Here is a 226561-nt window from a genome sequence, read left to right on the forward strand (position 1 = left end):
GAAGCATTGCTCTAAGCTTTCCAGTGACCAATTTGCAGTCATACAATTGCTCTCTCACTTTTGTCAGAACTTGGCCCATGGCTTTCATTTTCTCGGGAGCACTAAACGTAAATCAGGTGCAGTGCACATTAAAATTTTGGAAGGAAAAAAAAAAAGCCATAACCACCAACATTCAACATGAAAAGGGGGCAAAAAAGAAGATTGTAGAACACACTCATGGACAGTGACATCCAAAATTGTCCTACCTGTGATGCAGATCAGAATCAGCCATTGCCTCTCCTACAGCACGGTGACTCTCTTTGAGCCGAATCTGTAGTTCTTGGTGCAAGTCAAGCTTGTTTTTCATCTTTGCAATACTGATATACACCCTTGCCATTATCATCTGATCCCGCATTAAGCGTACTGTTGAATCAGAGTTCTCATTCTCATTTTCTTTCCGCCATATACTGTATTTGCCTAGAACTGCAGTATCAACAGATTTAGAACGTTCAATGGCAGAATTTTCAAGCTTTAAAATCGCTTCATTATCTTGCTGCACCAAGTCAGCTGCACGCTTTGCCCGTCTTTTATCTCTCAATTGCTGCACAATCTCTCAAGGCAATAAAGATTTACATCTCAGACACAGGCAGAACCATGACTAACTTGAAAATTGTTATATAATTTCATAGTTGAAGTGTTGAACTCTATGGATTACACTAGGCCTTAAGAAACTTGCAAGATTGCAGAATAGCCTGGCCTGGGCAACTGCTAATAATGCAAAAGAGGATGATACTTACCCTTCGAGCTAGTTTAGCAGGTGCGTCAATGAATTGAGAATGATCATCTGCAGGGGGCAAACAGATTAGCACCAGATCAAAATGCAATCCATAAACATTTGCAAATAGTTAATTGACACTAATACCAGAGATGCCATCCCCTTTGCCCCTTGGTGCCTCTTGCTTAGCAACTGTTGCTGTTTTCTGTGACTATAAAGGTGATGACAACCCAAAACCATCAATATCAACAAGCTGACTGATGAAATGAATTTTACACGAAAGATAGAACGAAAGTGATCCAGAAGATATAGAAGTTTCCATCAGATTGAAGCCAGAGCATTATATACTTATCCTTACCTCAGAAGTGGTATTGTTCTTGACTGATGTCTCTACCCCTGTAACTTTCCATGAAGCTGATAAATTGTTTTTTCTGAAAGAATCAATACTTAAAGGCCCCATATCAGCTGTGCTGGCTGTGATAACATCAATGACCTAAAAGATGGGTTTAAATTAGTAGGCTGCATGATTAAAATGTTGAAACAAAAGGGCGCCACTACCACTTTAAGGAATTACTGAATATAAAAACTTCTCACAAGTGAATTATCGCCAACTTGCACTTACGTCTTTTGAAAGAAGGGATTTAACATGTTGCAAGGCCAGCCGCTCTCTCCAATCCAAGTCCTGAACCACTCGATCAATTTTAACATTTTTACCATTAGTACATAACAAAACAGGTACTACCTGCCATGTAAGATTTAACAACTATAAGATGACACTATTTTGAAGAAGCTACCTGCTTACTTGAAGCAATTGGAATATTACTTTGATCTGCACAGGAAATAACAATTTCATCACAGGACTCAAACACTAATCAAAGAAATCAGCAATACAAAAGAACATTCAGGCATACACCCGTAGTTTAAATGGTAATGGATAATTTTAACTGAAATTCTAGACATATAATAGCTATGCAATCAAAACAAGTTGAAGCATAATTATAATAGCATATGAACCTCACTACATATCATAAATGTTCATTAGAGAGAGAGAGAGAGAGAGAGTGCAGGTGTGTGTGCATGCATGTGAACACGTGTGACAGGAGAGTTCAAAGGATGAAAATGAGGCAGACTTAAATGCCTGCTCCCATTTCCAGGAATACGCAAAGAATATGGATTACATAAAGAATTCAACAATACATGCAAATTCATTATAACATGTTAGACAAATTTATTGGTTAGTCGAGTACCAAATCCTAATCTAACTGGATCGTGATCGCAATGAATGTGAATACCAAAACATGGAAAAATATAAGTTGGAAACATGAGAGTCTAGAGTTCATTCATCTTTTGACACTAACACTATTTTGCCAACTATAGAAAACCATAAGTACGTTAAAAACACTAAACTTTCCTTTCAGACAATAGATCACAGTCAAAGTATAAGAGAATTTCTGGCTCAATCCACCCTCCAATGTTATTTGTAGAAAGGGCACTGAACTCATTGACCACCACCTTCAACATTTTTCTTTGCCAAAATAATTTTGGCCCTTATTTTTAGAATTCTATAAACACCTTCTCTACTTCTTTTCTCCAAAAAGCAAGAGGTTTGGAAGTCCCCTATACACCTCTCTCACCATACTAGTTTTTGCCAATCACTTTACTTCATAACCCTTGGATGATTATTATAGTTAACTCAGAAATATTCTCATGTAAAATAACTCCCTTACAATTTTTTTTTTTTTTTTTAAAAAGTGCCAAACACAAACCAATATATTAAAAGCATAAAAGCATTGCAGGACAGTCAGAAATGAACACTGGTCCTTGGAAATGACTCACAAGTCATAAAGCAAATTGCTTAAGGACACAGAGCAAAAAAACAACCTGTTCAAGATGTTCATATGGCCAAAAATAAAAACGGAAAAATAGTAAACTGTCCATGTCAAGAAGGAAATATGCATAAAAGTCGCCCATCGTGGAGAAAAAAAGAAAGAAGCTCTCATGCCTTCTTTTTTTTACTCTTAATAAACAATCTATAGCCGTGCAAATAGACCAGAAAAGAATGCCAGAATCAATCAAGTCCCGCCTTTCAAAGAAGGAGAAGGGCCATATATATTGCAACAGTTAAGATTGAAAACCATATAACAGTAAAAATCTTAATGTAAGAAAAGATCATAAAATAACAAACAATACGCATTTTATCCACATTCTAGGGATGACACAACTATATCAACTATAGGCAGAGGTGCAGACTGCAGATAGAGATAGGAAAATAAAGTTCAAAGGAAAATAAAGTAAAAAAGAAACTCGAGTAATCAGCCTCATGAAGACCAGGATGCCATCGCCAAAAAGAGCAAGATAAATACTCTTTCAAGTAGCGTTGCGGGTGCATTTCATAGCTACAGGGGATATTGTTATCCTCAAAAGCAACAACAGCAATAATGAAAACAAAACTATAGTGAATCAATGCCACGAGACACAAACTGAAACAAATATTTCTTGAGTTCATTTCTTTTTTTTTTGGAAATATAGCATAATTTCAAAGTTAAAGCAATCAGCGACCAGAAATAGTTAAAATTCAAACGGAGAAATGAGATCTACTAAAAACAGATTAAAATGTTGAAATGAATCAGTTAAGCGGTGTAAAGAACTAACCAATGGAAGCATTTGTGTAAAGACCTCGACCGACAAAGAAAATCAACGGCGCCAAAACAGAGAAGAAAATGACAAGTGCAATAGGCAATCGAGATCCACCGCCTCGGTTCTTGTGGATGCCGGCACCGGATAATCCCCGCTTCACCGCCATTGCCTATCAAAACCTAAAACTCATATAACAAAGAAAGAAAGGACTGAAAAAGAAAGAAAAAGAAAGGAAATGAGAATTACGAGAGCAATTGAGAAGAGATCTAGCGAGAGTCCATAAGGACAGAAATCAAAGTGGTAAGAGAAGAAAACGCGTAAATGCAGAGAAATGGATAAAGAAAGTTAGTTATGATTGCAGCCAAGCCAACTCCTGGAGGAGAATTTTTGTATTGTAGAACAAGAAGAAAGATTGTTTGATTAGGATTAGTAAACAGAGATTTTCCACTTTCGGATTTTGCTGCTCTCCTCTCGCTGATATGAATTGAGATATGTGGTCTGTGAGTATCTCTCTTCTTTTTCTCTTCTCTCTATCTATCTCTCTCTCTCCAGTCCAGCCTGGTTACTGTCTTACAGATTTTTTTCTTTTTAGTCTTTTCTTTAAAAAAAAATTAAAAAAAAAAACACGCGGACGAAAGGCGATGTCGTTTTCACTGCATTCTGCTTCTGGACTAGACCTCCAACGAAGACGACGTCGTTTTCGAGCGTAAAAATGTACAGTTGCATTACGATTTCGCGAGAACCATCAAATCAGCAACAGAAGTGTTATTGGAAGTATTGGGTGCACTGTATCTTTATCAATGCCAAAGTACTAGTACTACGCAACTTTTGAATTAATTAAACTACCTTGTTAGAAAAAAAAGGTTTCTCCCTCTCTCCATTGTGGAGGAAGAAATTTTTCTTCCCTAGGCAGGGGCGGAGCCCTGAGTGGACCACGGCCCCTCAAGCCCCATGGCCTAACCATATCTTTTAATTTTTTAAAATTAAAATTTTTTAATTTTATTTATTTTTATTTTATTATAAAATATATTTTACTAAGTGGATAAAATAGATGGGATAAAATAACTTGTTGGATGATAAGACATGGCTTTAGCTTCCTTCATTTTCAAGGCTTTAGGCCTCCTAGTCTGCTAAACTGCAGCTTCCTCTTGCATCATTTTGGTAGGGGGTGCGTCTATGCCAACCGTGAGAGTAGATTCCCCCTTTCCATTTTCTAGATTGGGTGTAAATATTGGCTTTTGTGACTTTTGTATGCAAATCCAATGAGAAAGTACCATGAGGGACTTTACGATCTTTATTATGAGCGACCAAGAGGTGTGGTCATTTCATGTTTCTCGACTGGTAATACTATGAGGTAGACATGGTCGGCTAAATAACCCAATGGGAGGGTGCAATATTGCCATAAGGAATGGTAGCTCAGCGGTACTTTTGTCAAACAAAACTTTAAACTTTAGTTTACTGACCCTTTAACGTTATGCATTCTCTTTACGATCACAGAGGATGAATGTACTTTTGCGCTTTTTCTGGAGGCCCTTCTTGTTATCTTGGAAGACTATGCTTTATATGCACTGTGAAGGCTTTTCTTGTGCTGTGTTTAGAGTTGGGAGGAACAAGAGTTCGGTGCTGTGTTTCCCTTTTCCAAGTCGAAGCAGGGCACCATTGATGACATGCTACTCTTCAAATGATAGTTTAGGTTTTCTTATGTAATGGGCTTTAGGCCTTGGATGTTTTTTAGGCTAGCTCTTCTTCTGGGCCTCCTTTTATGTTTCATGGTTGGGTTGGTATGAGTCGAAGAGCTTTAAGTTAAGTAGAACGAAGACAGAATACATATATTGCAAGTTCAGTGAATGCCACACTGGTGATAGAGAATGAGTTAGTTTGGATGGAGTGGTACTGTCCCAAAGTAATCACTTTAAATATCTCGGCTCAGTCCTTCAAGTAGATGGGGGATGTGAGAAGGATGTTAGTCATAGGATTAAAGCCGTATGGTTGAAGTGGATACGTGTCACGAGAGTTTTATGTGATCGCAAGATTCCTAATAAGTTGAAAAGAAAATTTTACCGTACAGACATACGACCGGCTATGTTATATGATAGTGAGTGTTGGACACTAAAGGAGTCATATGCGTCTAAGATAAGAGTTGCAGAAATGATAATGTTAAAGTAGATGAGTAACCATACTAGACTAGATAAAGTCCATAATGAAAGTATTAGAGAAAATGTAGGAGTAGTACCAATTGAGGATAACTTGAGAGAAGGGAAATTGAGGTGGTTTGGTCATATAGAGCGTAGACATATGGAGACTCCAGTTAGACAAGTAGAGCACATTAGATTAGATGATAGAAAAAAAAAGAGATAGGCCTAAATTTACTTGGAGGAGAATAATACAACATTACCTAAAAGCAATACACATTTCTGAGGATTTAACCCAAAATCCTTTAGAGTAAAGAAAACTAATCATCCGAAAATTTTGAGATAAAAGTTTAGTTAAGTTGATTTTAAATGCAAATAGAGGAGTATAATAAAATAAAATACATATATTCATATTTACTTTATATTAATGGTAATAAGTATAAGCAAAAAATTTTTTGCTAAATAATAATAATTATTAAATATTTTTAGTGACATCTAAGTCAAAATTGATTAATATAAATTAAAAACAATTTATGTTTGAAAGCCGATTTACCTTTGAACCAAATCGAATGCCTATCAAAGTGTTAATAAAGAGCATAGATGTGACTTAGGATACACACACACACACACACACACACATATATATATATATATATATATATATATATGGAAAAAGCAACAAGATGAGCTTAGATCCTGAATAGCTTCATAGAACTCCCAACAAACACACGCTTCATTTCAAAACACATGGATGATGTTCTAATATAATGGATGATGATATAATATTATAACAAGTTCGGTACATACAACACTGGAACCATCTCAGCAATAGACCCTTCCATCTCGGGCGTAAACTTACATCCCAAATCAACCTACTGATGCCCCGATTCCTAAAACAAAGAGAAAAACTGTGAAAAAGTACCCTCTCTACAGAATTGCAACATCCAAATAGTCTCCAATCTGCAAAAGCGAAATGCATGTTAGTCTCAAAGTCCAATATGCGAATTAGGTTAAACATGCTGCCAAAAAGTGTATCCTCTTCTACCTGGAAGCCAAGCTCAGCCAATGCTTTGCCATCATCTAATTTCCCATTTCTGTTAGAGTAGGTCTTTCCAACCTTCATGAAGCAATAAAGTTTTCCACAATCAGAACTTTGAGTTATTAATAATTCAACCAGCTCAGCTTGCTCACATGATAAACAAAGTATTGTATTAAGACTTTGTTATAAAGAGTCAACAAACCTACCTGTGTAGTCTTGTATTCCTATTTAGTAGGGACTGTAGCATTATTATAAGAGAAGAAGTGTGTACATTTGTATCTAATCTCTATGAAATACAAGAAATTTCTTTCTCTTCAGACTTATTTTCACACCTAATAGACCTCTTTATTTTCTTTCTTTCTTTTTTTTATTTCTTTCCCTGGGTTGGGTGGAGCAGGGGAGGAATATAAGAGAGGGAATTTAGGGGATCTGTACATGCACATGATAAAGAATATAATCATATAACAATGAAAGTCATTCACACAAAAAGGAGGGAGAGAGCCAGGGAGAGTGACTAACCTCTCGCACCACAAAGCGACCATTTTTGTCTGGATATACAAAAGCAAAGGAGAGTCTTGCATCCCTTCTCCTTGCTGCTGGTGCCACCTCTTTGACCTGTGAAAGAGGCCAGACTAAGTATAGAGACAAAAAGACAGTAACCAAAAACAGCACAAAGAAAATCCAGATAAAATTTATAAAAACAAAAAAACAAAGAATTTATAAAAGATGTTATGGCAAAAGCATGCAAAGCAAAACCAGTTATGGTAGCAAGTTTTTAGCATTCAGAGACAGTTCCAGTGTAATCATAAATTCAGACACACCAGACACATTACTGAGTCAATAGAAATAATAGAAACCTGCATGCAATACTTAATACTGCCCATCACATGTTTATAAACAGAGAAATGGAACATCATATCAACAAACCAGATCAGTTAACTCTCGAAGTGTAGCATCCTTCCATGTATAGATTTGAACCTCATCCTTGGGCTCCTTGCCTCTCACTGCAAAGTCTTCCTTGGAATGATGACTCCCCATCTGCAACAAATTGAACAAGTCAAACTGTCAAAGCTTCAGGTACAATTTCTATACAGACCACACAAAAGAGTTAAACAACAAATTATCGTTACATCTGCAATGTGTTCCATTCAAATAGGGGCACAACAGCTTCTAGGAACAGTATTTACAAAATTTACCAATCCCTTAAATCAGTAGACACTGATTCATCCATGATCCATGAGGACCGTTACAAGGTAAAATAAAAATAGAACTGATTGATCCTTTCTAACTTTTTTGACAGTAGAGAGTGATGATGAAAATTTGTTTACAAGTCAAATTTTTATAGTTTCTGCTATTGTAATACCAGGGGAATAACAAATGCCTCTGACACACTAGAATTAACAAATACATCACAAGAAGGACATGCCAGAAAGAAAACTACATTAACAACATCACAATCGATAAAAATTGGTATATATAAACTGACATCTACACAAGAACTACCATGCACATAACATTCAACACTTAATTCAAAATAATGGTAAACATGATGAAAGAGATGCATTACAACACTTCTTGTGCAACAAACAATTAAAATTAAGCAATGAGTACAAGCAGAAAAATGGCATTGATATTAACAAGTATCTAAAAAAAACAATGATTTCTTTTAGAGGAGGGGGAACCAGAATGACAATTCTAGAGCTACTTCCTTTGATGGAGGCGCTTAACACTTCAAAGTCTAGAGTAATTGCCTTAATTATAGCCTATAGGTAACCTAGGTAGCTATGCTGAGTCTTGTTCGGCGAAAAAGCTAAAAGTTATACTAGTCATCGATGAGTTCTTTCACTTTGACCAAAAAAAAAAAATCGAGTTCTTTCACATTATTCTACTATTCACCACTGCAGCTGATATTGTTCCCAGTTCCATATCCTTTTCTTAATGATAATTCTCAGTTCTCACATACTTGTTTAACAAATTGTATATCAACACAAACTGAAAAAGATAAATTTCAAAGGAAAAAACTCTGGACAAAGAACTAGTGAACATACCTTGGTGAAAACGCGAAGCAATAAAGGACAAGTCTGCATTTCCAATAAGCGAGGGAAAAAGAAGAGTATTACTATTAGAATATCTAAACAAATACTAAAAATAAAATAATTCACAAATTTTTAACAAATCAGTACCAGCTGTTGATTGAGGGAAGAGAGAGAGAGAGAGACTTAGGGTTTGAAACCCTAGAATTTGAGCTATATGTATAGCATAGCCGCAAGCAAATACGTTATTGCGGAGTTTCTTATTTGGAGTAAAACATATGAAAACCTAGACAATGAATCAACAAAACTATGTTTATGCAATACCTTTTCGCGATCAACGGGCTGAAGAGGAGGAGGACCTCTAGGAGGAGGGCCCAAAGGCCGTCCTCCAGGTCTCTTTTGCACATCCGACACTCCCGCCATACCCACCCGTCGCGCAAGAAAACGCCGAAATGTAGAATCCGGTAGCCTTGAACCTCGGATTGAGAGCTATATTGTGCAATTGTTGAGAGTCGTAGTCGACACTTGTTCCAGGTAGATCTGCTACAAAAGCATTGGGTTGGGCCTGCCAGATATTCTTGAACTTGGTTTGGGGAACTTAAAGAACCCAATCAAATCGGGGCGAAAAGGTCCATTCTTACCAAAAAGAAACGCACAGCTGTAGTCGGCCTAATTCTGGATAAATACGCCTACATTTGACATATTGTATTAAGTAAGATCATTAACAAATAGATTTTTTTCTAAAATCAACAAAAGGAGAAAAATCAACCGAGATTATCCAAATCAGACCGAACCACATACACCTAACCTACAATCAAAATCCCTTATGACGAAAAAACCCTTCCAGCAAACGAAATAGAAAACGAAGAGAAATAAACATCAAATCAACCAAGATCGCAATCCTTAAAACAGCAACAAAATCCTGCTCTCGTTGTCTACCGCATGTTGCAAAGTCATTGGTAATCCACTATCCAAGAGGATATATATAATTATCATAATTATTAATTAATTAAGTTTAAGCTAAATTATTTTTTCTTTTTTCTTTTACATAAAAAATACATGTATTATTTTATATTTTTTATAATTAAAACATATATATATATATATATATATATATATATATATATTTAGCAATTTTAAATCGTTGCCTCTAATAAATCAGGATAACAGTTATACAACCTCTGAAACTAATCCGTTGCTAAAACCTAGCAGTGCAATGAAAAACTTCACCCACTTTAGACGACAATCCGGGAAGATTAAATTTAAAACCAGACGCCACATGGTGAGGTGCAGTGCCATGAAAGGACTCATTCAATATCCAAACAAAGTTCACAATGCTGGCAATCATATAGTGCCAAATATTTCTTCCATTGCCAGGTTACGGTAATTTAGTTGGTATTCCAACTTCATTTTAAAGAGTATTTGGTAAGAAGTTAATAAAAGGTTAATAATATCTTTATAATTTTCAATCTCAAATATTTTTTAATTTTTTATCAAACACATTTTTAAAGATGTAAATAATTTATCTATTCTTGAATTCGAGTTTGCTTATTTACCTATTATGGAATAATTTATTTTTATAATAAAAAAAATAATTATCTCTCATTATGTAGCTCAATAATTATTATTATTCAGTCTATTATATCTATACTGAACAAAAAAATATATTTCTTCCATTGGTAAATATTTTCACATTGGCCTAATAATTTTTTCAACCACCATATAAGTTTAATATGGGAAATATCAAATGAGTATTGAATTTGGAAAAAGAGACGAAGGATAATTATGAACAACTCCCGTTTGACTGTGTACTCTTTGTTCCCCTTTCATTACAAATAAGGCATGCTTAAAAGCATTGAATTTGAAAGCTGAGGATGATAGTGAAGCTTATTGCAATAAATAGAAATTTGCATTGAAGACCCCTACTCACCATTCAAAGCTTTCTGTAAATGGTAAACCCTAGCCACTACGTCTTTCTCCCTCTCTTTGCAGCCTGCAGCTTTGTCCTTGTCCATAGACCGTAGGTAGTTGGATCCACTAAGGAAATTATGCACAACTTCAATGCTGCTGTGACTATTATAATTGCTTTTTCTTTTTCAACCTTTATCCTATTTGCTCCTCTTTCTAGTTAGTTCTTTGGTCCATGGCTAAGCTGTTCATACAACTGTATTTATCACAGCAAGGAAAAAGCCTATTCACATGCACATGCCAATCCTTTTTTTTTCCCCATTAAAAAAATTTTGCAAAACGTAAACTTTAAGTTTTAGCTTGTGAGCAAATTCCAACCACACAATAATCTAAAATTTTATAAATATGTTTAAAATAATAAAAAAATTATTTTTTTAACATAAAAAATTTTATAAATTAAACATGATTATATGAAATTTTATTTAAATTATTTTTTCTGTAAATGATTTATTCCACTTCAAGTTTCAGTAAGAATATACACTAGGTCTTTTTAGTATTTAATAGGGGTGTAAACGAACTGAGCCGAGCTGAGCTTTGAATAGTTCAAGCTCGACTCGTTATATTTGTTTTCAAGCTCGAGCTCGATTCGAGTTTTAATATTCAAGCTGGAGATCGACTTGTTACATATATATTAAACTCAAGCTCGATTCGAGCTCGACTTCTCGACTTGTATCAAATTCATTTATAATATAAACAAATTAAACTCGAGCTTGACTCGTTTATAAACTAAATTTAAGTTTGAATTCGAGCTTAACTCAAGCTCATTAATATTATTATATTAAAATAAAATTTAATTTAAATAAAAGTAAATTAAATTAATTATAATTAAAATATATTTAATTTTAATTAAAATAAATTTAAAATTGAATAAAATTACTAAAGAGCCCATTTGGACCTCACATGTTGGCTTGCTAGCCAATCAAAAAAAAGCATTTAAGTTGGGGTGAGGGGTGAGTGGCTTTAAGTTAAGGGAAGCCACTCAATCCCCCACCCCTTTTTATCCGATAAAAAGGGGGACAAGTCTCACATCAGATTTTTGTTTTTTTTTAATTTATTAACTTTTATTTTTTAATTTTAACTTACTTTTATTTTATATAAATAGTTTGCTACAATAAAAGCCTAATGACACAATATAATGTATAATTAAAATTTTAGCATATTTATTATTACATTTATAAAATTTTAAGGTTTAAATTTGATTAAAAATCATATTTATATTATACACATGCTTAATTTAATTTCATAACTCTTAACTAAACTCAATAGTATTATAATTTAATTAAAAAGATTACAGTATGATACAAATTTAAGATATTATATGATATCAATATATTAATTATAATTATAATCAACTCAATTACATGTGTATGTATACACACACACCATCTAATATTATGACACCTGACTAAACTCAATAGTATTATGATTTAATTAAAAATATTACTATATAATATAAATACAATAGATTATATGATATCAATATATTAATGATAATTATAATAAACTCAATTACATGAATGTAAATATATACATACACACATAATCTAATTTCATGGCACTTAACTATACTCAATAATATTATTATTTAAATTTAACATATTAACAATTTAATTTTTAGAGAATAAGTGGATAATATTAAGTAGGAAAAGATTTATGAGAGAAAAAATTTTAAAGTATGCATAAAGAGAAAGTGCTTAGAAAGAGAGAAGAATAATAATAATGAATAAATAGTTTAGTATTAAAATTGAATATTAATCTTTTAAAAGTTTAAAGTTCACATAAAAAAAACTAATCAAGAGATTAAAAGTGAGACTACATATAGAAAGAAAGTAATAATAATGGTTAGATATATTAATGTTAATTTTGAAGCTTAATCTTTTAAAAGTTTAAAATTTTAATAGAGAATGAAAAGAGAGAGAGAGATATGTTTCATGTTTCAAATCACACTAACGTCAAAAGTATGTAATTTTAATTTCTTTAATAATTTAATATAGATAAAATACTTCATAATAATTTTTATGTATTTATTATCCAATATTCTAAATTTATTCTCATATAAAAATTAACTTATTTAAAAAAAATAAATCTAAAGCATGAATAACTATATAATTATAAATATATTTATATATTGTTTATATCATATTTTTAAAGAATATATTATTTTAAAAATAATTATAAACAAAATAAATATATTTATAATATTATAAAATTATAATAATTAATATAAATGTTTTTGTAAACGAGCTATCTCATGAACCTGTTCAACAAGCCAACTCGTGAACCTGTTCAACGAGCCAGCTCACAAATTTATAAACGAGTCGAGCTCAAGTCAAATACTGTTGAGCTCGAGCTCGAGTTTGGCTCGTTTAGAAATCGAGCCAAATCAAACCGAGCTTTTATTGAGCCGAACCTCGAATAGCACACGAGCGGTTTGATTCATTTACACCCCTAGTGTTTAAGTAAGATTATGAAAATGCTTTTTTATATATTATTCAAAAAGTTATTTAATTGTTTTAATACATTTATAATTTAAATGTTTCGAGTTTAATTTTAAATTAATATTTTTTAATTAATATATTTATAAATGTAAATTTTAATAATATTAAATAATTTTATGAATTACATTAAATAATTATAATCTTTTTTTTTTGTAAGAGTTATATAATATCATATTTGAATTGGACGTGTTCAGGTCTAATATTCAATTTAGAAAATTTTAATACTGTGTCTGAAACTTCAAATTTATATGAGATTAATATTTAATAATCATTTCTAACTAATGGATTGAGTTAGCTATTGCCTGTGTGAAAACAAAGTAGTCTTTTGGTGTGGTCCTGATTAAAGTCTATAAGTGAGTTAGGTGTATCCAGAAATTGGTTCTTCAGATCCCATATCAGATGTGGAGTGTGCATGTATGTGGATTATATATGAATAAAGACTCCGTTAAAATTTGCTTTTAATAACAGTTCATTTCTATTATTAACTATGCATCCGCATGCTCTATCTATTGACGAGAGAGAGAGAGAGAGAGAGAGAGAGAGAGAGAGAGTTAGCTAATGCCCTAAGCCAGTTGGCCTTCCATGAGTCGTTTGCAGTTTCAAATATGAAATCTATCTAAAATAAGTGATTTTAGTTCACTCAAAGCAAGAATATCTGTTCTTTGGGATCTCATATCGATTGTGGATAGCGTATTTAGATGGTTTATATGAGTTAGTATATCTTAGTAAAATTGTCATGGTTTTACCAAGGAGTGTATCCTGTCACCGAATCACCTGTGTGCGTGTGTATACCTTTAGATAAAAAAAAAACCAAAGTACTTGAGAGGGTGAGCCAGTATGTGTGTGGATAACCCCTCACACATGAGTTGTGTACAAGTGATCCACCACGTAGAGAGCTGATCTTTCGGGATCTCACATCGATTGTGAATAGCATGTATAGGTGGTTTATATGGGTTAGCATGCCTTGATAAAATTGTCATTATTTTATCAAGAGGTGTATCTTATCACTGAGTTACCTGTGTGGGTATGTATACCTTTAGATTATAAAAAAAGCAAGAATATCTGAATTTGGCTACCGAGTTCATTTCCTTCCTCTTGAAATTTAAAATTTTATAAGAATTCAATTAAATTAATTTTTCAATCGAATTTTTATATTTAAAATAAAAAGTTTAATTTTTTTAACTTAAAAATTAATTTTAAAATAAATAAAAATAATTATTAATTTTGTAAATTTTAATTAAAATTTTTCAAAATAATTTATTTTAAAGAAAGCATTTATTATTTCAGTTTTGGATAATTTAATTTTAATAAATCTAACAATTTAATTTTCCAATTTTTAATAAAAAATTAATTATAATACAAAATCAACTTATTTCATTCAGTATGATTCATTCATAATTAAATAAACCATAATTTTATTTATCTCATTCACAATTAAATAAACTATAATTAAATAATACAATCAAATGGGCTACTTTTACTCTTTATGGAGATTCTCATTAATTCCTCCACAAAAAGAGCTTATTACTTCCTAAAAAAAATTAAGTTGAAAAATATCAATCAAACTGGACATAGTTATGGCACACTTCAAAACCAAAATCAAGCCAATCTAATCCCAAAAAATTAATATTGATCAAATATGTATTAACTGAAACTAAATTTGAATCAGATAAAAACTAAAATTAAAACTAAAATTGAAATTATAGAACGTAGGGATGGGAATGAGTAAGTATTTTCAAGTACTCAATCCAATTAAACCCTATTAAGACAAGTTTTAATGGTATATAATTAGAATTGGGAATAGACTTGGATTTAAAAAATAATATTTATATGAGGTTTTGTTCACTACTTATTACTTGAATCAATTTATATAAATAATTATTTAAATGTAAAATATATTTTATAATAATATTTATAAATTTTATCTTAAATAAATATTTTATGAAATTATTAAATTTAAGAATAATAACTAAATTTATATTAAATAAAATGGTTTTCACGAATATCTTATCTATTACTATCTCTAATAAAAACATTTTATTTTGATTCATGATCCTTTTAACTTTGAAACAGAAATCAAATCATAAACACTCCAAAATCAAACTACGTGCATACTTATACATTCGCTTAAGCTATCAATGTATTGAAGAATAATATTTATTTATAATTGTTCAAGAATTGTGTTAAAGATCGAGGAGCCTCAAGCACTTAAAGGGAATATTTCTGGATGGTCTTATGAAACAACACACTTATGTGTTTGACACCATATTCAATAAATTATGAGTTTTTCTCACTTATATGTCTCTCACTCATTTCATTTTTTTCCGACGTAAAAATTCTACACTTACATATTCTCAACAATTTTTTCAATATAGAAATTTCACATTTGCATATTCTCAATAAATAATATATATTATTGTTTTTTATTTAAACTATATATATATATTATTGTTAATTCTAAGAAAAAAGGAACAATATTTTTATCTTATTTGAGGTAGAAATAAAAACCCTTTTTTTTTAGCAACGTTTTTCTTATTTATGAATTGTACTAATGATAATGGCATTTCAAAAGTATAATTAATTAAATTTGCCTTTTACAGGATTGAAGGGGGGAAAAAACATATCATGCAACAATTAATGTGTGGACATTGAGAAAGTGCATCCACATGGTCTTGCCTTTCTCTTATATAGATGTATGATGTGTACGTTTGCTTATTAAAAAAAAAAAAAATACATATAATATACACGTAGGTCTATTCAATAATACTAGTTATTCTAGAATCGTGGATTATTTTTAATAACTTTCAATTGTTTACTAATTATTATTAGTTAGATAATAACAGTTAATAATTAATTATTTATATAATAATTTAAAATAAAATTATTTAATAAAAATAATTATTAAATTAATTATTAAATATAAAAATAATGATACCCTAGTCAAAATACTAAACATTAACTTTAAAAATTAACAGGCATGATGTTTTATTATCTATTTCTCAATCTCTAAATATTAGTGAAAATACTTATGTCACTAAATAATATAAATAAGAGAGATAATATTATAACTCTAGTTAAAATACTAAATATTAACTTGAAAAATGTTATTAATAGGGCTGTAATAGATTTGAAGTTGCTAAGAGCATGAGAGATAAAGTTAGCTATAGTATCCTAAAAGCTATTGTCAAACTAATAACTTAATTTTTCATTATATTAGAAAAATATTTTTTGGTGATCAATTTACTGAGTATCCCAAATACTTAAAATAAGAATTTTTGCAAAATAAACAAAAGGGATTAGAAAATAATTATGAATTAATTCCAACTTATTTCTTCTTCTAAATTAGCATTACTTAATTAATTAGGTCTTCTTTCTGATAAAAAAAATTAATTAGATCTTAATCCATGTTTTAGAAAAAAAAATTTTTATTATTAAAAATCGATATTTAATAATAATCTGATGGAGGGGGAGCGAGCGTGCAGTCACGCGTGAGAGAGGAGCGTAGAAAATAATCTGATGGAGACAGAGAAAAGAGAGAAAGGGTTGCTAAAATTGAAATGGGAAAAGAGAATTAAGAAAAGAGGAGAATTGCTGGTTTCCATTTTATTGTAAAAAGAAGGTCCAGTGTTGCTTCTCTGTTCCATATCTATATATGAAGAAGTAGGACTCTAACTTCCACTTCTCAGAATTATATATCACCATTATAACACCAAATCTCCCACCAACTGCAAGACACGGTTACAGTACTTATACTCTGCACATATTCAACAAACACACACACAAGACACAGAATGGGAAGAGGAAGAGTGGAGCTGAAGAGGATAGAGAACAAGATCAACCGTCAGGTCACTTTCTCCAAACGGAGGAATGGATTGTTGAAGAAAGCTTATGAGCTTTCTGTGCTTTGTGATGCTGAAGTTGCCCTTATCATCTTCTCTAGTCGTGGCAAGGTTTATGAATTTGGTAGCGCTGGGTATGTTAATTTCTCTTTTTATTAGCTATCTCGATCTTTTGATCCTTTGTTGGTTTGTCTGATCCATCTTTTAACTAATGTTCTTATATATTTGGCTCCTCCTCGTTTGATTCATGGAGGTTTCTACTTCAGTCCAAAAAAGTAAAAAGACTTTTCTATTTCTGTTGTTTAAACTTCTTTTTCCTTGTTAAAAAGAACCCTTCCATTTTTTCTGATAACCTAACTGGCCTGATAATTTCCACTGTTGTTTTGATGTGTTCTCTTGTGTGTTAGGCATTTTATCTTTTTCTTTTTAGATTTCTGCTTTCTGGCCTTCTTGATACCACTTTTCTTATTCTTGTCACGCTAGACGCTTTTTTTTTTCCCCTTGACTCAAGGCTCCTGTGATCTATGCTTGCTTTCTCTTGTGCGATCTCTCCTCAATCATCTAACTCTGACATCTCTTTCTCTCTCAAATCTCCCACTTTATACCCCGGTTCTTTTGTTCCCATGATTTCTTGTGGGCTTTTGAGTTTTACACATGTTTGGATCGATTGAAATTCTGGAGTTTCAGGTTCTTCCCCAATGCCAGATCGACACGTTTCATGATCCTTTGTGAAAACCGTTTTGTCTCTCTTCTGGGTTTCCCAATGATTGATGGAGCTTGCTCTCGGACCTCTGTGCAAGATCCAGGGTTTCTTTTTCTTTTCTTTCCCTTTCTTCTTGTTTCTTTTGGATTTTTGTTTTCTATCTCCTAGACAAAAAGCTTGCCCTAATCAATCATTCAGAAAGGTCCATGAGGACTGAAGGTAGTCTTCATGTCTTCTGATCCTTGATCTTCTGGTTTTATGAGTTCTCCTTTTCGCTTTTCCCCATAATCGATTAGACTACTGGTGGATGCAAATCAACAACGTCCATCTTCAACCATTTTCACCTGTTTAGATCCTAGTCTTTTGGACTATTATCTGCACCCTTTCTCTGCCAGATGGTAACCAAATTTCTGATCTTAAGCTGTTTTGTTGTTTCTTTCTTTATTTACTTTTTCAAGTTTCCATTTTTCCCTACACATGAATTTATAATGCATTAGAGATTTTTTTTTTTTTTTTTTTGCCAAAAAAACCGTAACAAGTAGAGGAAGTGTACTCTTGCATGCCATGATAAATGAGGCTTAAAATTGAAATGCGCCAGGGGCGCGAATCAGGTCAAGTTATCATGATTCAGTGTTATTTATTTTTTTTTCTGGGTCGAAGTCAGTGCTAATTATTTAGGGTCAAAATCTCCCTCACTACGCAACACACATCCCGGAGAAGTTAAGGATCTTCATGCCATGTATTTGAATTGAACTAGCTGCTTAAACATATAAATGCATCCATTAATTTTTGCTCATTCAGCAATTTAAGACGAATAACGTAGCCTTTTTTTTTTTTTTTTTGGATTTTCTCGTGATTATTTACACTGAATGCAACATATTTCTTTATTTTTTTTTCCTCTAATCCAGTACTTCTGATAGTTTTGAAAGTATGACTGATTAATTTTGCTCATTTTGCAATTGGAATATATAGCTTTCCTCATCTTCTATATATATGTAAATATAAACTTCATTCTCAGCATGTTGAGTTGGATTTAATCCATCATTCATCGTATTTGTTAAGAGTTTTCTCAAGTATATATGATGTTTTTGTTAGGTGACAATAGTATATAACTGGTCCTTGAAATAATAGATTTTGCTTATTTTTTCAACAGAATAATTTCATAAAGTTTATTAAATATTCACATTTTATTTATAAATATCCATGTTTAAAAGTAAAATTGCAGCTAAGACTCTATATTTTATTGCTATTATATATAAACTTGTAAGTAGTTTGATCCAGGGAGCCAAGAAAATGAATAACTTTGGAGTTAGAGAATAAAAAAAATAAAGTTAAAGAACTAGAAGGGTCTGCTAGCTATCTATAGCCATAGGAGAAGTGATTAACTGAAATGGAACTTATATTTGATTTATCATGGGTTCAAGATATAATATAGATAGTAAGATTTATATGTTAAATAGGAGAGACTCATACATATAAATTAATAAGAGGAAAATATAGTAATTTGATTTAACGACTAAAAACATATCACTGCATACTCAAGTTTGAGTTCCCAATCCTTAAAAAAAAAATTTATGTAAACTAATTACAGTTTGGGTTATAAAAAAAAAGGTATAGACTAATAAGTTTTTCCCAGGAATATACAGGCAATAAAATTCCAACAAAGAAAAACAAGGGTGCCTTAACCAAGATTAAAAAAAAAAATGGAAAAGAAGCTTTTAATTTCTGTCAGGAGAAGTATACTTATACAAGATTCCATGGGAGGATCTCTTATTTGGACAGATGAAAAAGGTGGAGTCTAATTTATGCGTATTGATGACAGGTTAGATAGTTATTTCGGCAATATATGAAGATGATCTAGATCAAACTTTATGTATCTACAAATTGGGGCTATGGGGCTATGCATGGTTCTTGGAGTTGAACTGAATCGAAAAAATGTATCGAATCAATAGAAATCATACTGAATTGAAATTTTTTTAATATTTTAGTTCGGTTCTGATTCTTCATTAAAAATCAAACTGGAATCATATTGAAATCAAACCAGAACTAGACAGCATCAGAACCAAATCGAGAACTGAATTTATACATATATTTTTTCATTTTTTTAGATATATTATATGCTTTTAATATAATTATAGGGCTGTGCATGGTTCTTGGGGGAACCGAATCGAACCGAAGAACCGTACCGAATCCACATGAACCATACTGAACCCATTTTATTTTGATACTTTGGTTTGATTTTGATTCTTCATTAAGAACCGAACCAGAATCGTATAAAAACTGAACTGAAATCATACTGAATAGGAACCGAACCGAGAACTAAATTTATATATATGCTTTTTTATGTTTTTTTTTTTAAAGATGTATTATATACTTTCAATATAATTATATATACTTATGTATGTATATATAATTATGAACTAAATATAACTTAATATTACATTTCATTTTTTTATATTTTTTTAATAATTTTAGTTATAAATACATTAAATTACCTTATCATTTTTAATTATAAATATACTATTATCTTATATTAATATATATATATATATTAATTCTTAATTATATTTGTATCTTATAGTTAAATATTATATGATTAATAAATAGTTAAAATATATATTATATGATATACTATTATATTATATAATATATTATATATGTACCTTATAATTAAATATTATATAATTTAGGTATAGCTAAAAGATATATTATATGATATATTATGTATTAATAACTTAATTCAAAACTTAAATGCTAATTCAAGTATGACTTTTTAAGAAAATAATTACATAAAATTATTTTAAGAACCTCGTTCCGAACTGGAATCGTACCGAACCTAACAGGAACCGAGAACTGTACCGAATTGAAATCGAAATAATGAAGAACAGAATTAGAACAGTATCGAAATTTTGAAATTTTGGTTCAGTTTCGGTTCCTAGGCAAATCCCAAACTGAACTGGAACCGAACACCCTTATATTATTATATATATTTATATATGTATATATAATTATGAATTAAATACAACCGAATATTATATATCATTTCTCTATATTTTCTTAATAATTTTATTATGAATATATTAAATTATATTATAATTCTTAATTATAAATGTGCTTTATATTATATATATATATATATATATATATATATATATATATATATATATATATATATATATTAATTCTTAATTATATTTGTATCTTGTAATTAAATATTATATAATTAATAAATAATTAAAATGTATATTATAAGACATACTTATACTATATAATATAATATATTTAATCCTAAATTACATATGTATCTTATAGTTAAAGATTTTATAATTTGAAAATGGCTAAAAGATATATTATATAATATATTACATATTAATAAACCAATTCAAAACTTAAATGTTAATTCAAGTATGATTTTTTAAGGAAATAATTACATAAAATTGTTTTAAGAATTGAGAATCGAACCAGAATCATACCGAACCGAATTAGAATCAAAGAATCGAGAACTATACCAAATCAAAACCGAAACGATGAAGAATCAAATCGAAACAGTACCGAAATTTTAGTTCGATTTCAATTCCTAGGCAGACCTAAAACTAAATCAAAACCGCACACCCCTATTGCTGATAATATATGAAATGTTAATTAGACCAATTCAAAAAAGAAATGTTTATTAGTCTCCACTCTCTATAGATTAAATAAATTGTAATTAGTTTACAATACATAGAAGTAGTTTTTTTTTTTTGAGTAGGGGATTGAAGACTCTAACCTAATAGTGAAATGTTTTTAGTCATTGGATCAAGGCAGGCTATGCACTTAGATATTATTTCCCTAATTAGATAGCTACAAAGACACGGGCAAGACAACAGTAACTGCATGATAGAATCGGTTCTTGCAAATACTTTGTTGCAAGCAGTTCACGTGTTCTTCTAAAAAAAAAAAAAAAAAGCTGTTCCTGTGTTTTATATGCTCAAATTAATATGCAAGCTAGTATATTAATGCTCACTGTTTATATTGCCATACAAATCAAATTTGATGTTACCTGTTACTTCTATTTGGCAGTATAACCAAAACCCTTGAGCGGTATCAACGTTGTTGCTTCACTCCTCAAGATAACAGCATTGAACGTGAGACACAGGTTTGTGTTTGATAAAATCTCTTAGTTAATGCAATTAACTTGGCAATTCTTTAATAAAAAGAAATGTACTATATGTTGTTCTTGGAAAAGTGAAGCTTAACTAGCCTTGTGATTTTTGTTCCGCACTATTTCTCACATTTGGGGGTCTTGTTTTTGGTTTATAAATGCAGAGCTGGTACCAAGAGGTGACAAAGTTGAAGGCAAAATATGAATCTCTTCAACGTACTCAAAGGTCTCTATTCTCTCATTATGTCTTTACTACTACAACTTTCATGTTGTATTGGAGCTATCATGTCAGCTCAATTTATAAGGAATATATACTAGTTAATAGTTATTTGATGTTCTGTAAGGCATTTGCTCGGGGAAGATCTTGGGCCATTGAGTGTGAAGGAACTGCAAAATCTTGAGAAACAACTTGAAGGAGCTCTTGCACTAGCTAGGCAAAGAAAGGTACATCTTTATTTCTCTGCAATTAATCTAACCTCTCATGATATAATTTGTATTAGGAGAAGTTGTGTTCATGCTGGTACTTCTTGTTGCTTGACTTGTGATGACATATATATGTAATGAAGTTTCATTTTTTTTTTCTCTGTAAGAAAGGAATAATGCTCTACTGTTAGCTAGCTCATATTAATTTATACTTAATTTGTTCTTAATTGTAGACACAGATTATGTTTGAGCAAATGGAAGACCTCCGCAAAAAGGTACGTGAATTCACGTATAATGATTTGACAAGAACTGAGTGTTAATTAAGTTGCAAAGCAAAGGGGGAAGAGGTGGGGCTGGGGGTGGGGGGGGGGGGGGGGTGTGGGTGGGCGGGGCGCGCGGGTGTTGGTGGTGGAGATTTGGTGTGTTGGGGGGTGGAATTAAGCAGGAGATTGATAGCATTCATATGCACAACTGCTCAAAGATTATAATAGACAATAGCAAATACACTTGATTTAACATTGTTAATTCGCGATTCCCGTTGGTTATTTCACTATTATTTGATTTGAATTGATTTATTATCAGTAATTTTCTAATTTTCAATTCATCCTAATCCCTATTTTGTTCTTTTAATGATTCTTGCTTTCTGCTCTACTTTAATTTGACAGGAGTGTCACCTTGGAGAATTAAACAAGCAACTGAAATATAAGGTTAAGATTAAAATTAACAGTAATCATCAGCACTCATGATAATCATACATCCTTAATTATTATATTATATTATGTATGACCTTTATATATTAATTTGTTACGTTAATTTCAGCTGGAAGCAGAAGGACAAAGTCTAGCCATCCAAGACCTGTGGAACTCTGATGCAGCAGACGGAAATAGCAACTTCGCTATACATCCATCTCAATCCAACCCCTTGGACTGTGACCCCGGACCTGTCCTACAAATAGGGTATCTAATTTATTTGAGCAGTGGGATATATAATCTTAAGATAAAAAAAAAGGGATTAAATTTAATGTAGAAGGGAATTAATTAATGTTACTAAAACAGGTTTAAATTTTGATTTTTCAAAAACAGGTACCATCACTTTGTTCAAGCTGAAGGATCTTCTGTTCCAAGAAGCATGGCTATTGAGACTAACTTCATGCAGGGATGGATCCTTTAAACAGTAGTGTTTGATTCTATATATATATATATATAGGCCATACGTTTATGTTTGATTAATATCTAAATGGTTTTGTGTTATTGGGATTTGTGATTTATATATAAACATATATACTTAGACGTGCAAGACATGATCAAAATGCTTACTATATATAGTCTGATATGTATTGAGACTGGAAATTCATAAATATTTCCATAATTAATAGCCCTTTATGACAATAACCTGAAATAGTTTATTACGAGTAATTATTCACTGCATTTAGTATTCTTTATTTGTATAAAAATATAATTTATTTTTCTTATTTATTGAAAATTCATTTTATATGAGTAGGAGACCACTAAATTTATGTACTTTTAGTGTTTGTAAAAATTTTCTTTTATTATGATATATTTTTGGAATTATATAATTATACAAAATAAATTACAATATTAAAAAAAATTATGAGAGAGCTTTCTAGTCTGTTTTTCTTATCTCATAATTAAATAATTAATGGATTTATATAAATAATGGAACCGAAGTTTAGCAAGCCCGTGACATCCAACAGCCTTCTTAATTAGAAATTTTTTTTTGCCTAAATCAAGATATTATTATTATTATTATTTTAAAAAAATAATATCTATAAATATTTTTAATGCATCAATTTTAAGTTTTTAATTTATTAAATGTGTAAATTTTATTTATGCCTAATAAATATTTAAATTTAATTTTTTTAATTTATAATATTTTATTTTTAATAATTAAAAAATATTTTAAAACAATGCGTATATACGTTACTTTTATATGGTAAACCTATTACCATAAAAATAGCATTATGTTCATTTTTTTTATATGGATTAATTAATTTAATTTTTTTAACCATTGTTAATATTATATTTTTTAATTAAAATTTATAATTAAATATTTTTATTATAAAATTACATTTTTGTCATAAATAATAAAAATTATATTATTAATATTACTTAACTTAATTAATTATATATATATAATTAATATGCAATATAGTGAATGATTAAAATTTTATTTTAATTTAATTTATATATATTATATAATATTTTATATTATTATAAATAGAATTAAATATGATTTCAAAATTTTTTTTATTTTTTATTATTTTTGAAAGCAAAAAATATTTTTTATTTATTAATTATAATAATATAATAAATATAAAAAATGTAAAAAGTAATACCCTTCATTTGTATGTATTATCATTTAAAAAAAAAAAAAGTGATACAGATCTATTGCTAAGGTGACATTATAGGAATGTACTAAATGGGATCATTCGATATACTAATTAAGAGGGTGTTTAGTTTATTTGTTGGATACAGCTGATAGCTGATAGACACCAAAATAAGTGAACTGAAGTGTTTAGTAAGTTTTAAAAAATAAAGCTAATAGTTGATGGATAGCTGATATGGTACAAATTAGCTGCAGTTTTGTATCAAGTCTATTTTTAGTTTTGACCATATTATCCTTTTTTATTTAATTCAAAAATTAATATTATTAATACTTTTATATTTTTTATTTATAATTTTAACATTTTAATTTACCCATTTCAACTTTGTTAAAATTTTTTTATTAATAACATAAAATATAAAATATTTATTTATATATAAAAACTTAAAATTAATTATAAATTTTTTCTTTATCAACAATAATAATTACTTTATTATTTTATCTATATTTTTAAAATTATTTAATTATTTTTAAAAAATTTTAATTATTTTTTTTATTTTAATAATAAAATAAATAATACAATATAATAAATTAATAATTTTATATTTATTTTACTAATATAATAAATAATACAATATAATAAATTTATAATTTTATATTTATTTTAATAATAAAATAAATTATATAATATATATTTTTATAAATTATTTTATATATCATAATTTTATTAAATACTTAATATAAATTAATTATCACCATTTATTAACCGTCAGCTAACAGATATGAGTTAACAGTTATGGACTGTTTTCTGAAAAGGAAAACAAGCAAGCCCAAGGTAGAAGGTAAAAAATAGAAAATCTGGAGGAGGGCCTGAGATTAACAAGTCAAAACCCACCTACAAGATAATTTGAGTTTCCAAGGGAGTAGGTTTCAGAGGAAAAACAGAACGGAGAACGTTAGTAGAAAATTGAAGTGGACTAAGCAAAAGATGTCAAACAAGGAGCAAAGATGTCGGTACTTTCCGTTTACAGCTTATACAATGGAAGCATTGATGAAGAAATGGACTTTCATATTCAATTTTATGTTCTATACAGCAAGGAAGAGCTGAAGATGGTAGGTTGTTGCTTTTCCGTTAAGCTTGAGCGCTCCCTTAGGAGTTCTTCCTCCAATAAGTTGTCTGAGAGTCGCTCTAAGGGTATATGCATTCGTCTTTTGAATTTATTTCTTTTACATTTTTTATTCTGGGGCTATATCTTGCAATCTTAAAGAGTAGTTGAGAGAATTTATGGTTGGTGTTTTTTTGTTCTTAGCAACGAGAAGCATTCTTGAAAAAAAAAATTGCTCTGATTCTTTGGTTTAATTGTCTTCTCAAGTGTTATTTGTTTGTTGCATCTTTCGCCACTTACGTATCGTTGAAGTGGGTATTGTTCTATGTTGTAGGATTCATGTCCTCTTTGAATTTTGGGCTCAATGTGGCATTCTTGAAGAGAAAATTCTCAATCTGCATTATGTACTTTTGTTGAGTTTTAGTTGTGGTGGGCTAACATTTTGTGTTCAAAGCAAATATTTTCCTCTTTTTATCTGGTCCAATGATAGCATTTTAGAGATAATTATTTGTTTTAGTCAGTCTTGTTCACTGCATTGACTATATTCTGTTCTTTCCCGCACATTTTGACTCTCCCAGGGTTTATACTCTGTTATACTTTACCATTCAAAGAACCTGTGTCCGTTCTCCTGAGTATTGTAAATGACAGACAACCATTAACCATATTAAATTTCTTTTGATATTGATATTATGGAATGTTTTGGATGCTATTTTATGTTAATCTTAGAGTTCCTGTATAGGGGCATCCAGAAATCCCAGTACAAGGGCAAAGGAATCATTCCAGGTCCTCCAGGAGGAGAGTCCACCAGTTGTCTGCTTTGGGGAGATTTTAATCGACGTTGTGCCAAATGCTGCTGCAGTTTCACTTGCAGAAGCACCTGGTTTTAAGAAAGCTCCAGGCGGAGCACCTGCTAATGTTGCTGTTGGGATAGCAAGATTAGGAGGGCATTCAGCTTTTATTGGCAAGGTGTGACCATTAAAGTTTAAGCTTGCTTCCTTGCATAGCATTATGTAGCTTCTTTGCCCATTTTCTTATTGAAATTTTTTAACGTTTTATCTCTTATTTCCACACACCAAGTTTGCCAACATATATATATATATATATATATATATATATATATATACTCAACTCAACTAAGCCTTTATACCAAGAATTTTGGGTGGCCTTTATCCCAAGAATTTTGGGCCGGTTATATGGATTTTCTTTCTCCATTCTAAACAATTTTTGGTTAAATCCTCGGAAATGTGTAATGCTTCTGGGGTCATATTGTACTACTCTTCTCCAAGTCAGTTTAGGTCTATCCCTTCTTTTCTTTCTATACTATAATGTGCTCTACTTGTCTAACTGGAGCCTCCATATGTTAGGCTTCACATGACCAAACCACCTCAATCTTCCTTCTCTCAACTTATCCTCAATTGGCACAACTCCTAACTTTTCTCTAATACTCTCTCATTACGGACTTTATCTAGTCTAGTATGATCACTCATCCACCTTAACATTCTCATCTCCGTAACTCTTACCTTAGACGCATACGACTACTTTAGTGCCCAACACTCACTACCATATAACATTACCGGTCGTATGGCTGTACAGTAAAATTTTCTTTTCAACTTATTGGGAATTTTGCGATCTAATGAGAAAGATCGCTTCCATAGTTGAATGACCGGGCATGAAGCCAAATTGATTGGGAGAGATAGAAGTGTTATGACGTAGTCCATGTTTCACAACTCTCTCCCATAATTTCATGGTAGCAACTAGTCCCTGAAAGTATGATGATACACCCACATAAATGCCCAAATAAATGTTTAGGATAATTTTATGCATTCAAATTTTAAGTACTATTTTTAAACAGCCATGAGCAATCAGTTAAGTACTATTTTTATACAACCATGATTAATCAGTTTATTTGTATGAACATAAATTTATTCAGAGATTCTTATAGTGTGTTTTGCATGATGTGTCAGGTGATCTGAATGTTTATCTTAATTCTGCCTCATAAGTCCAATCCTGGAAATCATATTTATAGAATATAGCTTGATGTTCTACTTCTTAGTTGTGCTGTTTGTTTTATAGTCTGTTTCAGCCACTTATCTCAGTCTATATTTAATGACTGATTTCTTGACCATCTGTATCTCAGGTAGGAGATGATGAATTTGGATACATGCTGGCTGATATTCTAAAGCAAAACAACGTTGATAATTCTGGCATCGATTTGATTCCCATGCAAGGACTGCACTGGCATTTGTGACATTGAGAGCTGATGGTGAACGTGAATTCATGTTTTACTGTAATCCTAGTGCTGATATGCTTCTCTGTGAAACAGAGCTTGATAAAAATCTAATAAAGAAGGTAAATAAATAATTCTCTGCATAAAAGCTTCTGGGTGGTGGTTGACCAAGACTCTTATTCCAAAACATGTTGTGAAGCCTCAGATAGTTCTATGCCGTTTGCATTTTTTACAATAGCTCAGATGAAGCAACTTTTCAGGATTTCACAGTTTATCACTTCAGTATCATAGCTTGTAGTTGATATGCTATTTCATTTTTCTTTATTTCTGATGCAGGCAAGTATATTTCACTATGGATCAATTGGTTTGATTAATGAACCTTGTAAGTCAGCTCATCTAGCTGCCATGGACATTGCCAAGAATGCTGGTTGTATCCTCTCATATGACCCAAATTTGAGATTGCCACTATGGCCATCTGCAGAAGCTGCTCGCAACGGCATCATGAGCATATGGAACCAAGCTGACATTATTGAGGTACATGGTTCAACATTTAGAGACTCTGCTGTTAGGAAGTATCAGTTTATGCATTTATATTGTGAGTGATTAAATACGAAGTGTGGGGCTTGGGAATTGCAGATAAGTGAGGAAGAATTTGAATTCTTGACTGAAGGTGATGATCCATTTGATGATAACGTAGTATTGGAAAAGTTTTTCCATCCCAATCTTAAGCTCTTGCTTGTCACTGAAGGCTCAGAGGGATGCCGATAGTATACAAAGGTTAGCATCCAGGTTTCAGATGTCAAGATTAAAGTTGATTTAGGGTTTTCTTTGGTCCAGAAGTATTTTTAAGCATTCAAATTACTTCCCTAAGCTTTTAACAGCTTTTATTTGCTTCATGAGACTAAAATGAGAGCAGGCTTTCTTTGTTTGATGTCTTACATTGTTTCAATTGGAAAACATACCAGTTTCTATTCTTCTTTAACATCTCATTGTATGGTGAATGTAGGCATTCAAGGGTAAAGTCACTGGTATAAAAGTTGATGCGATTGATACAACTGGTGCAGGTGATGCCTTTGTGGGTGGGATACTGAATAAATTGGCCTCAGACTTAAATTTGTATAAGGTAGAATAAAGCTTGACATTGCATCTAAGTAATTCAACGACAATGGTTTTGTTTCTTTCTATTTCTGGTATGGGTATATTGATACAGTTAAGCAAAGAAGACCTTCACCATCATAAATATTGCATCAGTGCAATTAGAACTTGTTCAAATGGTATATAGATACTAGTATTACTCAAACTGTAGAAAAATAGCATAACTGGTCCCTTAAATTAGGTTTAGCATACTTGCATCCAACATGCAGAAAACAAATTGCCTGACTGATCAGAGCAGAAAACAATTACATCACTGATCAGATTACTTCTACAACTGCATTTCTCAGATGTTTGTTAAGTTATAGACTATGAAGGTAAGGGTAAAGGGGCAGTTGAGAACATATTACACAGCTATGTCTTAATCAGATTGGTATTGTTCATATTGAAGCAGGCAATAGTCCTGCTTCTTTTGATAATTACTTGTATAAAATATGATTTTTACATATTAGCCTGGAGCATGATTTAGAACATGTCTGAGGTAAAAGGGGAAAAAAACTATGTTAAAAGGGTTCATTGATCTGCTTGCTCGGAGAATTGAATACTTTTGCCAAATCCAATCTTCATGTTTCAAATGGATTTGATACCTTTTATGTCCTATATTAGTCCAATTCCATGTGTTTCAAATGGATTTGATACCTTTTATGTCCTATATTAGTCCAATTCCATGTGTCCATTCGCCATCCATTTGTATCCTTTAAAAGTTTCTCATTAATTCAAATTGGGATTATTTTGATCTGAAGCTGCTTAAAAGTGCTTGAGACATTCCAAGTCAGAGAGGGAAAAAGGCAGTAAATAGTCATATGCTTGAGACTCTTGCCAGGATGAGTAACATAAAAGAACTCCCCCTCCCTCACTCTTGCTAGGCCAAACCAGATGTTCTGTCTCTTATTCAAAAGTTGCATAAAATATTCATTGTTTGTGATTATGCATTCTTCGAAAACTATAATATTCTGTAATGCATGCTTAAGAAACTTTGAATTTCCATTACAGGATGAAAAGAAGTTGAGGGAAGCTCTCCTCTTTGCCAACGCCTGTGGTGCTATCACAGTTACCCAGAAAGGAGCTATTCCTTCGCTACCCACAAAAGCAGCAGTCCTCAAAATTTTATCCGAAGGAACTCCTTGAGAAGAGACATCGATTGGCACATACATAGATTGGTCCTCTTAGGCACCATAATTTGTAGTCATTTACCTTCACGGTAGAGCTGGCAAGCGATTCTATTATTCGCGTGCAACTGTGTGCAAACAACACATTATTTTGTGTGTGTATGCATACACCTGTTTGTTGAATCCCGAGCATGTTAGATTTCACAATGAATCCCTTCTTGAAATGAAAATGTTCTGGCATTTCTTGTATTCGGATCCGTTAGATGATGCTTTTTACTTATTCCTATTCAGAACAAGTTCCATCCCAGAACTCCTAAGGTGAAACAATCAAAGGCTCTTTAGAGAGTGTCCGACCGGACATAAGATAACAGTTGACGGGGGTTTACCGATGGAATTTAAAAAAAAGAAAAAAAAGGCGAGAAATATCAAAGTAAATTTCAATCCTAGCAAAGAAACATGAAACAGAAGGATAATGATCACATGTAATTATTTAATTTTATAAATATTTTTATAAAAATTATTTAATTTTACTTTTTTTTATAAAATTTATTAAATTTTTATTTAATTTTATAAAAATTATTATAATCAAAAATTAAAAATTTTTAAAATTTACATTTTCAACTATTTTACAAATAAAATTACTTAATTATAAATAAAATTATTAAATTTTATTTTTTTTAATAAAATTCACTAAAATTTTTATTTAATTTTATCAAACTTACTTATTAAAAATTAAAAATTTTCTAATTAATTTATTAACTTACCAATTATTTTATAAATAAAATTATCTAATTATAAAAAATTTAATGACCATGGGCCTATTTTCTTTTCTTTTAAGAAGTTAATAAAATAAAATAAATTTATTTATAAAACAGTTAATAAGCCTATAGTATTTTTTGATAAAAGTAAATTTTATGAAATTAAACTGAAATTAAATAAATTTTATAAAAGAAATTAAAGTTATTGATTTTTATAAAAACATTCAAAAGTTGGGTGACCGCATCCACTAGTTACCCGAAACTAAAGGAAAAAGTAACATGTTTATTATCTTTGTAGTTTATGGCATTTCACTGATAAGAAACGAGAACTTTTGAGGTCCACTGCGCTTGATCGATCCAAGGATGCAGGATGATTTCTGCACCTTCTATGTTTGCCAATATTGTTCAAAACACAAAATTCTAATATATACCGATAATAGCACGGTAGTATCTAGAAGAAAGGTAGCAGAAAGAATATGGAGAACTGTAATTACATGTAATAAATATAATTCAAGTAGCTAGCTTGTACCTTTACGTCAATGAAGTTCCTGTCAAAGTTTCTTCAACAAATAACATATATTACCATTACCATACAGTTGCCCTTATTGTTGCTTGTTACTAATGCTTTTGTATTCAGTAGTGGCATGGTTTTGCCAACCATCATTCAGTTTCTTGGAGGATGGCGCTTGGTTCTTGTTTCTGGTAGTCCAATGAACAGTTCAGTCTCCACATCTGAAACTGGGCTACTTTCTTCACAGTATCGAGTTTCTCCCACCACTTTCAAGCCTTCCCATTGTTGGACACCACACTGCAAAAGATAAAATTAATGGTTTACATACTGTTCACATAAAGTTAATGGGCGGTGTTACCGATTGCGGTGACAAGCCTTGCTTTAACTTGGATTACAGGCTTGGCTTCTGTTACATAAATCTGGTGGCTCACATTTTGTTTTTAAAATTTGATTTTAGATCTTAAAACATTCAATCCCAAGAAAATAGTCAGATTCATTTTTTTTTATTTTTTTTTTTTTAACATTTTCTCATTTTCTCTTCTGCTGCCAAATGGCATGATCCACCCAGTATAATTGTTGATGATGATAAATTATAAAACAGGCGAATATGCATCCATGAAAGTTCATTTAAGGCACTCTATTAGTATGGAAAATTACAATTTTAAAAATAAATACATCCTATTAGTATAAAAAAGTGTGCATTTGTTATTAAAATTATTGTATTAAATGAACTTTAATAGGCATTAAAAATTATATTTGCACATATCAGAAAAACCGATGATAAAACACTAATGAGAAACGATTAATAAATTCTAACCTTTTCAGATAACCTTGCATTTTCAGCTGCCAATTGGCTCTCCTGAAATATAAATATAAAGCACAAAAAGTCAAAGGCTATGAATTGGTTAAAACTCTTTGGAAAATCTTACTACAAGCAAAGTTGCTTCCTGGGGAAAGAAAACTTGATTCCATAAATAACAAGATCCACTTTCCCTTGGGTCTGAACATGATGGCGTTCTCTCATTATGTATAATTCCAATCTCTCAATATCTTCTCGCAAGGTCTTTGCATAAAATTAAGTGTCAACTTCTCTTCAATACCAGTTCTTATGGGGCATTAAGGTGATGCCCAAATGTTTACCTTTTCTTTTAGTCGCTCAATTTGTTCTTTGAAAACCTGATTCTGATACAGAAGAAGAAAAAAAAAAAAAGGCATCTTAGACCATGCAAGTCCCATAAGATTTTAGGCATAAACACATAGCCAATGGTGTTTTTGATGAACCTTTCTTGCTCTGATGCTGCTTACGCTCCTCTCCAACTGTTGTTCAATTTGCTGTAATTCTTCAACAGTGCAGGAATCCAAACTTTCTCCCAGTAGTTTCCTGAGGAATTTGAATTTTAATCTTGAAAATATGCTCCAAAACATGAGTTCAGGAGAAAAGAGAAAATAAGGGTTTAAACTAGGCCTTTAAACCTTTTTGAAATTTCAAGGAGCTCTATCTTCTTCACCATGTTCGCTGCTTCCGTCTTCAGTAGCTGCCATTTCAAATTTAAGAGTGAGAAAATCAAGAGAGGATATCCATTGGTGGAAGAAATGACAGAGAGAAGAGAACTTCGAATATATTCTTGGTGGCCATATGTTGATCAAGTAAGTTTTAAGCCTAGGTAGAGAGCTACCAAGTAACTAAATGCTCTATTGAGACCCGTCTTGAAAGCAATTTCAAGATTTCAACAAGCACGAGTCATTCCAAAAAGCAGGCATAAGGGCCATATCGTTTCAGTAATAAGTGATTCTTGACATGCAGCAAATCTATTTTCCCATTTAAACCAACATCAGTGTGGTAATTAGAACAAGTCTTTTAGTATGAAATTTGTAAATGGTTAATCAAGTTGTTCACGTAATTAAAATAATAAATATATTGACCATGCATAAATTTTACAATAAATATTTTATTTAAGAGCTGAGGCGAGCTTATAGAAACTCTACCCCATTAATCAATAGTGCCAAATAATACCATTCACAGTTTAGGGTAAAAGATGATGCTTGAAACATTCATTTCATCGCAAAAAAAATTTTGAGATATAAATTGGTAATGATAGATGAAAGGGAAAATAGAAATTAACCTCCATGTTTTCATCTGATTTCTTCTCGTCAATTTGATCATCTTTCACATGCCTACGATAACGTTCAATTGTTTCCTGCATGCTAAAACCAAATGATAACACAATGAATCATGTAATTTCATTTTCAAAAAAGATTAACTATATGAGAGCTACTTTTGTTTTCTTTTTGTTTTGGGTTATAATAATAATAATAAGACTCCTAGGCAGCAAAGAGTACAAAGATTACGCCTTAGCAGGACGAAAACTGAGTGAAGAACATCTCAATTTAACTCAATAACTAAGTGTAGGCTATATTAGCATAATCACAAAACTAAATTATGTAAAATAGAGGCTCACCTCAATACTACATTCAGATAATTGTTTCCATCCCCGTTTTCACAAATATTAGGAATGCAACTTAGAACATAACTAAGCCAAAAACTGATGGCAAGTCTGTTTATTTTCAGTGAAGTTCATAAAAGATATAGCTATTGAATAAGCCTTAGGTCTAAAATAAAAAATCAGAACATGGCATTTTAACTCAAAACTGAAGATGATCGTATACATTAAAATCAGAAGAACTTATTCATAGAGAAGCAGAAGATGATCATGTCTAGTAAAAGTTCAAAAACACTGTTATTGCTGAACTTGCATTCTTGCAAGAGCAGCTAGAAGAAGAAGAAGAAGAAAAAGAAGAAGAAGCAAGAGAATGGTTAAAAAAGTTGTTACATTCTAAGCAAATTAGCCAAATAATTCCAAATTCCAGACACCATTTGTTAGCTCAGTACGAAGATCAGCATCTTCCTTTGTGAAGAAGTCTGAGTACCAAGATTTTCTTCTCCTTCTTCTTGGCCTTTTCTTTCTTTTTATTTATTTATTTTTTTTATTTTTTGGATTGTAGGAGGCTAAAATCCCTTGCAAGTTTCAACTGTCTAACACTCATTTTAAAATCAACTACTCACTAAATATTTTGCAAAACAATTTCAAGACTCGAGTTCCTAAAGCCAAAAGAAAAGAAAAGAAAAGAAAAGAAAAGAGAAAAAAAAACTAAACAATCCAAGAAAAATTGACTAACTACTTTGTTTGCACAAAATTTTATATTCATAATCACGCTAGTTTAATGAAGTCAGCCTCACTCAATAACTTTGTGCTGATCTAATTTTGTTTATTACTTACAATAAAGTTTTCAAGACGCATCAATCAACCATATGCACATACTATATAAAAATAAGGAATATATATTCAATGGTAAAGCTAAAAAAGGTTGAATTTTATAACTCTTCAACCTTTTATACAATATTTTTTAAAAAATCAACATGGATTTCTGCTAAAGCATACCAAATTTTAAATAGATTAATTGTTAACAAAAGAAAATGTGATCAAGATTATGTACTCACAAGTCTTCTACTGTACGAGGTAGCAAAAGAATTTCTATTATTGGGTGGAGGTGGAACAAGATAAATTTGCTAGCTTTAACAAGGGTCAGGCTAAATAATTTATGCAGTAGGTGCAGAACTACCATAGTATAGGGCTAGTCAGATTCAAAATTAGTAGACAAATCACTGTACCATGGACCATGGTTATGGCAATACACTTCACAAGTTGCAAACCCAAGTTTCAAAACCAGGATAAGGCTAGAATCCTCTATCAAGAGGTCTCATACAATACAAATTTATAATGCACTAGGTTTTATATGACATTTAGATCTCTGATTTCATGTCTTATAAGATAGGTATTTCATCATTGAACTAATAGCTCAATCAGTTTATATTTGAAATTTGTTGTTTGATATCGGAACATGAAATTATTTGTTTGATTTCATGAACAGGATTTATTTATATGAATCTTTATGTTTGGTATATTATACATTAATTAACTATAAAATTCATTTTAAATTTACTCAATTTATAAAATTAAAATCTAAAATGTTAAAATTTTAAACAAATTTTTAAATATATATAAAACATGTTAAGTAGACATTTATACATAACTTTCATTAAATTTTATGGAATCCTTTATTTCATGGCTCCTGCTTATCCTACTATTTTATGAAACAAGAAATTATTAATTTAATGCTCCATTTAGATTGGTGCACATTTGAAATAGATATGAATTTCTATTTGTATTTTAAGTGAAAAAATTTGAAAATCGTATTAAATTTAAATATTTTACAGTGTTAAAAATTCACACTTAATGTATTTAAATATAAAAAATAAAGAAAACAAAAGTTAAAAGGATTGAAAGAGCAAAGAGATGAAATCAACACCATTTCAAAATTTAATTAATATATTGGAAGACTTTTGAAATTGTAGAACCCTATGATTTTCGAAAAAAAAAGAAGAAGAAAAGAACATTTATGAAATGATCAAAGGTGGTGAAAGGGAAAATGTGTTGGATTTAATCTCTCAAAATAACTAGATCAAATTTGTTTTAAAATAAAATAATTTAATAAATTTTATGTAATTCATTTAATTATAAATCTACATTTAATATTTGAAATATTTTGTAATTTTTTTCACACCGACTTTATTTAAGCTAAACTCTATTAAAATTAATAAAATTACAATTAAATTTTAAAAGAAATAGTTGTTGTATTGTTAATTATCAAATTAGTTGACTTATGCAATAAATGTAAGATATATAATAATAAATACATATTCAATAAAATATTTTTATAAATAAAATAAAACATATATTTATCTAATTTCAAACACAGCATAAACTGCAATTACATGCTAATATTTGGTATTTATTGTTTTTATACATACTATATTTGATTTTTTTTTTTTTAAAATATATTTAGAGGGTATTTGATTTGGTTTATAAGCCAATCAAATCTACTCATAAGTAAAAGTTATAAGTAAATTAGTATTTGATTTAACTTGTAAGTTCAAAAAATACTTAAAATAAGTTAAAAGTTATAAATAAAAATACCTTACTTATTACTGATTTACTTATTTTAAACTACTCTTTGACTAAATAAAAAAAATATATTATCCTAATAATTTTTTAAAAATATCAACATTATCCTTTTTTTTTTTTAACAAACACAACACTTAATTACACATCATTTTTTATAATTTTAGCCAATTAAATTACTTTTAAACACATTTTCGCCAAATACTTAAACTATTTAAAAGTTATTTTTAAATAATTTTATTAATCAATTAATTACTTATTTTTAATTTTACTCCTAATAAATTAAAAAATATATTTTAAATCAAAAATTAAAATAACTTACTATAAATATATTTTTAATTAGCAGTTATTTATTATTTTTAGCATTCATAAATAATTTTATTTTATAAAAATTATTATGGAAACTCTATTTTATTATTAATAAATTTCAATAAAGTATCTTAGTCTAAATATAAAATAAAATTAAAACAATTATCAACTATAACACTAAGAATAATCTCCATTTTAAAGCTTTTTGAATAAACATTATTTAGTATTTTAATAGCTAACAACGTATTTTAATTGTATCAGATAATTTGATAAACTAAACATTCTTTATAACTAATAAAGCCTCAATTACAAAATTGAAATTGTTATTAATAATTTTTAACTAATTTTATGCAGTAATAATATTTAATTGAAATAAATTAAATATTTAACACAATAATTTTTTTAACAATCATAATGGGATTTGATTAATTTTCAGTTAGCATGAGTAATAAGAACTAAGTTCTCCAATTAATTAATTAATTTTTAGGACTAAGGGATGTAATAGCTCCCTCAAAACTTTTCTATACAAGAATTAGCATTATCAACTCTAAAGTGTTGACTTGAATTTCATTGTTAAAATCAAATAAGCAATAAAACAAATCAACAAATAATCATTTTCTACATCAAACATCCATTCGAGATTAAGTATATATATCTTGCATTAATGATTTAATGCTCACAAACACTAATTAAGAACTTGGTGCATGCATGTTTGGAATTGAATAGCAATCAAATGAATATTTTTGAAAGTATTTGAAGGTTTTGAAAAGAAAAATTACAAGTTAGAAAAAAAAAAATTAGGGTTTTTCAAAAATCTTACTTTAAAAAATTATACGATTTTCCCTAACACAAATACATAATTTTAAAATTTTATAAAACCTCCCATTACTTTATAAAACTTACTCTCAATTATAATGTTAAAATTTGCCATAAGAATTATACTATCATATAGGCATTCATAAAATTAAATTTATTGCATTAGTTACGAAATACTGTTAGAATAGTTCATAAAGAGGATAAATTTTTACAATTAAAATAATTTTTTTATTAAAAAAAAAAGAGAAAGAAAATTGAAAATGAAATAGTGGATGTGTGTGTATATTCAATTTGGACAATCATTTTGCTTTTTATCTATTCCAAAATTTGGGATGAATAAGAAATGATGATAATAAGTTCAGATGGTTAATAGATTTTACATCAAACTGTTGAGCATTATCGTGGTTTAAATTATGCCTAGTCTAATCCCCTTTTTTTGCTGCTAATTTCAACATATAAATAGTTGAACATGAATGAAGTCCAATGATCAATGTGAAATCATCACTCCATTATTCATAGCACCTCACTCTAAAAAATTCAAATCCTTTTAAGTGAGATTAATTACATGGGTAAATCTTCTCTCACCATCCCCTCTCACGTCAGCTTTCAGCACACTTGCTCCAAGGACTACACTTCAACCTTGTAAGCTAAGGACTTAGATGAATTTAAAATCAAAGGAAGCTATATTCTACAACATTAACTATTTTAACAAGGATTAACTATTTTAGTATCTGTTAGTTGTCAAATATTAGTCATTAATGATTAATTATTTATACAATGATTTAAAGTAGAAATATTCAATCTAAATTGCTGTTGAATTGACAGTAAATAATGGTATCATCTTGTAAAATTTCTTGCCTATACCAAGGTGTATAAATACCCAACCAATGAAAAACTATCTGCATGTATTTTTAATTGGAACCTACCATAATTTTAATTAAAATGATAATTATTAATTGATTAGATGTATACGACTGAAAAAATAACTCTTATTGACCCTAATTAAACACGAGGCTAACTTATCATCAACCACTTCCTCGATCCAAGAAACCTACACTCACCAAGAAACTAACTTGCAACTAAACTAGCACCCAGCAGTAAGCTGGGCTGATTAGGGATGTGAAGATGATGACACCAAGAAAATCAGATACCAAAGATTGTCATCAAGGAACTGAGCGAGAGGCTTCTTTCATACATATATATAAATATGGGGTTTCCAAAAACAAACAAAATGATGGGCAAGAATAGATTTTGTTTCTTCTCTGGAGTCTAGAGGCTTTGTACGGATGAATGTTCAAGAGACCGTCATCAAGAGAATCCAAGCTCTCGGCTTCAATGTGTTCTTGTATGGAGGTATATTCTGTGAAGCCCTATGAGAGAGAGAGAGAGAGAGAGAGAGAGAGAGAGAGAGAGATAGTATAGTGCAAGAAACATAGCCCCATATACAATTAAAAATTTTGTTCAAATTTTAATCACTAGAAGGCAAGAATTGAGAAGTTGGAATGAAAAAGAATGAGTAAATGACTAGAGAAACAGGGATTCCATAAATAAGAGAAGACAGAAAAAAAGAAAAGCAACAGAAAATATAAATTACCTAGAGTTTGCAAATTCATAGAGCTTCCCTCTAGGAGAGAAGACGATAAGGGCAACCTCCGCATCGCAAAGAACCGACAGCTCAAAGGCCTTCTTCAGCAACCCATTTCGCCGCTTGGAGAAGGTGACTTGCCTGCTTGTGGCGTTCTCTATGCGCTTCATTTGAGTCTTTCCTCTCACCATTTCTTTACAGTCACCAGTAAAGATATAATCAATTATCAAAGATAGCGTATGCAAAGTAAAAGGATTTTCAAAGTTGAAGAGAGAATGAGAAAACCTTACCAAATAGGCTACCCAGAAAGCCTCTTTAGGTAAAGAGAGGAAGCACAGAAATCTGAGATTTTGTGAGCAAACACCGCAAACCCTGTCACAGTGATAAAGAGTTGTGATGAATTGAATTCAGGAATACTAAACACTAACGCTATGAAATGCTATTAAAGTCAAGTGGTTCTCGAGAAGACAGAGGAAAGACACGATCAAGGGAAACTTACCAAACAGCAGGCAAAACCCCAGAAAAGCTTTTAAGGAGGAGAAGATGAAGAAGATCAGCCAAAAAAGGAAGGTGGATAAGGAAATCTGAGGATTCCTATCAAGACCCAGAAAGCCCAATAAGAATTTATGGAGATAAGAGTGGTTGTTGATTGATCCAGAGAAAACAAGGAAAACCATAAGAAATGCTGTTCAATTCCATTTAAGAAAAGAGCCAAAGGGAGATTTGGAAATCTTACCAAATAGGAAAAAAACCCAAAATCTAATGTTATTTATGTCTTGGTGATTGATTGATTCTATTTCTAGGTTATCTTGTTAGTCACAACCAAGGCAGTAAGCACCCACACACACCACCTTTCCTTATTCATCTCTCTCTCCCTCTCTTTCACCTTGAATAAAAAAGCTCTTGGAAGCGGAAGCCCACCACCCATTTAAAGAAACAAAATTTTACCCATGTATCACCTTATTATTAAGAAAACCTCATCCTTGCTTGTTTTGGTAAAACCCACGACAAACTCCAAACAGAGCAAATTTAGATGAAAAAGAAAGCATTTTAAAAAATAAAAGAAAAAGAAAAATCAACGACTGTTAAGAGAGAGCAAGAAACTTGGATGGAAGGGAAAGTCCAGGAAAGTAAGAGAAACGAAAAGCGTTTTTTTTATTTATTTACTTTTTTTAGCAGTGGGCTTCTTCTCGATGAGCGACAAAAATTTTTAAATATATATATATATATATATATATATACTGTAACCATGAGATGAAAAATGGGAAAAGTATAAATAGTTAGAAACTAGTCTCCATGGTTAGCAACTAGTCTCCATCGTCCGTACAAATACGTACGCGATATAACCAATAAGGTTTCGAAAACACACAGGGCCGTGATCCGTCCACTTTCCTGTCAAACCCACAACTTCCCTTCACATGGTTATAGGACCTAATGGACCCTCAACTCCCTCTCTCTCTCTCTCTCTCCCCCTTCTTCCATGTTCGGTGTTTATGTTTGCTTCCTTTTCTTTTTTTCTTATAAAGTTATTATTGGATACATAAATAATAATTCTCTTTTATTCATATATACATATAATGTATCATTTTTTAAAAATAAATTATTTATTTAAAAAATCTCATAATGTTTTTCATAATGTCTCATAATTCCAAATATATGCAGCGTCAATATTGTATTTATTTGGTGTTGAGCCAGAATGTTAAAATTAATTTTTTTTAAAAAAAATTATTGTTTTAGATGGTGTTAAAAAATAATTTAAAAAAATTATTTTATTATTTTAATATTTATAATTAAAACTTAGTAAATATGATTTAAAATTATTTTTAATATTTCTTAAGTAATATATTTTAAAAAAATATATTTTTTTAATCAAATTTCAACACTAATATTAAATTCATCCATATATGCTTGAGAAAAGGGAAGTTGATGAAAAATGGTGGCCTTGTTTTCCTGGTTGATGGTAGCTGTCTAGATAAAATATTAAAAAAATATTTTTCACAAAAATAATGTTTTAATTATTGTTAACAAATAATTTTAAAAATTATATTATTATAATTTAAATATAATAAATTTAAAAATACATTTTTCATAAAACCGATTTAAATTTATCTTAATAGGTCCCATTATAGATGGTGTCCGCTTCATCTAATGTTTCTCTGGGTTGACCGCAACCCCTCGTAATGCTCCAGCGTTGTGGCACCAACCAAAGTGATGCGTACCAAGATTTTTTCTTTTTATATACTTTTTTAAAATTTATTTATTTATTTATTTTTAATTAAAATATTAATTTAAAATTTTATTATGATTTTAAAAAGTGATTCTAACATCATTAAATTTAAAATTTAATGGTAATTATAAATTTATTAAATATACTAAAATATTTAATTTCTATAAATAGATAAGCTTTATAATTGTGTAATTTTATTATAAAAAAAGTGTTTTTATAATATTCTCTTTTAATTAATATTATAAGAATTAAAAAAATAAAAAGAGTGTGGAGAATTTCAGAAACTCAGACCCAGGACAGGAAGCAAAATTTAATAAGATTTATCACGTGGGAAGAGCCGTCGCTTGTCGATCAGTCTGTGGAGTTGGCTGAGGTTGTTTTGGGGTCGGTGGGACTGGGTAGTCTTAACTGAGAAGGTTAAGGTTAAGGTGTGAAGGGGACCAGAAAACGTGGTCGGGTCCCTCTCTCTTTTTCCCTTAACTCTTTTCTCATTTTAAATGCTACAGTTGATAATTTTGATCCAACGATCCAAATTGATGTTGGACGTCACTCCGAATGCCGTGGCTTAGCTTGCGTCAGCACTCACCACAATTTTTTTTTTTTAAATTAATACTGTAGTTAGATTTCCTCCGACAAATAAATGGACCGGATTGGTCGGGTTACAATTACAAACTGGAATCGGTTCATAATCTAATCGGGTCAATTTCAAATTAAAATCTATTAATTTAAATTGATAAAAAATAATCTTAAATAGGATAAAAGTAAATGGTTTAGTTTGGTTTGAAAACCAGTTTTTGATTAAAAAAAAAAAGTTCTAACCATTTGTAGACCCTTATTTTGTGATGAGTATGTGCATTGAGGTCGTGGTAAACCCGATGATGAAGAATTATATGACTGTAAGATGTAATTGGAGGCATGAAGCTGAATTATTAATTCCGTGACATGATCTTGAAAAAATAAAAATAATAATAAAGTTTTGAGAAAATTAATTTAATTAAATTTAAATAAAATTTTATTTTATTTAAATTTAATGTGAGTAGTTCTTAAATGAATCTAACTAAGTTTAATTGGGCTCCATGAGCCTAAGAAAGCCTAGTTAGGAATTTTAAATGGGACCCATTTAATTATTTTCTAAAAATTAAAATAATAAAATATCTCTCTCCGTCTTGGCCCCACTCTCTTCCTCACTCTCTATTGGTGACTTCCATTTTTTCTTGTCTTCCTATTGGTTGAAACACCTCACCCATATCCCAGTCTTATTCGAATTCTGCAATCGTAGTTGTTTAAGTCATCTAAACTTTATCACCCTAAGACTCCAAACCCTACCACACCTCTTTCTCACTTTCTATTGGTGCCTTCCTCTTTCCCTCTCTTCCTATTGGTTGAAACACTTTATCCATATCTCAGAGCTATAGTAAATTTAGAAATATTCAAGACTCTTTGAGTTCTTCCTTATTTTTTCTTTTATTCAATAAGATTTTCATACAAGATTTCTGGAAGGTCAGTTTTTATTTTTTTTTTTTCAAGATCTATGCCAAACAATATTTTAATTCTATGCTTTTTGTCTTCAATTTATTTGATATGTTCAAAGAGATCATGTAATCATGTTTAATTTGAGTGGATACACAACTCTGCACATGTTTAGTTTCTGTCTCTCGTATTTTTATTATTTTTCTTTATTTTCTGAATCTGTAAAAAGTTTGTAAAAATTATATTCATATTCTACACGAAATTCCATTAATTTTAGGCTCAAGAATCACTAAAAAAGCTTGCTATTTGAAGTTAGGGTTCCTATAAAATCTGATTTGCAGGATATCCGACTTGTGGAGCCCATATCTCCCTTGTTCATTAATATTTTTGTATAAATCTAGTGTCTAAAATTAACTTTAGAATCTTATGAATCTTTTTCAATTGGTTTTGCATTCATATCTATTGTGGTTAATGAGTTATGAATTTTACAAAAAAATAATACGATTCTGTCACTTAAAAAAGTTACGATTTATGTAAACCATTTAGCTAGGATTTTATTTGATTTATAAATTTTATGATCTTGTATGATATGTAGGCTGTCTTCTATAATTTTTTTATGATTTTTAGGCATGTATAACTATTTTTAAAAAATCGAATTTCTTGCTACCGTTAATCTGCCAGAATTTAGAAATTGTATATTTTATACATGTTCTTGTATTTTCTTGGGTTTTAATTGATATTTGATCTATTTTTCTGTGTTCTATTAATTCAAGAAGTGTTATGAAGTGTTTGAATCATGTTAGAAGACTTAGACCATTAGGTAGTTGTAACTAATTAGGAATCTTAACCCTTTAGGAGACTAGAGTTAGAATCCAATGTAAATTGTTGTTAATATTTTCTTTATTTCTTTTATTTTCTTTAATTTCTTTATTTTTTATTATAAACAAAATTGGTAAGTAGCCCTAAGGTAAGTACCAAAGAAGGCATTTGCGTGGAGCTTATATGGAGCTAAACGGGAGTAAGCCAGGGATATCATTGCTATACTAGAAGAGAAGACCCTTTTTGAAGGATAGCTTGCCCCAATGACAACTGCATTTATCAACAGGTAAGTAGCTCTAAACTTCTTGAATAACCATTGGCATGAAATTGTAGTAATAATAGAACTTTTATTTGGTAAATTAAAATTAACTTTATTTTAAATTTAACTGACTTTTACATGTAATTAATTTAAATAAATACTTTGTAAATTAAAATTAATATTGTTTGTAAATTAAACTAACATTGGCATATAAATAAATTTAATTTAATACTTGGTAATTGTAAAATAAATTTGCATGTTAGAAATCTTTATTAGGTTGTAATTGTTTGGGCCTTATGTGATATTAGAATAAATTATACATGTACATAATTAATTTAGTTCAATTATCCTTAGGGTAACTTGGTGAAAATTAATTAATTAGATTAAATAGAAACGTAGGGTTATTTGAAATTAAATTTGTTTGTAAATTAAATTCTCAATAATAAATTAATTTTAGTCATATGGTAAATATCATTTAAATAATTAGCAACCCCATAGATAGAAATTACTTATGCATGAAAACTGTGTGTAAATAACAATCCTTTTGTGAATTACTTGTGTGTGTAGTATTAGAATTACATTTTTTAGAATAAAGTTTAATAAAGGAATAATAAACAAAACTTCTATAAACATTAGTAGAGGACTGGCACTCGAATCAACGAGGTTAGACTAGGCGTAAAAGGTGCCTAACACCTTCCCCTTACGTACCCACTATCCCGAACCTAGACATTGTGGCTATGGTAATGACGGTTGTGGAAACTCTGCAAGGAGTAAGTTACTATCTATGACCCTCGGAAGAAACACTGAATATGTCCCGATTATTACCCGAGTGGCGACTCCTGTCTATCTATGCTTTCGTGGCATAAATCCTTAGTATCGTGGTAATATTATGGAAAGACGATACTTACCAGTGGTTTGATTCTATTAGGATTGTATGAAATGCATGTCTAGGAAATGCTGTCTAAAGAGGTGGTACTTAAGTGAGACTATTGTGACTCCACCGTCTTTCCTAGTATTACCTGGTACATTTTATATAATTCCAATAGATGATATTTCGCCTCCCGCCCCTTCCCCCCCCCCCCCCCTTGCCTTACACCATTAAATTTAATGAAAACAATATTTAAATTAAAATTGAAACTGTAATCTAACTCTAATCCTTGAATTAAAATCAATGTACCGGATGGCCGACCAGATGTATGTAGAAAATTTATATGATTAGAGAAATCAAAAAGGTGGGTGCAAGAAACGCACAATCTTATCTTATCCTCAACTAGTGCTATGCTATACAAAATCCATAGGATCTTTCAAATAAAATAAATATTTCTTCCCTTCATTCATTTATTAGAATTTGACCAAACCGTGTGGTCTCTTCCCTAGGCCGTTGTGATTTTATTTAATTTTATTTTATATTTTAATTACAACCGCTCATGGTTGTTCAAGCCCCTTTTAGTACACTGACTTGAGAGCTTTCTCTCGACTATTTAACACCCAATTTATAAAAATTAAATAAGCGAATTAAATGAACATTTAAGGAATTCGATTGATGACTGATTCGATTTTGCTAAATACACCCTGCTAAAGGCAAACCATTCAATATGCTCCCATATAGTGGACTCATACGCTTACATGACAGTCGAATGCTATTTAGCCTCTTCATGTAAATAAAATGCCTCATTCAGAAAGAATTAATCTTTACGATTATAAATTTTTGAATTCGACATCAAGTCAAAATCAAATTAACAAACAAAACAGCATTGCATTTCAGGATTGTGCATGTAAAATTAACACTTTAATTAGTAAAGTACAAAACCATGTCTTGACCATATGTTAAAAAGAGTGACAAAGGTTTGAAAATAACCCTTTTGACACCCTCGCCCACCCCTCTTTTCTCTTGAAATAAAACCGAAATATCAGGGGGGTATGAATTGCACGCAAAACCCAACCCCACATCCAAATACAGAAATAAACACATCACACAATTTCTTGCAACATCCTATCACCAGCTTCTGATGAGCCAGTCCGCACCAAACAAGGCGCAAAAAGCACTATCAACAGAGGGTTCTTTCTCAGGCAAGACATGAAATTATCTTTGCTCACTCTCCCATCACCATCAGGACCAAATAATTTGAAGAGCTCGTGGATCTACAAGAAATCAATGGGATACAGGTTCCGTTACATGACAGTCGCCACTTTTATCCACACCAACCACCATCCCCTCCCCCCCCCCCCCCCTCTCTCTCTCTCTCTTTCCAATTCCATAGGGCAAAATATCAAAGTTGAAATATGCGGAAGATTTTATGCAAATGTTAAAAGCAAAGTTTCTCAGTAAAATTTTTGCTGCAGGTGGATAAAGTCCAATCACAGTGCAATGACTAACAAATGCAGGGTTGCAGTCATAAATTACCTCATCATCATCCAAATCTGGGATTGCAAGTCTAATGATATCTCCCAACTGGTTCAAATACAAATTGGAAAACCCTTAATGTCAGTCAGGATTCGCCTAAATAAGAATAGGGAATAGGCGAAGGAAAGAACAATTAACAACATACTTGTTCTTTTGAAATTTGACCATCTCCTCCATCGCTGCAATTGCTAAAAGCTAGTTCACAGGTTTGTCTGAATAATGGTTGCTTCATGACATGAGCTGATCCATATAAGAACTGCAAGCAATAAACAATACAATCACACACCGTACCACTCACCATAGTATCAATCAGACCAAGTCTTCCCTGACATGGATCACAACTTTTTATTTTAGAGATAATGAATCATCACCAACCACACTTTATAACTCCAATGATATGGGTTCCAAAGTTCAATGAAAAATGCACAAGCCTATTAATAATAAATTCACCCACCCACATGTTTTTCCATTAATCCATTCCACCAGTAAATCTAGTGCAGACGTGTGTACTTGCAACCTGGAGAAGCTCCCATATATATGTTGACAAATTGGTTTGGATGTGTTCCGAAAATATTTTTATCTTATAAACAAAAGCAGGCGTGCAGGACTGCACATAAGAGGAGCTTACCTGCTTGAATGTGATTGATCCATTCTTTTCCACATCAATGAACCCAAATATCTACAATCCAATAAAAAATAACGAATCAGGAAAGTGCATGGTCAAATTCTAAAAATCAGCAACTGGAGTTTGTTATAATCACCATTCACAGCCATTCTGTGAATAGTCAGACAAATAGTACAGAATTTAATCTTAAGATATGCAGCCCAGAACAACGCTACATAAAATCCAGGAGAAAGAAGAAATGGATTCTGGAAACATGCTGTATATTTAATTGCAAAATACCATAATCATTTCACATATAATGGAATGTTAAAATATCAAAAGAATACAATGATAATATCACCTGAGAGAGAGAGAGAGAGAGAGAGAGAGAGAGAGAGAGAGAGAGAGAGAAGGAGTAGCCAGATGCAACAGCCACATATCAGTAAGCAATTGTGTTAAAATATACATGCTTATATAACAATTTGTTATGACTAAGCAGCTAGTGAATGATATAAATAGCCCTTTGCATTGTAATTGATAGGATTCATTAAATCAACAATACAACAGTTATTTCCTCTCTCTCTCTCTCTCCTTTTAATTCTGGTGTTGTGGTGTTCTGAGATTTAATACCAGGTTCCTTCTATTTTTCTCTCTTCCTCTCTTCTTCCCTCTAATTCTTCTCCTTCTTCTCTAAGATCTCTGCCTTCTCTTTATTCTTCTTCTCCTTCTTCTTCTTCTCCCTTTTTGCATGAGAATTCTTCCCTTCTTCCTCTATTTCTTCTTCCTTCTTCTCTAAAATTTCTTCTCTTCCTTCCCTCTATTTCTTCTTTCTTTCTTCTTCCCGTCAGTTCTTTTCTATAATGTACAAACCCTGAAATTAGGGTTTTGCTAGGAATTCGTATTTTCTTCAATTTCTTGAAATCTTCTTTGTTCCTCAAAATTTCTGCTTTCCAAGAATCAGATATATGTTCTTGATTTTCTTTGTTTCTTGAAGTTATTGAAAGTCCGGATAGGTTTCACTGCATTACTGTCGCAATAAAGACTAGTATATGGTGTCTGTGGTGGTTAGTTTGGAGTTGGTAAGGGTTGCTGAATTGGGAGAAAGAATTAGGGTTATGCAGGAAAATGTGGATGGGAAATTTAATTCAATGGAGGAAAGATTTAATGTGTTGGAAGGGAAATTAGACCAATTCTCCACTGATAACAATGCATTGAGGGAGGATTTGAGATATTTCAAGATTACATTCGTAAAGGAGAAAGAGAAGGTCCCTATTGTGGATAAATTGGATCAAGTCTCTGTTGATAACAATGCATTGAAGAAGGATTTGAGATCTTTTGTGAGTAAATTTGTAAGGGAAAAAGGCAAGGAGGTCTCTACTAAGGATATTGGAGTTAGGGGAGCCGAAAGTAGCGGTTGCTAATATTTCCAAAGGATCCGGCTAATCCACAAATGAAAGATCAAAGCAATATTGATAATATTGCTACTGTTGAAGAATTTCTGGGTGCAGAATCTATAACCCTTGGAGCTGATGAAGACATGATAGATCACCAAGGAAAATTTAAGCAAAAAATAGAGAAAGAAACAGAGGAATTTCTTGAGGATGATTGTGGAATGTTTTCTCAAATCCAAGAAGCAATTTACATTGATTTTGGGATTAAAGATGTTCATGAACAAAATTTTGAAGAAAGAAATTCAGAATTTCTTGAGCATTGTGTTGTGAAGGAAGTCCAAAATTTCCATCATGGCCTTCAGCATATGTTAACCAACCAAAATGAGGTTCTTGTTGTTGGAGTTCAAGAAATGGAGTGGGATGCTATTGAACTGCCTTTTCAGGAAAATTTTGCTGGAAAATGCAGTTTCTTGGTGCAATGGGGATGAATTGATCTTACCAAATCAAAAGGACCAAGATTATAAGTTCTATTCTTGTGTATTCCTAATTTCCATAGAGGATAAATGGGAGAAATCAAGAAGGCTGAAGAAGAAATTAATCTTGAAGAGAGCTGCATTTGTAATTCTTAAAGAAGATGAATTTGAAAGATGGAGAAGACAGAGAAAGAAAAGGAAATATGAGGAAAGAAAAGGAAATATGAGGAAAGAAAAGGAAATATGAGGAAAGAAAGTACAATTTCAGTATATTAGTTTTGAACATTACAGTTCATTAGAGGACTTAAAATTGTAGCAGGTGGTTTATAATTGCAATATGTTTTTGCTGATTATAGTTCCTTTCTTCATTCTTGGGGACAAGAATGATTTCAAGAGGTGGGGAATGTTATGACTAAGTAGTCAGTGAATGATATAAATAGCCCTTTGCATTGTAATTGATAGGATTCATCAAATCAACAATACAATAGTTATTTCCTCTCTCTCTCTCTTCTTCTAATTCTGGTGTTATGGTGTTCTGAGATTCTGCTATGTAACACAATTATTCATACCAAGCAAGAACATATCCTTTTAACCATTTTGTATTATGCAGTCAAGAGAGAATAAACTAAAACATAATGCAAACTTTGGGAAATAATATTTACTTTCTGGAATAACTAACCTCTTCTGAAATAGTACAAGTTCTTAGTCTCATTACCCTCAAAAAGTCATGGAATTTAACACGACCACTGTAGAAAGAGTAAAAATGTCAGAATTTGTATTTTGCATTTTTCATGTACTAATTCCAGAAACAGTGCCCATGGGTGCTGAATTTTCAGTGTTAAGCATTTAGAACCAACTTAGATGCATAATTTAACACTATGAAATTAAGCAAAGCAATTGGGCTAATTGCACGCAAAGCACCAGTGCATAAATTATACTGAAAAACTTTTACTTCCTAAGCCAAAACTTCTTAATAGAATTTGCCACAAATTTAAACAGCTATGGCATGTATTACAATAATGAATATAAGTGGTGAAAAATTTTTTTATTCAAATGCATAATCAAGAAATAACTCAAACTCAACTCAACTCAACTCAATTCAACTCAACTCAACTAAGCCTTTATCCCAAGAATTTGGGGTCGGCTGAACTCGAAGAAATAACTCCAACCACTTGCAAGAAAAAATTCAATACCTAGGGTCTGGATTCATTGAGAGAAACTTGTCAAGAAAGTCCACAGCTTCCAAACTGCTTATATGAAATAACTGAAAAGAAAAGGGGGGCATTATTGGTTATTCAGTAAAATACAGACAATGAAAGTATAAGCTGGCACCTTCACCACTAACATATGCAGGGCCTAATTTTGAAAACTATAAAATTTATATGAAGACAATCTTGCATTGCAGAAATTTGATATGATATATACCTGTACTAACATTTGATAAATCAAAATTTTTTAAAAAAATGGAAAAAGCATTAATTTAGAATTCTAAAGAAAATGTTACTGAAAGTGGAAAAAAGGTAATGCGCAGTCTATCTGAGTGATACATTTGCTATTCTTTCCTTGTGAAGACCAACAATTAAGTAGGCTTTCACACACACAGAATATCTAGGCTATGATCACAACCAAAAGATTAGAAAAGCATCATTACTTCTGACAAGCTGATACATATAAATGACTTTGCCGCAGTTTACCAAAAAAATAAAGTATGAACAATTTGATCATGATGCAGGGGAAAAGCTCAGTGTTCTCGTCATTTTATAAAAAGCAGAATATCACAAAAAATATTCATCAGCATACCAAGATTCACAAACACAAACTCTTACTACTCTTATTATTGCAACAAAGTGACATTTCAACATGGAATTTCATCGTGAAAACTTACTGATTCCACCATAGACATTTCAACCATGTAACTTGACGGCTTCTCCTGCAAAAATAATGTAATAACAGTAATGAGCTATCAGTACAAAATCATTACTATCATTATACACGAAAATATACTGCAATACGCAAATGGGAGGATGGAAGATGAAAACCAAGCAGTAAAGACATGGTTACTAAGGAGTTGGAGAATTGCTAGCAGAGTTAATTGGTTGAAAGAATCTGACATGTGATTGAAGTCTATCAGTTGAAAATAGTTATATGAAAATATCAAAATAAAGATAATTTAGATATTATATTTTTCTAATTTGTCTACTTTCGACTAGCACAGAAAAGAGTTGCAAAGGCCAAGATTTTGCCTGCAGAATTTAAAAGCCTGTGATGGTCCAGAAAACAATAAGCCAACTCAATATTCTTTAGTCAACCTTTATTATTATTAGCACATGTCATACTTAGATTGTCACCTATTAACACTTTATAACTTGGCCAAGCGCAGATACCTTCAAGCAAGACCATTTTAATGGATAAATACTGACAAAGCAATGTGTACCTGCTTTGACTGGGATGCCTTCATAAGAAGCATCAAGTCCCCATAGGAATGAAATGTTTGAACAACGTTAAGAGCAGTTGCAATGGCAAAGCTAGTCTGCATAGATCCATATTCATCAATCAATCCACATAAAAACCATTATGGGAACAAACGTAAAAATAGATTTAAAGGGTAACTACTCCTATTCAGACTGTCAATTCAGATCCATTATGGGAAGGAGTACTTTGTCCCTTTGCATGTCAATATAATGAGAAGGCAGAAAAGGGGAAGAAAGAAGTTAACTAAAAGCAGTCACTCACCCTCTTAGCAAAATGAGCAGGATTTTCTTTCCAATTATCGAGAGGGGAAACAATAGGTAGGTACTCTACCTGTTCAGTTCAGAAGAAAAGACCCTAATTAATTCAAAACAAACCATACTTTTAGAACACCATGTTACATAGCGACAAGGATCAAGTACGATGGGCAGGATAGCAATACCTCCATGAAATTGTGAAACTGTGTGAACATCCTAAACATGAGCTTTGCCAATGAAATATGCCCCCTAAGCAATATAGCAACGCGTAACAAGCAAGGTTAGTAAGACAAGATTAAAGGCAGCCAAGAAGGAATTTCCATGTAGAAAGAGAGACTCCTACCATGATTGGTCAAAGTGAACATGGGGATAGCGGACAATCACTGGTTGAATTGCATAACCAGGAATGAATGCACCAAGTTGGAAAGAAATAATGACGTTGCCATTAGTTGTTGTTCCCTCTGGAAACAATAACACTCGAGGAAATCTATTGCATGAAGCCTTTCTCTGTATTCATATCCTTGAAAGCACATTTCTGTATCAAATGGCTTATAAATTGACAAAAACTATTTGAATTTCTTTAGCGATTCCATGAACAATTGCACACGTTTGAATTCCAAACATGAGCAATGATGAATCCAACATATTCAGAAGGCAAACAGACTCATGTATTTGAATATTAGGGAAAACTAAATGCATTTCTGAAATCTGAACTGAAAGACGTGAACATAATTAGTAAATCAGAGAGGCAAAGATTAAAAAAGGTAGAAACTTTCTACCTTTATTTCATTAACCGCTTGTTTCCTTGATGACTGTAAGAACCTATTGACATATATAACCTGAGAAAACATCCCAGAAAAAATCATGACTCTCAAAAACATTGTTACATGCTAATTCACTAACAAGATGTGAGACCTAGCATAAGCAACAGTTACCTGCATTGCTCTGATAATAGTTCCAACAAATGGTGTAGAATCATGTGACTCGGCTGCAACAATTGTAGGAAATAATTCATAAAAGTAAAAGATAGGGTCGATGTATGATACATGATTTGATACAACAATCGGAGCAATTTCTCGAGGAGCTGGCTTTCCCTTTCTTTTTATCCACTGGTAGCTGTAACAGTAGTTAGAAAACTAAAGTAAGTGCAAAAAAGGAAGTCGATTTCAATGAGTGAAACGAAATATAAAAAAGTTATAAAAAAAATCTCATTAGGCACATCAAACTCAAGTGATATTTCTTTTGAAATTATTTATTTGAGTTCCCGATTTCCCATATTGACCTCTATTCTCTTACCTACCAAACAGAACATAAGCGTAAAATTTAAGGGGATAAAAAAGAGCGCGAAAACAACATACCCGAAGGCGAAGAGAATGCAGCGGGCACAAATCCTGGTGACCCACATTAACCTAGAGCGCCATCTGGGCATAGGATTATGTTTATCCTTCCATCCCAGGAGAGCCAATTTGGTAGCAATAAACCCTAACAACAAACAAACCCCAAAAAGCACCAATCGCGCCACAGCAATCGGCAAGCAAACTAATATCTTCAACAGCTCATAAGCCCCTTCAATATCGGGCGTATTGTTCAGGAATGGATCTATTGTGGACACTCCGGGCACGGACAACCCATCCGATCCGAGAAACTCGAACGGGTTACGAGAATTGTGATTTAGATGTGAACTGTGATTGTTGTTAAAGCTGCCGCTGTTGTTTTGGTGGTGGTGATTATGAGATTGGATTGAGGAGGATCGCTGACCGGAGTCGTTATCAGTGACGATGAGGACTAGGTGGGGGGAATCTGAGGGTTGAGGCGGCAGGAGCGGGGAGGAGAGATCATGGTCCGCCATTGATGGAGTTTGAATGGAGCAGAGGGGAGGAAGGATTAGGGAATGGAAAGCGAAGGGTAGAGATTGGCTTTTTTTTTTTCTGCTGTTGCGGGGACTGGGCAGTCTGCACTCGACTCGGCAAGCGACAAGGGAGCTAATTGGCAAAATGCAATGTTTAATTGTGTTGGCCACGTGCTTTCTATGCCGTTTTTTGATAAATTATTGGGCACAACTGTATACGTGTATCTTAATTTATAAAGTTATGAGTTTTATTTTTTAATTTTATAATATAATTATTTTTATATGAGTCGATATATTCTATAATTTTTTCTGTTTATTAATAATAATTTATTTATTAAATTTAATATATTTTCATTTAATATAAAAAAATAAAAATTTAACAAATTTAAAAATAATTAATAATATGAATTATTTAATTTTAATCTAATAATAATATAAGTTGAGAATACATTAATGATAACGGATGCATTATTAAAAAAGATTGGTCTTTTTCTTTAATTATTTTTATGTATGTCGTGTGTTTGTATATATATATATTAATTTTAATAATAAAAATATATTTTTATAATAAAAAATTAATTAATTCTTTATTTTTATTAAAAAAATGTAATATTTATTTTATTTAAATTGACTTTCAACAAATTTAACTATTATATTTTTTTAATAAAATTAAATTTAAAATTAACTTTATTAAATGTCATTGAATAAAATTAAAAAGTACTTTTTATAATACTTTATTATATATTAATGTCACGACCCAACCTATGGGCCGGACCGGCACTAGGACCTGGGCCAGCCTAAAGCCCCCGAGGCCCGTAGTAAGCATTAACTATTCATTAACCCAACTCTAAGGCCCATTTGGGCCCAATATCAAGAAAACAAACGGACAGAGTCCGGCCATAAAATGGACTTTCCAACGGGGAGTTTTCGACTCACCCGACCTGTAAACACAATATATAGTCAATTGGGGAGCTCAGCTCACCCTCCACATACTCATCAACATAATAATAAATGGGAGCTCAGCTCCCTCATCCAATCCATCAAACAGACTTAAAATATTAAGTTTACAGGTCCAACATGAATATAATATTACAGACCAATTTCAAATAATTACTGCTAACACATGCGGAAATTCTAGGAGTAATTAAAATTACACAATATTGATAAACAACCTGCGAGGTAAAAAGGCAGGTTAACCCAGAACAAAATATCCTCCTGTGGCCTGTAAAAATTTTTGAACAGGAGTGAGCGTTCGACTCAGAGAGTAAAATATCAATCTTAACTATAATCTCTATAACTATCTGAAACTAATGCAACCTGTAGAGTGAAATGCAACATACACAACATTTTCACATCATAACATCAAAAAGGTAATTTGGAGCACTCACACACCCTGTAGTATCAATCATAACATATGGGGTGATCCCTATACGACTCTCTTAAATCCAACTGGTGCCGAATTACTCAAGCTCGGACTTCCACTTAATAACCAAATCGAGGGTCCCAATAATTACTCAAGCCGTGACTACCCCTCGAAGGAATGGGTCCCAGCGAATTACTCAAGCCGTGACTACCCCGTCCTATCCATAGTCCACACCACATCACACGCACGCCAACGCACGCACACTGCTCCAAATTACCACAACAACATCCATGGTACATCAATAGTTATGAATGCAACATAAATCGTGCCTAGAGTTTAACTACATAAATATATGCATATAAGTGATGCATGGGCATGCTGAACATATAATAATATCGAAATTATAATTAAAATTAATATTTTACTCACAAACTTGACGACAAATTACTGTGGCGGCTGGGCGGAGGAAGAAGGCTGTCCCGGCTCACCTGACAATCATATTACATTTATTTAATACAATCTGACTCAATACAAACAGAGAAAAAGACCAATTACGTCCTAAGTCGTGCCGAAAATCCGGCAGAGTCTCCCCTATACCTAGGACCTACCCAACCTGCAAAAGGGCTAAAAACGCACTTCTATACTCACAATCCATACATCAACAGTTCAATCATATCACACAGCCCCTCCTGGGCCCATCAAATCAATCATCCATCACAATACACAAAATTTCAATTTAGTCCTTATTATTGATCATTTTTGCAAAAACTGCCCAAACAAGCTCTAAAAATTATAAAACTTTGCCCCGCGGTCCTTAGCAATATTACTAAGCTATTGCAAAAAGAATCGTAATTTTCTAAGCTACCACGAATATTTTATGGATTTTTAATCCTATTTAAGCACTAGAAAATTACGTAAAAACTAGGTTCGGGTTTACCTTTGCCGATTCCGACTTCGGGAACGCGCTCGGGACGTCTAACAATGGGGGGCTAGCCAAAACCTCGGCCCAATTCGGAGACTTTTCCGGTCACGGGTCTGTCTGGCCCGAAATTTGCAGACCCGGTCAACTGTCGAATTTCCGCGAATCGATGATACCTACACGAAGCCCATAACACGGGGGTTAGCACATAAATTTTTCAGAATTTTCTAAGCTCATTTAATGCTCGAAATTACACTGCGAAGTTCCGTGGGACCCACCGAAAAACGGTGTCGAAAAAATTCAAAATTTATGTCGTTGCGAAGCTCTCGACGAATGGAGCGTGCTGGTGGCCTCGGTTTCCTCGTGGGATTCACGGTTTTCGAGAAATCTAGCCCAAAAGTCGAAATGGGCTAAAATCTTCCCGAGCAAAAATCGGACAAACCGCTCAATGGATTTCGGCATTCTTGGTGTCTATGGAAAGCTCTCGCCGAGTAGATGATTTTAGACACAAGACCCGGTCCAATCGGTGGCCGGATCGGCCGGATTTGGCCGGAGAAACTGGAGCGACGCGCGCGCGCAGGGGAGGGGAGGAGAGAGAAAAGAAAGAGAAAAGAGAGGGACGACGCGCGCGGGAGAAGAAAAAGGAAAGGGAGCCGGTTCGATTCGAAATACAAAATTTTGAATTTTTACTCTGCCTCGGGACCGAAAACGAGGTCCAAAAATTCCGAAAAAATTCCGTAAAACTCAGAAAAATACGTAGACTCCAAATATATTTTTAGTTTTGCCACGTGGTCTTTAAATTAATTTTTAAAAATCATCAAAGTTTATATTTTCGAAAAATCGAACCCGATTTTTAAAATCCGAAAAATCTCAAAAAAATTCCTAAAATTTAAATAAAATTAAAATATCAAAAATACTCATAAATAATAAAATTTGGGGTGTTACATTCTTCCCCCCTTACAGAAAATTCGTCCTCGAATTTTTACACAAGGCAGAATAAAACACATGATTATGCATTGAACAAGTAAGGGTACTTGCTACGCATGTCCCGCTCTGACTCCCAGGTGCACTCTTCCACTGACTGACTCCTCCACAAAACCTTAACCATAGGGATCTGTTTGGATCTCAGCTGTCTCACTTGGTAGTCCACTATGGCTACAGGCTGCTCCTCAAATGTCAAGTTCTCTTTTAGCTCTATCACATCCGGCTGCAGTACATGAGAAGGATCAGGAATGTATTTCCTGAGCATGGAGATGTGAAACACGGGATGAACGTGAGAAAGGTTGGGTGGTAGCTCCAGCCGTGAGCAAGCTGCTCGGCTCTATCAGTAACCTCAAAAGGTCCGATATACCGAGGTGCCAACTTGCCCTTCTTTCCAAATCTCATGACTCCCTTCATTGGAGAAACCTTCAGGAATACATAGTCGCCTACTGCAAACTCCACATCCCTCCGTCTGGTGTCTGCATAACTCTTACGCCTCTTGAAAAAGTCCTCGATCGTTCCACGATTAAAGGAACTACCTCAAGTGTCTTGCACTAGGTCTACATCATGCACTTTCGCTTCCCCATTTCTCGTCCAACACAGAGAGACCTACACTTTCTTCCATATAATGCCTCATAGGGTGCCAACCCTATCTTTGGAGTGATAATCGTTGTTGTAGGCAAACTCCACTGAGCTAGTCGCTCATCCCATCGACCTCCAAAATCTAAGACACTCATGCGAAGCATGTCTTCCGATGTTTGGATCGTCCTTTCTGATCGTCCGTCTGCGAGGGTGGAAGGCATCTGAAGTTCAAGCGTGTGCCAAGTGCCTCTGCAACTTTCTCCAAAACCGAAGTGAACTAGGGCCCTCTCGGATATTATGGAAGCCAGGAACTCCATGCAATCGACTATTTCTCGAATGTAGAGCCGGGCATACCTTGTGCCCGTAGTATGCGATCTTCTGAGTAAGAAGTGAGCTGATTTGGTCAAGCGGTCTACAATTACCCATATCGAGTCATATCCTCGCGTGGTACGAGGCAACCGATCACAAAATCCATAGTAATCATTTCCCACTTCCATTACGGGATAGGGAGCTCTTGCAGCTTCACGACGGTCTCGTGTTCAAACTTCACCTTCGACAAGTCAAGCACTTGGACACAAAGTCCGCTATGTCTCTCTTCATGCCATTCCACCGGTAGCTATCTTTCACATCATGGTACATCTTGGTGGAACACAGGTGGATCTTGCATGCTGTATAGTGTGCCTCTTGCATGATTTCATTCTGAGGTTGTCCACATCGGGCACACATATCCTAGAACCTTGCACTAGGCGCCATCATTGGCAAATCCAAACTCACCACCTTCACCTTGCTTTGTACTCTTTCTATGATCTTCATCAATTGTTGGTCTCGTGTTTGGGAAACTCTAACTCTGTCCCTCAAGTCCGCCTCACCGAAAAGTGAGCCAACAATACCCTCATCTGAAAGATCTAGGATTAGACCTTGATCCATCAACTCATGTACTTCTGAATCAATGGTCTTTTCTCTGCTGAAATGTACGCCAACCGCTGGAAGATTTTACGCTCAAGGCATCTGCCACAACATTGGCCTTCCCTGTGGTGGTACCGATGGTGCAATCATAGTCTTTCGAAGCTCCATCCATCTCCTCTGTCTCAAGTTTAAATCCCTCTGTTGGAAGATGTACTTTAAACTCTTGTGGTCGATGTATATCTCGCACACTTCACCGCATGTAGTGTCTCCAGTTTTAAGTGCAAAGACTACACCGCCATTTCCAAATCATGGGTGGGGTAGTTACGCTCATGCCTCTTCAGTGCCTTGAAGCATAAGCCACTACCTTTCCATTCTCGCATCAAAACACACCCTAGGCCAACTCGAGGCGTCACAAGACACGGCGTATCCTTCACCACTCACGTGTAGTGTCAACACAGGCGGTGGTTAGACACTCCTTGAGCTTCGAAACTCACCTCACGATCATCTGTCCAAATGAATGGAACATTCTTCTGGTCAACTTAGTTAGGGGAGCCGCTATTCGGAGAAATCTTGTACAAAACGCGCAGAGTAACGGCTAAACCTGAAAACTTCGCACCTCAGTGACTGTTGTAGGCCTAAGCCAATCAGTTACAGCTTCAATTTTCTTGGGATCCACTTGAATACCGTCACTTGAAACCACGTGTCCCAAGAATGAGATGCTTTCTAGCCAAAATTCACATTTCGAAAATTTGGCGTATAGCTGGTGCTCCCTCAAAATCTGCAACACCATCCTCAAGTGCCACACGTGTTCTTCCTCGGTCCGAGAGTATACCAGAATGTCATCTATGAATACGATGACAAAACGGTCCAAAAATGGCTTGAACACCCTGTTCATCAAGTCCATGAAGGCTGCTGGTGCATTAGTGAGTCCAAAAGACATCACCAAGAACTCATAATGACCATATCTTGTCCTGAAAGCCGTTTTGGACACGTCCTCATTCCTGATTCTCAATTGATGGTAGCCTGACCGCAGGTCTATCTTGGAAAAGAATCTAGCTCATTGGAGCTGATCAAACAAATTATCGATCCGAGGAAGTGGATACTTGTTCTTCACAGTCACCTTGTTTAGCTGTCTGTAGTCGATACACAACCTCAATGACCCATCCTTCTTTTTCACAAATAGAACAGGAGCACCCCAGGGTGAAGTGCTCGGACGTATGAAACCCTTGTCCAAAAGCTCCTGTAGTTGCTCCTTCAGCTCTTTCAATTCTGCTGGTGCCATCCTGTAAGGTGGCATCGATATGGGGTTTGTACCCGGAATAACATCAATGCAAAACTCTATTTCCCTTCCTGGTGGCAACCCTGGAAGCTCCTCTGGGAAGACATCCATAAATTCTCTGACAACAGGAACATTTTCCATGCTGACACCTTCTACAGATGTATCTCTCACCAATGCCAAATACCCTTGGCATCCACGCCTCAATATTTTTCTAGCACTAATTGCTGACACCAAATTATATGGAGCCACACTCCTGTCACCATCAAAGCTAAACTCTTCCACACCAGGTATGTGGAAATACACCTTTTTGTTCCTGCAGTCTAAGGTGGCATAATGAGTTGCCAACCAGTCCATCCCCAGGATTACATCGAAATCCATTACTGGTAGAGGAACCAAGTCTGCTGGGAGGATCTTTCCATCCACTACCACTGGGCTACCCGGAAATACCATGTCTACATCTATGTTGTCACTAAGTGGGGTAGCTACCGACAAAGGGCATTCTAAGGTTGTAGGGTTTCTACCCAACCTCATGGCAAACACAGGGGAGACAAATGAGTGCGTAGCACCCGGATCTATCAAAACACGAGCCTCATAAGAATGGACTGGAAGAATACCGCCACAACCGCATTTGAAGCTTGAGCATCCTGGTGGGTCGGGGTGAAAACCGTGCTTGACCCTACCCGAGTGGCGTAACCACGATCGACTTCTACCTCCTGATCTGCCTCCAAATCCACGTCCCCCTTGTCCTCGGCCACTGTTGTGACCCATCGCACTGCCATGTTGGAAGCACCCGGATACAACTGTCGAGGAACATTCGCAAAAGAACCCTGTGACCCCATCTGTGGCTCGCTGAACATGGGGCATTCTCTAGCAAAGTGACCGGTTGGCCACACACAAGCATACTCCTGATCCCATCAAACAAGGTCCTGAATGTCCTCTTCCACATTGTGCACAAGGTGGCAAGGAGGATCCTGAACCAGACCCAGAACTACTGTACCCCGAACTGTTACCACTGCTGGATCCGTACCACAGTGCAATCCTCGTGGTCGATTATGCGAAACCACTTCTCTTGCTCCTACCCTTTCCTCTGTAATTACCACAGCCACCACCGTCCGAGTACCCATGGAAGGGACACGAGGAACCCTCTGCTCTGTTTTCTTTGCTCTTCCATTGTCATCCACAAGATAGCTAATCTCAATCTGCAGCTCGATCAACCACCACATCAAAAGATCGATCCGACATCATGGCCAGTTCGCATACCTCTGTCAAGCCCCTTTAGGAATCTTTTCACCTTCATAGTCTCTCAGTGAATCTGCTGTAGGGGCATATCTGCTCAATTTCAGAAATTCTGTAGCATATTCATCTACAGACCTGCCATTCTGTCTTAAGGCCTCAAAGGCCCACTGCTTCTGATCTCTGAAGCTTTCTGGCACAAACCGATTGATAAAAAGTTCCACAAACTGAGCCCATGTCAAACCCTCCATCCGGGGTAACACGTAGTCATTCATCCATTGCCTAGGCATGGGCCCCATGACGTGCTGCATACATTCTATCAATCTTCTATCGATCAAGCTTACATTTCTGCTGTCTGCAGGAATCCAAAAACCGATATGCATCGTCTGACACATCATAGGTACCAGGCACCAACTTCTTAAAATTTATGATCTGTTTATAAGGTTCCCCTCTTGGTGCGGTGGACTGCTGCTGCTGTGGAGGGTGGACCATATACTGCGCCATCATGTCGATGGTTCTCTGCAGACCAGCTAGAGTAGCTGCCATGGGGTCCATGGGACCCTGTGCCATGAAAGACTGTTCTTGAACTGTGGGTAGCTGCTCTTCTACTTGAGCAGCTCTAGGCCTCCTACCCCGCCTCCTCGGGGCAGGCGCCTCATCCTGTCGACACCTCGTCGAGCACATCTGTTACAGTGCGATGGCGGCTCTCACCTTCTACGCATTTTCCTGAAATTCAGCAGCATTAGCCCACAAAATTCAAAACTGCACATTGCACAGCTCTATAGACTCATATTCATACATAACATATGGAGCAGAAACTAGAAGCAAAGATGACAATGCAAGACGAATATGGACCCTAATTTTCCGCATGTGACTCCTAGTAGACTCTTCCCAACACTTAGACAACTTTTCCCTAGGAATCTGGAGCCTAAGCTCTGATACCACATTTGTCACGACCCAACCTATGGGCCGGACCGGCACTAGGACCTGGGCCAGCCTAAAGCCCCCGAGGCCCGTAGTAAGCCTTAACTATTCATTAACCCAACTCTAAGGCCCATTTGGGCCCAATATCAAGAAAACAAACGGACAGAGTCCGGCCATAAAATGGACTTTCCAACGGGGAGTTTTCGACTCACCCGACCTGTAAACACAATATATAGTCAATTGGGGAGCTCAGCTCACCCTCCACATACTCATCAACATAATAATAAATGGGAGCTCAGCTCCCTCATCCAATCCATCAAACAGACTTAAAATATTAAGTTTACAGGTCCAACATGAATATAATATTACAGACCAATTTCAAATAATTACTGCTAACACATGCGGAAATTCTAGGAGTAATTAAAATTACACAATATTGATAAACAACCTGCGAGGTAAAAAGGCAGGTTAACCCAGAACAAAATATCCTCCTGTGGCCTGTAAAAATTTTTGAACAGGAGTGAGCGTTCGACTCAGAGAGTAAAATATCAATCTTAACTATAATCTCTATAACTATCTGAAACTAATGCAACCTGTAGAGTGAAATGCAACATACACAACATTTTCACATCATAACATCAAAAGGTAATTTGGAGCACTCACACACCTGTAGTATCAATCATAACATATGGGAGTGATCCCCTATCTGACTCTCTTAAATCCAACCCGTGCCGGTAATTACTCAAGCTCGGACTTCCACTTAATAACCAAATCGAGGGTCCCAGAATTACTCAAGCCGTGACTACCCCTCGAAGGCAGGTCCCAATTACTCAAGCCGTGACTACCCGTCCTATCCATAGTCCACACCACATCACACGACGCCAACGCACGCACACCGCCTCCAAATTACCACAACAACATCCATGGTACATCAACGATTATGAATGCAACATAAATCGTGCCTAGAGTTTAACTACATAAATATATGCATATAAGTGATGCATGGGCATCTTTGAACATATAATAATATCGAAATTATAATTAAAATTAATATTTTACTCACAAACTTGACGACAAATTCTTTGTGGCGGTGGGCGGAGAAGAAGGTCATCGGCTCACCTGACAATCATATTACATTTATTTAATACAATCTGACTCAATACAAACAGAGAAAAAGACCAATTACGTCCTAAGTCGTGCCGAAAATCCGGCAGAGTCTCCCCTATACCTAGGACCTACCCAACCTGCAAAAGGGCTAAAAACGCACTTCTATACTCACAATCCATACATCAACAGTTCAATCATATCACACAGCCCCTCCTGGGCCCATCAAATCAATCATCCATCACAATACGCAAAATTTCAATTTAGTCCTTATTATTGATCATTTTTGCAAAAACTGCCCAAACAAGCTCTAAAAATTATAAAACTTTGCCCCGCGGTCCTTAGCAATATTACTAAGCTATTGCAAAAAGAATCGTAATTTTCTAAGCTACCACGAATATTTTATGGATTTTTAATCCTATTTAAGCACTAGAAAATTACGTAAAAACTAGGTTCGGGTTTACCTTTGCCGATTCCGACTTCGGGGACGCGCTCGGGACGTCTGACAATGGGGGGCTAGCCAAAACCTCGGCCCAATTCGGAGACTTTTCCGGTCACGGGTCTGTCTGGCCCGAAATTTGCAGACCCGGTCAACTGTCGAATTTCCGCGAATCGAGGATACCTACACGAAGCCCATAACACGGGGGTTAGCACATAAATTTTTCAGAATTTTCTAAGCTCATTTAATGCTCGAAATTACACTGCGAAGTTCCGTGGGACCCACCGAAAAACGGTGTCGGAAAAATTCGAAATTTATGTCGTTGCGAAGCTCTCGACGAATGGAGCGTGCTGGTGGCCTCGGTTTCCTCGTGGGATTCACGGTTTTCGAGAAATCTAGCCCAAAAGTCGAAATGGGCTAAAATCTTCCCGAGCAAAAATCGGACAAACCGCTCGATGGATTTCGGCGTTCTTGGTGTCTATGGAAAGCTCTCGCCGAGTAGATGATTTTAGACACAAGACCCGGTCCAATCGGTGGCCGGATCGGCCGGATTTGGCCGGAGAAGTCGAAGCGGCAGCGCTGGAGGAGAGAGAAAAGAAAGAGAAAAGAGAGGGACGACGCGCGCGGGAGAAGAAAAAGGAAAGGGAGCCGGTTCGATTCGAAATACAAAATTTTGAATTTTTACTCTGCCTCGGGACCGAAAACGAGGTCCAAAAATTCCGAAAAAATTTCGTAAAACTCAGAAAAATACGTAGACTCCAAATATATTTTTAGTTTTGCCACGTGGTCTTTAAATTAATTTTTAAAAATCATCAAAGTTTATATTTTCGGAAAATCGAACCCGATTTTTAAAATCCGAAAAATCTCAAAAAAATTCCTAAAATTTAAATAAAATTAAAATATCAAAAATACTCATAAATAATAAAATTTGGGGTGTTACAATTAATCACAAAAATATTTTTTTGGATTCATCATTATATATGTTAAAAGATTAAACAAAATTTATTCTCATATACGTGTAAATTATATATTTTTTATTTTATAATAAATTTTAATATAATAATATTAAAATTATCTTTAAAATTATAAAATTTCACTTAAGCTTTCACTTAAACTTACGTGAATTTATCTTTATGAGAAGGGAAATATTATTATTATTATTATTATTATTATTATTATTATTATTTATTTTCCTTTCGTATTTGACACTTTGGGTCATTAAAGAATCAGACAATATCAGCTTATTGCTAAATTTAAAGATGATGAGTTACTAAAAACAGAAAGAAAATGCTAAGCAGGACGCAGTTATGGAATGACACAAACGAAATTATATAATTTAAATGGTTAATTGATTTTAAATTTATATTTTTGTTTACATAAATAAAAACATTTTTTTATGGGAATAAAACATGTATTATTTTAATTGCATAATTATAAATATTATAATTATAATCAATAAATAAAAAATATATTTTATTTTAAAAAATATCTTAACTTGCATAATAAATTTCTCTCTTTTCTTTTTCCTCCTCTTTTTTTCTCTTTCTCTTCTCATGCCCAATTGGATGATTATTAATTAATAAAATTATTTATTTTTTAGATAAATTTTCTATTGAAATTTTTGACAATTATTTATTAAGGTATTTTTTTATATAGGCGTGTAACAAACCATATTTTAAATATTAAATTTTTAAAATTAAAATATTATTTTATTAATACATGTTATTTTAATAATATTTCAAATGTTATTTATAATAATAATAATAATTTAAATATTTAAAACACCAGTGCATCCACGTACATCCTGTCCTTCCAGCATTTTTCTTCTCCTCAAAAACCCCTTTTTCCTAAAGCTTCCTCTCCCCTCTTCCCTCCTCCTTTTCTCTTCTCCGGTGAGAGGCCAAGACTAGCGTCAACGAGAAGAACGACGAAGCAGCTGACGCCGGTAGCCTCCAGCGACACTTGGCAGGCCGTGTAAAATGTGTTGGGCAGAGAGAGAGCGACAACGCGATTTCTTTTAACCCATCAGATCTCCTCCATCCGGCCACAATGGAGACAAGTGTTGGGTCCAACCAACTTGCCAGAGAATAGCAAGCATTGTTAAATATTATCACTATAATGTTCTATCTAAGATTACATAATTAAATACATATCGATCTTTGGAGCTTTTTGATCAAATGTCGTCCAAATAAGAGTAATTATTATTGTGCGCATGATGAGAAAGGATACAATAGATTTTTCGATCTCAGTTAGATTACACCAAATATCAGCTATAAGTCCTTATCTTTTTACATTAGTTTTAGATAAATTGACGAATCATATACAAGTATATCTCGACTCAGTCCTTCAAGTAGATGGGGGATATGAAGAGGATGTTAGTCATAGGATGAAAGCAGGATAATCACTTCAAATATCTCTGCTCAGTCCTTCAAGTAGATGGGGGATGTGAGGAATATGTTAGTCATAAGATTAAAGCCGGATAGTTGAAGTAGAGACGTACTACGGGAGTTTTATGTGATCGCAAGATTCCCAATAAGTTGAAAGGAAAATTTTACCGTACAGCCATACGATCGGTCATGTTATATGGTAATGAGTGTTGAGCACTGAATGAGTCGTATGCGTCTAAGATAAGAGTTGCAAATATGAAAATGTTAAGGTAGATGAGTGGTCATACTATACTAGATAAAGTTCGTAATTAGAGTATTAGAGAAAAGGTAGGAGTGGTGTCAATTGAGAATAAGTTGAGAGAAGGGAGATTGAGGTGATTTGGTCACGTGAAGTATAGACATACGGAGACTCCAATTAGATAAGTAGAGTACATTATGTTAGAGGATAGAAATAAAAAAAAGAGTAGACCTAAATTGACTTGGATGAGAGTAGTACAACATGACCTAGAAGCATTATACATTTCTGAGGTTTTAACCCAAAATCGTTTAGAGTGGAGAAAGTGAATCCACATAGCTGACCCCAAATTTTTAGGATAAAGGCTTAGTTGAGTTGAGTTGTCGTCCAAATAAGAGAATCCCATAACAATTCGACATCATCAATTTGCTCCAAATCTTTAATTTAAGATTAGTGAGGATTGTTTTTGTCATTGAAAATTATATTATTTATAATTTAAAAATAATTAATAAATATATAGTTTCAAAATTATATATGTCACGACCTAAATAATGGGCCGAACCGACACTGGGACTTGAGTCAGCATAAGGCCCTTGAAGCCTGTAGTAAGCCTAACTAAACTCTAACCCCTCAATAAGCCCATATTGAGTCCAATTTTAAGAAATCAATCAGACAGAGTCTGGCCATAAAAAGAACCATCCAACGGGGAGTTCACAACTCACCCGACCTGTAATGTCAAACCAATCCAATTGGAGAGCTCAACTCACCCATCAATCATCTACAATCCAAAATAAAAATCAATGAAAACTAAACTCCCTCATCCATCATAGGTATCCAACTACACAACTACACAAACGTAAATTTTATAAATTACAATCCCAAATTAATAAAAATTATAGTCCCAAACTAAAAGATATGTTTATACACATGTGGAGATCTAGAATTTATACTTGATAGTACAAAACATAAAAATAATAACAAGTAGACCTGCGAAAAATGAAAGCAGGTTAAACACAAGGGAAAAACTCCCTGTAACCTGGAAAAATAGTGAACAGTAGTGAGCGTTCAACTCAGAGAGTAAATATTTATTTTACATATAATTTCTATAACTATCTAATTCTAATGCATCTTTAGAAATGAAATGCATTATCTTCATACAAGTCATACAAACCAAGTAATGTCACATCAAAGATAATCTGAAGCACTCACGCACTCGTGTTAAGTCCATACTCACACATACATATATGGGGAGCTGATCCCCCTACCCAACTCTCTTAATTCCAACCTCTGTTAGCGAGATCAACTCAAAACTAGACTTTCTCTTATTATCCAAATACAGGAGCCAGCAAGATCAATTCAAAGTCGTGCCTACCCCGACTTATCCATAATAAGAATCGGGTCCTAGAGAGTCAAGCTCCAGCCGCGTCTACCCGTCCTACCCATATCCATATACACGACATACACACCAACTCATACACACAGTTCCAGATTATCAAAACAGTATCATCCAGCATAAATGCAAAATGGGGCATGTCTAATATTTAACTATATATATATATGTGTGTGTGTGTGTGTGTGTGTGTGTGTGTGTGTGTGTGTGTGTGTGTGTGTGTGTGTGTGATGCATGAGAATGCCAGAAATATAATAATATTGAAATTGTAAATAAAATAAATATCTACTCACAACACTTTAAAGGTCATTGCGGTAGCTGGGCGGAAGAAGAAGGCTATCCCAGCTCACCTAAACAATATATCAAAATTTATCAATAAACAACTTGAAACAAAGCTATAGAGAATCAAAAGACAACCCTAAGGTTTTGCAGAAAATCCGGCAGAATTCTCCCTATACCTAGAACCTATCCATCCTACAAAAAGGTCTAAACAACACTTCTAATTCTCAATTTCTCACAACCACAACACATCAATAACATATGGCCCCTCCTATACCCTCCAAATCAGTCAAAACTCACAATCTGAAAAAATTATATTTTAGTCCCCGAAACTAACTTTTCAACAAAAATCACCTAAACAAGATTTAAAAATTCTAAAATTTTGCTCCGTGGTCCTTAGCAATATTACTAAGCTAATGCAAAAGGAATTATAATTTTATAACCTACCACGAATATTTTATAGATTTTTAATCGAAATTAGGCGCTCGATAATTAAGAAAACTTAGATTTCTGGTTTACCTACGCCAATTCTGGCACTTTGAACGCATCCGGGGTGTTTGAAAATGATGGAGTAGCCTATATTCTTAACCCGATTCTAAGTATTTTCGACAGGCTGTCTGCCGGGCTCAAAATTACAAACCCGAGCAACTGTCTAATTTCCATGAAACGAGGGTATCTACATAAAGCCCACAATACCAGGAGTTAGAAAAAAATATTTACGGAATTAATTAAGCTCAATTGAAGCTCGAAAAACCACTACGAAGTTCATAGGACCCACCAAAATTTCAGTGTCGGAAAATTTGGAAATTTATATCCTCGCAAAGCTCTCGTCATGTAGAGCATGCGGTACTCTCGGATTTTCCGTGGGGTTTCCGGTTTGGGAAAAATTTAGCCCAAAAGTCAACATGGGCTAAAACTTTCCGAGCAAAAATTGGACAAAATACGCGATGAAAATAGGTGATCTTGGTGTCTATGGAAAGCTATCAACTAGTATAAGGTGTTTGGGATGAGACCCGGTTCAATTAGTAGCCGAATCGGCTAGATTTTGGCTGAAAAAGAGGGAGGCACTACCCGCACAAAAAGAGAAGAAAATGGGATATTTTCCGGTGATCTGAGCGGTGGCCGGCGAGGGGAAGACTCTCAGGTGGGACACCGGCGAGCGGGGTAGAGGGGGAGGTGGTCAGCTAGCTAAGGGAGGAGGGAGGAGAGAGAAACGAAGGGGAGAAGGAGGAGGAGTTGTGTAGAAGAAAGAAGAAGGAAAAAAAAAAGAAGACCGGTCCAATTCGATTGATCTAATCCAGTCTGGTTTGATTCGGTCGGTTCAATTCAGGAAACAACAAATTGAATTTATACACTGCCTTGAGACAAAAAAACGAGGCCCAAAAATTTAGAAAAAATTTCAGAAGACTCATAAAAATTTATGGAGTCTAAATATATTTGTAGTTTTACCACGTGATCTTTAAATTAAGTTTTAAAAATGGACAAAGTTTATTGTGTTTGAAAAATCAAACCCGATTTTTAAAATTTGAAAAATTCCAAATAAATTCCCAAAATTTTAATACAATAATATATTAATATTTACACATAAAATAAGTATTGTAAAAACTAGGGGTGTTCCAATATATATGTAATCGAAATTTAATTAAAATTTTCTCCCACTACAAAGCTAGACGATATTACCTCAAAGTAAGCATCTCCACATGCCAAAATCATATCCCATGTCAACTTTCACCAACACACCATTCCCAAGCATAAAAAGAGCTGTCAAGCGCACACCATTAAATCATAGTAATCACATTAATTGTATCTTTGCAAAAATCATATCCAAAAGATCTTTACCATAAATGTCCCCCTATATTCTTCCAACCTATTAGACATGTGCGCATATTAATTCTAAGTTGGAATTGAAACTAGACAGATAATTAGTGAATATCAACATATTTTTTGAATTTTAAGTGTATAGGGGATCGAATTTAAACAAGAACATCCCTCTTAAACAAAGCAAGATAGAATAATTATATATAAGTAAGAATATTTTACTTGGCTCAAACCATGTGCAGAACCAATCCAATATCTACCACTGCAGCTAAACACTGCGGTTCTTGGATTGTTGAGTGAGAAAGATGCAAACAGCTGACACGACTCTGCCCAGGTATTTATGCAAAGAGAAACAATCCAAAATATAGAGTCCAGCAAAACGATGTGTAGAACTTGGTTAAGTGATACGGTGCGCAGCACCATCTCCAGTGGAAGCAAGCTAAGGCTTGAGTCCAAACCAAAGCAAAGAAAATACATGAAAAGGGAAATAGATAATTTGTTACGGGTTGTTATTCTTAGAGGGAATTCCCATGCTTAGCTGTAGTATTCTAGAGAAATCCATTCTTTTGTATATAAGAACCAGGTGTATAGTGCTATTATTCATGAATGAGAAGAATATAATTTCTTTCCCTTATCTCTTCTTTCTACTGGGCTCTTCATTCCCAGTAGCTCTTCTCTATTTTTTTTTTATTTTGTTCATGGTATCAGAGCAGACGATAGCTTCTCTGTGATTGTTTCTGATAGTACTCCCTAGCCTTGCTTATTCTAAGTTGTTCATTAAAATGGCTGAATCATCAAATCAAGTCAGAGATCAGATGTTACTGCACGACTCAGACCATCCTGGAATGTCCCTCATAAGTGTACCTCTCAATAGCAGTAATTACTTAACCTGGAGTAGATCCATGTTAATTGCATTAAAGGCCAAAGATAAACTGGGTTTTATCAATGGCAACTGGAAAAATCCTAAAGATGATTTTGATGAATTTGAGAAATGGTTAAAGGTTGATAGTATGGTTATAGCTTGGATTCTTAACTCTATTTCAAAAGAAATAGTTGAAGCATTTCTCTATGTAACTTCTGTTAAGAATCTCTGGGATGAGTTAGCCTAAAGATTCAAGGAAAGTAATGGTCCTCAACTATATCAGTTGAACTGAAAGATCTGCTCTCTTACACAAGGCAATATGCCCGTTGTGGTGTATTTTACCAAAACAAAGAAATTATGGGATAAGATGGCTTATTTGAGTCCATTTCCAATATGTGAATGTGGAGCTTCCAAAGCTGTTGCTAATCCCGCAAACAACACAAAGTTGATGCAATTTCTCATGGGTCTCAACAGTTCCTATGACCATGTCAGAAATCAAGTATTATTGATGGATCCTTTCCCATCAGTGAATAAAGCTTATTCAATGGTTATGAGTGAAAAAACAAAGAGAGGTGAATACCTTCACTAATGACAGCATTGAGTCCTCAATAGCTATGATGGTTAAAGGACCCAACTACAAGAAATAATCTATTAGAAGCGGCAGTGGTACAAAAAATCAATTTAAAAAGAAGAAAGGGGTAAGAAGGATGACAGGTAGAGTATTGTAGATCTGGTGGACACACTAAGGATACATGTTTCAAGCTTAATGGTTATCCTAATTAGTTTAAGCAGAAGAAGAACAAACAGTCTACTAATTTGGCAGATATAGAGATAAAGGATAGCCCACTTTAAGATCTTATTGAACCTGCAAAGCCACTTGAAGAATGGAATATTGCCAGCATTACTAATCTTGTCCAGTAAGAAGTTATGAAAATGTGGAAAGGTAAAATGTCACATGAGGCTGGATCTGTTGATTTTGCTGGATTTGCAGACAATGGATCTGATTTTCTAATTTAGAGAAAGTTTCAAATGAACATGGTGTATGGACTGTAGATAGTGGAGCAACAACACATATGTGTTTTAATTATTCATTTTTTTACTCAATAAAACCCCTGCATTTCCTCAATACTGTTTCTCTACCAGATGGCACCACCAAACACATTACACACGCTGGTCTTGTTATTTTGATCCTAACCTGAAATTGAACAATGTTCTTCTTATCCTTGGTTTTAAACACAACTTGCTATATGTTAGCCAACTTGTAAAGGATTCACACATTATAGTTATCTTCACTCAATCTCATTGTTACTTGCAAGACCTTTGGACTAGAAGACTACTTGCTATTAGAAAGTTGGATAAAGGGTTATATAAGTTATCTCAAGCATATTTGTCAATCCCAAATAATGTCATAGTACCTTTTCTATTAGTATCTAGTAGTTATACTATCAATTCCTATAATGCAAGTTAGTTTGTAAAGGAAAATGAGGCTAGCTCCTTCTTATGGCATACAAGACTTGGACATGCTTCCAAATCCAAACTTGTGCAAATTCCTGAAATTAAATATAATCCAACAAACTTTGTTTGTGATGTCTGCCCTTTAGCCAAACAACAAAGACTCCCTTTTCCTAAAAGCTCAATCTCTACGTCTATCATTTTCCAACTCTTACACATGGATTTATGGGGTCCCTATAGAATTAAATCTCTCCAAGGTGCATCTTATTTCTTAACAATAGTTGATGATTATAGTAGAACCACTTGGATCTATTTACTTGCAGATAAAACTCAAGTTCTTTCTACCATAACCAACTTTCTCCAATTCATTCATAATCATTTCAATGCATCTGTCAAATTCATTAGGACTGACAATGGTTCTGAATTTGTTAATTCTGAATGTTATAAATTGTTACAATAGAAAGGAAACATTCATAAAAAATCATGTACTTATACGCCCCAACAAAATGGCATTGTTGAGAGAAAACACAAGCATTTGCTTCAAGTGGCTAGATCTCTTTTATTTCAATAAGGTCTACCACATAAATTTTAGGGATATTCCATCTTGCATGCTACCCACATCATAAATGTCCTACCTACTGTAGTACTCAATTGGAAATGTCCATATGAAATCTTACATAATAAATCTCCTGATTATAACAGTATCAAAACTTTTGGGTGTCTATGCTATGGTACAAATGTCAATCCTTCCAAAAATAAGTTTGATCCTAGAGCCATTCAAAGCATTTATCTTGGATATGATATAGGTCATAAAGGTTTCAAACTTCTAAATAAACAAACACAACAAGTTTACGTATTTAGAGATGTAAAATTCTATGAAGACGTTTTTCCTTACCTCAGCATAAGGCCTTCATCATCTTTTGATTTATGTCCTGTTCCTGTGCCAGAAAATGAGTCTACAGAATCACCATCTCATTTCGCATACACCAACCCTTTTAATCCTACACCATCTTCCTCCATTCAATCATCCCAACTTCATGTTCCATCTAATACTATTATTAGTCCTAGGAGGAGTAGTAGAATTCATCATAGACCAACATGGTTGAATGATTTTGTGGTTAATATCACATTTGATCCATCTTTCCCACATTATAGCACTAGTTCTCCTAGTTCAGAGATCATCTCAGGTAACAATCTTACCTCACCCTTTACCTTGTATGATATTACCTTTAATCAAGATCACATGCAGTTTGTTGCCTCAGTATCTTTAATTCATGAGCCAGTTTCATACGAACAAGCAAAAATAGATCCAAATTGGGTAAAAGCAATGCAACTTGAGTTAAAGGCATTGGAGGCCAACCAAACATGGGAATTGGTACCTTATCCAACCCATAAGAAGCCTATTGCATCAAAATGGGTGTTTCAAATTAAACACAAACCAGATGGTGGTATTGGGAGGTACAAGGCAAGACTTGTAGCCAAGGGTTTCAACCTGCTAGAGGGTATTGATTATACTGATAGTTTTAATCCAGTGGCAAAGCTAGTGATTATAAGGCTATTCTTAGCAATTTCTACTGCATCCAATTAGCCTATACATCAATTGGACATCAATAATGCTTATTTGCATGGCTTTATTGATGAAGAACTCTATATGTTACCACCACCAGGTTATGCAAAGGCTCAACAAGGTCAGATTTGCAAGCTTAAAAGATCCCTGTATGGACTCAAACAGGCTGGTAGACAATGGAGCAAAGAATTCATTGCTAAGTTTATTAAGTTTGGATTCAAACAATGTCCTTATGATTATTGCTTATTCACAAAAGGTCAGGTGCTTATTTCCTCGCTCTTATAGTTTATATCGATGATGTCTTACTTTCTGGTCCATGTGATTCTGATATAATGGATGCTGAAGCATTTCCTAGATAAGATGTTTACTATCAAAGACTTGGGCCATGCTAAATTCTTCCTGGGATTAGAAATTGCCAGATCCTCCTCAAGCATGTACCTCAACCAAAGGAAATATATTCTGGATATTCTTACTGACCTTGGTTTAAATAATGCTAAGCCTGCATAGATTCCAATTCCAAGAGGCATGAAATTATCCTCTGATGATAGTCCTTTTCTTGCTCATCCAGAAAAATATAGAAGATTGATGGGCAAATTACTCTACATAAATCTTACAAGATCGGATGTTTCTTTCTCTGTGCAGCAGCTCAGCCAATATATGCAATATCCAAGGCAATTACATTGGAACGCTGCTATCCATGTTCTCAAATATCTCAAGAGTTGTCCTGGTAAAGGATTGTTCTACCCTGTGGAGAACCCTCTTCATCTTACTGCATATTGTGATGTAGATTGAGCTTCTTGTACTAATACTAGAAAATCTATCACAGGGTTTTGTGTTTTCCTTGGACGTGCTCTCATTTCTTGGAAATCAAAGAAACAAACCATTGTTAGCAGATCATCTGCTGAAGCTGAATACAGAAGTATGGCCTCGACTGTTTGTGAGCTCCAATGATTATCGTACTTACTTCAGACTTTCCAACTATAACCTTCTTTACCTATACCCCTTTATTGTGACAATAGAGCTGCCATCCACATTGCTTCCAACCCTGTCTTCCATGAATGCACCAAACATCTTAACATTGACTGTCATGTGGTGCGAGATCAAATGCTGAAAGGGTTTATTAAGCCTCACCATGTTAGCTCCAAAACATAATTAGCAGATGTGTTCACCAAATGTCTCAGTTGTCCTTTGTTTTCCACACTTATTTCAAAGCTGGGTTTGGTTGATTACTCACTCACCAACCTACAGCTTGAGGGGGTGATGAGAAAGATGCAAACAGCTGACACGACTTTGCCCATGTATTTATGCAAAGAGAAACAATCCGAAATATAGAGTCCAGCAAAATGATGTGTAGTACTTGGTTAAGTGATACGGTGCACAGCACCATCTCCAGCAGAAGCAAGCTAAGGCTTGAGTCCAAACCAAAGTAATGAAAATGCATGGAAAGTGAAATAGATAGTTTGTTACGGGTTGTTACTCTTGGAGGGAATTCCCATGCTTAGCTGTATGTATTCTAGAGAAATCCATTCTTTTGTATATAAGAACCAGGTGTACATTGCTGTTATTCATGAACGAGAAGAATATAATTTCTTCCCCTCATCTCTTCTTTCTACTGGGCTCTTCATTCCCAGTAGCTCTTCTCTATTTTTTTTTGTTTTGTTTTGTTCATTGAGCCTCTGTCACACCTTACCCCTCTGTAAGGCATAACATGATCCCGTAGTATACCTAATGAATTACCAAACTTCAACTACCGATAACCCATTAAATACACTACAAGGGATTTTAAAATAATTTTCTTACTTTTTGAAGGTGGCGAGCACTTTTAGTAGGAATTAAAAACTTTTATTTGAAGTTAAACCACATATCAAAATTTTAATCAATTTAAAGTTTCCGCAAATTTTATAAAAATTTCGGCAGAATACCGTCTATAATTGGGAAAAACTAGTTCTTCAAAACCTGTGAAAACACTCTCAATAATTTCATTTTTCAACCCCAACCGCCAATATATTCTCAAATCAGTACAATTCAACCAAATTTCAATTCAAAATTCACAACTCAAAAATTTTTCAAAATAATTCGATAAACTCATGAACATTGCATTAAATTAAATTTACATACACAAGTCTTAATTTACAAAGAAAAATAAAAAATAATATTATTATAAACTTTAATGTACAACTGTTTATCTAACTACTTAGATACATATGAACAAAAGATTATTTATATCAAGTCAAATTTACAAGGGTATAGATAAATACCCGTACAAAATCTTCAAACTGTACTCCCCTATTTCTGTAGCAGCTCACTCTGCTGCTATATCCTTTTTCCTATCTGCGACAGCAAAATAAAGCTATCGTTGAGTAAATTTTAGTCAGTGGTGCACAATAAAATTTAAAAAGCTGAACATAAACTATTCATTGCTAAATCATAATTTAAACATTACACAATCACATTTCATAATTTTCAAATCACATTTATAACAAATCACAATTTAAATATTTTACAATTTTCAAAGCATCAATATAACACAAATTTGATCAAACAATTTAATAAACACAGTGTTGCCAATCAATAACACAACTTAGGCCATGACACAAAATTTCCAAATATGCCGTGTTGTACACACGACAAGGTAAACTCACCCCACTAATCGAAATCAATGAGGGAGGTGGCTAACTAGCTAATGAGTACTCATCCAAACTCACCTCAGACTGGCAAGCTAAAAAGAGAGGAAAATGATCAAATATCAAACTCAACCCCACAAGTGGAGGAGGAACATAGTAATATTGCCATGCCAAGTATGAATAAAAAAAATTTAAAACTAGAATGTTCAATTATAATTGATACAACAATCAAACAAACTTCATTTCAAATCTCTATTCCTAAAGTAGGCAACACACAAATTTTCAAATAAAATTCCCATGGCCAAAATCAAATTCAAAACCATATTGTTCAAATATTTCATACAAATCAATAAATAATTTTTATTCTAAATTTTCATTATAAAATAGGCAATACAACATTCTTGAAATTCATAATGAACAAAACACATTCACAATATATAACAAATCAATTTTCAATGTGAAAACTATAATTTAAAAGAAATTTTATGTACAAACCTGATGTGAGTTGCCTCTAGACCTTGACTCAGTTTGCCTTGTCCTTTTTCAAGTATTTTTCAGCTGAAACACGCAATTTATAGTGTTTCAGTATCTTATCTCATAACAAATCCAATAATTTATTTCATACTTATTTAATTGTATCTCTACATAGGCCTAAATTGGCATTTTCTAAACTTTGCATTTCGGGATTACTATTCATGGTACCATTATGGTCAAATTATTGACTTTCTTATGCTTAATAGATATGTGAATTCCAATTACACCCACGTACCACATTTTGAGTGCCTAATTTGTTGACCTTGGTTGCCATTTCAATTTTTAAGTCTCCTAAGAGAAAATTCAAATTTTCAGTTTTGGTGCCCTATTTTACACTGTTCCATTGGTCTAGTTTATATGGAAATTTGACTAAGTGTCTTTCATCAAAGTTGTTCCTTATTGTTTTATCTTTAATTCCCTTTTTGAATCACTCCATTTGGAGTTTTGTAGCCCAATATATGACCATTTGAATAGGGCTGGCCAGATTAGTGTTACCCAGAATTTTTAGGCACTTTATTAGTTCTGGCAGTTTTGGACAACTAAATTTGGGTGGTAATTTCACTTGGTTATGGGTAGAATTTGGATTGGTGTTCTTCATGAAAGTTGTAATGCTATGTCATACCTTTCCAATGCCACAAAAATCAGGTCATTTGAACCTATCTAGCCCAAGTTATGGCCATACTGTTCATTTGGTCATTTATGTACAATGGTAGTGTGCCAATTCTGGATTTGACCTAATTGTTCACTAACTTAGAGTCACTTTCTGGGCATAGTTTCAAAATGAAAATTGTGTCTTTATGTATCTAATTTCATTCTAAATTGGCATCATACCAATTGGGTTAGCAGAATTTCAGTTTTGGTCCCTCAAAGGGACCTAGGTCAAACTGGCAGATTGGGACCCTTCACTAATCTGAATTGCACTTCAATTTCACTCATTCAAACACATCCCAAATGACTCAAAATGACCATTTCAAACCTCAATTAGGTTCCAATACATCAATTACCAATTTTCTCTAAATTTTTCTTTAAACCCTAAGTGCCAAGAACCCTAATTATGTAATTCATGCAACTAATGAGATTAAAGTGTAAAATCAACATCTACACACTTAATTCAACTTCATTAACCCTTTAATTTTATCAAACTCAACCAATTTCAACTCCCCCAAAGGCTGTCCAAAATTCATAAGAATTCCAACACACTTGATTTGTTTCATTTTCACTTTAATTCTAAGTTACTTTAGCTAGAAACACATGAATTTAACTAAAGATTTCAAGTTCAAATTACTAACCTTTCTTTGGATTTCCAATTCACCAACTTCTTCAATTTATTCCTTTTCTATCTCCTCTAATCTCATTCTCAAGTTGAAATAACAAGTTTAATCATAATTTAGTGGGGAATTTGTGGGAAATTCTAGGGTTTATGAAGCTTTAAATCAAGCTTCAATGGAGGAAACATGAGAGAGATGAGAGAGGGACGAGGGACTGGCTAGCTTGAGAGAAATGAAGATGACCATTTTTTTTTCTTTTAATTTTATGTATTTATCTTGCTTTTTGACTTAGTCAAAAATTGGAATAATTAAATTTTATTTTTGACATCATGGGTGATGTTACAAGGGTGATGTAAAAATTCATTTTCTTTTCTTTTTTCTTTTTCTTTATTTTTCCCTAGTTCTTTAATTTAATTATACATTCCAAAATTTTCCTTTCTCCAATTTTGTTGGACAGTTAGGTCAAGAGTCACCTCTAGGGTTGAATTGACCAAATTGCCCCTCACCGGATTGATCCTGTTTGCAAATAATCTGGTATTTCTTCCAGAGTTCTGACCTAATTATTTGATCTACTTATCAACTCTTTTCTGTGATTTTCTCTTTTCCACTAGGTTCGCAATAGTCCTTAAGACCACGATGCCATAATTTCCCGTTCAAAAGTAGGGTTAGGATTGTCCTCGCAGTCAATTCCCAGGAAGGTCACCCATTGTTGTGACTCTCGGCTCATTTAACATTTTATGCTTTGTTTTTCTTATTTATACTTCACTATCTGGTACTCATTATTTATTTTCATTCAGAGTTTTTCTAGGTGTCTTAAACATAGTTCTAATCCTCTTAATTGTCCGGACCGACACCTGTCATCGAAACAGTGCAATATACCAGGCTATGCATATAGAGGTGTTACAGCCTCCTCTAGATCTTCTCACATTCGAGATTGGAGAACGCAAGCATCAAATTCAACAAAAATATATGAAACTGGAGCTTAACAAGCACCAAGAAAGAAACTACTAATCATCGCCAGAGTAGAACTACTTCCACACTGCTCTCAGAATCATCAAAGAAATCTCTATCAGTAGACAAGAGTTCATCTTCTGCAGGCTTGTAATCCTTTCCTTGCCACACAACAATTTGCTCCTTTAAAATGTTACAGGGATATATGGAACCAATTCCTGCAACAATATTTACAACTGTTAAGACTCAGAAAAAAGAGCATATATTTATGTGATTTAAATCAAATTTAAAGCTAATATAACAACCTTCTCTCAGTTTCAGTTTCAAGATTATATATTTATATATATTAGTAACGAAGCAGTTGCCTCCTTTACTAAATTAAGAAGCTCCATATACAGAGGCAGATCCTGTTACATTCCAAGCTGGCCCTTTCTTGCAAGTTTTTAGTTTCTTAAGGATGCACATCAATATTCATTCATAGCATCCAAATTGGAAAATCCAATGAAGTTCCAATTGTCAACTTGGAACATTTTTGTTTATGATGGATGATTACACAAGCTGAGGAAGAAATGGAAAGTGGTAGTCTTTTGGATGCAATTTTAAGGAACCTGGCCACCTTGTGTGGGTTTTCGATGGCAGCCCTTTTGATGATTCTTGGGATTATAAATCAGAGGAAGGTATTGGAAGAATCCAAAGCCCCAGAAAGCCATGCAGCGGCTACCTTATTTATTGTAATTCTCGTGGCTTTTTTTGGTACTTTTACGATTTTTGCAATTATACATTGCATTCACAGCTTCAAACTCATGTTCACTTCTCACAAAATTACACCCACAGACAACGCCGATCTACCTCCATTCATGGTTCAGCCTTGATTATCATCAATTTTCAATCGTGTCCATTTTCTTTTTTATCAGCACGAAACATGTTTGAATCTAAAAACACTGTAAGAAATCATTTATGCTTGCATGTATGTATATCTATATAATTGTCTAATTTATATGTAGAAATAAAATGATACCATATTCACAATGTAAATTTTAGAAAATTTTCTATTTGTTTGACAAATTTTATATTCTGATCAATTTAAATTAAATTCTAACAAAATTATAATACCATTCATTAATATATTATTCAATTTATTATGGTGTGTTGCACACATAGAATAAGGATTTGTTTTGAAATTATTGTTGAGAAAAAAAAATCATTTTTAAAATATATTAATTAAAGAATATTAAAAATTAAATTTTACAATAAAGTCATAAAAATATTAAAATAATAAAATATAATTCTTTTTCCAAATAGCTTTTTTAATAAAATATAAAATGATAAATTTTCTAAAATTACCTTTTAAATTATGAAACTCAATGCCAAAATAAAATCTAAATAAGTTAATTAATTGAAAAAAAAGGGGATAGAGAAAGAATAGAAGAATAGCAAAGCTTCCAAAGGGAAGCATATCACATTATTTAAAGTAAACGTGAAGAATATCAAGATTTTAAATCTCTATTCCAGTATAAATAACAATTTTTTTTTTAACTCAATGGAATGAAATCCCAATAAAGATTTTTAAAAAAATTGCCAATAATTAACTCTTAAAAAAATTAAAAAATTATTTAATTATTTTAATAATATTTTTTCTGCCAATGAGGATTGTTTCGATTGGTAATTTCTATTAGATGGAGAGTTTGAGTCTTATTCATAGTTATTCTTAATGAATGATCTGTAAACTCTCTCCTTAAAAAAGATAGGTGATATGTCATGACATTAAACTGAGAATCTTTCTCACCTAAATTTTTTTTCTTAGAGAAACAAAAATAAAATAAAATGAATTTTTCTATCTTGTTTTCATCGTTATAAAATATAACAGTGAAAACCAAAAAAAAAAAAATTACCCAAAGGAAACTTAAATAAAAAGATAGTTGATAAATTTGGTCCAGTGGGCATAACTGGTTTGATTTCTCCGCCCAGCACACGTCAAAATGGACTAAAAAAAAGAAAACAGTGACAAGATCCTCATCATGCCCCAGTCCTCACAACTTACAGAGCCAGATGGTGTCATCGAGTGATCCACTTGCTATGGCATTGGTCCCCATTCAATTTCTTTTCTTGGCTTACACAGCACCATTTCCACTTACACAGAAAGCAAGCAAACTGCAAATAAAGAAGCCATGAATTCCAGAATAAATGCTTAATGGCTTTTTTTTTTCTTTCTGCCAAACCCACTATCACCCATACCCCCCACCAACAAAATCGTCACCAGGACCATTATTGCAAGCTTCTCCTCTTCCAAAATATTATTTCCTATTCTTTCTTCCTTTATCAACCAACTGAATAAGTACTCTTAAAATTTTTAAATAATTTTATAATATATTTTATATAATTAAAAATTAATTGATAATAAGCTCTATATTGTTCCACATTGATTTGAAACGAGGTATTTCAGCTATATATAAACTTTAAGCAAATCTCTTTATTTTAAATTAGCTTTTGAGATTGAGTTAATCTTATCAATTTTTCTGTACACACTCTATTTTTGTGAACAACACTACTTTTGAGATGCATTCTCCCTTATTTGCAACAAGTTGTAGCAAAATAATTTCAAAGAAATAAATTATGAGCGAAACTTAAAGATGCAAAATAATTTTGATTTTATGATTTATTCTACGAATGAAGATATATCTCATCTTTTCATAAACCCTCCAATTTCAACTAATGCAGCCTTTAGCACCGTTGAAAGTGCCAACTAAAGCACTTCGATGATACAAGTCAACTCTCCCTACCAAGAAACATTTTGCCGTTTTTGTGGGGTTGGCGTCTTGCATTATTAACTTTGTTGGAGAGAAGATAGGTCCTTATGAAATCTCATGTTGAATGTGGAGCATGCATATCACAAAATAATCATAATTTTGTGATAAAATATATTGTTTTCGGTTAATTATTAGGTACACTAGAAGCACTAAAAAATAGTACTTCAAGTGGATCATTCCTACTATATAATAAAAAGTGGGTCCTCGTTGTTTCCTTGTTTTATGTGTGTACGTTTTACTATCTTAAAAAAATTAATTTATTGTTGTTTGAGTCATTAATAAGAAAAATATTATATTAAAATTTTAAATAAAAATTTTAAAAATAATAAAATAACTTTTTAAAACTTTTTTATTATTTAAAAAAAATATTTAATTAAATTATATTAAAATCGTCATCAATTCGGTTCGAATTCAATTTAAATAAAAAATATATGTCTACACACACACACACGTAACTTTCTCAAAAGCAGCTTTAATCACCGAGTTTTATATGGGATATTGGAGTATAATTGTCAAAGCTCTGTTTAAGCCCGTCCCACACCCCACCTTTCTGTAGCTCGTGGAGGTTTATGCATAGCCTTGGGCGCGCACTTTTGTCCAATTGAATCCATTTCAAGGCGAGCACTTTCCAACAGAAAAAAAGGGAAAGTGGAGATGATAATTAATCGGCAATTGATTGAGCACAACAAATTTATGCTATCAACACATTAAAGCCACCCAATGATCTTATTTCAATTTCCAATATAAAATACTCTTCAACTACTGCTCATTCTTCATCCTGCTCCTGCTGCATTCTTCTCTTGGATTCAGGCACAAAGCAAGGTACTTGTATAATAGGATCCACCTTCCCATATTTTTGAATTTTAGGTATGATTCATGAAGTACTTAAACTTTTTTGTTAGATTGTTACATGCATTCTTTTTCTGATATATGATTTTTCTTTTGGAATTCATAGCCAGCATGATCTTGAGGATGTGCTTATTGTTGCTAGCTTTAACGGCTACACTGTCCACTGCTTTAATTGACAAACATACATATGTAATTCATATGGACAAAACCAAGATCCCTGCCTTGTATCACTCTCCAGGAAGTTCCAAACAATGGTATGAAGCAATTATCAATTCTGTCACAGAATTCTCATCTCAAGAAGAAGAAGAAGAAGAAACAGCTTCTCCCCAGCTCCTTTATGTCTACGAAACGGCAATTTCTGGTTTTGCTGCGAAGCTCTCTAAAGAACAAGTCGAAGCCTTGAGCAAAATCAATGGTTTTCTCGCTGCAATTCCTGACGAAATGCTAACTCTCCACACCACGCACACCCCTCAGTTTCTTGGACTGCAAAGTGGTAAAGGACTTTGGAATGCTCAAAACTTGGCTTCGGATGTGATAGTTGGCATTCTTGATACTGGAATCTGGCCAGAGCATGTTAGTTTCAAGGACACAGGCTTATCTGCAGTGCCATCCAGATGGAAAGGCGCATGCGAGAGTGGCACAAAGTTTTCACCGTCAAATTGCAACAAGAAAATCATTGGTGCAAGAGCTTTCTTCAAAGGTTATGAGTCCATTAGAGGAAGAATCAATGAAACTGTTGATTACCGATCCCCTCGGGATTCTCAAGGTCATGGAACACATACTGCATCAACTGCTGCTGGAAACCTTGTAGACCAAGCAAACTTTTTTGGCTTGGCTAATGGCGCAGCAGCTGGAATGAAGTACACAGCAAGAATTGCAGTCTATAAGGTCTGTTGGTCATTAGGTTGCGCCAACACTGATTTATTGGCGGCTATGGACCAAGCTGTTGCGGATGGTGTTGATGTGCTGTCCCTCTCTTTGGGAGGAAGAGAAAAGCCGTTTTATTCTGATGACCTTGCTACAGCCTCATTTGGGGCAACCCAAAATGGGGTTTTTGTTTCTTGCTCTGCAGGCAATTCTGGTCCATCTAGCTCAACTGTAGCCAACACCGCACCATGGATCATGACAGTTGCTGCTAGCTACACTGATCGAAGCTTTTCAACAACTGTCAAGCTTGGCAATGGACAAACTTTTTCTGGATCATCTCTGTATTCTGGCAAAGCAACCAAGAAATTGCCAATCGCATATGGAAGAACTGCAGGTGGTCAATCAGCTAGGTATTGCATTAGCGGCTCTCTCAACAAGAAGCTAGTTAGAGGCAAACTTGTTGTCTGTGAGAGAGGAATGAACGGCCGAACCGCAAAGGGAGAGCAAGTGAAATTAGCAGGTGGAGCAGGAATGCTACTAATCAACACTCAAGGTGAAGAGCATTTCGCTGATCCCCATGTCCTGCCAGCCACCTCTTTAGGAGCCTCAGCAGGGATAGCTATTAAAGAGTATGTCAACTCAACTAAAAGACCTACTGCTTCAATTACTTTTAAAGGAACAACATATGGTAATCGTGCACCAGCAATGGCTGCATTCTCATCCAGAGGGCCTAGTTCAGTGGCACCGGAAGTGATAAAGCCGGATGTGACTGCACCAGGGTTGAACATTTTAGCCGCTTGGCCACCTTTATCTAGCCCATCACTACTCAAGAGCGATAACAGGAGTGTACTGTTCAATATAATTTCAGGAACATCAATGTCATGCCCTCATGTTAGTGGCCTAGCTGCACTACTCAAGTCGATCCACAAAGACTGGTCGCCAGCAGCAATCAAATCAGCACTAATGACTTCAGCTTATGTTCTAGACAACAGTAATGCTCCGATTGCTGATTTTGGAGCCAAAAACTCTGTATCAGCTACGCCATTCGCTTTCGGTTCAGGGCATGTCAACCCCGAAAGTGCTTCTGATCCAGGGCTAATATATAATATCACCACAGAGGACTATCTAAACTATCTGTGCAGCCTGAATTATACATCTTCTCAATTAGTTCTAGTGTCAAGAAGGAGTTTCAGATGCCCTAACAATACAATTCTTCAGCCTGGTGACCTTAACTACCCTTCTTTTGCTGTGAATTTTGAAGGTAATGCTAAAAATATCACCAAAACATACAACAGAAGGGTGACAAATGTAGGGACATCGCAGAGTACTTATGCAGTACAAGTCCAGGAACCCAATGGGGTGTCAATAATTATTCAGCCTAAGATTCTGAGTTTTCAAAAACTGGGGGAGGAACTGAGTTACAATGTAACTTTTGTTAGGTTGAGAGGAAGAGATACCAGAGCAAGTTACTCTTTTGGATCTATAATTTGGATTTCAGACAAGTACAAGGTCAGAAGTCCCATAGCAGTAACTTGGCAATAGTTTTGGGATTGCCGCAAATCCTGTTTGATATAGCAGAAATCGTTTACAGCTTCATTCTTATATGCTCAGAAATAAGACAAAAATACTTAACATCAAGTTCTGTGTAGTTTTTATGTGGAATTTGTATTTAAATATTTGTGAAATCTATTTTTGCTTTACCTTTCCTTTGAAAGCGAAACAACCCAATGTAAGTAAAACAACAAAAATGCTTGGTGCTAGGCCTATGTTGGATGATACTTTAATATTTTTAAAATTATAAAATTTTAAATTTTAATCTTAATTAAGGAAAATTCTCATCTATATTAATGTGTTTTAATCCTAAACCAAAAGAAAACTATGTGTTGTATACCATGGAATCGTGTAAACTGTAAAGAAATAAAGCAAACACACAAAACACCAATATTTACGTAATTTATCCTCTCAACATAGAGTTACATCCACATAAATGCCATCTTCTGCTATCAACAATAATAAATCATCATTACAAACTCAAACTTATACTACTCATAAACCTAATTACACTCAAGAGAACCCACACTATGTCAAACTGCTCATAGTAAATATATTATTTAATCCCTCTTAATTTCCTCTAGATATAACCCAATATATTTACTATTATAATATTACACCACATAGAGTGTCTTCAACTATATGGGTAACAACCCTCTCACCAATGGACAAGAATTCCTTATTGAATTCTATGTCCTTTCCCTACCATAGGCCGAAACCTCTCTTTCCCTTAATTGGACTGCAATGGGTAGGAGCCCCTCATCAATAGACAAAACCAAATCCTCAGCAATTGACAAAACCTCTCTCTACAATGAGCGACAACCTCACTCCATAAGCTGAAAACTAAATAACTTTTTTTACCATTCTCTTATTTATAGTATCAATTCCCTTAATCCTAATATGATTAGGAGTCCTACTCAATTTAGGATTAACACTAAAATAAGAGTTTTACTCTATATAGGAAATATTCATCTATCCTATTGATAAATATTTTTCTCATTCAAATTAGAAAAAGTTCTATCCAAATCCTACTCGGATTTTGAGTTATAGTTCTAATAATCTCCACCTTGACTCAAAATCCATCAACTATTGTTTACCTCAAATTTTTGGGTGTCATCAAATCATCAAATCTCTATACTTGATCTTGAACCCTTCAAATCTCCATTCTTCAATCTTCATCTTGAGTGTAACTTACTTCTTTATTCAAAAAATTTTCGCACCATCAACCATCTTGATTTTATATCAAGAGCTCCTCCTTAAATTCAACTCTCCACCATCACCATGGTTGCATGTGCGACTTTTTACATGTCGCAGTAGCTCCATATTCAATCAAACTTACCAAGATTATCCACATGCTTTGATACCAATTTTTTGTGCACTGCGGAATCATATAAACTGTAAAGAAATAAAGCAAACACATAAAACACCAATATTTATGTGGTTCACCCTCTTAACATAGGGTTACATTCACAGGCATGTCATATTCTACTATCAATAATAATAAATCATCATTACAAACTCAAAGTTATAGTACCCATAAATCCAATTACACCCAAGAGAACTCACACTACATCAAACTACTCATAGTAAATATATTAGTTAGTCCCTCTCAATCTCCTCTAGATATAACCCAATATATTTACTATGATAACATTACACCATATAAAGTGTTGTCAACTATATGGGCAAGAGCCCTCTCACCAATGGATAAGAATCTTTTATTGAATTCTATGTCCTTTCTCCACTATAGGCCGAAACCTCTCTTTTCCTTAATGGGACTACAATGGGCAGGAGCACCTCATCAATGGGTAAAGCTAAATCTTCAGCAATTGGCAAAGTCCCTCTCTACGATGGGCGACAGCCTCATTCTATGAGTTGAAAGGCAAATAACTTTTTTTTATCATTCTCTTATTTATAGTATTAATTTCCTTAATCCTAATCTGATTATGAGTCCCACTTAATTTAGGATTAACACTAAAACAAGAGTTCTACTCTATATAAAAAATATTCCTCTATCCTATTAAGGAATATTTCTCTCACTCAAATTAGGAAAATATTTATCCAAATTCTACTAGGATTTTGAGTCATAATTCTAAAACTATTCATGAGACTTATTGTAATTTTAATTAATATGTCATTATTAATTGATTAGATGTATACACTCGAGTATATAGAAGATTCAATTTTTAATTAAAGTCCTGTTCAGCTGTCAACTATTTTATTAGCTATTAATGATTAAATATTAGCTGTTAGTAATTAACTATTTATATAATAATTTAAAATAGAAGTCTTCGGTAAAAATAACTATTAAATACAAAAATAATTGTATTATCTTATTACCTTGATTAAAATACTCTCTTAACCTCTAAAAGTTAGAAATTGTAACTCTTCATAAACTACTCTCTTAATATCTTAATATTATTATAAATATTATGTCATTAAATAATATAAATAAAAAAATAATATTTTAAATATGATCAAAATAATAAATATTATTTCAAAAGTTTTTGTCAAATAGGGCAAAGTCTATGATATAAAAGTAAAAAGTAGCTTTTTATTGTATAATGAAGAATTATTGAACCCAATAAAGACAGCAGACTTTTAGTCACCACCAGAGGAAACATCCATAGTGCATCACCCTGGTCAAGGTCCATATAAGTATCCTACTCTGTTCCTTCTCCATAAGCTCCATGTTATCTTGTCTCTTTTGCTTTGAATTTTACTTAGCAATTAATGATTCCACTGGAATCTTTCAGGGAATTGCTCAAGTCAAGTTTAACAAAGTGTAAGAATTGTATTCGTGTGGTGAAATATATTGTGGGGAAAACCACCTTTCATTTAATTATTATATGATAAACGATGATTTATTTTAAATTCAAAAAATTATATCTAAAATTATAAATTTATTTTGATATATTAAAAATTTTTAAAAGATAGTAAAATAAGTATTTAATTATTAAACATTGTACATCTTACTAAACATTTTCTCTCACTAAACATTTGGTCTCTCTAAAACTGCACATCTTACCTTCTCATCTTCTTTTGTTCTCCATTGAAGGAGTTTGAAACAAGAACCAACAAAGGAGCTCCCTTGCGTCGCCATTGAAGGAGCTACTTGGCCTCAGCATTGAAGGACCCAACTAAAGATGTCACACAAAAGGCTCTCACCAAATGGGATCCCGTTGTGTTGTGATGAGGAAGCCAAATTGACAACGTCTTGGACAAATGGTCATCCAGGAATAAGGTTTTATGGGTGCAGCAAGTTTGGGGTAAGCATCTCAAGGTTATATATTTTGATGGTATTGCATGAAAGTGGATTCATAAATATTTTTAATTTCAATTACCTTGATGCCTATTTGCGGAAAGGTGATTGCTACAATTACTTTAATTGGGCTGATCCAAAGTTCCCAAGCCAAGCTAATGCAGTTCTTGTTGGGTTGCTAAATCTAGTTAGAAGAATGGAGAACGGAAGGGAAGCTGAAAAATTGAAGACGGAGAAAGGATACAATATATGGAAATGGTTGTTTGTTTTTTTGCTTCTTGTAGTTGTTTTTCAGAACATATGCAGTTGGAGTTTAGGTGGCGCTTTTTAGATATATTGGGTTGTTGATGGTGTTCATGTTTTGGTGCTTGTTAGGTTTTTATGTAAGAAAAGTTGGAATGTATTTTAATTTCAATGTAATGAAAGTGAACTTAGCATCTTTATTTCCATAGTATGTGTGAATTGATCTAAAAGTTAATTTTTGTGTTAATGTATTGTAATAATTATCTGATAATTGTGTTACGTTACAGTAAGTTATGGGACAGTGGTGTTATAATTAACAAAGTTTAAGGATAATGGTGTTACAATTAATAAAGTCAAAGGACAATTGTGTTACAATTAATAAGGTTGAAGGATGTTCCTGTTATACAAGAAAAATTTGAGTGACTATAGAGATACAATATACTCGATGAGATTATCTTATCAACCAACAATCAATGAAAATTAATAACTTTTTTTAACTTGAGATATTCAACTAGATTTATATTTAAAGTAAACATAATAAAAAATACTATATTAGAATTAAAATTAAACCAAAATAACATTATGTCTGCCATATAAATATCCATAAATTGTTACAACCTGTCTAAAAGGTACCCATGCTTCAAACTCTGAAGAACAAAATAATACATTAAGATTTAAAAGTTGGTATACCATTGACTGCCCTGTGTAATATTGCCTCAACATTGAATCAAAACAGTAATACTTTGATTCAATATCTGAAGCACAAAAAAACAAACTGAATGACCTAAACCTATATAAAGCCATCAAGCCCTGTGTCAATATTTTCAAAATCAAAATTATACCTATATCAAACTATTGCCCTCACAATATCCAGCAAATTGCCTATCTTATATACTTAGATATAATTACAAACTAAACATATGTCCAATATAAACATGGCATACGCATAACAACAAAATTCAAAATATCTACAAAATCAAGCTGGCCCTTGTCTACCTTTGCTTGACTTTGCAACCCTTATCCTTACTCTTATTTGAACTGTAGCAGGCCTTTGTGTACCCTACATTGAAACAAAAAATAATAAAAAAATAGCAAACAATATATGATTGAAGAATATATTTAATGAATGTAATTTGATTTAATCACATTTACTTACACTATGTAACTCTGTTGCAATAGATCCTTTAAGTGTTGAGGAAGTTGGCACAGTTTGACTTATTCCCTATATACATTTTAAGTTGGTCACTTAATGAGTTTACTCAACATCTTAAAAAATAATTGTAACTACAAGTAGTTTTAGAAAGTTCACATTCATCATCCACCTAACTATGACAATGCTATGCCCCTGAAATGGAGTTTGTTGGACAAATGCATAAGAAGCTATCTTAGATCTCTGCACTCCTGCATTCCTATGATTCGTCTAAAGAAAGTATATTTATTAAATTCACATACACATAAGCACAATTAGGATAATATGTAAGGTAAGTAGAGATTTAATATTGTATTGCCTCTTCTTTTCTATTTGAATTCTATATGATGACCCAATACTTTGGTTCCCCTATATTAGGCACAAAAAATTATAAAAAGTACTAATAAATTGCATTTTAAAACAAAAGGTACTATAAATACATTAAATACTTTATTTGATAGATAATACCTTTTCTGATTGTGTTTGGATAGTTGTAACATCCTGACGAAACCTTTTATTATGGCTTGCCTGCCCGCAAACACTGCACGTCTTTGAAACAATACCTTTTTTTGCTCATTTTGCCTGTTGCCTGTGCATTTTCAATTTCCTTGGCCTCCTTTTGCCTTGCCTTTTCTTCCTCTTTTTTTCTGCAATGATCCTGGAGGCAAGAGTTTGTGTGGTGTGTTAACTTTAGGCCACATGTCCATCCCATTTGTTGGGTTTATATAATAACTATAAACCCTGCCATATGTAGCAATATGGTAACATTCATATACATATTGCTTAGGTTGCTCATTATTGCCATAAATTACTGAGTAGGCATGAGCACAAGGGATACCATTTATATCCCATCTCCTACAAGTACATGTTCTATTTGCAATGTTCACAACAAATTAACTACCACATCCAAACACTTGAACCTTGGGTCCCCTAAAAAAATTAGGTTGAAACATGCATGCCAAGGCCTTCATTTCATCTAGTTTTTTTTTCTATATCTTAGGACACAAAGAACCTTTCAATTTACATATCTCTTCTTTTTTCCTAAGCATCCTCTTTATCAGTTTGGTTTTAATAATTTCTAACATGGTAATGATGAGCTTATCCCTAGCATCCAATATGTACATGTTGAAGCATTCACATAGATTATTTGTCAGTATGTTATATTTTGCTTCAAGTTTAAAACATGCTTGGCTCCAATGTTCACATGGTCTCTTTCTCAGCCATTTCCTTGCTTCTACATTTTTTTCTTCCACCTTTCCCAACCAGAAATCTAATTTGGCTGTGTAAGAATCCCTTACAACATTCCATAAGAGGTCCTTCAATTCTTTAGGCCTAAATAGAGCCTAAAGTTGGTGTATAAATGCCTCACACAGAATCGATGCTCTAAGTTAGGGAACAAATCCTCAAGAGCCCCAATAAAACCCTATAATCAACCTAACATAACACAACACATCAATATCAATCCATAAAAATGAAGCAAATAATACAAAACATAGCAAAAAAAAATGAGGAATAAAAATGAAATTGCTCAAATAAAAAATGTGCTCATTTGATTAAACTCATTTACATACCTTTTGTCTGTCTGACATAAAGGTCTAGCTATCACAGTTGCGCATTTGCATGTCCTTTTTAAGATGCTTAAGGAACCACTTCCAATTTTGACAATTTTTTGTTTTAACAACTATATATGCAATTGGAAATATGCAATCATTAGGGTTTATGGCAACAACAAATAACAGTTAACTACCACATTTGCCTTTAAGCCAACATCCATCTAAGCACATCAAATTTCTACAACCAACATTAAATGCCTTCTTTAGTGGCCTTAAACAGATGTACAGTCTCTTAAAAACTCCTCTATCAGTGACAAACTCAAATGTAGTATATGGGTTGGTTCTAAGTGTCTCCTCTCTATAGTCATAAAATCTACCATATTGATCTTCCCATCTGTATTTATTGCTTTCAGTGCCCATTCTCTTACCCTCCAGGCCTTTATCCTATTGATGCTTAAACTCTAATCTTCTCTCACCCTCTGTACCAACCCTGCCAAGCTCCAATTTGCATCTATCCCGAAAGTCTCCAAATAAGTTTGATCTAACCATTTGGAAGTGACATGAAAGTTATTGAAGTCTTTTACATAGGAATGTGTGAAGTTGGCACTCTTAATCTGCATAGTAGGATCATTTGTGTCTTTAGGATTCTTTTTGCTAGCATAGATCCTTCATCCACATGATTTGTAACATTTTTGCAAGCACAAGTGAATTTGAAACCTTTGCTTAATGCCATAACTTCTACAAGCTTCCTTAAATTCATCCTTATTTTTAAAAAGCATTCCAACTTCGAAAGTAGGATCTTGCATATCCCGATTAGCATTAAAATTTAGGTACCTAACCCTATCATCCTTGTCAGAATCTGAATCTGCCCATAAATCATCAGAAGGTGCATAATCTGATTCCTTATTACTTACTTGCACATTCACATCACCATTTGTACCCTGACTATGAACCCTCTTTCCATTGCCCCTTGGTCTACCCCCAAAGGGCCTTTTCTAATCTCTTGCAAGATAGTTTGGACATCTTCATCACCTGCCTCCATGTTATATTCTTCACCAACCAAATCAGCTTCTTGAGTTCTTGCCTACTTTAACCCTCCTTTTTTAGCCCTATCTATTTCTACAGTTTCTTCTTGCCCCAATCCTCCATCATTATGAACTCCTATAGTTTCCTCCTGCTCTAACCCTCCATTATCATTAACAACATTGTCAACATCCTCGTTTTCCCTCCCCAAATTATATGAAACCCCAACATTAAACCCAACATCATTAGAATATCCAACATCACTTTCACCAAGATTTTCCTCAACATAAGAATCAAAATCATAGTCACAGTAATTTTGATTCCTTGTCTTAACATTTAATGAACCTAATCTATCATATATACCAAAATAGGTTGCTCATTTTCATCATGCCCAACATTAAAATGAGGCTCGTTAACTAAGCCATCACCAAGATTTTACTCATTTTCACCCTGTCCAACATCAAAATTAGGCTCATTAACTAAATTACTACCCCATCACTAGTATTCCACTCAATTGCCTAACATTTCTTGTACTTCCCTGACCTTTTTCTAGCTTGATGTGCTTTACCCTTTTTTTTTCCCTTTCATCCCCTCTTTTTGAAATAGGTTGCTCATCTCCAATCAATTCAAGTGTAGCATGATGTCCAACTACCTCATCTAGTAGAGTGATAATTTTTTTAATTTTATCAAAAGTGAGATGATGCACATACACATCAACCATCCCTACTACCTCAGCTTCCCTACACATTTGCAATGCATATATGTCATATTTTAAGGGTTTTAAACCCTCATGATATTCCTTGTCAAGCTGTCTCCAAAAATATCTCACATTCCCCTTCAATTTCAAACTAAGACACATCTTAGCTATCGGAATTAATGACATTGTTTTAGTTTGCAAGTCATGCACATTCCAAACCATTCCATCATAATAGCCCCACTTACCCAATGTACCACTGTGATGCAAGGCAATACTAAACCATTTCCCATCATATGTACCTACATACAATACATGTACAATACAAAACATTACAACAAAATTATAAATTTATTGCATTATTTAAGTAAAAATTATTAAAATTATAAAATTGATAGGTTAGGTGTAGAATAAGACTTCAATACGCCTAATATGTTATATATAAATAAAATAAATGTCACGACCCAACCTATGGGCCGGACCGGCACTAGGACCTGGGCCAGCCTAAAGCCCCCGAGGCCCGTAGTAAGCCTTAACTATTCATTTACCCAACTCTAAGGCCCATTTGGACCCAATTTCAAGAAAACAAACGGACAGAGTCCGGCCATAAAATGGACTTACCAACGGGGAGTTTTCGACTCACCCGACCGGTAAACACAATATATAGTCAATTGGGGAGCTCAGCTCACCCTCCACATACTCATCAACATAATAATAAATGGGAGCTCAGCTCCCTCATCCAATCCATCAAACATGCATAGCATATTAAGTTTACAGGTCCCAAAATAATAATTTAGTTTACAGACCCAAATCAGATAAACATTTCTAACACATGCGAAAATTCTAAGATTTAACAAGTTTATACAAACATTAATAAATGACCTGCGAGGGAGAAAAGCAGGTTAACCAAATAAAATCCTCCTGTAGCCTGAAAAAATGTTGAACAGGAGTGAGCGTTCGACTCAGAGAGTAAAATATCAATTTTAACCATAATCTCTATAACTATCTAAATCTAATGCACCCTGTAGAGTGAAATGCAACATCCACATCATTTTCACATCATAACATCAAAAGGTAATTTGGAGCACTCACGCACCCTGTAACATCAGTCATAATATATGGGAGCTGATCCCCTATACAGCTCTCTTAAATCCAACCTGGTGCCAGCGAAGAACTCAGCTCGGACTTCCACTTAAATACCAAATCGGGGTCCCAGCGAAGAACTCAAGCCGTGTCTACCCCGAAGGACCGGGTCCCAGCGAAGAACTCAAGCCGTGTCTACCCGTCCTATCCATAGTCCACACCACATCATACGCACGCCAACGCACGCACACTGCTCCAAATTACCACAACAACACACATGGCACTTTAACATTTATCAATGCATCATAAATCGTGCCTAGAGTTTAACTACATAAATATATGCATATAAGTGATGCATGGGCATGCTGAACATATAATAATATCGAAATTACAATTAAAATTAATATTCTACTCACAGACTTGACGACAATCACTGTGGCGGCTGGGCGGAGGAAGAAGGCTGTCCCGGCTCACCTGACAATCATATTACATTTATTTAATACAATCTGACTCAATACAAACAAAGAAAAGACCAATTACGTCCTAAGTCGTGCCGAAAATCCGGCAGAGTCTCCCCTATACCTAGGACCTACCCAACCTGCAAAAGGGTTCAAAACACACTTCTATACTCACAATCCATATATCCACAGTTCAATCATATCACACAGCCCCTCCTGGGCCCATCAAATCAGTCATCCATCACAATACGCAAAATTTCAATTTAGTCCTTATTATTGATCATTTTTGCAAAAACTGCCCAAACAAGCTCTAAAAATTATAAAACTTTGCCCCGCGGTCCTTAGCAATATTACTAAGCTATTGCAAAAAGAATCGTAATTTTCTAAGCTACCACGAATATTTTATGGATTTTTAATCCTATTTAAGCACTAGAAAATTACGAAAAAATAAGGTTCGGGTTTACCTTTGCGATTCCGACTTGAGAACGCTCGGGACGTCTGACAATGGGGGGCTAGCCAAAACCTCGGTCCAATCCGGAGACTTTTCCGGTAACGGGTCTGTCTGGCCCGAAATTTGCAGACCCGGTCAACTGTCGAATTTCCGCGAATCGATGATACCTACACGAAGCCCATAACACGGGAGTTAGTACATAAATTTTTCAGAATTTTCTAAGCTCATTAAATGCTCGGAAAAACACTGCGAAGTTCCGTGGGACCCACCGAAAAACGGTGTCGGAAAAATTCGAAATTTATGTCGTTGCGAAGCTCTCGACGAATGGAGCGTGCTGGTGGCCTCGGTTTTCTCGTGGGATTCACGGTTTTCGAGAAATCTAGTCCAAAAGTCGAAATGGGCTAAAATCTTCCCGAGCAAAAATCCGACAAACCGCTCGATGGATTTCGGCGTTCTTGGTGTCTATGGAAAGCTCTCGCCGAGTAGATGATTTTGGACACAAGACCCGGTCCAATCGGTGGCCGGATCGGCCGGATTTGGCCGAGGAAGCTGGAGCGACGCAGTGAGGCGTTACAGCATTTTCCACGTTCGGGCGGCGTGTTGGGTGAGGCGCGCGGCATCTGCTGGCTGGCGACGGCCGTGGCCGTGGTGGAGTAGAGAGAAACGAGAGAGAGAAGGGAGAGGGACGACGCGCGCGGGGAAGAAAAAGGGAAGAAGGAAAAGGGTCGGTCCGATTCGATCGGTCCAATCCGGTCCGGTTCGATTCGGCCGGTTCGATTCAGAATACAAAATTTTAAATTTTTACTCTGCCTCGGGACCGAAAACGAGGTCCAAAAATTCCGAAAAAATTCCATAAAACTCAGAAAAATACGTAGACTCCAAATATATTTTTAGTTTTGCCACGTGGTCTTTAAATTAATTTTTAAAAATCATCAAAGTTTATATTTTCGGAAAATCGAACCCGATTTTTAAAATCCGAAAAATCTCAAAAAAATTCCTAAAATTTAAATAAAATTAAAATACCAAAAATACTCATAAATAATAAAATTTTGGGGTATTACAATAAACATAAGTAATAAGCATTATTAGTGGTAACAGTAACAATAAATAAGTGACCTGAACCTAAGCAATAAAAATATAGCTAAAATAATACTTTATTGACTAGTACCATATTCTTAGAGAGGAATCTAAAAAGTAATATAAAATAAATAATAGTGGATTTCGATCTTTAAGAAAAGCAATAACACCAACTTTACTTTTAAAGGCCACTAACAAAATGCAACTTCTATGTTCCAGCAGCATTTTCACATATGAATAGTAGGCATGGGCAACAATTACAGCTCAACATGGCATTCAAGATAGCAATTACATGGCAGCAATTATTTTAGTAGAATCTTCTCAAACTTGTGTAAAAATTTATCTATAATTTCACCAAACCCTAAGAAAACCCCGTCTTTTTTGTATTACTAACATCCTATAATAGTATTAAAGAAAAGGAAAACAATAAAAATTTGATTTTTATGTCTCACCTGAACCATGGCTGTGGGCCATTATGTCTCTTCACTCAACACTCGTCTGTGGTCCCCTTCCTTCAACTCAAATTTGTCACTATCTTCTGAAGCACAAGATTTCAAACCTTCACTTTTCACTATTTCTCTCCTTCCTTGTAGTTTTTCTTTTGTACTCCAAACCCAAACATTGAGTCCTAATTGATTCAAAATCAACAGTTGTGAGAAAGTCTCAAATTATCGGCTACAAAATAAAAAAAGGAAGCAATGGAAGGCTTCAATCCACGTTCCTGTCGTAATGAAGTCCCAAATGACGATACAATGGACTCCCATCTCCAATCGATGTTGTCGCTTCCCCAATTGATGTTTCAATAAACTCTCAAGTCCCAATCGATGTCATTGTTTTTAGAGAGCAGAAAGTCCCAATCAATGTCGAGGAGAGTAGTGGATAGATTGATTGTTCGATTTGAGAAGGGATTGAATTTTCAGTGTGGAAAGTAGGAGAGACTCATTTTTCGTTGTTTGGTAAGATAAGGGAAGATGCTAGATTTTGTTTGGTAAGTGAGAAGAGATGAGAGAGAATCATTTTTGTACATGTGGCAGGAAAGAGGAGAGAGAAAAGCCACATAAGATCATACACGTCAACATTCAACTAGAGAAACCAGTGATTAAAGGTAAATGGAATTTACTGTACAAAAATTAAAGATTTAAAGGGTTTTATGTTACATTTTTAAGTTAAGGGACTATTACAAATGCATAAGTTCAGGACTGTCACAACCCAATTTTATGGGCTGGATCAGCATAAAGCCCCTGAGGCCCATAGTAAGTCTCACCGTTTTCAAACTTTTAACCAGGACCAAAATCAAGGCCCAACATGCGAACAAAATGAAAATAAAATATTTTAAATTTATTTATACTAACCCAACCCAATAACTATCAGATATTCACTACTAAGGGAGTCTAGCTCAACCTTGATATACAATTTATACAAACCATTTAATATCATTAATTAATACAATATACTCACAAACCAATGTCATAGTGGAGTTCTAGCAATTTAACAAATAATAAAGCTATTAAACTAAGAAGCACCATAACCTGCGGAAGAAATTGCAGGTTAGACTAAAAAAAAAAAACTCGCTCCTCCTGTAACATGGGAAAAATATTTAAATAGGAATGAGTATTTGACTCAGAAAGTTTAAATATTGATTATAAATGCAATTTCTATAACTATCTAAAACTAGTGCAATCCTACCATAAAATGCACATCCATCACATATAGCAATAATTCATTTAATATTCATACGAGAAGATAATTTGAAACTATTCACGCACTCAATGTGTCACATTAATACATATATAGGAGTTGATCCCCTATATAGCTCTCTTAATCCAATACCTGCCAGCGAGATCAACTCAAGTCAGACTTTTGCTTCAAAATTCAAGTGCGGAGGCAACGAGATCAACTCAAAGCCGTGCTTACCCTGACTTATCCATATATAAGGATCGGGTCCCAACGAGTCAAGCTCCAACCGTGACTACCCGTCCTACCCATATCCATATCCACACCATACTTACACCAACACACACACACATACAAATCTAATTTATCTTAAGACGACATCCACAAACAAATTCAATAACATATACAACAAAGAAGCGTGCCTAGCATTTAATTAATTATATACATATATATAAGTGAATTCATGAGCATGCCTTGAATATAATTTAATAATATTAAAATTACAAATAAAATCACTATCAAATTCACAGACTGGTCAATCCAATTGCAACTGGTCCTACTGGAGAGAAGAAACGCTAACCGGCACCAATCACCTATACAGATACACTGACCTCTATTAATTTACTGGCAGAATTAACCAATTAATTTAATTAAAGAATCAAAAATAATTCCTAAGGTCTTGCTAAAATTTCGACAGTGCCTCTTCTATAACTGGACTTAACCTCCTGCAAGAAAAACTCAACAACGGCAGCACACATGGCCTTAGGCCTACAACAGTAATTATAATGCCCATCTAGGGCCTATAAGAAATCTAATCTAGGTCTAAACTTTTAAACTTTAGCTCGAGTCCCTAACTCCTCTACAGTCCAAATAACTATTTTCAGCACTTCAAAAATTATAAAAATATTCCTAAAGGACCTCCACATCGTCCTTGTATTAATTAAAATTACTTTACTAAGCCGGGAATATTTTAGAGATTCAACCAGCTAACTAAATCAAGACATAAACTACACAACTTGAGTTAGGAACTACCTTTATAAATTATGCTACCTAGAACGCGTTCAGAATGTCTAAAAATGCTGGAATCGACTGTAATATTAACTATATTCTGAAACGGGCCGTTGGGCTTCCGGATCAGGCCGAAAACTTGGTCCTGGGCACTGATGATCTATCATCGATCCTAGTGCATATCCGGGATGCCCATGAGCTGTTGGTGATGGATCCGCTAATGATTCATAAAAAATTTGCTTCGATCGCCCAATATTGGCTGATTTATTTTAGGCCGTTCGATGAGCATCTTCTCCGTCTGATCTCCAATCAAGGCGTAATTAGTGTTAAAATGAAGCTTAAGGAGTGTAGATCACAATCGCCTCGTTCGATCATCCAAACTGACCACCGATTGGCTGGGATTTGGCCGGAAAGTCACTAAAAGCTGAAACTTCTCTCTTCTTGTTCTCACTCATCCGGCCACCAAACGAACTGAAATTAGTCCCAAAAGAAAGCTTATTTCATAAGCTTTCTAATGCCACAAAAAAGTCCCGGTCAGACTTCGAATGAAGCCAAAATTGCACCTAGAATTTCCCTCTCTTGCGCATGCTTTGGAGGAGAAAGTCCCACCATTTGCACTGCTGCTAGTGCTGCTCTAGCAGACAGATAGCTCGCCGGCATCGCTTGGGTGGTGGGGCTCCTCACCCGCCGTCTTCGATGGCTGAAGGCTCACTGGCCATAAGAAGAAGGGAGGGAGAAGGGAGGTGACGGGGAAAAGAGAAAAAGAAAGAGAGAGGGGAGGGAGAGAGAAAAAGTTGCTATTTTTTTATTTTTAATTACTTTTTCAGTCTTTAAACTTTTTAGGTATATTCAAATAAAATTAAAATTTTTTCATTATATTTAAATTAATTAAAACTTTAATAATAACAGTAATAATAATACTCATAAAATAATATTCATAATAAAAATATTACTATTATGAAAATACTAATTTATCATTATGAATATAATAATAATAAATTAATAATCTAATTAAGAATATTTTATATATATATATATATATATATATATATATATATATATATATATATATATATATAAATCAGATTATTACAAGTACAATCACTGAAATTTATCCAACGGGTGGGAGACTTGAATCCTAAAGACCCAACATCACATAACATGGCAATCCACTTCCACCACTCGGAGTCGTTGGTAGCTATTAGAAAGTTTACATCCTAAAAGGGAAGCTCATTCACATTACATGTAGAATCTAAACTTTCAATTCAAAACTAAGCACAACTTTTCCAAAAAAAATCAATTTCCCCATGGAAATGGCAAGTTAGGTTGAACAAGCAACTATAAATTTATTGAGAAAAGATCCAAGTAATTACTAAGAACCCGAGAAAAGACTAAGTAGAGCTCAGACTCTCTCAATCACACGTAGCCTAAAGGATTCAATAACCACCGCCTCCTTTAAGATACCCGCCAGCATGGAGACTCATGGAAATAGACTTCTTGCAGGTTGGCTACAGATCAACTGATGGGAAAGCAAAATGGCCACAAAAACCCATCAAAAGCCCCATCCTATGAGGGCACTGAAACTCCAAATTTGGAGACTGCAACAAACTAACGCACACAAAAAAAAAAAAAAAAAAGCTAAAAAATAAAAAAAGAAAGAGGGAGAGGAAAATGTTGGACGGCCAACACGCCAAGCCTCTGGGTTTAGTTTTAGAGAGAGGGGAGAGGACTTTGAGTAAAGAGAGAACGTATAATTTATTTGCTGTTAAATAAAATTTATATTATATTTATTAAAAATACAAATAAAACATAAAGTATAATAAAATAAAGTAATAGTATAGAAAATATCATGTAATATAATATTAATTTTCTGAGTTATATAACAAGGAAAAAGCAAAAAAACAAGCAAAACACAGCTTTTTAACCTAGAAAAGTAGATCTGGTCACACATTCGACAACTGTATAAGATTTGTACTTGACCGGAAACTGAATGGAACAAAGTTCCCTTCTGTCTTCTTCTTCGTCTTCTTCTTTGAAGGTTCCTAGACCTGCAATTTCTCTTTGTTTCATCACCCAATTCATTTAACAAGGTAATTCTTTTCTCTTTTATTAAAGATTGATATTTTCTCCTTTCTCTGCACTTTTTTCTTTCTTGAAACCTATTAAGAAGAAGAAAAAAAAGAATCAGTCTTTTGATATCTTTCTGTATAGATTTGGTTGTGAACAATCCTTCATTTGATTTGCAATGTAAGCAAACACAAGATTTTTAATGGAGAATTATGGGTCTTCATCTTCTTACCCGTACAATAACCCCTGTCCATACCCTTATCGTCATCCTCCTCCAAATCATGGCTATCCACCTCCTCCCAATTCAGATTCATACCACCCCTCTGCTTCCTATCCATACCCTTATGCTCATTATACGTATCCACCACACGCTTACGCATCACCACCACCTGCGTACGCATCACCACCACCTCCCTATTCGTATCCTTACCCTTCATCTCCAATTCCACATGGTTCTCCTTCACCATCCCTTTCACATCATGGCAGTTTCGATTACAGTTTATCGCAGTATCCTTATCAGCATCAACCGGGCCATGATAGCACCCCACAAGGAGCTTCCCTTTCCTCTCATCAAAGACATGATATTTGCCCTCCTTTGGGAACTGGGTCATCGATAAATCATGATACTTATAGTGATTCCGCCAATTCTCACTCTTCTGCATACCCACCTTTGGATGATCTGTTGAGTAACATGCATTTGAATGATAATAATCGCCCTTCTGCCCCTGCTTCCCCGCCAGCGCCTTCAGTGCCACCAGTGCCTGATTCCTCTATTAGCCTTCATAGTTTGAGTTTGGGGCATGGATATAAACAAGACTTTTATGGTTATCCTAATGACTCCTTTTCAAGTAATTACGAGGGGGCTTATTTGGGCCAGGCTGATTCTTCTGGTCAATATTCTACATCTGTTTATGCCCATTCAAGTTCCTCTAACGATTCACAGCATAGCCAGGGTACGCAGATTGTGCCTTGGCAGAATGGTAAAGCATCTCTGCGGGTTTTGCTTTTACATGGAAATTTGGATATATGGGTTTATGCTGCGAAGAACCTTCCAAACATGGACATGTTTCATAAGACACTAGGTGATATGCTTAATAAATTACCAGGAAATATAGGAACCAAGGTAGAAGGAAAAATGAGCCGCAAGATTACCAGCGATCCATATGTTTCAATTTCAGTAGCTGGTGCTGTAATTGGGAGAACTTTTGTGATTAGCAACAGTGAAGATCCTGTTTGGATGCAACATTTTTATGTTCCTGTTGCACATTATGCTGCTGAAGTGCAATTTTTGGTTAAAGACAGTGATGTTGTGGGTTCACAGTTAATAGGAATTGTTGCCATTCCAGTTGAACGAATATATTCAGGGGCTAGAGTTGAGGGAGTTTACCCTGTTTTGAATAGCAGTGGTAAACCATGTAAACCTGGAGCTGTATTGAAAATTTCAATTCAATATACCCCAATGGAGAAACTGAGCATTTACCATCCAGGCGTGGGGGCAGGTCCTGACTATCAAGGTGTGCCAGGCACGTATTTTCCTCTTAGGAAAGGTGGAACAGTGACTCTTTACCAAGATGCCCATGTTCCAGATGGGTGTCTTCCAAGTTTGAAACTTGATGACAGGTTGTCTTATGTGCATAGAAAGTGTTGGCATGATATCTTTGATGCAATACGCCATGCCAGGCGCTTAATTTATATTGTAGGGTGGTCAGTATGGCACAAAGTTAGACTGATTCGAGATGCTGGTCATCCATCAGATGCCACATTGGGGGATCTGCTGAGGTCCAAGTCCCAGGAAGGAGTAAGAGTGCTGCTTCTTGTTTGGGATGACCCTACTTCAAGGTGTATCTTAGGATATAAAACTGTAAGTCTTTTCTGTATATAATTGTGTAACCGTGCTGGTGTTGTATTCAGCTATCTGTGCTTGGATGTATTATTGGGTTGCACTTGTCATCTTCACAATCTATTTAATATATTATTAGCCTGCATAATTTCATTTCTACACGATGAACACAAGGCTATAATTTTGATTTCTGGATTTCAAGAAAACTAAGGGAGTTGTTGCTGCGTATTATTGTTATTATCTTTGTTAAATGTGTTGACTACTGTGCATTTGATGTATTTTTTGTATGCTTTATGCTCTATGCATTTTTAAGTGCTTTATGTGGGCTGCTGGGAAGAGCTCCATGGCCATTGTATCTTCAATTAATCCATGACTTCTGATTTTTTCTTAAATTACTCTATATATTATTTGGCATTCTGATTTTAAATTGAAAGTAAATAATTTTTCTGCTAAAACTTTTTTCAAATTAAATACTGCAGGATGGAATTATGGCGACCCATGATGAGGAAACCCGCCGTTTTTTCAAACACTCATCAGTGCAAGTGCTTCTTTGTCCTCGCATTGCTGGAAAAAGACATAGCTGGGTCAAGCAAAGGGTTAGTTATTCCTTAACAAAACTGAAATTTAATCTATGTTAATGCTCAAAGCAGAAAAATATTCTTCTTCTTATGGTGAGCCTGTCAAAAAAATTTGCATAATGAAAGCCCTTATTTTGCATCGTCCTTCAAACTGAATTAGGTGCTAAAACAGCATACAGGTCAGCTTCACATTTTTTTTTATGAATGCAATATTGGGGTTTATTGTATTCAGTTTCCTGTTGGCTTCTGCTAATTCAACCGTCTCACTACGATTAATTCAGCACCATTAGTTGATTTTTGATCTCTAAAATTCCTACTGCCTTTATCACATTCTAAATTCTGAAACAAAGATATTACTCTCTTTTTTCTTTTATGTCAATATCTGATCCATTATTATTTTGATAACTCTACTAAACCTTACCCGAAACTCTCTACATGATATGGGATCACTAAGCATATATGATCATTACCAATTTTTATATGTGAACTATTGTTTTCTTATTTATTTTCTAGGAAATAGTTTATGCTATAGTTCATGATAACTTTCTTGGCAATGCTGGTTGGCAAATCAGTTTCTCTCTACTTCTTGCTGTTCGCTATTGTATTCATATCTATAAAATTAGCAATGGTATTTTTTTTCTCACATCCTATGAAATTTATTTTGGTACAAGAAAGTGAAACAGCAAGCACTTGATCAATCAGAAATACTGAGAAGCTCCTTTTTCCTTTCATCTAAGCAAGCTTTCCATATTATGTTTTATTTTATTAGAATTTGATGCAGAAACTAGAAATTTCTTGCTAAATTTCCTCTTACTCTTTAAATACCAGGAAGTCGGAACTATATATACGCACCATCAGAAGAATGTAATTGTAGATGCTGATGCTGGCAATAACAGAAGAAAAATCATAGCTTTTGTTGGTGGACTTGATTTATGTGATGGACGATATGATACTCCACATCATCCTTTATTTAGGACACTGCAAACTGTGCATAAGGATGACTATCACAACCCTACTTTCACGGTAAGTTCTTAAACTCTATTTATCTCAGTGGATGCACAATTGTGATTAAGTGTATTGTTCAGTGGTAAAGTATCATTTACATGTTATACACAAGAGAAGAAAATGTGACAAGAACTTCAGGAATCATATTGGTAGTGTGTTAATGGTAGTTGCTTTAAAAAAAATGAAATAAGTTTTTTCTTTTCTAATTACGTAATTTTATTACCCAATTAGGGTAATAACGTTTCTGGTTGTCCAAGAGAACCATGGCATGATTTGCACTGTAGAATTGATGGTCCAGCAGCATATGACGTTCTAGCCAACTTTGAGGAGCGCTGGTTCAAGGCTGCAAAACCCCATGGGATAAAAAAACTAAAAATGTCATATGATGATTCTCTGCTCAGGATTGAAAGAATTCCAGATATTGTAGGAGTTTTTGATGCTCCTTCTGTTGGTGAGAATGATCCTGAAGCTTGGCATGTTCAGGTAATTTATCTAAACCTTGACCAGTCAAGGCTGAGGTGGGATGCTGTTGGTTTTGTTCTTAGTTTTGAAGTTTGTTTTTCCATAATAGATGCCTCTTTTGAAAAATGCAGATTTTTCGTTCAATAGATTCCAGTTCTGTTAGAGGCTTCCCAAAGGATCCCAAAGAAGCCACAAGCAAGGTGAGATCAGATAATCTTTGATAATGGTAATTGATTTTCTTGTTTCTGTTCATCTTTGTAAGTGTCTGTTATTTTGTGGTAAAAAATAGCTGCCTGTGGAAGTTGATTGTATGTTCATTGTTGCAGAACCTGGTCTGTGGGAAGAATGTCCTCATTGACATGAGCATACATACAGCCTATGTGAAGGCCATTCGTGCTGCCCAGCACTTTATTTATATAGAGAATCAATATTTCATTGGATCCTCATACAACTGGAGTTCATATAATGATTTAGGTGAGGAAATTCATTCTTTGATTTTGGAATTATTTGAAGATTCACGGCTTTGTAGGTGGCATCTCATCTTCTGACATTCCAATTCAATATGGAAAAATATTAGTTTTGTGGTTTTTGAAAGGATAAGATTTTACTCAGTTTCACTAGTGCATATACGTAGTGGTATTCGCTGCTTGCTTAATTTCTTTTATAGTTGGATTCTTCCTGTGTCATAGGGCCATAAATGTCGAACATTTTATGACTTAGTTACTTTGACATGATGTTTTGATCTTTATAATTGACCAGTGTTAGTGTGTTACTTTGACACGATGGCAAAGATCTTTATAAACTTCCATCTGCTGTAGTATGTTCTTCTTGGTTAATACAACTGAACCAAATTTTGGTATAGAGAGCTGTTTTTATTGCTCCATTGTTAAGTTCTGTAGTGAATGCTGAGCCATTATCATGCTATCTTGCAGGCGCTAATAATTTAATTCCAATGGAAATTGCTTTGAAGATTGCTGATAAAATCAGAGCAAATGAAAGATTTGCTGCGTATATTGTTATTCCAATGTGGCCAGAGGGTGTTCCAACTGGTGCTGCTACACAAAGGATTCTATTTTGGCAGGTGGGGGCTACTGCTAAACTGCAAACTAAAATTAAAATTAAAACCATGTTCTACTTCTTGTGGCATTGTTGTTATTGTTGCTGCTGCTGCAAGAATCTATAGGAGTTCAAATAGAGGTGTTTCTCTTAAGGAAAGATGATGAACAATGAACTAATTATGTAGTGCTGAGGCATATGACTCTTTATTGGGGAATATATGTAATTGACCATGTTAGAGCACTTGTGGTTTGTATGAGCTCAGGTGATGATAAATTAACATTTTGTTAATGTGGGAAATTTATGAACTGCTGCAGCATAAAACTATGCAAATGATGTATGAGACAATTTACAAGGCTTTGTTGGAGGTTGGACTTGAGAATACGTTCTCACCTCAGGATTATTTGAACTTCTTCTGTCTTGGTAATCGTGAGTTGACAGACACACATGACACTTCAGGCATCTCAAGTGCCACTGCCGCAAACACTCCTCAGGTATGTTAATTCCTGAAACCAACATTTTTTTCCTTTGGACCTTTGATTTTGGCAGACCCAACAGGATAAATATCCCAATGCAAGAAGGTTCCTCTATGCATTCCATTTATATAATGAAAATTTCGCACTTGGATGCTTCAATCTTATAGATGATTTGATTTTCAAGAGTGGATCTGTTCTCACTGCATACTTGTGAATGACTGGTATAATGTAACATTTCCAGGCAAACAGTCAGAACAGCCGGCGGTTCATGATTTATGTTCATTCAAAAGGGATGATAGTGGATGATGAATATGTAATATTGGGATCTGCAAACATAAACCAGCGTTCAATGGAGGGCACAAGAGACACTGAAATTGCAATGGGGGCATATCAGCCTCGTCATACCTGGGCAAGAAAACAATCTAATCCACATGGACAGGTAGCTTTGGTTAAACAATATTGTTCCCTTTTAGTTCCTAGGATTCAACTGTTCCTAATATATATATATATATATATATATATATATATATATATATATATTTGCATTATTGTTGGTAATTGGGATACAACTTATCTTGATCTTTATGCTAGTTGTCATTGTTCTGTGAAAGATTATTTTCTTCAATTATGCAACTGATTTGCTGTTTTTTTGCAAATATGTACTTCATAGATATATGGATATAGGATGTCACTATGGGCAGAACATATTGGAGCTATTGAGGACTGCTTCACAAAGCCATCAAGTCTTGAATGTGTTAGAAGAATTAGGACACTGGGGGAGATGAATTGGAGACAATATACAGCTGACGAGGTTACAGAGATGAGAGGGCACCTGCTAAAATACCCAGTTGAAGTTGATAAGAAGGGAAAAGTGAGGCCTATTCCTGGATGTGAAACTTTCCCTGATGTGGGTGGAAATATAGTGGGTTCATTTCTTGCCATTCAAGAGAATCTGACCATCTGAATAGACTTGTTACAAATGCACAGTATGGGGATATGCCTAAAAGCAAACATTTCCCTTGAGTATATAGGTTGTTAATTCGCTATAAAACTTCTACATACCATACCTGTATTCAAAGGAGCCCTGCTAAAATGAGATTGATCTTGTGAATTTGTATAGATACAACAAGAAGATAAAGAATTATAGATTTTTTGCCTACAATTTTTGTGCTAGTACTGAATGTAGTGTTAACCAACGTTTGAATCAGAGAAACTCTCATGATTGACATCTTTTTCTACCCCAGGGGCATTCAGGTCTTCAGATCACCATTCTTTATAATGATAAAATCCAGAATATGAAACAGTTGGTTTGAGGAAACTTCACTTATCTTTCCCAATTTTACTACCCGATGACGGCTATAATTTCGAAGAAAATTGCAAATAGAGAATCGAGAACAGATAGTTAAGCCTTTGTACAGCCTCTTAGTAAAATTCATAATTTCAAACCAAGCTCAGCCATGGCGCCATCTTAAGATCCAATCCAATTGAAACGTTAAACCCACTAAGTCGTTTATACGATGCTCAGAAGATAAGCTTGTTCTGTTGAAAAAAGGTCGCCACTAGAATTTAATGTCTTCACTGTAATCAGAATCACTAACCAAAACGATATAATCTAAAGAATAGCTGGGGAAAGTGAACTTCCTCCAACCATATCATTGAGAGAAGCAGCTTCAACCAATCTTCTCTAAAACCAACTGGCAGAAAAGCAAATCAATGCAAACAAATAATAATTGCAAATTTGCAATCCACGGATAGGGTCAAGAGTGTCCCGATTTGATATTCTAAGTCAATTATGATTTCTTATTTTGACAATTTTTTCATATAATTAACTTCGATTGCTTTAAAATTTTAAAAATAATTTCAATATCATTAAATTATAGCTTATTTTTAACCATATTTAGTTGATTAGCATAATTGTTGGTCCAACTTCACCCTTTGAGCTCATACCATGCCCATTGCATTTCCACAATTATGTGAAAAAACCCAACAATCATTCATATATAATTACGCCCATCCATCAATAATCATTATAATAATGAAAATAAAAAAAAAATATACATATTATATAAATAAATGTTTTTTTTTATTGTAGTGTCTAATTAAGAGTACTCAATTAAAAAAATTTAATATTAAAATAGTTTAATATTTACAATACAATAAATTCAATTTTTTTTTAAATTTTTATTTACAATCAATTCAATCTTCCAATTTTTAATTAGAATCTATTAACTCCAATAAATTTTAATTTTAATTTAATTTTTCATTTTAATCCCGTGATACATAGACTCATTGTTTTCGTCTCTCCTCTAACAAAAAATAAAATAAAATTATAAGAATTAGATAAGTATTTGATTTGACTTATAAATTAATTAAAATTTATTTATAAATATATTAATATTTAATTTAAATTATAAATTTTAAAAAAATTAAAATAAATAAAAAATTATAAATAAAATATTTTTAATTATAATTTATTTACTTATTTTAAAATTATTATTTGACAAAATAAAGTATTATATTATCTTAATAATTTTTAAAATTATTAATATTATTTTATTTTTAATTTATTTATTTTTAAATTAATTTATAAATTAAAAAATATATTTTAAATTAAAAGTTAAAAAAGTGTGTAGTAAAGCCAAACGCCCTCTCATCAGTCATCACAAGTGTGTCTTGATGTGCACGGGACGCGGTCCTACTCCTACCTACTCGTTCCCATTTCCCTTCCCAACCCTCATTTGAAGATCTAAAACGTGGGCCCCAATCTCCATCCTTCGAAGGTGGGCCTCACTCTCAATTAATCGCTGGCGATGCCCGGTCCTTCGGGTAGCCCAACCCACTTGTTTTCCCATAGTGGCTTGGTGCGAGAGTGGGAATGGCGAATGGGACCCTACAACTACACCCAGTAGTTTGCATACTGCGTGTGCTAGCCAAATTAAATTAAAATCAAAATCAAAATATCTGATGATAAATCAGAGCAGAGCGGCCCGCGGGCCAAGTCTGCTCACGTAGGGTGTAAGTGGGGCCGAAAGCAGCATCGCATTCATATCACGGCTAAACTGAAACGAAGACCGCACACGTGGACCACCCAATGCAGTGATTCTACAAAGTCTAGCTGGCAAAAGTAGTGCGGACCCACCTTCTAGTGAGCTGCATAAAATGGGCCACGGAACTTTAGTCCACGGACAGATTTCAGCAAATGGGACATTTTAAGCTTTCCAACACTGCGTCCCTACATGGTAACACACAGGACAACATTCAAAAATAATTCCTACCCTCCGCTTATATCATAATCATATCATTGGATTCTCCACTTATATATTTGTTTAAAATTAGATAAATTTACATATGTATTTATATTTGAAGAGTCGGTAGATTTCTGATGAACACACGATCCTAATTTTATTAGAATTATAACTTTTTTTACAGAATTATGCAGAGAGAATAATACCATTCCTCGATCATTTATTTTTGAAATTTGCAGTCACTATTACCTTCAACCATTATCATGACAAGAGTGAAGCAAACGGCATACCTAACTTCCACCAAGTAATTGAAATATGCCAAATGATCCACCGCTACTTGCAGAGCAAGTCCTAGGGTTCACGAAAATAGCCTCCACATGCTGAAAGGGATAGAATTGTGTCTTTCACCATAAGAAAAGGCACGATAACTATCATTAGCGTGTAGCTGAGCTTTGATAGCTAATGACATTTATGAAGAGAAAGAATTGAATGGGACAAAGCATCGCTACTTAGACGATGATTTGAAAAAGTGAAAACCAATTAGTATATATTTGAAAATTTAATTTTAAACTTATTATTTAAATATGTTATTTTTGTAATGTAGAGATGAATTTTGCAAACATTGATAGCAAAATCACAACGGTAGAAAAAAGGCATTCATTCACTGGGTCCGCTGATCATACCAAGTGATGCAGAGAATTTGCATATAAGAGTGAATGGAGGCAAAGAACGTGATGGCTCTCTCGGTAAAGTAACTAATCCGCTGCATTCTCTCTGTCTTTTTTATTTTTTATTTTTTTTTAATTGATGTCGCCAATCTATCATCTACTCTGCCTTTTTTTTTAATAGGCCATAAACTGTTAAACCTTCATCAAATAAATTTATTTAATATACAATGTAATTTGACTCCTTTTGATATTTTACAATTAAATCATATCCGTGCACAAGTTTAATAAATATTAATTTAATAACATCGAAATTATTTTGAAGGCCTATGAATTTCAATTAAAATTAAATGATAAAAAAACAACTATTAAATTTATGAAAGTTCAAATGATTTTATAATTCCCGAGATAAAATAATAATAATAATAATAATAATAATAAAGAGCGAAACTGGGGGTGGTTGTGGTGGGACCAAGGACCCACCATTTGATGAAACTAGACTTCACAAACCATCAAAGACTGAGATGTTGGAATTCAATTGACTAAAAACTGAGTCAAAGAGGAAAGCTAACATGTTACAGGCTACATGTACATTTGGTTGTAACCCAACTCTAATATTCCAAGACAAGTAAAGGCCAGCAGCATCCAATGCCCAACATCATCCTCATCACCATCCCGTTTTCCTTTTGCATATCAAGGCCCACATAAAAAAGGACCCTACCTCCAAGATACAAAAGGGTCGGCCCCACATCGACAGATAAACACAGGATACGTGTCCCCTTCTCCTTCTCTACCTCAAGCATTACTTCCCCACTGCTCTGCTCTCGATCGGACCACCGAACCAACCAATGGGGACCACCACGCGGCCGCCTCGTAAACGATGTCCAAACGGTCCCATAAGGCCCACTTCCTTTGGGGCCCGCGCCCCATCACATGCGGCTGCCCCACTCTTTAAAAAAAAAAAAATGCTACTCTTTTTGCACTGCACGGTCCACGGAGCCGAGTCTACCTTTGCATTTTAGGCTGAGTGTTGACCCACCACATATGGTGGACCCAACACCCCAGCCAATTGCCTAATAGTGACCCCACTTTACACGTGCACAATTAGAGCCCATCCTCACGAGTGCACGTGCTCCCCCCACCGCACCAGAACAATCCCCCCATCAGCCAAGGCAATTTTCGAGCTCAAACGATCTCGTTAATGGCGGATAGACCAAAAAGTGTACCCCAAAAAAGTCACCAGTGAACGAAAAGAGCCGAGAGACGGAGAAAAAACCACCGAAAATACTTTTTCGTGTTTTCAATGTTTCGAAGATCGAGTCATGAACTGGAGCTCCTGTTTATCGTAAATCTCCAAGGAAAAGTCTCTAAGCATTTGCGTGGTAGTGGTACTTGTTGTAGTAGTACTACTAATGGGAGCAGAACTTGAACTTGGCGCCATAACTGACGTAGCTTTCGCAGGCTTTGAACCAGAAACAGTAGAACTCGAGACAGGCATAGCTACTGCTATATTGGCAGCTTGTTGCATGGACGATACGAAAGACGATATCGGCCTCGCCGATATGTTGATTAGAGGCGTAGCCGCAGCAGGGAACGTGAATATTTGGGGCTGGTTCGGAGGTCCCGCAATGGATGCCGCCATGGGCGGTACCATGAAGAACGCGCCAGGAACCACGGCGTTAGACGGTATGGCCCACATGGGAACTAAACCCTGAGGAACTACTGCGGTTGCTGCTTGTTGAGGGGGTTGTGGTGGTGGTGGTGGTGGTGGTGGTGTTTGTGGTTGTGTTATTATAGGGGCAAGAGGCGCGGAGACTGAAACGGCGGCGTCACTTATGTCAATGTACTCGCTATTAGCTGGTCTTTTACGCTTCTTTTTAATGGATGGGTCGCTGGGTTCTGAGTTTGTGCTAGAGGTGGTGGGGATTTTGAGGGTCCCATTGACTGACATGGCAATAGCAGGAACAGTTCCGGTTCCGGTGGTGGCTATAATTGCTGGCTCCGCATGCTCAAGTAACCACCTAATGGTCTCTCCATCGGATTTATGACCCAGCTCCCTGGTCAGCTGGAAGATCCTAGCAGCACATGTTGCAGGCATTCGGATTCTTCTGCCCCGACCCTCCACTTTGGTGTGTCGGTCTTTCGTGGAAGCTCTTTTGGGCGGAGCAGCCGCCAACGGCATCCTGATCGCCGTCGGCACATGGACTGCGACGGGCATAACACCAAGAGGCGCAGGTGATCTATCCTCCGAGTCAGGCTCTTCCTTTAGAGCAACCTCCTTCGCTGTGGGGTCTACCTTGTCCGGGTGTGCATCTCCAGCGCCGCTGATTCTGAGATCAGCGTTCCCAGTCTCATCGTCTTCTTCAAGTTCTTGTTTCTGGATTATTGTTGCCATCTCTGTAAAGGAAAGAGAAGAACAGAAAAAAAGCGTCACAAGTTTTGGCACACGTCACAGAAAGAAACGAAGGGAAGAGAGAGAGAGAGAGAGAGCACAGAAGGAAAGGAAGCAATTAAGCGTGGAATAGAAACAGTAGGGCAGTTTGAATTGGGGCAATTACACGTCGAAAAGCCAAGGCACAAAACTAGTTATATAGTGATACAAGTGAAAAGAGCCTAATATTTGAAGCGGAAAATCAAATCTACGGTTTATCTTATGACACGTGGTGGGTCCCAGACCGCACGATTATGATCCCTATCCGTTGGTAGGGTCAATGGTGGTGATGCCACCAATGAGCCAAATAACAAATTCTTTTGATTTACCTAATTTTTCTTTTTCAGAACCTGGATTCAGGAAATTGAAAAAAAAAAAAAACACTAAATTTGTTAAAATTGCATGAATTTATTTATTCCCTATATTCGAAGATGATTGAAGTGATTGTCAGGTTGAGTTCATGTACCTTATACCATATGGAATCTATTTTCCTTGCCCACCATCGCCCCTCTTTTCAGGATTTTCCAACAAATTGTTGAGGAAAATTGTGACAAAGAAAGGGAATAATTTTATTATAGAACATTGCGTAATTATTTATTTTGAATGTCCGTAAAATCACTTGATGAAATAATTTAATTTTTGATGTTCAAAAATTGATCTCAAATTATCCATAATCATAAATTTTGAAAGAAAATAATTCTCGACTTAAACCTATTTTATGATCAATTTAAAATCAAAATTAATCTAAAATTGACATAATTTAATCCTGAACTATAATTAAAATAGGTTAAAATTAGGTTGACTAATAAATTTTAAATCGAATTGAAATCTATCAGTTTGATTTCGGATCAAATTTTAAAAAAATAAAAATATAAAAAAATTCAATGGCTAAATTTAATCAAATCGTAATTGAATCAAATTTTAAATTAAAATTATTGATTCCAAACCCGGTTCAAATATACTATTAATTATCTTTTTCTCATACTCAAAAATCCATATATTAAGTTTAACATCGTTTTAAATTTGATTCATACTATATATCAAGAATCATAATCAATTCCCTTTTAATATTTATAAGATAATTTCTATAAAAATATATATTTTATATTTTCCTTATTATTAAATATTTTAAGAGGATAAAAGGAAAACAAGCAAATCTATCCTAAATTTAGGTATGATAAATTTATTTTTTATATAAAAAAAATCTTTATTTATTCAAGTAAAATAAAAATAATTTTCCCACTTTTACATTTATCTATGTAATTTGGCATCCAAATAAAATTAAATAAATACCTTCTTCTTTTTTTTTATTTCCTTTTCTTTTAATTATATAAAAATAGCATACAAAATAATTCTTATTTAAAAAAAAATATTATTCAAAGCTTAATATAATTATAAATATTATTATATATAAAAATAAAACGGGTAAATTTTTAATTAAAAAAAATCATTAAGTACATAACAAGGGTCTAACATAAACATGTTAATACGTTGACTAATTTAAATAATTAATATGCATAATTGCAAGATCCTTTCAACCTAAGCAAAAAGCATATTTCATTTTCCTCTTTGTTAGAGCCCGCGGCTTAAATGCACTAAGGCCAAGACATATAGCATTCCTCCAAGTTGTAAATGGGAATAAGTTTAGCCATCTTTAAATTAAATATTTGTACACGAATTTTTATATTTTATACATATATTTTAATTAATTTTACATATACTTTTATATAAAAATTTTAATTAAATAGTTATTAAACTCATTTTTATATGAATTCGAGTTCATATTAAATATATCCCGTAACAATTCAAAATTTTTAAATTATAAATAAAATAAAAAGAAAATATTATGTTATTAATATTATAGGATTTATTTGAATTGATTTTAAAATAAAGGAAGATAATAATAATAAATAATTTAATTAAAGTTAATTTATTAAAATGAGAATAAAATAATTAAATTTTCCTAAATTATATTTATTTGTCCCTGAACTTTAAAGGGTCGTAATATGATTGTCCATAAAATATAACATAAAATCACTTGAATTTCAAAATTTTACACAATAAAATTTTTCAAACTTTTAATAGTCGGTTTATGTAATGCAGAATAATAATAACGTGAATAATTATTTCTGCTATATATGATAGTAGTAAAATCAGCTATGATTTTCTTCATATGTTATCCATAAAAAGAATCTCAACTGTACGAAATAATAAAACACTAAATATATAACCGCTGATTATAAGGACTTTAATTTTAGAAGATAACGCTATATTACTTATAAATTAGCTATTGAAAATTAAAAAGATTTTATTATTCAAAATTTTAAAATTTAAAATTTTTGTATTATATTTTTAAATTCAAGAATAATTATATTATAACCTTTAAAATTTAAACACAATTATTGAAATTTATCATGTCTTTTTATTATGTATTATCCATGAACAGAAACAAGAAACCAAACAATACAGTTCTCAATCATTTTCCACAGCCAGTTCAAGTGTGGGGGCACATGTTTTGAACCATTGCCCACACTCCTCCCCTCGATGCCAACAAATTGGACAAATCAAAGTATTTTTAATTTTATTTAATTTTTACACATTAAAACGTTTTTTTTTTTTCAAACGATCTTAAAAATATATTTTTTATATCATTTTAATATATTTAATTCTAGAATGTTGATTAATAGAGTATAAAAGAAACTCCCATTTTTATTAATTTAACTAATTATATTGGGTCAAAAAGCGAAAATAATAATATGAACAAAATGCAATGAAAATTAAATAAAGCTGGCTTTGTTAATAGATAGGACAATATTAAATGACCCACCACTAATGCTAGCGTAGTGGGACATATCTACTAGTGTAGATGGTAATGAATGGGTTATTTTTAAGTATATAATTCAATTTTAATATGATATGTTCAGATAATAAATATTTTTAATTATTAATTTTTTAAAAATATATTTTTACTAATATTTTTTTTATAAATTATTAAGTAGATGTGCAACATTAAATAAATTTCAATTGAATTTAAAATTAATATATTTAAATATTTAAATTATTAATTAACTTTTAATTCAAATATTACAATATTTGATAAATTTTAATAATAATGTATTCGTTTTAATTTAAATTTAAAAATATAATATAAAAATTTTAAAATTATATAATAAAATTCTTTTAATTTTAAAATATAAAATTTTATGTTAAAAATTTTAACTTCAAGACATTTTTGTTACAACTTTTGTGTAGTTGCATCCTACCCCACCTACAAATGGCCCACCCCAAAGATCAGAGTAAATACGGTTTGCTTGAAAGCAGCATCTAGTAACATGAACCACAGCCGTCCTATGCGTCGCACCAACTGCTAGAGGAAATTAGCCTTTAGAAGCCTACACCAAGAACGTGGATACTCGCCATTTTCACAGTGCATTGGGTACGGATCAGATCAATAGATGGTTCATACTTTTGCACTTGCTTTTATTTTTATTTTTTAATTTTTAAATTTAAGAGTTTTGTTAAAAAAAAAAAAATTCTTTTATAATTTTAATTTCAAAAATTCGGATTATAATTAATGAGATGAGAACGATCCAATAATGTTGTGAAAAGAACAAACTCAATAATGTTACATCAGTTCGGTTTGGTTTAGTAAATATGAAAAATGAAAAAGGGATTTGGTGGGTGCACTTCCATGCAGGTATATGGTAAGGTTTAAGTTGGGATCAAGTGCGGTCGAGCTCAATGACAAATGAGCATCACGTTCTGCTGATTGAAAATGACAAAACCAAAGTTCAAACGCTACTTTATCATGGGGACTCATATGTAAGGCTGCAATGCACCCCCAACTTGTATTGTACGGCAACGATATATCTAAAGGGACCCCTTACCAATCTGTCAATCTGACGGCTCCACCATTCATCTACTGTATCCCACCACACGATGCCCTCTCTGTCTCACCATCTCTGTGTGGGTTTAGATTCTTCAAAAGTGGGCCCAAATCCTACCATGGAATTGTGGTGGTGGATCCCACCATTTTCACTGGTCTGATGAAAGATCAGCAGGGCCAAGAAGGGCCCCCCTAATTACCTCATGCCCTTATCTCTTGGTGGTATGGGGTCCCACCACACCCTTGACGATGGGTATGGTTACAGACCCTTGCCTTGAGGCCTAAGAGCAGTTTTAGAAAGGGGACCACCGCATTGGGTGGATCCCACGTGTGTCTGTGCCGTACATGGACCCCAGCGCATGCTTTTACAGCAGCATGAACTTTGTATAGTGCGCACCACCACTGGCTAATGGTAGCTCACCACGTCATCGTTTAGGGTAATATAATTTTTGATGGTTGCTTCTTAGAAGGGCAACGGGGCCAGAGGGCAGGCCCATTTTTTAGACTTGACCATATCCTTAATAAAAAGGTTAGAACTATTAAAATTTACAAGGCCGAAAAGAAGGGGGGGCCACATCCCACGAGGACAAGCTAAAGCAGCAAGAGAGTGGTACTGGGACGGAAAGATGGTGAGCTGCTAAGATATGGGATTTAATGCTAGATGGTCACAACTCACAAGCATCTGATATAATAAAAAAAAAAAAAATTGCGTCTAAATCAAAGACGTCAATTGCTAACCTCAGGCCATAGCCTAAGAAGAGCCATGACTGTCACACTAAAGAACCCTCATTTATTTTCGTCAAGATTACAACCATTACAAGCTGAATATCAAATGGGAAGGATCAACCGTGCTCTGCATGATATATGTATAGCCTTATTATACATAAGCAACACATACGTGGAACTGGGGCTTCTCGGTATGGCAAAATGGATAAGCAACAGCAACTAGTTTCATAATTCCCAGGATTAACTGTGCTGGAGTCGAACATAGATAGCGACTGCTACGAAAGCAATCAGAATTGTAACTTCACCAATTTCATGCCGAACACTTGATGCTAGACTTTACCAACGAGTTGAACCTAACTGAAATTAACAGGTCCAATCAAAACCACAGGCACCCTAGTTTTGATTCTGCCATTCCAGTCTAGTTCCAATTTAGCTTCAGTTTGATCAACTCCTACGGTTGAATTTTTTTCCCAAAATTTTATTTTCTTGAAAAATCCAGTTTGTGCTTCAAATCAAATAGGCTGATTTTAATCCTATTTCAATCTGAATTAATTTGATTTTGATCAATCATCTTGAAATGACTTCGTTCAATTCCGATTCTGAACCAACCCTTGATGCCATTTACATCTACTCCATAAACCAACGTAATAGTGTTTACATATACATAGCCTAAACTCAAGAAGACCGCCAAAGCAATCTTGAGCACACAACACTCTAATTCTTGAGCACTATGCATCTTTCAACTTATTAGACTATTTGAGCCTAGTTTTCATCAAACAAAGCTTCGTTGAATTTCTACTTATGACACGGATGGAATATGACCAAGTCATTTGACAGCAGTAACCATGTCCAGAATACTCTAGGATAACAAAACTCTCAAGTCCTACAATTGGCCGTATACTTCACCTAAAAGGTTGAGAAATATCACAAGACTAACTTCTTGCAGATTTGTCTCATGATCCTGACATGTAAGTGTAACGAGTCTGAGCTCCAATAACAAGCTCAACAATTTTTGCTGCACATTCAAAGGATATGCATATTAAGAATTAGAATTTTTTAAAAAATAACTTTAATAAAAAAAAGATATACACAACAAAAAAAAAAAAAAAAAAAAACTTAAGAGAACAAACAAAACATACCTGTTAGAAGCCCGATAATAGGAACAGGTTCCAGTAGTTTTTCAGTGCTTTCAAGTCTTTGCCTGAAATAATGAACAAGCAATAATGTTGTTTCTTTGGTTATTCCAACCAAGACATTGCAAGAATTAGAAAGCAATTCACAAAACACATCAGTACCTGGTGTACTTGCTAAAGAATGGATCTCTCATAAGGTAAAGAGCCCATAACAATTTTCTTCTTTTTAACTGGTTCAAACATAAAATCAACACTTATTTAGTAACAAATCTATCAACCAATGACTAAAAGGTCCCAGAAAAAAAAAATACTTTTAACAAAACATTGCCAGATATATCCTGAATGCCAATGAACTGGATGCATTAAAAAACTACAAGGATAAAATCCTGAACCTCATCCATTTCAGAGACAGTAAGATGCAATGGTTGCCCTTTTCCACCATGCATTGACTTTGTAGCTTGGGTTAGAAAGCCTATTCCAATAAAATCCACAGCTAGAGAAAGAAACCAAGGGGTCCATGACCGAATTCCATATTTTCTGATAAACAAAACATAAATAAGCGGTCTTGTGATACAGAGCACCTCTCCCATGACAAATAGTGCTCCATGTAAACCTTTCTCAGACAATATTGTGGCAAGTGTCATCCTCTGAACCACTGGAGCTGTAAAGATATAATTGCAAACATGAATGGCAATGACCAAGAAATTTAATGAACTTCTGTAAGAGTTGAACAAATATTTACATGGAGGCTCTATGATTGCATGTTGATGTTGAACCCTACCCAACCATACCCGGTCAGATACCATTCTAGCATTTTCTCCAAACCTACTCAATGCTGACAATGCCCTCCCTTCTAGATTCCATGGATTCCGTCCATTAATATATCGTGAATGACTAGGCCCATGATGGTTTCCATGCTTTGAGAAACCTCCAACAGTTTGCTGAGAAGATAAATTTGAATGCTTTTCAGTATTTGGTGTCTCTCCTCCATGCAGAAGCATCTTATATCCACTGTTCCGGAACAACGCCAATCTAACTAACACCCTACGTATAGGAATATTCAATTATTAGGCAAATATAAACATGCAAGAATAAAACTCCAGTCCAAGTGAATAAAATAGGAGCACACACTTATTACAAAGACAGCTTACTTCAATGCTTCTGTAACAGCTATGAAATTCCATTTCTTATCTTCACCATAATAATGTTGTGCTGTAACTTCAACTAGTGTTTCCAAGTCCTTTACCGCAGATATGCACAATGAATAAGGGAAAGAAAATGGCTCTACAAAGCCAGCCTGCCATTGGGTTGGAGTCGTTTCGATTATATGCTCGTTGATAGCAGTGATTATGCCCAAGATAGCAGTTACTGCACAAGATCACTAAGTTGCTCAATTCAACATTTTAAGGCAATACAAAGAAGGAGAAAAAAAAAATTGAACTAATAAACCAGCCTGGTTATTTGGTGGAAGGGAGAAATGGAAACTGCAAGGGAACTCAAATGTGAAACTTAAAACTCCTTATCCTTTGGAGTATGAGAAAACAACAAAATTACATTCAACAAACCCAACAGACACAGGTTTACTTTAATTAATCATTAAATCAGAACTGAAATAAAAACACAAAATTTGATATACCACATATATTAGTTGAGCACCATTCCCATGATTTTTTAAAAGGAAATGCCCCAACAAATCCTTAACTTAAAAGAAGAAGCCAAATGTTACCAAAGTTTAACAAAACCTGCTTCTGGTCCTATCTCTGAAGCAGAAAACCGCTCAGGAAGAAGCCACGTCAATCCCTGCACAAACATTTTCAATACTCAAATCAGATTGCTCAAATATACAAACAAATTCCATAGCCAATTCATTAAAGCTTTTACATTTCTTCTGCCACCAGCTGGACAGAACATTCAAACAATAAAAGTTATAAATAAAATACACGGATTTATGCATCCGGAAAAAAAACTAGAACTTGGCACAACTTAAAAGATAGATAGATAGATTTTTTTTATTCAATGGATGCACAATGAGCCGTGTATAACCAATGAAGTACCCAGCTAGAAGTAATCCTACCCACTCCCTACGCCATGATTGGCAGTCATGATTATATTTTTTGTTCTCCCTAGTGGCCTAATTCTTTATTTGCCTTCCCTCCCGGGTGAACCACACTCCTTACAGACTTGACAAGACAACACCAAATTAGTATCAATAATTAGTTCCATTCAAGCCAATTATATAAACAATAATTGCATCAATTTTATCAACAGGAAATAATGACAATTGAATTCCATAGTCAACTAAAGAGTCTATCAACCTGAGTTCACATTAAAACAACTTTCCAACAGTTTTGTCCATTAATAATTGGGTAGAAACAACGATAAACAAAACATTCAAAGCCAAAATCTCCATATGCACACAAATCTGTACACATATTACACAAGCAAATTAAATAGTAATAATGATACAGCTTACATTGGTAAGAGATTCCAGTGAGTGCACGTAGTCTTTATTCCTCCTAACCCATCTTTTATAAGCCTCCATGGCACAAAGTCTCTATCCAAAACAAGAAAGCAGAAAGGGAGACTCAGCTCTCCAAATCCCAGAATCAAAATCCAGAACCTGATCCTCAATTCCAGGAGCAACTCTCTTGGGTATTTCTCGACCAAAGCACCGAATACAGAACAGGAAACGCCCACAAAAAGGAACCCTTTTCGGTAATTTGTCCGTAGAGTTCGATTTGAAGAGGTATGGATGCGAACAGAAAATTTGGGAGAAAGTTGTAGGGGTACTGGAGATATGATAAGGTGTGACTCTTGTTTTATTTTAACCGTTGAACACGCTAATAACTCTGTTATCTTTGACCGTAGGATGTTACGTCAAACTGTGTGTCCGTTCTGTATCCGATTAATTTTTTCGATCTCAGCCCTAATGATAGGTCTCCCATGACTGTACACGGAACCTGTAGATGTTGCTGCTTTCTCCCCAATTTTCACTCCTTGTTTATCATCAGAGGCCATTTCCTTATCTCCTTCTTCATCGTTCCTTTTGAATTTGGTGGTTCGTTTCAAATCCATAATTAATAGCTACATTAAATATGTTTTAATACAATTTCAGTTTTGGTTCAGTGAAGCATATTGTCCATCTATTGGTTAGGTTAGCTAGCCCAATAGGCCTCCCTATACACGATCCAAACCCATGCAGACTAGATATTTTTAAAGAAGAAATACTTAAAGACGGCGTCGTTTTTACGTGACAGATGTCAGAATCTATCAACCTGACAATTTCGGAAAAGTTTCCTCTCCTCCATCAGTCTAGGGTTTTCAGTTTCTGCAGAAATATTGAACATGCAACTCACTCTGGAATTCGGGTAATACCTTTCTTTCTATTTTTTCCCCACGCGGAATCTGACTTCTAATCTTTTCAAATATTGCTTCTTTTTCATCAAATTGAAACGGCATGTTGAATTTCTGGTCCGTTAGGAGGCTTGAACTAGTGTAATTCTATGCGCTTGGGGTTTTCTCATGAATTGTTATGCTTTATGAAATGAAAATTTAGGGATCCCATTCAGGATTATTTCAAAGGAATTGATATGAAATTCATGTCGCTCCCGTTACCTTTCTTTAACTAACTTTTTTGCTCCAATGGAGAGCAGAAATTTCAAGTCCCGAGGGCTTTTAGATTCTAGTCTCTTGGAATTTGATGAAATATTCGAGCATTTAACTTGTTATTATGTTTGATTTTATTTAAGTACATAACTGATCTTCTTTCTCTCGCTTTACGCTCGATTACCAAATCTTCATCGGGTTATCTTTGTGATGCAGTGGAGGGCTAGAGCTCCTTTGTAATTCAGTGAAGATTCATAATGTCAATGTCCAACTGAAAAATGGAGTAGAGAAGGTAAACTTTATTTCAATGACCAAAATTTATAATAGTGGTACACTACTTGTTATTGACATTATTCTTTATGATCCCTTCTACATTGCCCAGTTAACCATGAAAGACTTGCTCGCTTGGGTTCGCACAAATTTAATCAAGGAGAGGCCTGAAATGTTCATGAAAGGGGATTCTGTGTATGTTTTTAAGCATTTGCCCTGTTGTTGTTTATGCATATGCAAATTCATTCTAAGTGATGCAAGATTAGTCCTATTTTAAATCAAGTTCTATTGCAGTGCAAGAAGGGGATTATCTGGAGATTGGTTTAGTTAAAACAAAGAAAAGAAATTTTACACAAAGGGCTGATGAATTTATCATCATTTCAGTTTTGTTAATTGTGCCAATTTCTTGGTTTCTCTCTCAGGAGACCTGGCGTCCTGGTCCTCGTGAATGATTGTGATTGGGAGCTTAGTGGCCAGCTTGATACCACGCTGGAAGAGAAGGATGTGGTCGTCTTTATTTCAACCTTGCATGGCGGATAGTATCTAGTAGATTGTTGCTGCTTTCATATTACAAGTAATTGTAGTCTTATTTGTGAACTTCACCATTAAAGATGTTATGTGAAAGCATATGTTAAGGCATATAGGAAGTATATGAGATTTTTTGCTATTATTGTCGTGAACACTTGTTTTCTATGCTGCAATTATGAATTTTATGCGCTGTTCATTCTAGTGTACTATTTTTCTCTGGAAGGGGGAAAATTTTGAGTAAATGAAAGGATAGAAGAGCATTTGCCTTTTTCTTTTTTTGATCTTTTAAGATCAACCATTGACTGGAGGCACTCTAGGGGAACTATTACTGATGTCCTTGTGTAGCTGAGCATTGTGTAATAATTTGTAGCATGCTGACATTGGAGAACTACCAAAATATTTTTAGCTATTCTCCTGAAGCTATATTTCTCAAATCAGCGAAACTATGATATTCCCTAGCATCCAGAAGAGGACTATAATTCTGGGACTATGATTTGGGTTTCTTGGATGTAAAATTCAGGGGTGATGTGTGCCAGGCTGCCAGTCATTATTCTCTTTGATAGGGTAGTTGTGGTAAGTTCGATAAGAATCAGACAGTGGGTAATTGAAAGCGGTAGAGAGAGAGAAATAATTAATTAAGGAAAAAAAAAATGCAACATGCTGACATTGGAGAACTACCATAAACGTTTTTAGCTAATCTCCTGAAGCTATATTTCTCAAATCAGCGAAACTATGATATTCCCTAGCATCCAGAAGAGGACTATAATTCTGGGACTATGATCTGGGTTTCTTTGATGTAAAATTCAGGGGTGATATGTGCCAGGCTGCCATTCATTATTCTCTTTGATAGGGTAGTTGTGGTAAGTTCGATAAGAATCAGACAGTGGGTAATTGAAAGCGGTAGAGAGAGAGAGAAATAATTAATTAAGAAAAGAAAATGCATAATGTTGAGAGTGGGATTTGAACCCACGCCCTTTCGGACCAGAACCTTAATCTGGCGCCTTAGACCAACTCGGCCATCTCAACATATGCTTGAAGAACAAGAAGATAAATTATATAAATATTTAGTTTGAAGACCTATCCTTTAGCAAAGCGTCACTTACATATTGACCCAAAAACACTTTTCTTGGAGCCTATTACGAAGTGCAAATGACTTCTTCTATCCAGCCATCAGTCCCATTGGGCAGAAGAAATCTTTTCCAGTGCGTGTAGGGGCATAGCCCAATACAGATGAAAGTATATAGATGCTTGCAACATCTTATTCTTTTGGAGCAAAATATGTATTATTTACCCAGAGCAAAAGGCAAAATGGGGATGGAGGATATAAAAAAAGACAAAAGTGGCTTCTCTTTATTTTTTTTTTCCAATAAAAGACATGAACCATTGGCCTAGAGGACAGAGCACTATCACCACCTGGAGGATGTAGACCAAAATTATCCATCCATTGCATAGTTTACTAGTACAGAAACAAATACCCCAAAACACAGTTTATGCAATGAAAGTGAAGAGAAGTTTCCATACTAGGAAATGCGGACATAGGTTCTGTTGAAATCAATCCATAAGAAAATTAATTGCTGTTGTAAAGATCCTTCAAAGTCAATGACCCTTTGATTGATTAAATGGTCTAAATGCTACAAAAATAAAGGCCTGAGATATGGCCGAGTGTAATACACTCTAATAATAAAAATGTCCCACTTATTGTGAAGAGAGGGGGTAATAACAAAAAATCCATAAATAAATAAATCTACCACAAAAAAATAAAAAATCATAGATCAATGAATCTACACAGGACATCATTCAGAAATGAAATATAGGATCCACTTCTCTTGGCAGTTGAAGTGGTTGGATGCTCAGAAAAAATGGGTGAACAGACGCAATTAGGTTAGGCAATCTGCTTTCCTTTCCGGAGTTTCTCTAATTCTTCTTCAGCATCTGTCAATTGCTGCTTTAGGGTATCTATCTTTTGTTCCAACGCTTCCACTGTCCCTCTACTGGTGGAAGGTTGATAATGTGTCAGAAAATGACTTGAGAAAGCTTTCAGAGCTTCAACCCCAGTAACCTATCAGATCCAGCTCTCACTAATTAAATGGGTAGTAAACTCATATGTCACTATCTCCTCAGCTTAAGAATTGATAAAGTAAGGCAAGAGAACATTGGAGGTAAGAAACCAAACAAATTCAACAACTTTGTAGCACCAATAGAAACAAACAAAAATAATTTTGGTGCAATGAGTGTATGCCATAAGGAAACATTAACACATCTTGACCACAAAATGTGGAAACTAATCAAAGAACTTGTAGACAAACAGAAATAAATAATGATATTTATGCATTTTGATTTTGAATCATATAAATATTAAGATATTCTTTAATAAATTCTATTAACATAAGCTACAATATAGTTTACCTCTTCTGGCAACAATGGCAACTTGGTGATATTAAAGTCATCATACAACATGTAGAACTGATCCATGTACTTTTGTTGCATCCGCATTCTTGCTTTAAGCAATTTGGATTCGACATCTACGATAATAACATGACCAATTAACAGTTAACTTTTTTAGCATCTCATATAAGCCAGACTATAAAACGCGAAAAGAAGAGTACCAATGATGAACATTGTAAACACACCTTCTTCATCATATAGTACTTGGTTAATGATAATATTATGTGTATCTATTTCAAATTTGGTAAGTTCCTGCACTAGTCTCTCTGTTTCATAAAGTGAGAGAAATTCCGGAATGCAAACACAGACAAAGGTTGTCAAATCCTGACAAAGAAGAAAACATGCGCATTAAGAAATAAATGAATACAGCAACATAAAAAGAATTCAAAAGAAATCCCCAAAACAGGAATATTCAAAAGGAATATAAAAAAGTCAGGTAAATCATACTTAGTGACAATGCAAGACATCAGAAATTTCAGGAATCCTAGATTTTATAGTGGCAAAATTTAGCAATATATTGAGATCATCTGGATCGAGGTAAAAGAAAACCACAGCAATGAAAGATCTTACTGGGTCTTTGAATTGCATATTCACTCGTTCAATCACATCTTTCATGCCCTCAAGCCTTCCCAAAAGGGCATCTTCACCAAATTCATCATCAATACCAAATACACGAGTCATCTGCAATGAACAGTGTCAATTCTTATCAAATAAATAATTGTATTGCTAATAGTCCATGGCACAAGAATTAAGAGATACAAATGAGATTTTAAAAATTAAATTTATTTAGATTATGATATCCACAGTCAAAATTGAATGTGACAGCTGTATTAATGTGTCATAGCAGGTGAGAATGTCCAAATCTAAAGTATAAATGGCAGCATAATATATAAATTTGGTCTGCCCATGTGCCCATCTAATGGTTCCAATGCAATAACACCACAAAATCAACACTTTTTGAATTCAGTTCATCAATTAGGATTTTCAAAAATAGATATCTGCTAGAGTGAGAATAAGGTACATAGAAGATAGTGGATACTGGATATAGAAATCAACACCTTATGACATAACCAGTAGAGTATATTTATGGTTGATGGCCATAGACTTCCAAGACTCATTTGACTGTAAAGATAAACCACTTTAACTGAGGAGAGATTAACACGAATTGGCTCAAAAGAGTGAGCGTAGCATAGTCTCGCTCAAACTTTGGCCATGAAAATCATTCTGATGTTTTTGGAGTGGAAGATAGAAGTATATGACATCCAAGAAAGATGTGCTACTGCAGATATTACCACACTCCACCTCATCATATAGAGTAAACAGAGATTGAAAGCTGACAAACACAGCATTTAGATTCATATACACATTCTTATATTTTGTACAAAAAACCAACTTTACCAGGCGTAAGATGGAGTTTCAAAGAAAATTTTGAAATCAATTCACCATCTACAACAAGGAAAAAGGATATTAAGCTAAGGTAAATTAATCCAGATCTCAAACCTTCAAAATAATGGAAGGGAAACCCGAAAAATGACTGCCACTTGAGTTCTCATGATATTATTCAAGGACATACCTGGCTCAATAAACCACCAAATTTACTTTTCAAAGACATCATTTTTTGCAGCCCCTTCTCTAGAGTTGATGGAAATTGTAATAGCCGGAGTGTATGACCAGTTGGAGCCGTATCAAATACAATAACAGAGTAGTCCATCGTTTGCACCAATCTGCAGGAAATAATTTGTTTATAAGCATAGGCATAATCACTAAAAAAAAAAATAAATTGGTAACACCACATCAATCAAAGTCTACAAAAGAGGTAATCAACATGTATCTCTCAGGCCGTATTTCTTAAAATGAGAAATACATAAGAGTCAATAACACAGAAAAAGCCCCACCAAACTTCATAATGGATTTGTCTGAATTCAATGCCAATCTTTATATATAGAGTTGAACTTTGTTTATTATAATAAAATGGATAATGATAAGTTCACTCTTACAACCGATTTATGCTATTGAATATGGTAAAAGAAACCATCTAAAATACCTTCTGAAAACTGTCCAGGCAATGATTCAATGATAAAAAAATCCTCTGTAAGTACGCAATAAAACACCTCTACTGTGACTGAAATTGAGTCATTATTATGGCTAATTTATTGGATTCTTGTGTATCTCATAGAGACGTGCACTAAAAGCTAAAAGCTATTAGCTTTTAATGTAAAGCCATCACATCAAAATGGGAGAAATAATAAAAATCCAATCTCAACAAAAAGTAAACACCAAGCTCTCAGATCATAGGAATTATTAATCCACTAAATGCATTTGCCATTTAGATGTTGCAACATAATCTAGACGAGGGAAACATTGTTCTCACTTCAACATTTCTGCAAAGCTCATAGCCTCATCGATTCCAGGAATTGCGTTCGCTAGCTCAGAGAAAACACTGTCCATTCCATCATTTCCGCCTACGTCCTCGTTTTCAACATTAGGATCGACTTCCTATAAAAGATTACACCAGACAACAAGGTCTTGAGATATTGAAACAAAAAAAACATGAACAATGAAAACATAACAGTGACCATGAGAGGATGGCTCAAAATCCAATATAATCAGAATTGAAATCATGGATACTGAGAACTAAAGAAACAAAATTTACCAAATTATGCACAAATGTTCAATGAAAAGGCTAATAATTTATAAATTTCCTAGACAACACAAAATTCTCGACAAATCAATCATAAAAACACTTCGTGACCACCCAAATTCACATAAAAACAACAACAAAGCGCAAACCCAGAAATCAAAAGGTTTCGAATAAGTAACAAAATTAGGAAATAAAAGAGTACCATAGCATATAAATTGTTGAAGCCATTGACCAAAGTGGGGGTCTTGGTGAATCGCTGTTGAAACGCATCGCTAAGATTGTGAGCTGGGTCAGTGGATATGATCAAGACAGAGGATCTGACCCTAGCCAAAAGGACCGAGAGAATGGAACTGCAAGTGGTTTTTCCGACACCACCTTTGCCTCCGACGAAGACCCACTTGAGGGTCTCTTGGTCTAGTATGTTCCGGACCGATCCTTCAGGTATCTCCAGATCATCTGTTGCCATCCTTTGCTAACCAATTCTCTTCCTTGCGCCAATTCTCTTTCTCTCGATTCTTGAGCTCGAAACAGAGCATAGAGGCACGGTCATAGATTTTGGCCCAGCTCGGTTGGGATGGCGCATGATAACTAAACTCTGCTAAAGTGCACTGTTGGTTATAAAATTTATTTATAGTATAACGTACCAAATAATACTACTTTGTTAAAAAATAAATTGTATAAAAAATTTAATATTAGTGAAAATAAAACTCATTACCTCAAAAATCTTATAAGTCCTAATTTTGCTATTCAATTAAAATTTTAATTAATAATTTATTATCCGATGTCTTTAAAGATAAAATATAGAGGTAATCACAAAATTTAAATATTTAATAATATTAATTAAAAAAAATCAAATATATTGAATTTGATCTTTGGAGATAAATTTTTCTGCCACCAAAAGTTATTTGTGCTACGGCTTGCAAATCTCTCCAATATTAACAAATGCTTTCCACTTCTGTTAGACGGGATTTTCTTGAAAGGCATAATCGATTTTCTAGGCTACATCTTCTCTTCGTACAGCTCTCCACATCCAGTTGAAGAAAAAAACTCTAGCTCTGGAACAATGGAAGGCGTGCTTGGCCAAAAGAGGAGATCACCAAGGCTTAATGGGTCGAAGAATGGGGTTTGGTTGATGATGCGATTCTCCATTACAAGAATGCGCCAATGGATAATAGTGGAAGCCGTGCCTTCTTATAACAGCATTAAGCATTGCAGGAATGAGCTTCTATTCTTGATTCTAAGTAAAATGCTCAAATTCGAAGTTGTGCTTCTCCTGTAATCTTACATTTTCTTGTAGCTTCTTTTTGATAATTCCATGATACTTATGACTAGTCCTGTGGCGTGGCTGATTTCGTGTTTCAGAGAGTACAGACTCGGCTAATTTCTAAGACACATGACTTGTGAAATACCTACCTTTCCCTCGACAGAAAATCTAAAGCCTAAAGTATGCCATTTATCCTGTTGCAGTGAATAATTGAAGATCAATTTAGTGAAATAATTGTCTAAAAGCACACTTTATTGTATCTTATAAAAAAAAAAAGAAAGAAAGGTCAATTTATTCCTTTTTTCCCGTTAGTAAAATGATATTTATAGTATAATAATATCTATGTAGGTTCTGAATGGAATGGAATCAATTACCAAACGATAAAATCCATGTATAAAACTGAAGATATACTAGTGTTCTGCACAATTTATCATTCAGAACCATCCTGTTTTGGGAATATAAAATCCTCTTGAATCATAATGAGAAAACATTTGGGATATACAACAAGGGAGAAATGAAAAGAAAATCAGCTTCATAAAAAATGAGAGGATAAATAATAGAATTTTCCTCCAAAATCTACAATAGCAAAACATATACCTAAACCCCAACAACTAATAATATGGGGTCTTAAGATGAATTCTTACATATACTATTTTGTATCCTGTATATACAAGAACTCAAATAGGATTGACCAAATTCTGCAAGGCATGTAGTTATAGAGATATTATGCTACTTTCATAACTCTTCCATGTGATTCTGCCAATTTCCAAATGTCTATCATTCCTGTTCCATCACTAGTGAAAAAAAGACCTCCAGGACCAGTATGAATTGTTCTCACTTCTCTTCTTAAAAAATCCTGCCCCTCTCATTGAATCTAAACAAGAAAAATGATTATTTTCATAAATCAGTGCCAACGCTAAAAAGATTAGTTCAAACAAATAGCTATTGGTCATTTAATGTGTACTTACAATGGTAGGTCGTACAGGCAAATAGAATCATCATTGCAAGAGCAAAACAAAATTGGTTTTGCTTCTGCATCAGGCATCTCACAAAGAGCAATAACACCCTGTTACAAATAAACATTTTACCTTCAATCAAATAATAAAATAAAATAACTATGAAATCTAGGATGAGAAATCAAATAACTAAGATCCATAAAGAATGACAACCGCACTTTTAATAGATGCTTCCAATTCAAATATTTAGAGCCATAGCCCATTAACAAATAAAATCTTTGTAGATCAAAGAAAATAAAATTAATTTGACTCAAATATTTAAAACAGGGTACAACTCTTTTTTTCTAAAACAAAAAATAAAAAAAAGCACATGTATTAAATCTATCAAAAAAGCATAAATAAAATATAGGGGCTGCATTATCAAATAAACTTGGTCAGTCATAACATAGCAACTAAGGTTCAAACAGATCCAGCCCTAAGATTCAAGAAGAAAAAAATCTACTTAAATATGCACAACAATACACACTTGGAAGTTGGAAATAAATAATTTGCATGTTCCTCATTATGTGTATAGAACACCTCCAAGTTGCCCCCTTCAGTAGCTGGTCTTGTCTAATGAACAAAACAGTAGATAATGATCCCAGCAAATAAGAGATGTTAATGCATCATGCTGACCACTCAGTGTATTAAAGTATTGAGGTCCCATGCCTAAAAGAAAAATAACAAAAACAAAATGCGGAGGGTGAGAGTGGAGTCAAACAGACAAATACATCTCCTCTTGCACATAGGGATACAAGGAAAACTGACGATGGAGGGATAAAAGGAAAACTGACGATGAATGCATCATTATGACCACTCAGTGTATTAAAGTATTGAGGTCCCATGCCTAAAAGAAAAATAACAAAAACAAAATGCGGAGGGTGAGAGTGGAGTCAAACAGACAAATACATCTCCTCTTGCACATGAAGGGATACAAGGAAAACTGACGATCGAGGGATAAAAGGAAAAATGATGACAAAAAATCAACCATACGTATCTAGAAATCAAATATAGAAGAAAAACATGAAGAACTAATCGTAAAAGAAACAAAATTTCTTCCATATATCACTCGGAGGCACTATTGATATACAAATTTAATTTAAAAGAAACCTAATATACAAAACTACAGTTCCTCAAAACAACTTCACTGAGTTAATAGGGCAAAAACAATACACTCATAATCATATACAATACAAAAGATATACATGTCGGCTTCAAAAGTTCACATGATTACAATTTATTGCCTTAATCTAATTTATTGATAGTGTTGAGTCATATGTTTAGCAATGTGTAGGCTATCCCAATGTATCAGACCTATCTTCTATACAAAATCGCAACACAAAGGATAAAATAGTAAGGTTACAAGCATTACTCTTACAGTATTGTCCATAGAACCAGAGTATAGCCTCTTTTCTCCAACGGTTAAGCATATAACAGCAGCGGTATGACCTTCCAAAGATAAGGACAGCTCAAAAGGGTTTGGGTTCTCAGTACTCCCTTTCCAAGCCAAAATGATACCATCCTGCAAACCCAAAAAAGAAAAGGATTTGAATTCTTCATTTTTGGAGATCATATTTGTGGTACTGATAAAGAAAATCATGCAGAAGAAAGACAACATAACAATTAAACAAATTGCCACTGATGAGAGAGCAACTTCCAAAAACCATAGGTATGGGCACACAAAAAGCTTGTCCTATAGCAGTGCCTCACCCTTAAATTTAAGAACAACAAATAATAATACTATGGCAAAAACCTAATGCATTAACTCAAAATTTCCACAATCAGGGATCAATAATTAGAGGTTAAATATCATATGCGGTCACTCAGTTTTATGAGTATTTTCATAAAAGTCAACTAAATTTTAATTTCTTTCATAAAAATCATTGAATTTCAATTTGATTCCATAAAAGCCATTGTGATTAAAAACTAAAGGTTTTCAAGTTAATTTACTGACTTGTCAATTATTTTACGAATAAAATTACATTGTTTTATTAGTTAAAAAAAAAAAGAAAATAGGATGAATAAAATACATCCCTCTATCTGCCTCGCCGTCAAAACCCTCCCTTTTTCCATTTCTTCCCCATCAGTAACCAATTGTTAGGTAATTTTATTTGTCAAATAGTTGATAAGTCAGTAAATTAACCTTAAAACTCTTAATTTTTAATAACAGTGTCTTTTGTAAAATCAAATTGAAATTCAATGATTTTTATGAATAAAATTAAAGTTTAGTGACGTTTATGAAAAACTCGTAAAGTTGAGCAGTTGCATGTGATAATTACCCATAATTAGAAGAATAAGAAAGGACCTTCTTGTTCCCACTTGTATTGATAAATATGTCAACAACTTAAAAAATTATATATGCAATTATCTTCGCCCCTGCAAAAAGCATATCAACAACATCAACTAAAGCCATAGCGTAAACTTGTCTAACTGGCCCATTAAGATTAAATTCAACAGCTGTCTCAATATTCCATGCCTGCAAGATCACATAGAAAACCAACCAAGCTAGATGAAGCACTACAAGTCAGATGTGAGCTAAACTTAAAAATATTTGGCAAGCCTACAAATATCCACAGGCCTTCGCTGATTAAAGCCCCATTTTTGTCAATAAGATTAATAACACTCGTTGATTGACTAGTATAGCAATCCAAACACGTACTGTTCCTTCACTACTACCTGAAAAAAAAGCTTGTCCGATCTTGAAGGGAGTGCAATCCCAGAAACAGCCTGCCATACAAAAAGTCACCAATGAAATTGAAACAATCATTCATAAGTTTAGATTAACTCGTAGCACATGAAATTGTTTGCATGTAGAGGAAAACACAGATAATAGCCTGCACCAAAAACAGGAATGGATTACTAGAAAGTCAAAGAAAAATTCAACAAAATGATCAACTGAGTATGCCCTTGAGCTTTGCCAAAATAAAAAACCAATTCCCACAAGACCATGAATGCAAGAATGGCACCCATCTTCTTTAACATATTTGTCTGACATACGCTGCTCACATGCCTTTTTTGAGCTCTTAATAGTTTTATCTTCAGAAGCATTATCCTCAACAATGAGAACTGATGAATTAGAGGATGCTTTATCTTCGCCATATTCGCTGCCTCAATGCCGGAACTGGAGCTCTCACAAGAGCATTTATATTCATACCCACCACCTCCATTACTTGAAGCCAAAGAATTCCTAGGATTGGCGCTTTCCTAGTTGGATCCTTAATAACATGATTGGTGCTATTCTGAGCAGTTTTAACTTCAGATCCATCACTCAAAGCCAATGAATTTTTGAGGCCATGGCTAGAGCTCCTCATTGGGTTGCTCAGATGTTCTTAGGTAAATATTAGGAGGTGAAGATTCTCGGCGCATGAACCTACAGGGGTTTCGATTGCAATTCCCCATCTTGCAGTGAGAACAAACAACTTTGCTGGGCGCAGGTCCTCCTCCAAGTCGTGGATGAATGGTCGGAATCTTCTCATCCATGCTAGAAAGACAAAACAAAATAGTAGAATGAACAGACCATACCATATAGATGATCTAACAAATCAATATCCACATCCTCGGCCCAATCAGTTTTCTCTAACACCAAGAACACGATCAATACTAAACCCTAACCGGTCAGAGAAAGCATATGAAGACAATAAAATCCACATATCACTCGATTCCATTATATGAAAATCCATCAATTGCCGCAATCAAAGAACAAAACGACCAAACTCCATAACCAGATAAAAGCGAAAATCTGGATATCCAATCGCCGATCCTCCAGCCAAAGCAACCAAAAATAAAAGAAAATCTAAAAAGAAAACCCTAAAAATCGACCAAGGACAAAGAAATAAACTGGATTTGAGCATCATGGCGACTGATCCCTTGGAGATCATAGCTTGTGGAGAGATGTATTGTGCAATTCGAAGTCTTCTGAGAGAAGTTAAGAATGAGAAAGAAAAAATGTTGCGCTTCGACAAATCAGACCGATTGCAAAGGACTTGGCGTTTGGTTACATTTATAGGGGATCGCAACTCATACCGCCATACGAATAAAGGTGTCTTTAAAATTAATTAATATATTTATGTAATTACTTATATGCCCTTGTCTTCTTTCCTCCTCCTTTCTGCTGCCCTTGTTTCTGTATCTCTACTCTCTAAAGTTGATTAAATTTAATATTTATTTATTAATTTTAAGAATAATCCAATTCCTGAGTCCTGTCTTTAAACCCTACTTGTAGCTCTATAAAAAAAAAAAAGACGCACCAACACAATTCAATCAACTCAGCTAGTAACTCAACAATGGCGGGATCAGAAGAAGCAAAACTTGAACGATTCCTCCGGTGGCTTGATGTACAATTCCCATTACGCTCCTTTTTAGTAATTAATTAGTATTAAATTATTATTATTATTATTATTATTATTATTATTATTATTATTGTTAGAGATTATTTCTTTGGCATTCATTCCTCTTTTACATTTCTTTCAATCTTTGGGATTCGAATTCAGGCGAATAAAGTTGAGTTGCGAGGTTGCAGCATCAAGAACTGTGATCCAAATAAAGGCTTTGGTATTTTTCCGTCGAATAATGTCTCTGATGGTAATTGAATCTCTAATCACCCTTTTCATCAATCTCTACTTGCGTAGGTTAATTGTTTGTTTGGTGGGTTTAAGTTCGTTATCTTAAAAGAATAGATTCTGGAAATTTTGTCAGACGTTCTGCTTGTTGTTCCATTGGATTTAGCTATAACTCCCATGAGAGTTTTGCAAGATCCTCTTATTGGACCCGAGTGTAGAGCTATGTTTGAAGAAGGAGAAGTGGATGACAGGTTCTTGATAATTTTATTTCTAACGTTGGAGCGACTTCGAAAGAACTCTTCTTGGAAACCGTATGTATCTATTGCATTTGCCTTATATTTTTTCCCCCTTTTATCGGTGGGTAAGTTTTTTTTTTTTTTTTGGCTAAAACATCATATCAGGTACCTTGATATGCTTCCTACCACTTTCGGAAACCCACTTTGGTTTACTGATGAGGAGCTATTGGAGCTGAAGGGGACAACTTTGTTTCGGGCAACTGACTTGCAGGTAATCATAAATACTCTATTGCCTTATATGTCTCAGAAAACTGTATATCCGGATTGTGTATAACGTCCTATACAATTTTACCACTGGGGAGAATGGGTGCTGAGTGATGGTGTTATTTAGAATTTCGCCATTTAGCAGTCCCAATATTTTTCACTGCGATTCTAATGGATGGCCAACATTATTGGCTTTTTCCAAGATAACGGCTTTGCACAGAGAATGATGCATAGAGTAGTGTTGCAATTCAAGTTGCATATCCTAACATATGATTTACAAATTACAATCATGTAGTGTTTATTCATTTCTCTAACATTTTGTTTGACTTGCAATAACTATATGGTATAGAAGCAAGTTGGGCTTCCTATGCAGCTAAAATAGAGTACACTAGTAATTTCTTGCTTGAATGGGATGTACATGGATCTCAATTGGCTGATCTTTTACTTTAAAAATCATTTCTCTTTCTATGTGGCTCCTCATAATACTTCACTATGATTGATGGCATTGATGCATATGATAGTTAATTGATTGGGCTTTTTCAACTTAACTGCACAGCATATGTGACCAAAGACGGATTTATGTTACAGAAGAAAAAGTTGCTGTCTCTGTATGATGACAAAGTAAAGGGTTTGGTGCAGAAACTTTTAATTCTAAGTGGGGATTCAGAAAGGTGAGTATCAAGTTGGTATTCACTCCCTCTCTCTATCAAACATGCCTTTTCTTCCTTCGTCCTTCTTGAGTATAATTAGACTATCATAGTGATCAACAACAGGGACACAATAGAAGTTGAATCTTTATTACTTGGCAAGTTTAATTTACATCATCAATCACTGTTCAGCATTGCATTCCTCACCAATGGAGTTAATGTTTATTGTAAATTGCATGTAGCATGATTTAAGAAGGATAACGCTTATCTGCAAATTTGAGATATTTTTTATTTCTTCTTTTGTAGGGAGGTGTGTTTTGAAGATTTCCTTTGGTGGGCATCGTCTATATTACTCCTTGTTTGATATTTTTATTTTCTTGATTAAGTGCATTCATGGTGATTCTACTGTTGTTGGACAATCTTGCACTTTTTCCAACATGCTAGGGCCAATTCTGTATTTTGGAGTCGTGCTTTGAACATTCCCTTTCCACGTTCTTATGTATTCCCACAAGTTCAAGAGGATCAAGGCAGTCACTCTCCAATTAACAACTCTCAGATCTCATATAATTCTGGCAGAGACTTAATCGATGAAAAGGATGAAAAAGGTGAGATTATCATTTCCACCCTGGTTTTTCTGGTTGGCAGTTGAAGGATTTACTGGTGTATGTTAAACCAAGATCCAACCTGTCTCATATCAGGATCTAAGTTTCATGGAGAAAACAGCAAAGTGAATGAGGCAATTTCCACATCAGTTCAAAAGGATACTATCTGGGTAGAGGGTCTTGTTCCTGGCATTGATTTTTGCAACCATGGTATGCTATTTTTTTTCTTACATAAATTTGACTCATTATTAATTATGCATTTTACTTCAGGTTCTTGGTGTTGTTGCTTGAATTTTTGTTTTCAATGTCGCAATTTCTTAACAATTGCTCAAGAATAAGTATTATGTTTATTTTTATGAATATTTACTGAACAGACAATTGTAGTTATTCCTTATTGTTTTGTTTATGTGAAATTCTACTGTGGATTATAAGGTTTTATGTCTTTTATTGTCCTTTTCTACAAATCTGGCTCTGTAGATACAAAGGCGGCAGCAACATGGGAGGTTGATGGAACTGGCTTGGTAACAGGAGTTTCTTTCACCATGTACCTTCTTTCTGGTATCGTTCTTTCATATTTAAATAGGTTCATCTGTATTTAAGCTTTAAACCAAATTTGAGTTTTAGATAGTCTTAACTCTTTATCTTTATGCTGTTGTAACTTGCTGATTATATTGATTACATGTTTTCTTTATTATATTTTACTTGTCTTAATTGGAAAGCTGAACAAACTCCCCTCCAAAGTGAGAAAGAGATTTCCATTAGTTATGGGAACAAAGGCAATGAGGTACTTTCTTTTGGCACTGAGAAAATGCCTTGTTACAGATTCAAAAACTTTTCATTGTGGACTGTATAATAGTTGTGGCTTTTCTGTGAATATTTTGACCACCTCTGGAAATTTTGTCATGCCAAGATGATTGCTGTTATCACTCAATTCGCTTCGTAATCATGGTATATTCATACAGTGCCTGGAGCATCTTTATATTCTGGATCATCTTTTAGCATACATGATAATCCTGCTCCAAGAATCTTTTTTATTCTTAACTTTTTTATTCTTAATACTTTCTTTTGTTTTGGTTGCACACATGTTGTTAGACCTTTCACTTTGTTTTGGATGTGCCCCTTTTGAAGATTCTTTGATACATTCAATTGAAGAATAGCTGAATTAATGTTGCTCAGCTGTACCACTTTAGTCTTGATAGTTGATTCTCTTAGGTTTCACATTTTAGGTTAAGCTGTCTGCTGCCAACATACTGTTACTATTACAACATTTTTGCTCAACCCTTCCTGTTTCTTATTGGTGCCTTCACAATGAGCCACCCAAATCCTTATTGCCTTGTAGGGAATTTCATTGTGAAGGCACCAACATTATTGAATTTGGTTACTATTTGAGTGACTATAAAGTGCTTAATTTTCCTTTTCATCCATAATTCTTTGGGTAATTATCACACGCAACCACTCAACTTTATGAATTTTTCATAAAAGTTATTGAATTTTAATTTCTTTCATAAAAATCATTGAATTTCAATTTGATTTCATAGAAGCCACTGTGATTGAAAATTAAAAGTTTTCAGGTTAATTTAATGACTTGTCAACTATCTTACAAATAAAATTACCTAACTATTGGTTACTGATGGGGAAGAAATGGAAAAAAGGGAGGGGTTTGACGGCGAGGAAGGTAGCGGGATGTGCTTTATTCATCCTATTTTCTTTTTTTTTTTTTTTAAGAAACTAATAAAACAATGTAATTTTATTTGTAAGATAATTGACAAGTCAGTAAATTAATATGAAAACCTTTAATTTTCAATCACAGTGACTTTTATGAAATCAAATTCAAATTCAATGATTTTTATGAAATAAATTAAAGTTTAATGGCTTTTATAGAAACACTCATAAAATTGAGGACTACATGTGATATTTACCCTAATTCTTTGCACTGAAAGAAAATTATATATATATATATATACACTCATAAAATTGAGGACTACATGTGATATTTACCCTAATTCTTTGCACTGAAAGAAAATTATATATATATATATATATATATATATATATATATATATATATATATTGCTATCTTCTCGCTTTCCATTACTCAGATATTTTTTTTGTTTTATAGTACAGGTTGGCTTTCTTTATTTGTGCTTATATTTCTGGCAATTATTTTGCGTTTATAGCTTCTAAGGTTTAACTATCCTTGGAAGTGGCAGAAATTACCTTATATTTTTTATGCAGGAGTTACTGTACCTGTACGGATTTGTCATTGATAATAATCCAGATGACTATCTCATGGTAATGTTATTAATATTTAATTTGAATTTTATTGCTTATCACTTTTTATCTTGGCCTCTTGTGAACCAAGTTTGATTCTTAATATATTTAATTGTGCTTTAGTGACTTTGTTTGACCATATGGGTTGTTGAAGTGGATCTCCCATTTTATTCATGAGGCTTTTTCAGATTTTTTTTTTTTTTTTTTTTTTGAATTGTAATATCTCATTTGCATTAACTTGCCCTATGGGCGGAAAGAGTACATGACTCCAAATTGTGAGGAGCAGCCACTAGCCAATTACAAGGCAAAACATTTGTAATACAAAGCTTTTCTAAGCAATCAGCTGCTGCATTTGCTTTTCTATTCACTAGCGAAAAAGACAGGTTACTGAAACTAGGGATATAAGAACCATATTTTCTATTACAGCCAATGATTTGTACTAGCTGATCAAGAGGTGGGCACTTGCATGTGTAATGTATGCAGGTTCATTATCCTGTAGAGGCAATTCAGAATGATCCCTTTTTAGACTCCAAAATGCAGCTTCTGGAAGCACAGGTCAGTTTCTATTTTTTGTTTTCTTTTTTAGTATTGGGGAAGGGAGAGGTCTGCATTTTTACTCCTCAATAATGTATATAATTATATAATAATTTAATTGCTTTGCCCACAGAAAGCTGAAATGCGGTGTCTTTTACCTAAAAGCTTGCTGGATCATGGGTTTTTTCCAGCAGGCACTCCAAACAATGACAGAAATGGCAAGTGCAAAGCAGATCAAGTTTGCAACTTCAGTTGGAGTGGCCAGCGCAAAATGCCCTCGTACATAAATAAGTTGGTCTTTCCTGAGGATTTTTTAACTTCATTGAGGACCATAGCCATGCAGGAAGATGAGCTATATAAGGTTTCTTCATTGCTTGAAGAGGTTTAGTTTCTCTTGAAATCTCTTTTCTTTCATCAAATACGTATAGAACAGTATGTGGGGGGTTTTGATAAGCTAACTTAAAAAAGTGTGCAGTATATACAATTTACAGTCTTTATTTCCTCGCCACAATAAAAACTTTTTTCTTTTGTTTTAAAGCTTGTTGGGTCTGAAGGGGAAAGGCAACCTACAGATACAGAAGTTAGAGCAGCAGTATGGGAGGCCTGTGGGGATTCTGGAGCTTTGCAATTGCTTTTTGATCTTCTTCAAACGAAGTAACCACTGGAATCTATCTTATAATATAGAAAAAATATAATGTATGCAATTTAAGACGATTCTTATCATGTTTGCTTTAATTTTCTGCATGCAAGGATGGTGGATCTTGAAGAGAGTTCTGGAACAGAGGGCTATGATTCTGAGCTGCTAGAAAAGGCCCAACGTGCTGACAATAATTTAAGGTAGTACAGTTTTACCTAGTGATCTTCTTCCTGCTCAGTGCTCGTACCATTTTCCCATGGTTGAAAGTTATGCTTCTTTTTAATTTTCTGTCATCTCTTCTTCTTTTTTCCTTTTTGAAACTATCTCTTTGAATTGAATCATGGGAATTGAATATATTGTATTGTGTTTCTTGTCCATTGAACAGCTTAGCAAGTGGCTCAACCCAACTCAAGTTTGTGAGCAGAAACAAATGGGCTAGTGTAGTATATAGACGAGGGCAGAAGGAACTCACCAGATTATTCCTTAAGGAAGCAGAGCATGCCTTGCAATTTTCTTTGAATGAAGGAAACTGAATGAACCATTTGAATTTCAACGTCATGCCTTGCCTTTTATGGATCTCAATCTTCAGTTAAAGCTCTTGGAACTCCAAACTTTGTTATTAACTCTCCATTTAATGATCTTTCACGAGCATGTTTTCGTCTTCTCCCCCTTTCCATTTTATGCATGTATACGATTAAACCTAGGATTTATGCGCGAACTAGGACGTGTAAATGGATTTGTTTATTTTTTGTCATGGATGCCATGTAATGAAAAAAAGAAGGTAACAAATTGCAATAAGAAAAGGACAACACTGAAATTAGAATTGAACTCCTTATACATAAGTGCCTTACCCTTAAATTAAAGAACAACAAGTGAGAGAGCATCATGGCTGAGATGGGTCAAATTCTCTCATACAATCTATTTCTTATTCATAAAATGTTCCATTCATGCTCAAGTGGTGTTTGTATTTCACGGATAAAAATGTGTTAAAATGAGCTAATTATTAAAGTTCAGTTTCAATTTACTCATAGTAATTAATTGTGTTTTGTTTTGAGATAATTATTTTGTGTTTAATTAAGCCTTGATACCATGTATAATGGCTAAATTAATATTTTATCTAGAGAGTTTAGGTTAATTTGGATTAGATTGGTCAATTTTTTCTTAGTTAGGGGTATGAGGAGTGGGAATTTCAAACTGAATATGTAAATAAAAAATATGTTTTTAGCTACTACATCAAGTCAGAGTAAATTAGATTTTTAACTGAATAATATTGAAATGCGTCAGTTTTGAAGGAAAATCCAAATCAGCATAACGTGAAACTATTTATAGTATTTAACAAATGCCAATTATGCAGTCACAACGTTAGTAATGACCGCCGCTAAGTTGCTAAGAAAAATAAGGAATTTCTATGATCATCTCTCTTTTTTTTATTTATATACATGCGTCTACAAAATCTCAGCCCAGGCCACGGCTGCCTAACTGATGGGCAGTGCATGATGCAGACAGGAGTCTCTTCCATAGATTCTAGTCTTGCCCAATTTCATTCCAGTTCTTTTAATGCGTTTTGGACCGTAGCAGAATGGGCCAATCCATCAAAATTCAAGAGAACAGATCAACCAGTAGCTCATCAAGCATCCCATTCTCAATTGCCAAAGCAACCTCTTCTTCCTCTTCTTCAAACTTGCTCCACTTCCCTTCCCTCTCCATTTCTCTAACATTAGCCTGCTTCTTATCCCATCCAATCCATAGGCTCTGTTCCCCATCTATCCAAGTTTTTACTCTGCTTAACATCTCACTATCAAACCCATCATTTCTCCTTTGATTCTTCAATTCACATCGAAAGAAATCCAGCAGTAATCTGCAGTCCACGACTGAATTGGTCTTTTTAACAAGATTTAGTAATTGACATGCCTTTTCTTCCACTTCACTAGTTCCTTCTTCATAGCTGGTGTGCGTCTCTTTTCCATCCTTTTCTTCTTCATCTACATCAAAAAATGATCTTAACTTTTCATCTTCTTCAAATTCGATGTCAATTACTGAAACTGGGCTAGGCTGTTGCTTCTCCTTCTCCTATAATCAAATTAATAACAATTACAATAGTTTACTCAGAAAAAACATCAGAGAAAGAACATAAATTGTATAAAAAATAGGTGGCTACTGGCAACGAGTGAAGAAAAAGACAAAAAAAAAAAAAGCTAAATTACACGGTCTTGGCAAGCAGCTGCCGTACAGGACAAACAAGGTCAACCAAATCTCGCTAAAAGACACCATCACCGACTTTGAAACCAGGAAGTAAGCCACTCAGGACATCGACGGACCCTCACCAGCAGACACAAAAATCTAATTGAAGATGCAAGGTACTAAATAATGCCTCACCTTGAGCCCCACTGCTGTATTTGTGTAGTTTGTTGTCTGCTCCTTTGAGTCCTTATCCTCGCCGACACGCCGTAAATATCCTTTGCTAACTTCGTTTTCACCGTACTCATCAAAATTACCGTACTCTGATGTGAAATCACTGTCACACCAGCTTGATCCATTATTGCTGCAGCTGCTACAGGGCGTAGAGGCGGTGGTGGTTGTGGTGCAGTGATGTGGGGAGGACGCCAAATCCGACGGAGGTGATTTCTCTTCTACAATGTCTCGAAATGATTTCCACCGTACGATGTCTTTGATGGTAACTGTAATTTTGATTTCAGTTTGTTTGTTTTCAGTTTCACTATCCATGTATGCGCTCCTTCTACTTCTAGAGAGCCTTCGAGAAAGGCTTCTGGGTAGAATTGATGGAGATTTGATAGCAGTGAAGTGGATGTTCTTGACTGATTTAATGATAGCCTGGAATGCAGAGAGTGATCTTGAACGACTTTTAAGCAGCTTTTCAGCACTAAGATCATTTTCGCTAGAGAAGGATGAATTTGAATCATGCTGAATGAGAAAATCTTTGAGCATTCGAGGACTGTGCTCTAAAGGAAGATATACTACAGAGGAACCCATTGTTTGATTTTTGAGAAATATACTACAGAGGGATGGAGTTGGCAAGAGTGAAATGGAAAGTGAGGAGTGAGGTTTTTTAAAGGAGGAGGAGAAGAAAGAGGGAGGTAACTTCTGGCCAGTTGGGATATCCACGTAAGAAGCTCGTGCAACACATGAAGAAGAAGCCATACAGGTGGAAGCGCGGATGCTTCTAGTTTTCTTTTTAATTTCTAAATAGGAGAATATGCATGTTCATTAATGGTTAAACATTTTCTTTGGTCTCAGTAATCAGCATGCATGGATGATTTAGAACATTCATTAACCAGAGAACTAAAAGCAGGTGCAATTATTCATATTAGCATTCTGTAAATTGTCACATGTAGGATAATGTAAGCGTATCAGCACGAGTGATCTCGCCATCTTTTATCATTTCCTTTCTGGGATTTGCTAACTGAATGTTGTCTCTGGGACCTCAAATTCAAGGGTGAAACATTTATGGAACGAGAATTTGTGTTTAATGAGAAAGTTTCTCATGTTTAATTGAAATTTAATTTATAATATAAAGTTTCTTCAATAAACATAAAAATCTTTATAATATATAAGAACTAGATTTGATTTAAAAAATAATAATAAATCAACCTTTTACCCTCACCTCTTTCTTTACCACCTATCCTTCAATCGCCATCTCCTTCCCTGGAGGTGGTGATGGCTCGCTGGCTTTTGTTTCTAGTACCTTCTCTGTGGCTCCCGGAGAAGAGATTGTGTTCAAGAACAATGATGGCTTCCTACACAAGGACGTGTTTGATGAGGACGAAATTCCAAGTGGGGTTGATGCGTCCAAAATCTCCATGCCTGGAGAAGATATCCTGAATTCTGTTGGTGAGACTTACATCCCCTTGAGCAGAAGAACGAGGCAAAGCATGTGTGATTTTTTTTTTTTTTTTTTCTTTCAATTCTCTGATTGAGAGCTCGAATTTTAGAGACTGCCACAAAATTCCCGGCTTCAACAGAAATTTGCTTGTGAAATCGGGGTTGATTTTGTGTTAGTATTGTTGATTTTATTAATATGTCAATAGCAAATTTTAATTATATTAGATAAAATTATTTGTAACTTATGAGAAATTTGTTCATGGATTAAAGAATTATTAATTTTAAATTGTTATGATTGAGAAAGAGAATTTAGCGTTTACATAATATAGAAACGGAAAATGCAAATATAGAAAAACGCGACAACAGATTTAGAGAAATGACATTTTTAAAATATTTGAAAATGTGTAGGAAAACGCACATGTATATATAATTAAATATATCCAACAATAAATAAGGATATTTAAATATTAGCCATATTTGGTAATAGTTGCTAATTATTTTGATAATTTTTAATTATTTTATTAATTATTAAATTTTAATTATTAATAATTAATTATTTATATAATAATTAAATAGATATCTTTTGATTCTAATCAAAATGTTTCTCAATTTTTTAAAATTTTTTAAATTTTTAAATATTAATATAAATATTATATTATCAAATAATATAAATAAAAGAATCAATATTTTATCAGGTTAAAATATTAAATTTTATTTTAAAAATTATTGCTGAATAAAATCATAGAATAAAATTAAACTAATAGGAATTTTTTTATACATTTAATAATTTTTAATTAATTGGATAAGATTTAATCAGAGTTAATCTGGACCCATTAAAAAATCAAACCCATTAATTAGATAAAATTTTTATTAAGAAACCAAATCCAGGGCAAATGCTAATTAGAGCAAATGAAAATTTTTACAAAAACTCAAATGCCAATCATTAATGAAGAAAAGCATGGAACCTTACAGATCCAAATCTGCATCATTGCTGCCAGTGACCATCATTCGAGGCAGAAACGTTTGTTGCCAGTCACCTTTGTAGCCAGTTATTTGCATTGCGTTGCAGGGTAAGTCCTCAAAGTCTCAAACTCTTCTTCTTCTTCTTTATTCCAAGCGGTTGCCCTCTGGCCGGTTCGAAGACCTCTATTTTTTTTTTTTTTTTTAAAAGACGCTTGTTCAAACATAGAAATGCTTTTCCAACTTTCCATATTGGGGGAAATGACACCTACACACCTCCTTCATGTTTTTCGTTGTTTTTATATCGAAATTATTTTCGATACAAAGAAATGTCTCACATCGAAGTTTCCATATATCATAGATAACCGTAAAAAACAAAAGCGTCGACAGCAGGGTTCGAACCTGCGCGGGCGAAGCCCAACAGATTTCAAGTCTGTCTCCTTAACCACTCGGACATATCGACCCATTTGGCTTTTATCTTTTTCCAAAACTTATCTAAAAGGGGCTATGGGATTGCTGAAGGCCTCTTCCAACGGCGTATCGGGCTGTCGGCCCATTCACCGAACTAATGACGCAACGGCACAAAAACTCGCCAATCGCCATTACTCCACTCCACGGCTTCATCTTCTTTTCTTCTTTCCTGTTGCCTAAACTCTCTTGATAATGTTCTGCATTGATGTTTGGCTCAACCAGTTTTCTATTTCTTGATTATGGGGGTGGGAGGCAAATTCTGGGATTTACTAAAACCTTACGCCCGGCCCCAAGGACCCGATTTCTTGAGAGATAAACGGGTCGCCGTTGATCTTTCCTATTGGGTCGTCCAGCACGAGACAGCAATTAAGTCCTATGTCCGGAAACCTCATCTTCGCCTCACCTTCTTCCGTACCATCAACCTCTTCTCCAAGGTCTGTTTTCATTTTTTAATTTTTTTTTATGCCTGCTAGAACAAGCGCTTTTGATTTTTTTTTAAGGGAATTATTTTTGCAGTATGGTGCGTTTCCAGTTTTTGTTGTTGATGGTACCCCGTCGCCTCTGAAGTCGCGGGCGAGGATTGGGCGGTTCTTTCGCTCCTCCGGCATTGATGTCACGGCTCTGACCGTGGCTGAAGAAGGTGTTTCGGTCGAGAGAAACCGGGCGTTTACAAAATATGTTGAAGAGTGCGTGGTTAGTTGCGTCTTTTTATATCCTCTTGTTAACCTGCATTAATGGATGTCTAGGTGGTGGTTGATTGTGGAACTTTTCCAGTCATTCATTGAAGTGGTTTTGTAGGAGTTGCTTGAACTGTTTGGAATGCCTGTTCTGAAAGCAAATGGCGAAGCTGAAGCTTTGTGTGCCCAGCTAAATTGTGAAGGTCATGTAGATGCTTGTATCACAGCTGATGGTGATGCGTTCCTCTATGGGGCTAAATGTGTGATTAAATGCTTCAGGCCTAACACAAAAGTAAATTTATTTCTTATTCTAGAATTTAATCGTTACATTAATATGGTTTCTAATTTTTATTTGTTGGTTGTTTTCAATTTTTTGGAAGCATGAGAATCTCGTTGTGTGCAGGAACCATTTGAATGCTACCAATTGTCAGATATTGAAGCTGGTCTTGGATTGAAGAGAAAACACTTGATCGCCATTTCTCTTTTGGTTGGAAACGACCATGATCTAAATGGGGTGCAGGGGATTGGGGTTGATACAGCTCTTCGTTTTGTTCAAACTTTCAGTGAGGATGAGATATTGAATGGGTTTGCTTCTGTATCCATTCTTAATTTTCCTTTTTCTTTTGCATAGTGGAAAGTATTGAACTATATCATTACCTAATAAGTTTAATCACTGTTTTACACAGATTATGTGAAATTGGCAATGGTAATACTCACATACTGCAGGGTGCTTCAAAGCTTGTCAAAAATGTTATGCTCAATCCATATGAAGACTCAGCAAATTCAAAGACTTCTCATTGTTCCCTTTGTGGGCATCCTGGGAGCAAAAGAGCACATTTTAGGTCCTCTTGTGAGGTCTGTGGCACCAGCGATGGTGAGGGTTGCAAAAAAAAGCCAGAAGGTTTTAAATGTAATTGCATCTGCTGTGATAAGGTGTATTTTATATTTCTCTTTTTAATTATTGCACAGCTCTTACATTAACCTGTAGGTTTTTAGCACCGTCGGCAGTTTTAACTTTTTTACATTGTGCAAAATGATTAATCTTACAATTGTTTAAAGCATTGCATGATGCTTGCATTGCAGGATCGTAAAGAAAAGGAGCAGCAAAAGCATGAAAATTGGCAGATAAAAGTTTGTAACAAGATCGCAATGGAGCCAAATTTTCCAAATGATGATATCATTGAAATGTATTTGTGTTGTAATCATGGAAAATTTACAGGTATTTGTACTCTTGAGTTTTCTTTTTCAGTTTTCTTAGTAAGCCATTAACTGTAGACTGCATTACACAGTTGGCAGATTTTCCAATCTTGTGGATTGGATGCAATATAAAGTCCTCATGAGGTTTCTTAGCTTTGATGCCATAATCTGTCACAAGGAGTTCCTTTCCTTAAACCTAGTCTTTTTTCCATTTTCTTAAATCCTATATTGAGTTGTGAGTTTATTTCTATGTACAGAAGATGATGGCCCACGTTTATCATGGGAAAGCCCAAATACAGATATGCTGGTTGATTTCTTGGTATTTCATCAGCTTTGGGAACCATCTTACATTAGGCTGAGGATGCTTCCTATGTTGTCCACCATATACTTGAGAGAAAAGGCTGCTGTAAAGCTAGAGAAAACAATGTTATATGGACAATATGAATTTGATTCTATTCAGCGTGTCAAAATAAGATATGGGCACCAATCTTATGTGATCAAGTGGAAGAAAGCTGCACACATGGTTAGCAGTGATGTCCATACAAACACTGCAGAAGAATTGGAAAAGCAACAAGAAGAGATTGTAGAAAATGATGAGACCATGTCCGTCGAACAATTAGAAGAGTACAATGTCCCTCACAGTTATGTGGATGATGGATGTTGGTTTATTTTTACTGATGAAAATATGGATCTTGTTCGAAATGCTTTTCCAGATGCAGTTGACAGATTTTTACAGGAGAAAGTATGTTTTATCTCTCTTTCTTTGTGTGTGTGTGTGTGCGCGTGCGCGTGTGTTTTAAATTGTTTTTATTTTTTACTGTTTTGCAAAATATTCTGTAATCGGGTGTTTCCCTCGTGCACCAGCTTAGCTAGGTTTTGTGGTTCAAATTTCAGCAAAGTACAACCCCTTGTCAAAAAAGTGAATATCTCATGTTAATGAGTCGTGTTGTTTAGGTATAGTGAATATTGCTGTTAACAGTACAGTCGTCATAATTCTAGTCCTTCTATGAGTTGTAATTAGGAATAGTGAATATTGATGGCTGAGGGAGGGGGGAAGTGTGGATGAGGTAGAGAAGTGCGTTTGCGCATCCTATGGTCAATTTATGCATACTAAATAGATATTGAAAGAAATTGGCTACATGGCCTGCTGTGAGGAGATGGTGTTTTGGTATGAGGATAATAGTTTCTGTTGATAAATATAACAACAGAGGTGAGGCCATATGGTGGCCTGACTAAGCAGAGGATATGTTCTTTTTAAACTTGGCTGTTTTCCATATGTCGTTTGGTAAACTTGGATTACAGATCATTGAAATATCAACTGTGTTTTAAGTTTTTAGTTTATCATTGTGTTTTGTGTTATCACATATGAGGATCTTGGAAGTGAGATTGCCTCTATATGCACTACATGGTTATTTATTTTTTTGTGGTTGAATCCTGGCAGGAACTGAATGAATCAAAAAGAAGATGTTCAAGCTTAACATCTGAAGGGCGCAATGGAAAGTCAGAATCAGTGAAGTCAAGGGCTGTTCAACTGAATATAACTGAATTTTACCGTTCCACCAAAGTACCAGTTCATGCCACTGGAGAAGATGATGTAGCTAATAATTCTGGAAATCAAGACAGTGTAGGATCAAAATTAAAGAGGAAGGTCTCGAGTTCTAACTATCCAAAGTCTGTGAGACGCCGCCTTTTGTTCAAGTAGGACATTTGGGGAAGAGTAATAGTTATTTTTTGTGTATAAGCTTAAGAGTAACTTGTAAGTAAATATTAATGAACTTTAGAGGCTTTTGGTGATCTATAGAAGACCCATTTTCTTTTTGTACAAATTTAGCCTTTTGTTTTTGTAATGTATTGGTTTAGGGATGTCTTGATCATGCAGTTTACAACCTTAAGGGGTGAAAATAAAAAATTATTATGGTTTACAATTCCTTGTTATGAAATGTATATATAATGTTTGGAAGTTCCATTCCTTCCTACTCTCCTGGCCAAACTTCTGCATTCGCCTACAAAGAAATTCGTATCTAGTTATGGATTTTGTTTTTCATTGTTTCTATGATTGATTGACACAGGTCTGAAACTCTTGAGATATCAATCACTCAATCAGCTTGCATTCCTTTCTTTGCTAGCATGGATCTCATTCTTTTCAGGTTAATATCACGAATATGCAAGAAAGGGATTGGCATCAAATAAACCAGAGTAATTTGAGGTAATAGAAGGTAATTTATTAAAGGTATTTCTTTATATGCTATGCATGAAAAGAATATGTATATACAACCTATTTGAAAGATTATATGGGAACTTATTATTTACTGATCTGGACTCTTATTAAAGGCATTTCTGTATGTGCTATGTATGAAAAGATTATGTCTATACGGCTAATTTGAAAGATTATATGGGAACTTATTGTTTACTGATCTGGACTGTTATCCAACACTCTGTATATGGCAGCCTTAATAAAGATAAATGGCAGGTCAATTATTCTAATTGACTTTCATAGATTTATTAATGGTAATGAAGCCTGTATCTCCTTTTCAGATTTTTTTTCTTATCTTAGGTGGTAGACTTTCGTAGACCATTTATTGTTATCTTAGATGCTTGAGAATTTCCAATACACTAGAGGTTCTCCATACAAAAGGCCTTCTGGTGTGAAATTGAAGTTTACCATCTCTGTGTGCAATAGAATACTTAACTAACATTAACAATCTGAAAAATCATTAAATAAAGGGCGTCTCTCTCACCCAAAGTTGTGTGAGTTCAAACAAATTAAAATTATAATGTTTTCTCGCAGATCAAGTTGTTCACGTAACGTGATTAATGAGCAGGTTGTGTCACTTCACACTTGCGAAAATACTGAAACAGTTGCTACATGTATCAGCATCTTGGTCGTGGATTGTGATTCTACATGTCTTGCAATTGTATCAAGGATGCTTCATACATTTGGATATAAAGGTATGTAATGGCGATCATTTCATTTTCTTGTCTTAGATTCACTTCTAACAGATCCATTATTTTCACTTGCAGTCATGACTGCTACACGAGCTACTGATGCATTGAGGATTTTACAGGAGAGACAAAATGATCTTGACCTCATTCTGACAGAGGTTCACTTACCTGATATGGAAAGATTTGAGCTTCTTGAAACAATAGGAGAAATCTCCTGCTTGCCCATTGTTGGTAGGTAACATCCTTGATTGTCACCGTTCTTCGTTCTTTGATTGCGCACTTGAATCCTCTGACACTGTAAGATTTTGGTTGGGGTTTCATCCCTTTTGCAGTTTTGTCAGCAGATAACAATGAGAATGCCATTTTAGGCTGTCTGTTCAAAGGGGCAGTTTTTTATCTTTTGAAGCCGATTACCATGAACGATATAAAAAGCCTTTGGCAGTTTTCAATTATGAAGAAGCTGGAGGAAAATGCAGCCACAGAAGGATCAAAGAGCTTTCAAGAGGAATCATCTGAAAATGGTAAGCCTTCAGAGTGCCTATTGTTTTTAGATGCTTGGGAACAGAGTGCCCAGAAAGGCAAAAGAAAAGAGCAAGAAGACATGGATAAAGATAGGGAGGAAGATAGCGTCAAGTCAACCGTTCGAAAGAAGCCAATGCTAATTTGGACTAATGAACTGCACGACAGATTCTTGGAAGCCATCAGGATATTAGGCATTGATCGTAAGAGTTTTCATGCTTGAATAACTTCAATTTTTGACAATAACGATATTTGAACTCTTTTTTTATCTTATTTTTCAATTTAGGTGCTCATCCAAGGAAAATACTTAAGCATATGAATGTCCCGGGGCTAAAGAAAGAAAATATTTCAAGCCATTTGCAGGTTTTTTTCGCTGTTAATAATTCTTGAAAATCTTGTTCTTCCAGTGTCCTGTTCCTGGAGGATGTGCATGTGCAGGCATCGCTTGATTTCAAGTTTGATGCCTTTTTTCATTGATTTTCTTACAAATGCTGTTGTTTCCAGAAATATCGTCTTTATTTGAAACGGGAACAAGATGCAATCAAAAAGACCATGCTCAGAGATTACCATCTTTCATCATTCAATCTACAGAGAGAAACTTCCCAATTCCTGAATCCACAATTGTTGAAGACAAGTCAACCAGGATTCAGAAGCCATGTTCAGAATCAGAAGAATCTCAATGGTTCCATGTGCTTATCTTCCCTTGGTTGTGCAAATTATCCATTTCATGTATCCTCAAACCATTGTTATATTTCAATTCCTAAATGTGGGAAGCCGGTTCCACAGAATGATCAGATACACCTTACTGATACCAGTTGTAGTCATGTTAGAATTAGGATCAATACTAATGAGGAGTTGGGAAGCTTTGGCCAAATGAGAAATGATAACGGGGAAGTATTTCTCGAGCTGTTAAATGAAGGAAATTCAGGATTCGAAAGCACATCTGATGGCATAGAATTTCTGGTGAATCCCTTAGAGCAGCATCAACAATTCCTGGAGCCCACTCTCTCCACCACCACTGATATGGGAGCAAGAAGAAGATGACATTTTTGGGGCTTAAAGAGGAGGAATAAGTGGCCTGTTTGATACAGGAACATGGCCTAATCAAATGTTTCATGACAAAGGCTTGTAATGATCTCTGGTAAACCAATAATTCAGCCTAAATTAATCTGATATTTTGAATTTAGACATGGGATGAGCAGAAAAAGATTCAATCTTTGTTTTAGAATGTAATTTCAGTTGTTGTAGTAGTTATTCTGTTTTGCTGTTGGTTGTAATAGTTATTTTGTTCTTGTTGGATATCAAATTATTGTAAATAAATCAATAAAAATTGTAAAAAAGATCGAGAAATGTGAATATTAAAATATAGATTATTTTCTTTTAATTGTATATTATTTGAAAATTAATTTTACTTTTTAAATATTAAGGTGGGATTTAAAATAATTTAAATTATATAAAAAATGATGTTGCTATAAATCCGATTTTATATTTAAATTAAAGAAATTAAATATATATTTATATATTATTATTATTTTAATTATGTATATATTTAATTGATTTTATATAAATTAAATATTAATAATTATTAAATTTATTTTTATATAAAGCCCTTATATATATAAATGGCCATTAGATTTAGAAATTTTGAGCACCATAAGTCATGCGGGGAGCACAAGACCAATTGCTATTCCAAAACCCAGGGGCAGAGTGAAAGTGAAACATTCAATCCCGGCGTACAATGGGACAGCTGACGTACAAAGACGGAGGCTAACCAATACTTGTGGCGCGAAGAGAAGCCCAAACAATTACCACGCCACACTCAGAGCTCTCATATCCAGAGGCCGCAGACGCAGCAAATCTCTTGGCCAGGCTTTCTATTCCTCTTTCCGCCTTTCATAAATCTCTCTCTCTCTTTCCACAATTCTTTTGATACGTTTAAAAGCTGGAAAAGAAATGGTACCGATTCATGTATACCCATTACATGTTGAATTCTGAAGTTAACAAGCAACTTGCTTGTGCGGGTAACGCTCAAGAGGGAGATTTGGTTCTTGAAATTGGACCCGGCGCTGGATCTTTGACAGTTTGACTAACGTTCTTCTGTGCATATTGTTATGCTCTAGAAGAGGTATTTTGTAGACACTCTGTGTTTGAGGAGTATAAATTCTAACCTCAGTTCTTTTAGTGGATCACAGTCAGGCGCAGGGAATGGACAATAAGATGAATGCTAATATTAAAACAACTTGTCTATGGGAAGATTTAAAAATTTTATTTGAATTAAAGTCCTAATTCTTAAATGTTTCAAAAAATTAGTAATATTTTCTTAACAAAGAATAAAATGAGATTGGATTCTCTTTGACAAATTGCTGGATAAACTACACCTTTTACTAAAGTTAACTGGCATTATTTAATGATTTCAGGAGAGACAGCTATGCGTTTGGTTGAATCATCCTTGAGAACATCAGAACACCGACACATCAACATCTTTGTCAACTTTTATTCAGGTACCTTGGCAATGTAAAATCTGTTTGAAATGGTCTGTTATCAAGCATGGCACTTCTGAGCTTTCAGAAAAAATCGTAGCCCTTACACTAATCAGCTTCCTCTTCCTTTCTTTGTTTTTAAAAATCATCCCCTTCTTACTTTCTTTGTTTTTCATTTTGGTAGATTGATGCAGCTTTTGTTACATTTAAACTAAAGCAAGCTATAGATTATCCAGCAGTTTCCTCTATTAAAAGCTTCTTCTCAATGGTTGTTTCCTTTCTAATTCACAACTTATTGTACTTGTAAAATAGAAGTTCCTTGCTAGACCACCTTCCTAACTTGGGATATTTTTAACCATGGCTCATGAAAAAGTTCTATCTTTTATTGAGAATTCATTTTAGGCTCTTACACTAATCAAGCCCCTTCTTTGATATAGGTGAATTCTGCATTTAATGGGAACGCAATATGTTGCGAAGATCACTTCAGCACACATGCACATCCCCTGAAATTGAAGAAGCTCTTGAAAATGTTGGTCTTTCAGCCACTGTAAATGCAGTAAACAGTGTATATTATGTTTTATTTTCTGATAATTATCACTCACTTTAGGTTAGGAGTTACTTCTTTTATGTTTTAAGTACTGACTTCAACAATTTCACTGCTCATCATGTGGTCAAGACCAGAGGAGCTTACCTTGTAAGGGTATAACTGGTACCACCATATCATGGCTTTTGGAAATCAAGTTCTTGAACATGCCCCGTGAAACAGGCTAGTAGAGACCGTCTCCTATACCTCATTGCTGAAGTTGCAGGAGATCAACAACAGAAGACACGGTTTATGAAAACCAGAGTTGAGCAATCAGTTGAAGCAAATAAACGTTTAACAGTGATAATTCATGGATGAAAGATCATTGAAAATGAGATGTAACAGAGGATGAAATAAAATGAGATTGGTCATGAGGCGAATCATGTTTTGCAGATATTAGAAGAGTATAAACAGTATCCAACTAGAGAATACAAATCCGTTAGTCCACCAAACCCATAATAATAGTATTATAGCAGGGAACTAAATCCCGTTACTGATTATGAATAAACGAAATTAGGTCACGTTTTGTTTCCACTGGATCACAAATTTAATATTTTCATATAGAATCCTAGAAACTGCACAAACAAGAAAATTAAAAATTAAAAATTAAAAAAAAATCAAAATTCAACAAAAAATAATTTGTAACTCCATGATCAATCATACAACAGAAAGTCACACGCTACTTGCCTCTGTTTGTGCTTTGTTTTTTCACAACCCAGAAGAAATTTCAGGCATGAAACTGGTAGATAAGATCCAGAGCCCTTAATCTGGTCCCATGAGGATCAAAACCGTTTAATCTAGCATTCCCGTCATCAACCAACCTCCTTTCCTCCTCTACCAAGGATGGAGAAAGCCGCCGCTTGGGCCTCTTATTCTTGATAAAGCAATCCCTCATCTTCTCCTCCACCTTGTCAATTGTTGCCTTACAATTATCTTCTATTACAGCTTCATAATCATCATCACCTACTTGCATCATCGGCTCGTCCCTATCATCTTCAGCAGCGGCGCCGCCTGCTCCAGTGGCTAAGGATAGAGAGTTCTCAGGGGCCGCGGCTTGTGGAGGTGGAGTAGGGAAGAGAGGAGATTGGGTTTGGGAAATGAATGAAGAGAGATTGTGCTGGGCTTGATGGAGAGAGGAGTAAATTTGAAGGAGGTGGGTTGGGTCAGTGGTGGAAGGGAGTTGTTTAGCCATGAGTGTTGCTTGCTCTAAAGACAGTATGAGATCAGGCAATGGGACCGGTGGCGCTTCTGATGCCATGTTCTTTGGGCCTGTCCTTTCCTTAACAGTGGACTCGGCTGAGGATGACCAGAGGACGATTTGTCCTCTCAGGCAAAAGTGTTTCTTTTTAATTTATCTTTTTTTTTTCTACATAAATTTTAGCTTTTAATTTGTGTAAAGGGAATTCTGGATCAATGGTTCTAGAAAGTTCCATCTAAAATTTCTGGAAATCATGTGGGTTTTTCCGACCAAAAGAAATCAAGCGTGGCTTAAATTGTATTGTTTGTATTATAATTACTTACAGAAAGTTTAAATCCATTCTTCATTTATTTTTTTAAACATTCTTTAATTCTTTTTAAAAACTAATCTTAACTTGTTCATTTGTAGGGTTGAACGTAATCACGATCAGTAAAAAATTCAATAATAATAATAATTTCTGAAAAGAAAATTCCAAGAAAAGAAGATATTTGGTTTTTTTTTTTTTTTTTTTACTTAAAAGAAGACCAGAGGCAGTGCCTGGAAGCCTATCATCGAGAATACATTGCTGGGATTCTCTTTAGAGAAGGGATAGAATGTAAAGATCTTTGGGCATATATTATATTGCTTAAAACAGAAAGATGGAGTTGAAATTGTTTAAAACAAGAGTTCAACAACAAAAAGCCTATACAAATGCATACACTTCTCTTGTACCCAATTACACATTTAATAGCCGCAGATAGTCATCTATTATTGACATCGCCGATGATCTATATCCAGAACCGAAAAGATTATAATGGTTCAGGTAATGATACAACATATAAAGATCTCTCCTTTTCTCAAACCCTAGTTGTTTTGGCATCACCTGGTAAAAAGAAAATAAGCACAATCAGAATGATAATATGATTCAAATCCAAACAGACATTAAGGCAGTACAAGTACAACAGGGCCTCCTGATTGGAGTTTAAGCCATCCATGTTGGACATTTTAAACAGGGAAGAAATTTATAATACTTTATCCTTTTCTCAAGTATGCATATGACTGCCAGAAAATACTTATCTACACTCGGGAATATGTACCCGTCCAATCTACAAATGCCATATTAGTTAAAATCATGGTGAATCCTATCTAAAATCATGGTAGGTATGACTGCCTGCCTTAGCCTGCACCATAGACCCCTGCCAAGGCATGCCTCGCGTTGAGGTTAGAATAGAAGGGCTGTTAGAAACAAGATCAAGGCATTATGGTTGTTGAGCCTCAGGCGAGGTCTATTACTCACTTAACAAGAGGGAGACATTGTAATGGTTTTCGGTAAAAAGAAAATATAATGCACCATATTCTTATAACTCATGAGGCCCTCATCTGCATGGAAACAGATATACCTCAAAATAAGCATTGTAGAATGATCCTCCAAAACCAGCACACCATGACATTCCAAATTCTGCCTCACTATGCCCATCTGTAGATTAATAAAAGCAACAAACACAAAGCATTAGTCATTGAAGCAGAAGCTTTTGTAGGAAATTCACGGTTATAGCATCTAAGAATAATAACACTATTTCTAATCTTCTTGAGTTAGCATTTCATCGCTATTAGTTATTGAAACTGATATTTTCTTTCATATTTTTTCTGCAGCAGGAATCTAATTCAGCAATGGTAATCTATAAGCATTATATATTGCATGCATACACCATACATCCATATGTGTGCATGGGTGAGCATACACTCTAGAATTAACCCTCCTGCCACACAATGATATAGCATATCAAACTTACAATAACATGCTGGGTCAAGGATAACAGGCTCGCCATTTTTGTCAGAGCTGATATTCCCACTCCATAAGTCTCCATGAAGCAAGCATGGCTCTATAACTATGTTCTCAAACAAAGGTGCCATGTTCTTAACAAGTCTTTGTCCTGTTAATTATACATCAAATAATGATCCCAGAAAAAACAAATGTCACTTTCAGAAACTACTTAAAAATCTGGCATTTCACGTAATAAAAGGCACTTCAATCTAAACAATTCACTTTTCAGCTTTTAGTATCCAAGGAAATATTGCAAGAGTGATGAGAAGTGCTTGATCCAAAAGCATATTTTCATGGTTCAATGACATCAGTTTATGAGGGAAGACTGGGGGTGACAATTTTAGACACGACCCATGAACACGACACGAACACGACACGAACACGACATAAAAATATAGGGTTTGGGTTAAACTTATTAGTGTTCGTGTCGAATTCGTGTCGACCCATTTATGGCACGGTTATAATCGTGTCGTGTTACGGGTTAATCTGATTTGACACGTTTATAACACGATACAATATTTATGTCACGTGTTAACTCGTGACCTACTAACCCATTTGACCCACTATGACCCATGAACCCACTCATATAGCGTGTTAAATGGGTTAAGTTGTATCAAATCATGTTAAATGGGTCATTTCGTGTTAAATGAATTGTGTAGTGTTGAATACATCTAATACAATTTAATATTAATTATACCGTGTCGTGTAACCCGTATAATAGAATGGGGTCGTGTTCGTATTTAAATTTTTGACACAATTTGTTAATCGTGTCGTGTTTGTGTCGACTTTAATTGTATTCATGTCGCGTGTTGACACGACATGAACACGACCCATCAACCCGAATTGCCACCCCTTAGGGAAGACCTCCCTTAGATGATTAGTCAAACAGCCATTGAAATTAGTTTCTTTCGCATTTCAAAATCTTATTAGAAAGGCAAATGCATGATTTCACCAAAGAAAAGATAATGAGTTACAATTGATAATAAATTGCAATCCAAGACCATATCTGTTTTCATGAATTATCTGGTAATCATATTAGCAATTTAGCATGTTTCTCATCTCTGAAAATGTATCTAAAACAAGTAATTAAGTTACAAGATAACTATGTCAAGGAAAAGTACAAAACTAACCTTTTTGGCAAATGCTTGTATCACCATACTGATCTAATGCCAACTTTAGTTGGTAACCTAGTCTATGCTCTCCATAAAACTCAATCCAATCTGATGTCCATGTATTTATCTGAGGAGTGCTGCAAATTGGATTTGAATTTGTTATAACTCAGCAAGTGTTAAGTTTATTATCCATCATTTTTAAAAATATGCAAGAAAAGTGAACAATGATAAGAATGATAGTGCTCTGAACGATTGCACCTGCCAATTGTATTATCAACATCAAATCCAAAGCCTTTTTCAGATTTCCCAGCTTTATGCATTTCAGCGAGCTTCCTTCCTAGGACAGACTGGGGATGGGTAAACAGTTAAGAAGTCAAACTAAAAATCGCCATTGATCAGTCAACTGAAGTTTCTCCACCAACCTGATTCCCTCTAAATGCACCAAATTCAATAAATTCCATAATGATGTAAGATCCTCCTGCTGGTAGGGGTCCAACCTACAATGCTTAATAAAACACTTAGATTATCTCCCCATGTGAAGAATGAGATAAATTGAATAATTGTAAGAAAAATGGCAACAGTAAAAGAATAAGCTTAAGCCCTCCCACCTTAAATGGCTTAGGTACACGGATTGTTCTGGTTTCATACATGGCTCCTAAGCCAAGAGCTTCCCCCTCAAACATGGATGGTCCAATACTCCTAATCCAGCATCTCAACAGTTATAAAGTTCTAATTCACTTGACATATGAAAATCTAAAGCAACAATGCACTACCATGGAAGTTATTTGAGTGATAATGAGATTCAATGCTATAAAATATGTAAGATACCTATTTGTTTTGACAAAGAAAGAACCAGCATCAGTGTCGTAACGACTTGCAAGATTGATACAACCACCACCAATAGAACTTATCTTTGTAATCTGAGTTGCCTTTCCTTCTGACAGAATCCATTCACGGATTGGATCCTCACTCATGGCAGCAACTGATAGATATCAAAAACTTGGGCATTAGCAATAAATTTAAATCGTCCTACAATAAGAACTTAGAGCATAAACACATAAACAGACCACTTCATAGCAAGATAGCTTTTAATAGATCAATTACAACAAAAATGAAGATAGCAGAGATAAAAAGAAGAAACTGTCAAATCCATGCCGGGTAATTTCTCATTTCACAAAAAGCTGTACATTGAAACCATGACAGCTCGATCCAATCAAATTGACATACCAGAATCGGCAAACCTGTCTTCTTCAAGTATAATGAAATAAACCCATGTTCCAATCAAGCGAACATGGGCCGCAAGTGAGGCCATAACAAAATTGGAAAAATACCCGCTTAGCTGAAAACAAGTAAACTACCCATTTGACTACAAATACTAATTGCCCAAAAGACCACGGCATGAAGTACTGAGGACTGAGGAGTGTTCCCTTAAGAGCCACAATCTAGTCCTTCCTAACAATCGTAAAATGCTGAGGAAATCAAAATATAGTGGCAATTGTTTACTTACCGGAAGATGATTTGCGTTTGGTGAAGCGGAGTCGGAGGAGACGAGAACCAGGCAGACAAGGAAAGCAAGAATTGAAAGAGATAATGCCCACGTGTAATGCCACCATTATCTCTTCCCGCTATTCCTTTCCTCGCCACCGCTTGGGTGTCCACTTCTGAGTGGCTCTACTTCAACAAAGACAGAGACCAACCTTGCAGTGGCATTGCGTATGTTTGGTGATAGGATTCATGTAACCCTATCTTAGGGTAAACCAATGCTTGAACCTACTAACTTTATCCTAAATGGATATAGGACCATTTCACCGCCATTTTCTTGCTGACCAATGAGATTGCAGCACGACATCGTTTAGCCACAACCAAAGGCTTTTAACTGAAATCCCAAATTGAGAATTTGGTCAATCATTCGCTGATCGGAGACGCGACTGACAGATCGAAATGGCCGATCCAGCTCTCCACCATGAGACGCAACCCATGAAGCAGATCGCCATAGACTATACCCCAGAGGCATGCACCCACTGCCCCGTGTCCAACTCCATCACCCTCACCTATGATCACCGCGGTGGGGCTCGGTGGCGCAGCACCACACGCTTCCTCTATGGCACCTTCAGTTCCCTCATCCAATGTCCTCAAGGCAACACCAGTGGCCTCAATTTCAACATTTATCTTTCGTCTCTTGAAGGTGACAAATCTCAGGACGAGATCGACTTCGAGTTCCTAGGCAAGGACAAGACCATTGTGCAAACTAACTACTTCACTACAGGTTACAAATCTTCAGCTTTTACTTCTTTTCGTGTGTGCATTTTAGTCAATTCTATATTTTAACAATATTTATTGTATATTGTTGAAAGATTAACTCTATTGGCAATTTGGGATGGGCATCGTAATCGAATCTACTATATTTTGGCGAACTTGCGATTTTTAATCTCTCATGGTAATGGTTTTGGATGAATATTTATGGACTTCCTGATGCTTCTGTTATTCAGGGGGATATGACTTCTTATAGCATCGCAACACGTTGAAGGAGAAAGATTGTTCTTGTTATGATTAAAACAAAATTTGTTATATGCAGGGACTGGGAACAGAGAACAAATTCACGATCTGGGGTTTGATTGCTCTGATGGGTTTCACGAGTATGTAATCAAGTGGAGTCCAAATTCAATAGAGTGGCTTGTTGATGGGAAGGTGGTGAGAAAAGAGGAGAGAAAGGACGGTGTGACTTTTCCTGAGAAACCCATGTTCTTGTATGCTTCAGTTTGGGATGCAAGCTACATTGCTGAGGGCAGGTGGGCTGGGACTTATGTGGGAAGTGATGCACCTTATGTTTGCCTCTATAAGGATATTCGTGTGCCCGTTGGGACAGCAGTGGAGTGTTCCTCTGATTCTTAATCTTGGTTCTGCATTTTACTGAATTGAGAATAAGTGATTGGCGGTCCTCCGGATGTTTACGTACAACTTCTAAATGAACTATTTGGTACAATTATCCATTTTCTGCTCATCTGAGCTTCTGATTTGGTGAGTTGTGTATTTGAATGACTATTCCTTCTTATAATTCTGTAAAATAGACTAAACTATTCCACTCAAAATGCTCAAAATGTTTATTGATGCTACTCTGAATGACTTTTAGTTGTGTTTCATAATGATTTTTTGGCATTTTTCACTGGATTGTAAATGAAAAAGATAAAAATAAATAATATTAATAATATTGATTTTTGATTAATATGAAAAAGGATAATAGGATCTAAATAAAAAAATAAAATTAAATCAGTTATTAGTTCATAAGAAATAATTTTAAAAATAGACTTAATACAAATTATAATTAATAACTTTATTTTTTAAAAGTTGTCAACTTAAAAGGTGAATTAAACACCCTTTAAGTCATACTTGTATTGTCATTTTATGTATGATATTTTATTTTTTTTATTTAAATTAATATATTTATATTTAAATATTAAAATTTTTTTAATGGAGATTCAATCAAATTTGAATTCAAGATTTTTATTATAAGTAAAAAAAAATCAATTAAACTATTCTTAATGGATATATTTAAATATTAAGATTAATTAATTAAATGTCATTTTTTAAAAAATTTTAAGTTTCAATATGTATAAATTTATTTTTAATCATATTAAATAAATAGACATATGATTTGCATTATTAATATATAAATTGCAAGGCAACACCAATGTGAATGTTGGAAGTCAAATTTGACCTTTATTTTAATTTAGTAAGTAGTTCAGCATTCTATCATTAGCAGGATAATTCATTGCAAAATTCAAGAAAAATAGAAGAACTTTGGCCCACAATTACCGAACTAACAATTTCAATGACGTTTGAGTTCAGGTTAAGAGGAAAGAAGACACACTGGGAAGTCTTACATATTTATATAAATATAAGATTGATTGCACAGATTGCAGTTTATGAGCTGCAGTTCATCTTCATCACTCACTACATTGTTTCATACAGAAAATGAAACAGAGATTACATGGAGGAAAAAAAAATTAAAACTTTATCATACAAAAGAAGGGTACAACTTTTCCTCTAGTTTCTGCTGAACAAACTTCTTAATTTCCCTCTTTCCAACCGCTCAAGCAGCTTCTTAGCCCCTGGGATGTCCATCTCAGTAAGCTTCTTGAGGTACCCAATTGCTCCATAGGAAATCATCAGCTTTTTACATTTCCTGCTTGAAGAAAGAGATGTTAGGCAGGACACAGCATACTTCTTTGCAGTGTTTTGTGGACTTGGGTCAAGCAATTGGACCAGATTTGGCACACTTTTATCATTCTTTTTAACTTCTCTGCAATTCTGTGAATAGATCACCAAACTTGAAATTGCTTGTGCCGAAACCTCCCTAACACTGTATGATTTAGCATCAAGCAATTTGACAAGCAGAGGAATGCATCCTGCTTCACCCACCAATTTTTTCATCTCAGTTGAGCTGCAAACCCGACAAATCGCAGATGCAGCAGCTTGTTGTGCACCCAATGATCCAGATTTAAGGACATGAACCAAGCGAGGGAGGAAACCAAGAGACACCAACAATTCCATAGAAACTGAGGTGACCAAATTCCTTAATGCTGCCACTGCAGATTCTTGGGGCAATGGACCGTCTAGATACGTCAATAGGCTTCGGATTCCGCCTTCTGAAATAACAATTCTCCTTAGATTGTCATTGCTGGCAGTGAGATGCTGCAAGCATTCTGCAGCATATTCTTTGGATCCTAGTAGAATTCCACAATCAAGGAGATTGATCATGACTTTCACAATCCCTTCTTCAGCTAAATTTTGTCTAACCTCAGGTACAACTGATATGTTCTTTAAAGTACAAGCAGCTGCAGCCTGTGATACTGAATCACCAGTTTGACAGATTTCAATCAGTGGTCGAACCCCACCATGTCCAACAATTGCCCTAGTTGTTTCTGTTGTCATTGACAATCTCTGGAGCGAGATGGTAGCTTTCTCTCTGCCCACTGTGCTACCTGACTCAACAAGCCGTATTAGCGGTGGCAACACACCTTCAGAAACAAGCCAATTCTCGCATCTCCCAGATTCTGCAAGCGAGCAGATTACAGTAACAGCCTTTTCCCGGATACGAGGAGAGGTTGCAGTTAATAGCTGGACTAGAGCAGCAATATTGCTTATGCCCAAAACAGCCAAAACGGTCTTCTCATCTTCTTTCATGACATCAATGAGGCTGTCAAGAGCTTTGTGCTTGGCCTCTAAGTGCCCGATCTGAAGCCGAGCAAGCAATTCCCTTATATTGCTATGAATGGCAGCCTCGGGTTCTGTTGATGAACCAGCAGCAGCCAAATGCAAAGTAGCTTCACCAAGCACCCCAGTCTTGATCAAAAGTGCGCAATCTCGTAAATTTAAATCCAATTTCCCAGATAAACCATCAAGATCACTCTGCATCCTAAGTTTACCCTCATATTTCTCACTGTTACATAAATCTGACAATTCAATTGCTTCTTTCAGCGTCTTTGACACAGCCTGCAATTGCTCTTTGCAAAGTGCATTCTTGAAGAAGCAAGGGTGGCTCGACAAGTTAGATAAATGTGAGGGGATCTGCTCCAACTTGGAAATTATCATCTTCCATCTGCCAGGAAACCCCTTTACAGCTTTGGCCTTATCAAGTGCCAAGGGAACAAGCTCTTGAGCATGTGATAACCAGTCTTCAACTGATTGAATATCTGTTATAACTTCTTTTTCTCTATCTTCCACCATGATTTCTATATGGTACGGATCAGATTGGTCAAGAAAGCTGCACCAACTGAATTACAGAAAAAAAAAACCAACGTGGTGACCCAACTAAGAAGAAAAGAGAAAGAAGTGATATTTGCATAGAAAATTCGAAAGCAGAGGAGCAGTTGCAATCATCAGATATGAATTATAAACAAAGGGTGCTGGTTTAAAAAAAAACAAAGAGCTTCGAGATTCTTGTATGATCACACAAAGCTTTGTTTTCATTGAAAACAAGAACCGACCAACAAAATCAAAAAGGGACTATATAAAGATGCCCACACGAGTCATGCCAATATCCATTTTTTCATGTGATCATTAAATGCCAACCAAAATTAAATTTACTATAATGACGATACTAAACAACTTTCAGAAAGAAAACAAAAAAATCGTGGATCCACTCATGTTAACAAAGCAAGTTACTTTTAACTCGGCTGTTTCATTAACAAAAACGTCGGCCAATGGTTTTCTTCCAAATACCCAAAATACCCTTTTGAATATCACCTCAGGTATTTTGCTGGTTTATAGGGCATGGTAGGAAGGGAAAAAAGAAAAACTTTACTCTTCAACTGTGAAGAAGGTAGGACCTGGCATCAGATTTATCTTCTGGATTTTGGTAAGACCATCCTGATCCATATCCAACGGTGAACAATTTTGGGATGAAAGCAGGATTCTTAGACGTATTGCCATTTTTATCCTCGTAAATATAGCTAGAGATGGATTGAGAGAGAGAAAGAGAGAGACTTTCCTTTGAAGAGACGACACAAGTCTCTATCAACAGTTGTATACATATCGAGTGTATTTAAATTTATCAAGATGAAATCAATGGACCAACCCCACTCAATGTCATAAGATAAATTAAAGAACTATTCCAAACAGAAAATACCTCAAATTGCTTTGACTTTCCTCAACATTCAAAGCGCCCTTCACCATTTACAGTCACCAGAACCTGATAAAGGCCTCCATTTTGCTCTCTCCCTCTCTACAGCATCTTCTGTTACAATAAGAAACACACAACACATAGACAAAATAAAAAGAATTAATCACCACAGAACCAGGTAAGATGATTAGAAGAAAACATGGCCAAATACAAAAAGTAAAGTTAGATAAGAACAAAATAAAAATAAAGTTTCTTTTTTTATGAATAGGGATCATAAAATGCAAGCAAAAACCACGTCGAGAACCAACCTTTAAGCCTCAGGAACTAGAATTTGTCCTTTTCTCCAGAAAGTAATACACATAGCTTGATCTTTAAACCTCTCGACCTCCTCGATCTCAATCGTAACCAGAAGATGCTTCAAGGAATCAGCAAACCCCTACAGCTTTGTCTTCAAACTTCAGTCTCTCTCTAAGCTAGAATACAGTAATACCTCCAAAATCAGCAATCAGCCTCAGTTTGATCCTCAAATTAAACGAGTACCCATGAGCTGCTGTTGTTGTTGCCCAACAGAGAAGCAGAATCAACGGTCGAAATCAGTTTAAAAAATAGCAAATAAATTAGACAAGACTCGGGAGGACCCAGCAAAGCTGAAGTTTGAAAAACCCAACTGAAAACCATTCGACCTTTAAAACTACCAGACACAGAATGCATAATTTAGTGACCATCACAATCACATTCAAAAATCAAACCTTCTTCAAATCTCCCCATAGAATAGAATTATTTCTCTCTCATCTCCTCGCCTAGAAGGAGATGTGTCAGAGCTCCCTGTCTGCCAAGATTCTGTAAAAGCTGAAAGAAAAACACATTATTTTAACTTTGCTGTGTTTCTAGAGACTAGAGCGAGAGGAGTACGGACAGACAGGGGGGATTAAATGTCGAACATTATTGATGATCGTAGGGCTATGATGAAGGGTAGTACAGAGGATTCAACCGTTGTGATCGGGTGAAATTTGAATGTGCTTTTGATGTGGCGAGCTGGTTCCACGTGTGAAGTGAGGACGGGTTACAATTTGCATGAGTGATTACAGTTGACATTGCGGCACGTGTCAGCTAGACGTTTGCGGTCCTCACGGAGTGCCACTATAGAGTAATATTCACACTGATTGAAATATAATTATTAATAAATTTTTAAATATTCATAGTAATGTTATTTATATAATTAATATTTTGAAAGTATATATTTTATATATGAAATTAAATTTGATTTTATTTAGTTGTGTTGTGGGTACAAAGATGAATGTAATTATTACCATTAATTTCAAATTATCCGCGAAATTATCTGTTAGGACTTAGAAAAAAAAAGTCATTTAATCATAGCATTAATGATAGAAGAAAGGTTTTTTTTTCAATTATTTTTTATTTTTTACATTTTAATAAAATTACTATTTAAGTTTCTATATTTTGAAAATGTGTTAAATTTTTTAATTATTTCATTAATTTTTTTTATTAAAAAGAAGCATAAAACAATAGGGGGGTGATTGTTAGATTTTTTGTTAGGTAATGAAATTTAATGTTAATTAAATAATTATTTAATTTTTTTATTTTAATAAAATTAATTAGTTAATTATTATATTTTAAAAAATTATTATTTAATATCTTTATTTTAATAAAATTAATTAATTTTTATATTTAATAATTTTTTTTTATAATTTTTTAGGCAATAATTTCTCTCTGTAAGGGTAGCCTTTTTATTCTTTAATTTTTTTTTATAAATATAAATATTGGAGTAAATTAATGTAATTTATTTTATGAATTTTATGTCTATTTATACTCTGAATAAAAACTTTTATGTAAAAAAAAAATGAAAAGCAGTGGAAAAGTGAGGAACAGAGTTTTACAAAAAAGTAAATAAATAATTAATAATGAGGTAAAAAGGAGAAGGAAATTTTTTTTTAATTTATTTTTCCAGCCGGACGGCGATAGAGCGAAAATACCAAGACGCGACGCGTGTATGCCTTTTTATAGCCTTGTCTCTGCGACTCGCGTGACTGAAACGTGACGCTGTTTTCTGTCGGCTTTAAACAAAATTTCGGGTTTTGCATTTTTTAGCTTATTCATCTTCAGCCATTTCCCGGATATCATTGCCTAGGATACCATACATTATATGAGATTCATTTACTTTATCATAAATAAATTTCATTTTTTTTTAATTATTATTTTTATGTATATTAAAAATATTCCATAATCTTCTGTTTTTTTTCTTTCTCTATTTTCTTTTTATTTTCATTTTTTCTTTTCCTTTCATTTTGTTACACATTATTTATTATTATTATTTCTCACGTTAGCACTGCCGTTGGGTTTGTTTTCGCGACTTAAATATTTTGGTGGGCTTCGTTTTTAGCCTATTAATAGAAGGCTCGGCCAGCTCCCGATGTTGCTCTTAAGATATATCGATGTGATGGGCCTCTGAGCCCATAAAAGTATGATATGTGGTTATGAAATTACTCAAAATCTTTGATAAATATAATAATAATAGTTTTTGAAAGTACCAATCTTTTGATTGTTACCATAAATTAACCATGATTGCGATTGATGGATCCATATAAAAATAAACAATGCCCCTTTCCATTTTCTTTATACGGTAAATTCCAAAATTTTTAAATATCTAAGCTTGAATAAGCACAATTTGAAGTACAGTAAATGTAGTTGAATACAAGCAGCGCCGCAACCTCCTGGCTAGCCAGCTCCAAAGCGATACAAGAAATCAAATTAATTTGTTGACTATTTTTGTTTAAAACAAAAGTTACACAAGCAACCGGCAAGCTTTGGTATTGTGATCAATGGAAACTAGAAACAGACCATCTCATGGCTTAATTAGCCATTATTGATCTTAATTATTATATTCCAAGCTTCTATCACTCTCTTAACTGTACATGCTTATTTAGAACAACTTCATCTTCAAAATCACTAAAAACAGCAGCTGCATGCTTACGCCCATATAGCTATACCACACAAAAGAGTTTATCATGCCTTCAGTTATCACCGCCAAATGGAGACCCACTAAAAGTTGGTGGAACCACCACAGAAGAGGAAACCTTGAACCTCTTACTCCTTGAGCCTTCACTGCTACAGGCACTAATCTCCGGGCCATCTATCCAACCCATCATTTGGTCCATAAGCCTTTGATCACTAATACTAACTTCCCCAATATCCGATCCATCTGAATCGAGCCCCTGTTGCCTGAACCCCATCCATTCGTTGCTACAATCTGAAACGCTGGCGGTTTCCCATGAAGAGGGCTCATGCTGATGATCAACTGCCACATGGGGAACAATGATGCTTGGTTGCACCACTTTCTCAATGTTCTTCATGTCCACTGGCTTTTGGTATTGTTGGCTCCTAAAGTGGAATATACTAGCGAAAGTGAAGTGATCGCTTACTCTATTCTTTGTGGACCTACTCTCTGTTGTTCTAGCCATGATGCTTTGTAGGTTCTTGCTTAATTTAGCCTTTAATGAAGAGAAGCTAAGACTGTGCCTCCCATCAGATTCTGACACGAATCCACCGTTTGTAGGGGAAGAACCAGACTGGAGGGTGTTGGAGTTGGAATTATTATTATTATTATTATTATTATTATTATTATTACTATTAACCGAAGCAAAGTTGGTTCTGGCATTTTCTCCGCGAAGGGCACGAGCAGCTTCATCATAGGCTCTTGCTGCCTCTTCAGGCGTATCATAAGTTCCAAGCCATAGCCTTACACGTTGAGATGAATCTTTAATTTCTGCTACCCATCTTCCTGATGGCCTTTGCCTGACTCCAACAAATCTTCGAACAGCTGCGGTTGCTTTCTTGGGTTGCCCCATGTTGGTAGTTTTAGTGGCAGCAGCAGGGTTCTTTAGTGTTTCAACTCCTGCCATTAACTAGTAGCAAGCAAGATTTAATATTGAGGATATAAGTAAACTTGGAGGGAATAGTTTTATGCTTGCATGTGGAAAGTAGAAACCACATGGGGGGAAATAGGGTGGAGGTCTAACACTATTTATAAGGTGACTTCAACAAGTGATGATGATGATGAATTAATGTTGGGAGATACTGGAAACCCATCTCAATTATTTCTTTTGTTTTTATCTTCAAATTGGGTGCATCCGTGCATGCATGATTATCGATCAACTAGAGCAGTTGCCTACATCTTAATTGGCTTAATTACAAATAACGTGTGATTAGCCCAAGAGCCACGGCTTAATCAAAAGGGCTGGGAGCAGAAGAACGGCTTGATTATGGAAAGATACAGAGGGAAGCAGACATAAAAAAGGCGGACAAGTTTGCCAGCTAGTAAGTCAAGGGCTGATTTGGAACGTTGGATCCTCTATTTTAAAAATCCGGCGCCAATGTTAGTTTAATAGAATGTGACGTGGAAGTTAAACTTGGAGTTTAGCTCTTGGAGATAGAATGATTTATTCATTTGTGGGGTCCATATCCCCATAGCTTGTCTCTTCCCCTGGTTTTATTTTCCCCACCAAATTGCCTATTAAAAAAAATAATTATTTATATAAATTAAATCAAATGTGAACCTGTCTACGCAAATATTATACTCCCTCTCTACCAAAAAAGAAATTCACATTTATGTCCTCACAAAATTTTAAAAAATATAATTAATACATAATTCACATTTTTCATTTTATTTTCCCTGTTATATCTTCATTATTTTCTTTAAAATTATTTGCCTTAAAAATGCATAAATATTTATTAATTGCATTTTTTTTTGCGAGAATTCTATCATTATTTTATTATTTATTTGTTTTATTTACTTTTTATTATTATTTTCCCTAATAATTTATTTAATATAAAATAATTTATAATCCATAAATTAATTAGAATGACCTAATAAAATAATCCAAAATGAGCTCGCTAATGAAAAAGAAATTCAAAATGATCTATCTATAGCCTTAATAAGCGAATGCATAATTGTTTGACACGTCCACCAATAATCGTTGATTACACGTACAAACGGCTGCATTAGAGTAGAATCTAAAACATTGTTTTTAGTATTAACAAGGAAAAGGGTGGCCCTTAGATTGGGACAATACTCATCTAAGGGTTGGCTTAGATTCCCTAACCTTTCATTCCTCCTGCTATGGAAGTGAGAAGTTTGTCAACTAGTGAGTGGATTTTCCCCTTAAGACACGTGCCGAATGACACATGTCACGTTCTCGAGTCACCTGATCCTCGCCCAGAGCCATTGCGAAATTTTCGATTGATGATGATGATCCAGGGAAATGGGAATTAATATGCTTCCCTATTAGTTAACCCACTTAACAACTTGTCGTCCTTAATTAATTTTCCTTTGATCTTCGATTATATCAAGTAATAAAACTATAATTTCTTAGTCATTGTCTTGATTGCATCATTAACTTCAAGTGAATGGTGTATGTATATAGATTGTTGAATCAATCTTCAACTCCCAGATTGCTCAGACTTTTTTTTGACGTGTTAAATTGGCATTTGTTTAAATAAATGATAATTAATGAAAAGATTACTATTTCTTAATTTTTTCATTGGCCTTTCTACACCAACTTAGTTCCAAACGTACACTCATAAAGCAACATAATTTTCTCCTAATATTAGAATTATTATTGCACAGAATTAAACAGATTACAATGGCTAACTAACTAATTAATTAGTCTTAATTTTTTAATAATTATCAGTACAAGTTAGAATAAGTCCATCTCACACGTAACAAACTCTTTTCTAGGTTCATTCGTTCGCCTTGTCTCTTAAAAATAATCGTGGCTGTGAAACATGAAAGTCATGGATGTTTTTACATCTATATGTGAATACGTGAAAAGTCAAATTGGATTTAGAGTTATCTTATTTCATATGGAACAGAAAAATTTCATGGCTTTTGGTTTATAAATGATCCCTTATTCAGCCATTTGGCCAGGCATAAATCTAGTATGAGAGCAATGGCGTAATCCTTTTGAATTATATGGCTGAAATCATCTTTTTCAATTAATCATTAGGGAAAGATTTAGATTTTACCCCTAACGTTCAAAATTTTGACAGACTCAGATAAATATTTGGAGAAATTCAAAAGAACATCTATCTTGTGTTTCTGAAGTCAAAATATAGGCTGCTAATAATTTTCAAGTTATTATTGCCTCGTTATAGGTGTGCATACTCCTCAAATTTATAATTGACATAATTTAAAATCATGAACAATTCTATCCAAAAATATGATAAATTTTACTTCAAATTATAGCCAATTGATTTCTTGTTGATTATATGTATAAATCAAACTATAAAATACAACTGGGTATGGGTAAGAATATTCCAAATTGAACGAGTTTTTTCTTACCTACACTTGTGTGTGAAGAAATGACAAAGATGGTTTGATCTTTTTTTTTTTTTTCTTAACTTTTCTGGATTATTATGGTTGTGTCACAACAAGTAGGACTCGGTCTCAGTACCATGCTACAAAGGATCAGAAGAATTTTATGTACAGATATACACAAAATCTAAAGTTGTATATACTTACTCCAGTAAGGAAATTCAATGCTCCAAAAGTGAAGTAATTGGCTTGAAGCACAAGCATGATAGCTTTCAAGAATCAAGATGAGAATATATTGCTAAACCAATTTCTTTTCTTTATCAATGCCTTGTTTGTGACTCTCCTGGAGCAAGTTCTGGAGTTGCAGGAACTATGTCAAGATGCCCTTGGTGACTAGCATTCCCCACTGATCGCTCAGAACCAGGCAGTAGCCATTGGCGAGAGTGTTCGGTTGAGGTCTCAGGACTATCAATAGACCGGACCATACTCATTGTCGATTGTCTCATACGTTTTGTTTCCAAAGAGTCTTGTATTGGGAACCGACAAACGGGACATGTAGATTGTTTTCTTAGCCATACATCAATGCAAGACAGATGAAAGTTGTGACCACATTTGGGCATGATGCGCAATACTTCCTTTTCTTGGTATTCTCCTAAACATATTGAGCACCTGTTGAAAGTAGACAATTCTCAGTCTCATCCACGTTCAAGAAAGAAAGTATCAATCAGTATATTTAAGTCAAAAGCATTAGGAGTTCCTGTACTCTCTTCATATGTTGGAATAAAAGCAATGAAGCTAACAGAACAACTATTAATGACAACAGAATACACAAGTTTGGAACTTCAGTACAACAGGGAAGAAAGAACAACGCAAAATATACATACTTGAATGAAGGAGGGGGAAGAAGAAAAACACAATTAATTACAAGAAAAAAATAATTCTAAATATTTGTTAGTGGCTGCAGAATCTCAAATCAGCAGCTCAGGGATCAAATCAATTCAAGTAAATATGTAAAGGATTTGCACGGCTGGTTAAACGCCATCTTCAACAAATATAACAGGAAATTAAAACGCATACACCTATTTGGCTAATAAAGACCTGAAATCTTCTTCAGCAATAAGAGGAGAAAAAACAGTATATATGCTAAATCAAGAAAAATGTAGTTCTCCAAAAATAGTGCATAATTAAAGGTGGCAAAACTTACTGCGCATCTTCCACAGAACTAAATGCCTCACGGCTGAACTTCATAGTGGGAATAGCCGAAACCAGCACTGGTTCAAGGCCACTAATCCGATGTTCTGGCTGTCAGATAAAAATAGAAGGTTAAAAAGAATCTTAATACTCCTTTCAAAGTTTTGATATGAGCAACTTAATAAGCAGAGAAGGCATGTGCTAATCGCCAATTTCACAAGCGGTTTGTTTGTAAATAGTGGCTTGAACTTACTAATGGCAATAGCATGTACACACAATGGAATCAAATGTCCATGTACACACAATGGAATCTCTATGCAAAGGCCATTTAGTAATTGGTGATTGTTGGTGGCCCTTTCTTCATATTTGAATGCAGAGCAAACACAAATCAATACCAAATGAGAATTCCAAATTTTGGTATTATACCTCTCGCATTCTTTCTACTATTCAACCAATCAATTTAAAACCAAAATAGAATGAATAAATGGGCACAGCTGCTTAACAATATTTAGGGACAAACCAAGCCAAGTACAATATTCTGTAATTACTTATTAGCATACAAGGTTAAAGCTCTTCACCCCCAGACCCCAGTAGCACGTGAACAAGACACTAATGGAGTGGAAAACTAGTCACAGAAAAGTTATTCTGCTAAAATCACAGGATTTCATCAGCAAGCATAGCCAACTCGAAGATAACATCACATGCAGGAATAGCAAAGAACGAAATATACCTGTTCAAGGTCAATCCTAGACTCAATCTCGAACATTTGCCTCGATTCGGACGCTCGAATCCTCCCACATATTATTCTTGTGCAAACAAACACAATAAAAGTGGCACTCATCCCAAACCCAATAATTGTAGTGATCAAATTCATCCCTGAACCTAACATCTGCTCACTATCAAAAATCAACGGGTACTCACGAGTCCAACCGCAAATACAAGTTGCAAGAAATAACCCCAAGTTCTTCAACAAGACCAAGACAAATAAAAATAAGGGGAATTAGAAGACCCACGAGCTCGAGAGCAATTAAGATGATGCAAGACACAGAAAACCAGGGAAGTAACAAAGACCCAGATCAGGAACCTTTAAGAAATGACTATTCTTCAATAGTTCAATGCCAAGATGCATAAAACTAAATCACAAAAAGAAGAAGAAGAAGATTGAAAACCCACATGGAATCCTAATCGCTTTGGGTGGACTCAAAGTTGATTCAAAGGGAAGGGGGCCATTGAACGGATGGTAGGGATGAGAGGAGAGCTGTGGAAAGAAAAGAAGAAGACGGTTCGTTTTCTTTCTCTTTGGAATTGCACTGCAATGGGGTCCACAGTAAAGCGGGGACCCAACAAAATTAAGAGCGTTTATATCACACGGTTGTGATTGAGGCTGGTTGTCCGTTTTGGCGGCAAAAAGTCTTAAAAACGGTAAGAAGTATATATACCAAAAGTAAATTTTATTTTATTAATATTTATCATTAATAAAAATAAAATAACCATAGATGGTATTATGTACCAAACATTCTTCTGAATTTCTTTTTTTTTTTTAAAAAGAAAAAAAAAATAGTAGATAAGAGAAGAGAATCTCCAGGGCATGTTACTCTGCTTCTCTCCTTTTTGTTCCTTCTCAACATTTATTACTTATTCTGGATAGGATTATGATTGGATCCTTTTCTTGTCCATTTATAGCTAAACGATGTCGTTTTATATTCACATATACACCTTGCCAATCATGATTGGATGGACAGCCTAGGATAATTGCCTTTTTTAGCTGCTCCTTACTACTATTATTATTATTCGATGTTTGGTATAACAACTGAGAAGAATACTTGAAAGCTCTGACAAGGCATATGTTCCATTATTCGAAGGTCCATAAAATCACCTTTGAATCAACTTTTCTTCGCAATAAAACTTAGGAAATTTGATTCTCAAGTTGCTCTTCTTCCACTATAATTAAGTTATAATTAAAGGGAATGGACAAGAAGTCGATGGCCATCCCATCAACAAACCCCCACCAAATAGTTTTGTCATTTTCAATAATAATTTGTGGTCTTTTTCTAGCACTAGAGATGGATGCCTTGATTGCAAATGCATCTTTCCAATATCAACTAGATCTGTAAATGCTTGTTAAGCTCCACCTATGCCAGACAATTTGACGCAACAGGAACCCAATTGGGAAACCAACAATGATGAGCATGAGAATGAGAATACAGTCTCCTTTACAGGGGAATTGATGACTTGAAAGATTGCCATCTTCTAACAAGAAACCTATGCCTTGAGGTTTTTGATAAGCTCATGGACCTTTCTTTCCCAGATGTTGACATGTTACCAACATCTTCCATGGCACTGTCGCCACCTTTACTTCACATCATTCTTGAAACAAAAACAACATAACACCACCCACTTTTCATCTCCCTGTTTTGTCACCTAATCATAACAATCACAACAATCTTTTTCTCTAACTCTTAAAAAAGAGAGCCCATCTTTGCACCACAAGCCAATTTGTCAGCTACTTACCACTGGCCTTCTTAGCAAAACCAGGAATGCCTAAAACATAAATACAAGTTTGGAACGAGTTTGAGAAACTTTTTAATCCACTTATGAAGATATATATGTTTGCTTCATCTACTCAATGTCCAACCCGCTTGAAAAATTGTACTTTATACAGCTATTATACAGTCAAACAAGTGTTAATTTCTTCCCATCAAAGTAATAACAAAAGACGCTTAACTGATTCTTAGAAGCATTATCCAAATTTGTCAATTGAATGCACAAGGAAAAAATCAAAAGCTGATTGCACAAAGATCATCTGCTGTCAGAATAATACCTTTTTGTTACTCATGATTGTTATTATTCATACGTTTCAGACAGAGAAAAGCAAGAGTAGAAAAATGGGAACAAAGATAAACAAGAATTACAATTACAAGCAATAGGAAACTTGTTGAGACAGAACTACAAAGTAGAATTCGATACTCTACTCACAAAACCAATAAAATAAATCATGGATAGCTTGAAATTACACTTTCAAAGTGATGCATGCAGCAGAAAGATAAACAATTTAACTTCTGCTTGATCCAAATGTTCAAGATACACGGCACAAACATTTTAACATACCAAAGTCCCTTCTCCGCATTACAGAGAGATGCATCAAAATTCGCCATAGATAACATTAAAAAAAAAAAAAAAAAAAAAAAAAAACAAGAAATTCTAATTGGAATTACAATTCAACTTCTTTTATTCCCTTTTATTCTAATCAGAATTACAATCTAACACATTAATTAGTGTATTATAATTTTATTAAAATATTTTTTTATTAATAACATAAAATATAAAATATTTATTTATTATAAATAAATATAATTTTCTTAAAACTTAAAATTATAATTTTTTTATTAATAATAATAATTACTTTATTATTTTATAATTATATTTTTAAAATTATTTTATTATTTTTTTGAAAAAATTTAATTTTTTTTATTTCAACAATAAAATAAAAAAATATGATATAATAAATTAATAATTATATTTTTTTAATAATATAATTATTAAATAAATAATTATATATTTATTTTTATAATAAAATAAATAATATAATATAATAAATTTATAATTTTATATTTATTTTAATAATAAAAAATATATATTTATTATCATCAGTGAACAGCTACATTTAACATTAGTCTAAACAGATCTAAATTATTACGTACAGACGCTTTCACTTAACAACGGTACCAAGCCGTAGCCACAGCCACTGGATATGATATTTCGTATCTGAACCAACGGTAGAGACCGATGATGCAAATGACCAAGACCAACGGTCAACAAAAGCGAAGCGCAGTGGCAGTGGTGGTGTAAAAGAAATAAATCAGTTTTGTTTTGTTGTTGGGAAAAGAGAGAACCAAACAAGCCCTTATCGGGGGTCTATCGTTATTAGCTCTACACACAAGGAAAAAGAGGCAGAGGTTGCTGACGCTGTCATTTTACTTTATCTCGTTTGGGTGATATAGAGTTTTTTTTCAGATATAGAAAGTGAAGAAAAGAAAGGAAATTGTGGTTTTCGAGGCTAAATCCATTGGGCACTCCATTCGGTACTCTTGTACTTTCTCTCTCTCTCTCTCTCTCTCTCTCTCTCTCTCTCTCTCTCTTTATATATAGATATATATCCTTGTTCTCTGTTCTTGTGTACTGAATTTACGAACCCTAACCTTTGGATTGATGATCTCTTCTCGGAGGTATATACGTTGGTATTCATTTGATATTTTCTGCTGCGTATTATCTTTTGTTCTTGAGGAATTCGAGTACGTGATTAATCTAGTTGGTAATCAGGTTTTCCCAAGTTTGTTTATTTCTTCAACAGTCTCATAATCTTACAAGTTTTTCTCGATTATGTTTGATTGTGAATATTAATTTTGCATGATTAGGATTTCGTTGTTTGGTTAGTGCTTTTATTCATGGCTTTGATATTCGCTGTTCCTTTCTGGCTAAATGAACAGGGAAAGTAGAGGAAATTGTTTTTTTTTTTAATTAATTTTGCATGATTAGGATTTCGTTGTTTGGTTAGTGTTTTTATTCATGGCTGTGATATTATCTGTTCCTTTCTGGCTAAATGAACAGGGAAAGTAGAGGAAATTGTTTTTTATTTTTCTTTTACAAAAAAAAATTGTTGTTATTTTTCGTATATGATTTTATCTTTTATTGTTTTATTCCAACAAGAATCCATAAATGAAATTTTTAAGCTGACAACCCTCCTCATTTATCTGAGCTTGAGATCGGCTAAGCACAAACTGCTTAGGCCGGAGAGGCTACAGTTAGACAACTAAAGCACATCGAATGAATGTGTTAGAGGATAGAAAAAAAAGAAGGGTAAACCTAAACTTGAAGGAAAATAGTATAACACGACGTAGAAACATTATACATTTCTGACACATTTCCGGGATTTAACCCAAAATTGTTTAGAGTGGATAAACAAAATCCATATAATCGACCCTAATAAATTTTTAGGATAAAAGTTTAGTTGAGTTTGAGTTGAGTTGAGTTGAGTTGAGTTGAGTAGAGTATTACTTTATTTCAATACACAATCCTTAATTTTACGTAAAATTTTGCCATTTTGTTTGCAGTTCAGAAAACTTCTACTTTTTCCTATATCTGCTGATTTTCTACTGGATATCTGATTTAATTGACCTGAATTTTTTGGTGTAAAAAATTCATTTCTTATGGGGATTAGCCTTGGTTGCTCAATATTAACTATTATGACTAAAGAAGTCAGGTGGAACAACCGTAGTAACTTTTACATTATTCGTATTTGATTCCAAAAGTTTTTTTTATTTTGCCTATTTTAGCGTCGTTTGAATGCTGTAGGCGAAATTTTCTGTTTGGAGTATTCCACTTCTCCTCCTCCAGAAACCAAGAGGGAGAGGAGGCCTCACAGCTTCTTTCTTAAAGCTGAAATTTTTGGGTTTGGTTAATCAATTTCTATTTCTTTGATGTTCGAATAGGTGTTTTTCATATGTTCTTGTTGTTATTCAATGTTACTTCTTGGGATAATTAGCAACGGCTATGTTGACTTTCATAGTTGTTTTCAGGATAAAAAATGAGTTCCTTGGAGGCAACTAGAGCAGAACTTGGTTTATTAGTCTTGTATCTGAACCAGGCTGAAGCTAGAGACAAGATCTGTAGGGCAATTCAATATGGTTCAAAATTCTTGAGTAATGGACAGCCTGGTACGGCTCAGAATGTTGATAAATCAACCAGCTTGGCCCGGAAAGTTTTCCGACTTCTTAAGGTTAGGTTCAAATTATTAACAGTAAACTTTAGTTAAGTTGTGTTTCATCTGGTGCTGTTTGTCAGCCAAGTGCCTGTTGTAGTTCATGTTTTTAGAGACTTGTTTCTTGTCTTTCCTTTGGGAAAAAAAAAAAGCATGTTACACTTGGTGGAGGTTGAAAGTGCTCTATATTCTTAATTTTTTTTTTCCTGATAAGAATGGATGGAATGAATGAGCAATTTTTGCTTCTTCTTTTTTTCCGGTCTTTTGTCTTTCATGTTGTAAAGATAAACCAATAGATTCTTCATTCTGCCAGTGTAATGAATCTGATACTTGTATTACTGCTCTTCTATGTTTGCTTTCTAGCATGATTTACACTCGTAGTCTTGTTGAATTGCAGTTTGTCAACGATCTGCATGGTCTTATTAGCCCTGTCCCTCAAGAAACTCCCCTTCCTCTTGTTTTTTTGGGAAAGGTATGGATAGACATTTAATATTTCCTTTCTAAAATAAATTTTCATCTTGCTCTTGTTCTTCTTGGTGACTCTATCAATTGCTGCTTGTTTCAGTCAAAAAATGCTTTATTGTCAACATTCTTATTTCTTGATCAAATCGTCTGGCTTGGCAGATCTGGCATCTACAAGGTATTAAATGCTCATCTATATGTTGGTTTTGTATATTCATTCTTGGATTCTGCGATAGTTATTATTTCCCTTTTAATAGGATAAAGAACACGCTGAGCTAATTGGCCAGATATCTCTCTACTGTTGGATGGGATCCTCAGTCTGCTCTACCTTGGTGGAGGTTTGTAACTTCTCTCTCTTCTTCTTCTTTTTTTAATTTTTTTACCGTGAAAACTGACTTCAACTGTTTATATTCCATCATCCCTAACCCTCCCTGCATGCCTCATCTTTTCATAAAGAAAAATTAAAAAGAGAGAGAGAGATGAAGAAAGAAGAAAGGAGAAGCCTTTGCATGGTTTTTACGATGTGCTCCATTCTTTTTACATCAGATTGGAGAGCTTGGAAGGCTTTCTGCATCAATGAAGAAGCTAGTGAAGGAGCTTAAGAACAGTGATAAATATCAAGTATGTATATTATGTGTTATAACTGTAGGCTGACCATTACAATTGCTCATATATAGCATTCCATTTTTATTACTTCGTTATTGTACACTCAATGCAGAATGAACAATACCGTGCTAAACTTCAAAAATCGAATGAGAGATCACTGGCCTTGGTCAAGGCAGCCCTGGATATCGTAGTTGCAGTTGGACTACTTCAATTGGCACCCAAGAAAGTTACCCCTCGTGTAACAGGAGCCTTTGGATTTATTACCTCTTTAATTTCTTGCTATCAGGTATATATACGTATATACTATAGGTTGGGCTTTAGAAGATTTTATTGGGATTTTCATTGGTTGAAGCTATCCAAAATTTGGATGGGGTTATAGTTTGTTTACTGATGGATTTCTGCTTTCTGGTTTGCAGTTGCTTCCATCTGGACCAAAAGCCAAGACCACATAAAGATACAAGTCTGTTCTAGGTGATAATTATTGGAACAATAAAGCCTAGTCGTGTCATTTAAAATATTTATTTGAACTTAGTGATATAAAATCCCTTTTGGTGTAAACTTTTGAGCTATATGCCGCATTCTAGGTGACCTTGGATGTTCCTCACTATTTAAAGCCAACTATTAGGCATCTTTGTTGTCACCTTTCGTTCTGCTTATTTGCAATGGTAATATTATAATGATGTCATTTCTGGTTCGTATTTCTATCCAAGCTGTGGTTATTGTTTCATTAGTAGATTATGTTATATATCAGCTAACTTGTACTAAAGTGTCTTCTTGGTTTAATTAACTACACTGAAATTAATTTCTATTTAATTTCGAACAATAAAACTCAGATAGCCCTGTAATTGCATCATCATCATCTTTCATCATGTAATAATAGTTCAAATTCCTGGCGCTTCAAGCAAGCCAATAAATTTTGGAGGTTTTATCATCACTTGTAACATTGCGCACTTCAATTTACATGAAGAATTAGATAAAAATTCAAGTAAAAAAAATTAAATATAAGTTAAATCACTGTTAACGGTAATAATAATAACGTCTAAAAAAGATGCAAAGCCTTAAAAAAGATTTTTCATTTTTGATATGCCTGTGCATATAAACACGGTTAATACATGAGAAAAGCTCTTTATTGAATGCAATGTTTAGCATTCAAAGATCTAATGATTAATGTAACTAAAAAACTAGGACACAGTCAAATCAAAATAAAAACCACATTCCTACTAAGTTGCATAAGATAGCATAATGTGTATGATTATAATCGACTATAGAACCCTTCTGTGTTGCATGTGAAAACTTTCCTATATGTAGGTTTGTTGCAACAGGAAACCCAACGTTGCCGCCCCATCATTATTTTAATATGTTCCACATACATTCATTCCCCAGGAAATAGAGAAATAGAAACAGAGACAACAAGGTGATGTGGGTAGTAAAATCAAAGAAAACAAATGGAAGTGATGTTTATCCGCATAACAGGTACTGCACATCTTGATCAGAAAAAGGGTTCCCAGATCCACTCTCACTTAGGTCCATACTTTAATTTTATATTTCATCCCAAAAGCATGGACCAGGAAAGTTAAAATTTATTCTAGTAAATAAGCTCAGAGAGCCATTTCGTCATCTAATTCGTCCTCTTCATTCCAATCATACTCAACAACTACACCTTCTCCCCGCAGCAAGTGCAAGATCTGCTCTAGATCTCTCGCAGGCCCCTCAAAATATGCATTAGGACCTGGACAGGATCCATTTTCAGCTAAGAGTGGTGGTGTGTAGCTCGATGCTTTTAAGACAAACTTTCCAGAGGGTTCTAGAATTTCAACACTAAATGGAGGTGATAATGGTCGGCCCACAACTTGAACGTGAGAGACACTGCAATATGACAAAAAAGCACATCAAAAGCAGAAATCACATATGATGGACAACAAAAGTTCTGCAAAAATGCAATGTACAGGATGATTATTGCACTATCATAAGATTAAAATTTTTCAGAAATTCTAATGCAGGCTGTTTATGAGAAGGAGGGAGGCACCAAATCATGTAGGCAAATTTAAATTTTAAAAAAAAAAAAAAACCCCAATTTGCAAATAATGTTGTTAAGTCCGAGTTCATTCTTCATTGGTGCATTCCTGTTCCAGAGTTCATTTTTCATGGAAAGAGATTGAACCTAAACAAATGAAATAGTTTTAATAATTTCTCTCATTCTCACAACATACAACAGGCTGACTTGGCACACAGGCCATGAAAATCCATGCATGTCACTGAAAGATAGAAGCCAATAAGACACCATTTAGGTGTAAGGCTTGGCACCAAGACAAATAAGCAAAACAAAGACCATCATTGTTAATGTGATCAAGGATCCAATTATGGAGCCTATGAATATCAGAAAGCCAAACCAGACCAAGAAAGTGGAGCGCAGAGAACCAACCATATATAGAATAAACCATCCATTTCTTGTTTCTGAACCCTACCCAACAGCTCAACTTGTAGAATTCCACCTATGCAAAGAACAGGCTCTGGAAGCTCAAACTTCTGCAAGCGATTCTCCTGTTCATGTAAAAGTCATTAGGCAATTAATATTCAATCAAGAATTGAAGCATTTGGGGGGAAATTATAAATTATTCGTTTTACATCCCCTATAACAAAAAGAACCAAATGCAATACGTCATAACATACTGTATCAACTGCATCAAAAGTATTATCTTTACAAAGAACAATGTGGGTTTAACGAATTTTCAACAAATAAAGCCAACTCTATGAAGTTTATAGAACACGATAGAGATACAGCAGAAATAGCAATTCTGATTATTTTTGTTGTTCTATTATCACAAATGCAAAGAAATACCAACTTATCATTCATGATCATCATACTCAGAAAAGTTCTTGCAAGTTGACCAGTGTCAGGGTGCACGTTTTTGTTGAGAGATAAGTTGCGTCTCACTTATGAATATAATGGTATTTGCAAGGAAAATAGATACAACATACCTGAGCCATTGCAAATTCAGGTGAAGTGTAAGTCCATACGAAATTGTCATCAGCAAAATTATCACATGGCTCACCCATGGGATCATCCACTGGGGCTTTGGGATGACCCATTCGAAAGCGCACTGATTTGGCAGAATATATAGGTGAACCCCACTGAAAAAAAGCTGAACATAACAGCATATGTTACATCAAAAGCCCAAAGGTAAAAAGAAATCAGAAGAATGCATAAACTTTGTGAAATTTCAGAATAATAACCTTGAAAAGGTCGCACACTGATTTCAGTGATGACACAAATATCGGCAACTAGCTTATATGTAAGTGTCTCAGGCACTGCAGGATTACTTTGTCCTTTACTTGACCAGTATGAAGCTCTCCTTAAAACTCTGTCATGTGGTTCAAGAGTATTACGAATGCTTTCTTCTGGATAATTATCAGTGCTAGAAGCACTTAATGCACCAGCAATGCAATCCTCTCTGCGAGCAAATAATGTACAGCCTCGAGCTAAAAAAGCATAAACTCTGTGTTCCCTCTCCAGAGTTTCCCATTCTACAGATTTGCTGCATCCAACTTCTGAAGAATTTTTCACACAACAGTTTGGTTCAATAACGCGATCTACTCTATGCAACCAAGGAAACATTCTCAAGCACAGCTGCTTAAAAAGACCATTCGCAACCACTGAAAAACAGTTAAAACCCAATTAATACCTGTGACAAAATCAAAAGTTCAAAAATTCCTGAGGCTTACTCTATCTAAACCTCCAGCAGTCGCCAATATTTCAATGAAAATAAGAATTGAGCAAGTATCCATTACTTCAAAACTTCAATCACAGCTTTTCTCATCAGCATGACAGAAAATTAAACACGTGACCTACAGTGATACTAATAACAGAAGAGCACAGAAAATTCTCATTGAATAAAAGATGAAGACAGTGGCATAAAAGGGAAGGATGATAGAAATCAGTTGGGGTTACCACACGATGCAAATATGACGAGAGCTCAACATCAAAATGATAAAATGTAAAATTAAAAGTTCCCAAAAGGTGTATTGTTTGAAATCATGCATCAGAAAAAAAGTGTTATCAATACCAAACTCTACCATTAAATATCACTATTTTCACTTAATTTTAAAAATGGACTACACACAAGGAAACGAAAGTTTGATGGCTAAAACATTAAACATGAAACTGAAAACCTGTTTATTAATCAAACTACAAATAAAAATGAAATAGATGTTTTCCTAATTCATTAGAATCACACACACCCCACATTACACATAAAATCACATAAAATTCACTTATTACTATTGGCAAATTTGCCATTTAAAGAATTTATTTGCAACAGGGTTATGCAGGTATCTAATGGAATTTAATGAGTGTGAAAGGAATAATTACTCACCAAACTCTCTCCAGGAACGTGAAACAGAACTAACACGAACAAGATCAGATGGATCCTCCAAACACATGAGAATCCTCATCAACATGTCGTAATCAAGCCAACTAAAGAAGTCTACCCGTGTCTCCATTTTAAGCAGCTAACAAATACCTGTCGTGTTATTAAAATAAGCAAATTTTGCTTCTGGGAAATAAGCCAACGGAAGAAAATAACTGAAAAAAGCAAACCTTGCCGTCATCTTGAACCTCAAAACCTATTTTTCAAATAGACCATAACATATCAAGAGCATAAATAAATAATATCCAAAATTTGAAACCAATTCCAGAACTGTGAAAAGTAAATGCTTGCACAAATACAGAGAATTTATAGATCCAAGTCCAAATCACAATTATCTAATGATATGTAAGATTAGTCCAGAACAGTAGCCAAATATTCTAAAGGAAATAAATGAATGAAGAAGAGAAGCTCAAAATTTTGCAACAAGGAAGTGATCATCTTATTGTCACCGAACCCAATTGACAAAAATAATTTCACGTGCGCAAGAAAAAGGCATGATCATTGCTCAATGCATCAAACTAAAATAGCTGGAGTCAAATTAACAAATTAAACACATCAAGAACGAAATTAACTTCAAAATACCCAGAAAATATAAGGGCTTTATCACAACCCCACACTGAATTCAACAGTCGCAAATATTCAGAAAAATAATTTGTTACTTAAAAAAAAGGGACAAATTCAGACAATCGATAACGAATGTCACGACAGAAGGGAACCTAGAAAACGTTTAAAAAAAAAAAAAAAAAAGAGGAAAAGAAGAAAGAGGGGTTTAGAGAGAAAAAGCAATGGAGAACGATAGAGCCGTAGCTAAGAAGAGAGTATCAAATCCCTACCTTTGTTGACGAACACAAGTATCAATACCCAAAATTCCAAACCCTAGAGAGAGAGAGAGAGAGAGAGAGAGAGAGTAGTTGATGGTAATTATTGATTGCAACAGAGAAAGATGGCGTACAAAGGAAAGGCAGAGAGCGAGGCAGGACAATGGTTCCCTAGCCTTATAGCCATATCTAATTCAACAATTCCTTTTTTTATTTATAATATTAACTAATAATTGTACTTTACTTTCTTTAATAATAAATAATTATCCATAAATAATGTGATCAATCCAGCGGCGAGGAGCCCATTGCTTTCATAATAATATATTGTACATTAATTATGTTTAAAAATAATTAAAATTTAGATTAATTAAAATTAATATTAAAAACAATTTTGTTTATATATGATTATTTTTAATTTTCTATAGTTTTAATTAATTAAATGTTTTAGTTAATTTTTTATAATTATTCATTTTAGTTAAGTTTGGTTAATTATTCATTTATGAATTTTCAAATTTACTATAAATTAATTTTATATATTTATAATTTTCAAATTCAATATGTATTATGTAGCAAGACACATGATAGATAAAATAATTTTATTACATTTTTTAATGATTTATAATAAAATTTTATGTGTAAATATTATATTAATTAAATTAATAAATTGCACATTATAATAATTTTATAAAATTATAATAATATTAAAAAAAATAGCCTAATTACACTAATTTTTTTTAAATACTAATGGCCTTTTTTTTATAAATTTACTCAATATATTTGTCACGACCCGACCTATGGGCCAGACCGACACTAGGACCTAGGCCAGCCTAAAGCCCCCGAGACCCGTAGTAAGCCTAACTATTTACTAACCCAGCTCTAAAGCCCATTGGGCCCAATTTTAAGAAATCAACCAGACAGAGTCCGGCCATAAAATGGACCTTCTAACGGGGAGTTTTTGACTCACCCGATTGGTAAACACAATAAATAATCAATTGAGGAGCTCAGCTCATCCTCCACATACTTATATCAGCATAAAAATAAATGGGAGCTCAGCTCCCTCATCCAGTCCATCAACATGCATGTGATAAAAATTTTATAGGTCCAAAATAACAATTTATATTACAGACCTAAATCAATTAAATATTTCTAACACATGTGGAAATTTTAGAAGTTTATAAAATTACACAAACATGAATAAACGACCTGTGATGGCGCAGGGAGAAAAGCAGGTTAACCTCAAAAATATCCTCCTGTAGCCTGGAAAAATATTGAACAGGAGTGAGCGTTCGACTCAGAGAGTAAAATATCAATTTAAACCATAATCTCTATAACTATCTAAAACTAATGCACCCTGTAGAGTGAAATGCAACAATAGCAATAATTTCACGTCATAATATCAAAAAGGTAATTTGAAGCACTCGCACACCCAGTAATATCAATCATAATATATAGGAGCTGATCCCCTATACATCTCTCTTAAATCCAACCTGTGCCAGCAAAGAACTCAGCTCGGACTTCTACTTAATAACCAAATCGGGGTCTCAGCGAAGAACTCAAGCTGTGTCTACCCCGAAGGACCTAGTCCCAGCGAAGATCTCAAGCCGTGTCTACCCGTCCTATCCATAGTCCACACCACATCACACGCACGCCAACGCGCGCATACTGCTCCAAATTACCACAACAACATCCATGGCACTTCAACAGTTATGAATGCAACATAAAACGTGCCTAGAGTTTAACTACATAGATACATACATATAAGTGATGCATGGGCATGCTTAAACATATAATAATATCGAAATTACAATTAAAATTAATATTTTACTCACAGACTTGACAGCGGTCACTGTGGCTGCTGGGTGGAGGAAGGAGGCTGTCCCAGCTCACCTGACAATTTTATTAAAATCATTTAATAAATTTGATTCAATACAAACTTAAGAAAAAGACCAATTACATCCTAAGTTGTACCGAAAATTCGACAGAGTCTCCCCTATACCTAGGACCTACCCAACCTGCAAAAGGGCTCAAAACGCACTTCTATATTCACAATCCATATATCCACAACTCAATCACATCACACAGCTTCTCCTGGGCCCATCCAAACAGTCATCCATCACAATATGTAAAATTTCAATTTAGTCTTTATAATTGACTCTTTTTGCAAAAACTACCCAAATGAACTTTAAAAATTCTAAAATTTTGCCCCGCGGTCCTTAGCAATATTACTAGGCTAATGCAAAAAGAATCATAATTTTCTGAGCTACCACAAATATTTTACGGATTTTTAATCTCATTTAAGCAATAGAAAATTACGAAAAAGTAAAGTTCTGGTTTACCTATGCCGATTCTGACTTCGGGGATGCGCTTGGGACGTCTGACAATGGTGGGGTAGCCAAAACCTCGATCCAATTCGGAGACTTTTCCGTAATCGATCTGTCTGGCCGAAAATTCACAGACTCGGACAACTGTCGAATTTCCGCGAATTGAAGATACCTACACGAAGCTCACAACACGGGGGTTAGTACATAAATTTTACGGAATTTTCTAAGCTCATTTAATGCTCGGAAAAACACTACGAAATTCCGTGAGACCCACTGAAAAACAGTGTCGGAAAAATTTGAAATTTATATCGCCGCGAAGCTCTCGATGAGTGGAGCGCTCTGGTACTCTAGATTTTTTCGTGGGGTTCACGGTTTGCGAGAAATTTAGCCCAAAAATCAAAATGGGCTAAAACCTCCCGGACAAAAATTGGGCAAACCACTCGATAGATTTCGGTGTTCTTGGTGTCTATGGAAAGCTCTCGACGAGTAGATAGATTTAAACACAAGACCCGATCCGATTGGTGGCCGGATCTGCCGAATTTCGGCCGGAAAGACGAAGCGGCGCGCTTGCACGTCGCGTAGCTGCAGGCGCCTTTTTCCGGCGTTCCAGGAGGCGGCCGGCGATTGGAGGTGGCTGGGGAGGCGCGCCGGCGGGCTGAGGTGGTAGGAGAGGCAGCGGCACGGCAAGGGAAGGAGGGAGGAGAGAGAAAATGGGAGATAAAGAGAGAAATGAGGAAATGCGAGCGGGAGCAAAAGAAAAGAAGCAGAAGGAGCCGGTCCGATTCGATCGGTCTGATTCGGTCCGGTTTGATTCGGCCGGTTCGATTCGGAATACAAAATTTTAAATTTTTACTCTGCCTTGGGACCGAAAACGAGGTCCAAAAATTTCGAAAAAATTTCAGAAAACTCAGAAAAATTCTTAGACTCCAAATATATTTTTAGTTTTGTCACGTGGTATTTAAATTAATTTTTAAAAATCATCAAAGTTTTATATTTTTGGAAAATCAAACCCGATTTCGAAAATCCGAAAAATTTCAAATAATTTTCTAAAATTTAAATAAAATTAAAACATCAATATTTGCCCAAAAATAATAAATTTAAAAATTAGGGATGTTACAGTATTATATTATATTTAAAATATAATACATACATATATACATAAATAATTATTATAAATTCATTATTTTGATTAATATAAAATGTATCCATGAAATTTTCTTATAAATAATGAAAATTATGACAAAAGTATTTTAATTCTTATAATTTTAAATATATATTATCACACTCGCACATATTTAATTATTTAATAAATTATAAGCACAAATACAAAATATGTTTATTATGCGATACAAATATTTTAACACAACTTTTCTTAAAAATTTATGATACGGCACATAAATAACATATAAATTATTTATTATTGTTTAAATATAATATATACATTATATTTTAAATATAAAATATATATTATTTAATTATTTAAATTATGTAATATTAAATTATTTAAATATAATTTAAATAAAGGAAATATTTTGTTAACAAAATAAAAATTAAGAACATAATTATTTTTAAATTGAAAGTAAGATTAAGGGTATTTTGGTTATTTAAACAATAATTAATGATAAATTAGATAAAATTTGGACAGGTGAACCATTTTGCTAATGGAATTAGACATGATGGTGATGGATTGACTCGTTTCAAATTGAAAACAAATGTATAGATATATGTAGGGGTGAGCAGATATCTGTTCAAATCAAAAAATCGAATTAATTTGATTCAATTGATTCGATTTTAAAATTCAATCGGTTCTGTTTGTTTTTATATTATAAAAATTTTAGTTATTTTGGTTCGGTTTGGTTTTGAAGAGAAAAAAAATTGATTAAACCGAATCGGATCGAATAGTAATTTTATATATTCATATGCAACCAAATTGAACCGAATCGATTTTTGAATTGATTTATTTTTATGGGGAATTTATGAATTATATTTAATTATATATATATAAATTATTTAATTTCATTGATTAATAGTTATTAGGTTCAAACCAAAGTCAAAATTAGATGAAATAACTTGAAAATCAAGTCTAAATTAAAAATCAATAAAAAATTAAAATCGATCGGTTTGAACCGAACCGAACTGAAATAGAACGATTCAGTTCAATTTGATTTTTCATCCATTTTGATTCAGTTCGATTTTTAAAATATGTAATTCGATTTTCATAATTTAATTTGATTCGATTCGATTCGGTTCGATTTAAATCAAATGTTCATCCCTAGATATATGATTTTAGGGTACCTTGTGAACTAACTTGTAATTTAAGCTTTGTTTGGCTGTAACGATTAGGGAACTTAGAAAGTACACTTCATGAAAAATAGATTATTTTGAACCCAATAAAGTCATATGTTTAGTTAAAAGATGTGTACATCGATAATTTAGTTAGTTTTCTTTCATCTCTAAAGATACAATGAATAGGAAACTATTAATTTTCAGTCTAATCATAATATTAACTCGATTAATTAAAAATAAAAATTTTCAATTTGATTTTCAATTGTCGAATTCAAATAAAAAAATATTTATATGATTAAAGTAAAAAATCGAAGAGAACAACAAAAATAGTGTTCATCTCACTCTTATTAGGCATTTGTTTACCATTGAGCAACAATGATAAAGAAAATAAATAAATAAATAATATACATGATGAATACAAAAAATAAATAATATACATGATGAATACAAAAATGGGTTGTTCTCACAACTTGAATGTTGTGCTCATCTCACTGCCTAAGTTACTGGGGTATATAAAAACAGCATCTAAAGAGAGTCCTCCTTTGGTGTGAGTGCAATCAATCTGGGTCAATGAAAATTTGATCTTGGTCATTTCGTTTGGATGCAATACAACAAAATCTCCTACATGGTAGTAAACCCAGTTCCCAGGATTGTCCAGAAAGCATTGAGATACAGCATGTTCACCATTCGAAGTTGTTAGCTCAAAACTTACAGGTTTTATATTCCAACCATGGACGTGCTCTGTATTACAAACCCTGCGACCCATTCTCCTTGTGGACTTGCCAAGCTGCAGTCTGAAAAATAGGCTATATGTTCCTGCTGGAAATTGAAACTCTAACTCTCCATCTACTTCAAGCCACCAAATATGCTGAAGATATGCAACTTTCTGGAATCTGAAATTTATACACAATGGGAGCAATGTATCAACCAAAAACTGTTCCTTGCTCATTTCAAGAGAATCTTATAGCTAATTCAATAGCCAAAGCTACAGCTCTTTATTAACTTGAACAGTTGCAATTTATAGAAACCTATTTTACTTAAAAAAAAAAAAAATTTGACTTCATTCATCAGATATTTCAGATACTCGATACGAGTTAGTATAGTATAATATAATTGAATTTGAAAATTGTTCAAATTTATGAAATAATAAATGCGTTGGGTTCGAATCATATTTGATATATTAAATACATATTATTTGAAACCATTCATAGAAATAATTAAATAAATATAAAATATATATTTATAATAATATTTACAAATTTTTATATATTATAATTAAAATAAATAGAATTTAAAAATTTTACATAATTGTTAAATTTCTAAAATAAGAATTACTAATAAAAAATTTTATATAAATTATTAATTAAAATACATAAAATTAAATAGTTTGAATATTTAAAATAAATTTTTATCAAATTTATGATAAATTCGAATTAAAATATCATGATTTTTGTGAGTTTCTTATTTATTGACATTCCTGATTTCATATAAATTTATATTTAATACACACAAAAATTCACATGAATCAAAAGTCCATATATATTATTGGAAAAATTATTCAGTGGATGGAATGTAACGTGTCAAATACAACGAGCCTGATATTTTTTTTGGTATGGGAGAGCAGAGCACAAGAAAAGAAACAGCTAACAAGCACGCTGGAAGGAGACTCCCATCGAATCATGAAGAAGAAGAGAAAGTAAATCAGCTGGGGTATGATCCATCCAAGCGTGTTGTGTTTTGACAAGTGGCACGTTTTAAATTGTTTTCCATTATTGACATGACTGACCTAGCATTTCCCAATCTATCTAAGCTCCATTTGGCATTAAGAATTTGCTTATTAGAAAAGCATAATTTTAGATGTTATCAGAGTATTGAAATCCTAATTCTGATATTTGAACACGAAACAGAAAGAAAGCTTAAATTTCTATGAACTTGAACACTATTCTATATCCATGGATCTATCAATTCAATGTTAATACATGCAGAAGGTTGATCTCATCTCACCTTGATTCATCCGTGGAAATGTGGTTCCAGTATCTCCTGTCATCAATCCCAGTAATAGTTAAAGCTTTTGAAGAAATCGATAAACAAACTCCGGCAGTTTTCTTATCCAGCCATACTTCCTGAAAAATCTCTATTCTATCAGCAATGTTAAAGCATCCAACTGCATAATCAAAAACAGAAACAGAGAGAGGGAGATAACTAATATGTACTTTTGTGCCACCATCAAAAGGGATAGGCCTGCACAGCTTGGCAAAAATATCTTTCTTCACTAAATCTGCCATAGTTTTGTGATCATCAAACACTCTGTCCAATATAAACCGATAATTTGAAGGCAGCTTCGTTTCCCAAATAAAATCAGCGGAAGAAGCAGCGTGAAAGGCCCGATTTAATAGAGCCAAATTGCAGATCTCAAGCGGGTCCAAGTGCATTAGAACCAACGCCACGCAGCTCTCTGGTATGTCACCGAGCCTGGGCTTGGTTGAAGGACCCTCATCATGCGTGTGGGACGAAGTATGAGATTCATTGGCACCCATGAAAAGATCAAAACCCCCTTAAATTAACCCAAAACCCTGAATTTGCAGAAAGGATTGTTTTCTTAAACCTCAAGATCAGAATCTGAACTCGTGGAGAGAGGAAATGGTATGGTATCGGAGGGAAGGGAAGAGGCGGAAGAATGCATTTATATGGTCAAAAAGGTGCATAAGGCTGCTTTTGGTAACGTGGTTTGTTGCTTAAAAAGATTATTTAAAATTACTTTTTGTAAAAAATATTTTTTAATATTGAAAATTATTTTGTTATTTTAAATATGTTAAATTTAAATTTAATTTAATTTCTAATATATTATAAATAATTAACATATTTTTAAAAAATTACGTTTTTTTGGCAATAATTTTACAATGAAAATAATTTTTGCATGCCATCAAAACAATAGAGGTGTGCGAGTATATATAAACTCATTATTAATTAAAGGAATATAGAAAATATTTGTCCATTAAACTACCCATTCAGTATTAATAAATACGTATAATGTTAAATTTACTTAAATTTATTTAATTACTAACTTCATAAATTACTCATACATTTAATAAAAGGTGTGACAAATTAAAAAAAAAAAATTATGAGTATAGAAAGTTTGAAATTATGTAAAAATAATTTAATAATTATTAAATTTATATATTTTTTAATTAATTTTTAATTTAAATAATTAATTTAATAATTATTAAAATTATTTTTATATAAAATAAAATTTATAGTAGACAGATCCCTTTCCAAATATAGACTTATCCCCACTTTCAATCCAAAAAAAAAAAAGGAGCAGCGCAAATCTTATCTTATCCGTAGAGGAGAATAATATTAAAAAAGAGAAAGTCCCCCGTTTTAAGGTTGTTAGATGCGTGAAACACACGGTCGACAGAAGAGGAAGGCGCGTGTACATGTTTTGATGGATAGATATGGGTACGTGGCCCAAGTTGGCTGCATTTGTTATTATTATTAGTTTTTTTAAAAAAATTAGGATAAAGCTTGTGCCACCGTGGATAATACGTGGTTCTTATTTCCATGTTTGTCTATATTCGAATCTATTCGAATAGACTATTGTTGAATATTGATTTTTTTTTAAAAAAATTCAAAAAATATTATATTAAAAGTTATTAAAAATTTATTTAAAAATCATTTCATTATTTAAAATAATTATATTTTAAATATTTAAATTTAATTATTAAACATTTTTATTAATATATTTAATAAAATATAACATATTAAAAAAAATTTATATAAATTAAATTTATTATAAATTTAAAATATAAATATATAAAATTTATATATTTAATACACCCATAAAGACAAGAAAAAGTCCAACAAAATCAAACGCATCCTGACAACAGACACTCATTTTCAAGTTTTCATTCATAATACTAAATAATTGTAGACGTGTGCGTGTTCAAGAGAACAATTAATTAGGATCATGATAGTTGGGGAATGTCCAATCTGGTCATTTTGAGAGTTGAAGGCCTATTAGAATTAATATTGAAAAAATTATTTTTTAAATATATTATTTAAAAAATAATTTAAAATTAAATTTAATAAATTTTAATTATAATAATATTAAAATAATAAAATAAAAAATTTAAATTATATTTTTAATAATATTTAAAATAATATTTTTATTTTAAAAAAATATTTTCAGGGACACTGAGTCAGCGCCATAACCCAACGCCACAGTCGCAGCACTCAAGGCCTCAATAATAGGTCCAGCTTCTTAAATTGCCCTTCGAGAGCCGCCGCTTCAGAATTATTCAGAAGGAATGTAAAATTAAGATAAATATTCTGTCATTAAAATTTTAATTAATCTTATTAAATATATTAATTAAAAATATTTAAAATAATAATTTTTTAAAATTTTTAATAATATATAAAATAAAACGGTTTAAAAATATTTTTTTAACGTTTCAACTAACTACAACATGCAAACCTGATATATCACTAATAAATTTCTAATAATATTTAAATTACATTTAAAAATATAAAATTTCGAGTTGAAATTTTACTAGACACAGTACCCTTTTATCTGATATAAAGCGAGAACAAAAATGTAACTATGGTGGCCTTTTAGCCCATAAAGGTTGGAATCAAGCCCACGCCTTGCCAGTTGGACCTTTTATGGGCCACCAGCATTGTCTTCTTCCTCTTCCTCTTCTTGCTTAGAGTAAAAGGCCAATCAAGTGAATGTTTCATAAACTCGTCTAAATCTAACAACACGAAAGCCAGAGACAGGGAATTCTGATTGGTTAATTAATAGAATTACCTTAGAAAGCAGTGCATCAAACCGTACAGCTGCATTTCATCCAATAGGAATGTTTTCCTGATAATAATATTATTCTTCAAGAAGCAAAGAAAAATCATCTTTATCTCTGATAATAATAATAATAAAACGAAGCAAGTTCAAATTAAGAATTGAAGAGGAACCTCCTACGTATCAAGCAACCTACTATGGCCACCACACATATAAGAACATAAAAACACAAAAGATGATCTTTTGTTGGGCTTGTACATCTAACTCTGGAATCATTATGGAGAGAAAGGAGATGAGATGTCAAATGTTGAAAGGGATCGAGAGTATGAAAGAATAATCAATATGTAGCATTTTTTTAATGCACTATTTTTTTTACATAAGGAGAAAGATTTGCAATTTATAAGACAAAAGCATCCACTTAACTCAAAGATCCAAAAACTGTATAGATTACTAATGATATACTTGATTATAACGTCACCATGATATTTAGGATGGAAATATGTTTCTGTTTATAAGACAAAAATATGTTGCCTTTCATCCAATATTGCTTATCATCCATTCTACTTCTTGCCGCATGTTGCCTTCCAAGGGTAACAAGTCTCCATTACCAAACTAAGTCATTAGGTAAATTTTAATAACTATCTTTGAACTTATATGATTGTAACACTACAATCTTTAAACTTTAAAACGTAACATAAAACTCCTTAAATTTTTAAATTTTGTACAATAAAATTTCTCTAACTTTCGATTACTAATTTTTCAGTTAAAAACTGATGTGAATAGCTCACACATGGCTCTTAGTCAATATTGCTCTCTATTTTCTTATTCAAATTGTAAAATTATTCTCTCTGAACCTGAAAAATCATTCTATTTACAGTAAGAAAAATGATTCAATTTACACAAAACTTGAGAGAGAAAAGAGAAATATTAATTAAGCTCCATGCTAGAACTGTTCAGGTCAGTGTTTAACTGAAAAATTGATAATTAGAAGTTAGAGAGATTTTACTGTGTAAAATTTAAAAGTTAAAGAAATTTTATATTATATTTTTAAATTAAAATATTATAATATTATATTATATAAATTTAGAGACGATTGTCGAAATTTATCCCTTGATACTTTCCTTGTGTTTAACATTCTATAGTACATTTTAAATAGTTGTAGGGTCAGTTTCCTCGCAAGACAGATAGGGGGTGGTCCTTTAACAAGTGATCCAATTTCTTCACAAAATTTTTCATAGCTAGGTTGTCACGACCCAAAATTCTGAACCGTGATCGGTGCATAATTTAAGTATTCTTAAATCATGCAAGCCTTATCAGAGTATCTTAAATGAATATATTGTCACTTACTAATCCCAAAAATAGACAAAATCCAAATAAACAAAATATTGAATAAACATCATAAATATCCCATAAGTAAACTGCGGAATCTCTACAGATTTCAATAAAAACTTAAACTGTTCAGTAAACTAAACTAATTACTAGCCTAAGAAAACATGAATTCGGGCATACCATGAAAATAAATCAAAGTTGTCCCTCTCCAGAAAATGAACTGAATATTTGGATTAGCTGCAAAATTCTATTGATCTGAAACAGATAACAGACAGAGAAAACGTGATTTGAGCTAGATGCTCAGTGAATGATAATTATAGCACACAACGGAATAGGAACAGGCAGACGCTTGATCAATTTCACAATAAATTTTTTATTCAATAAAATCATGCTCATGCTGTCAAAATCATTAATAAAATAACTTCATAAAACATATATATAAAAGAAATTCATTCAATAAAAATTTTATGGTATAGTGCACCAAGGTGATGATACCCCACATCACCAAATGCCAGATGGTAAGCGCGCTACCAGATATTAGATACCTTCCTCCTCCTTCACATATATCAATGCATATGATACTAATGCAGACCATAAACTACAATGATGTACGACTCGATAATGCAACCTAATACCGTGATAGTCCACACGGCGAGGCCAGATAACAGAAACAGATATTGGGCACAGGTACTAATTCAAAATAGAAAATCAATTTGTACAAATCAATCAAAATTAATAAAAAATTTCAGATAGCAAATAATAACTGATAGTGCAATTCCAATAGAGTATTTTAATAGTTTCACAGAGTCAATAAAATTAAATCAATCTCAAATCAATTCAGTAACACATCAGTAAATTTTATAGTCAAATATCAATCAATATAAATACATTAAAGGCCTGTTCCCAGAATCCTAATGGGTCTAATGTAGAGATAGTTGACAAAATTAATTATTTAATCAAAATCAAAATAAAATTCAATAATAAAATAAAACTCTAGAAAACATATAAAATAATTGTTAAAATATTAATTTAAAATTTCATTTAATAACAAACTTAATGCTAAGAAATTTTAAAAGGGACTAAAACAGTGTCATGTATTATAATTACCACTCACCTGGAACCTCCAAAATAATAGCTAGATTCAATAAAAGAGAGACAATTTTAGCTGGCAAAATGAATATTTGAATCTCCTACATATCCAAAATATAAAAGAAAAATATTAAATAATAATAAAATTAAATAATTTTAATATATATATAAACCTTCGTACCCCTGTTCACCGAATTCGTCCCACCCAATATATATATATATATATATATATATATATATATATATATATATATATATATATATATATATATAATAGAAATTGAAGGTTATTATCTCCCAGTAATCATAATCAACCCAATTCAATACCAATGATCAAAGAAAAAAAAAATTTATAGAGTAGTTGTAACAAATCGAGGAAAGAAAATAAAATCAAATTCACCCATTATTGAATGAAAAATGAGAATTTTTACCTTGAAAACAGAATCGAAGGTGATGAATAGAAAAATAAAAATTTAAGGATTCTCTGCGCACATCAGATTATAAATAGTAAATTTTTATATTTATATATATATATGTACATATATAATAATAATTTAAAAGATAATGAAAATACCTGTTGAGAGTATTTGATAGAAAAAGGAGATGACAAACAGGTTTTGAGAGCAAAGTTTAGTAGAAGAGATGATTAGTGTATATATATATATTTCAAGAGTTCTATTAGGTGTAGAATGAGATAAGAGTTATTATTGAACTGAGTTGTTCAGATTGCAGATATATATTTAATTTCAAAAATAATATATATATATATATCTAAAAATAAATAAGCAGACCATCCAATAAAATATATATATATATTTTTTTTATAAATATTTTAAATTATTGTTAGCTAATTAAAATAAAATAATAATAAATAATAAATGTATATGGGTTTCCACATACTTCCCCCCTTAAAAAAAAATTCGGTCCCCGAATTTGAATAGACAAAATTCTAACCTGAAGAATCAAATAAGTGAGGATATTTGGCTCGCATTTCAGATTCTGTCTCCCATATGACCTCACTACTTGAGTGATTATGCCACAAGACTTTGATCAAAGCCACTTCCTTAGACCGGAGTTTCCTAATTTGTAGATCTAAAATCTTTACTGGTTGCTCCTCATATGACATATCATCCCTAAATTGCATGGTTTGAGGTTGTAAAACATGAGATGGATCTGGTACATACTTCCTAAGCATCGAAATATGGAAAACTGGATGTACATGTGCAAAACCAGGTGGAAGGGCTAAACGATAAGCAACTACTCCAATTCTCTCTAAAATTTCAAATGGACCAACAAAACGAGGGCTAAGCTTCCCTTTCCAAACCTCATGATTCCTTTCATAGGGGAAACTCTCAGAAATACATGATCACCAATCATAAATTCTACATCTTTATGCTTAGGGTCAACATAACTTATCTGTCGACTTTGAGCAGTCAAAAGTCGATCACGAATTAGTCGAACCTTCTCTGAAGTTAATTGTATCAACTCTGGTCTAGTAAGCCTTCTTTCTCCAACTTCATCCCAACAAACCGGTGACCTACACTTTCGACCATATAATGCCTCATATGGAGCCATCTCTATACTTGCCTGATAATTGTTATTATAAGCAAACTCCACCAAAGGCAAATGATGATCCCAACAGCCACCAAAATCCATAACGCATGCACGAAGCATGTCCTCTAATATCCGTATGGTCCTTTCTGACTGTCCATCCGTCTGAGGGTGAAAAGCAGTACTAAAGTCTACTCGTGTTCCTAAAGCTTCTTGGAATTTCTTCCAAAATCGAGAATTAAACTGAGTACCATGATCAGAGACAATGGAAACTGGAACTCCATGAAAACTAATAATCTTGTTTATATACAACTGTGCAAGTTTAGCAAAGTCATATGTAGTCTTCACAGGAAGAAAATGAGCAGATTTTGTCAATCTGTCCACTATCACCCAGATTGCATTATAACCACCTCGTGTACTAGGTAAACCCACAACAAAGTCCAAGGCAATATGCTCCCACTTCCACTCGGGAATAGGCAATGGCTGAAGTAACCCAGATGGTCTCTGATGTTCTGCCTTAACCTGCTGACAAGTCAAACATTTAGCAACAAAGTCTGTAATATCCCTCTTCATGCCACCCCACCAATAATGCTCCCTTAAATCATGATACATCTTAGTTGAACCTGGGCGTACTGTGTAAGCAGAATGGTGTGCCTCCTTCATGATTTCTCTTCTCAACTCATCAACATTGGGGACACAAAGTCTAGTGCCATAACTAAGAACTCCATCATCATTCAACATGAACCCTTGAGCTTAGCCTTGATGAATACTATCTGTAATCACACACAGCTGAGAATCCCTCTTCTGAGCAGCCTTAATTCGATCAATCAAAATAGGCCTAACTTGAAAATGTGCTAAGAATGATCCAGCTATGATTTTAAACTCTACTCCCTGATCTAGCAACCCATGTAATTCACCAATCAGAGGCCTTATCTTAGTAGATATATGTAACACCCTAGGCAAATCCCACATCGACAAAACACGGGAGAGATGCTGGGTTTATAAGTTGGTGGTTCGTAACCCCTATTGACGCGTTTTAAAACCGTGAGGGCTTCGGCCCAGAGCGGACAATATCACTAGTGGGCCGGGCCGTTACATTTGTGGTATCAGAGCCGCTCCGCGTGCAACCTTGAACGATGGTGGGGCAAACCTCAGCGAGGACGCTGAGTCCCATAAGGGGGGTGGATTGTAACACCCTAGGCAAATCCCACATCGACAAAACACGGGAGAGATGCTGGGTTTATAAGTTGGTGGTTCGTAACCCCTATTGACGCGTTTTAAAACCGTGAGGGCTTCGGCCCAGAGTAATGGCCCGGCCCACTAGTGATATTGTCCGCTCTGGGCCGAAGCCCTCACGGTTTTAAAACGCGTCAATAGGGGTTACGAACTACCAACTTATAAACTCAGCATCTCTCCCGTGTTTTGTCGATGTGGGATTTGCCTAGGGTGTTACAATCCACCCCCCTTATGGGACTCAACGTCCTCGCTGAGGTTTGCCCCACCATCGTTCAAGGTTGCACGCGGAGCGGCTCTGATACCACAAATGTAACGGCCCGGCCCACTAGTAATATTGTCCGCTCTGGACCGAAGCCCTCACGGTTTTAAAACGCGTCAATAGGGGTTACGAACCACCAACTTATAAACCCAGCATCTCTCCCGTGTTTTGTCGATGTGGGATTTGCCTAGGGTGTTACAATATATAGGCTAAACTACCAGAAGACTTCCTGCTTAAAGTATCAGCCATTACATTAGCTTTTCCAGGGTGATACTGTATGGTGCAATCATAATCCTTCAGCAATTCTACCAATCTCCTTTACCTAAGATTAAGATCACGTTGTTCAAATATGTATTTGAGACTTTTGTGGTCAGTGAAGATTTCACAAGTCTCACCATACAGATAGTGCCTCCAGATTTTCAAAGCAAAAATTACTGCAGCAATTTCCAAATCATGAGTTGGATAATTCTGCTCGTGCCTTTTCAACTGACGAGAAGCATATGCAATAACCCGTCCATGTTGCATCAAAACACATCCTAAACCAATCCTAGAAGCATCACAATATACTACATAACCCCCTGATCCAGATGGAAGGGCTAACACTGGTGCTGTAGTTAAACGAGTCTTAAGCTCCTGAAAACTTTTTTCACAATCTCCTGAAAACTTTTTTCACAAGCCTCAGACCACTGAAATTTCATATTCTTCTGTGTCAACTTAGTTAAAGGTGCTGCAATGCGAGAGAAGTCTTGAACAAACCGTCTATAATACCCTGCTAAACCCAAGAAACTACGAATCTCTGACACAGTTGTGGGTCTAGGCCAATGAAGCACTGCCTCAACTTTCTTCTTATCAACGCACACCCCATCCTTAGATACTGTATGGCCTAGGAAAGCCACACTATCTAACCAAAACTCACATTTTGAGAACTTGGCATATAGCTTATGTTCTCGTAAAGTCTGAAGGACAATTCTCAAATGCTGTTCATGCTCCTCCTTACTCTTTGAGTACACTAGAATGTCATCAATGAACACTATAACAAATTGATCTAAGAAAGGCTTGAAAACTCTATTCATGAGATCCATGTAAGTGGCCGGAGCATTGGTAAGACCAAAAGACATTACAAGAAATTCATAGTGTCCATACCTAGTCCTAAAGGCCGTCTTGAGTATGTTTTCTTTCTTGACCCTCAATTGATGATACCCAGATCGAAGATCAATCTTGGAAAAATACTTTGTACCTTGAAGTTGATCAAACAGGTCATCTATGCGTGGAAGAGGATACTTATTACGCACAGTTACCTTATTCAATTGCCTATAATCAATGCACATTCTCAAAAACCCATCCTTCTTACGTACAAATAACACAGGAGCACCCCATAGAGAAACACTAGGGCGAATAAACCCCTTATCTAGTAGGTCCTGTAGTTGCTCCTTCAACTCCTTAAGTTCTGCGGGTGCCATACGATAAGGTGGCATAAATATGGGCTCAGTTCCAGGAACTAAGTCTATACCAAACTCTACCTCTCGCTCTGGGGGTAAACCTGATAAATCTTATGGAAACACATTAGGAAACTCTTTAACCACTGCAACATTCTCCAAACCTGCACCTTCTACCTGAACATCTCTAACATAAGCTAGATACCCTTTACACCTCTTTCGCAATAATCGTCTAGCACTCACTACAGAGATAAAATTACTAGAGGCTATACTGCGATCTCCCTGAAATTGAAATTCTGCCTCCTTAGGAATTTTAAAGAGTACAACTTTATTATGACAATCCAATGAAACGTGATAAGTGGCTAACAAATCCATGCCTAAAATCACATCAAACTCAAACATATCCAAAGAAACAAGATCTACAGCTAATTCCCTATCTCCAATGTGAACTATACATCCCCTATACACCATATCAGTGTCTATTGCATCCCCCATAGGTGTTGATACAGATAAAGGACACTCTAATAAAGTAGGTGGTGTACTAAATCGCATGGAAAAGTATGGAGAAACAAAGGAATGACTGGAACCAGGATCAAACAGTACTCTAGCATCAAATGAGCAAATAGGAAGTGTACCTGTCACTACTGCATTAGATGCTTGAGCATCCTGCTGAGTCAAAGCAAAAACCCTAGCTTGACCTCTACCACCAGATGCCTGTCCCTGAGTTTGAGCAAATCCTCTACCACCAGAACCTCTACCACCCTGACCGCGACCACCAAAACCCTGACTTCTACCACTATACTGTGAAACTGGTTGAGCCTGAGAGGGAGCAGAATGTGTTGCTTGACCAGCACCCTGAGTTGTCTCACTAGTAGGACAGTCCTATCTACGGTGTCCCAGCTGTCCACAACCAAAGCATGCTCCAGTGACCCAATGACAAGTGCCCTTATGTGGCTTACCACAATGCTGACAAAGAGTGGTAATAGGCTCAGTGCTAATCTGGTTATACCGAGCATTCCTTGCATGTGTCCTCTGCTCACGTCCCTGACCAACTCCAGATTGATGTGCCCTATTGCCAACTGTAGACTGAGAACCCTGCTTATTATCCTGATAAGAACCCTGATGACTCTATCCTCTGTTAAATTGATTACCCTGACTATCTTTCTTAAACCGCTTGCGCTGCTCACAAGCCCAACGTTCATCATCATACATCTCCATCTGTCTAGCCCGATCAACCACCTCCTCATATTTAGGTAGTCGTAAAGGAGCTACACGATCAATTAGCCTGTCTCGTAAGCCCCTTTCAAACCTGCGGGCCTTCTTCTCCTCATTTGGAATCAAGTGTTTACCAAAGCAAGATAGTCTGGTAAACTTCATCTCATACTCAGAATCGCTATTTTACCTTGCTTTAAGGTTTCAAACTCCAAAGCCTTAGCCTCTTGAACACTAGGAGGGAGGAATCGCTCTAAGAAGAGAGAGTAAAACTCAGGCCAGAGGATAGAACCTTCAGGTCGCCCATTCTTCTTAGAGATATACCACTCACGAGCAACTCCTTTAAGCTGATTTCCTGCCAACATCACCATCCTAGCACTACTGCAACCCATAGTGTCATAACACCTCTCCATGTCATCTAGAAAATCTAAGGGATCAGTTAACGCATCCTCTCCAGTGAACTCCTTTGGTTTTAGCTTGAGAAAGTCTGTAGAGTCAAGGAATCGAGCCCTATCCCGAAATGGTGTCGAATAGAGCCAACCACTGGTTGCTGTGGTTGAGTTGTAAGGTACTCAGCTATAGTATTAATAGCATGATTCACTGCATGCAATCCCGCTGCCAGATCTGCCACAGTAACTTGACCAGCCCTAGCTGCTTGAGCTGCAGTAGCTAATTGGAATGGTTGTGCCTCAGTCTTAGCCATAGGCATTTGTTCAGATGTCTGATTAATAGTTTGAGGTGGTACCTCCCCTATTTGATTAAGGTTTGCACCATTAAGACTCTTGGTCCTAGTTCTCCTCTTACGTCTAACAGATCCAGGAAATCTATTCATTTTAATAAATAAGCATTAAATTTGAAAATGTGAGTCAAATTAAGACAGGTGAGAAAGTACGAAGGATGCAGACATCTAAAGCAATGATAAACTGAAAAGACGTTAAGGATTCTATGCTCCGCAAGTTTACTAGACCTCAACTGGGCTCTGATACCAACTTACATAATGGCTCGGCCCACTAGTAATATTATCCGCTCTGGGCTGAAGCCCTCACAGTTTTAAAACACATCATTAGGGGTTACGAATCGCCAACTTATAAACTCAACATCTCTCCCGTATTTTATCGATGTGAGATTTGCATAGGGTGTTACGTAAGTTTAGCAGGCGCACCATACACTGCTCTGCCCCATCGAAAATCAACCTCGTCAAGCCTGACTCGTGCCACACCTGAAACTAGGAACGAATCCATCATTGTATATTGGGGCCTACCCTTGAGGACTGTAAAGATTCGCCTCTGATACCATGTACTTTTCAGTTGCGAATTCCAATGCACACCCTGTGGATTATTTTATCAAATGGTGTAATAAAAATAAATATTTTATTTTAATTATTAAAATAAAATAAATTATATTAAAATAAAAGATGTGAGCACAAACGTTAATTATAATAATATTTTATGATTTAAATATTATTATTTTACGTTACTTATAATAATATTTATTTTTTATTTTAATTTTTTAATATTTTATTTTATATTTTAAATAAAATATAAATATTATTTTAATAAATAATATTATATATTATAATATTTTTATTATAAAAAATTATTTTTAAATAAAAATTAAATTAAATTTTAATTAAATAAAAAATTAAAATATAAAATATTATTACAATAAAATAATTAAATAATTAAATAAAAAATTAAACGCTATTAACTTTTCATTTAATTTCTTAATATTTTATTTTATATTTTAAATAAAATATAAATATTATTTTAATAAATAATATTATAATAATTAATATTATATATTGTAATTTTTTATTATAAAAAATTATTTTTTAAATTTAAAATTAAATTAAATTTTAATAAAATAAAAAATTAACATTTTAAAATGTTAAATTGTTAATTTTTTATTTAATTAAAAATTAATTTAATTTTAAATTAAAAATAAAATGTTATTAATAAAAAATTATTTTTTAATTTAAAATTAATAAAAATATTATAATATACAATATTAATTATTATAATAATATTTATATTTTATTTAAAATATAAAATAAAATATTAAAAAAAATTAAAACAACAGCTGCTAACCATCGTTTAAATCACATACTTTCATCCTTGATGATATTGATGAACCAGTATCTTAACTTTTTGCTATAAATACATATTTAGAGTTATCAATATGTGGCCTTTCATTTGTACACAAGGAGGAAGGGAATATTTGAAAGGCAAAAGTGTGAGGTATGGAAGGAATATTTTAGACAAATAAAAGATTTTAAAATAATATTATATATATTTTTTTATCTTTTAACGGTCAATTAACAATCACATGTGGTCTTGGATTTAATTGAATTAAAATTAAATTTTATGTGATTTATTTGATATATTTTAATAATTAAGGGGCTTCTTTGAATAAAAAAAAAATTTTAAGAGTTTATTTGACTTTTGGCTAATAATTTAAGGACTAAAATGAATCTTTTACCTAAAATAATGATGTCTCACTTTTTAATAGATAAATTGAATTTATTAACCTACTCATAAAGCAAATTACTTACCGAGAAATAGCTTAGTTTAATGTTAAATGCTAAAGTTGACTTCCAATCAAATTTCTTATTATAGCCTTAATGCATGTAAATTTATTTCTATATAATTAAGTTACGTGCAAACCACAAAGCTAAAGATCACACTTTGCAACCCATTGATTTGTTTAGATATTTCTCTTGAATTGATTTTTTACTTTTATTTTAATTTTTCTATTTTTTAGTAGAAAGAATAAAAAAATAATTAATTTTGATAATAGTAATATTAATTAAAAATATAGTAATAATATAAAAAGCATTAAATAGAGAATATGGAAGGAAATGAGGACTCCCATACACTTACCTTAAAACCACACACATCTATATATATCATGTAGCATTTTTTTTTTTATTCTGTCATATAAAAATTTAAAATTATCATATTTATATTAAATAATTATTTTTAATATCATATTTAAAGTTTTTCTTTGATGATATCGCATAAAATTCTAAAGGTATTACATTTATGTCAAGTAATAATTTTTCATTTAATTTATTGAAATTCTTTTTATATTTTATAAATAGTTGTAATATATAATTATTATAAAATTTAATTTTTTAAATATAATTTTTAATTAATTTAATCTTTTAAATTTAAATAATAAAAAATATTAATTACTAAATATAATTATATCTTAATTGAAAAATTCATTAAGATTATAAATCATCATTTAAAATTTTTATTAGCTTATTGTTTCTATGTATCCTAGTATTCGAATATTAGTCATATTAAATTAATGAATATGTAATTGGTCTCCCGAGTACATATTGCAACATTTTATCATCAACGGATGATATTCAAAATAACTAATTTTATTAATTAATAATAAATTTAACTAAACGAATCTTTTAATTTTATTTAAAAGTAGATATAATGGCCCAATTAAATTAGAATATATGAATTAATTTTAAGCTCATTAATTTAAATTCTTGGCCCATAAGTTTTATTGTCCCATAAATCTAAATGTTTTATGACATTTTATGACATATGAAGATTGGTGTAAAAATTAACATTTTTTAAAAGAACATTGAGCCCATATGGGTATGTATATAATAATTTATCAATAAATCAAATATTAAAATACTCTAAAATTTTAATCTTAACAGATTATATCATAATTTAATGTCAATTAAATTACCATTAATTTATATACTAAAGATTTTTTTTAAAAATAATTATGTAATATATTACTTTAAAAAATTATTATTAAAATAAAAATTTATTTAAATTAAATTAATTTAAAAATTAATTTAATGTAAAAATTTATTATTATTTTTATTATAATTTATATATATATATATATATATATATATATATATATATATATATATATATATATATTTATATATATAACCTTAAACCAATTCACGAGGTATATATCTAGAAGACTGAACCAATTCACGAGGGGGGCTCTACAGTCACCGTCCCTACATGCCTTTCTTTACCTTCTGAGCAACTCTACAGTCACCGTCCCTACATGCCTTTCTTTACCTTCTGAGCAACCTACCCTTAATGGACCTTGAAAAGTTTACTCGTCACATTCTCTCTCCAAACTCACATACATATATATATATATATATATATATATATGATAGAAATGCCATTTCTCTCTCCCCTGTCTCATTTCCTCTCTCTATAAGAAAAGAATTGGTTTTCAATTTCAATGGCGATTCTAACATCGTTTTTGACGTTCAAAACCAAGAAAGCCAATCTCTACAAACTCACACTTATCACAATCTTATGCACTCTCTTTTACTTGATAGGTTTCTACCAAAATTCCCGTGGCAGTATCCCTCTCGTCAACCCATCTTCCTCAGTCTCCGCCATCTTCTCCTGCGCCCCACCAATCCGCAACACCACCCTCGACTTCTTAGCTCACCATTACTCCCCTGACCCACCACTTACGGTGGCTCGTGCACCTCACCTCCCTCCTTGCGACCCCGAATACACCGAGTACAACCCATGCGAGGATGGTCAACGCTCCCTCAAATTCGACAGGGACAGACTCATATATAGAGAGAGACACTGCCCAGAAAAGAAGGAGCTTTTAAAGTGTCGTGTGCCGGCTCCTTTTGGCTACAGGGTTCCGTTTAGATGGCCGGTGAGTAGGGATTTTGTGTGGTATGCTAACGTTCCTCATAAGGAATTGACGGTGGAGAAGAAGAATCAGAATTGGGTTCGGTTCGAAGGGGACCGGTTCAGGTTCCCTGGTGGTGGAACAATGTTTCAGCGAGGGGCTGATGCATATATTGACGATATTGGCAAGTTGATCAATCTCAAAGATGGGTCGATAAGGACCGCCATTGATACTGGTTGCGGGGTACGTAGTATGTTTCTGCCTTCTAATGAGTCTTAATTAATTTTGTCTTTTTCGTCTAAAACCGCCCGGTCCATTTCTTGAACCGTCTGGGTTTTCGCTGGAGTTCTCCTGAAACGACAACGTTGCGGAGCATTGAATTTTGTTTCTTAAAATAGAATTGTATAGTTTAGTAATTCTCTTAGTGCATCCGTAAACAACCATTTAGAAGTGTGCAAAATTCCATTCACAACTTGATTTTTCATTAATATTTTCTGTAATGGGCTTTGGAATTGTCATTAGTCGTTAATAACAAGGGTAACAATCCAAGACTTCCCATCATAATTAAACCTTGCATTTTTTTTTGCTTTTCTCCTTTTTTTTTATGTTTATAATAATAATAATAATCTTTAATGTTTTAAAGCTTAATTTTGCAGGTTGCAAGCTTTGGAGCCTACCTTCTCTCAAGGAACATTGTGACACTGTCGTTTGCACCAAGAGACACCCACGAAGCTCAGGTCCAATTTGCTCTTGAACGTGGAGTTCCTGCATTGATTGGAGTTTTAGCTTCAATTAGACTACCTTACCCTGCGAGAGCCTTTGACATGGCTCATTGTTCTCGCTGCCTCATTCCCTGGGGTCAATATGGTGCGTCTCTAACCACTTTCTTTGCTTTAATTAAGTTTTTGGGTATTTAAATTTGTTTTTTTCTTGAGCAGATGGGCTGTACTTGATTGAAGTTGATCGAGTTCTTCGCCCGGGTGGGTATTGGGTTCTGTCTGGGCCGCCAGTAAACTGGGAAAACCACTGGAAAGGTTGGAGTAGATCACCTGAAGATCTTAAAGCAGAGGAGTCTACGATTGGGACAGTAGCCAAAAGTCTATGCTGGAAAAAATTGGTACAAAAAGATGACCTTTCTATTTGGCAAAAACCCACTAATCACATCCATTGTATAGCCAACAGGAAGTTGCACAAGAGGCCTGTCTTTTGCCAGCCACAAGATCCTGACAAGGCCTGGTAATGTGTTTCTGATTTTCTCCCATTTGAGTTGACACTTTCTGGTTTTGGGTTTCTATCATCACATGCCTTTGAAATAACTGAATGGGTATTGGGATTGTGTTAGGCAACTGTCTTTTTCCATGAATGATTTGGACACATATCATATGTCATGGCACAATTAAAGTCAGTGTAGTGTTTGTGGCTTTTAATTGAAGCACTAGCTTTGAGTCAATACTAAAGGGTTGGGAGACTATTTTGAAGTACTTTATTTGAGCTCAATTGCTTCAGCAAATCAACTTAGCCTTTCAGTATTTACTTTTCTGATAAAGCAAATTCTTCTCACTGTTAACACTTTAGATGTGATACCAAAACCAATTTAATAACAAAGGCAGTGCCTAATTGGCCAATTGAATTCATTCTGGTAGGTTAACTTGTCCAACCACCTAAACTCTTGCTTGAGGGTTATATATATATATATATATATATATATATATATATATATATATAAATTCCCTTTCCTTTTCTGCTTCATACTTCACATGGTTGCTGAAACAAAGGAAAAAAATAATAATTTTATGTGTTTACTGTGGTATTAGTTGAAAGTTGCTAACTTTTCTTCTTTCAGGTACACCAAAATGGAGACCTGTATAACACCACTGCCAGAGGTATCAGACATAAGAGAGATAGCAGGTGGGCAACTAGCAAAATGGCCACAGAGATTGACTGCAATCCCTCCAAGGATTAGCAGTGGAAGTGTGAATGGAATTACTGCAGAAATTTTCACTGAAAATACAGAGCTATGGAAGGAAAGAGTAGCACATTACAAGGAAGTTGACCATCAGCTAGCTGAGCAGGGGAGGTATCGTAACTTGCTTGATATGAATGCTTACTTGGGAGGCTTTGCAGCTGCACTAATGGATGATCCTGTGTGGGTTATGAACGTTGCCCCAGTGGAGGCAGATATCAATACTTTAGGGGTCATCTATGAACGTGGGTTGATTGGAACCTATCAAAATTGGTATGCTTTTAATCTCCCTCCATAATAGGTCAATTAAGGGCGCATGTCAAATTAGGTACACCAAACAAACATTTTGGTTATATCCAAAATAGCCCTCTAATCATACACAATAACATAACCCCTGTCCTATTAACTACAGTTTAACTTAAATTACCATGTGTTAAGGGTTGCTTGTATAGTATGTTTATAATTCAATCATACACAATTTGCACTATCTTTGATTAGGGTTTGCTTGCGAATATGAACTTTTGAAAAGCAGCAGGTAGACAGCCCATTAGTGTTTTTCTCTTTTTTGGTTGCTTTTGTTGTAACTTCCAAAACAGCCAAGTTTTTGGCAACTTTTTCATGAATCTTCACATATAATTCTTCTTATCCAAAATTAATTTATTAGTCCTATATTTGTCTTTTAGCTCAAGCGTATTCAATCATGTACAGGTTTCAGCTAACCCTTGATGATTTGTCTCTTGATTTGTATAGGTGTGAAGCCATGTCTACTTATCCAAGAACCTATGACTTGATTCATGCTGATTCAATTTTCAGCCTCTATAAGGACAGGTAATGCTAACGGCATAATTTTGAACCATAAGTTATCTGCAAATCTAAGACTTATATGGGATTTAATGGTCTTGACTCTTATGTGGAGTTTCTTGTTCTGCGTGTCTTAGTGGTTTGGCATGTTATCTGCTCTCTGATGACCAAATGACTATAACCTTGCATTGCAGATGTGAAATGGAAGATATTCTGTTAGAAATGGATAGGATTTTAAGGCCAGAAGGTAGTGTAATAATTCGAGATGATGTAGATATCTTGCTAAAAGTCAAGAGCATCGTAGATGTGATGCAATGGGATGCCAGAATTGCCGACCATGAAAGAAGTGCCCATGAGAGGGAGAAGGTTCTTTTTGCAGTAAAGCAGTATTGGACAGCACCAGATCCTCACCAAAATCAGCAAGAATCTGAAACAGCTTCATAGCAACGGCCTTTCACAGTTTCATTGTTGTTCAATATTTTATAATTCTTAAATCATTTTTTATTTGGGGGGTCATATACATAGGTTTGTATACATCAATGAAGGGTCCACACATGCTTTGCTTAGAAAGTGCGCCTTTCAATGGTTCCAGAATCCGCTATAAATTGTATCAAAATGCCTCTATGATGGAATTTCCCTGTTCGACTATTGTTGATTCCCAATTTTTTTTTTTTTTTTTGGGGGTAAAGTCATGCAATTAAAGACAGGCATTAGTGTCTGAATAAATGATTATGAGCAATCAAGCATTATGTGCAATAAAAATTCTCTAATAGGAATAAAGAATAACATTTTTTAATGTTTTTCAAAAGATTTAACCACATTTATTTTTCAGTCGGCCATTTCGGTTTCCTTGAGCACCTCATTGATCATACACTAATTTGTTTCTTCACATAATGCAGACACCATATTTTATTCGGCCTGTTTAAAGAAAAATAGAAAATATTAAAAATTGAAAAATCATTAAAATTAAGAATTAGATTAATTTGTTACTTTTTTTATATCTCATTTGTATTTCATTTGAAATTCAATTTTTATTTTAATGTTGATGTCACTTTCAATTTTAATTTTAATCTTAATTCAAAATTAAAAAAAATCAAAAAAAAAGAAGGAAAATTAAAAAAAAATTAATTTATTCTTAATTTTAATGTTCTTAGACTCAATTTTTAATTTTAATCAAATTTTTATTTTTATTTTCTTACTTTACTTTTGATTTTGAATATTAATTAGATTTTAATTTTAACTTTACTTTAACAAGAGAAGAAGAGAAAAATAAATAAATAAAAAGAAAATAAAAGAAGATAAATTAGTATAAATTAATCTTGGCCTTTCAAATTTTAGGGTCCCTTAGATTTAGGGCAATATCAAATTTTTATAAATTTTTTTAAAAAAATTTCAAAATATTTTTAATCTTGACCCTCCATTTTAATTTCAAGTCTCAATTTTTAACCATTAGATTAAAAAATAATGAGACAAAAATTGTACAAATTATTTGTAGCCATTGAATCAATTTTTTCTTTAATTTTCCACCATTAGATTAAAAAGTAATAAAACAAAAATGTAGATTTTAATCCCTACCATTCTTTTCTCTTCCTTAAATTTTCACCATTGACTTTAGGGTTTTTCCAACAATAAAAACCCATGTTTAGTATTCATTTGAGGGGGAATTTTGGAGAGAAAAATCTGCATAGCCTTTATTTTAATTTTGAGCTTTTGTTTTGTTACCTTAATTTTTACGCTCCTAATTTCTAACTTTGCCCAAAAGAACCTAGCCTTCCTTTTGCCCAAAACAACTTAACCTCCTCACGCCTCACCATTCACCATCCTTTAACCGGTCTAAAAACCATTTCAGCTCACCCTCATCACTCTCAGCATTACACCACCATTGTATCCCTCTCATTCATGATGCACTGCTCTCCACCCCACACCCATATCCTTCAGTCATACGCCTCACACACAAACAGTGACCCATTGTCCTCTTTCTTGGGTTCCTCTTGATCCTATCAAACCTAGCATAGAACCTGTCTTCTTTCGGCGAACTCATTTGACTCCAGTTGCATGGAATCAGTCCCATTCACTGGTTCTAGCAGAATCAATTTGTTTTCACTGGCAAAACTTATCTCCACAGGGCAAGAGCAGAGACAACCAGGTTCCATTTCCCTCAGTGGTACCAGGCCTCAGTTCCACATTTACGATTCACCCATCTTGTTCCTGTTCTGTTTTCTTAAAGCCATCCTCGTCGGGGAATCATTTCCATCATCGCCTCTGTCATTGTGTAGACAATGGGTGAACTCTGATTTAACTTTTCTTAGTTTTTCCATTATTCTGTTTTAATTGAAATGAGTTTTATGGTTATTGTGATTGAAAATGGAACTCTAGTATAGTTTTATGTGATGGTTGGCCTATTGGGCATAATGCTATTTGTTTGGTACCATTTTGATGCGTTCAACATAGGTTCAAAATGGATGATTTTGTGTTTGGGCTCATCCTTTTCTTATTTATTGGCTTGCTGATTTGAACATGGTTTTTGGGTTATCTCTTCACGATTCATTCGCGTAACACTCCTAATTTTTTAATAATTATTTTATATGTAAGTATTATTATTTTATTATATTAAATATTATGAAAATTTATTTAGAATTTTTCTGAATTTTAAAAATTAGATTTGATTTTTTTAAGATAATAAATTTTATTAATTTTTAACAATTAATTTAAAGACCACGTAGCAAAACTAAAAATATATTTGGACTTCAAAAATTTTTAACAATTAAGTATTCTAGAAATTTTTCGAAATTTTTGGGCTTCATTTTTTTATCTCAAGATAGAGTAAAAAATTCAATTTTGGATATCCTGAATCGAATCAGTCGAATCGAACTGGACCGAATTGGACTGGTCCCTTTTTCTTCCTCTTTCCCTTCTCCTACGCATCGACCTCCTCTCCCATTTCTCTCAATTTCTCTCTCCTCCCTCCTCCCCTTGTCGGCCGACCACCTCCCCCTCCACCCCAGCTCGCCAGCGCCTCACCTAGGAGTCTCCTCCTCGTCGGCCTCCGCTTGGATCGCTAGAAAACACGCCCTTTTTCTCTCCCTCATGTGCGTGCAATCCTTGAGTTTTTTTGGCTAAAATTCAGCTGATCTGGCTACCAATTAGACCTGGTCTTGTCTCAAAATTCATCTACACTTCTAGAACTTTTCATAGACACTAAGAACATAAATTTTTATCGAACGGATTGTCTAATTTTTACCCGAAAAGTTTTAGCTCATTTTAATTTTTGAGCTAAATTTCTCCCAAACCAAAAATCCAACGGAGACTCCGAGAGTACTGGCATGCTATAAATGACGAGAGCTTCGTGGCAATATAAATTTCAAAGTTTTTCGATACCAAAATTTCAATGGGTCCCATATACTTTGCAGTGTTTTTCCGAGCTTCAAATGAATTTATTTAATTTTGTAACAATTTTATTCTAACCCCTGATATTGTGGGCTTCGCGTAAGTACTTTTGTTTCAGGGAAATTCGACCGTTACCCGGATCTATAATTTCGAGTCGAGCAAATAAACTGCCAGAATCACTTCAGAATCGAGTCAAAGTTATATGCTACCCCACCATTTTCAAATGCCTCGGACACGTTCTAAGTGTTAGAATTGGTGTAGGTAAATCCAAATCCTAAGTTTCTTTAGTTATCTAGTGTCGGGTTTAGATTAAAAATCCATAAAATATTCGTTGGAGGTTAGAAAATTATAATTCCTTTTGTATTAGCTTTGTAATATTGCTATGAACTGCGGGAAAAAAATTTAGAAATTTTAGAGATCGTTTGAATGATTTATAATAAAATGTTAGTTATAGAGACTAATATATAATTTTTCAAATTTATGAGTATTTACTGTTTTATGCAAAGCATATTGAATGAAGAGAATATTTTTATTGGTGGAGATTTAAATGGACATGTAGGAAGTGATAGGCAATGTTATGAGAATATTCATAGAGGTTTTAGTTTTAACAGTCGAAATGAGAAGGGAAAAAGCATCTTAGATTTTGCTATGGTATACGACCTAATACTAGCAAATATCTATTTTATAAAAAGAGTCATATTTAGTGACTTTCAAAAGTAGGCAACATAGAAGCCAAATTGACTTTCTCTTAACCAGGAAGACAAATAGATCTCTATGCAATGATTGCAAAGTCATTCCAGGAGAGGCTTTAACAATTCAATATCGATTAGTGGTCTTGGATGTCAAGTTTAGGAACAATTCAAGTAAGGTCAGAAGAAATAGTGTAGCTTGAACAAAGTGGTAGGAGTTCAAAGGAGTAAAGCAAGTGAAGTTCAAAAATGAGCTTCTCGAGTCCGAAGCATGGAAGCTAGATATGGAGGCCAATGATATGTGGATACAGATGGCATCAAAGATTAGAGAAGTAGCTAGAAAAGTACTTAGAGAGTCTAAAGGACATGGACCACCCTCAAAAGAGAGATGGTGGTGGAATGAGGAAGTACAAAAGGCAGTGAAGAGAAAAAGGGAATTGTATAAGAAATTACCTAAATGTGATAATAATGAGGCATATAAACAGTACAAGATAGCAAAAAAAGAGGCAAAAAAGGCAGTTAGTCAAGTAAGAGCATAGGCCTTTGAAAAGTTATATGAGAAACTTAGAACTAAAGAAGGGGAGAAAGATATTTATACATTAGCAAGGAAGAGAGAAAGGAAATGTCAAGATCTCAATCAAGTTAGGTGCATTAAGGATAAAGAAGGAAAAGTTTTGGTGAAAGATGAGGAAATTAAAGAAAGATGGAGAAATTATTTTAATGATCTCTTTAATAATAGTCAAAATGGTAATAGCGTGAATATAGACTATAGAACAATAGAAAAGAATGTGAATTATACTAGAAAGATTAGATCTTTAAAAGTAAAGGAAGCACTTAAGAGAATGAAAGTCGGTAAAGCCTATGGACCCGATGGAATACCAATTGAAGTGTAGAAGTGTTTAGGAGATATGGGAGTGGCATGATTAACTAAATTATTTAATAAGATTCTAAACTCAAAGAAAATGCATGATGAATGGAAGAGGAGTATTTTAGTACCTATTTTTAAAAATAAGGGAGACATACAAAGTTGCTTAAACTATAGGGAAATTAAATTTATGAGCCATACTATGAAGTTGTGGGAGAGAGTTGTGGAGCGTCGACTATGTCATGATACTTCTATCTCTCTCAATCAATTTGGCTTTATGCTCGGTCGTTCAACTATAAAAGCGATCTTTCTTATTAGAAGCTTGATGGAGAAATATAGAGATGTGAAGAAATATCTACACATGGTTTTTATTGATTTGGAGAAAGCTTATGATAATATTCTAAGAGATGTCTTATGGAATGTGTTAGAACAAAAGAGGGTATCTGTTAGGTACATACAAGTATTGAAAGATATGTATGAAGGAGCAACTACTATTGTGCACACAGTACGAGGGGACACAAGAGATTTTTCGATCTCAATTGGATTACACTAAGGATCAGCTATAAGCCATTAGCTTTTTACATTAGTTTTAAATGAATTAATGAAACATATACAAGAGAGTATTCCTTGGTGCATGATGTTTGCGGATGATATTATTTTGATAGATGAGACTCGAGAAGGAGTCAATAGAAAGCTAGAGTTTTGGAGAAGTACTCTAGAGTCAAAGGGCTTTAAGTTAAGTAGAACGAAGATAGAATACATGCATTGCAAGTTCAGTGAAGGCCAAACTGGTGATAGGAAAGGAGTTAGTTTGGATGGAGTGGTACTGTCCCAAAGTAATTACTTTAAATATCTCGGCTCAATCCTTCAAGTAGATGGGGGATGTGAGGAGGATGTTAGTTATAGGATTAAAGCCAAATGGTTGAAGTGAAGACTTGCCACGGGAGTTTTATGTGATTGCAAGATTCCCATTAAGTTGAAAGAAAAATTTTACCGTACAGCCATATGACCAGCTATGTTATATGGTAGTGAGTGTTGGGCACTGAAGGAGTTGTATGCGTCTAAGATAAGAGTTGTAGAGATGAGAATATTAAGATGGATGAGTGGCCATACTAGACTAGATAAAGTCCGTAATAAAAGTATTAGAGAAAAGGTAGGAGTGGTGCCAATTGAGGATAAGTTGAGAGAAGAGAGATTGAGGTGGTTTGGTTATGTGAAGTGTAGACATACAGATGCTCCAGTTAGATAAGTTGAACACATTATGTTAGAGGATAGAAAGAAAAAAAGGGTAGTCCTAAATTGACTTGGAGGAGAGTAGTACAACATGACCTAGAAGTATTATACATTTCTGAGGCTTTAACCCAAAATCATTTAGAGTGGAGAAAGCGAATCCATATAGTTGACCCCAAATTTTTGGGATAAAGGCTTAGTTGAGTTGAGTTGAATTGAGTTGATTGTTTTAAAGGGCCCAGGAGAGGCCATATGATGTAAATGAGATGTGGTTATAGAAATTATGATTTATAAGTATTATTTGAATCTTTTTGCAGGTTAGGTAGATCCTAAGTATAGGACAAATTCTATCGAATTTTTGGCAAAACTTTGGATTATCCCTTGATTCTTTAAAATTTTGTTTAAGTAAATATTAATAAAATTTTTGATATAATGTTTAGGTGAGCCAAGTCAGCCTTTTTTTAACAACCCCCGATCCGGTAGCATGATAACCGAACCGGGAGCATTGCCTGTAATTTTTACAACCTGTAATAAAGACTATATTTAAAGTGCACATGAACAATCCACATTTACTAAGTAAAAACTTTTCTCACAAAAGGTTTAAGGAAAATACAATATTTACAAACATGTCATTTGCTTAGATACATCTTTTCATCATTAATTGTTTATACAACTAATACAAAAGTTAATTGCAAGAGTGAAGTAAAGCCAACCCTAATTTAACCCCTGACAATCACTGCTCTTTTGATGCAGACTTTAATGATCTACTCTTAGTGGACCCTTGGCTTCAGTACCTGCACAAGGTAAAACCCACCGTGCTAAGCATATAGCTTAGTGGTGCATGTCTAGCTTTAGACGATTAATTAATAGTCATTTATAACTATACATACCAAAAATAGTTAATCAAGCAATTAAGATAATTCCAAGCATGTAACAATTCGCAACAATTTTACAAAAATGAATAAAGCATTCCATTATAACTTTTTAACTGAATTTCATGAATCTTGCTAATGAAAGATGCATATAGTGAACAGTTATCTATTGATAAAAAGTAAGATCCAAATTTACAAAAAAAATGATCAACTTATTTGACATGAATGCTTGTCTTTTCATTATTTCTATTTAGTAGCCCAATTCCTCCCTAGTATAATTTTTTTCTTATCCCGGATATTAGGGTTTTAATGTGACACCTTCTTTCAGATGTTTTCTTACATTTTCTTTTACCACTGCAACATCTTCTTACGGATGTCGTCTTACATGTCCTTTTTACAACTGCAATGCCTTCTTTCAGGTATTGTCTTATATGCCCCGTTTAGAACTAGAATATACATTGCGACATCGTTTTTCAGATGTCGTCTATAAAAATCATAGATATAAATTTAATTTGGTTTGTAGATTTGCTAACTTGCTTCTCTATTTGGCATGCTAAACTATCCGATTTCAACTTTTAAGCTAGGTGGGATTTTGGGCCGTAATAGTTTTATAACATGGTCTTAAATAATATAACCATTCTTACTTCCACAAAGGATTGTCATTCACTATTTTAACATCATTTATCATCATTACATAATTGTTTACATATTCAGAATAAGGACATAACCATGTAACATGTCATTTCATTTAAGTATAGTAGTGACACTCTATCACATAGCATTTAGGATCAATCATATTATTTTCCAAGAAGGCAGATTTCTCAACTCATATTGCAATCATAATTAGACCTAGAGAAAGATATTTTCAAGACCAATTACTTTCATAAAACATGTCAATTTATGTCTTAACATTCATTAGAAATCAATTTGATCAGCATTTAGACATGTAGAAATTTATTTATAATCCTTTATTTACAAATTATTCAAAAAGGTGAGTTACCACTTTAGGAGGAATACTTATTTGGTACCCTGTTTTCTATCAATTCTTTGGGTACCCTAAAGACAGAATTAGCTTTTATGGTTTTCATACAATTTGTAGCTTGGGATCTTACCTTTCATTTAAATCAAGAATCACCTCATTCCAAGGTCTATATCTCAAGTTATGCTCCCATTTCTACACACTGTCTAGTTTTTACATAACTAGTTCTGGCTACAAACAGGATTCATGGTTCCTGTTTATCAGCTAATTTGACTATTTTAAAAATAGATTCGATCAAAGTAATCTTCATAAGATATTTTTCTATATATTTTAAGTTTTCAAAAATTCAAGAATCATCTAATTTGGAGACCTACTTCATGAGTTATAGCTAAATTACTAACTACTATTCTCGGATACATTTTCTTGAAAGTTGCAGATTTCCAGATTTTCAATTCAAAATTGCACTCAACATTTAGGTACTTTAGACTCAGAATTTCTATAGGGTCTCTAAAGCAAGATTTTAGGCCTATGTCTTAAGTTTCTAATGCATCTTATAGCACCTCAATTAGATATGTACAAAGGGATATATGCCCTTTTGACTACACAAGGGTCATAGGACTAGATTGATGAAATTCTTGAAATTCTAGGTTTACAATACCGATTTACTTTAAAATTTCAGCCACTTTACCCTTAAAATTAAGTCTAGGTCAAAACATAAAAATTGTAGGTCTATGTTTTAAGAAAATTTTGGTTTAAATTGCCTCTCAATTGGAGCTCTATAACTTAACTTATAGCCAAATTAGTACAGATTATTCACTAGATATACTAATCCTGATAGTTTACAACTTCTGATTCATAAAGTAACAATTTTACCTACAAGCTTAGACAAACACTTACTTCAATTTAGTTCTAGTAATTTACTCCCAATTGCAACCACTTTTTATTAAAAATTCCAAGCCTAATTCAGTGTATAGGTCTTGATTATCCACACCAACAATTCTGCCTCGCCCTTGGTTTGCATTCAGCTCATTCTAACTTCACATTCCTTTATCATTTCCACCAAGATTTCCATCAATCTTGAACTCAAGTTCAATATGTATAAGACTTAAAAAGATAGTAGTATTCTTGCCTTGAATTTGGAGTTCAACCCTAGCTAGTTTCCCTCTTGAAATTTCAGATCCTTCCCACTTGAATTCAGCTCACCAATTCTTAAATTTTTCCTTCACTTTCACTTTGATTTCATGGCTTGTTCATCAATTCCTTCAATTCCATCACAAAACATCATGTTAGATTCATGAAATAGGGTTTATATACGAACTTGGATAAAAGAAAATGGAGAAGAGAGGGAGTTGGTTCGACTAAATGAAGGAAGAAGAACACAATTTTTTTTTTTTGTCAATTTAAGTGCTCTAAGATATTTATCCCATCTTGCCATGTGTCACTTTGCCATTTGTCCTCACTTCAACTTATTCTTATTAGTGATTAATTAACTTAATTAATCACACTTAATGATCTTAATTAAACTCAATTGTATACTAAGTTAGAAAAATTTTAATTTTCCCCCAACTTCATTAATTTTGCAACAAAGTCTATAAGTGTCTTTTACAAACTTTTAATTTAATCCCTCATTTAATCTAATTATAGAGCATATTCAATATCTGATATTTTCACTAAAATATATTGAATACGGTCTGTAAATTCGGGACATTATATTCCTCCTCCGCCCAGCCATCGCAGTGACTATTGGTTAATTAGTGAGTAGATATTGATTTTATTTATGATTTTAATATTATTATATATATTCAAGGCATGCTCATGCATCACTTATACTGTCACACCTTACCCCTCAGTAAGGCATAATATGATCCCGTAGTATACCTAATGAATTACCGACTCCGTCTACCAATAACCCATTAAATACACTACAAGGGATTTTAAAACAATTTTCTTACTTTTTGAAAGTGGTGAGCATTTCTAGCAGACATTAAAACATTTAATTGAATTTTAAAAATTTGATAAAATTTTTGTCCATTTTTTATTTTTTCGCAAATTTTAGAAAAATTTCGGCAGAGTGCCGGCTGTATTTGAGAAAATCAAAAATTTTACCTATAGAAAACACTTCCAATATAACACTTCATCAACTCACAACCACTATTATAACTCAAATTAGCACAATTTCCTCCAAACTCCACAATTCAATCAATATTTCACAACTCAAAATTTCAATTCAATTATTTCCAAAAATAGTAATAATTAATTTCATACACATTGCATTAAAAAAAAATTAATTTACATTTATCAGTCTAAAAATTACATCAGAAAATCCAAAATAATATTATTACAAAATTTGTACAACTGCTCATGACTAATTTACATATAATCAATTACATCAAAATAAACATGTATAATCAGTATATAAAATTATAGCTGACAAAAGGTTCAGAAGCAGCTCTGAAATCCTCAGCAGCTCACTCTGCTGCTCTACTAGTCTCTCTATCTGCGACAGCAATAAACAGTCATCGCTGAGTACTATGACTCAGTGGTACACAATATACTAAAATAAAATCTTATGCATAAATCAAATCACGTTTATTCCAATATAGTACTGAAAATGAAAACAAATACAAAACACAATTTATAATTTTAGTCAAAATAGTCTCATTTCGGAAGTCCCAAAACAAATTTCATAAAAACACATAATTATATCATGACATCAGTACAATGTTCATCTCAATAGCCGGAGGCTTATGAGAAATCTCAAGGCTAGCTAGCTTAAACTATGGGTACCCATCCAATTTCTTCCTTTACTAGCACACACCTCAACACTTCAACCAAAGAGGGAATTCAAAATTCAAAACTGATTCCTTCTACTAGGTATGCTAGTGAGATATTCAGATATATGGTCATGATACTGTGGTTTCAAAACTATCTTAACATTTTACTAATTATTTATTGACAATTCAAACACATATAATTAAATTTCTAACAATTTAGGTCAAAAACATAATATTCATTTCAGTCACAAATTTACAGTAAAAATAAATCACAATTTATTCATCAAAACAAATTATCAAAGAGAATTTATAGAAAATTTTTTTATGTTGTGCACAAACCTTTTGCGAGTCGTCTCTAGGCCTTGACTCGATGTCTCAGGTTCCTTTCCGGTATTTTTTTCAACTGAAACATAATATTTTACAGTGTTTCATTATCATAACGTATAATAAATTTAATAATAAATTCACAATTACTTATGTCTAGCTCTAATATGCTTAATTTAATGTTCTTTGAATTTTGCATTTGTCACGACCCAACCTATGGGCCGGACCGGCACTAGGACCTGGGCCAGCCTAAAGCCCCCGAGGCCCGTAGTAAGCCTTAACTATTCATTTACCCAACTCTAAGGCCATTTTGGCCTAATTTCAAGAAACCAACCGGACAGAGTCCGGCCATAAAATGGACCTACCAACGGGGAGTTTTTGACTCACCCGACCTGTAAACACAATAAACAATCCATTGGGGAGCTTAGCTCACCCTCCACATACTCATATCATCATAATGATAAATGGGAGCTCAGCTCCCTCATCCAGTCCATCAAACATGCATATAATAATTTTTACAGGTCCACAATAATAATTTAGTTTACAGACCCAAATCAAATAAACATTTCTAACACATGCGAAAATTCTAGGAGTAAATAAAATTACACAAATATTGATAAACAACCTGCGAGGAAAGGAAGCAGGTTAACCTCAAAAATATCCTCCTGTGGCCTGGAAAAATATTGAACAGGAGTGAGCGTTCGACTCAGAGAATAAAATATCAATTTTAACCATAATCTCTATAACTATCTAAAACTAATGCATCCTGTAGAGTGAAATGCAACATCAACAACATTTTCACATCATAACATCAAAAAGGTAAATTTGGAGCACTCACGCACCCTGTAACATCAATCATAATATATGGGGTGATCCCTATCTGACTCTCTTAAATCCAACTGGTGCCCAAGAACTCATTTCGGACTTCCACTTAATAACCAAATCGGGGTCCCAGAAGAACTCAAGCCGTGTCTACCCGAAGGACCGGTCCCAGTGAAGATCTCAAGCGTGTCTGCGTCCTATCCATAGTCCACACCACATCACACGCACGCCAACGCACGCTGCTTGCTCCAAATTACCACAACAACATCCATGGCACGCTAACAGTTATGAATGCAACATAAATCGTGCCTAGAGTTTAACTACATAAATATATGCATATAAGTGATGCATGGGCATGCTTGAACATATAATAATATCGAAATTACAATTAAAATTAATATTTTACTCACAGACTTGACGGTGGTCACTGAGGCGGCTGGGCGAAGGAAGAAGGCTGTCCCGGCTCACCTGACAATTTTTATTACAATCATTTAATAAATTTGACTCAATACAAACAAAGAAAAAGACCAATATGTCCTAAGTCGTGCCGAAAATCCGACAGAATCTCCCCTATACCTAGGACCTACCCAACCTGCAAAAGGGCTCAAAACACACTTCTTTATCCACAATCCATATATCCACAACTCAATCACATCACACAGCCCCTCCTGGGCCCATCAAATCAATCATTCATCACAATATGTAAAATTTCAATTTAGTCCTTATAATTGATTATTTTTGCAAAAACTGCCCAAACAAGCTTTAAAAATTCTAAAACTTTGCCCTGCGGTCCTTAGCAATATTACTTGGCTATTGCAAAAAGAATCATAATTTTCTGAGCTACCACAAATATTTTATGGATTTTTAATCCTATTTAAGCACAAAAAAAATTACGAAAAAGCAAGGTTCGGGTTTACCTTTGCCGATTCCGACTTCGGGAATGCGCTCGGGATGCCTGATAATGGTGGGATAGCCAAAACCTCGATCCAATTCGGAGACTTTTTCGGTAGCTGGTCTGTCTGGCCAGAAATTCACAGATTCGGACAACTGTCGAATTTCCGCGAATTGAGGATACCTACACGAAGCTCAATAATAATATATAAAAAAATCAGGGGTGTTACAGCATTTTGGGGTTACTATTCACAACACTATCCAAGTCAAATTATTGACTTGCTTATGCTTAATAGGTATGAGAATTTCAATTTCATCAACATACTACATTTTGGTTGCCCCTTCCATTTTTAGGTCTTCTAGGCACAATTTCAAATTTTTAATTTTGATGTTTTGTATTGTACTGTTTCATTGGTTATATTGCTGTGGGAATTTGGCTAAGTGTTCTTCATAGAAGTTGTTCCTTATTGTCTTAGCTTTATTCCCCTTTTTAAATCACTCTATTTGGAGTTTTGTAGCCTAAGATATAGCCATTTGAACATGGCTGGCCGGATTGGTTTAACCCAAATTTTTGGGCACCTAATTGGTTCTGGCAATTTTGGATCTCTAACTTTGGATGGCAAAATGACTTAGTTATAGGCAAAATTTGGGTTAGTTTTCTTCATGAAAGTTGTAGTGCTATGTCATACCTTTCTAATGCCATAAAAATCAGGTCATTTGTACCTATATAGCCCAAGTTATAGCCAATTCTGTAACACCCCAAAATTTTAAATTTTATGAGCATTTTTGGTATTTTAATTTTATTTAAATTTTAGGAATTTTTTTGAGATTTTTCGGATTTTAAAAATCGGGTTCGATTTTCCGAAAATATAAACTTTGATGAATTTTAAAAATTAATTTAAAGACCACATGGCAAAACTAAAAATATATTTGGAGTCTACGTATTTTTCTGAGTTTTCTGGAATTTTTTCGAAATTTTTGGACCTCGTTTTCGGTCCCGAGGCAGAGTAAAAATTCAAAATTTTGTATTCTGAATCGAATCGGCCGAATCGAAACGGACCGGCCTTCTTCTCTTTTTCTTCTCCCTCCCGCGCGTGTCGACCTTCTCCTCTTCTCTCTCTCTTTTCTCTCTCCTCCCTCCTCCCCTTGCCGCGCCGCCGCCTCCCCTGCGTCCCCACCTCGCCGGCGCCCCACCTCGGCCCTCCCCCACGGCCGTGCGGCTGGAGCAGGAAACGGCCTTGAATCGACTCGCGGCCTTCGTTGGACTTCCCGGCCAAAATCCGGCCGATCCGGCCACCAATTGGACCGGGTCTTGTGTCTAAAATCATCTACTCGGCGAGAGCTTTCCATAGACACCAAGAACGCCGAAATCCATTGAGCGGTTTGTCCGATTTTTGCTCGAGAAGATTTTAGCCCATTTTGACTTTTGGGCTAGATTTCTCGAAAATCGTGAATCCCACGAGAAAACTGAGGGTACCAGCACGCTCCACTCGTCGAGAGCTTCGCGGCGACATAAATTTCAAAATTTTCCGACACCGTTTTTCGGTGGGTCCCACAGAACTTCGCAGTGTTTTTCCGAGCATTTAATGAGCTTAGAAAATTCTGAAAAATTTATGTACTAACCCCCGTGTTATGGGTTTCGTGTAGGTATCCTCGATTCGCGGAAATTCGACAGTTGACCAGGTCTGCGAAATTCCGGCGAATGCACTGCTACGAGAAAAGTCTCGAATTGGACCGAGTTTTGGCTAGCCCCCATTGTCGACGTCCAGCGTGTTCGAAGTCGAGAATTGGCAAAGGTAAACCCGAACCTTGCTTTTCGTAATTTTCTAGTGCTTAAATAGGATTAAAAATCCATAAAATATTCGTGGTAGCTTAGAAAATTATGATTCTTTTGCAATAGCTTAGTAATATTGCTAAGGACCGGGGCAAAGTTTTAGAATTTTTAGAGCTTATTTGGGCGTTTTGCAAAAATGGTCAATTATAAGGACTAAATTGAAATATTACATCTTGTGATGGATGATTGATTTGATGGGCCCGGGGAGGTGTGATATGATTGAGCTGTGGATATATGGATTGTAAATATAGAAGTGTGTTTTGAGCCATTTTGCGAGTTGGGTAGGTCCTAGGTATAGGGAGACTCTGCCGATTTTCGCACGACTTAGGACGTATTGGTCTTTTTCTTTGTTTGTACTGAGTCAAATTTATTAAATGATTGTAATAAAATTGTCGTGAGCCGATGACCTTCTTCCTCCGCCACCGCCACAGTGATTGTCGTCAAGTCTGTGAGTAAAATATTAATTTTAATTGTAATTTCACTGTTATTATATGTTCAAGCATGCCCATGCATCACTTATATGCATATATTTATGTAGTTAAACTCTAGGCACGATTTATGTTGCATTGATGACTGTTAAAGTGCCATGGATGTTGTTGTGGTAATTTGGAGCAGTGTGCGTGCGTTGGCGTGCGTGTGATGTAGTGTGGACTATGGATAGGACGGGTAGTCACGGCTTGAGTTCTTCGCTGGGACCCGATCCTTCGAGGGGTAGTCACGGCTTGAGTTCTTCGCTGGGACCCTCGATTTGGTTTATTAAGCGAAAGTCCGGCTTGAGTTCTTCACGGCACCAAAGTTGAATTTAAGAGAGCTGTATAGGGGATCAGCTCCCATATGTTATGATTGATGCTACAGGGTGCGTGAGTGCTCCAAATTACCTTTTTGATGTTATGATGTGAAAATGTTGTTGATGTTGCATTTCACTCTACAGGGTGCATTAGTTTTAGATAGTTATAGAGATTATGGTTAAAATTGATATTTTACTCTCTGAGTCGAACGCTCACTCCTGTTCAATATTTTTTTCAGGCTACAGGAGGATTTTATTTTGGTTAACCTGCTTTTCTCCTTCGCAGGTTGTTTATCAATATTTGTGTAATTTTATTTACTCCTAGAATTTCCGCATGTGTTAGAAGTATTTATTTGATTATGGTCTGTAATATTATTATCATGTTGGACCTGTAAACGTATAATGATATGCATGTTTGATGGATTGGATGAGGGAGCTGAGCTCCCATTTATTTTTATGAGGATATGAGTATGTGGAGGGTGAGCTGAGCTCCCCAATTGAGTATTTATTATGTTTACAGGTCGGGTGAGTCGAAAACTCCCCGTTGGAAAGTCCATTTTATGGTCGGACTCTGTCCGTTTGTTTTCTTGATATTGGGCCCAAATAGGCCTTAGAGTTGGGTTAATGAACAGTTAGGCTTACTACGGGCCTCGGGGGCTTTAGGCTGGCCTAGGTCCTAGTGCCGGTCCAGCCCATAGGTTGGGTCGTGACAAATTCGTTTGGTCATTTTGGTACAGTAACAGTGCACTACACCCGAGTTTGACCTAATTGTTCACTATATTAATGTCATTTTCTGGGCATGGTTCCTGAATAAAAAATGTGTCATTATGTGTCTATGTTCATTCTCAATTGATCTCACACCATTTGGGTTGGTAAATTTTCAGTTTTAGTCCCTGAAAGGGACCTAGGTCAAGCTGCCAGAATAGTGTCCCTAACCAATCCGAATTGCAATTTCATTCTATCAATTCATACACATAACAAATGGTCCCAATTGACCATTTCTAATCTCAATTAGGGTCAATTTCACCAATTGACCATTTCCCCAAATTTTTCAAGAGACTTAATGTAACACCCCTATATGCATAGCCTGGTATATTTCACTGTTCCGGTGACCGATGTCGGTCCAGTCAATTAAGAGGATTAGAACCATGTTAAGACACCTAGAAAAGCCCTGAACGAAAATAAATAGTGCTGACTAGAAGATTAAGTATAAATAAGAAAAATAATACATAAAAAGTTAAATAAGCCGATGGTCACAGCGATGGGTGACCTTACTGGGAAGTGACTGTGAGGTCAGTTATAACTCCAATTTTGAACGGGAAATTGTGACACCGCTGTCCTAAGGACTATTACGAATCTAGTGAAAAAGAGAAAATCACAAAAAAGAGTTGATAAGTAGATCAAATAATTAGGTCAGGGCTCTAAAAGAAACGCCGAATTATTTGCAAACCGGATCAAACCGGTGATGGGCAAATTGGTCAACTCACCCCTAGAGGTGACTCTTGACCTAACTGTCTAATAAAATCTGAGAAATGAAAATTTTGAAGTATAGATTTAAATTGAAAAAGTATGAAGAAAACAAAGGAAAAGAAAAGGAAATTAAAATAAGAATTATGACATCACTAGTGTGACCTAAGCATGACTTAATAATTTTAAATTTTCTAATTATGACAATTATGGGATAATGATATAAAATGACAAGAAAAGGAAAAAAAAATTTACATCTCCATTTCTTCTTCCTAGTGCCGTCTCCCACACCTCTCTCTTCTCTCCCATCTTTCTCTCACAAATCACCATTAAAGCTCATTTGGAGCTTGATTAAACACCAAACTTAACCCTAATTTCCCAACTCACTTAATTAAACGTTACCCTTGCAACTTGAAAAGAAGATTGAAGAAGGAAAAGGAAGAAGAAATTGAAGAAATTAGAGCTTGAGAAATTGAAGAAAGAGGTTAGTAGTGAATTTCAATTTCTCTCTTTAAATTTATGTACATATAATTGAATTAACTTAGGAATTGTGTAAAAATCAAACAAAAATGTTGGATTAAGAGACTAATGGAATTTTGGCCAACATTAGAAGGGGTAGGGTTTGATGGATTTTGAGGGAATTAAAAGTGTAATTAAGCTTAATTTAGTGTTTAGATAGTGTTTATACACTTTAATTGCAAGAATTTAATCAAGTAGAAAATTTAGGGTTCTTGACCCATAGGGTTTAGGAGGAAAAATTGAGAATTTGGTAAATTGATTTACTTTAACCTAAGTGAGGTTTAAAATGGTTAAATGGTATAATTTAGAATGTGTTGAATGGTGAGAAATTAAGTCAAATTCGGATTGGTGAGGGGTCACTATTTGACAACCTGATCTAGGTCCATTTCAGAGACCCAAACTGAAATTTTACCAACCCAATTGGTGTGAGGTCAATTGTGAATGAAATTAGACATATAAAGACATAATTTTCATTTAGAAACCATTCCCAGAAAATAACATTTAGATAGTGAAAAATTAGGTCAAATCCAGGTAATATGCATTGTCACTGTACAAAAATGACCAAATGAATTTGTTCATTTGGCCATAACTTGGTCTAGGCAGGTCCAAATGACCTGATTTTTGTGGAATTGGAAAGCTTTGACATAACACTATAACTTTTATGAAGAATACCAATCCAAATTCTGCCTATCACCAAATGAAATTGCCACCTAAAATTAGTTGTCCAAAACTGCCGGAACCTAAACAAGCCCAGAAATTCTACGTAACACTAATCTGGCCAGCCTTAGTAAAATGACCATATATTAGCTTATAGTACTCCAAATGGAGTGATTCAAAAAGGAAATTAAAGATAAGACAATAAGGAACAACTTTGATGAAGGACACTTAGCCAAATTTCCATAATAATTAG

At 34.2% G+C, this 226561-nt stretch overlaps 24 protein-coding genes, 2 long non-coding RNA genes, 2 other non-coding genes and 2 pseudogenes across 46 annotated transcripts in view; 12 read left to right on the top strand and 18 right to left on the bottom strand.

The window, feature by feature from the left end:
* Positions 1-3965, bottom strand: part of LOC110645599 (polygalacturonate 4-alpha-galacturonosyltransferase) — a 6019-nt gene extending 2054 nt beyond the window's left edge. Inside the window, exons 1-9 of the mRNA XM_021798810.2 lie at positions 3638-3965; positions 3407-3560; positions 1549-1583; positions 1377-1436; positions 1113-1247; positions 902-965; positions 777-823; positions 246-580; positions 1-101 (exon numbers count right to left, since the gene is read on the bottom strand). The exon at positions 1-101 is cut by the window's left edge and continues 257 nt beyond it. Coding sequence (XP_021654502.2) covers positions 1-101; positions 246-580; positions 777-823; positions 902-965; positions 1113-1247; positions 1377-1436; positions 1549-1583; positions 3407-3557 — 928 coding nt within the window. The 5' untranslated portion in view covers positions 3558-3560; positions 3638-3965. The remainder of the gene's footprint in view (positions 102-245; positions 581-776; positions 824-901; positions 966-1112; positions 1248-1376; positions 1437-1548; positions 1584-3406; positions 3561-3637) is intronic.
* A 2242-nt stretch (positions 3966-6207) lies between these two features.
* LOC110645598 (histone deacetylase complex subunit SAP18) lies at positions 6208-9254 on the bottom strand. Its single transcript, XM_021798809.2, has 6 exons — positions 8920-9254; positions 8611-8643; positions 7490-7600; positions 7082-7177; positions 6569-6640; positions 6208-6483 (listed from the first exon to the last, which is right to left on the bottom strand). The coding sequence occupies exons 1-6, from the start codon at positions 9016-9018 to the stop codon at positions 6451-6453; spliced, it is 444 nt and encodes a 147-aa protein (XP_021654501.1). The 5' UTR covers positions 9019-9254; the 3' UTR covers positions 6208-6450.
* Positions 9255-16634: 7380 nt separating this feature from the next.
* LOC110661340 (agamous-like MADS-box protein MADS3) lies at positions 16635-23572 on the top strand. The gene is made up of 8 exons (XM_021819933.2): positions 16635-17034; positions 21663-21738; positions 21909-21970; positions 22089-22188; positions 22401-22442; positions 22833-22874; positions 22987-23123; positions 23250-23572. The coding sequence occupies exons 1-8, from the start codon at positions 16853-16855 to the stop codon at positions 23335-23337; spliced, it is 729 nt and encodes a 242-aa protein (XP_021675625.2). The 5' UTR covers positions 16635-16852; the 3' UTR covers positions 23338-23572.
* Positions 23573-25162: 1590 nt separating this feature from the next.
* On the top strand, positions 25163-30353 carry LOC110637054 (probable fructokinase-7; annotated as a pseudogene).
* On the bottom strand, positions 29366-30032 carry LOC131182916 (uncharacterized). Its single transcript, XR_009151087.1, has 2 exons — positions 29635-30032; positions 29366-29582 (listed from the first exon to the last, which is right to left on the bottom strand). It is a non-coding gene; the product is annotated as an uncharacterized LOC131182916 (long non-coding RNA).
* Positions 30354-31263: 910 nt separating the features above from the next.
* LOC110637079 (MADS-box protein SOC1) lies at positions 31264-40205 on the bottom strand. 2 transcript variants are annotated; one of them, XM_021787021.2, is made up of 10 exons: positions 39841-40205; positions 39604-39698; positions 39395-39476; positions 39114-39297; positions 33497-33578; positions 32847-32908; positions 32655-32754; positions 32514-32555; positions 32191-32232; positions 31264-31670 (listed from the first exon to the last, which is right to left on the bottom strand). In XM_021787021.2, exons 4-10 carry the CDS (start codon positions 39293-39295, stop codon positions 31527-31529), a joined length of 654 nt encoding a protein of 217 aa, XP_021642713.2. In that variant the 5' UTR covers positions 39296-39297; positions 39395-39476; positions 39604-39698; positions 39841-40205; the 3' UTR covers positions 31264-31526. The 2 variants fall into 2 exon arrangements, with proteins under 2 accessions (XP_021642713.2, XP_021642714.2); XM_021787022.2 differs by having other exon boundaries at positions 39604-40176.
* Positions 40206-45615: 5410 nt separating this feature from the next.
* On the bottom strand, positions 45616-53475 carry LOC110637078 (lysophospholipid acyltransferase LPEAT2). Of its 2 annotated transcripts, XM_021787018.2 has the most exons (14): positions 52836-53475; positions 52413-52593; positions 52257-52316; positions 51821-51984; positions 51663-51726; positions 51485-51553; positions 51186-51281; positions 50637-50681; positions 49945-50015; positions 49431-49497; positions 46912-46962; positions 46429-46539; positions 46284-46331; positions 45616-46021 (listed from the first exon to the last, which is right to left on the bottom strand). In XM_021787018.2, exons 1-14 carry the CDS (start codon positions 53324-53326, stop codon positions 45851-45853), a joined length of 1689 nt encoding a protein of 562 aa, XP_021642710.2. In that variant the 5' UTR covers positions 53327-53475; the 3' UTR covers positions 45616-45850. The 2 variants fall into 2 exon arrangements, with proteins under 2 accessions (XP_021642710.2, XP_021642712.2); XM_021787020.2 differs by lacking the exons at positions 51485-51553; positions 51663-51726; positions 51821-51984 and having other exon boundaries at positions 52836-53461.
* Positions 53476-54283: 808 nt separating this feature from the next.
* LOC110637041 (zinc finger CCCH domain-containing protein 63-like) lies at positions 54284-133530 on the bottom strand. Of its 7 annotated transcripts, none has more exons than XM_058152356.1 (6): positions 132427-133527; positions 132208-132258; positions 130904-131053; positions 130045-130104; positions 129505-129602; positions 129052-129410 (listed from the first exon to the last, which is right to left on the bottom strand). In XM_058152356.1, exons 1-6 carry the CDS (start codon positions 132628-132630, stop codon positions 129383-129385), a joined length of 591 nt encoding a protein of 196 aa, XP_058008339.1. In that variant the 5' UTR covers positions 132631-133527; the 3' UTR covers positions 129052-129382. The 7 variants fall into 7 exon arrangements, 5 of the variants coding, with proteins under 5 accessions (XP_058008342.1, XP_058008341.1, XP_058008339.1 ...); XM_058152355.1 differs by having other exon boundaries at positions 132205-132258; XM_058152357.1 differs by having other exon boundaries at positions 130910-131053; positions 132205-132258; positions 132427-133526.
* LOC110637010 (subtilisin-like protease SBT1.1) lies at positions 81791-84652 on the top strand. Its single transcript, XM_021786926.2, has 2 exons — positions 81791-82052; positions 82186-84652. Exon 2 carries the CDS (start codon positions 82191-82193, stop codon positions 84486-84488), a length of 2298 nt encoding a protein of 765 aa, XP_021642618.1. The 5' UTR covers positions 81791-82052; positions 82186-82190; the 3' UTR covers positions 84489-84652.
* LOC110637033 (phospholipase D beta 2) lies at positions 100105-106858 on the top strand. The gene is made up of 11 exons (XM_021786956.2): positions 100105-100302; positions 100424-102140; positions 102599-102715; positions 103526-103720; positions 103934-104185; positions 104296-104364; positions 104491-104638; positions 105097-105245; positions 105538-105714; positions 105938-106135; positions 106367-106858. Exons 2-11 carry the CDS (start codon positions 100482-100484, stop codon positions 106658-106660), a joined length of 3258 nt encoding a protein of 1085 aa, XP_021642648.1. The 5' UTR covers positions 100105-100302; positions 100424-100481; the 3' UTR covers positions 106661-106858.
* Positions 109958-112182, bottom strand: LOC110637063 (transcription factor TCP9). The gene has a single exon (XM_021786995.2). The coding sequence runs from the start codon at positions 111999-112001 to the stop codon at positions 110907-110909; it is 1095 nt and encodes a 364-aa protein (XP_021642687.2). The 5' UTR covers positions 112002-112182; the 3' UTR covers positions 109958-110906.
* LOC110637042 (peroxisome biogenesis protein 16) lies at positions 117260-120862 on the bottom strand. Its single transcript, XM_021786964.2, has 8 exons — positions 120256-120862; positions 119525-119582; positions 118934-119150; positions 118525-118826; positions 118175-118443; positions 117945-118012; positions 117789-117850; positions 117260-117664 (listed from the first exon to the last, which is right to left on the bottom strand). The coding sequence occupies exons 1-8, from the start codon at positions 120322-120324 to the stop codon at positions 117603-117605; spliced, it is 1107 nt and encodes a 368-aa protein (XP_021642656.1). The 5' UTR covers positions 120325-120862; the 3' UTR covers positions 117260-117602.
* Positions 120870-122458, top strand: LOC110637043 (ubiquitin-related modifier 1 homolog 2). The gene is made up of 4 exons (XM_021786965.2): positions 120870-121150; positions 121605-121680; positions 121771-121853; positions 122081-122458. The coding sequence occupies exons 1-4, from the start codon at positions 121128-121130 to the stop codon at positions 122196-122198; spliced, it is 300 nt and encodes a 99-aa protein (XP_021642657.2). The 5' UTR covers positions 120870-121127; the 3' UTR covers positions 122199-122458.
* Positions 123132-123212, bottom strand: TRNAL-AAG (transfer RNA leucine (anticodon AAG)). The gene has a single exon. It is a non-coding gene; the product is annotated as a tRNA-Leu (tRNA).
* Positions 123776-127864, bottom strand: LOC110637069 (ATPase GET3A). The gene is made up of 7 exons (XM_021787001.2): positions 127475-127864; positions 127003-127127; positions 126205-126355; positions 125202-125312; positions 124817-124955; positions 124593-124708; positions 123776-124245 (listed from the first exon to the last, which is right to left on the bottom strand). The coding sequence occupies exons 1-7, from the start codon at positions 127736-127738 to the stop codon at positions 124069-124071; spliced, it is 1083 nt and encodes a 360-aa protein (XP_021642693.2). The 5' UTR covers positions 127739-127864; the 3' UTR covers positions 123776-124068.
* A 127-nt stretch (positions 133531-133657) lies between the features above and the next one.
* LOC110637071 (uncharacterized) lies at positions 133658-139930 on the top strand. 2 transcript variants are annotated; one of them, XM_058152354.1, is made up of 16 exons: positions 133658-133865; positions 134022-134112; positions 134227-134401; positions 134492-134597; positions 135179-135261; positions 135544-135570; positions 135682-135842; positions 135936-136049; positions 136317-136397; positions 136559-136623; positions 138075-138131; positions 138594-138665; positions 138778-139005; positions 139183-139298; positions 139395-139481; positions 139667-139930. In XM_058152354.1, exons 1-16 carry the CDS (start codon positions 133815-133817, stop codon positions 139812-139814), a joined length of 1662 nt encoding a protein of 553 aa, XP_058008337.1. In that variant the 5' UTR covers positions 133658-133814; the 3' UTR covers positions 139815-139930. The 2 variants fall into 2 exon arrangements, with proteins under 2 accessions (XP_058008337.1, XP_021642695.2); XM_021787003.2 differs by having other exon boundaries at positions 133663-133865; positions 138778-139026.
* A 654-nt stretch (positions 139931-140584) lies between these two features.
* LOC110637014 (uncharacterized) lies at positions 140585-142440 on the bottom strand. Its single transcript, XM_021786930.2, has 2 exons — positions 141658-142440; positions 140585-141351 (listed from the first exon to the last, which is right to left on the bottom strand). Exons 1-2 carry the CDS (start codon positions 142438-142440, stop codon positions 140881-140883), a joined length of 1254 nt encoding a protein of 417 aa, XP_021642622.2. The 3' UTR covers positions 140585-140880.
* Positions 141758-142655, top strand: LOC110637015 (uncharacterized). The gene is made up of 2 exons (XR_002491458.2): positions 141758-141899; positions 141993-142655. It is a non-coding gene; the product is annotated as an uncharacterized LOC110637015 (long non-coding RNA).
* Positions 142656-144462: 1807 nt separating this feature from the next.
* TRNAS-UGA (transfer RNA serine (anticodon UGA)) lies at positions 144463-144544 on the bottom strand. The gene has a single exon. It is a non-coding gene; the product is annotated as a tRNA-Ser (tRNA).
* A 107-nt stretch (positions 144545-144651) lies between these two features.
* Positions 144652-148351, top strand: LOC110637067 (flap endonuclease GEN-like 1). The gene is made up of 8 exons (XM_021787000.2): positions 144652-144986; positions 145069-145245; positions 145351-145521; positions 145633-145814; positions 145916-146162; positions 146313-146448; positions 146684-147168; positions 147868-148351. Exons 1-8 carry the CDS (start codon positions 144792-144794, stop codon positions 148126-148128), a joined length of 1854 nt encoding a protein of 617 aa, XP_021642692.2. The 5' UTR covers positions 144652-144791; the 3' UTR covers positions 148129-148351.
* A 134-nt stretch (positions 148352-148485) lies between these two features.
* On the top strand, positions 148486-150948 carry LOC110637068 (two-component response regulator ARR2-like; annotated as a pseudogene).
* A 2110-nt stretch (positions 150949-153058) lies between these two features.
* Positions 153059-154421, bottom strand: LOC110637028 (uncharacterized). Of its 2 annotated transcripts, none has more exons than XM_058152360.1 (2): positions 153639-154421; positions 153059-153165 (listed from the first exon to the last, which is right to left on the bottom strand). In XM_058152360.1, the coding sequence occupies exon 1, from the start codon at positions 154207-154209 to the stop codon at positions 153679-153681; it is 531 nt and encodes a 176-aa protein (XP_058008343.1). In that variant the 5' UTR covers positions 154210-154421; the 3' UTR covers positions 153059-153165; positions 153639-153678. The 2 variants fall into 2 exon arrangements, with proteins under 2 accessions (XP_058008343.1, XP_021642643.2); XM_021786951.2 differs by lacking the exon at positions 153059-153165 and adding an exon at positions 153323-153526.
* Positions 154422-154738: 317 nt separating this feature from the next.
* On the bottom strand, positions 154739-158717 carry LOC110637026 (protein-ribulosamine 3-kinase, chloroplastic). Its single transcript, XM_021786949.2, has 9 exons — positions 158573-158717; positions 157894-158047; positions 157674-157764; positions 157488-157562; positions 157324-157412; positions 157084-157202; positions 155922-156062; positions 155529-155605; positions 154739-155011 (listed from the first exon to the last, which is right to left on the bottom strand). The coding sequence occupies exons 1-9, from the start codon at positions 158676-158678 to the stop codon at positions 154865-154867; spliced, it is 999 nt and encodes a 332-aa protein (XP_021642641.2). The 5' UTR covers positions 158679-158717; the 3' UTR covers positions 154739-154864.
* Positions 158718-159006: 289 nt separating this feature from the next.
* Positions 159007-160178, top strand: LOC110637027 (probable xyloglucan endotransglucosylase/hydrolase protein 27). The gene is made up of 2 exons (XM_021786950.2): positions 159007-159331; positions 159641-160178. The coding sequence occupies exons 1-2, from the start codon at positions 159007-159009 to the stop codon at positions 159955-159957; spliced, it is 642 nt and encodes a 213-aa protein (XP_021642642.2). The 3' UTR covers positions 159958-160178.
* Positions 160179-160926: 748 nt separating this feature from the next.
* On the bottom strand, positions 160927-164595 carry LOC110637048 (protein spotted leaf 11). Of its 3 annotated transcripts, none has more exons than XM_021786970.2 (4): positions 164437-164595; positions 163996-164237; positions 163694-163801; positions 160927-162838 (listed from the first exon to the last, which is right to left on the bottom strand). In XM_021786970.2, exons 3-4 carry the CDS (start codon positions 163738-163740, stop codon positions 161110-161112), a joined length of 1776 nt encoding a protein of 591 aa, XP_021642662.2. In that variant the 5' UTR covers positions 163741-163801; positions 163996-164237; positions 164437-164595; the 3' UTR covers positions 160927-161109. The 3 variants fall into 3 exon arrangements, with proteins under 3 accessions (XP_021642662.2, XP_021642663.2, XP_021642661.2); XM_021786971.2 differs by having other exon boundaries at positions 163996-164234; positions 164437-164593; XM_021786969.2 differs by having other exon boundaries at positions 163996-164591.
* A 5348-nt stretch (positions 164596-169943) lies between these two features.
* Positions 169944-172517, bottom strand: LOC110637009 (RING-H2 finger protein ATL7). Its single transcript, XM_021786924.2, has 3 exons — positions 171940-172517; positions 171223-171320; positions 169944-170687 (listed from the first exon to the last, which is right to left on the bottom strand). Exons 1-3 carry the CDS (start codon positions 172096-172098, stop codon positions 170339-170341), a joined length of 606 nt encoding a protein of 201 aa, XP_021642616.1. The 5' UTR covers positions 172099-172517; the 3' UTR covers positions 169944-170338.
* Positions 172518-175055: 2538 nt separating this feature from the next.
* LOC110637074 (peroxisomal membrane protein 11C) lies at positions 175056-178733 on the top strand. Of its 4 annotated transcripts, none has more exons than XM_021787012.2 (8): positions 175056-175291; positions 176786-176985; positions 177365-177439; positions 177533-177607; positions 177687-177767; positions 177976-178050; positions 178148-178321; positions 178452-178733. In XM_021787012.2, the coding sequence occupies exons 2-8, from the start codon at positions 176794-176796 to the stop codon at positions 178485-178487; spliced, it is 708 nt and encodes a 235-aa protein (XP_021642704.1). In that variant the 5' UTR covers positions 175056-175291; positions 176786-176793; the 3' UTR covers positions 178488-178733. The 4 variants fall into 4 exon arrangements, with proteins under 4 accessions (XP_021642704.1, XP_021642703.1, XP_021642705.1 ...); XM_021787011.2 differs by having other exon boundaries at positions 175060-175299; XM_021787013.2 differs by having other exon boundaries at positions 175289-175435.
* Positions 178734-179232: 499 nt separating this feature from the next.
* Positions 179233-183462, bottom strand: LOC110637024 (F-box protein At4g00755). Of its 4 annotated transcripts, XM_058152362.1 has the most exons (7): positions 183296-183462; positions 182633-182658; positions 182409-182555; positions 181270-181689; positions 181015-181178; positions 180458-180576; positions 179456-179901 (listed from the first exon to the last, which is right to left on the bottom strand). In XM_058152362.1, the coding sequence occupies exons 3-7, from the start codon at positions 182533-182535 to the stop codon at positions 179634-179636; spliced, it is 1098 nt and encodes a 365-aa protein (XP_058008345.1). In that variant the 5' UTR covers positions 182536-182555; positions 182633-182658; positions 183296-183462; the 3' UTR covers positions 179456-179633. The 4 variants fall into 4 exon arrangements, with proteins under 4 accessions (XP_058008347.1, XP_058008345.1, XP_058008344.1 ...); XM_058152361.1 differs by lacking the exon at positions 182633-182658; XM_058152363.1 differs by lacking the exons at positions 182633-182658; positions 183296-183462 and adding an exon at positions 183045-183255.
* Positions 183463-188214: 4752 nt separating this feature from the next.
* LOC110637025 (F-box protein PP2-A13) lies at positions 188215-190592 on the bottom strand. The gene is made up of 3 exons (XM_021786948.2): positions 190101-190592; positions 189892-190010; positions 188215-188780 (listed from the first exon to the last, which is right to left on the bottom strand). Exons 1-3 carry the CDS (start codon positions 190422-190424, stop codon positions 188351-188353), a joined length of 873 nt encoding a protein of 290 aa, XP_021642640.2. The 5' UTR covers positions 190425-190592; the 3' UTR covers positions 188215-188350.
* Positions 190593-204947: 14355 nt separating this feature from the next.
* LOC110643288 (probable methyltransferase PMT15) lies at positions 204948-208859 on the top strand. Its single transcript, XM_058152367.1, has 6 exons — positions 204948-205690; positions 206104-206314; positions 206386-206683; positions 207291-207683; positions 208161-208238; positions 208406-208859. Exons 1-6 carry the CDS (start codon positions 205034-205036, stop codon positions 208653-208655), a joined length of 1887 nt encoding a protein of 628 aa, XP_058008350.1. The 5' UTR covers positions 204948-205033; the 3' UTR covers positions 208656-208859.
* Positions 208860-226561: the final 17702 nt, after the last annotated feature.

Source organism: Hevea brasiliensis, chromosome 9 (assembly GCF_030052815.1).
Source record: "Hevea brasiliensis isolate MT/VB/25A 57/8 chromosome 9, ASM3005281v1, whole genome shotgun sequence".
In the NCBI taxonomy this organism is placed as follows: Eukaryota; Viridiplantae; Streptophyta; class Magnoliopsida; order Malpighiales; family Euphorbiaceae; genus Hevea; species Hevea brasiliensis.

Coding starts and splice junctions, on each gene's coding strand:
- LOC110637078 (XM_021787018.2), bottom strand. CDS start 53,326: ATGGCGGACCATGATCTCTCCTCCCCGCTCCTGCCGCCTCAACCCTCA. Junction 51,554..51,662: donor AGTTTCACAATTTCATGGAG/GTATTGCTATCC, acceptor TGAACTGAACAG/GTAGAGTACCTACCTATTGT. Junction 50,016..50,636: donor AAATGTCTATGGTGGAATCA/GTAAGTTTTCAC, acceptor TTTTCTTTTCAG/TTATTTCATATAAGCAGTTT.
- LOC110637024 (XM_058152361.1), bottom strand. CDS start 182,535: ATGGAGACACGGGTAGACTTCTTTAGTTGGCTTGATTACGACATGTTG. Junction 181,179..181,269: donor CAGTGTGCGACCTTTTCAAG/GTTATTATTCTG, acceptor TGTTATGTTCAG/CTTTTTTTCAGTGGGGTTCA. Junction 180,577..181,014: donor CTGAATTTGCAATGGCTCAG/GTATGTTGTATC, acceptor TTACATGAACAG/GAGAATCGCTTGCAGAAGTT.
- LOC110643288 (XM_058152367.1), top strand. CDS start 205,034: ATGGCGATTCTAACATCGTTTTTGACGTTCAAAACCAAGAAAGCCAAT. Junction 206,315..206,385: donor CATTCCCTGGGGTCAATATG/GTGCGTCTCTAA, acceptor TTTCTTGAGCAG/ATGGGCTGTACTTGATTGAA. Junction 206,684..207,290: donor CAAGATCCTGACAAGGCCTG/GTAATGTGTTTC, acceptor TTCTTCTTTCAG/GTACACCAAAATGGAGACCT.
- LOC110637067 (XM_021787000.2), top strand. CDS start 144,792: ATGGGGGTGGGAGGCAAATTCTGGGATTTACTAAAACCTTACGCCCGG. Junction 145,246..145,350: donor AATATGTTGAAGAGTGCGTG/GTTAGTTGCGTC, acceptor GTGGTTTTGTAG/GAGTTGCTTGAACTGTTTGG. Junction 146,449..146,683: donor TAATCATGGAAAATTTACAG/GTATTTGTACTC, acceptor TTCTATGTACAG/AAGATGATGGCCCACGTTTA.
- LOC110661340 (XM_021819933.2), top strand. CDS start 16,853: ATGGGAAGAGGAAGAGTGGAGCTGAAGAGGATAGAGAACAAGATCAAC. Junction 21,739..21,908: donor GCATTGAACGTGAGACACAG/GTTTGTGTTTGA, acceptor TTATAAATGCAG/AGCTGGTACCAAGAGGTGAC. Junction 22,189..22,400: donor CACTAGCTAGGCAAAGAAAG/GTACATCTTTAT, acceptor TCTTAATTGTAG/ACACAGATTATGTTTGAGCA.
- LOC110637079 (XM_021787021.2), bottom strand. CDS start 39,295: ATGGTGAGAGGAAAGACTCAAATGAAGCGCATAGAGAACGCCACAAGC. Junction 32,556..32,654: donor GCAGCATCAGAGCAAGAAAG/GTTCATCAAAAA, acceptor CTTCTGTATCAG/AATCAGGTTTTCAAAGAACA. Junction 31,671..32,190: donor ATGCAAGGTTATCTGAAAAG/GTTAGAATTTAT, acceptor TATCTTTTGCAG/TGTGGTGTCCAACAATGGGA.
- LOC110637041 (XM_058152355.1), bottom strand. CDS start 132,630: ATGGCGAAGATAAAGCATCCTCTAATTCATCAGTTCTCATTGTTGAGG. Junction 132,259..132,426: donor AAGCTCAAGGGCATACTCAG/TTGATCATTTTG, acceptor TTTGTATGGCAG/GCTGTTTCTGGGATTGCACT. Junction 129,603..130,044: donor ATACACATAATGAGGAACAT/GCAAATTATTTA, acceptor TATTTGTAACAG/GGTGTTATTGCTCTTTGTGA.
- LOC110637010 (XM_021786926.2), top strand. CDS start 82,191: ATGATCTTGAGGATGTGCTTATTGTTGCTAGCTTTAACGGCTACACTG.
- LOC110637043 (XM_021786965.2), top strand. CDS start 121,128: ATGCAACTCACTCTGGAATTCGG. Junction 121,151..121,604: donor CAACTCACTCTGGAATTCGG/GTAATACCTTTC, acceptor TTTGTGATGCAG/TGGAGGGCTAGAGCTCCTTT. Junction 121,681..121,770: donor TGAAAAATGGAGTAGAGAAG/GTAAACTTTATT, acceptor TACATTGCCCAG/TTAACCATGAAAGACTTGCT.
- LOC110637026 (XM_021786949.2), bottom strand. CDS start 158,678: ATGGTGGCATTACACGTGGGCATTATCTCTTTCAATTCTTGCTTTCCT. Junction 158,048..158,572: donor CAAACGCAAATCATCTTCCG/GTAAGTAAACAA, acceptor GATATCTATCAG/TTGCTGCCATGAGTGAGGAT. Junction 155,606..155,921: donor CCTTGACCCAGCATGTTATT/GTAAGTTTGATA, acceptor ATTAATCTACAG/ATGGGCATAGTGAGGCAGAA.
- LOC110637028 (XM_058152360.1), bottom strand. CDS start 154,209: ATGGCATCAGAAGCGCCACCGGTCCCATTGCCTGATCTCATACTGTCT.
- LOC110637027 (XM_021786950.2), top strand. CDS start 159,007: ATGGCCGATCCAGCTCTCCACCATGAGACGCAACCCATGAAGCAGATC. Junction 159,332..159,640: donor AACTAACTACTTCACTACAG/GTTACAAATCTT, acceptor TGTTATATGCAG/GGACTGGGAACAGAGAACAA.
- LOC110637014 (XM_021786930.2), bottom strand. CDS start 142,440: ATGGCTTCTTCTTCATGTGTTGCACGAGCTTCTTACGTGGATATCCCA. Junction 141,352..141,657: donor ATACAGCAGTGGGGCTCAAG/GTGAGGCATTAT, acceptor ATTTGATTATAG/GAGAAGGAGAAGCAACAGCC.
- LOC110645598 (XM_021798809.2), bottom strand. CDS start 9,018: ATGGCGGGAGTGTCGGATGTGCAAAAGAGACCTGGAGGACGGCCTTTG. Junction 8,644..8,919: donor AGCCCGTTGATCGCGAAAAG/GTATTGCATAAA, acceptor TTGGAAATGCAG/ACTTGTCCTTTATTGCTTCG. Junction 6,484..6,568: donor TGGCTGAGCTTGGCTTCCAG/GTAGAAGAGGAT, acceptor TCGCTTTTGCAG/ATTGGAGACTATTTGGATGT.
- LOC110637071 (XM_021787003.2), top strand. CDS start 133,815: ATGGCGGGATCAGAAGAAGCAAAACTTGAACGATTCCTCCGGTGGCTT. Junction 136,050..136,316: donor CATTGATTTTTGCAACCATG/GTATGCTATTTT, acceptor CTGGCTCTGTAG/ATACAAAGGCGGCAGCAACA. Junction 139,299..139,394: donor TTTGATCTTCTTCAAACGAA/GTAACCACTGGA, acceptor TCTGCATGCAAG/GATGGTGGATCTTGAAGAGA.
- LOC110637033 (XM_021786956.2), top strand. CDS start 100,482: ATGGAGAATTATGGGTCTTCATCTTCTTACCCGTACAATAACCCCTGT. Junction 102,716..103,525: donor ATAGCTGGGTCAAGCAAAGG/GTTAGTTATTCC, acceptor TTTAAATACCAG/GAAGTCGGAACTATATATAC. Junction 105,246..105,537: donor AAAGGATTCTATTTTGGCAG/GTGGGGGCTACT, acceptor GAACTGCTGCAG/CATAAAACTATGCAAATGAT.
- LOC110637048 (XM_021786970.2), bottom strand. CDS start 163,740: ATGGTGAAGGGCGCTTTGAATGTTGAGGAAAGTCAAAGCAATTTGAG. Junction 162,839..163,693: donor GAAAGTCAAAGCAATTTGAG/GTATTTTCTGTT, acceptor TCTGTAATTCAG/TTGGTGCAGCTTTCTTGACC.
- LOC110637009 (XM_021786924.2), bottom strand. CDS start 172,098: ATGTTAGGTTCAGGGATGAATTTGATCACTACAATTATTGGGTTTGGG. Junction 171,321..171,939: donor CTAGGATTGACCTTGAACAG/GTATATTTCGTT, acceptor TTTATCTGACAG/CCAGAACATCGGATTAGTGG. Junction 170,688..171,222: donor AGTTCTGTGGAAGATGCGCA/GTAAGTTTTGCC, acceptor TACTTTCAACAG/GTGCTCAATATGTTTAGGAG.
- LOC110637074 (XM_021787012.2), top strand. CDS start 176,794: ATGAGTTCCTTGGAGGCAACTAGAGCAGAACTTGGTTTATTAGTCTTG. Junction 176,986..177,364: donor AAGTTTTCCGACTTCTTAAG/GTTAGGTTCAAA, acceptor GTTGAATTGCAG/TTTGTCAACGATCTGCATGG. Junction 177,768..177,975: donor TCTGCTCTACCTTGGTGGAG/GTTTGTAACTTC, acceptor TTTTTACATCAG/ATTGGAGAGCTTGGAAGGCT.
- LOC110637025 (XM_021786948.2), bottom strand. CDS start 190,424: ATGGGTGCCAATGAATCTCATACTTCGTCCCACACGCATGATGAGGGT. Junction 190,011..190,100: donor CTTTTGATGGTGGCACAAAA/GTACATATTAGT, acceptor GAGATTTTTCAG/GAAGTATGGCTGGATAAGAA. Junction 188,781..189,891: donor ATTTCCACGGATGAATCAAG/GTGAGATGAGAT, acceptor TATAAATTTCAG/ATTCCAGAAAGTTGCATATC.
- LOC110637069 (XM_021787001.2), bottom strand. CDS start 127,738: ATGGCAACAGATGATCTGGAGATACCTGAAGGATCGGTCCGGAACATA. Junction 127,128..127,474: donor TCAACAATTTATATGCTATG/GTACTCTTTTAT, acceptor AATCTTTTATAG/GAAGTCGATCCTAATGTTGA. Junction 124,246..124,592: donor TGCCATTGTTGCCAGAAGAG/GTAAACTATATT, acceptor TGGATCTGATAG/GTTACTGGGGTTGAAGCTCT.
- LOC110637063 (XM_021786995.2), bottom strand. CDS start 112,001: ATGGCAACAATAATCCAGAAACAAGAACTTGAAGAAGACGATGAGACT.
- LOC110637042 (XM_021786964.2), bottom strand. CDS start 120,324: ATGGAGGCTTATAAAAGATGGGTTAGGAGGAATAAAGACTACGTGCAC. Junction 118,013..118,174: donor CTGTCTCTGAAATGGATGAG/GTTCAGGATTTT, acceptor TGTTTGAACCAG/TTAAAAAGAAGAAAATTGTT. Junction 117,851..117,944: donor TTCTTTAGCAAGTACACCAG/GTACTGATGTGT, acceptor TCATTATTTCAG/GCAAAGACTTGAAAGCACTG.